General features: G+C 46.4%; 1 protein-coding gene across 1 annotated transcript; it reads left to right on the top strand.

Moving 5' to 3' along the window:
- Positions 1-33,492: 33,492 nt before the first annotated feature.
- On the top strand, positions 33,493-231,052 carry USP46 (ubiquitin specific peptidase 46). Its single transcript, XM_078678198.1, has 9 exons — positions 33,493-34,122; positions 54,853-54,933; positions 83,661-83,874; positions 123,287-123,513; positions 153,762-153,838; positions 168,194-168,277; positions 192,224-192,421; positions 206,247-206,325; positions 228,961-231,052. The coding sequence occupies exons 1-9, from the start codon at positions 34,087-34,089 to the stop codon at positions 229,060-229,062; spliced, it is 1,098 nt and encodes a 365-aa protein (XP_078534324.1). The 5' UTR covers positions 33,493-34,086; the 3' UTR covers positions 229,063-231,052.
- The last annotated feature ends 19,625 nt before the right edge of the window (positions 231,053-250,677 follow it).

Consider the following 250,677-nt stretch of genomic DNA (forward strand, 5'->3'; position numbering starts at 1 on the left):
AAATACACACTTGCTAGAAAGTGGGCAGTGGCTCTAGCTCCTGCTTTATATAAAAATCACGTGGGATGGGATGAGGACTCTCCTCCTCACAAAATCCAGTTAAAATCACAACCTACTGCACAAAGGCAGTACCCAATTAAGCAAGAAGCTAAAAAACAGGTAAATGAAATACTAGATCAGCTAGAATACCAGGGGGTGATTGAAACTTGCACCTCACAAATGAACAATCCTTTGTTTCCGGTCTCCAAACCAGACAATTCATATCGTCTAGTTTTGGATTACCGACACCTTAACACATGTTGCAAAACTTTTGCAGTGCAAAACTCACACAGTGCTGCACTAATGAATAACATAGTGCGCAAAAAATACAAAACAACCTTAGACATCTCTAATGGATTCTTTTGTCAAAACATAGCACCAGAGAGCAGATATTTAACTGCATTCTCAGTAAATGGCACTCAAAAACAATTCTGTCGGTTAGCCCAGGGGTACAAGAACAGCCCGGGGGTATTCTCAGCGAGAGTAACAGAATTACTACAACTATATGATGATGAAGCATTATCTTATGTCGATGACATTTACTTAACAGATGATGACTTGGACACTCACTTGAAAAGAGTGAACACCATAATACTTGGGTTCGCTGCAGAGGGTTACAAATTCAACTTTAAAAAATCCAGAATTGCCCATCTGACAGTCCTGTTCTTAGGATATGAATTATCAAGCGAAGGCAAAAGCCTGGCAGACAATTTCCTAGAGAAATGTGCCGTACTCCAAGCACCTAGAACACTAAAAAACCTACAGTCGATTCTAGGCTTCCTAAATTTCGGAAGAACATACATTGCAAATTACGCAGAAAGGGTCAAACCCCTTTATGATCTAATTAAACCAGATTTTAAAAAATCCAATTGGTCTCAAATACACACAGAAATTCTGAGATCCTTACAAACAGACATGCTAATTAAAACAAAATTAGAAACACGTGATAACACACGCAATCTTGTGATTCGAGTCATCCCAGGGAGATGCGGATTCACATACCTGACCTCTAATGAGGGGGAAAAGGTACCAATTGCATTCAAATCACACTTGTACACAGAAGCTGAACAGAAATTCAGCAACAAAGAAAAAATTGTTCATGCAGTTCAAACCGCAATAGCTAGAGAGAAAGATCAAGCGGACGGTAGACATATCACAGTCAGAACAGCAAAATCAGCCTTTGAGGCATTAACAACACCGTGGAATTTACCAACAACAGCATTAAATCCGGAATGGATACAATGGGTGAATTCTATCACAACGGACAAAGTATACTACTACTTTGATCCAGAACTAGAAGAATTAAAAAATCTAGAATATGAAGAAACATATCCTCTGCCAATCGACATTCTGCCTTTACGACATTACGCCTGTGTAATCTATACAGACGGACATGCTCAACCCTCCGTTTGGGGAGAACAAGCATACAACCCCACATGTGAGATTACAAAAGAAGTGTGGCGCGGAGGTAAACTAAAACCTCTATTAACAAAGACACACTCAGTAGAAACTAATTCAGAACAACAAACTGAAATATTAGCTTTGAAAATGGCGCTAGATAATGCGGATCGCGAATTCCCGACACTTATAGTGTCAGATTCATATTACTGCGTCAAATCATATAACAGCGATTTGCAGACATGGATTCAAAAAGGTTACAAAGATGACACAGATGCACCAATAAAGCAGAAACTGCTCTGGGAACAAATAGCTCTTTTACAAAAAGAACTACCAAAGACTCACGTGACTCACTCACTGATTCATCAGCGTGATGGCGTTCACGTTGTAGGGAATTCATTGGCTGAAACAGCCGCAGCGGCAGCCACTAAATCGGCTCCCGTAGTTCGAAAAAAGCGTACATTAAAATACATTGACGGTGAAACAGTGCTGGCGGTGAAAACGTCATCAAAAGGCGACTGCTCAGCGTTACCGATCAACTATCCACTCAATTATACATACACAATCGGATGCGCCGATGGATGCAGAAACATTGTTGAGCCCGATCAAGGTTCATGCTTTGTGCTGCCCTCAAAGGCTACCAATCCTGATGACGGCATTCGTGGAAGCTTCACCACTACGATTGATGGGTAGTGAAGTTCAAGATGAAAGCAGCATCGAACAGGTACGACCTTCTGTCAGTAATGCAAATCAGAATGTCAATGGAGACAATCATGCGCAAGAATGCATGATTACACCTATTTCCGAGTTAGTGGAACTTTCCCAGGAAGCTGTTGACAGTTTTTTCGAAAGCCTAAATGATATGATGTTCTCACCCGAACAGAAATAGAGACTTTTGAGCAAGCTCGCACACGGCGTTCCCTGAATTCGGCCTTCAACTTTAAAAATAAAAGTCACATGAACATTTTCGCTCCAGTTCACGGACAGCAGTTTTTCCAGCAGCCCCAAATATTTTTGCATATTTTTCGGGACACTATCTTCTGCTTAAAGTAAGAACTATTCTTAGAGAACTAAGGTTTCTAAATTTTAGATAGCTTATAGACATTAGCTGCCCGCTGGCATGTTCATAAAGATATTTTATTCTGTGATGGAATGGTCTCGAAACTTTTTTCTGTAAGAAACCATTTCATGTGTAATTCTCATATACCAAATAAGCAATAATGTATACAAATGCGATTACTTTGGCATTTTTCTACAGCTTGAGTGCATACCATATATATATGTCTGCAATTTTTTCAGTATATTTGAAAATTTCAAAATGCATTTATGTATTTTGGGGTGGTAAGGTATACACACTACTCTATAGTATGTTGTACTATGTTATACTATGCCTAGATTAGTAAATATGTCCATAGTTAGCGTGGAGTGGGTGTCATGTATTCCTATAGGTTCTGAATCGATCCCCCTATTCCTGACCCTATTCTAGTTAAACAAACCAACAAGTTAACTAGCAGTCAGCCCATGAGGCAGAAAACCCCCATGATGCAGATACCGTTATCTGACGCAGTCACACTACGGCACAGGAACGTGTTATCTGATTAGGTCATAACACTTGCGATCTAATTAGACAAGCGATATTCCTCCAGCCCCTGATAAGGCATACGGAGTTCTCATAACAAATCAAACCTATGACAACCTGGGCAAAACCCTGCGGCCATTGTTTTGATTTCACCGAGAACTTTAGTAAAAGAATGTGCTAACGAGCAAGTCGTATGACATCTTTATTGACGTATCTATGTCCATCCTTACGTCAATCTCGGCACCTTAAAGGTATAAATATTACCGATCTTGCCATATGCAAACACACTCGTGGTGACGAGACGGAGCAGCCATACTTGCCGAAGCGAAGAGCAGAGCAGACCCCGCTGGCAGCAGCCCCGCCTTTCTGACGCGCTGAGAGACGCGCTGCTTTCTCCTGCCGAGAATCCAGCACCGGCGTTTCTGGGCAGCCCTCGCAGGCCGCCTGGAATATCGAGACCAGAGAGAGAGATACCATTCCTCATTCATCCTAAATTCCAGGTACAGAACTGAATAACCCCTCACAGAGAATTCTTTAGTTATTCACTTGGCAAAAACAAACTTAACTTAAACTGTAACTATCTATTCCCGCCCACGTATTAGACTTAGGTCAGGTACACGGGGTAGGCGTATCTAGAAACACCAGTTGAGTACGTTTAGTCAAATGTATATGTGTATATAATATATTTTATTCATTTTAAAACATCTTATGGCTTAGAAACCATATCAATGTTTTTACAGTATTATTTTATACTATTGCTTTTAATGTATGCACTTTACTTAACTATAAGTATTGCAATAATATCGATCCATTTCTCTTGTATGAGAAAAGAGACTGATCAATAAATAACACCTTTTTATTGAACACGCCCGTCTCTTCCTTTTCTCTACATTCTGATGAGACTAAGAATGCACGTACTGACTGAGTAAAATAATTTGCCTTTTGTTCACACGACTCTCGAGATTGACTCTTGATTAGGGGAGAGCAAAGTTGTCATGTTCTATGGTTGTCAGAAACTAAATCCCTTCTTGTCTAATCAGGGAAGTTAATTCCTCCTTGAACATTCGAGAAAGTTTCTAGTGAACTCTGAGCTACGCTGGCAAACCCAAAACTTTAAGTCTAGTATCGACAGTAGTAGACCTAGTTAACGTCTGGCCTAGGCCTTTACTGCTGTAGGTATTATTCCAATGCGCAGAGCCTATTGGGAAGATAGGAACTACACTACAATACCTCTGGCCTACATTTGTTGCAATCTGACTTGCTTGCGACTAACTACTTGTTGACGCGTGATAACACCACAAACCAGTTTATCCGTATATTTCCAGGGGCAGTAGGTTTCACTTTTTTGACGTTCAATGTTCAATCTTTCTCTAGACTTCTGATTTATAGGCCTCCAGGTAATGACATCACTTTTAGAAAGGCACTTCCAGAAATTGTGAGCTCTCTTGCGATAGGCCCTGCAAATTTAGAGGCGCTGCAGCTCAATCAGTTGGTCATCCACCCTACGCATGTGGGTGGACATATTCTGGACCCCATATTCACGAATTTGACTGTGGCCAAGGCCTTGCCACCGAGGCCGGTAGCTTGGTCCGATCATTTCTTAGTGGAACTACATCTCATGATTGAGGACCTACCCTATAAACCCATAGATAGAGTTGTTCTTAAACGCCCCTGTAAGAAACTAAAGCTCGATGACTTTCATCGATTGCTTGGTGAATACTCGCTCGGCCCGCTCAATGATGTTGAGTCCGGCTATGATCTTTTTTGCAATTGGGTTTCCAGAGCACTTGATTCTTTGATCTCTGCTGTATGGAGTAAATGTCGTTCCTTAGAGCCCAGTCCATGGTATGATAGCACTCTATCGTTTTTGAAAAAATCGTGTAAGCAAGCGGAAAGAGATTGGCGTAAGACCTATGAGGCTAGGAAAAAAACGTACTACCTGGCTAAAGTTAAAAGCTATCATAGAGCCATATGTAGGGCCCGTGCGGCCTACTATTCCCAAGAGTTTAGAAGTAGCTCCAATCCTACGAAGTTGATTTTTAAAGTTCTTAAAGATCTGACTGCCAAAAGAGCCCCAGCAGCTGAGATTTGCTCAATGTCGCATTGTGAAGATCTAGCTACCTTCTTTCTAGAAAAGGTACATACTATTTATCGTTCCTTCCCTAGTACTAGTCCTTCGAGTGAGGTCCAGAGGCCTAACCTTATTACTAACTTGGCTCTATCTATACTCCCCTGAATCTCGGAGGAAGAGTTTGATGGGTTGGTGGTCAAAGTCAAATCTGGGTCCCCTGCCGACCCACTTAGACCAGCGCAGCTCAGAGAGTCGGCTATTTTATGCCTTCCCCCTGTACGCCAACTTATCAATTTATCATTTTCCTCAGGCACAGTACCTTCTAAGTGAAAACAAGCTTACGTCACTCCTATTCTGAAGAAACCTGCTTTGGACCCTCTCAAGCTTGAGAATTACCTACCAATCTCTCTTCTCCCATGGGCCGCGAAGGTTGCTGAGGTTCATGTTAACGGTATTCTGTCTAAACATCTTCAGACTGCCAAGATTCTGGATCCCTCCCAGAATGGATTTCGTGCTGGCCACAGCACTGAGACTGCCCTTCTCTCCATGACAGAACATCTGCGGTCCGTGTTGGATTCTGGTCGAACTGCGGCACTGGTGCTACTCGATCTCAGCGCCGCGTTCGACACGGTCTCACATGCGATACTGCTGCAGCGTCTGGGAGAAGCAGGTGTTTCTGATCTAGCACTGGAATGGTTTCGGTCATTTTTTAACAGGTCGCTCATTTAGGGTTGCTACACCGACCTTTGAGTCCAAATCCCATTCCATCGAGCAGGGAGTACCTCAGGGTTCGGCACTTAGCCCCACATTGTTCAATCTTTATGTGCAGCCGCTGGCTTCCGTCGCCAAACATTGGGACCTAACTATGGTCTCCTAATCTGACGATACGCAGATGGCGGTTGCACTCAGTGCGGACTCCGACCTTGAGGTCTCCAGGTTTCGTGATGGTCTTACAGCAGTGGCTGGCTGGATGACTGCTAATTGTTTACAGCTCAATGCCAAGAAGACGGAGGTCCTTATTCTTGGTAAGCATTGTAACCTCTGGGGCGATAAGTGGTGGCCTTCAGAGTTAGGTCCTACTCCCATCCCGGTATCTGAGGTTAAAAACTTGGGTGTTTGGATAGACCCCGCCCTCAGTTTTTCCGGACATACTAAAAAAGTGGCCGCCACATGCTTTGGGATTCTGCATGGACTTAGGCCAATTTTAAAATTCTTCAATGCCCCCACCAGGCAGTTGATAATTCAGGCCACTATTTTGTCACGGCTTGATTATGCTAGTTCGCTCCTGCTGGGGGCCAATCAGGCGGAAATCATCCGGATGCAACGTATACAGAACGCCGCAGCCAGAGCCCTGGTAGGCTTACCTAGGTTCTGTTCAGCTAAGGCAACCATTCGGAAACTTCATTGGCTGCCCATGATACAAAGGATTGAATTTAAGACATTATGTCTTTCTTTTAAGATTCTCAAACTGTCCTCTCCCCAGATCCTCGAGCATCTTCTTACCCCCTATGTCCCCTCTCGGTACTTGAGATCATTGGGTCAAAATCTGGCCATTGTCCCACGGTTTAAACGCTGCAGGGCGGGAGGGCGTTCCTTCCGCGTTTTAGCGGCAAAGCTTTGGAACTCTCTCCCAGCTCATATTCGTGCTTTGGACGAGCTGCTTGCATTTAGGAAGGCCATTAAAACTTACCTTTTCCCTCCTGGACTCTAATGTTTGCCTCACTGTTTACTTATTCCTCCCTTTGCCCTTTTTCTTCTGTTGTGTTCCTTTTGCCAGACAAAGCGCCGGGACGCCCCTTGGCTGGGGCAGCCGTGCGCTATAAAAGTCATAATAACATAACATAACAAAACAATGTAGGAGACACAGTACCTATTGCATTCAAATCACATTTGTACACGTCGGCTGAAATGCGATTTTACAATGCTGGAAAAGTTGCAGATGGCGATTCTGAAAGAATGCTCTCTGGCGCAAGGTAAAACCATTGTTATGGTCATGCCTCTCCCTACATTAGAAGAAGTGACTAAGGCGAGAGTACCAAACTCTAAGGCTTTACATCCGCTTTGGATACAATGGGCTGCATCATTGACATCGGCTGATGTCACGTTTATCTTTGATCCTTCTCTCCAGACACAGGAGTTCTTACAGTATGACCATGTTCATCCTACTCCTCTGGCCTTGCTTCCTTTGGATGAATAAATATGTATCATCTGTACCTATGGATCGGCTCAACCGGCCGTCGGTTCTAAACACGGTTATTCAGCAACTTGCGCAATTGTTGCTGCCTCAATTGTGAATGGAGAGTTTAAGTCTTCCGTAGTGCATACTCAGGCACTTGGAGACTGTATGGCACAATTGGCAGAGCTGCGTGTTCTTGTTCTTGCTCTTGAGTTTGCTGATCCTAATGTGAATACTCTTACTGTGTTCAATCTTACAATGACAAGTTAATATTTTGGTCTCAAAATTAATATAGGGATTCTAAAGGCAGCGCAATTAAGCATAAGACGCTTTGAGTTCGAGTGGCAGACCTTAAACAATGTCTGCCCCTCACACAGGTTATCCATACTCTTGGCCATCAGCGTGTGGGAGCACATGCTCTTGGTAATTCTTTGACTGATGAAGTGGCCAAGTCTGCAGTAGCCATGTGTTCCGTAGCAGCAGTAACAAGATCCATGACTAGAAATAGATAATAATATTTTGGCAGCAGCAGCTGCAACGAGGGAGGGAACTGTTCATCATCAGGGTTTTCCCTCTAAATACTCTTAACATAAAAATCCCAAACAGGTTCCTTATGCAAAGATTCCTTCGGTTGAGGATCTTCCCAACTTGGGCCGCACATGCCGGGGTGTCTGCGACAGTCTCTATTTTACAGCAACGTTACTGGTGGCATGGTTTATATCAACAGACCCGTAATTATGTACTTTCTTGTGACTTTTTTTTAACTGTTTTTATTCGTTTTTGTCATATTATCATATTGAAATCGCCTAGGTACAATATCAAATATATTCAGATATACATGTGCATTTGGGGACATTGTCAACATTACTAAGGTAGTATGAGCTTCGCTACCATGATGCTGCTTTTACGCACGTTACTACATGACTTTATTTTACTACATTACTTTATTTTTTTGCACATATACGGGGGGTTTTAAAAAGCCTCGGCTGTGCAAAAAGCAAAGAAGAAAGGGCGGAATTAATAAATATTGAAAGGGAATTGGGAAATCTTGAGGAAGCCTTGCATTCTATAAGTGCAGGAGAAAAAAGGGAGAGGATGGTAAGGAGGTTAGAAGAGGCCCAACTAAAGTATAAGATCAGGTCGGAGCTAAAATGTAAGGCAAGGTGGCAAGCTGTAAATGTGAGGGTATTTGAGTATGGAGACAAAGCGGGGCTTTGCTGGCCAGGAAGTCTAGGGTTGAAAGAACCAGAAATGAGATCAAGGAGCTGAGGGGGTCATTAGGGGAGGTGCTTGACATCTGGGATGATATGCAGGAACATGTAGTGGCACTTTTCTTGCAGCTTTATAAGGAAGACATTACCCCCGAATCCCAAACGCTTAAAAGTTGGCTTAGGACACTTGGCCTCCCTGTGTAGAATGGTGAAGGGGAAAAGATGATGGAAGCTCCAATTACCCAGGAGGAGATTAGGGGGGCAATAAAAAGAGCTAAGAATGGGAAGGCTGCTGGTTTAGATACTGTCTCCTCAGAAGTGTATAAAATTCTAATAGGGGATGTTCTCCCCGTTTGGGGAAACCTGTTTAATACAGTATATATGGGGGCGGGGGGATACAGGTTTCTGAATCATGGAGAGAGGCCTCTATAGTCTTGATCTTAAAACCAGCCAAGGACCCCGTGCGAGCAGAGTCGTATCGACCGATATCCTGCTAAATGCAGACTATAAAATCGTTGGTAGCATTTTAGTGGGCAGGCTGGCTAAACTAGCTCCTCAGCTCTGGTCCTCATCCATGAGGACCAGAAGGGATTTATCCCTGGTAGGCAGATCCATGAACTGACCCAGCAGCTAATTGGTAGTATTGGCCTAACTACATCAAGGTCGGTTCCCTGGGCGGTAGTTATATTGGATGCCGCCAAGGCCTTAGATCGTTTTTACAGGAAATCTCTATGGGCAGTATTGCAGGTTATGGGGTTTGGGCCACGTTTTGTAACAACACTAAAAGCTTTATATAATTGTACTGCAGCTAGGGTCCTCCTCAATGGCTCCCTCACTAGGAGTTTACCGTTTCTTAGAGGGACGTGACAGGGGTGCCCCATTTCACCATTATTGTTCGATATGTATATGTATATGCATTTTACTGCTGGTAGTGGTTCATATTCTGTATTGTAGAGTATGACATTTTTAACTATTACAGTAACTCTGCCAATTCTTATTGTGGGCAAGTACGAGTGAGTGAGCGAAAGAGTATGTCTTGCTACCGCGATTCCTGAGAGAGTCTGGAGTGTTGTGTTCTGGGTTGTCTAATCATTTGTAGCTTCGTGATTTTTGGAGAAGAACAAATGAGACACTATAGCTAGTTGATTTTGGGATTTTGGGTACTAAGGTGATAGGTTGGTACACCCCTATACACCGAGGTCCTGTTTTCCTGCGCATAGTTCTGTGTAGGTGCAGAAGCCCCGCAAAAATACATATTTCAGAATCTGATACATGGTTCTTTTAGGTGTCTTCCATTCTTATTCTGTCCTGATGATGACCCCAATCTAAGTAATTGTGCTATGGAGTTGAAGCGTCAACAAATTCCTATGTGGACTGGTTTTTAATTTGATAGTGTCTCTTGACACTCATACTATGAGTGCTATTTGTAATAACATACTGTCACATTCAGTCACATTTATATATTTTCAATAGAACACATGCACCCTTTTTATTCACTTTATCCACTCTCACTGCGCCGTCTATCTGTAGGAGCACCTTATCCTTTAAAAAATGTCAATGCTGTGTCATTTATGAATATAATTAATTAAATAAATCACTTACCGCATAATTGGAATACATCTCCAGAAGATTTATGTATGTCGCTATAGCCGTGGAAGTCCAAGCCAACACTCAATAGGGACAACCTTTTTGATAATGAGTTTACCGACGAAGAAGCCATTCATTTCAGAATCATTGGCGGCCTTCTTTCAGACTTGCTTAGAAGACTCATGTTAAGAGAAAATTGGGATGGTTGCGAGAGCAGAAGAATGAGAAAGCCCAACAAGCTGCTAACATGAAAGCAGACCAGACACAATGAATCAGCCCTGAACCTGAAAAGCAAGCACATGCAAAAACGTGATACACGTAACTCAACACCTTTAAAGAATTCAAAACTATTCTTTCGGTGTGGATTTTCACTTCCTTTTGAAAGTGAATGTACAGCCATTGGACAGGTCTGTAAGGCTGTGGGAAATAAAATTATTTAATTACTGTGTGTCAAGCCAAAAAGAAAAAAGGTGTGTCCCAACAGAAAGACGAGATGGACACGAGAATGTTCTGAAGCACTCACACCCTACCCACAAAACCCAAAAGCAACATCAACTACAACAAGCAGAGATCGGGTAAGTATGCCCTAAAGGTATCAACTAACAAGCAGTGTGCCCGTGTTAGATTAGCTGCATGTGAAGATGATCACAATTCAAAGAAAAGAAGCCAAGCAAAACAGCAGAATTCTATTAGAGACTGTCACATAATCACATTGAAAGTGAACATCACCCGATAACTTTTATCATACAATGTTGCATTGGTTAACATCATGCCTGTGTAAGGCTTAACGGCCTGTCAGGCATGAAGGTCTATATCTGGGCCGTGTCTGAGCCACTGCAAAGCCAAGAGTCCTTCACAACGACAATGCAACACAAAAAGACATTGGCGCAAGCCACCATTCATGTTCTACAAGGGCCTTCGTCGAGTGCCTGTTTACTCACCTTTGCCACTGCTGCTGAAATGGGGTTGATATTCCTCAACTACAACCTATGTGCCCATTCTGAGATCACGAGCCAATTCCCATTGTTTTCCGCGGCCTGGGAAAACTCAAGAATATGAAAGTACGGTTTCATGTCAACAAAGACATTTTCCCTGCTGCTCAGAGACACCGTAGAGTTGCTTTTCATCTTTCAGATGGATGCAAGAGACTGACCTTTGGAGTATTTTTGGATGCTTAGATATTTCAGGATATCATTTGCCGAGTAATTCAACCTGTCACACCTGCTAGTGATGACATACTGGTTTTTGGGAGAATGCAAAAAGAGCATGACAAAGCCCTCAACTAAATGTGCCAGTTACTCACTGATGCAGGTCTCACTCGGAGTTCTGCAAAGTGTGAGTTTCACACAAGACCACACCGTTTTGTGTTCATATATTCTCAGAAGGAAGAAGGATTCCAGACCCAGGTAAGGTGCAAGCACTTGTCATAAAGTTGACTCTATATCTCTTGATTTTTAACATCTGCGCTGTTCCTTTTTCTCCCACTTGTTGCTCATAGCTTCTTTTTCCCACAGTTTAACCTACCATTTCATGAAAAGTATGCATGCAGATTCAATTAGAATTGACAAGAGAGGGGTCAGAAGCAATTTTAGTATTTCTCCCTCTACACCTCCTAGCCATTTGCCTATTTAGGCAAATCCCTAACCAACAGATCCAAATACAGAACCTATTCCTTCCCATGCACCTGTCTCTTCTAGCTCAGTTAGTTAATGGGTGATATTAGTGATATCGGCAACACTGCTGTCAATTTGGTTATCTATTTTTGGAAAGTACGCACAACGTTTCCTTGCATTAATTACTGTGCAAACGTCACCTTACTTTTCCATCTAATTCTCGCTGCAGTGTCCTAGAAAATTCAAGTCTACATTACGCTTTACAATTTCTCAAACTCCGTTTTTAATTGGGCTGGATTCAGTCTCTGTGGGGTCAATCCACTTTGCTGTGAGGTGAGTCTGAAAATTGTAGGTGTCATGGTCTCTCCCATGGTTGGTGTCCAGGATCTAAGTTACTGGATGTACCTATACAGTTAGGGGAATACTCCAGGGTTGGTTAGCTTGGGGCATGCTAGTCATCATTGTGGTGGGAGGAATGGCTATACCAGCCATGGTCCGGAACTTGGTTGAAGTAACAGGCATTGGAGGTGTGACAGTGGTCGCAGTGTAACTTGGAGGTGCTGTGGCCTCAGGAGAGGTAAGGAAACAGGTTCATCCCCTACTGGTATCTGGGCTGTGGCATCTGCCCCATGATATGGGGGTGGTCTCATCTCAGTTAATCTCTGAATGTGCTCCCCTCACAGTGTTGAACGGTAGGGCCGAATTCGACCAAGAACCCTTCAGTATTTGCCCGGCGTTAGCCGCCTCTCATACCATTCGAGAATACCAAACAAAGAGGCAGGCGCTGGAGACAGAAGGCAGGAAACAGGAGTTTATTCCGACGGAGCAGAACACGTCAAATCAGACAACAGGGTATCTTCTCGAGGGGCTCTAAACGCATCCTTGAGGCCTGGCCTCTTATACACAGGTTTATTGCTTTATTACATGAAACACATTCTTGTCAATACTTGATGTACGGAAAGACATCCTCGGAATCCCTGCTTCACCCCCGTTCCCACACATATTTACAGCAGAGTTCCCACCTCGACCTCAGCATGTGGTGGTTGTCGCGCAGCTGGACATTCTGCTGGGAACGGGAAAGGGGGCGATCGGTCGGATCTGGAGGTGTGAGGGTATTGATTAACCACCGCTCCTTTGGTGTGAGGCGGGGCCCTACTGTAGGGGGCAATAAACTGCATCTGCCGGGCTAGGTGATGGCCTGGGATCGGGCTGGACAATCGGGCAGGGAGGAAGAGGTTATCAAAGAAGGGCCTGTTCTTTGAATGAGATGAAAGAGCGAGGGGGTTCAGCACGGGATGTGGCTTGGTGACAAGGTCGTGCTAGAAGTGCGCTTATGGTCCAAGCAGGAGAAACCGGGGGCTGCCGGGGCGCGGGGGAATACTTGCGAGGCTGGGGTGTGAGGGGGAGAGGCGCGCAGGCTATTGGCAGTGGGCGGAGAGGTCGTGACACAAGGATGGCTGCCACCTACTTTCGCGATGGGGCCTAAAAGGGACAAGATGGCGTGGCTACTGTTTTCATGATTGTCGCTCTACTTTCAACAGTGGCTGTGGTGAACATAAATGAACGCCGCTTATGTATACCGATTTTAGTCATTTTCCACAGTCCCCAGTTTTTATCATGAGTAAGTTCATTTCTGTTCATGTCTGAGGTAAGGACGTACAAGCTGGCATTTTAGTTATACTAATAAGGGAGGTATGTGGCTGGGCTGTCTATCGAGGTCTTTGGTAGCCCATATGCATTACGGGCAGATGGAAATAATCCTACTATAAATGTTTGACAGAATCGTACATTACCACATATAGTCAATGCGATAGGCGAGGAGGCAGTGCATATAAAATTACATTAGCTGTGTCATACGTCAGACCTTGGAGACGGGGACATTATTTAGACGATGTAGGAAATTCGTTCGAATACAAGCATGATGTCATACAGAAAATGTTCTGGCAGAATAAGGGCTATTGTCACTTGCAAAACTAAACAGCATGTTCATGTGCATAACTGGTGTTCTACAATCATCAAGGTATCTTAGTTATCCTTGTACAATTGAAAAGCGACCGATGTAAGGTTATGAAAACTCAATTTGGGTGGTAATCAATATGAAGTGGTTGGGAGAGAAATTCAACTTGACAAGGAACAGTCAAGGGGTGGCAATGTTCAAAAAAAGGGTTCGTCTGTCCAGTGTCTTTTTACAGCGAGCCATCACTGGTAGGCTCTCGTCGTTCTTCCTCTCTCGTTGGCGCTGTTGAGCACCGGCGGTGGAGCTACGCGTCCGGCTCTACTTCAGATCTCGCGTTGCAGGGTGTGGCCATTCTTTGTTCTTGGACCACAGTCCTGTGTTTGTCCTCTGAGTCAAGTTCAAAAATTCCATACGAAAAGGGGGGTTTATGGGGGCGTGCTTTGGGAGGCCGAGGGAAGAGAGGGTGGAGTGGGATCAGACCTGAAACGGACCAAGGAGGGCAGAAATTTCAAGCAAGCGGGCCAATCAATCGGGCACAATGGGCTGGGACTTTCGACACGGGCTCATCAACGTGCAGGGGCTTCTGGGTGGCCCTTCTTTCCTTCACCTTCCACGCTGAGAACGATGCCTTGTCCCGCAACTCTTTGCTCTTGCGGCTCCCCCTAGGTCGAGGTCATGGATTTTTCCCCGATCCGCAGCCAGGCTGTGCGTCACATCCGGCCTCTCTCCTCCCGACGACTGCACGTTATCCTTGAATGAGTATAAAAAAAAACAATTTTTCAGAGAATTGGCAGGGGAAGATGTTTACACACTTTAATTTCTCTCCCAACCCCAAGTAGTTGGGGAAACGTTCATTGGTCACGATAGGGTGGATGCTTAGTAATCCTTACATCGGTGTATGTTGTAAACTCATGCATCATTGCTGTAGTGCAGGTTGGCAAGCATTTTCATTTTCAAACAACACGTCTGTCTGGTGTTTTGCTCTTGTTAAAGTTGTGAACGTGGCAAGAAGTCTGATGTCTAAAAATGACACCGTTTATCGGATTCAAACCGGCTCCTTCAGTAGAGACTCGCGTTTGTCTAAAACAAATCCGGTTGAGCTATATGTTTCTTCAAGGTCTGCTAATTTATAAAAATTGTGAAATGCTGTTATCATGGGACTATAGCTACAGTTTTTAAGATTTTCTGGGACGGCTGGTGCAGAACTAGGACCATTTTGGAGGAACGGGGACGTGTCGGACATTCTATTTTTGTACAATGGGCGGAGGTAATCCGAACGATGAGGGTGCTGTTACCAAAGTACTTAAGAAAAAGCCACTGACATATAGTTCCCTTTTTAAGGGTCAGATTAGGGGACATCAGTCGTCTCACCTGTCCTTTCTTTCTCGGCCAATTAAGTTTCATCATTTTACAGAAAGGAGAGGCAGTACTATGGCAAAAATACGATCGTTTTGTTTCTGTCAATTTGTTCAAAACACTGTTGTGTCCAAGAGCCAATTATTCCCGTACCGGCGAGGTACAGTGTCGTCATTTATTCAAAAGGGAGCGAGGGAGCCCTCAGAGGGAGAGAGCGTCGTGCGTACCAAATAGGCTATTAGTACACGTACAACATAAAAAGAGGGAGAGAGAGAGAGAGAGAGACGTGTACAATAATAGGCTATTCAGTGCACACACATATAGATCAGTACGGGTCAGTTTCACGTAAAAAAACACAAGCTGAGGGAAAACATAAATTCATAGTTTACGTAAACACAAATACCAGATAGGGTGCGACAGTACATACATCAAGTACGAAAACTTAAGATAAAACAGAGGGCTATTTTTGGCGAAAGAGCCTTCTCATGCGTGTTGCATTTTTTCAGTACTCCATTTAATTCTTTCGGAGGTCGAGCTCTTCGTTCTCCTTCCTTCCTAATAGCAGACAATTTCTGTTGGTAACCTCGCTTCAATAAATACTTACTCCTTTTAATTGGTCGGACACTGGTCCAGTCGTGCTTATACTCACGGTGGGGCCTTCCAACATCTAACAAATGTCGACCCGAGTTGAGGTAGAGGAGGGGTGTCTGTCGGATGTGCGATGGTGCAATTCTGACTTTTCTATGAGGATGGAAGAAGAGGGGGTGAATCTAAAACATGACAATATCCCTAATTTCTGGGCAGAGGGAGGATTTTAGATGAATCCCAACCCGGGTTATCCTTAACTCTTCTCATCTAGTCTGCTCATTAAGTTGGCTCACTGGTGCGCGTCATTCAGGGCGTTCATTTGGGATATCGGTTGGGGTCCGAGGTACTACAATAACCCTTCAAGTTTCTGGCGTAGGCCACTCTCCCATTCACTAGCTCCAGAGAGGGAGAGAGAGTCGTTCCTAGGTAGGGTAAGTGCTATTTTCTTTCTCGTCCTTCACATGCAGGTACCATGTTCGGGCTTGTTTTTCTTATTCCATTAACCGCTCGATCCATACCTCAGTCATACAAAAAAAACATTCGTCCGTCAACCCAGACGTGCGCCACACATGAGCATTCATACAACACAAATCGGGGCCCACGCGTGCATTCATACCATACACTTCTTCTTCTTTCTACGTGTAACACGGTGCATTCTGGGTCTTCTCCATACTCCAGCTGAAATTCCGATATTAACCTGCAGAGGAAGAGAAAAAGGGGGGGGTGACAGCGTACAAAGCACATCCGCGCGCAAAAACACGAAAAGGTTTTTACCTACCACGTGCTTAACTTATCTTTTGTGGGAAGCAGCATCTTGCATCTCGGCGTTGCAGCCCAGAGGAACTGGTCTATCGTCCTATTCATAGATATCTAAATATCCGAGTCTTTTACCTATTGCTTATGCTGCAGGAATGCAAAAATACGACTGATCTTGACTATCCTTTTCGCATTGTTCGTATGTACCATGCCTTTCTAATTTTTTATAACAAAAATTGCTTCATTTTATTTGTAAAAACTCAAACGAGACAAAGGGTTGCAGGATCAATGAAGGTTGATTTTATAATTGAAAGTAAAACAGGATCAGTTACAACAAAATCGCATACCATGGGCGAGCATCATGAGTAGCATTACTTTGAAAATACAATAATCAATAATGAATAAGAACCAATATCAGCAGGGTTGTCCGCATGCCCAGTCAGTACCCTTCCCCGCCCGCCACGTGTTCAAGGACCGTATACATATCCCATAATATCAAGGCTACGCAGCTAAAAACGTCATAAGGAGTTGCAAGTCTCGCCCATACTGGCGCCATTTTGGGGCGTGGCCGGGTGGGTCCGGAGTATAGTTCAAATGCCTCCGACAACTAGCGGCCGGACCAGAATCCCTTTCGGTAGTCCAAAAAGTTCGTTAGCGCCAACAGAGAGGACAAGCGGCGTGGACTGCGGCTTAAAGGCGAGGAAGGCAAAATATTCCCTACCGGGTCCCGCTGAGGTCCCACCGGAGCTGATCGAGTTTGGCAGTACAAAGGCCGGTGTCAGCACGAGAGCACCACCATCTTGTGACAATGCTGTGGCCACTCCGAAGAGCGGGACAGCAGGTGTATCCCTCCGCCGACACGTTGAATCAGTCTTTCCTCCGATACCAGATGTGGACAAGGTGGCAGTCGCCTGGGGCAGTAGCATATCCATGGGGGATAGTCGAGCAACAGTGGCGGTGGCCCCCACCGGAAGCCTGCGGGAGCCGAGGACCAGTGACTTTCGAATAATTTTTTGGGAACTGAGAGGATGTCTTCAAGAGTGGGGCTCATGCCCGAGCAGGCAAGCATCCGAGTTCCAAGACAGCCCAGCGCCACTCCGATGGACCAGGCCCAAATCCGGGGTGTCAGCCGCCATTTTGTGAGTTCCGTGGCAGCCGCCCGTCGCTGCACCGCGAGAGCGGGTGCAATTCAGTTGGATGGTGGATGAGACACTGTTCCGCCAGAGAGGGCGCAACTCAGCTGGCCGAGCGGGGCACTGTGCCGCAAGAGCGGGCGCAACTCAGTTGGCCGCGTGAGGCACGGTGCCGCAAGAGCGGGCGCAACTCAGTTGGCCGGGTGACGCGCTGGGGTATAGCTGAGGCACCTCCACCTGGGGAGGTGGGGGAGGCTCGTTCGCGCCGCCTCTCTCTCCTGGCGCACCCCACGCCGTCCGGATGCCACCTCAGGGCGGACGGATGGGAAGGCCCGTACAACGACATTTGTGGCCGTGGTGCTTCCGGGCCAACCACCGACGACCTCTTCTGCCGATGGCTGCCAGTAAAGTCTTGGCGCGTTGGGTAGCCTCCGGCCTATTTGCTCAACGGGCCGCTACCGACGCTACCTCGCCGGCTGATGGCTTTTTGTAGACTTTTTGTAGCCCAAAGCCTACTAAAAGTAGCTCAGAGTAGCCCAACATTGAAGGCGGGACAGGAACAGCGTTAAGCAGACGGCGAATGCGTTGGGTTTGTTGTTGCAGCCGGCTGCCATGTAAATAGTTGTTTAATAAAAAGTTTTAAATAGTTGTTTAATAAAAAGTTTAAATATGTTGTTTAATAAAAAGTTTAAATAGTTGTTTAATAAAAAGTTTTAACATGTCACTTTGCTGGAGTGTTGTATATATTTATAATGCTTGAAACAGGGTTTGTCGTTATTTGGGCGGGGTGGGCGGTGGAGTCGAGCTGTCTTGCAGCCATCATGGCGTCGAGCTCGATTCTTCTCATTAGTTTCATATTTCTCATGAGGGGTTGTTCCTAATGTTTCTATTTTAGCGAGGTCAGAAAAGAGATCCCATCAGTGGCCTACTGATTTTACTCGATTCCTTTTGGTTTCCCTAACGATTTTTATGTTTTTGTTTGCTAGCACGATACAGCGGCTAACCCGCAATTTTCTATATATATATTTATGTCCTTTTTATTAGGGGCGTTCTCCGGCGGAGCCGGATGATCTACCTCTAATAAACGGTCCGGGCTGAACACCTACCAACAAACAGGGCAAAGATAGGCATGACGGGTTACAAAGGGGACAAAAGTCTGCACTACCTATCCTTCACTATCTGCAAAGACTAAACAGAGTATTGCGACCCTGTGCTTATTTGTGAATAGAGAATAACCCAAAGAGAACCAATTCCGAACGATCAATGTTCGGTCAAACAATCAATCAAATGAGGGATAAAAATAGGCACGACGGATTACAACGGGGGCAAAAGCCTGCGTTACCTACCCTTCACTATCTGCAAAGACTAAACAGAGTATGGCGACTCCGTGCTTGTTTGCAAATAGGGAATCTCTCAGAAACATTCAAATGAGTAATACTAGTATTTTCAAACAATCAAACAATCAATTCGCAATTCGTCGTGTTTACACGACCTTACCCGGACCGCATGGACAGTTTCTCGTCTTCCGCTTCCAGCGCCTGATCGTCCTCCGTTCTCCGTAATTGCTATGGCACTCCTGATGGTTCCCAGTCAGGACCGTAGATCACTCGAGAGAGGTCTGCTCGGAACCGGTGAAGTTCGGATGATCGGCTGCCAGACGAGGGTCTATCGGGCAGGAGCTCTTCCCGATCGTTGCAGTCGTTCACTCTGTCGTTGGGACCTCTCCCACTGGATCCACGCGTCGCTGATGGGCCCCACGTTTGGGACGCCAATTGTTGAACGGTAGGGCCGAATTCGACCAAGAACCCTTCAGTATTTGCCCGGCGTTAGCCACCTCTCATACCATTCGAGATTACCAAACAAAGAGGCAGGCGCTGGAGACAGAAGGCAGGAAACAGGAGTTTATTCCGACGGAGCAGAACACGTCAAATCAGACAACAGGGTATCTTCTCGAGGTGCTCTAAACGCATCCTTGAGGCCTGGCCTCTTATACACAGGTTTATTGCTTTATTACATGAAACACATTCTTGTCAATACTTGATGTACGGAAAGACATCCTCGGAATCCCCGCTTCACCCCCGTTCCCACACATATTTACAGTAGAGTTCCCACCTCGACCTCAGCATGTGGTGGTTGTCGCGCAGCTGGACATTCTGCTGGGAACGGAAAAGGGGGCGATCGGTCGGATCTGGAGGTGTGAGGGTATTGATTAACCACCGCTCCTTTGGTGTGAGGCGGGGCCCTACTGTAGGGGGCAATAAACTGCATCTGCCGGGCTAGGTGATGGCCTGGGATCGGGCTGGACAATCGGGCAGGGAGGAAGAGGTTATCAAAGAAGGGCCTGTTCTTTGAATGAGATGAAAGAGCGAGGGGGTTCAGCACAGGATGTGGCTTGGTGACAGGGTCGTGCTAGAAGTGCGCTTATGGTCCAAGCAGGAGAAACCGGGGGCTGCCGGGGCGCAGGGGAATACTTGCGAGGCTGGGGTTTGAGGGGGAGAGGCGCGCAGGCTATTGGCAGTGGGTAGAGAGGTTGTGACACAAGGATGGCTGCCACCTACTTTCGCGATGGGGCCTAAAAGGGACAAGATGGCGTGGCTACTGTTTTCATGATTGTCGCTCTACTTTCAACAGTGGCTGTGGTGAACATAAATGAACGCCGCTTATGTATACCGATTTTAGTCATTTTCCACAACAGGGTAAGACTGGAAACTTAAAACAGTCCTGGCAAAAATTCTAACTTCAGCCCCCATGTGCAGACGTGCTAATGTGTGCTAGAGAGCAACTTTTTAAAGTTGCTGCTGGAATCGTGTAATGTGCACCACCACTCCTGGAGGCCGAAACCAGCCCCCTAGTGTCAAAACCGGCCTCCTTGGGCTACAGCCTCCCGGGGCATTGCCCGGTTGCCCGGCTGGCCAGTCCAGCCATGCCTCCTCGTCACTCATCTTTGAAGGTATCCTCCTTATCATCGGCGCCACTCTCTGCCTCAGTCCATTTCTGGGTTTCTTTTTGGTAGTGGGCTTCTCCTTCTCTATCACTTTGCTATCTATTAACGGCTAAGCTCCTACTGTCTCAATCACATCCTCTCGCCATCTCCTTTGTTGCTCAACCCCTTGTGCACTTATCACAGAGTAAGCCTTATTGCGTAATTTATGTGCAAATTTCTTCCTATTTTGTTTTGTGTGCAACCTGTTCCTAAAGATTTAAGGCCTCAAAATGGATGGGTCTAAGTTGGGCCCTTAAATCATACATCCTCCTTCTTAGGTTCTTAGTTCTAGGTATGTGGATGTTCCACTCGATGGGAACTGTAATTACCCATCCTTTGCAGTGTATTCATGCCATTGTTTGAGCCACATGTACATGTGCAACCCTTTCTTTGAGACTATTTCCCTAGCTGGTGTACCTTTCGTTGAGAATCTCTCTTCCTTATTTGAATCTTTCTGTGTTTTTGAAAGAAGGTTCCCCATTTTTTCAAAAGTCAACAATCGGACTTTTGCTCCAGCTTCACACACTAGGGTGACCAACTGGCATGGGTACCAATCCAGGACAGTGAGTGTAAAAATTCAGGACAAAGGGTCAAAATTCAGGGCAAAAATTCACGTTGCGCAATATTACATAAGTAAATAGACAATCAACACAAGCACGAGTCAAAATAAGTTTATATTAGGTTGAGAGAACTTTGCACTGCATCTGTTGTGTGCCGGAGTGAAACTTACCTGCGTTTGCATATTGAATGCACCTGGGTAACATGACCCAAAAATGAAACCTCCACCCACCCCAGAGATTGTTCCCGGGTGAGGTGACAGGAGCCCACAAACAAAAAAAATTGTCATGCTCTGGGCTCTGGCAGGAGCAGTGGCATCTGGTGACATTTGAAAGGCCGTAAAAGTTTGTGATGAGTGCCCAGTAATGAGCGCAGCAATTGAGCAGGAACGTCATTAGGAAGCCTGGGGGTTCTCCCCGAGAAAAGTTTGAAAAAAGAGTGGGCAATTGGTGCCTTTTCAAGAATATTTGAGAAAGAAAGAAAGTTAATAAAGCAATTCTGAAAGTGTAGTTATTACACCAATAAAGAGATTTCATATGATAAATATGTAGGGAGCTGCTTATTCAGTATAACCACACAGCTGTTAGTTTGTCTGACATGGCTGCCCATCTCTCTCTGCCCTGGCTCCTCTCGAGCCCCAGCCTCTATCTTCCGTCTTGCCAGGCCCTACTGTTTTTGTGCTCTCCCTTATAATCCACCAAGTTCCTAGACAGTCAACCCCTTGTGCTGCCTGTGTTCCCTCATTTCCAGCACATTGTTTGTGTGCTAGAATTCTCCTGTGCTATCCTTTGACACCTTTACATTGCTCATATGCTCCATCTCCTCCAGATGCTCTCTCACTGGACCATCAGCCTCCTGTGCTATCCTTCGACTCCAGTGCTTTAGTCCTGCAATCCCTCCTCCTGTGCTCTCTCCTTCACTGCACCCCCAACCTCCTGTATTCTCAAATCACATTTTGAATTCTCCAGATCATTCTAAAATACTCTGTTCACAACAAACGCACACTAACTCTTGTACATGCAAAGAACTATCCAGAGAACTGTCAATACGACAAATCTGCAGAACCATTTCCTACAGTGACATAATTGATCTACATTATCCTTAAAATTCTCTGTTCACAACTCCCTTACTCCACACACGCTTTCAATTTTGTGATTCGCAGGGTTTGTGATTGCAAAAATGCCTTGTATGTGAGGCCTTTACACACCTTTTGCAAGTGGGATACGCTAGATGCACCATGGGATAGACTACCTTACATCATTCCTTATGTTAGTCTGTCTTCTTTATGTAGCCACACAATGGAAGGCAACAGAATGGTAGGCAACAACAACATCAAAATATAAAGAAGAGTAAAATAAGGAAAAGCAACATAATTAAGGAAAGAAGGCAGTGAGTACTCTAGCTTCCCATTACGCATGCCAACTTAAGCATTCTACAGTGTTACTTCTATTCTGTAAGAGAGCTGAGCACATGCTGCAGTGATTTACATAACAAACTGCAAGTAATACTTCAGACACTTTGCTGGTGTCTTTCAGCGTTTCATCCTTTCATGGATCATTAAATGACTATCAGTGGGGTAATATAGGCTATATTGTGAAAAGCCCATGACACAATTCCATATGTGGTGCAAGCTATTTAACACCATATCAGAAATCCGGTTAACCAAAGAATAATTTTGTTGAACCTATTCGTTTAAGGCTACCACTTTCAAATGTCACTGTGTGCCACTGACTTTGTCTTGGCTATTAGTGATGCCCCAGAATAAGATGATGGTACTATGCATTGTATGGAAAGCACTGCTTCGTCTGATGCCTAATTACCTTTCTAAATATTTTACTGTAACAATACCACAGAGATGGTTACATTTGCAGCAGATTCAAAACTTGCTATCCATAAGTGGCACTTTTATAAGATGGTAGTGAGATGGCAAGCACTTGCGGGTAGCTGGGGTCAAGTTATAGATCCAGTTGTTGGTATCACTTTGTTCTGTCTCAGGCTTTTTTGGTTTTCAGCAAGAGCTTTAAAGATTATTACCTGTAATGTTTTTTCTACTTTTTTAGAGTTTATTTATTCTTTTTCGCAGTGTGTTACTACATGGATTCTTATAAAGCGCACTTACTTCCGAGACTGAATTCTTGACTGGCGATATCAAACAGGTGCAGTGTATTACAAGAATTAAGTAAGGTGAAATGCTTGCTCAAAGAGCTGGCTTTTGTGCTTACCTTTCAACACAGTCAGAACTCCAAGATCCCTAATAGACAGCAGAAAGGCATGGCATTCCAGGCCACAGAAAATGAAAATGTGTGTCCTCTCTGCCTCGTTGTTCTGAATTTTGACAAACGTTTTTTGCGGTCTGCAGCGCTTTCTGAGGTTTATACATTTTAAAACGTGGAAAAAAGGAAAGAATTGAGCCCTGATGGCAATGTGGACCATACAGAGTGATTTAATTGTGTGTGTTCCTTTAATGATAGCTGTTGCTTACTGGAAGAAATTAAGTGAGTGGCTGCATTTTGCAGTTGTTGCAACTTATCAAGCAAATATCTGCTTACATTAGTTACGAATTAACAGGAGAACATATACTATATAACTAACACTGTTTGTTTTTGTCAAAAAATGAGAAATGTGAAGCTCTTACTTAACAAATGATTAGATGATAAAATCACTTGCAAATGATAAAGATCCGTTCACATAGAATAGTTGAGAGGGCTAATTCTGCCATCACAGGCACCTAATAGTTATCATTGTCTTTAATATATTGTTAATACAATATTACCTTTATTTGTGTACTGCATGCCCACCGTTGAGGCTGCCTCTTGGTGTTCTTGACAAATAACAGTTGTTTATTGTTGTGGAACTCAATCTCATTCCCATGACCCACTTATAAGGAATGTGCTCCCACCTAGTATTGAATCCGTGCAAACGTCAATGTGTGTGGCCTCAGCAGTCCTGTTTCTGCAGCCCAAAGCTGTCCCCTAAGCAGTAGTGCCCATCAACACAACGAATATCAAAGCAGGACGTTTAATGAAATAAACAGGAAAGCCCCACATTAGCCTGAAAGAGTGTATGTATGTATGTACGCTTTTGTGGGAAAATCCAAGGTACCGCTTTCAGTCTTCATTCATACGTCTGCTCTGCCAGTCGTCCGATGAGCAGTAGTTCCACTACACTCCTCAAGAACTAAATAAACCGGGCCCGTAGGAGGCACCGCATAAACAGGGGCATATAAAGCTTCACTGGCCCCTGATTAACAGAAGCCATTAATGCACCCCCTTAAAATGAAAGTAGTATCGCAGTGGCAGCTGGTGACACCCACTGAGCAATGACACCCACTGAGCAATGCTGCTGCACATGATCGATCCCTGCAAAGAGCAGTGAGTGTAGGAGGAGGCCCAGCAAATGCTGTCACTTGCCCATTATCATTCTGTATGTGAAAATTAGGCCGACATACAGAATGATAATAGGCCTGATAGCAGTCTGTTCCTGGTTGGGGACGGGCTGCTGCAGGCCACTGATCACAGCAGGAGTGCGAGCTGGCCCCTGCTGTGATAGTTACAGGACTCTCAGGCTGCTTGTAGGGGCTGCTCGCACCAATGCCTGAAATTACGGACAAAAGCCGTCCGTGAAAGACTTCTTCACGGACCACAGACAAAAGGCCGAAATTACGAGCAGTCTATCACACACTCTTTCCCTTTCACACCGAGCTCAAACTTCATCGACTAATACCAGCGCGTCATGATCAAAGATCAACCAATCACTGCGCGGCCTTCCATTGCCAGCCAGCCAAATCCTGCGCAGCACCCTATGATGTGAGCAACCTGCATACTGTCAGTCTCCCCTCAAGTCTTTCTACACTGTTTTTTTTTTTTTTTTGGGTTTTTTCAAATATTTTTTTATTTAACAGTAAGACAAGAGTAGGCAATACAAACATCAGGTGTTTCGCGATGAAATACAGAATAAGGGCCAGGCGGGGGGAATAAACAAACAATAATCACTGTAGGAAGTAAAGGGCCCAGCACGGGTACATAGAATGGAAGCAGGAAATAAGCAATCTGAGAATCAAGCAAAGCGATCCCACCCACACGACCCATCCATAATGACACAGGATAAATAAGTCAGCAAAAACACCCGGACAATAGAGGATCCGTGAAAGATATACAGCCCATCTCTCGTAAAAGAAAAAGGGAAAAGGAAAGGGGCCATAGAACATAAAAAAGGCAAAATAAAAAACCCCACCCCGAACCCCCCACCCTGCACCCCTGCAATGGCTACGGCCTAACCCCACTAGCAGCATGCCTGTCGCCCCAGAACTACCCTAAAGGAAGGGGAAAGAAAAGCGGAGGAGGAGAAATCAAACATACTCCCGGTCTCCCGCACCCCCCGCCAACAGCGACCACCCGGATACATGTTAAAATCAATATTCAGCAAGTATACAAACCGGTAAAGGAAGAATAAACAACAGTCACCCAATGCCCATCACGTTATAGATACAACCCCAGAATCACGAAAAGCTCTAATATCGGAACCCAGCGATAAAGTTCAGCCCTGGCCAGTACGGTCCGTCAGAAGAGTCTTTGCCATTCGAGCCGCCATTTTGTTGGAAAAAGCAAAGCGTCCACAAAAGTTCTGTCCAGCACAAGAGGATCGAAGACAGGATAAAAGTTCACGGCTTGAACTAGGAAAGGTGTCCAAAGACAGCGAATATCCAAAACCATCAACAAGGAACTCGTAGCCACATGGAAGACCGTCTGTAGATGTGTTAGGTGGCAGCAGGGTCAGGCCAAAGACGCTAGCGAGAAGCACGGGCTGGCTAGCCGGTAATAGGGGACCGTCAGGAGTCATAAAGTACGGGGTATGCACAGGGACCTCGACCTCTGAGACACAATGCACCGCTGGTATCATCTCCAGCTGGAAACCAAACGAGGCGTCGTCCTCAGCTTCCAGGATACAGTCCACTTTCACCATCAGTGTCCGGAACACAGCGAGTGTGTGCGAATGGAGCGCCCCAATGGCGGCCACAACGGCCCGTAGAGATGGCGCGCCCTCCGTCCGCTCCATCCCCTCTCAGTAGGAGACAGAGCCGGACTCGAACCCCGGAGGCCGGCTGCTCCGGAGTCACGGGCCACGCAAATCCGATCACAAGTAACGGGCGCTCCTCGTCGTGCAGAACACACCGTTGCCGCCAGAGAGGACCCCAGCCCGTCGACCCCGAGGGGGCAACAAGGTCTCCGGGCACTGGGCCCCCACCACGGCAGTCGGCGTGACACGATGGCGTGTCCCGGGCGTGGATCGTTCAAAGGATCGACAGGAAAATCAACAATTCAGGCACTCTTCGGGAGACCGGGCTCAGTCCAGGTCTCACGGCCGATGTTGTTCAACTCTGACTCGGGTAGTCCAAAAATCGAGGCCCCGGCTTCCACACGGTGGTAGGCCGAGAAATGGAACACGGCGTATCTTCGTCAGCCGATAAGATAGAAATCTCGGGATTGTATCTTTGGAAGCTGTAGACCTTCATAAACAAGAAAATCAGGGGTAAGGTCAGGATGAAAGACAGGATAAGCGCTTTCTACACTGTTAATGTTGCCTGCTTCTTCTAAATGTAAACTTACTACAATATAGAGAATACTACCACTTTCACACATCAGGAGACTCTTGACCTGCGGGAAGTTGCTGTAACCAGTGTACTCACCCCCACGCAATAAGGAAAGAATAAATGCCCACCTTGTTTAGTACAATTGTAAAACAGTATGTTATGTCCCTATCCTGGTGTGACTGATGGCACCTCACAGTACACCTCACTTTAGCAGACAACTTGACAATTCAGTAAATCTTAAACTACAACTGACTTAGGTACCTCCCTCCAATTTTATACACAAACGTCTTTAAGCCCCCAATAATCTATACACTACCGTCCACAAAAGTCGAAAAGTATTGTCAAGAACATAATAATTGGCGTCCCAACAAAACCAAGCATTAATGCCGCATAGTAGTTGAATTCACACTCCGCACACTGCATTTCACCACCATTTTGGACTACAAATCACAACATACATAGCCCTGCATTGTTCTTCACTCAAATTTCCATACACACACAATGGCCCCTATTGATACTCATGTCGTTGTCTTTGGGTTACTGAATGAACCATATGTTATTTGTAAATCAGGGTCTGGCTGGGCTGGGTCAGTTACAACCACCTGAACCATGAAGGCACAGTAGTCAGTTCCATATTCAATTTACCTTATTCAGGTAGGTCCAATCAGTGCTGAACCATCATCTCTGATACCAGATCTGTCAACACGCGTACCTGTATCAGATTTATTCTTCTCTATGTGCCGACTGGACTGAGAGCGATGTAGTACCTATTGGACTTTGGTGCTCCCTGTTGGATCCATCTCTAGAATTTTTTTTTAATCTTACATAGAATTACACCAGAAAAATTTCTATTTAAAGAACAACAGTCAAGGTCTAAAGTTTAAAGATTTACTTAATAATAGCAATTACAGAAATGCATTGCTCGGCGATGAAATAGATCATTTAATGAGCGTACATATCAATATTAAGTACAAGCCCAAGAACTTTAGGAGTTCTTAGTTAAGTGAATCAGCATAGATTTGCCTTCAAGAGTGGGGAAAGAGTCTCTCCCGGCATAGTGTAAAATCACATTTGTTTTGGGACTTTAAAGAAAGGATTTCATACATTTATTACATAAATACATGATACACAGGTTTTTCACCAATGAGAGGCACGTCAAAAGAAAACCTTTTCTACATTCAGGGATTTTCTCACCATATGACTGTATTGAACTCGGGTCTTCCCACAGTCTGCACATGTTTCACAATATTTTATCCCGACTGAGACAGTCAATTTTTCCTTGGAGAAATACATTTTGTTCATTGCACTTGGGAAAGTCTCATTTTTTCTTAACAAAGTCTAAAATCCTTTATAACAGCACACTAATAGCAGCAATGATCACTTACTATACTTACAGTTTCGCATCCAAGATGGACAAAATAACAAAGTTGCCCTAAGTTAGCGAAAATTCGATTTCTAATGCATTATGTACTACAATATAGAAACAGATCCCACAGTGGAGGCAAGGATGCTGCCATCTGATTGGCACTAAACCCACCTCAACTTTGCCTAACTCTACAAAAACAGAGGTCATCCAGTTCGGCTATAATCAATCCATCTGGTCCCCAGATTGGTGGCTATCGGATTTTGGCCTGGCCCCAACGCCAACTCCCAAAGTACGAATCTGAGAATCTTGTTGGACAGGAAGCTAAGGTTTAAAGACCAAGTCAATACAGTCACCTCCTACTCCTTTCACTGGATCATAATTATTTTATAAATGGAAACATTTCTCCCAGCAGATCTTCTGAAAGCGGAGGTCATTGCTCTAGTTTTATTGCTCTTTATTGGCCTCCCAAAAGGTCCCCTTAAGAAATTGCACACCATTCAAAATGCGGCCGCTCGATTTCTTCATAAAATTCCTAAATCATAATCAGCTAGATCTTCCATTAGACTATTGCATTGGCTCCCAGTCAGCCATCGTATCACCTTTAAGGCACTCTGCCTAGCCTCCAAAACACTCTATGGGAAAGCCCCAGCCTACTTTAAGAAAAACCTTGTGTGGTACATACCAGGCAGAACTCTACGCTCCAGCACAGCCAAACTCATAAAGGTTCTTCCCTTCAAACTAGCCACATGGCGGGGGGGGGGGGAGCTTTTTCAGAGCCACGGCTCTTCATTGGAACTTCTTGCCACCTGAATTGAAAAACAACACCCTCACTCTCTGTCTTCAGAAAGCAACTTATAACTTGGCTTTTTAACCTGTGATCTTCTATAATACTTCCCTGGACACCGTTGGCTCCTCTGTGTTCGGCACAGCGGCCAAGATGCCTCGAGGTATTTGTGCGCTTTATAAGTTACTTCATACATTCATTCATTAAATTGGTGGAGTGTGATCTGCTTTGTTTACAAGTGTTATACATTTCCAAATGTCACATTCTCAACTCTAACACTCCACAACCTTCTACCACCTCAACTCCTTTAGCTTCCCATCGCCCACCAATACCACCATCTCTTGCAGGCTCAGTTTCACTAAACTTCAGGCAAACATCACTTAGGGTAAATTTGCACTGCTACATTGTGAACGGGGGAAAAACAATTAAATGTACTAAATAAAATGTTTTACCGTACCACTAATGATTGAACTTTGGTGCAAGGTCAACCATTGTTTTTTTCTGTTAAGTGTGTACCTGAAGTACACCTTCCAGCGTAAATTTCTATGCAATGGCAGCTGTTCAAAGGTAAGTTACACAATATGTTTAATTTTGTGGAAATTACATGCTAAACATGGGAATTTGATGCAACAATCCTTTGCCCTTGTTTGTGCCTGGTTTTATCTGGTGCCAGAATTTCCCTCAAAGCCAGATAATGTTGTTTTTTGTAGGTCTGGCTTTTTGTGAAAACTTACGGGTGTGTGCACTATTCCCACCTGTTGTACTCCCTTTTCATAGATTATATGTGGGTTTGTGCTCTGTACCAAAAGCAACTTTACGCTATTTTTAAGTCTTGCCTATTCTATCCTGTAGGGATTGATAGGCGAGATTATAGTACGCGGTCGGAAAAGTCTACCTAGCTGCGGATCGCGTACAGTTCATGTGAGGCAGGCGCGTGCACATCATCGCCAGCCAAATCACACATCACTCACCTCCATTTGTCTGTGCCTCGGCATCAGACTTCAAAGGTTGCCGCTCCCCCGCCCCCCCAATCAGACTTCAAAAAAAGCCGCTCCCCGCACCCCTCGCGCAATGCCAGAACATCCTTTTAGGGCTGCGACAACCCACCCGCCCCCCTCCCTCCCTCCCTCCCTCTCCCTCTCTCCTCTTCCTCGCACAACTCGTGTTTATTTTTATTTTTTATTAAATACATATTATGTCACCTATAAATATGTTATTTACTAAGAGCATCTCTCTCATTTACCTTGTACAAAACTGTGTTGTGCTATATAAAGTATTCCTGTTGGTTCCTTCCTACCAAGTCAAAGAAACTTAATTGTTCATCACAAAATGCCATTTCTAAATAACCCAACTAATGAACCGTCCATGCCTAAGTGAGACATTTATTTTGAAAGAATGCTTTCAGACGTGAACAGTAGCAGTGTGCTAAAGGCTGTCTTCTGTGTGACTGACTCTTCCCCAGCCCGGCTGGACTCCCAGATTCCCTGGCCTGAAAGTAATTCTCCCCAACAGCCCTGTGAACGCCTGACATAACTGCATCTCTGTCACCGCATATGCCCTTCACTGACATGAGTGTTCAATAAATAAGCCCGGCAGCAAACATTCCATTCCACTCATTTGTACCTTTTTGTAACTACGAATGATGCATTGTCTGTCACAGGGACACACACCGGTCTACTCACAAGGGTACACCCGTCAGCAATCACATTTATGTTCTTAGCAGGCGATATCACATGTTCCACGGATTTACTGTTGCCTGGGATTGTTCGAGATGTCGATCTGGGGAGGCAAACATTTCCCCCTACAAAGGATGGCCCCCTTTTAAAGTGACTCTGCAAACGACAGACTGTGCTCTTGAGAATTTGAGCGCGAGCAGGGGTGGCCCTTGCCCCAGATTTCTAATCGCCTCTCAAACTCCCTCCTCGCCCTCGAGAGAGCACCCTCTTCCGGCCGCTTTCTTGTGGCCGCCCTAGTTACAGGGTGAAAGGTAATTAAACCCCTCTCACAGTCGCCGACGCTTCTGTGACCCACAAGCAAAGCCGAGAGTCTGGGCGGTGACAGAGGCGGGGTAGAACAGAAATATGGTAAGATTAGAATATCACAGAGAAATAACCCTAATGATGCACAACCGACGCAGTAGATTACACAACAGCACACTTCGATTTCAGTCTACAATAAACTGTAGGACTGGCATTATTCAAACAGTGCTTCAGTGCCACGGCAGGTTTAGTAAGCGCTTTATGAATCTAATTACAACCATATAATACAAAATGTTTTTAAAACTGGGCCTCAGGGATTTGTAGATTTTCCCAGCTGTAAGTGCACATTTTGCGTACGCCATTCCCAGAATCTGGCAGGGTAAACACACCCTCACCCTCACACACCCCACCCTCACTCACCCTCTCACCCTCACACACCCTCACTCACCCTCACCCTCACACACCCTCACACCCTCTCACCCTCACACACCCTCACTCACCCTCTCACGCTCACACACCCTCACCCTCACACACCCTCACTCACCCTCACACCCCCTCACAACCCTCTCACCCTCACAACCCTCTCACCCTCACACACCCTCACACACCTTCACCCTCACACACCCTCACCATCACACACCCTCATCCTCACTCACCCTCACACACCCTCACACACCCTCACCAGCATAGCATAACAAAACATAGCATAGCATAACAAAACACAGCATAGCATAGCATAACAAAAAAAAGCATAGGGTAGCAAAACATAGCATAGCATAATAAAACAAAGCATAGGATAGCAAAACCAAAACATAGTATAACAAAACAAAACATAGCATAGCAAAACACAACAAAGCACAGCATAGCATAACAAAACATAGCATAACAAAACAAAGCATAGCATAACATAACAAAGCATAGCAAAACAAAACATAGCATAGTATAACAAAACATAGCATAGCATAACAAAACACAACAAAACATAGCAGAACAAAACATAGCATAACATAACAAAACATAGCATAACATAACAAAACAAAGCATAGCATAACAAAACATAGCATAACAAAACATAGCAAAACACAAAACATAGCATAGCATAACAAAACACAACAAAACATAGCATAGCATAACAAAACACAACATAGCATAGCATAACAAAACAAAGCTTAGCATAACAAAACGTAGCATAACACATAGCATAGCATAACAAAACATAGCATAGCAAAACAAAGCATAGCATAATAAAACAAAACAAAACATAGCATAGCATACCAAAACATAGCATAGCATAACAAAGCATAGCATAGCAAAACTCAACAAAACATAGCATAGCATAGTATAGCATAACAAAACACAACAAAACATAGCATAGCATAACAAAACAAAGCATAGGATAGCAAAATTAAACATAGCATAACAAAACAAAGCATAGGATAGCAAAACAAAATATAGCATAGCATAACAAAACATAGCATAACATAACAAAACATAGCATAACAAAACACAACACACAGCATAACAAAGCATAGCAAAACACAAGACATAGCATAGCTTAACAAAACACAACTAAACATAGCATAGGAAAACAAAACATATAATAGCATAGCAAAACATAGCATAGCATACCAAACACAACGAAACATAACATAGCATACCATAACAAAACATAGCATAGCAAAACAATGCATAGCATAATAAAACACAACATAGCATAGCATAACATAGCATAGCATAACAAAGCATAGCATAGCAAAACATAGCATAGCATAACAAACATAGCATAGCATAAAAACACAGCATAGCATAGCATTACAAATCAAAGCATAGGATAGCAAAACATAGCATAGCATAACAAAACAAAACATAGCATAGCATACAGCATCACTCAGCACCACCACAGCATCACTCAGGGACACCACAACATCACTATGCGCTACCACAGCATCACTGAACGCCACAGCATCACTCGTTCGCCATCACAACATCAATCATCGCCACCACAGCATCAATCTGAGCAACCATTCAACAATAACTGGTTCAAATATGTTCTCTCAATGTTTCAAGCTTTATTACAAATGTAACGAAAATATGTTAATATTTCACTTCTGTTCTTGAATTTTCGTCACAATAAAATACACTGAACATAATCTTCACAAAAGTTATTTACAAAAGTTTAAGCTATTGCCATTATAAATTACAATAACTCTTATTTAAGTATTAATTATTTAAAGCACTGTTTGTATCTCTTCCTTGAGTGACTTTACAACTTGTACATTTGCAATTTTCTGTTTGTATCTCTTCCTTGTGTGACTTTACAACTTGTACATTTGCAATTTTTTCGGTTTGTATCTTTTATGTAACTCATGTAATCCTAAATCTTTATGTATCGCAACTGGTTCTTTTGTAAAGCGCTCTGACACCTTCGGGTAATGTTCGCGCTATATAAAATCGCATTAAATAAATACATAAATTTTTTTAAAAGCTGTATAATTTGCCGCGTTAACCCTCAATTGACAGCGCTGAGTGTAAAAGATACGTGGAGGAAACGCACACGACTATCCGCTATCTTTAATTGTAAGTTAGTGAATGCAGTATCAGCCCGCGCCTCAGTTGATTTAATGGAACGGCGTGTGTTTAGAGCCCATACGTCAGGCACGAGGAGCCTGCTGTGGGCCAATAAGGCACAGTCTGTGCACATACAGGACACGATAATGCGACTCATCCTGTTCCATGTGACTGAAACATCCCGCCCTCCGTCCCATCCTGTGCCCTGGATGCACGTACATAACGGCGAAGCGGAACTGCATCTCCCAGGCAGTGCCGAGGCGCCAGGCCCCACCCCTGAGCCCGGCCATTGGCGGCTCCAGGGCCAGCTAGTACAAGCCGGGCTTCCCGGTTGGCCTCCGCCGCTGCCAATCATGGCTGACCCTTTCGCTGTGTCAGCCCCCCTTCGGCGCCGGGCTGTGCCTGTCATGGAGCCAAGGGAAGACCAGGACAGCCGGGGCCGCCGCCGCCACCTTGCCCCGCAGGCCCTCACTTGCCGTTCCGGCCCTTGACACCCCGGGAGCAGCTGTCAGGCGGGGTGAAGGGCAGCTATGGGTCTAGGGCAGCAGACCCGGGGGGTGTGAGAGGCGGCCCGCTCAACCATCAATTCAGGGGCTGCCGTTTAGTCATCCCTGGCCCTTCCTCGCATTCCTGCCCACCGCTAGCCGGAAGCACAGTACCCACTCGCTCCATCAATGTCTGTAGTGTCAGCATTGCCCACCACTACCACCCAGGCAGTCCTCCACCTCGGACCCATGGCTGGTACCCCCTTGTAACGATGGCGCTGCAGGATCCCTGCACCCTCTAGCCCATAAATGACTGTCCGGAACATCGGCTCCCTCTGTAATATGGTGAGTACATAAGGTCACAGGTGCATGGTTTGTCCAGGGAAGCAGTGCTGAGCCCAACCGATCCTAATTTCATCAAGCTGGACTACACGTTCTTGCTCAATTCTAACTTTTAATGTTGTATACTTGCCTTACGGTGCCCGAACTAGTGCCAGTTAATTTTGCACAACAGTACTACCACACACGCGCGTCCATACTGATTTATTAAAGAGCTGAGAAATTAGACATGAAGTGGTTCTGAGTGAAATGTAAGTAATTTGAACAGTTGTTTTAATATAATATTCTTCTGATTAATGTGCCTATGCCTTTTATAACGAAGAAGACAAAAAATAAGACTAGTTGAACTCTTGACATAATTTGAGACAACTTGTGATCTTTGGTGAAAGTTCACCCTCCGAGGTGGCAAGGCCTTACATGCAAAGTGTAGCCGCATGCAGGTTGTTATATGTCTCTATGCGTCTGTAATGGTTATCTCGTGTAAACGTCTGCCACGAACCAAGCTGTGTGCCCACATTCAGTTGTGGTGGTACTGAAATATAGAAGCACCGATGAACATAGGTGTTGTCTCTTTGGACTGTATGGTCGGCAGTGATTCAGCTCTTTTGCCCAGGTTCCTTGTGCTGGTATAGGTTCCAAGTAGAAGTGCTCATAGCTTAGATCTAAAACACCAACTTTTGAGTATACTGCAAACCAGTTAATTGCAGATGCTGTGTTTCTACTAACACATGATTATGATAAGATTGCCCTGACAAGATTGGACGTTGCAATCCAAAAATGGCTGCAATGATCAAATGCTAATTATTTTAATGCACAAATTGAAATTGGTGACATCTCCCATCACAAAAGACGTAGACTAATTTTGAAAGAAGACCTTATATGCTAAACCAACTTGTAAACTGTGACTTTAATGTGACATAGTAAGGCGGTGCTGCCACCCTCAGACGTCTTTAGTACCTTTGTGGCAGCTGTTGGACCTTGCAGACACCCCAGAGAAGACTCATCAACAGCATTGAAGATCCATATTTGTTCCAATTAATTGAGAAAGCTTGTTGATATAGGGTGTACGGTTAGATATTTAACTGGATTGGTTAAGCTGTGCTGAGGGAGTTCTAAAGTCTTTGGGGCAAGTGTATATTTGCAGGTCAGTCTGGGCTAAGAAGGTTGTTGAATATCATCTCTCAGTGCCCCCAATTGGAATCAGTGTTCTGGAGCAAATTGGCTAAAAATGAATCCCACACGAGTAAAATACATATCCTTAGTTCGTTGTGCATCCCCTATTAATGTAAGTCAGTACCTATAAAATGTGTTAGTCACAAATGTAAAGTGCTTTGTCTTTGTATAGATGGCACTTTGCATCATTATCAATGGGTGACTGTGGAGTGACTAGGAGCTATTGATCTCAACTGCCCTAGCATAAGTGAACGGCTATACCCAGTATTCGACCGCTTGCCCTGGACAGCTCCGTTGAGCCGTGGATGTGACGCCCTTGCCTGGGGCTACCTCCGGTAGGCGTGGACGACCAATTGAGGCCGAGGACGCGGCCTAGCTGCTGGGCCCTGCGGAGGTAAAGTGCGGTAGGAATCTCTAACCGCCACGGCGATGTGACCAGAGCCCTGCTGATTCCGGTGCCCAGCGGTGAGTGCCCGCGCTGTCCCCCCTGCTGCGGCGGAGACCCGAACTGCCTGTGTCTCGGACTGGGAGAGGTGCTGCGAGGGACATGTCGCGGCTGCCCCCCACCCCCCTCTGACTGCTGGGCGAAAATAAGATTTAGGCCTGTGCCTCCGCCTGCACCGGTGGCATAGACGGTAGCGCAAAAGGGGGGGCGGGGGAGTTGGAATTCTCTATGGGCCTCGCACTCTCGCTTGCCCCTCACTGTTGCTGACGCACTTTTGGGGCGCTACATTCTACGGACCCGGCCCTGACCCCAGATACACGTTGGAGGCCCGCCCTATCAGTGGGGCGTGGACACGGTCTGGGTGCCGCACCCGCCGCACTGTAGTCCTGTGGTGGCAGAGACGGACCCTGATGTGGCTGAGGCTCTGCTGTGATACTAGCCCATACACGCTGTGATCCCCCTTACGTCTGAGGTGCACACACACCCGTATACGAATGGAGCTGCGAGCTACACAGAGGGGCTACCACATGAGCTAAGACAAGAGAGGAGAGTCGGTGAAACTCACTAGCTTATCTCGTTAGTGCGCCACAAGCGCTTCCTACTGCGGCGCTAAGGTGTGCACCTTGCAGATAAGGTCACCCTGCCTGGACTGCGCCCCTCGCTGCGCTGAATCCCTACATCAGGCAATTACTCGCAGACTGACTGCACCACTGACCCCTCCTTGAGCCTGGGAATTGGCTCGATCGGCTTGAGATCGTTTCACCTTTCTGCAATGGCCGACCCTGCCGTAGGCGTAACCGCGACGTTCTGCGGAACACGGTAGATCTGGGCTCCTTGAAGTTAACCTGCGCTGCCCCACCATTGGGCCTCTCTTTGAAGGCGACGTAGGGAGATTCTCTGGAACCCTTGACTGATCACTCCGAAGCCCCCCATGTCTGTGGGACGTAAAACGAGAGCTGTAACCGGCAGCGCACAGGTGAAGGGGAAAATGGCGAAGCAGGCTGACATGGACCAAACCGCCACTAAGCTGGACACGATGTAGGCAGCTATGGAACGACTGGAGGAATCAATGCAGCTGGCCCGTGCCTCCTTGGAGACTAAAATTGACAGCGTGGCCATAGACCTGACGCACCTCCGGGCAGACCACAAAAAACTCTCTGAGCGAACGACAACCCTGGAGACTGCAGTGACAGAACTGTCTCCCAAGATCACCCAGATGGACAAACATGTTAAAGACCTTCTTAACAGGTGGAGTTTCTGGAAGATCGAGCAGAGGATGCGGAAGGGCGGGCGAGACGGAACAACATCCACATAGTGGGCCTGCCGGAGAGATGGGAACCCAGAGAAGCGCCAGAACATGTGGAGCGGTGGCTCAGAGACATTCTTCCGGAAGGTACCCTCTCACAGCACTTTGTCGTGGAGCGCGCCCACCGCGTGCCAGCCCGACCTCCCCCTGAGGGCTCAAACCCGAGGCCCATGCTCATCCGCGTATTGAACTATCGCGATCGAGGCACCATTCTGCGTGAGGTTAGAAACCTATCAGAAGTCAGGGTTGACAATGCAAAAATCATGTTCTTTCCGGACTACACGATACAGGCACAGCGCCAGCGACACTCATTTTTGGAAGTGAAGCAACGACTACGCCGCCTAGCTCTCAAATATTCATTGCTGTTCCCTGCTCGCCTACGAGTCGTGGCCCAAGACAAGACACACTTTTTCAATACCCCGGAGGCCGCCGAGGCTTGGCTCGACTCGGGCATTGACACGGAGCCTGGTGGGATGCCCCTGAGGGCGCGCCGCGACAGGCTATCCGCAGGATGGCGGCGATCAGTGGCTCGTTGACAGAGATCCCTGCCCCGGGAGCCAGCCCTGAAGGTCTGGTGAGTGATGATGAGTACCTTTACGGATTGACGGACTCCCAGGTCTCAGCAGATTTCCCAGATGTTACGCCACAGACAGCTGATTTGCCTCACTGACTTTGCTTCAGTATCACTGGCCTGCCGTAGAATCACAGACACCCATCTGCGGCCTGTGAGCTCCTGCACTAACAGATAATGGAGGGGCTGCTGATGGTGCTTTGCCGATGCTGCGGCGAGGTCTGGGCCCGGAGGCTGTGGGTCTGAGCGCCGAACCTAACATTGGTGCCCTGTTATGGGCGATCCTGCTGCTGGTGAGTCCCGGGTTTATATGGGGGGAGCGGACGTGCCCCCCCAACGGTGAGTGCCTGCCCGTGACCCGCCCAGCACAATTGCCGGTCACCTGCCTCTTTGCCTGCTCGAATAAACTGCCCCAGACACCGGGAACTCTCGCTGATGATGGGCTGTATAACAATGGCTGCCTGTGGTGGGGGGGGAGTACACCCTCACCCTACCTGCATGAACCCTTTGTGCAATTAATACAAACACTCAGTGAACCCCCCTTGAACTTACGAACAGTCAGTGCTCACTAGAGCGTTTGGACGACGGCATGTTTCGCAGTCGACCTTTTGGTATTGTGGTTCTGTTTTCCATAGTTTTGAGGCTGGTGCTTATTTCCCTTCCCTCTGTTGTGTGCTGGCGAGGTGGTGGGATTATGTGGTTCAAACACTGTTCATTTTATGACAACCTGATCTGTTGTGCTGCTGGTCGGGGTGCTGTGGTCGAATGGTGGTATTGGGAGGTGGGGAAGCGCTGTCGCAATGTATACAATTAAATTTTGCACCTGGAACATGCGTGGAATGCATACCCCCTCACGCCGTTACCAGGTATACTCGTATCAAGAGACACCAGATACAGGTAGCGTTATTACAAGAGACGCACTTGACAGACCTAGAGACACACACACTGCGCCGCCGGTGGAGGGGGCAACTATATGCCACAGGTTTCTCAGCATACGCGCGCGGTGTTCTGATATGGATTCGTCCAGGAGTCCCCTTTGCTCTCACACACAGTAATATAGATGATGAGGGCAAATATGTGCTACTCCAGGGAAGACTAGACGGGCAACACATAGTCATAGCCTCTGTTTATGCTCCCAACACTGATCAAGGGCGTTTCCTTGCACGATTGTCGACAGCGATAGCGTCATGGCCGGGCGTACCACTCTTACTTGGGGGTGACTATAATTGTGCTCTCGATGTCACACTGGACCGGTCACTCCCCCCTCTGGCCAATGCGACGATGCTTGGTGCATCGAGAGCGTTTGCTGACTGGGCGACGCAATGGGATCTCTGTGACGCCTGGCGCAGTCGCAATCCCAATACGAGGACTTATTCGTATTACTCGGGTGCCCACTCACTACATGTCCGACTCGATAGATTCATGTTAACCAGTGACCTACTACCCCTAGTCACTGGCTCCTGCTATTTGGGCCGCACCCACTCGGATCACAACCCTCACACTCTTGACTTTGCCTGGGAACGCCCACACCCGCCGATCCCCACGTGGCGGCTCCAACCGGATGTCTTATTAGATGCCCCATTCTGGGAATTGCTCTCGGCTAGCATTTTACAATACTTTGAGGATAATGCTGATACTGCATCCACCCCACAAGTTGAGTGAGATGCATTTAAAGTGGTCACACAAGGTCATTCTCTGGGCACGCAGGCGGGACTGAGACGCCAGGTGGACAGAGATTTGACGCGGGTGGAATCTGTGTTACAGGCAGGCTAGCAGGAAGCAGCGGAGGGAGACGGTACGCGGTTAGTGGAAGCCCGTGGACAACATACACAACTTCTGGATAGGCTGAAGAACTTAAACTATGCTGCACATTCGGCGCGTACACACCACGCTGGGGATAAACCTGGCAAGTTATTGACTTGGCTGATAAGGAGAGACACCCAGACATTACCGGTATTGTCGATCCGCACCACACAAGGTGCTGTGGTCTACACACAGAGGGCTATACATGAGGCCTTTACGGGTCATTATGAGAATCTGTACCGTTCCCGTTTGTGAGCCACTGGTGATGGTATCTCCAGGTACCTGTTAGAACTACCGGTGCCGGTGGTCACCAATGCACAGTGCTGGGCACGCCACTCACGGCGGAGGAACTTCGGACTGTTATATTCTCTCTCTCTAACGGTAAAACCCCAGGCCCAGATGGACTACCTGCTGAGTTTTATAAAGCCTACTCTACCATCCTCATCCCTGAGCTTTTACTAGTGTACGCGGCAGCGATACAGGATGCTACCCTCCCTCTCTCCCTGAATGAGGCGAATGTGATGTCGCTCTTGAAGCCAGCAGGGACGTGCTAAACATGGCATCCTACACGCCACTCGCCCTTCTTAACACAGACTATAAAATCCTAGCACCTGCACTGGCCCAGAGATTGGCGCCTCTGGTTCATGCACTAGTCCACGCAGACCAGAACGGATTTGTGCCCACCCGCAGCACATCTTCTAATATCAAACGGCTGTTTCGTGTGCAAAGTCTAGCGGTATCCCGGTGGCCCCACTCGGGATGCGTGGTTCTCGATCTCGAGAAAGCGTTTGATTCGGTAGAATGGCCCTACCTCATGTTAGTGTTAGAAAAGTTTGGTCTGGCCTCCGTATGGTCGAACACCTTTACTCTGATCCCGTGGTGCGTGTGCGGACAGGCAGACTTTTCTCTGACCCAGCCCGCGTTCGCAGGGGCACCAGACAAGGATGCCCCGTCTCCCCACTAATTTTTGCACTTTTGATGGAACCATTGGCGGCGCAGCCACGAGCTTCTGGCGCAGATTGGGGTATTCCCTTAGCTGACGGGATACACTCAGTATCACTGTATGCCTATGATTTACTGATCTACGTTAAAGACCTAACCCGCTTTCCATGCGCACTCACTGACATATTTAGCAACTTTGGAGATGTATCGGGGCTTCGTGTTAATTGGGCGAAATCAGGTGTATACTCTTTCGCTGCGGACACCCCGGAGTGCGAGATTACGGTGATGGGTGAACGACTCCTCTGGTATCCAACTGTTTTTCGGTACCTGGGCATCCAAATTTATCGTGAACCCGCTGACCTGTTGGAAGGCAATCTCACGAGAGCAATCTCGTCACTTACAGCTCAGGTATCCTTTTGGAACTCTCTTCCACTGAACGTCCCCAGTCGCATTGCACTGGCAAAGATGATTGCTCTGCCCAGGTTACTGTACTTTTACGCGAATTTACCGGTATATGTCCCTGTCCGCATTTTCTGCGAACTGGAAACTCTAACCAGGCGATTGATCTGGAACACAGGACGTCCCAGAGTTGAGTTGAAAACCCTTTATGCTGCAACGGAGAGTGGTGGGCTGTCGGTTCCTAATCACAAGCTTTACTACCTGGCAGCGCAGTTACAGTGGGTTACTTACTGGCTGAGTGGGAAGAATTTGGGGGATACTGTCTCGGATGATACAATCATGACGGTCCCACAGATACATGCGTTATTTCACCCCTTGACTAGGACCCGCTGCCCTGACCAGCTGCATCTCGCGGTGGCAAGAAAATGTTACATGAGGAGTTTGAAACTTACCGAAGCTACTAAGCTGTATGCACCCAATCTGCCACTACTGGGTACACCTTGGGAGGACGGCGCACTCACGGGACCTGTGTTGGGCAGCTGGGAGGCTGTTGGTTTGGAAAGTCTGGGCGACCTGTTTGCAGATGGCGAACTGCTCTCCTTCGCGACTCTAGCGGACAGCACAGGGCTACCAGCTGGGCAATTCCTGACTCATGCGAAGCTCCTACATATACTGACGCGGGCCTGGGGACCACTAACAGAGGAGCTGCCAACGCACCTGCTCATTCAATACCTACATGTGATGGGAAATGGCTCTCACATAGTACACTGGCTCGCTCAAGCGCTGCACGCACACACACAGTTCTCCCCTCAGCGCCTGCGAGACAAATGGACAGTCGACAGAGGCCGGGACTGGACTGACAGAGAATGGGTGCAGATACTAGCTGGGACACTAAATATTCCGCTCAATGCACTCTTCAGGATCATGCAATATTATATTGTGCATCGTGCATATCTGTCTCCAGATAAGCTCAATCGATACTTTGGGCTTAACACATCAGCGTGTCCCAGATGTGGACTTGTGGACGCACATTTCCTACATGTCCTCTGGGCATGCCCTTCACTGCACACCTACTGGACCGCAGTCTCCGATGCCTTGGCAAAAGCGACAGGAGGCAGCTTACCGCATACATGGGAAGCTTGCCTATTGGGCTTGTTTAAGAGGACGAAACAGACGAAAGTCCAGGCGCGGTTCTGGGATCTTGGGCTGATCACAGCGAAACGTCTCATTACTAGGCGCTGGAAAAATAGTGCACCCCCCAGGCGATACACTGTCGCAATTCATTGGACAACTGGGCAAGGGCGGAAAGCGTGGCGCTGCATAGAGAGGAGACGGCGGGGCTCCGCATGTACCCCATAGCACTGGACTGGGATAGCACCGTGACAACTTACCACCAGGTGTGCCTGCAGAGCGGCATTGTATGAACACTTGTGGCTCTCTTACCACAATCCCAGCTGAGTTTTTCCCCCTCCCCCTCTTTCCCCTCCCCCCCTCCGCTCCCCTCCCAGAGAGCACCTCCTCCGCGCCTCCCCCCCACCCTTGGCGCGCACGCGGCGGATCTTGCAACTTGAACCTCACCACTGACGTGGGGCAGTGCATACCTACTCCCCACCAGCCTCAAGAGCATCACACGTACACACACAATTGTTGTTAGCTACCACCCAGTCTCTCGTTATTGGTGTCCTTTAGATTGTTCTTTACATTTGATTGATTTGAAATGAAGCTTTGGATATGTGTGGCATTGCTGATGAGTCCAATTTCTCTAGTTCTGCTACCATAGCATAACCTGTGCCCCGAATTGAACAAATCTCTGATGCGCAATCAGGAAACAGCTATTGCTTTCTCCTTTCCCCTTTTTTTATCCTTTAAAAATGAGCACTGCCACTTTTGATCACTATTCTTTTATTATTACGTTTGTACATAATGAAACTGCTATGCTGTTTTAATTATGTTGCCTTTATTTAGATCCTTGTGACCGTGCCCCTTCATGTGTATGAACAACTGTAGTGCTCTGTGACAAATATTCTGCACTACGGCATAGCTTATCATTTACATTTGCATATGTGTAATGTTGTAAAATGACAAAAATGCAATAAACCTATTCAAACAAAAAAAAAACCAGTAAAAAATAAGTGAACGGCTATATCCTTGGCGTGCTGGCACATGGCCCAGAAGTGGGTATGCTGGGAGAAAAAGCTGTAACAGCAAGGTGATCGATGGAATGCCTGAATTAATATCAGCCACTGGCAATGACTCGGGGCCGCTTGTCCTCCCACCATTCCACTCTTGACAAAGTCCACCATATGCAAATCAGTTGTGTCCCTGAACCTCATGGGAATAGTCCACCCAAACTGCAAAGGAAGGCCTCCTTCTGATGGGACTACAGGCAACCCCAGACTGGTTTGACCTATTAGTTATCTGTCAAAGGGGGGAATGAACCACATAAGTCTCAATACCAGAGTCTCATAACTTTTTTGTCTCGCAGACCCTCAACCACATGTTCACACTGTATGTAATCTCTGCTTAGTGTGGTTGGGTGGATAGCGTCGTCATTGTGTCGCCACTTTTGTTTTCAAAACACATTTTATTGAGCATTTATGATAATATCAGTACATTTGGCTACTGTATGTTGATCCGTTAACATAAGCTCTACAGGATTATATACTTTAAGTATCGTCCAAGCTGTTCATTCAAACTACAAGTTGTAATTGTAAAACACCCGTTATCCCTCCCCTCCCCCACAAAGTCCACACAGCAACAGTGATGAGTTTATATAGGACTAATGGGCCTGCAGATATCTCCCATCTAGTAGGTTATGGCAAGGGTTGTACAGTAATGGGTCGGTGCCTGTGTTTATATGAATTAGATCTAGTAGTAACTCTAGGACCAATTTACGCTCTATCCGTGTGCTCAGGGAATGATACCAAGTTCTAATCGTCTTCAAGCTCTGGCTATGTCAATGTGTCTAAGTCCTTTCTTTGCTTCCCTCATCAGTATTCTTCCCTCACATTCTACCCATTTCAGAAGCTCTGCTCTCCAAATGGTTACGCTTGGGCCCCTGGCTGATTTCCAGTTCCTCGTTATTTCACGTTTTTCTAGTATCAAAGCCAAGTCCTGAAACTTACTAGTGACTTTGTTTTTGTCTGTATGGGGGAACCACCCTAGGAGGCAATAACCTGGGGAGCCAGGCATTTCCTTGTCAATTACCCCTCCCACTATGCGCGTTACTCCTTCCCAGTATTTCCGTAGCTACGAGCATGTCCATAGCATGGGTAGGACATGTGCATGTTCTTCCCCACAGTGGGGGCAGACAGCTCCCTCTACTTGAAAATATCTGCTTATGCGTTCAGGGGTCAAATAAGCCCTATGAAGAATATAATAGTGTACGAGCCGAAAGTGTGCATTTCTAGATACTTTAGGTATCCCCATTTGTATGGTGTCCCAGTCCTTTGCCTGTATCGGGGTGCCCAAATCCTCGTCCCACTGTAGACAGAGCACCTCAAGTGGACGTAAACCATCCACAAGTAATGCCTTATAGAGACAGGAATCCGCTTTGATGATGCCCGCCGATAGGGCTATGTAGTAACAGGTCTGTTGGCATGTGGGTTCTGCTGAGCCCATCATCCAGTGTTTCCGTATTGCTGCTGTAAGTGCTCTCTGCAGTAGGAAATGCCCCAGCGGTAATCTAAACTCAGTACAGAGGTCCTCCAACAGTAGCAGCTTGTTATCGCGGTAGTGGTCGCCCACCTTTGTCACCCCAGCTTCCATCCAGGTTCCCAGAGCCCTCCAATTACACCCATGTGGTAGTGCGTATAACATGTCTAATGGTATATCTGGCGAGTATGGAATCCTTACTCCTATTTTTTGTAGGCCCAACTCCAGTATCAAGCCTGTACTTAAAGTGCCTGAGCGTTTGTCCCGGTGGGTTTATTCATCCTGAGAAATATTTGCAGTAGTTCCCGTAATACCGGGCTAGGTACTTCAAATTGGTTTGCCTGTCGCTGCTCTAGGGCTATGTTTCGGACCATCCATTGCAGTTGCGCCACTATATAGTAGAGTTACACTATATGGTGCCGCTCATTTGCTCCATTCTTCATCGAATTTTACCCGAGGATAGTTGTTTGCTGCTTGCTGCCCACGGAGGAATCTACGGACCAGAGGGATCATCTGACAGGTCGCGCTGCTGGTGGGAGCAGTACCGCATTCGGCGGATACTTTGCACGCTCCCAGCGTGCGCTTGACTGGGGAAAAAACTACCGCTGACCACACCGGGGGACTGCGAGGACCAGCAGCCTCTAGCCCTCACAGCTGGTGCCTCTTCCCCCGGCGGCCACGCCCCCTCATTACCGGCTACTTACTTTTCGCGACACCCGCTCCGCGGGTGCCGCTCATTTGCTCCATTCTTCATCGAATTTTACCCGAGGATAGTTGTTTGCTGCTTGCTGCCCACGGAGGAATCTACGGACCAGAGGGATCATCTGACAGGTCGCGCTGCTGGTGGGAGCAGTACCGCATTCGGCGGATACTTTGCACGCTCCCAGCGTGCGCTTGACTGGGGAAAAAACTACCGCTGACCACACCGGGGGACTGCGAGGACCAGCAGCCTCTAGCCCTCACAGCTGGTGCCTCTTCCCCCGGCGGCCACGCCCCCTTGGTACAACATAAGAACTAGTTCTGTCCCTCCCGCAGCGCGGGACGGAGCGCGGGACGCAGCCCGGGCAAAGGGCGGGCCCGTTTAAGCCCGTTCAAGCCTGTGCAAGACTGGACTGGGCCACCCTATTTTAGGTTGGTTTTATTACTCCCTTCTTATTTAACGCTATTTTTAACTGTATTTTAACTTATAACCCTGAAATTGTTCTTTTTAATTCCACCAACAGTAGTGAGGCTTTAATTTACGTCCAGCATGTCTCCTAGAAATACTAGAAACACTGTCAAAAAGCAGGCCCTGGCCGCGGCTGAGGTCATCGGCCCGATAGACCAATTTATCACCAAGGCCAATGTTGCCATTGAGCAGGGTATTATACTACTGAATCGTCGAGTCTGCCAGGACTTGGCTATAGCGAGACGTTCCTCTATGGGCCTATTGGCCGCCGCAGTAACCCCCCAACGTTCAGTAGAATTACCCCTACCAGTGACAATGCACGCAGAGGTACACACGGTGCCCACCACGGTGGACCTCTCGGCAACCTTGAACCTGTCAGATTCTCGTATGTCACTTGAAAAATCCCCACTCATATTTGCTACCCATAGTGCCCCTGATCCCTCCCCAGTCACAGATAGGGGTATACGCGAAGGTGCTATCCCCAAAAGAAAGACTAAAAGAAGGAAAACTGCTCGCTTAGAGCATATTGCTACTTCCCCACCTATGACTATCCCTAAAACCCCTCCTACTACGTATCTCCCCTCCCAATCCACTAATCTTGCTCTAACTTCCCCCCCAACCACTCCTTCCCATGCTAGCACCTGCAACGATTCTTACTGCTGATAACCTAACTCTTAGCAGCCACAGTAGCTATGATAGTGACAGCAGCATGGATGACTATGGTAACTTAACTAATAATACCTGTGGTAATGACAGCCTATTGCTTAACAAAATAGGTGAATTATTTAAGTCATACTTAACCCCCATAGAAAAGGTACTCCATCAGCTGCAATCTCAATTAGCTCAATTAACCCAATTGTCTTCAGTTCCTGATCTAAATAAGGGTAATACAAACAATCCCAATTTAGCACAAGGGAACCCCTTAGTAGATATCATCAAAACCAGTAACCCTAATCTCCCAAAAACTACTTTACCCAACAATAACACTAACCAAAAGGCCCCACTGAAACCCATCCAAAAGCAACCACCATCTGCTCAGCTTAAGCCTCAAGTCCCACTGAAGACATCGAAGCCTCTACCACTTCCACCTCTGATCAATTCTAATGATCAGTTGTCTAATCAACAAATAACCCTTCCTACTCCTTCCCTTCCCACTCCAGCCCCTTCGGTCCCAAAGCAACAATCGGTCGGCTTTAACAACGCCCCGAGAAATCTGAAGAGAGGGGGTCGTTCCGTACATCTCCCACCTGAGGCATCCCCTTACGTGGTTATCCTGACAGGTGTTCCGGAACTCCCCCCCAGTCAAGACGAGCCAATCTGGTCACTAAAAAATAAAGTCATATATTGGTTGTCCAATAATAGACCCTTAACATCTTTTTTGGACAACAGAGTTACCACCGTTCGCAGAGTGCCATGGCTCGGCACCGTGCCCAAAAACATCCAGGGCGACTGCATTATAGTGAACTTTGAAGACCCTAATACTGTTGAGCACATTTGCTCCTGGGGCGACCGTACTTCTGCTGAAGGGATAGCTACCCATAACCTCTCATACTTCTACCCCCCGGCTCCCCGTCATAACACTGGTCCCCCTTGGAGTTGGATGAGAGTGGGCAATTGGGATGGGAACAGAGACCATGGTCACCGGGCAGGTTATGGCTTTTCCAATTCTACCTCCGGTCATCTTTCCAATTGGAGAGGACCACCATTATCCAACAGATACGAATGTTTGGATATGGTTGACTGACCATCAGTCCCCTCCGATAACAATACTCAAGACACTATTGGAACTCAGATTCTTACTACTCACTCTTCCAGTAAAAACCGGGTGGTAACGCCCAACCATTCTCCCCCGCCCGGTGCTGGCATCGAGCCTCTTTCTTCTCTTCCAAAGATCTCCTTGCATCTGCCATTTTCACAGGTTTGTGTTCTTAGCTCTGCTCCTCTTATAACCCCTGAGGAGCCACATATAAGGCAACAAAACAGTTTACCTTTACCAGCCTGTCTATCTAATAACACTGCCCCTTCCTTTATCCCTTCCCCTCGTATCTGTGATCTAATACCCCTTGACACCTTGTCGACCTCAAATCCCCTCTTACCCCTAACCAGGGATCTCACAATCATGTATTGGAACGTAGCGGGCCTTAGATCTAAAACGCATCTTCAGCCTTGGATCGACCTGGTTAACAGACATGACATAGTCTGCTTCCAGGAAACCTGGGCCATTGAGCCGATTCATATCCAGGGTTTCAAAACCTTTCATATGTCCGCTATTCCATCGGTTCAAGGAAGACATAAGGGTGGTCTGGCTACCTACGTATCCAACCGAATTCCATTTATTATGACTGAAATACCCCAGGTGTCTGCAATTTTCCAAATCCTCAAGTTTACTGTTAAAAGCTCTGTTTATTATGTCATAAACATGTATAATAATGTCCCACATGTTGATTGTGTAAAGTCATTGACGGAAATCACTTTATTTTTACACGACCAGAAAGTTAAAAATGCACAGTCACAATGTTATTTTGTGTGGGGTGGGGATTTTAATGTTTACCTATGTAGTAACTCCAACAAAGGTTTATGTGGCCTTGAAGACGAGTATGACTCCCCCATTACCCACTTCATCCATTCTAGCCTAGGGTCAGCTTTTAATGCCTGTTTATTTTCACTGGAACTTGAATTTGCGAATGAACTGGTGACACCTGTTGTCGAATTTAAGCCAACATTCCATGGTAGAGGACTGTTGTCCACAATCGACTTTATTCTGTGTTCTCAGATCTTAGGAACCAGATTGAAAGATTTTTCTACTGGCACAGACCCCTCTAGCGACCATTTTCCCAACAGCATTACTATTACTCTTACTTCTGTTCCCCTATCTCGCACTAAGTCTAGTACCTTAACACAGCAATCCCTGGAGATGGGCAGAACTAACGGGTATACAGTAAAGTGGTCTAAGATCAACCCCAAAGAGGTCACCGAAAGGGTTATCCAACAATCCCTCCCACAAATTTACATCTGTTTAGAGGAGACCTCATCCCCTCAGTTGATCTTGTCTAGTTTTGCCAAGATCTTAGAAACTATGCGGCAGGAGCTTACCCGCCACCACAACAAGATGGAAGAGAAAGAAAGTCGAGGGTGGTTTGACCGTGATTGTCGTAGGGCCCACAGTGCACTCAAACGAGCCCTTCATAGTCAAGACAGGGATGGAGCCCTAATCTCACTTTTAAGAAATCAATATAAATTGACCCTAAAAGCCCGCAAACGGGAAATAAAAAATAACCTTTGGGCCCAACTCCATGAGAGCATAAAATCAAAGGACAGTACGCTATTTTGGCGAACAGTCAAATCTCCATTTTTGGCAGAAGACGCCGCTGCTTCCCATTTAGACGTGGCGGTACCCGCTGAAAAATGGGTGACCCATTTCTCTCAGATATTTGGGGATCCAACCCCATTTACCGACGATATTACATCTGGGGAGGCCAGTACCAACAGTGATAACATCTACCCAATTGACATTTACTTTGACCTTGGAGACGTGAATACAGCACTAACGTCTTCCAAGACTGGGAAAGCCCCTGGACCTGACGGGGTTCCATTAGACATTTTTGTGAATAACCTTGAACTATGGTCCCCAATAGTCACCCAAGTCATGTCCGCAGTCTCTCAGGTCGGTTTAATTGACTCTTGGTCTACCTCTGTGCTTCTCCCCATTTTTAAAAAGGGAGACCGAGACAATCCAGCTTGCTACCGACCAATTTCCCTCTTGGACTCGCTGGGTAAGGTCGCTGGTAGACTCCTCCTGGAACGCCTCCAGGATTGGGCAAAGGAGAACAAGATCATTACAGACCTCCAGTTTGGGTTCCAAGAGGGTTTGGGTACGGTGGAGCAGGCTCTTAACCTCACCTTACTTATGGGGAAATACGCCTGGGCTAAAGGTGGCAATCTCTACCTGGTTTATGTGGATTTAAGTTCCGCATTTGATTGCGTAATCCACTCCAAGCTATGGGAGATCTTAAATAAACTGGGTGTAGACCCCCCCAATCCTGAAGTTTCTCCGAGAGCTTTACTCGGATGCCAAAGCCTGTGTGAGGTATGGCATCAACGGAGAGCTAACGGATTCATTCCGAATTACAAAAGGAGTAAGACAGGGGTGCGTCCTTGCTCCATTCTTATTTAACATCTACACTAACGGTTTGGAGCAAGCGATGATGATAGGGAATAAGGACCTCCCCTGCATAAAAGGCCGCCCGATTCCAGCATTGCTTTATGCCGATGACTCGGTAATTTTAGCAAGGACACCTAATCAGCTCCAGTTGCAACTTGATAAGTATTGCCAATACATGCTCTCTCTTGGTCTTAAAGTCAACAAATCCAAGACTTTTGTCATGTATGTTGGCAAGAAAGCCCAGAAATGTAAACCTATCTATATTGAGAACACTAGGTTAGATAGTGCTAGGAACTATCCGTATTTAGGAATCCTCATTGACTACCAACTGTCATGGAAACCTGCTATATCCAGCAGGAAATTGCAGCTCCAGCGCACAACATCAGCACTGACCTCATTCTCAAGGAAGCTGGGCAAGCCCGCTCCTGCAGTAATATTGCAAATTTATCAAGCTAAGTGCATGAGTGTGGCTACCTACGGAGCAGGTGTATGGGGCTATGTCCCTGTCCAGGAGCTCCAAGTAGTTGAAAATGATTTTTTGAAGTACATATTAGCTCTCCCCAGAAGTGCCTCCAATTACGGTAGCCATATAGAGCTCGGTTGGGACTACCTATCTGACATCATAAGGTACCAACCGATTCTTCTTTGGCACCGTATATGGACCAAGGAGCAATGTCTCCTAACCCGGTCGCTAATAACAGACTGTCTGACTCTGACCCACTGGAAGAAGATTCCTTGGCTATGGTACGTTTTTAAATTTCTGAATGACTTGAACTGCTTGGAGTTTTTCACAAACCCTACGTCACTCACTACCATATCAAGAAGGTCTTTAAAGAACTTATGTATTTCGCATCTGAGTGACTTACGTCTGTGCTCTGAAATTGGCAAACAGTCGACTATCCATCTAACGATGATTCAATCCTCATATGGCCTGCAACCTTATCTGTCCTTTTATTTGTCTAATTACGATAGATATGTTTTAACCCGATTCAGATTTAATTCCTTTTATCGTCTTGTTTCATTTCCTATGCCCTCTGACTGGTCACGTGAATTGATTAAATGTCCCTGTGACGATTGTACCCCTCAGTCAACATTACATGTTACTTTATTTTGTACCTTTTATGAAAATCCTCGTAAACGTTGGTTGGTTCCTCTGCTTAGATTATTAAGACTGAGAAGATGCAGACCTGCCCTTCTGGCATTACAATGTCTAGATTCCCCTTTTGTTGCAAAAACAGTCGCTTATTATTTAAAAGCTTGTATAAAAATCCGTTCTCAACTTGCGGCCCCTGCGCAGTAAATATCTATTTTTATACTGCTGTTATTTTGGGTATCAATATAGAGCAAACTGATTATATGCTTAAAACTGATACATTACTGCACATAGCAACCAATTTTTATATGAAAAACAAAATGCTGCAAATAATTGTATATGTACTGTATGATTTTCACCTGTACTTTTATGGTTGTAAATTCAACCGAATAAAGTTACTTTTGATTTGAGTAGAGTTTAAAATCAGGGGCCACCATGCCCCTGGCCTCTGTAGGCCGTTGCATTGTCGCTAAGGCCACTCTACTGCGCCCGAGCCCCAAGTCTGCATCTGGGAGTTCAGGTCCCTAAAGAAGGCCATAGGACTTCTCAGTGGTAGTGCACTAAAAAAATATAACAGACGGGGAGGGCAACCATTTTGAGTAGCGCAATCCTGCCGGCTACTTATAGTGGCAGGGTTCGCCAAAAATCCATAGATGTCTTCAAGTCCTGTGTGGCCCTCCCTATTTTGCCCTTATAGAGATCTTCCCAAGTGTGATAAATGTGAACTCCCAAGTATGGCAGGCAACTAGGTTCCCATCGCAGGTTTCCAAGGTCCTCCGTGGAGAGTTCTGTTCATGTCACTGGGAAGAGTCAGGACTTTTGCCTGCTCACCTTTAGTCCTGATACAGCCCCAAATCTCTCCAGCAGAGTCTAAGCCCCCAACAAGTCCTCCCTCCTCCCAATCCGGAATAACAGGTAGTCCGCTTAGAGCGCTATGTGGTAAGATTGTTGTCCTACAGTCAGGCCTTGATATTCTCGTCCCGTTCTAGCAGCTAATTCAAGGGGCTCCATGGAGCGGATAGAGGGCACCCCTGCCTTGTACCTCGCTCCACGAGTCATCCCCGCGGTACAGTCCGCTCCGTACGCACTCTGGCCGTAGGGTTAGTATATAACAGCCTCGTCCACTTTATAAACCCCTCCCCCAGCCCCATGTGCGCCAGCACTTCGTAGAGGTATGCCCTTTCCTAGCTGTCGAATGCTTTCTCTGTCGACCAGGGAAAATCAATGCCGCCTCTAGATTCTTTCTCCATTGGCATCCAGGAAAATAAGTAGGCGTCTAATATTGCCCGCTGTACTACGAGTTGGTATAAACCCAGCTTGGTCCTCATGTACCAGCGTGGTCATGAAGGGCATCAGTCTGGCGGCAAGGATCCGGCTCAAAATTTTATAATCAATGTGGGCAGTAAGCTGTATTGATGTCATAATAAGTTGTGCGCATCTTAGCGTTCTCTAGATACACATAAACCATAATTTGAGGCAACACGTTACGTGATTTTGCCCTCGTAAATGTTTTCTCACCTAAACATTTTTCTTGTATAATGTGATTTCTGTGTAAGGAAATGTTGTCACGCTCAGGTTTGTGAGAGTTACAGACTGGGTCCCAACTTTGTAAATATTTGCACACATTTTGTTGGTAGTCTCCTACCATTACAATTTTATAGCTTTCCTCCTTCCTACAGGAGGAGTAAATCTGTTTCTTGTGCGGTAAAGGGGAAGATACATCCAAAAAAACTGATCACGTATAGGGGAGTGGGTTTCTCCATGAGAGCACCCTTGTTATCATGGTTTTGGTGTGCGCTAATAATTGCATTAAGATTAGTCAAGAGGAGAAGTCATCCTGGTTTGGTTTGGTAACATGATAAAGGCTCATTGTGCCTAAGGTCAAGGAAGACTATGAAATGTTACCATCCTTTCATCTCTCCACAACATTATTCCTTTCATTGCACACTAGAAATACTTAGTGTAAAAGTGCAAACATGTGTTTGCATTGGATATGTTGTCCTAGTGAAAATCTAACCGTATCTTCAATGATTTGATCGTAGTCTTTTGAAAGACAGCCATTCAAAAGACTAAATAGCCTTGGCCAATTCAAGACTAGGCATTCTTTTTTAACTGGTCCAGTGGTGTTGTTTAACTGAATAGCAATTACTTATTCTCTTCAGGCAGACTGATTCCTGAGGCCCATCGAGCAATATTAAAAATTAAAAAAAAATTCTAATAGATCGGGGACAATAATACTATTATGTAAGCAGATGTAAACATAAACACTGCATTTAAAATCCTCAAACACAAATGGTGGCAAGAAAGGCCAGAGCTCACTATCAACCATCTCCGAGACTGTGTGATCTTTGAAAGATAGTTTTTACTTCCCAGAGTTCCAAAACAAACAAAACTTACATCCTCAGGAATTTAACAGGCACTAGATTGATGATAACACTAGGCAAGTCCTAATTTCGGACTCTTACTCTGACAATTGGAATCTTGGTTCCTGGAAATAAACCTACGTTGTACGGTATTTGTGTTGCTTACTGCTGCATGTCCCACACTTGCTCATGGGTTGAAAGGAGTATGACAGGATAGAAACAATCCGAACTTGTCACAAAAGAGAGGATGTTATCAAACCCAGACCATACCAATTCAATCCTGTTTCCTAAAAGTGTGAAGCTGCTCATAGATCTATCAGTATGGGAGTGCTGACTTGTTTACCGAAGCAGTTTTTTGAGCCCAGATATCAATACTTCCACTGCTGCCTTGAGATGTATTTTTTTCCTTAGGTTTTAGCACTCTGTGGGACTGCATTTTCGTTGCTCCCGACACTGCTTGTTCATCTGCCCCTCTTACCATTACTCCATATCCCGTTCATTACCTTCAAGTAGTTATTTTTTTTTTTGGGTTGCGCTACCAGGCAGCTCACTTGCTTTTTTGGCACTAGGGTGCACTTTTTTATTATTTTATTAAAGCCATGGCCTGACGTTTTTGTTTGGTGAGATGGCTGGTGTCCTCAGTTAGGAGTTAGTTCCTTAGTTTTCGTGCTGTGCCCATGGTCTTTTGTTCCTCCCTTAGGCCTTCCATCATTCTCCATTCTTTAGTTATACGTTGGGCTTTAGACTTTCTACTTGTTTGTTTAATGATTTTGCTAAGTACACATGCAATTATGTGTTTTGTATTAAGAAACCCCGTCTGTCTGTATCTATCAGACACACCAAATGTGCCTTTTAGATCTCAACCCCTGTTTGCAAGCAATCAGCCATCTTATTGACATCCTACAGGCATTGCCCCCTACAAGGTCACCAGGGGCAGGGAGGGTTCCCTCTGTCACTCCAGATGCACAGCCTGCAAGATGCAGTCTTCTTTGAAACACATACTCCTGCAAGGAGGCTTTACAAGGCCATCCCTTCTAAATCCCAAAAGAGCTCAAAGCAATGTTATGGAAGCGGAAACACGATGAGTAAACCTATTCACACATTTCCAGTTTCTGCTGAAACCAGTGCAGGCGTGACATATATACACCCCAGGTATTTTATCCTGCAGTCAGTTTGAGGCCTACCTGCCTGCAGAGATGTTGGCTCTGTATTAATGTCAATTTAATTCAGTGCACGGTGTGTCTGATGGACATAGATGGGAGCCCTGAACAAGCACATCGGGGAGCACGGACACTCAAAACATCTTCCAGTTATTTGAGCAGGGATGCGAGTCTAATTCTCTTCCGTTGCTGGTAACATTGGAATGCGCTGTAGTCATTCGTTCGACTGTTTACATCTTTTCTAAGCTAACAATGAGGATAGCAGATCTCGCAGCGGTGCTCTGAATCATAGTGCTCTACAGTGTCCACATAGGCCATGGCTATTTATTGGGCTCGAACTGCATTCTTTAGCTATCGCAAGTGTGGTTTAGTTCCTTAAATTGCCTTCATCTTAACTGTTGAAGCTATGCCGGCTGTAAAAAGTGCAATCATTGTAGCCCATGCTGTGTTTTCTAAAATGTGTTTTCTAATTGGAGTGCATTTTCTTCTTTTATCAGGGCACCAATGCCTCTGCTCTGGAAAAAGACATAGGTCCAGAGCAGTTCCCAATCAACGAACATTACTTTGGACTGGTGAACGTAAGTAGCAATTACAAATCCATAGTATAAAAATAATATTGCTTACTACTGTGGTATTGCTCTTCAATAAAGAAAAAAATAACACTATAAAAAGTAGCGCCCACCAATTTTATCACTAACCTGGATAAATGGCTGATTCTAGTCTGTATGAATTCAAATCTGTTGCTTTCAAATGATTGAAACCGTTATTATTATTATTTTTTTTAACTCGCATACTCCAAAGTTTAGCTGTGGGCACGTATTAATTTATCTGAATAACCCCAAACAACTCAAAAGTATAATTATTTAGCGTGCAAATCTTTCGTTATTTGCTGTTATTTGGAAATGGCACTTTTTTCAATCACCCCCAAACTTGTTGCCAAGTTGTTTTTGCTGGCCTTAGGACTCTGAACACTTTACCACGGCTAACCAGTGCTAAAGTGCATGTGCTCTCCTCTAAACATGGTAATATTGGCTCATACCCAATTGGCATATTTGACAGTAGTGGTTGCTACTGAACGAGGGTGGCGGGGCAGGGTAGGGGGAATAAAATAAAATGACTTACGTGGATGCGGCCGGCTGCCGCCTCTCCTCTGTCTTTTCCGCGGCACAACAGGAAGCACACAGCCTCGCAGAATCTCTTTGCCAAGTGGTCTGAGCACCTTCGTTCGGCGCTCAGGGAAACTGTGCATGTACCCTACCAGGCTGTGTAATGCAGCCTTGTGGGGAAAATGCAAAGTGTGCAAGATTGTTTGGCCAGCCCAAGAGGGCCGGCCAAGCAGTCCTGCGCACTTTAGAGTGTGCTTAACACTCCTCCCCCTGCCCCCTGTTCTTCCCAGCCCCACCCACCCTGTACTGAAGCAGGAAGGAAAACTAACATTATATTATTAGTTATCATTTTAGTTCTCTTTTTTTTTTTTGCTTGGAGAGCAGTGGGGCAATGATCCTCTGCCTTAGCGGAGGAGCCACCGCTGATATTTTATCAGAGGATAGTAAAGCCCATAGTAAAGTGCACTACATGTACCCAGTGTCTGTAAATTAAATGCTGCTAGTGGGCCTGCAACACTGCTTGTGCCACACACTTAAGTAGCCCTCTGCCCATGTCTCAGGCCTATCATTGCAGAGTCTGTGAGTGCAGTTTGAAATGCCATTTTGACCTGGCAAAATGAACCTTTTGCCAGGCCCAAACCGTTATTTTTAATACATATGTCACCCATAGGGTAGGCTCTGGACAGCCCAGGGGGCACGTTGCAAGGTATATAAAAAGCAGACCATGGCCTTTTTAAGTTTTACATGTCTTACAAGGCCTGTATCTCCCATAGACTAACATTTGGATTACCTTATTCCATTTTATAAGTGAAATTTCCAGATGTTAAGATATAAATGATTCAAGTTTGGTGTCTCTGGAATCCTAACTTGTGGTGAAGTCAGATTTTAAATAACAATTCTGAAATGCCACTTGTAGAAAGTTGACATTTTTTGCTTAAGCCTGGTGCATGTAGTCTGCCTCTGATTGCATGACTGGGAGTTGTTGTCAGTTGGGGTTTGTGTATTCCTCCTAGACAGCCACACACAATGGAAGCTTAGGTATGTCTCAATGGGCCATATCTAGCTGGATGGGAGGGAGGAGCTGGGCTCAGCCTTACTCACGCCTGAGTAGGCTGTGTCCTGTCTACACATAAAGGGCTGCAGACCCCCTGCAGTGAGTCTGGAGCCACAGCAGAAAGGGAGGACCTCTGTGCACTTCAAAGGCATGTTTTTGAAGTTTCCCCACTTCAAAGGCACCACTGGGTAGAAGTACTGGACCTCAGACATCACCACTTCAGTACACTTTTGGACCTGTAGATACTCTGCCGAGAAGAATGACTGCTGTGCTGCTGAAGGACTGCCACTCTGCTGGATTGTTGCTCTGCCGGACTCCTGCTTTTCTGTGCCGGCCTGCTGCCCTCCTGCCTGGTTGAGAAGGTCTGAGACTGCATCATTTGACCCTAGAATCCAGAGTGACTCCACCGTCAAGTTGGCTGGCCCCCTGATCTGATGCCTCTGATACATAACAGGCTTCCAACCCCTGCATGTGGATTCTGCCATCTGTGAGTCTACACTGCCAAGTGGTGCAACCCCAGTCCTGAACCTTTGGAAGTGGGCCGAAAGTACTTGCCATTCGAATCTGTGCATCATCTTTGCTGAGAGACGCACCCCAGAGCAAAACCGATGCCTCCCTTTGACTAGGTGGGGCATCCCTGAGCAGAACCGATGCTTTGCTGCTACTGCGTGGATTGGACCAGTCGCAAAAGACTCATTGCTGGCGCCTCCTGCAGCTTGAGACCGATGCATCGCTTTGGAACCTCTGCTGCGGGATGCTTTTCTCTGCGCGTGACACATCTTTGACGTAGATCTATGCAATTCTCTGCAACCAGGATTTAAGGTACTTTGTTCAGTGGGCCTAACTTAACTTGGTCCCAATAGCCAGCGGGCACTCATTCGCGTTTGGCCTGAACTTGTGACATTGTCCTGGCCTGCTGCAACCAGATAATTCCCAATAATGCTTTGTGCTTTGTGGTGCTTTTTTCACTATAAATTGAAAAAGATTAATAGCTCTGGTTCTACTAATTGTTTTTTTGTTTTTTGGTCTTGTTTTATTAAAGTCAGTTCTCGCATCTTAAAATTGCTTCATGGAATATTGCTGGTCTGAAAGGGAAACTGGAAATAGAGGAATGGGTGAATTTTATTGAAGCCCACGATATCCTTATTTTCCAAGAAACATGGGCCCCAGATCCAATCTTCCACATGGGCTACCTCAATTTTTTTAAACCTGCGATTCAGGGACTAAAAGGTAGAGCCTCAGGAGGCCTAACAATCTGGGTGAAGCAGTCACTTAGTTACAAAATCTCTGAAGTGGTAGCGCAAAATTCCGATCTTAGGGATTCGGCTTGTCAGGAAAGATAAGCAGGAAATCTTTATTATCAATATATATGCACGTGGACTGCCTGGTGGTCGGTCGCCTGCTATTATTGACAATTTAGATTCACTTTTTAGCTCCATTGGGTGAGATAAAATTTTGATAGTGGCTGGGGACTTCAATTGTACCTTCGAACCTTACCTGTGTGAGGGCGTTGACATCCATACTGAAGAAGATGTACTTTGGAATGTCCCACACTTGGCATTAAACCCTATCAAGAGGGGGACAGAGGCTGTCATCCAATGGCTGGGAATATGCTTTGAGTGGGGGCTGAGAGCTGTAAATGGCCGCTCTCATTCTGATAAAAAGGGCTGCCCTACCTTTGATAATGGTACTTGCTCTAGCCGTATTGATTACATACTATTAAAAATAGAGTTTAGGTCACTATTGGATGATATGGCAGTCGTAGTGCGCCCAGAAAGCGACCATAACCCTCTGGTCTTAAGTTTAAAACTGGAAGCAAATAGTGGGTGCAGTAGTAGCACCAGGTATGTGACAGCTGACTCCTTCCTAAGTAATGACAGACGAAGGGTTCACTGGAGTAAGGTCATTGATGACCATACAGTCCTTGAAAGCATAACTAAGGAGGTATCAATGACCCGTGCTATGATAGAGGCACAGATTAATCTTCAAGGGCAGCATGACCATATGATAGTTTCATGAGCAGCTTTTTGTAAAACTGAAAGCGTTCCTCACAAAACCACCCAAACCCGGGACAGATTTAGTGCCTCCACGGGGGGGAAAATGGTACAACAAATCATGTCGTTCGGCTTATAGCTCACTGGTCAATGCAATTAAATCAAGGGTGGTAACGAACATCAGACAGGCTAGGGTAGCCTATAAGAAAGCCCAAATGGATGCTAAAAGAGCCTGGGATGATAGACGCTGGCAGGACCTTTATGAAGCGAGTACGTCATCTAACCAGATCAAGTTTTGGCAGGTGGTGAGATCGTGTGGAAATCTGGATTCGCAAACTCCGACGAATCATGTCCCAGTTGAGAAATGGGTGCAGCATTTTGCGTCTCAGTTTAGGGCCATAGATTCAGCTGAAGAATGGGGTATGGAAACTTTAGCTCCTAGGTCCCCATTGGTAAGCACACCTCTAGTGTTTGTGAGCAGGAACACAGAGTGTGCTTTGAGACTCGTCCAGGCTGGTAAAGCCCCGGGCCTTGACTGTATCCCTGCAGATTTATTTAAATTTGACCTGGTGAACTGGGTCCCATACATCACGACACTAGCCAACGCCATTGCAAATGGGGCTAGGATCCCGGACTCCTGGAAAGGGGCCAAAATCCTACCGATTTTTAAAAAGGGGATCGTTCCGCCCCAGGAAATTACCGCCCTATAAGCCTAATAGACGCTATCCAGAAAGTGGTATCCAGAATGTTATTGGTTAAAATCCAGGATTGGGTCGAAGATGAGAATATCCTATCGCCCATGCAAGCAGGTTTTAGAACCAGCGTTAGCACAATTGATCAAGTGCTTAGATTCCTTTTGATCTATTGGAAGGTGGTGCACTTGGGAGGAGGAACCATTTACGCTGCCTTTGTGGACCTTAAGTCCGCATTTGATCTTGTTCATAGAGAAAAGTTATGGGCGGTTTTAGGTAAAATGGGAATGCCTCATGAGCTCCTGAACTTAGTATTACGTTTACATGAGGATAATTTCGCTATGGTTAGATGGGGAGACCAGGGCCAGGTAACTGAAAGTTTTCCAGTTAGCCGCGGAGTCAGACAAGGATGCGTACTTGCTCCTACCTTATTCCTCCTTTTTATTAACCAGGTTACCCAGTACTTTGCAGATTTTCCAACTGATGCACCCATATTAGGTGGTAAAAAGTTTCCCCTCCTTATTTTTGCGGACGACACTCTTATTATCTCTAAAACACGAAAGGGTCTGCAATCTGCGATAAATAAGTTTGAGGTTTTTTGTAAACGAAATGACTTACAGGTAAACGTATGTAAAACTACATTTATGGTACTAACCAAAAATAAGCCACTAAAGAGTAATGCTTGTATGAATGGCACCGCCCTAGAGCAGGTAGAGGTAATGACTTATCTTGGAGTTGTATTAGACTATAGGACTAGATGGAAACCACAACTTGATGCCATTTGTCTAAAATTTGCTAGATTAACTGGTTGTCTTATTCAAGAGCAAAGAATGTCACAAATTAAAAGGATAGCGCCGGTGCTTAAAATATATGAGGCTAAAATAAGCTCTGCTGTTTTGTATGGTGCGGATCTCTGGGGTTTCTCCGACCTTTCCCAACTGGCTAAAATCCAAAATAAATTCTTGCGTAATCGGGTGGGCCTTCCGCAATCGACCCAGATGAAACCCTTAATGCTTGATCTAGGCCAACGGTCGATTATAGATGTAGCCCGGTACAGGATGTTGGGATTGTGGAGGAGAATCTGGACAACACCGGAATTGGCTATCTTTGCGAATGAAATTTTAGAAATAAGATCAATCCCGGGTTCTTGCAACCTTCCTTGGTTCAGAGCCATTAAGTCCATGTTGGTAAATATGGGTCTCAGTCTGTTATGGACGGTGCCTGAACTTAATGCTTTTCCATCAAAGAAACAATTTAAAGAACTTTATTGGGCCTCCATCAAAATCCAAATTGTTGCACAATCAGACTCTTCCACCCTAACTGGTAGGTTCTTGGTACATAAATTAGACCCCCAATTGGAAGATTACTGGGATACTATCACCAGGAGTATTGATAGAAAACTCTTCCACCAATTCAGAGTTGGTACTCTTCCGGTTAGGACTTTTACTAGCTCTTGGCGTGACCACTCACCTGAGTATTGCCCGTGGTGCAGGGATAAACCAGAATCAATAGGCCACATCTTTTTTGCTTGCCCAGCATACCTTGCACTACAGAGAAAATGGCTAAAGCCAATTTGTTCTTGGTTTAGAAGAAGGGTGAGTTCAGAAGCCCTATGGCTATTAAGAACCAATACATCAGAGTCTGTGATTGTTGCGGTGGCAAAGTTTTTGGGCTGGTCATGGCTTATTAGAACAAGGTACCTATCTAGGAGTTGAGTATATTTAACCTAAATCCAATTTTTAGCATAGTTAATACGTCTGATCTTGTACATTTAATTATGTTCTTAATCAAGTATGATATCTCGTGTAATTGTAGTGGGCAGTTTATTTAGAATACAAATTACTTGGGGTATCAAGTTTTTACCATTGTTAATTTCGCCAAAGAATATTTGTGATTTCATGTACTCTTTTTATATTGTATTATGGATGGTTTTACTTGTTGTCTTTTATGATGAAATATCTCGAATAAAGACGTATGATTAAAGTCGGTTCTATTTGTCTAACCTGGTATGGGATCATTTTGTGTGGTGTTTTACTGATTGAAGTGTTGCACAGATACTTTACACATTGCCTCTAAGTTAAGCTTTACTGCTCTGAACCAAGCTATTAGAGGGTGAGCATAGGTTAATTTAGGGGTTTTCTGCCCCTTACACCTGATTAGGATTGTGGTTGCTGCTTGACCAGGGCTCATACCACAGTCAACCAGTAACCAATTTTTAACACTGTTGGATCGATGTTGTACATTTCTGAGCATCACCTCTCCGTAATCAATTATTGTTTTGCTAAATGGCTGGCATCGGGAGCTTAAGAATTGGGTTATCTGTTCTCATTGCAGGCTGTAAAATACACTTTGAGTTGGACAATTTCTAAATGGCATTTTAAGTTTGTTTTTTTATCAGACACGTTTAATTGCATGTGGTTGGACTTTGTCCGTAATGGTACAGTGAGTAGAAAATACTGAGTGGATTGGAATGCAAGTAATTACTAATGGCTGAGATTAGTTGAAGCATTTCACCCATCACTTTTGTTTTCTCAATGGCATTCATAAATGGGACTGTTTTTTTCATTATATGAAATACAAAATGGTCCTGGGCAGGATTGTCTGGTGACTCCACTGCTATTCACATTATCTATGGAACAACTGGCTCACATGTTACCTATGGAGATGGTGGTCATGTTCCTAGAAATAGTCAATCAATTTGGGGAGTTGCTAGACCTGTGTGTTGGTTGTTCTAAGTTAGAGATATGTTAGACCTGGGTACTTGGAGAAAAGCGTCTGAAATGGGCAAGGGAATAATGTTTGTTATTTAAGAGCTAATGTATAGAATTTTATGAATGCCTGCTACAAAGCATTGGGGGAAAGGTAGCTGGGTCCGGGGGCCTCGTGTCTTGCATCTGTGTTTCTGCCCTGGTTGCAGAAGAGGTCTCCTTTGCTCAGCCAGCGACTGCATTGTTGTACTGGGGCCCAGTTTCTATAATAGGTGTACTGTGTGCTCGTGTACCCCTCCCTTGTCATCCAGGTGATTCTCTTAGTGTGCTGTTGTAAAACGGGGTAGAATGTAATTGGGTGCAAGTTTACGCTGGTTGTGTGATGTAGATTGTAGGGGATCTGCTTGAATAGGTGTCTGTGTTGTCTGTCTCTCGTGTGTGGGAGGGTCCTGTTTAGGGCTGTGAGTGTTGTGGTATTTGTGGGGTGTTATGGGGATGTATGATGATACATCGCAAACTAAAACAACGCGTGCTTTTACAACACGGTTTTTAGTTTGCATGTACCGTCACAACGCATGTTTTTACATCGCATGGCATTAGTTCGCATTTCCTTTGAAATGCATACTAAATGCCTTTACAATGGACCCAAGTTTCCCGCATGTATTTAAAACGCAAAATATCCCCCAAACACTAACACACTACTCTACATAACACACAGCCCACAGTAATACCCTACAGTACAAAACAGTAAAGCACGCAAAACACTACCCTACCCCTACACACAGTCTCTCCCCTTTACATGAAACTATACCATACCAGACCTGCTTACACAACCCTAAACCAATACCATACACTACAACCTCCTGACACTACCCTAAGCCCTAAAGCCTTAAACACTAGATTACACTACAACCCCCTGAGACTACCCTAAATCCTAAAACACTAGCATATACTACAACCCCCTGACACTACACGAAGCCCTAAGCCCTAAAACCTAAAATACTTGCATACACTACAACCCCCTGACACTAACCTAAGCCCTAAAGCCTAAAACACTAAATTACACTACAACCCCTGAGACTACCCTATACCCCAAATCCTAAAACAATAGCATACACTACAACCCCCCGACACTACACTAAGCACTAAAGCCTAAAATACCTGCATACACTACAACCCCCTGACACTACCCTAAGCCCTATAGCCTAAAACACTAGATTACACTCAAACCCCCTGAGATTACCCTAAGCCCTAAAGCCTACACTACTACCACCTGAGACTACCCTAAACCCTAATCCCCCTTACCTCTCTCTACTCGTGGTCGTCTCTGCTCCTGTTTCCTGTGTTCCGGTCCCGTTCCCAGCATCGCCACCTGTGCTCCGACGCCATTACATCACATGCGTTTTAAAAGCGCATGCGATTAAATCGCCCGCGTCGTAATGTGTACTCGTTGTTACGTCGCATGCGTTGTAACGCATGCGACGTAACGGCATGCGTAGTAACAGCCGCGTTGTAGTGGCTGTTTCCCGTTATGGGAGGATATGGGGATTCAATTGAATGCCTCCCCTTGGGGCAGTCTGTGAGTTTATGGGGGTAGTCTGGGTTTTTTGTGTCAGACCTGAGTGGTGGGTTTTCTGAGTGAGGGTTCATCCCTATGGCTTCTGTTTGTGGGTGATGTTAAGTTGTGCTGGTCCGACATGTCTGAATGGTGGTGAGGCTAGCATAGTGCTCTTCTTTTGGTTGTAGCTTCCATTAATGTAGAGACATTTTGGTTAAGTAGCTCCTCGTTAGTGCCAGAGGCTTGGATCAGGATAGTTCCATTCTTGTAAATGGAGATCTATCCTTTAGCTCTAAAGGCCGGAGAGGACTGGATGAATAGTTTGTGGCCATGCAGCATATTGGTTGCCTTTGCTACATGTAGTTTAGTAGTCAGTACTTCACTGTTTAGTGCAGTGTGAATCGCATTTTCTTCATCTTGTTGTCTTGTTTCTCCTCTGTTTGCCTTGTGGACTATGGCCTCGGTTAGAATTGTCACCCATGTCTGTTTTATTTCTTTATTTGTATTTCTTTATTTTGTAATGCGCATGAATCATCCCAGAAGGGATGATTTATATCTTTATATTTATATCTTTAGATCTGCGTGCCCAGTCTTGTAGAGTCCTGGTCTGTCCAGACATTAGGAAATCTCAGTTGGGTGTTATTATTGCCTTGTCTATATGTAACAAGTCTCCTCTGTATTGGACACTAACCTAATGTCAGTTTTGTCATACCTGTATCCATATAAAGCTGTAGCTATACTGTGACAAGTCCTTCCAGATGTGTTTGTATGTTTGAATGATTTTTGTAGTTGGCAATATAAGGGTGGGGACAGCATTGTTCCCAAGACAATAGTTGATTTTCTTAGATACTTAATTCTGCAAATTGTTTGGGCCGTTGTCACACCGCTGAGCGTGCAGATATTGCTACTGGTGTGGCGTGACCAGTCCTTTGCAGGATTTGGTAGCATTGCCTCGCCAGTAGTCTTTGCCTTTCTCTGTCTAGGTAGAGTGTGAAGGATTTAGGAATCTTTCCTCCACATGTAGTTTAGTAGTCAGTACTTCACTGAGTAGTGGCAGTGTGGATCGCATTTCCTTCATCTAGTTGTCTTGTTACTCCTCTGTTTGCCTTTGTGGACGATGGCCTCGGTTAGAATTGTCACCCATGTCTGCTTTAGATCTGTGTGCCCAGTCTTGTAGAGTCCTGGTCTGTCCAGATAATTGGAAATCTCAGTTGGTTGTTATCATTCCCATGTCTATATCTAAGAAGTCTCCTCTGTATTGGACACTAACCTAATGTCAGTTTTGTCATGCCTGTATCTATATAAAGCTGTAGCTATACTGCTACAAGTCTTTCCAGATGTGTTTGTCTCCTTGAATGATTTTTCTAGTTGGCAATAAAAGGGTGGGGACAGCATAGTTCCCAAGACAATAGTTGTTTGTTATATACTTTGTCACATCGCTGAGCGTGCAGATATTGCTACTGGTGTGTGGCGTGGCCAGTTCTTTGTAGGATTTAGTAGCATTGAGTCTGCCAGTAGTTTTTGCCTTTCTCTGTCTAGGTAGAGTGTGAAACGGATTTAGGAACCTTGACTCCACATGTGGTTTTTCCCTCTGAGTCACTATCCAGGTAGTGAGTTTAGGGAGATGCCTTTTGCCCAAGCCCTGCCTGCTGAATGTAGTGTGCATAGGGGCTTGATGGCTTCGTTTGCATGTGCGCCCATTACTGTCTCTTTTGTTCTGCCAACTTAGGGTTTTATTTTTTTCCTGGCGGTGGTGTGGGTTCAGCTCCTACTTTATCTTCAGTTATTTTTATGCATGTTTTCACGTCCTTGCCTAAGCTACTCGACAGTGAATCTGCATCTGTTGTGTGCTCAGTTCCACTTTTTTTCTCGGGTTCTATTTGTGTCTGGTGATGTCTTAATTTCTTGTGTGTAACTATATTGTCATCAGGTTGGTTTTATCTCGCTGTTGGGGTTAAGAAAGACCCCTGTCGATAGCTTCTCAGTCTTGCTCCCCATCCATGCATGCCCATTGACCGCCTTATAGCTTGCGTTTAGGCGGCCCTCTCAAGATGCTATATCATTTCAAAATAAGAGCAAAGGACCCACCTTTCCATACTGTGTACAAACCCTGGTCTTTATGCTGAATGTAATTTGGGTTTGGCCATTGTTAAATACATTTTGAGAAAATACCTTTTATAGTTACTGGGCTCTTAGTCATTCCATAGGTGCCTTTGTAATGAACTAGATGTTTTTATTTATCGATTCAGAATTGCAAACGGTATGGAGATCAGTAAATAAAATTTAAAAAGTGACCTGCACATTTTAACATGTGAAGTGGCCCAGCATATGTCATCTACCTTGCCCTGCAAAAACTTAAAATGAGAAGAAATTAATAAAAAAACATTTTAAAGGACTTAGGTGTGGGGAGCAGCACAGGAGCAGGTGGGGTGAAACAACGAGGAGGCAATGAGAGAGCAATGCAGGCGCTTGAAGCTGGAGACAAAATAATAAAAAAAGTAAAAGCCAGGAAGGAGTGGGGGATACAATGAGGTCAGGGACAATGAGGGAGCAAAGTGGAATTGTTCAGAGGGGCAAATACATAAAGGGGGCAAATACATAAAGGGGAGGAGCAGCACACAAGTAAGAGCTAAAAAAAAAACCTGTGCACGCACGGATTTCTGAAAATTTTTTTTTTACCTAAATGTAAGCAATGGTGTGCAAGGCAGCCAATTAAAAGGACGGAAACGAAACTATGTTCCAAGGGAGGGCCATGTACAAGAAGAGAAAGGAAAGAAAGCCATTAAATAAGAAATAAACAAATGACAGTGACAAAGCTAACCAATAGTAAACAACGGACGGGCTCTGAGCCTAATTTAAGTTTTTGCTATGGTCCACAAGCAGTTTTTCACAACCAGACAGCTAAAAGCGGTGGGCTAGGAGAGACTTAAAAAAATGAGTAAAGGATTAAAGAAAAATGGAGGGATTACAAAAGTAAATACTAAAGAAGTATGAAGGCCTGAGAAATCTTAATCAAATTAATAGGTGGGGGAGGGCCTAACAAACTTCCAAAATGTAATTTCTAGAAAATGAGGCGTTCACAATACATGTGTGTACTAACATGAAAATGTTTTCAGATCATTAAAACATTTTGATATTAGTTTCTCTATAACCAGAGTCCGGCCTTTAGATTAATTAACGTAGTGCAGTCATTTACAAGGTCCACCCCCAGGCTGATCCAGGGCACTAAGGGAATATGGAGAGTCCATGGGAGAGGGCAGCTAAGCGCAAGGTGCTCATGGGGGGTCGAAAGCCAATCCGAATCAGGGCCTTGTGGCAGGTTTCATCAAGGGGGTACGAGTCCCACCAGCAGCGGGAATCTAATTCAAGCAGCGGAGCAAACCACCCCCTCCTCCCCATCCAGGCCCACGAAAAGTCTGAAGCCCCACTGTGGGTTCCAAGCACCCCCTCCAAGTCAGAAACAGAGAAAAAATGTCCCCGGAAGCAGTCGGTAATCCAGGCGTGCTGCTCTCTAGTTTCCCCCATGTAATGCCTTCAGGTCTTTAAGGGTATTGGTGTAGAAGCACATAACTACAAGAACGCAGTACTCTTAATGCACTCTTTATTAGCTTGAAGCCGCCAGGCTAACACGTCCTCTATCCAGCTCGTCCCTGCCGTTCTCCAGTACCTTGATGTTCCATATGGTCATCTAAAAAATAACATAGCAACAAGAGAACATAACACAGGGCCACACCTCCTGCTCACAGGCCCAGCCCACTTAACACAGGCAGTCCCCTGCCGCACCACCACCCAAGCACTCTCCTTGATATTTCAGTGGGACCCGAGACTTGTACTTCACAAAATCAATGCGGGGCCCGCCCAGCTCAGCCGGAGGGCTCGACGGAGCAGGAACCACACTCCCACGCGAGCATTGCACTAGGTCCAAATCAGCTCTGCAGTGTGCGTTGTCTCTCCACCTCCAGTGTCAGGACTCGGAAAGTGTAGGTCTCCTAGTCCAACGCCTCCAGCTCTCAGCCTCGGTCCTTATTGCAGGTAACAGTGAGGGCCCTCTCACTCCGGCCCTAAGACTGCACTACCGTCCGGCCGCAAGGTCTGGGTGTGCAGACTTCAGGCCAAGTGGGAGTCGCTCAAGGTGCAGAGAGGACCCGGTAAGCAACACGGTTGTCCGGCTTCAGGCTATCCCCAACTTGTCCCCCTCTGCTGGTTCACCACTTCTCTAGGCAGTCCACGCCGCCCCAGGATCCGCCTGCCACGGAGCTCTAGATCGGGTGCCACCATGCTGCATTCCCCGTTCGGTGATCTTCCCCCGGCAGCTCCAGGCACCATGGAACCCCACCAGTCACCTAAGATCTCCTGAAGCCCACTCCGATATTGCGCTGGCAACGGGGATAGCCTGTGTGGCTGCTTTTTAGACTGGCCAGGTCGGTGGAGGGAATGGAAAGACACGAAACCACAACTCACTCGTCCGCCATCTTGGCCACGGGGCTTCTTGTACATGTTTAGACAATCTTCCATGTATAGGTGATAGAGCGGAAATCTCACGGTAATCTCTCCTTGCAAAAGTACCATTACCTTTGTATTCCACTCAAGGCTAAGGATCTTTTCCACCATGTTATGACCAAGAGGACACTTACATAAACATGAGCATATCAAATGCAAATAAATATTTTAGTCGATAATTAGAGTTTTAAGTATTTTTAAAGGGATCTATTTTTCAATCAAAATTTACATTTCTCGGGGGCGTGGCTTGGACGGCAGCGGTAATGGCTGCCTGAACGCATCGCTCGGCAGTCAGAGGAGCGATTAAGGCTGTTTTCAGGAGTTTAAGCTCAGCGATTGTAATCCGAATACCGGGCTTCACCTCATCTTGCCAGGCAGCTCTACATGACGCCACGAATTTCAGCCTAAACCGTCCAGGGGAAGCTGTATTCGTTGAGACACTCAGCGGCCCACGATCCTGGGGGAGGTAGCCTCAAAATGGCGGCGTGACGCTGGACGAGTCAGCCCCACACCGGCGCTTATTCCCAGAACCGCTGACCCAGCATCAATATAAAAAGCAGCGCTTCTTCTCTACACCTCAGCGCCACAGAAGGTGGGTGCCCTAACTAACCACAACACAAGAGACATGTAATCGGCGCCCTCGCTGCTCATTGCCTGACCTCAATATGGCGGACGCCCTTTAACAACATTAGAAACATTGACAGCGCGACATTGCAATGATCATGATACAGCCTACATCCTAACCTGTGCTTCAAAGAACACTATTGCAGTGGAAAACAACGTGTTTTACACATGTCTTAACCGACCAGAGGCAGCTGTGCGTGATATCGCAGTCAGAATTTTCAAAATGGCGGCGTGATGCTGGACGAGTCTTTCCCAGCCTGGTGCACTTTTATAGCGCTATCGTCCCCTTAACGGACTGCCCAACAACGCTTCTTTTCTCGACCTCAGTGCTAATGATGGTGGGGGCTCTAATCTCACCAGGGAATGCTGTGCTTGTTATCATACCCAGCTATCTTAAAATGGCGGCGTGACGCAGGATGCACCTTTCCCAGCCCGGTGCATAGTCCCAGCAATGTCACCCCCGTGACAGCCCGACCTGACCTGACCAACAGCGTTTCTTTTATAGACCACAACGCTAAGTAAATGGAGTCTCTAATCACCAACAGTCGCAGGAGATATGTACCTGCGCTCCTGTCCCGCAGTGCCTGATTCCAAATAGTGGACGTGCACAAGCAGCTGCTGCAGCGAGTCATCATAGCGCTCACCTAACTGCTTCCATCGTGACCTGTGTTGAAAAAGAACATAACTGTAGCGATCGTAAGAGATTCTGCAAGCATCTCCTACCCACTTCCACACAATCAATAGTCCTAGGTCCAGAAGGAATGTGGATTTCTCTTACCTCAGTCCCAAATTTATGGTGTGATCTGGCCCGTGATCATAACAGAGCGATACAACATCCACTGTGCTGAACTTGCCTGAAACCTGCCTGTTTGTGATCGGCTGCCAATAATCTGCCCCGATATTCCGTCCTTGATTGCTGTTTTTCCATGTCTACTGTCTCCTGTTACCCGGTGTCACCCTTTGTGCAGGTAAACCATCTGTGGACTGCCGGTGGATCTCTGATCGGTCCCAATCTACTCTACTTCTCACTACCTGCGTTCTGAATATTAGACTGACACAACTCCTGCAGCAGAGCATAATTCAAGACACCCTGTGCTGACAACTTGAGAGTGTGGCGTGACGGGCGAATGCGATAGAGCGACCTTCAGCGAATTCCCTCACCAACGACGACGAGCACATCAACTCAGCTCTGCAAACACCTCAACCCAGCCAGACAATGGCAGATAGAGAAGCAGGACCAACAAAGAGCAACACTGACACTATGCAGCTTGAGCTTACGGCAATCGGGGTGGACATGAGCACTATGAATAAAAGTATCAGTGAAGCAGAACAACGCCTAAGTGATGTGGAGGACAAGACCTCTCAATCCTCAAAGATAATAAAGCATCTCCAGAGCAACGCGCCACAGTCGACCTCAGAAGACAAAACGCCGAATTGAAAGATCGTAACAGGAGAGGGAATATACGTATCTTTGGAGTTCCGGAGAACTCTGAGAAGGATGCAGGATCATGTGTAGCATTCCTCGATACCAATGATAACGGGGATTACATTCCAACATGGCCTAGAGCTTGACAGAGCGCACAGAATACCAACGTTCAATGTCCAAGGGCGGAAAGTCCCTCATCTCCTGATCTGTAGACCACTCGGTTATCAACATGTTGAGTCCATTCTGCAGTTTGCAAGGAAAAATCATCACGTATCCTGGGAAGGTCACAGTATAATATTCACCCAAGACTACTCTAAAGAAACTGTTGAAGGAAAGGATTCCTCCTTCTGAGGGATAAACTGAAAGCGAAAAATATCCAATTTTCCTTTGCAGGTCCATCAAAATTTCAAATCATTGAAAATGGCAGACCACATCTCTACTCAAATCCTCATGACCGTGCACGACACCTGGAAGATTCCCCGACACAGAGCATGGACCTATCCAGTGGTTCTTCCAACAAGAGGAAAACTGAGATCCAGGACTCTTCCATCGCCTGAATTACCTGGTCACTGCTCGCCACTGGTATTGTTGTAGATTGCTTACTGGTATTGTTGTTTTTACTTCAACAGCATATATCCTGTCTTCCTTTAGCCAATTGTCTACCTAGGCTACTTCCTATAATAGTTCTTGCTAGCTATTGGCGACAAAATGCCTATAGAGTCCAGTCCAACAATTGTTTACAACTATTTACAACTGTTTATAATGTTTACAATGTTAACGACTGTTGCCTATTATTAAGTTGGCTTTGCACCAATATCTGTCCCCTCCAGGGCAATTCATAATAATTTTCTAGAGTTTCTAGGGTCAGTTTCAAATCATCGCTTTAGTCCCAGTAATTCTCATAGTTGTGTAATTACACCACATCTGCACTGTTTGCCATGTTCGGGCCCACCAATTTTGTTCTAATGGTATGCCTGTCCACGACCTTGTGCTCACCTATGCGCATTGTTAATCTCCACACCCAAAAAGAGGTGCAGTTCTTAAACCTTGATTCCCCTGAAGCATCAATGTTCCATCCAATTTCTCTGTGCTGCCTTTAGACGGTACTGCCGTCACAGCTCCGAAGTCCGAACCTTTCGGGAGGGAGGGGGTGGCTGGGAGGGAGGGGTAGGATGAAGGGGGAAAAGGAGGGGGGAGGAGGGGGGAAGGGGAGGGGGGGATCTATGAGGACCTCTACAAGAACAAGATGTCATTCGAGCCGGACGCATGTACTAATTATCTGGACACTCTGAACCTCCCTAAGCTCTCAGACAAAGACAGCTCAACATTAGGGTCCCCCATCACAGACAAGGAAATTTGTACCTCTATTAAATCCCTCAAAAGCAACAAAGTCCCTGGACCAGATGGGTTTTCGGCGGGCTTCTACAAAGCATTTGATAAATCTATCATCCCCATCTTATTAAAATTATTTAACTCTATTGCTACCTCAGGCAGTGTCTGAGACAATGGACAAAGCCACTATAATCGTTATCCCGAAGGAGGGTAATGACCCCCCTTTAACTAAAAACTACAGACCCATTTCGCTCATAACCCTGGATTGCAAAATATATGCGAAGATCCTGGCCAGTAGACTCAATGCCGTCCTCCCTAAATTACTCTCAAGTGGGCTTCCTAAAATACCGCATGTCCAACGATAACACGAGACTATTGTGCCACATCTTAGAGAAAGCCAAAACACCCACCGCCTCTGTGACCATCACCCTGGATGCAGAAAAAGCGTTTGACACAGTAACTTGGTCTTCTTAGAACATTGCATGAGAGCTTTTAATCTGGGGATGACTTAGTGATATGGTAATGACCCTTTATTCCTCTCTGTCCGCTTGGATCGCCATAAATGGCACTCTATCCGACCCATTTCGATTAGAACAGGGCACCAGGCAGGGCTGCTCCCTCTCGCCAGCTCTGTTTCTCCTGGCCCTCGAACCACTCTTATCAGATATAAAACAAAATGAGGATATAGCGGGAGTGAAATTTGGGGACACACATTAGCAGCATATGCAGAAGATATCCTAGTGGCTACAGAGAACCCAGAGACCTCCATCGGAGCTCTCATGACTACTATAGAGAGATACTCTATGCACTCTGGTTATAAATTGAATCGGGACAAATCAGAGGTCAAGCCCCTAAATATACATGGCACCAGAGACATGCTTGGAAGCTCTGGTTTTTCCTGGCAGACCGGCTTCATTAAGTACCTGGGTATTGAATTTGGCAGCTCCCTTCTCGAAACTCTTCACCACAACGATTCCATCACGCTAGATAAATTTAAATCACAATTAGATGGCTGGTCTCCCCGCTTCATACCTTGGTGGGAAAGGGTCGAGACCATCAAAATGATGATCTCCTCCCCCCTAGTGAATTACCTCATTACAATGCTCCTCATTACCTTGTCCCACGACTTCCACCAAAAACTAGACCCTCTACTCTCTAAGTCCCTATGGAAAGGGAAAAAGGCAAGGGTTAGTATAAAAAGCTGCGCCTCGATAAATCCCTAGGAGGGGTCAATCTGGCGGATTTTAAACTGTATCAGACAGCCTTCCTTGCCAAACAAGGTTGTTACTGGCTATCACCCCCTGCTGACTACACTCCTGTGTGGCTAGCCGTAGAGAAGGCCCTTTTTAGAAATCTTGCCCCTGCGACCATCTTAACTGCTAATGCTAGTACGGCCACTTGTTCAAAATCCATCTTCAAAAACACGAGACTTGCCCTGTTGAAAATGGATAAACTCTTGAATAGTAATATAAGACGTTCAGACTGGGAATCTTTATGGTGCAATCATTCAATACTCTACAGAGGAAAGCCACTACACAATGTGCAATGGATCAATAAGGGTATATTCTTCCCGCATCAACTATTCAGAGATTCTTACCCCCTCTCCTTTAAAGAGCTCCAAGCCAAATATGACCTAGACTCGATGGAGTTTTACTACTTTTTGAAAATCAAGGCAGCGATCTCCAAAGCAAAATTATCTACAAAGCCTCCCTCTCTTCGGAGCTATCTAGCTAATCTCAGTAAGCTGGGTCACCAGGTTTCCAGGCTTTACAAACTTATACGGCCACAACAATCCAATCTCAACAAAGATCTTATACAGTTCTGGGAATCCCACTCCTCTTTACCAATTTCAGATTTGGATTGGTCCAAAACTTGGGAATCGACCATGAGACACAAAATAAGCCCTACACTCTCCCAGACAAAGTTTTGGCTTTTCCATAAAGCTTTCTGGACACCGGCGCGCCTCTTCTTACATAATATTAGAGACAATGCCATTTGCTGGAACTGTAACGACAAAGATGGGGACTTGGATCACCTATTACTACATTGTGCATGTGTTGCACCCTTCTGGGACAAAATCTTCGCCTTCGTCACCAAGGTTTTCTCTTTTTTTTCCCCTGCCAGAGAGCTATCCACCTTGGTATTTGGCTTTCTAAGAGCTGATTCCCTCACAGATAATGATAGGGCCCTAGTTGATCTTCTCCTCACTGCCGCTGTAAAGATGGTTTTAACTAATTGGAAAGACACTCATAAAACCTCTTTCAAATGTTGGTTAAATTGGGTCACCAACCTGAGAGGTGCTGATAACATCTCACGCCAAAACACTCCGTGGCGCATGTGTGACAAATGTGTCTCTCTCTTGACAATTACTTTAGCGCACACAAACCTCCTTGAACTTCCCACATACTCCCCCGGCTCCAGTCCCATACGTTCTCACACTCTTTCTACTAGACCTGACCTGACACACTCATACCTGCTCCCTTTATGCTAATCCAACAAGTCCAGCACTTTCGACGACTGTATTAGATGTGGTTCACTGACCTTGTGTTGATACTTCATAAGCGATTGTATATGATTGAGGTTATGTTGTTAATTTTCTTTTTCTTTTTTGTTTACCTCATTACTTATTTCACTCGGGTCCCCTTTGCTTGTCATCGCCCACGAAGATATCTTTTCATTTATACTATTGTAATCAGCCTCCACTACAATTGTGACCATCAGTGACTCCTATGTTTTTATTGTATGTTTATGTAACTGGAAATAACCAATAAAAAGTTTTGAAATAAAAAAAATTACATTTCTCTGACTCATCATTCAATAGTCCTATCAATCAGGTTACAGAATTGAAAATAGAAAACATAGAATCAATACAGAGCATATCATGAATTGCATAAAGGAAGGTATCCCTTTTCTAAGAAAATGAGGCATAAACGATGTCAGTCAGAACTCCTGAAGAGTTTAAGTAATACGAACCAAGAGTGAGCTTAGCATTAAGTTAAATCAATAATTTATAATTGAAAAATCTCCCATGAACAGAAATAAAGCATAGGGCAAATAAATATGGGCAAAACCAGTTAGTCAAAGCATAAAGCTTGGGTTTTTTAGCAAAAAGCCTGCATTTAAATCTGCCCTCGCTCCCTCACAACTGATTTTCTCTCCTCTCGTTCAGCTACATCTCCGCCTGAGCCTCTCTGTCCCCTCCCCCATAGGCTTCCCACAGCACCTCCTATCTCTGCTGAACTCAAAATACTTCTCAAAGCAACCCAAAAAGCCCCCACACCTCAGCTAGGAACGCTTATATAGTTAAGCAAAAATGTTTCAAAACATGTGACGTCTCCAGCCTGTTGAAGTTTAGAAAGACAGCTGCACCCATGGTTGACTGCTCAGGTCATCAATCAGGTAAGTTCTTGAAACACATTTGAATTTTGCTTCAAACACATTTAAATTTTGCTTTAAATGATTTAATCTCCTAACTGCCTGATAAAGAAACAATTTAATTTTCAACTAAACAGAAAACATTTATTCCAACAAGAACTTATTTTTTTTAGGTCGGAGACAGTAAATACATTTTACTGTAAGAAGAAAATGTATGCTTTGCAGTTACTCTGGCAATGAAATGAATGAGGATTTGTTTAAACAACTTAATACTGATAAAAGCAAGTTACAGGCTGTAAAGTATAAGAAGAGGAGCACAGGAAAAGGCAAACATTCCATTCTTATCTCAAGGAACATGCTAACTCTTTTGAAGCAAACTAAATCAGAGCTGTATTTCAGCTTTTCCAGACTTTCAAATGCATGTTAATTCAGTACAATGCTATTTTGAAAGTTCAAAACACATTTTGAAAATTAAATATACATTCTATAGTGAGGTCAAATCTAAACAAAACACATTTAAAGTCAATCATGAGTTAATTGTGCATGCTTTTACATTATCCATTAAATGAAAGCATCTGACCAGGCCTCATGTTTTCCCTTTTCCAGCACCAAATGTCTGCGTACCAACTAAGGCCTCATGTTTTCGTTTTTCCCAGCACCAAATGTCTGTGTGCCACTTTTAAAATGCAATTTTATGTCTGAAGCTCATGGCAGCTTTTGTCATTAGTAATGCTTAAGTCTATAGGAGATATCTACGCGCTCTGATAGGCTTCGGTAAATCTATCGCCCCACACAGACACAAATGGCCGTCAAAAAGGACAAACTACTGTAAATATGATAGGTAAAATTGACCCAAATATGTCCCCAGTTGCTAAAATGATAGTTGAAACCTTTTTAAAAATGCAGTATTCTTAATTTCAAATAACTAGATCACCGAAAATGCACCCCCTTTGGAAATGGTTGCCTGAGCTGATTTATGTGCGATGGATGCTAAACTGTAAGAAAAAAGGAGACAAAAGCCCTTTTCTTTGATAAGTTTTCTGTGCCTTCCTTTACAGCGGGTGTGCATTCAAACAAGGGATTTCCCTTGCTAAATCTCTTTCCTTGGCCCGAGGCTCCAGATCACTAGAGCCTGCAGAGAGTAAAGAGATCACAGGGGAATGTGCATAATATGTGTCAATTGGGATATTGGACACACTTAGTGGGTCTCTTATGGAACCATGTTGGAGAAGGTGTAAAGGCAACTGCAGGACACCTTACTGCCAATTGTGGACCAGGAACAGGAATGAGGAGCGGAATGTCATTGCACCTGGGTATCTTGCGTTCTCTCATGAGTATCCTTGAAGACTGAAATTTCAGACTGTGTCAATTCTGGTGGGGCCTTAAATAAAGCAGCCACTCCAGCATAGATTGATACTCCTTAAACATGTATAGGTATGCAGAACTCTCCACAGTAACCAACACAATTCAACCTCCTTTCCAGTTTTATCCTTCTTTTTAAAGGTCCAAATTGAGCTCTTCCAACATGCCACAGCGACTTCCTGTGGAATGCAGATCCTACTGTCAACAAGCAAACTCTTCAGCAAGTACTTGACCTCCCCTTCAAGTATTAAAGCAGAATCTTGAAAACTGCCACAGAGCTTCAGCCATTGGTTGTTTGCTGCATATTCATCTGCTTACATTGTTTGTGCCGATGAATGCAAGTTGTCCCTCTTTGCTCCTGCTTTGTCTCGTTCTGATATACTTATGCACATCAGACCGAAGATCTGAGGCCCTTTGATAACCTGCTCCAGCAATGTACCTTTTTCCCACTGGACATGCACAAAGCAGTATCCTAAAGCTGTTTCATAGGATACAATCTACAAAATTATTTGCAAACCTAAGCGCAACACAATTGCGCAAAAAGACCATTTGCGATCACAAATGATCTATGGACATTTTTTCCTGCAGATGGAAATTTCATCCCTAGAATATCTGCCAGTTCTAGCTGTAGTGACGGGAACATGCATGGTGCCGCAAAGGCGACTGGGTGTGTTAAGACGAAGATGGCGATCACCCACAAAACTGTAATTTTCTCAGCATTCATAACCATTTTTCTCACCCAGTTTGCTCATAAAGGGTTCTGTCCTGGCCACTTCTCAGTGTATCAGCAAAGTGATGTCCGGCAAGGCGGGGGAAAGGAAGAATATGATGGGCCATGAAATATGCGCCATGCCGCTTGTGGGTTGTCTTGTTTCTGCATATTCAGCACATTGCATGGTGCCATGTTCTCCCCTTACCTACTCCTGCATCTGACCCCTCTGCCCTTTTGAAGTCTTTGCATTCTTTTCCTCTAGAATGAATGAAGAGAAGGTTCCGGGTACGGTGAGTAAAAGCCAGCTCTTTATTGGAGACCAGTCACATCAACTGACTTAGCCCAGGGACAACAACTGAAAACAGAACACTTTTGACTTCAAGAATAACCTTTTTAATATAGGAGCCCCTTATATACAAGTCTCTGTATCAAGTTTTAATTTCAAAAGAAAGACACATTCCACTTACTCACAAACGACGCTGTACACACAAAAAAACACAACTCATTTACATAAACAGAAACACATCTGTGACTCCGAATCCTTTAACCTCAAAGATAGCCTAGCTTTTCTTTTGGTTATACGTACACCAGGATCAAATATACCTATAAACTTTGCAGGCATAGCGAATCGTCTGAGATCGAAGTTTTCATTTCACTGTCAACCGAAGTCACTCGCAGCCTTTCTTTATGCCACCACCTACCACAGTTCAACTTGACCACATACCTTTTAACACCCACAGCCCTCCTCAGGGCAGAGAAATTACTTTGTCCCTTATATTTTACACCAGAAAACTTTACTCTCTCTCAAGCACTAGGATTCAGCCTCAACCTTTGACCACTAGAGAGTGCTTCATCTGTGCCTCCCTCCCCTTAACTTCAACAAGCTGCAGTTTTCCCACTGCGACACTGACCCCTATCCAAAACTTTTAAGCTTTGACCCCAGACTGCTGCTCCTCATCAAACCAAAAGGATAGACCCCAGTACCTACATTGAGTGCGGTGCCGACTTCCCACAACGGTTTCTTCAGTTGCAACGTCCTGTACAACCCATTTGCCAAAGACAACTGAAAATTGTCTTTGACTCTATTACATCTCTCCATCAAGTCATTACTGCTGGAATGACATAGCGAAGTAGTGACCAGTTTTCACACCTATAGCCTTCAAGAAATCTGCAAAGTCCATGGATGTAAACTGCAAACAGTTATCCTTGACAACCTCTTAGGAAATTGCTTTTCTCAAAAAGGTAGATTCCCCAAAAATTCTAACACTCCTGAAATCTTTTTGTTTCACAAACCCAACCTCCGTTCACCGAGAATACTACTCTACAGCCACAATACCACACGTGGCATTCCCTTTCATCATCTCCATGAGACCAATAATGTCCAGACCTCACTTAGAGCAGTCTTTATCCAGTACCGCCTCCTACTGAACTGGACTGGGAATAGTCATCAGACTTATCACTCACTGCGAGTGGCATGCATTTCCAAACTAAATATTCCACAAACTTGTCCAGAATAGGCCAGCAAAAGCTTTCTCGAAGCCTCCACTTGCCTGTTGTTATGCCAATATGACCATAATACAGTAAATGCAACAACTTTTCACGAAGAGCACAGGGAACAATTAGCACGTCTCAACTCCACATGAACATGAATTTTCATTGACAATTTATCAGCGACTTGGCGAAAAGCACCTACCTCCTTACCCAGATCCTTAGCGGAGGGCCAATTTGAATGTAAATATCCCAATACTTAACTAAGCACCCCTTAATCTTCAGAATTTTAAATCCACATTGCTTTTGTCACAGCATTCTTTGCAATATCATTCTAAGCACAAACAATCTCCTCATCAGAAGTCACTTAAGTACTCTCCTCCGAATCACTTGGAGGAAGTCTAGACATACAGTCTGCCATGATGTTTTTGCTCCCTGGAATGTATTCAATTTGGTTACACATTTTTGGTTGTCTGCACTTCAATTTAGCCATCCTTCCCATCGCTTTCCCTCCTCTTTTGGTGGTGCTCAAAACAACTAGGGGCTCAAAACAACTAGGGGCCTATGATGCACACAAATGTTCAGTTTGGTTCCCCACAACAAGCGGTAAAAAATATAAATATCCCACTAAGACGCCAAGGGTTGATGTTCTACCACAGAATAGGTGGGTTTGGCACCACACATAGTCCTTGGGGCAAAAGCCACTACATCATCATTACCGTCTCTGACTTGTAACAAACTGCACTTGCTGGCATCTGTGACAATTACACTAGGATTCTGCGTGTTAAACTGTTTCAGTGGATTAGTATACAAAATCACTTTTCTGAAAATGTCAAACTCCCTACTACACATTTCATCTGACACAAAATGTTAATTCTTTAGTAATCCCTGGAGATGTTTTTTTTTTTTTTGTTGCTTCATACCAGCTAAGGATAAATCTTGAATAAAATTCCAGCGAACCGCAAAGTGATTTTAGTTTATGCTTCTTATCCTTTGTGGGAAACTCCGCAATTACCTGCACCAAATTTTCATTTGGCTTGGCTCCTTTGGCAGACAAAAGCTGACCTAAGTAATCTACAGATGTTACAGCAAATTTACTCTTGTTAACTTGTAATGTAATTTCTTTCCCCTATAAAATACTCAAAACTAGAGCCAATCTTGCTTTTTCTCACAATCCGTATAAACCAGAACGTTATCCTGAAAGCGGACATCTCCGTCCATCTTCATAATTACTCCACAATGTGATGAAAAATGGAGGACTCGTACGCCAAAATTAACGGCATCCCATTTACTGCATAATACACCATCTGGAATGAGAACGAAATTTAAAGTAAAGGACTCCTTGTGAACTACCACTTGGTGATACACAGACCCCATGTCCCAAGTAGGAAACACTTTGGTATCTTTCAGCAAAGACATATTGGTGATGTTCGGAAGAAGATGTCTGCTGAACCAAATTGAACGGACAGAGCTCAGGGTCGAAAGGAACTGACAAAAGAACATTCTTGACTTTAAGAATAACTAGTACATAATGGAACCTCCTAACGCATTTACCACACTTGCCACATTGAAAGTATGAAAGTAAAACCAAGCGGTGAGAGACCGCTGCGCTTGCTGTATCAGCAGCGTCATGTTGTCTTCACTCCTTCCATCATACCCATGCTTTGCTCATCTCCTTACTCTCTGCTTTTGATGTGCCTTATTATTTTGTCCTTTTCTGCTGCCTGGTCACCTAAACATTCTTCCACAACCAAATGGGCATATAGTAATGTTCCCCTTGCCCCGCCATATGAGAATATCAAAGCAAGGGGATTGATTCATGACTGCTATAATGTAGAAGGATAAAAATAGAACCATACATTTCCTGAAGAGTTGTTTAATCAGGTAGAGAAGTAGAAATGTGATGCAGCGGAAGTGGTGGCTATAATAACCCACACCAACCTTTACAATACCTAAGGAAGCATAAATACTATAATGACGGGCCCATAAGTCATTATCATTTCTGTTTGCAAAAGCAATATCAATGGTCCTCCAATGGATCTTTGGTAGAGCTTAAAGGGACTAAGTAGAGAAATCCGAGACCAATTTCTTCATGAGGACCTGTAATAAAGAAACAGCTATTCATAGATTACACAACAAATGCATCAAATTATGACAAATAATTATCCTAAAAATAAGTCATGACTCGAGGAAATAACGACAGACACTGTTCTTTCTAGATACCTTTTTGGTATTATTTCAGAAAATATGAATGGTCATACACAAATACAAATCATAAGAAACCCTTTGTTCACAATATCACATGCATAACACAAGCTGAGTAATTACAATGAGAGTAACTCGGAAACCATCAAACTCAGGCGTGAAATAAGGGAGGGAGAAACAAGGAAACATCAGGGTAATCAACTCTCGGTAAATTAGAGAAAACTAATGCACTGCATGCAATTAGTCTAGCAAACTATCTCCACGGCTGTAGAAGAATAGTATGGGCAGCACCACCAGCCGATGATGTGCAAAGTCTCTAGGGAAAAGTTCTCCGCAGTCAGGATTGCCAGCCAGATCAGGAATCCGCACAGTGTACAGCATACAGCCTAACACGTATGCAGGACAGGTCACCAGAATGTGAACGAGCTGATGATCATTTTCCCACCAGCGTCTTTATACTGACTTCGCAACTTTGTTACTCTAATTTAAAACTCTGCAAGCCACTCTCACTGGTCAGTAAATGGGGGAGGCTAACATCTGCTAATGATGACTTTATACGTTTCGCTAAGCAGTGTTTGTCTAAAATTGTATAACTACCTAGAGAGGAAGAAGAAAACGACAGTTACACATTTTGTAACTACATAGCAACAGTTTCATTCTAAATCCTCGCTTAGACAGGAAAGAGCCGCTCTCTGCTCTTTAAGGAAGTAAATGTTATTCTTCACAAGGACATCAGAAAACGATATGAAGAGAAACAGAGGAGCACGGAAGCACATCCCCTAACCAATACTTTTGATTAGGCCTACATGTTTTTAGCAAGGAAAAACAGAGCGAAAAGAGAGATCATTTCACATGTTCTAGGCCTGCAATACTTTCACGAAGAATAAAATACCTTTTTTGGTTTGTGCTTGAATATTCCTGCAGTTCAGGAAACCTAAGAACATTAATATTAGACACACAAATTAAACATTTCTTCACATTCTATTATTATTCATAACCCTATAAAGAAATCTTCCATTCTACATATGTTATTCTGACTCTTAAAAATACGTGCAGCCTTGCACATTTTCGGTCGTACCTTCGAAGTCTTCACGTTTTAGTAATTTCGGTTTTCACACACAGTAATTTATCAACACACACACGGGTACATTTCACGAGCAGATTTTTATTAGCAAAAATCATGCTCCATCAAAGACAATGAAACACCCACAAAGGAAGAAATGAATGACAAGTGAACCTGCTGTCCAGTTGAGAACTCCAGAAAGAATGATCCACTGGACAACAGGAACACCATGGATGCTGAATGAGAAAACATTTGAAAACTCCATTAGAACATCACATATTAAAGGGATACAAGAATAACCAATACCTGCCTCACTCAGTATTTACAGCACTTGAAGTAAGAGGGAGACAGACAGTAAAGAAACCTATTTTTATGGGCTTGAGTTTGGCTAGCTAGGCTTGGATATTTAGGGCCTGATTCTGATGCAGTTTGGAAAGCTTCCCATCCGAATGGGTTTGGGAATGGTTTCGGATCGGGAGAGTCCAACCGACCGAGTACGATGCATCTGGATGCTTCCAGATACGATTTTGTTTGACTCCCATTGACTTTAATGGGAGCCTTTGTTCCGACCAAATGCATAGGCTCCCATTGAAGAAAGGGGTGGCTGGGGAAAATCGGGCACCCTGTGGCAGGCACCCCCTGGTGCCTGCCACAATGTGCATGGCTTGTAAGGGGGGACCAATGGGTACCCCCACTGGCCCTATCAGAAGGGCTCTGGGTTCAGGGGGTCCCACAACAGGCCCCCAAAGTCTGATTACGACTGCTGATTCGAGTTGGATGGCACAATTTGGAAGGCTGTCCAAATCCAGCACTGTACTCTGTCGTTCGGAAATGCAGACCTGTAAAGACGTACGATTCTGCTCCTTACGGCTTGGTCATTCCAATTGCCGTCTAGTTCGGTTTGGGAGATTGGGTTATTCCTAACGCCTAACTCGCATCGCATTCGGTCAGTCGGAAACCATTCAGAGTCGGTCAGAAAGACGCGTTCCCCGATCCGATTTGGACATAGCCAATGCCATTAGGATGCCTTCCTACCTGTCTCAGGCTATGTGGTGCCATTTTCTGGATGGAACACTGAAAATGTGCAGGACATTCCAGAGATGCATGTGTATGTTTTTTACATTTTGAAGCCTCCACAGTACACCCTCCTTGAAACCACTCATGTAGCCTCACAGTATCTTCTGCAGGGCACAGCTTCTCTCACTGACCACTGTTACCCATTGTAGTGTGGTGGCGGTAGGCCCCAGGCTTGTCTTAAGGACCACACACACAGTGATTGCAGTGGTGGTCTTAAAAACGGACCACGACCAGCTCCCGGGCTATTTATTCACTCTGCTGGCCGTACGACAGACACTTCCACTATGCTTATGCTTGCAGGGGGGGCTACAGTATGGTGTTGCCCAACTTCCTTCACCACAACACCCATCATTCACCCTTTGGTTCTGTGAGATGCAGCGGTTGTAGGCTCAGGATGAGGCTGTGAATCTCTGCGCACATGACTGTAAAAACAAAGTTGGGACCAGAGGGCACATAAGAACCTTGCTCTGTGTCAAGACTACACATGCGAACGTTCGGAAGGCCGCATAATCTGGTGAGTGCCTGTAGTCTGTGAACGAAGTGGAGAAAGTCTTTTGGCCGCATTCGTTTTCTAATGTGACCGACCCCGTACTTCTGGTGATTAATGCAGATGCTATAATATGGCCCATCTGTAATGCGTAAGACAGAAGGCAACACAGAGCGCAGTGTTGGCAACATTTTTAACCAAAGTACAACTCCTCTCCTCCTGCAGCGTTTCTCAGGGATGTTTTAGTTGTCAGGGACGAGGGTGGGTTTTTCCCGCCTTAGAAGTGAATAAAAGTTTGTTTTTGTTGTGACGATTACTGATGACTAACTCTTATGGCTAGTTTGCGCAACATGTTTACTGAATCCGTATCCTGCTAGATCTGCTTTGTGACATTTATACTTGGTGTTCCTTGCTTAGTACATGTTGATATGAGAGAACATTCTAGAAGGCTTCACTTTGTGTATCTTTTCTAAAAGCTGCCCTCCGGTCTGGTAAATATCACTTCGGACAGTCATTCATTACTTCTTGCTTTGCTTTGACAGTTTGGGAACACGTGCTACTGTAACTCGGTGCTCCAAGCCCTGTACTTCTGCCGGCCCTTTCGTGAAAACGTGCTGGCCTACAAGGCCCAGCAGAAGAAGAAGGAGAACCTTCTGACCTGCCTGGCCGACCTCTTCCACAGCATCGCCACTCAGAAGAAGAAGGTCGGGGTCATTCCACCCAAGAAGTTCATTTCAAGGCTACGGAAAGAGAACGGTGAGTGACTTTCCAAGCTTTCTAGTGTCTTTGCAGAATACTCATGAGATTACAACTAATGTCTGTCAATTTAACGTACTGTTATGGAAGCCCTGGCTTGTTTCAGGCTTATAAGGCCATTCATTACCATTTTATGGCCGTTGCATTTTACGTTTTTCTTCATGTGCCAGATGTTATTCAATAAAGCACTGTGCTGGCTCCAGCTAAAACAGAATTACATGGCTACATTGTTCATTCTAAATTTTGCTTTTCACTGTATTTATTGCTGTTTTGATTGCTTTTTTTTACATTATGGCATGTGCGTGCTTTTTTGTTGTAATTTTTATATAGCTATATTGTTATAGAGCATGTCTGTGAACGAGGCAGCAGGGTAGCCTAAACGCATCAGGGCAGCACAACCACTTTGAAATAAAAGCAATTTGTGCAGCTTTCCAAGAAGCGTTGCCTTCCTTGATTTTAGGAAACGAGGAATTGATTGCACAAATATAAATATAATATTACCTACAGCGTTTTTTTCTTTTGCCAATATCTTTAGTGCCGTTTGACGATTCTTCAGGAAATTTCAAAACTAATAGTTCATTCAGGTCAGCTCCTGTCCTGAAAGTTTGGGGTGATTCGTCACACGGGGGCCGAGAAAAAAGGGGGTCCTCAGAACACAAGTGGACTTCATCCCCCGAGCAGTAGTGCACCAGTAAGTGTGATTGCAGAGTGGTGTAAAAAGCAGCCGCAGTCGGTAGGGGAGTACCTGCCGGGGCGGTGACGTAGGGAGGGGGAAGGGCAGGGTGGGGGTTAGTAATCTATGGATAATGGACGTTTACAGGTAAGTAAACATATAAATAAATCAAACGAATGTCGTTGTGCGCACTGCATCCCTAAATGCAATGCAGTGCACGCAACGAAATTCATTTGATTTATTTATATGTTTACTTACCTGTAAACGTCCATTATCCATAGATTACTAAACTGCACCCTGCCCCTCCCGCTCCCCACGTCACCGCTCCGGCAGGTACTCCCCTACCGACTGCGGCTGGTAAAAAGGTGGCGTGGCCTCAGCAATCCAGCTGTGTGGGACTGACTGAAGGTACCTGGTGGTCTAGTTGGCCCCCAGGGACCCTCAAGGCGCGTTTGCAGAGTGGTGGAGGAAAGGGGTGTGGCCTGTGTCCACCTCTCAGCAATCCCACTTTGTGGGGCTTACTGGAGGTAAGAGGTAGGCTAGTTGGCCCTTAAGGACCCCCAGCAGTAAAGGGGACTTCAATCTCCATCCAAGAGCGCACCAGGGAGCATGTTTGCAGAGTGGTGGGCAAAGGGGGCGTGGCCTGGTATGAGAATTTAGCAATCCTGATGTGTGGTACTTACTGGAGGTAATCTGAGGGGTAGTTGGCTCTCACGGATGTCCTTTGGGGCCAACTACCCTTCTTGTTACCTGCAGTAAGTCCCACACAGTAGGATTGCTAAGACGTCTTCGGAGGCCACGCTCCCTTTCTCCACCCACTGCAAACGCGCCTCCTGGCAGACTACGGGATGGGGGATAAAGTCTACTTTACTCCTGAAGGACTTTGGGTGTCATGAAGCCCTCCTGGTACCCCTTGTAAGTCCTATGCAGCGGAATTCCTGAGCGGTGGTCGGAGACCCAGCATCCTTTCTCTACCACTATGCAAACACAACTACTAGTTAAAGAAGCATCTTTCTGCACCTGTGACTTAGTTAATTTTAATCCCCCTGCCCTATTATGTACTAGGGCCTTACAGGGGGGGGTCATGCCAATCGCAGGGGTACCTCAACCCATAGTGTACCCTAGTGTATGTAGGTGTTTTCACTGTAATCTAAGTGTCTTTTAGCATAGCACTGGCTCTAGGCCTGGTTAGTCAGATTCTGTTACCACCAGTACCCGTCAGCAAAAAGTTGGGGGCACAGGATGACTTTGCAACAAGGCCTCTTTCTGTCCATCTGTTGGTTCTTTCTGCATATCCATTGCTTCTTTCTGCACCTTTCTTTGTCTTTCTGGACTTCTGTTGCCTCTTTCTGCGTATTGATTTGATTTGTTTTGATTTTGGGTTTTATATAGAGCTTGCATGCCTAGGGGCATCTTGTCCTACCTATGTAGGCATAGTTTGAAATTGGCTTTTAAAAAACCTTTGAAATTCACTGAAAAAAATCATAGGTTTCAGGGTCATCATAGTTAGAAATGAGTATTTAAAAAACCTTTTGAAATTCACTGACAAAACCATAGGTTTTAGGGTCGTTATAGTTAGTTGGACATTTCACTTGTACAAAACCAGAGAAATTCGTCCGTTATGGTTAGTTGAGCTAACTATAACTCGCGCCCCCGCAATGCAGTCTTTGTCTTGCTTACGGTGTGGGATCTGAAGCAGACTATTTCTGTGCAAAAACTCAGGAACTTGGAGTTTTCAGCAAGAAATTACAGCTTCAACCCTGGAACCTATTGTTGTTTGAAGCTGGTAGAAAGGACTGCAAATTGCCTTTTCATTGGGTTTAGCCGAGGTGTTGTGGCTACATGACGCCTTTGGGTACAACTGATCGTTATCTACATGTTAGTGAATGCTGATACTTACTGACTATGGAATGGAGCCTCGGCAGCTGCTGAAAGTGTGTACTGTATCCCAAAATGTGTACGTCCTATATTTGATACCCCAAAATGTTACCTCCTCTTGTTCTCTCACAGATTAAATTGTGTGTTAAGTCATCCCATAAACATCAATTGGCAGAGGTAATAAATGTTCAAATAAGTATTCTCAATAATAGAGATTTACATCAATAAAAAGTTAAAGGTTTTAATTACAAACTTCAATTATAAGCAGTACAGAGTTAAGGCCATAAAGGCAGAGTATGCAAAATCAGAAATTATTTTAAGTCCCAAATAAGGAACAAAATCAAAAGATATTCGGACAGCATCCCTAGTAGAACAGGAATATCTTCTGGCTTGCACCCAAAATCAAGGGCTTCTTAAGAACAATATTTGCATAACAAATTGCATGAAAAAGAGCCGAACAGCAACATTACATTACGTTATGTTATCTTATGCATTAGCTATATATGTATACCTGGCCATGTAAATATTGCATGCATCGCAATTGGCTCTCTTCTCTGTCTACGCATCCAGCTCACAGGCATATATGTTAACCACCCCAGTAACATCTTTCTTTTGATAATCAATTACAATGTTTTGAATGGTGCTTCGAAGGAGGTTGTTTTTTTGATCTTCTTATGGGTTTAGTGAGTAAAAGCTGTGTCAGTGATATTCCTCAGAAATGGCATATGAGTGAACAAGCAGTAATTTGTGTTGAAGTTTGGGCCTTGGTTAAAATTACTGGTGCCTCCTCTTCAACAGAAGTTCTTAATGCCGAGTGGCAAAGCATGTGCAGTGTAAAATGTAGCATTTTTAGTAAGAAAAGAATAGCTATTGTGTATGCTAAAACTCTAAATGTGTCTGCTTTCATCACAAAATGTCTTTCCACAGGCGGATTGCCTCGAGCTGTATGAATGCTCATGTGTAGGAATTGAGCTAATAAATCCTTAATACAGTAACTTGCCCTATTTGCCAGCAAAGCAATGCAAATGTCATTGTGCCGAGTCTGTCATCCATTTGTTTGTAGAAGAAGCAGTTTAGACTGGTGTTACTAGATGGATCATGCATACGTTATAAGAAGCTGCTATATAACTATGGGTTGAAGTGAGGAGGGGTGGCCATCTTGTTTGGTTCTTGTTAACCTTCAATGTTGCACGTCTACAGCAAGTCCACAGAAGCCTAACTACTGATGTGCCGTCTATGGAAGTCTGCTACATATATTCTCCAGTGGCGGCTGATAGAATTTGAAACTGTTGAGGCATAGGCAGAATGAATCAACACATGCGAGCGCAGCGAGTGAGCCCGACGATAAAAAGGGGTGTTCGGGGGGTTCTCCCCCCATGAAGAAATTTTTAAAAAATTTGCATCTTTTTGGTGCGATTTTCGGCACTATTTCTGTGATAAATGGACTAAAAATGCAGTTCTTCTAGGAATTCATAACAGAAAACCCATACATTATTTCAGAGAATTTCTGGGTTACCAAGCAAGCCTGACTTCTGAAGAGAGCTAGGGCTCTACCCTTTCCAGTAGAAAACAATAGTTGGCGATGTGAACAAGTTCAATGGACAAACCTGGGGTCTAGGAAGAGTCCCTCTCCTGAGAAAGAAATTTAAAAAAGATTGGCAAATGGTTCATTTTAAAGCAAATAAATGCAGCGATAAAGCAAGTCTTATTAAGCAGTGGGAACATATAGTCTTGAATATTAAACACATTAAAACTGCCCCTTATCTTCTTGCATTAATTTGTTCAACAGTTACTGTAATATGTAAATGTTTCTGCATGACAACTTTAGCCCTTTAAAATGTATGCTTGACCAGTGTCTTGCACTGCATGCAGCATTAACTTTGGAAAAATATGCTCTAACCAGACTTCAGGAAGCACCCACAGCTGCTGGCTGTAACCAGTCATATAGAAATATGTGCAGACAGGTCTTTAAGTGAGATGAAAAAAGTGGGTGCTCCCTATGAAGGAACATGCCAAATATATTTCTGTGATTCCCATAGTGTGCCATCAGACTGTTATTTTGGTTTCTCTCTGAGATGTAATTTTATCCAGTTAAATGGCACAGCAGCTGACATAACGCCTAAAGTCTGTCAGTATGATAGGCTTCGTCACTGGGTGTTAGCTGTTTAAGATAAATGAGTAACAACATTTCTTATAAATAATTAAAATTGAAAGTGTTTACATTCTGAAATAGTGAGTCTGTGAATTAAATAGCATTGAGGTCTGTGGAAGAATTTTTGACCTTCAATTATGTGGGCTTTATGTTAGATATATGTCTTCTTTTTCTCTGCATATCTTGTCCATCTGAATATCTTCAACCCCCCTCTCTTTCCTCTTTTGACTCTTCCCCGAATGCCCTTCCTCACATCCGTCACTTCACCGCCCCCAACACGCACTGCACTCCCTCAAATATAAGCACTTTAATTTCTCTTACTTTTGCCTTGCAAATTTCTTTGACATCGGTGTACACCCTTCACACACATTTCCACAGAATTTCAGTTGCAAATGGAATACACAAATATTGTTCTGCAGAAAGGCCAACCCACTGACAGGCACTTTGTTTGGCTTTAGCCTTAACGCCTGCGTGCTCAATCAAAGCCCCTCATAAACACCTGGCATGACTCAAACCTCAAAGTATGCACTGAAATAAATACAGATAAACAACAACATTATAAAATAGCTAACTCGTGGGTACCAGACCGACACAACACAGTGAAGCGCAACCAGTGAAACGCTAGAACAGTGTGATAGCAGCAGCGCATAAAGAAACCAGAAGACGAACACAAATATGTCATTTGCAGCTAATTGTCTTATGAGTGGAGCTGGGCATTAAGCGCTGGGCTCTGACTTGGTTGGTGCAGCAGTGTCATGGCTGCAGAGACAGACCTCTCTCTGATGCCTGTCACGGTAATCTCCATCCTTCTCACCAACGCGTCCAAAACGAAAACTTGTCATTTTTACCGGAGCATTGTTTTAATGAAAGCGCATGACAAAAGCGTTATGCGGTTCAGGTTTAAACATGATACACTTGTCACATAAATAAAATTTTTAATTAGACACTGGGATGGGAGAGCGGAATATTCTGGAGTTGAATTTGATTGACATTTGTGGAAAATAGCATTATTACATTTTGAAAATAAAAAACGCCTGACAGCACACAAACACAGAAGGACCACAATTTTGCAACGGGAAAAAAAAACTTCTGGCAGCACACAAACATAGGAGGTCCAGAATTTTGCCACTGCCACACAATTGACAGCGCTCAGCTACATAGCAAATGCAGAGAACAAGGAACTGAGCAATTTCAGTGCATCCTTTAAGGTAGTGGAGGAGCAGTCAGATGAGGGGCTTGGCAGGCATACCGACAAGAACCAGGTGCCAGCAGTGAACAGTCTGCTGCAGCCGGCTTGCAGTCATAAGCAGGCACACAGACTGAGGCCGAGTAGAACAGGCACACCGGTACATGCAGGCACCATGAGGAAGCCAGAAGCAGGCATGAAGGAAGTCAGATCAAGCATGCGAGAAGTCGCAGAGGAATCACAGGTACGGGCCGCTGCAGGCAGACAGATGTAGGCACTCAGGTAGTCAAAGACAGGCAGGCACGTGCGCATTCGTGAAGGCACAGGAGCAGTCAGACGAGGGGCTTCTGGCTGGCAGTCTGATGCAGGCAGACCCAGGAACAGCCAGGGCCCCTGATCCACTCGAGTCACTATGCGCTATGTCATACTTTCAAATAAACAATATACCGCATTTAATTCTTTAGCCTTCTTTTCAGCATATGAAATAGAGAACAACATGTGAAAGGCCCAGAGCAAACAGATCTTGGAGCCGCCACTCAATCACAGAGTAGACTAGCTAAAAGGAGATTAGCCCAGATCATCTCTGGAATCCTTCACCACTAACTTTACACACTCAAACCAAGGTCATTCACAAATTCTTTCAGTGCCTCTGATTTTCAATCTAAATCCAGAAGCATAAGTGCTCGCTAGGCATTTCGATTGTTTCGGTCCTTCAACCTGTGCCTTTTTCCTTCTGAGGAATAACTTGTTGTGGTGTGCTTTGTGCTAAGTGTGGTGTAGAGGTTGGTCAGGATCATGTAAAAAAAAAACCTGGTGACCACAGAAACCAATACCACAGCATAAACCCGGAGGTTGCAACCAACATAGATTCCTGGGTATAGACAGACGCAGAGACAGATACATGAGACAGAAGTTATGTGTGACCTTCACACTGCATCTTCAGTGGATTCCCAATCTCTCCGCAAACAATGGCAGGTCTGTTAATATTGACCTGCTCTGGCTGTGGGTCTCTTAGAAACGCTAGGGATAGGCTGTAAACGAATGACAAACACAGCCTGTGCAATGGGGAGAAAAGTATGTTCTCTTCCAGGGGATCCTCATCAATAGTCATAAGCATTAGAATATCCCCGCCCATGTGCGGGACCCCGGAAACACTATATTATATGTGCCCCACATATATATACTTATATAAATACATATATATATATATATATTTATATAACATGCAATAGCAGCCAATAAAAACAGAGCTGAAATATGCTGTGTAGAATTTCCACCATACATGTAATCATAATAAGCATTAGAAACATGAGAAACAACAAAAAAGTTTGTTTAGAAATTGTTTTAATGCTCAGAAAGCAGTAGAAATTCTTATAACTCACTGGAAGCATAGAAAGCTCCCAGGCTGCATTGCAAATACACAGTCTAAAAAGACTGAAAAGCTAACCTGTAGCTGCATAGCAATAAACTGACACAGTGCCTTTAAGGCACTCATGACCCCCAGTATCCCATCATGCCTCAGGGGTGACAGTTAGGTCAGTTGTTCTTTCCGGCTCCTTCAGAGAAGGACCCTGGTTACACAGCTCCACTAATTTTCCTGTTTTTTGAGAACTTTAAAAGACAGGGAGAGGATTCGCATTTATGGCCTAGCTCATAGGTCATCAAGAGGAAGATCTCCGGTGAGGAAGGGCTCCAAGAAGACTCATTCATCTTCCAGAAAGAAGTCTTCACGCCCCTCACCCTCAGCGTCGTGCTCGGCGCTGAGAAAAGAGCCACCGGTGGATCATTCATCGTCTAAACTACCGTCGACGGCGGGCTCGCCGTCGAAGGGAAGACCAGGTACGTCGACGACGTCGAAGGATCCAGTTCCATCGTCGAAATCCCCTCCGTCGGCGTCAACCGGGCAACGTCCGACCTCGAGGAAGGGAACTCCGCCGCCGTCAACCGGGCGACGGTCGGCGTCGAGTTCCAAGACCCCTCCGCCGTCGTCAACCAGGCGACGACCGGCGTCGAGGGAGGTCACCCCTCCGCCGTCGCCATCCAGACGTCGACCGGCGTCGAGAAGTGTGACTCCTCCGCCGTCGTCGAAGAAGCGACGTTCGGCGTTGAGGACCAAGACTCCTCCGCCGTCGACGGGGAAGAGTCGATCGGCGTCGAGGATGCAGTCTCCGTCGGTGTCTCGTCAGCTCTCGACGTCGAGGGTGTCCAATACCCCTCCACCGTCGTCGCACAGGCATTCGACGTCGAGGCAGAAATCTCCGTCGACGGCTGATCATCACCGTTCGACGTCGAGAGAAAGACCTCCGTCGACGATTAGACAGCGTCACTCGACGTCGAGGCAGGGTGCTTCGTCGACGACAGGACATCGTCGTTCGACGTCGAGAGAGAGGGCTCCGTCGACGGCCGGTACTCGCCGTTCGACGTCGAGACATGGAACTCCGTCGGCGGCTGCTCATCGCCGCTCGACGTCGAGAGACCATACATCCTCGCATAGACATTCAAAAACAAGATTGTTTGATCCTCCGACTCCCCGAAAGCACTCCACCACGAGGGAAGAGCGCTCGGCGTCGAGATGTTCGGATGTGGTGATGGTAACGGAGTCCGCTTCCCGTCATTCCACCTCAAGGTCCTCTGGCTCCTCAACTGCATCGTCGAAGTCCAGAAGTCCGGTACGCAAGTCACCTGAGCGTCGGACGGACCCTTGGGCGGATAAAGTCAGACTTTCACCTAGATGGTACAGGTCTTTGGAACATTGGAGAGATTCTGGGGCTGCAAAACGTATGCAGGCTTTTGACAATTTTTTGTTCTTACTCGACATTTAACATCTAGTCAAGTAAGATACTGTCTTTTTCAGTCATTTTGGTGAGCATTTTTCTCCTGAAAATGCCTTCACTCTTTGACAAATGCCCTTCTTGTGGCAACAAGAAGGCCAAGTCAGACTTCAGGATCTGGTGGAGGAGATGGACAAGCATAGCCCTCCCAGGCGCAAATCTCCTGTGAGAACACCAACCAGATCTCCCAGAAGGACCCGATCTCCCAGAAAAGAACCAGAGGAGCGGGTCAGGTCTCGCTCTCCTAGACGAGAAGAGCGTTCGAAACGATCAAAAGAGAGGAGGCACAGTGTCCACTGTAGACGTCGACGAACTCCGTCTACTTCCTCTACCTCTTCTTCCAGGTCTTCCAAGAGGGACTACTCCCCTACTTTGATGGACAGTCCTACGTCCCGATCCTCCCCAGTGGATGACATTGGCACGTATCTGGATGTCTTGCAGAGAGGAGCTCAGAAGCTGAACATTGAAATGTCTGTCCCTCAGGTTACAACGACAGTCATTTTTGAGACTTTGCACAAAAAGGCGATCTCCCGTCCTCTACTGCCATTAGTCCCGGGGATTATAGATCCTGTCAAGGAGGTATTCCTAACTCCGGCGGCTATCAGAGCGGTGCCAGCCCGCATCCAAAAGAAATACAAACCGGCCTCTTCTGACCCGGTTTTTGTAAGATCGGACCCGCCAGCAGACTCTGTTATTGTGGCGGCGGCGAGGAAGACACACGCAGTGGCAGGTTCTTCTTCAGTCCCCCCAGACAAGGACAGCAAGACTCAAGACTCCTGGGGTCGCAAAGTTTGCAGCTCGGCTGCGTCGACTTTTAAGGTTTCTAGTGCGGCTGCACTTCTGGGTCGGTACGACAGAGCCTTATGGGACTCTATGGAAAGGTTCAAAGCCAAGCTGCCAAAAGAAGACCAGCAGGACTTTGAAGAGACCGTGACTGAAGGATGTCTAGTGGCGAATCAGATGATAAGCACGGCTGCGGATGGTGCTGTCCTGTCGGCGCATTCCTATTCTCATGGGGTTTGTGCCAGGAGATCGGCATGGTTGCGCTTGACAGGCCTGAAGCCGGATGCTCAACATCGCATCCTTAATCTCCCCTTTTCGGGTTCCGCTCTTTTCGGTGAGCATGCTGACGAAGAAATCACCCGAATGAAGACGGAACTGGACACAGTGAAAGCGGTGGGCTTGGAAAAGAAGAAAGAGTTCAAGCGTCGTTTCAAGCCCAACAGGGGGAGAGGGGCTCAACAGAGGGTTCAAACCCCTCAATGGTCCCAAAGTAAAGCCCAAGGAAACCCCCAGTTTCGAGGTAAACCTGGCAGAGGTAGAGGAGGTCATCAACAATCCTCTACCACTACAAGAGGAGGAAAAGCCTGATCAGTGGCTTCCTCTGGCGCCGTTGCCCACTCCAGTGGGAGGAAGTGCTTCACAACACCTGGCAGAGTGGGTCAGCATCACCAAGGATCAGTGGGTGCTGAATATACTGCGCAATGGATACAAACTACGTTTCCTTGCTCCTCCAAAGAACATACCTCCAAAGAGCTCTTCCCCTCACCAACTAAGCTTGCTCCGAAGAGAGGTAAAAGTCCTACTACAAAAGCGAGCGATAGAGGAGGTTCCTCTCGCTCAAAGAGGAAAGGGAGTTTACTCCAGGTACTTTCTTGTCCCTAAAAAAGATCAGGAGGACAAGTTCAGACCAATACTCGATCTACGACTTCTAAACAAGATCATCATCAGAGAAAAGTTCCGCATGCTGGCTCTTCACCAAATATGCCCACATTTTCAAGTCGGAGATTGGATGTGTTCGGTGGACCTGCAAGATGCGTAATTTCACATCCCAATTGATCAGCAACATCGCAAGTACTTGAGGTTTGTCGTAGGGAGCAAACACTATCAGTACGCAGTGCTACCCTTCGGTCTCAAGTCCGCACCACGAGTCTTCACCAAATGCATGGCAGTGGTGGCGGCTTTTCTGCACAAGAAGGGACTCTTCCTATACCCATACTTGGACGACTGGCTCCTAAAAGGTCCGTCTCCGGTGCGGGTAAAACACAATCTACATCTGTGTCTTCTCCAATTACACAGTCTCGGTCTCCATGTGAATCTGGAGAAGTCAGTCCAGCGGCCTACACAGTCGATTCACTACCTAGGCTCCGTTCTGGACACAAAAGTGGGAAAAGCGTTTCCTTCGGAGGAGAGACTTTTTTCCCTGAACCAGAAATGTGGAATTCTGCTAGAATCTCGGCTTCCAACAGCCCGACAAGTAGCATCCCTGCTGGGTTCCATGGCATCCTGCATCGTTCTCATCCCAAACGCCAGGCTGAGAATGCGGCCTCTACAGCAGGCCCTGGAGGATCAATGGGACCAGGGGACAGGTCTTTGGGAGGATCGCATCAAGCTCTTCCAAGCGACGAAAGACGCCATCAAATGGTGGACACGGAGAAAGAATCTGCTGGTGGGGATTCGGTTTCACCAGCCTCTTCCAAGCCAGTCGATAGTGACGGATGCCTCTCTGCAAGGTTGGGGAGCACATATGGGTCCGCTTCAGATTCAAGGCCTGTGGTCTGCGCAGGAGCAGACATACCACATCAATATGCTGGAACTCAGAGCGGTATTCCTGGCTCTCAAAGCTTTTTTACCAGCGATAGAGTCCGACTCAGTCCTAGTTCAGACGGACAACACGACCACCATGTTCTATCTGAACAAACAAGGAGGCACAAGATCTCGCCCTCTGTCTCGAGAGGCTCAGGCAATCTGGCATTGGCTCCTCTCTCGAGGCCTCACGATAGTGGCGGTGCACCTTCCAGGCGAGTTGACGTAAAAGCAGACGCACTCAGCAGGCACTTCGAAGATCAGCCAGACTGGGTGCTAAACGACTAAGTGGTGGACGAGCTTTTTCGTCGCTGGGGTCGTCCAACCATAGATTTGTTTGCAGATGACGAAAACTCCAAATGCCACGCCTTCGCGTCCAGGTTCCACCGGCCAGGGACTCAGGGGAATGCTCTATTGATGGATTGGTCAGGGACATTCGCTTACGCGTTTCCTCCCCTGGCTCTGATTCCGAGAGTAGTTTCCAAGCTCTGCAGGTCAAACATGGACATGATCCTGATAGCTCCGGATTGGCCACGGCAGTGGTGGTACCCGGACCTTCTACATCTGTCTGTGTGTCCACACAGACGACTCCCTTGCAGGCCGGACCTGTTGAGCAAGATGAACGGGAGGATAATGCATCCCAACCTCCCATCATTGAACCTAACAGCATGGCTCCTGAGGTCCTGCAATATGGGCATTTGAACTTGCCTCCTGAGTGCATGAACATTTTAAAGGAGGCCAAGAGACCTTCCACGAGAGCGTCCTATGCGTTTAAGTGGAAGCGGTTTTTCATATGGTGTAGAGATCATCACCTTGACCCGACTAAAGGACAGGAGGACGTCATCTTGCCATACCTCCTTTCCCTAGCTACTGCTGGTTTGAAATACGCTTCTATTAGGGTGCATTTGTCAGCCATAGTAGCATACAGAAAATCACCAGATCAGGTTTCTTTCTTTCAGGTTCCAGTGGTTAAGGACTTCCTCCAGGGGTTGAAGAAAGTCTATCCCCCTGTGCGAAATCCTTCTCCTCCATGGGAATTAAACCTGGTGCTATCCAGGTTAATGTCACCACCTTTTGAGCCCATCCACAAGGCCTCTTTGTAACATCTATCTTGGAAGGCGGCCTTTTTAGTGGCGAGTCAGTGAGATTCAAGCTCCCTGTGCGAAAGAACCATACACTATCTTTCATCACAATAGGGTAGTCCTAAGGGCTCATCCTGCTTTCTTACCTAAAGTCATTTCTGATTTTCATATAAATCAGTCCATTTCCCTCCCGTCATTTTTCCAAATCCTACGACCCCAGCCGAGCGGTCACTTCACTCCTTAGATCTTAAAAGAGTGCTCAAGTTCTATTTGGAAATGACCAAAGGGATTAGGAAAACGGATCAACTGTTTGTGAACTATGGTTCAATGCGAACAGGTTTTCCAGCGGCCAAGAGGTCCATCGCGAGATGGATTGTCTCTTGCATTAAATTGGCTTATCAGCTAAAAGGTCCGTCTCCGGTGCGGGTAAAACACAATCTACATCTGTGTCTTCTCCAATTACACAGTCTCGGTCTCCATGTGAATCTGGAGAAGTCAGTCCAGCGGCCTACACAGTCGATTCACTACCTAGGCTCCGTTCTGGACACAAAAGTGGGAAAAGCGTTTCCTTCGGAGGAGAGACTTTTTTCCCTGAACCAGAAATGTGGAATTCTGCTAGAATCTCGGCTTCCAACAGCCCGACAAGTAGCATCCCTGCTGGGTTCCATGGCATCCTGCATCGTTCTCATCCCAAACGCCAGGCTGAGAATGCGGCCTCTACAGCAGGCCCTGGAGGATCAATGGGACCAGGGGACAGGTCTTTGGGAGGATCGCATCAAGCTCTTCCAAGCGACGAAAGACGCCATCAAATGGTGGACACGGAGAAAGAATCTGCTGGTGGGGATTCGGTTTCACCAGCCTCTTCCAAGCCAGTCGATAGTGACGGATGCCTCTCTGCAAGGTTGGGGAGCACATATGGGTCCGCTTCAGATTCAAGGCCTGTGGTCTGCGCAGGAGCAGACATACCACATCAATATGCTGGAACTCAGAGCGGTATTCCTGGCTCTCAAAGCTTTTTTACCAGCGATAGAGTCCGACTCAGTCCTAGTTCAGACGGACAACACGACCACCATGTTCTATCTGAACAAACAAGGAGGCACAAGATCTCGCCCTCTGTCTCGAGAGGCTCAGGCAATCTGGCATTGGCTCCTCTCTCGAGGCCTCACGATAGTGGCGGTGCACCTTCCAGGCGAGTTGACGTAAAAGCAGACGCACTCAGCAGGCACTTCGAAGATCAGCCAGACTGGGTGCTAAACGACTAAGTGGTGGACGAGCTTTTTCGTCGCTGGGGTCGTCCAACCATAGATTTGTTTGCAGATGACGAAAACTCCAAATGCCACGCCTTCGCGTCCAGGTTCCACCGGCCAGGGACTCAGGGGAATGCTCTATTGATGGATTGGTCAGGGACATTCGCTTACGCGTTTCCTCCCCTGGCTCTGATTCCGAGAGTAGTTTCCAAGCTCTGCAGGTCAAACATGGACATGATCCTGATAGCTCCGGATTGGCCACGGCAGTGGTGGTACCCGGACCTTCTACATCTGTCTGTGTGTCCACACAGACGACTCCCTTGCAGGCCGGACCTGTTGAGCAAGATGAACGGGAGGATAATGCATCCCAACCTCCCATCATTGAACCTAACAGCATGGCTCCTGAGGTCCTGCAATATGGGCATTTGAACTTGCCTCCTGAGTGCATGAACATTTTAAAGGAGGCCAAGAGACCTTCCACGAGAGCGTCCTATGCGTTTAAGTGGAAGCGGTTTTTCATATGGTGTAGAGATCATCACCTTGACCCGACTAAAGGACAGGAGGACGTCATCTTGCCATACCTCCTTTCCCTAGCTACTGCTGGTTTGAAATACGCTTCTATTAGGGTGCATTTGTCAGCCATAGTAGCATACAGAAAATCACCAGATCAGGTTTCTTTCTTTCAGGTTCCAGTGGTTAAGGACTTCCTCCAGGGGTTGAAGAAAGTCTATCCCCCTGTGCGAAATCCTTCTCCTCCATGAGAATTAAACCTGGTGCTATCCAGGTTAATGTCACCACCTTTTGAGCCCATCCACAAGGCCTCTTTGTAACATCTATCTTGGAAGGCGGCCTTTTTAGTGGCGAGTCAGTGAGATTCAAGCTCCCTGTGCGAAAGAACCATACACTATCTTTCATCACAATAGGGTAGTCCTAAGGGCTCATCCTGCTTTCTTACCTAAAGTCATTTCTGATTTTCATATAAATCAGTCCATTTCCCTCCCGTCATTTTTCCAAATCCTACGACCCCAGCCGAGCGGTCACTTCACTCCTTAGATCTTAAAAGAGTGCTCAAGTTCTATTTGGAAATGACCAAAGGGATTAGGAAAACGGATCAACTGTTTGTGAACTATGGTTCAATGCGAACAGGTTTTCCAGCGGCCAAGAGGTCCATCGCGAGATGGATTGTCTCTTGCATTAAATTGGCTTATCAGCTTGCAGGCAAGCCTTTGTTGCAGTCACCCAAAGCGCATTCCACTAGAGGGAAGGCCGCTACAGTAGCCTTCTTGCACGACATTCCAATGTCGGAGATATGCAAGGCTGCGACTTGGAAATCAGTTCATACCTTTACGAGACATTACTGTCTCGAGTCTGATTCCAGGGCCGATACTCAAGTAGGACAAGCCTCTTTGAGGAATCTATTTGGGTAGCCTACGGCCTATACGAGCTTAGTGTTTACTAGGCTTAATATGGTTTATTACTGTATTGTTACTCCTTTGCCCGCAGGGAGATGAGGTGAGGCTCGCTATTCTATTCTAATGCTTATGACTATTGATGAGGATCCCCTGGAAGAGAAGGATTAGTTACTTACCTGTAATCCTAGTTCTCTTCCAGGGGTATCCTCATCAAAGTCATAAGCAACCCTCCCGCCTCCCCGGGCAAAGGACATTCTTTAATAAGGAGATATTGTTAACCTATTTGTTATTGGGTTTATTTTCAGTCTCCGAAAAGAACAACTGACCTAACTGTCACCCCTGAGGCATGATGGGATACTGGGGGTCATGAGTGCCTTAAAGGCACGGTGTCAGTTTATTGCTACGCAGCTACAGGTTAGCTTTTCAGTCTTTTTAGACTGTGTATTTGCAATGCAGCCTGGGAGCTTTCTATGCTTCCAGTGAGTTATAAGAATTTCTACTGCTTTCTGAGCATTAAAACAATTTCTAAACAAACTTTTTTGTTGTTTCTCATGTTTCTAATGCTTATTATGATTACATGTATGGTGGAAATTCTACACAGCATATTTCAGCTCTGTTTTTATTGGCTGCTATTGCATGTTATATATATATTTGTATTTATATATATATATATGAGTATATATATGTGGGGCACATATAATATAGTGTTTCCGGGGTCCCGCACATGGGCGGGGATATTCTAATGCTTATGACTTTGATGAGGATACCCCTGGAAGAGAACTAGGATTACAGGTAAGTAACTAATCCGTATTGGTTCATGTTCATGAAGAAAAATGATCAATTCACAGCACAAAAGGCAAACTTCCCGTGAGAGTGGGGATAAAAGCGAAAACAGAAATTCTCCGAGGGTTGCACTGGCGTCCATGCAAGCATTCCTGGTAGTTACTAGATAGACTAGAATGTCGGAAAACAGAAGAAAATGTATATCTCCGGCATGTGCACGACATAGGATACAATCTGAGAGTGCTTTGCCGTCTAATGTGCAGTCCGGACAGCAATTTAAAGGGAGAGGTGGGCCAGGCCCACTAGCTAGCTTAGGTGTGGATGGTTTGCAGTCTTACAAAAGGACATGGACGGTGCAGGGAAGAGACAGATATACGTATCGTAGCAAGTTAAGCTATGGTGAAAGCATGCACGCAATCCCATTCTACCGTATCCGGTTCTGCCCAGAGGCGCAGCTAGGATGCCATGGACCCACTGCAAGCAAGGAAACTGCCCCCGTCTCATGGTTCCTGAGCAAAAAAAGCAGTCACTCATTGTCGTTGTGTGGGTCCTTTACACCCAAGGGTCTCGCAATACTCGAGTAGTGGGGGGGTCGTGTGGTGGGTGGAGGGGTCGCAGTGGGGTGCGGGGAGGGGTGTTTAAAAAATAAGTTTTAATACAAGAAAACTTACCGGGTCCACGCCGCCTCTGCTGCTCCTGGGCCGGGGTTCCGACTCCCGCATTGGCGCCTGCCTTCAACGCCTTCGGATTTCGGAGTGGCTGGCAGTGGCAACCCCTCTCACTCTCAGCCAATCCAGACGCTGCATTAGCAGCGCCAGGATTGACTAGAGCAGGGATACTCCCAGCCCATTTAGGAGACCGGGGACTGGCTGGCTGCTGCATGAACCATACCTTGGGTATAATGGGAAGAGTAGTAGTGGCTGTAGTGCGCATGTCCCAGGTGGTCGTAAAAATTACCAGCCCAAAACCGAACATGCGCACCACAGCTGCGCTGTCAGTACTGTTAGTCAGTCTGTCACTCAAGTGCTGCCACAGCCCCACCCACCCACGCCCTTCAGCCTTCAATCACCGTCCAATAGCCTCGCACGTGTCCCGGACGGTACAATTCGCGTTTCAGCGCGACCACTGCGCGAGACTGACTGCGAACGTTAATTATTATGTGGAAGCCGCGTGAATGGAGCCATGTGATGTGGCATTAGTGGGGCAACACCCCAGCAGCCCTATGGATGCACCGCCACTGAATTATTCTCTGTAGGGAGTAGATAGTAGTTCAAGCCATCCCAAATTAATATGGATGCTTAAACTGACCAGTATTCAGTTGAGCTTGCAGACATTTTCTGATGAATAAATGGCCTATGTTTTCTGGAATAGTTTTTGGTTGATTTTGACATTGGAATTTAATTTCCTATTACAATTGATCTCACATTTTTGTAAGATTTTCTTGATACTAACCAGCTGTTCTATGGAGTGCTGTGAATGTGGTGGCGACCGCTGCTCTTTTACTCTTTTTTTTTTTTTATTTTATTTATTTTAAAACTTTTAGTTTAAAAGTAAGAGCATTGCCACCGTAAGTCTCCCTTGCTTTTATATTGCGTGGGCATGCTTAGTATGCATATGCTCAATTGTTTTCAAATTAAACAGCACAGAAGCAGCATGAGCCATAGCAAGAAAAATCCATTCACCTTTCTGCTTCGAAGTGCCTGATGGTAATCTCACCTAAGAAAGAAAGGATAGTTTACATCTCACACCAGTCCTTCACATGTTATACAGAACTGCAAAGTTGCCGATTCTATATGAATGTTTAATTTCAGGGTCTTCAAAGATGGGTGTTTGACTGACTTTTGGAGAAATATCACAGTGTCCAGCAAATCCGCTTCTAATTTTAAACTGTGCCAAAGAAGAGATCTGAAGGTGGCAGTTTCTCCTGCTCTATGGCATACAAAATAGTCTTGTGAAGTTATATAGCATAATGAATATTCTACAGGACATTGTTGCTTATTAACTACCTGCTACCCCGGTTTAGCAAGCAAATGTTTCCTGCACATAAGGCGAGAGCCTGTATCATGGGTGAAGTGCATTTATCTCGATGATGATGCCCTGTAGAAAGTTTAACACTATTCAAATGCTCACTAGGTTCAGTTGAACTTCTGCAAACACAAACATTTCTTTGAAAGTAATTAACATGAATTGTGTGCATTTGCCTAATGTAGGTTTTTCTAAGCAGTGTGGTATGTTTGAAGCTAATTTAACATTTTCTAGTTTACTAGCTAGTCAGTCTCCACCAGACAGTCTAGGTGCTTGGAGAACATTTGGACATGCGCATATTTTAAATGCGACCTTCAATACTGGCTGCATTCCCCAGATGGTTATTTTTTTTAAGGAGTGGAACAATACAGGCCCATTTCCCTCTCTGGATGCTAAGTAACTATAGACTTATGTCTTGGTTACCTTTTGCTGCTAAATTGGCAGAGAAAAGAAGTGAACTCCCAGTTGTCCACGTTTATTGAGTCCCACTCCCTGCTTGTCCCAGTTCAAGCTGAGTTCAGGGCATTTCATAACTTGGAAGTCTCGTTAGTAGCAGTACAAAATTAGTTACAGATGATTCTTTTTTAGGATGCCACTCTGATTCTTCTGGATCTCTCTGTGGCCTTTGACATTGTGTATTATGCTAGTGGAGAGATTATAGAATGTTAGAATTAGGAAACGGGCACTGAATTGTATCTGGTCTTTCCTAATGGGCTGCACTCTGATGTCCTTATGTCTCCCTTTAAATCATTGGCCGCTCAGTATATCTGTGGAGTCCCTCAGAGCTCTTCTTGGAACCCTACCTTATTGAAACTATATGTGGCTTCTCTCGTAGATCTCATCGGTTCATTCCTTCTCTTCTGTATATGTTATGCCGATGACCACTGATTCCCATACTGGATGTGAACCCTGATGTGGCGTAGAAAACATTCAATTGGTTCTTGGGGCAATGGTTTATTGATCGGTTTATATACTGCCTGCAGTTACACTTTAAAAATCCAAGGTAATGATTATGGGCAGCCATCTTTTGGATTGGTCTTCAGGCTGGTGGCAGACTCCATGGACTGCTCCCCGTCTCCTTCCAAGACTGTCAGGAACCTGAGTGTGGTGTTCAATGTGGAGCTGCCTTCAAGATTCAGATTGCCAAGGGGTCTGCTACTTGTTTTCTCTGCCTCCATACCTTACGTTAAAGCCCTTCATCACAGTGACCCTCTCTTTCATAAACAAATCGTTTCTTGGTACACGCCACCTAGACGTTTGCACTCTTCTGGGGCATTTCGTTTCAAGGTACCAAAGATTAGGCAAGGTTGGCTGGGCCTTTTCTTCTACTACTGCTCAAATCCTCTATCTCTGGATTTCAGATACTCTCTATCTAGAAATTAGAAATAAGCTAAAGACCCTTTTGTTCAAGCTCGGAGCATGTCCTGACAGTTGGGTTATTTATAGTAAGCTTCAGCACCAAGGTGACTTTTAGTATGTTCACACTTATAAATAAATGGCTTTGCCTTGAGGTAGTTTTCAATCTTATTAAGGACACATGAATGGAATTTTTATCTTGAAGACCACCAAACAGCATAGCTGTCTAGTTGCAGAAACATATTGGGACCATGTTTGTTTTGTTTTTAGGGAAGCACATGAGAGTTTGATTTACAGCTGTCTCTCCATGCGTGCTTGCCCCCCACCTCCCCAACTGTTCTCTATATTAATCAATATTCTCCTTGTTTTCCCAAATTTCTCTCTTTTGTTAACCTAAAGTAGGGGATTGTTTCTAAAAGCGTTTACTCGATGTGATTACTTCAAGCTTCATATTTGCTTATTAATCTTGGCTTCATAAGGTGTTTTGTGCATTCTACAGTTTACAGTAAGCTGTTTTTGATTTTGCGTCGTTTTTGAGCCACAGTTCTATGCAGGAAATAGTATGTTTTCTTTAGAGGTCTCTTTTGAAAGGGGATGCTTCACAAACTGCCACAGCATGCTCTCCTCTGTGATGCCGGAAGCTGTTTTTAGGTCTCGCCTACGCAGCGCGCAAGCGCTGCTTAGGAGGGACCTCTTGGCATTGCTCAGGACTTTTGTCAAACTTTTGCATGTTTTGCACTGTTCTCTATTGCTACTCGTGCACGCTTGGCATTTCCCTTGTGGGAGCGAGCAGCGGCGCCATCTGTTAGCAATTATTGCGCCTGTCGATGCTCGCTCCCATAAGGTAAACGCCAAACGTGCACAAGTGGCAATAGACCACTGATGCCGCATGGCTGCTCGTCGCTCTAACTTTCACCGCTTTAGGGTCCGCGCTTGTCTTTTAGCGCTTGTTATTGTTTGTGCCTTTGCAGTGCTTAACACCCGACTATGGCTGTTTTAATTTGTTAACTGAAAGAATTACCGTAACATCAGGAATGGATTCGCACTCTGGCCTTCGTGTAATCGCCAGGATCAGTATGTGAAGTTGATGCCTCCCAGCGATTTTCCATCTGGTCTCCCCTGACTTTGAATGAAGTTCCTCCATTTTGCCTATCGCGTGCAGCAGGAGTGGATGTTGTTGTTCGAGTGCCATGCGGTGGAGGGTGCATGTGAAATTATGTGCTTGGTGCCGTGACATCAGGCGGTGTCTGGTTTCCCGGGCACTGAGGAGCAGCTTCCAAGGGCCTGAGCGCGCGCCCCGCCTTTGTGTGCCGGACTTCCTGTGAGCCTGGACCAGCCCCGCAGTTACTGCGCTTCTCCTCAGCGCAGAGCGCCACGCCCGGACAGGGGCAGGGCTCGGAGTATGGCTTCCTTCTTACCCATGGTGTTTGTGCGCCGGGGTGTCTCGAGCGGAAGATATATGTTCGTTTTCGAGTGGGGCGATGGAAGAGGGAAGATAGTTGTGTGTGTATTTTTGTTGCCGCCCTCAGCCCAGTGCACTGGTTTTCCAGCCACGCTGCTCTGCTTTGATGAAAGGGGCAGGCTTTGCTCCACTTGTTCGAGATGCTTTGATATGAGGGGCAGTGCTGCCCTCTCTGTAGCACGCTTACAAGGGCGCTAGTGCAAGGCGCGCTGTCATTTACTTCTGAGTGCCGCAGCTGTGTATCGTCATATGAGGAATATTGGAGATTTAGGTACATGTTTTGTTCGTCTTCATTCAAAGTTGTTCAAGTCTGTGTGGTGTAGCAGGGGGAGCGACACTCTTTATCTTTAGAGTTACAGATGTTAAAATCAAGCTGTGTTGGTATAACACTAATTCTTTGCAATATTGTACCTCCCAAACTTCCGTCTCATCCGGATTGTGATTGCTTTAAATGACAATGTATTTATTTATTTATATAATTTATAAAGCGCACTGTTACCAACCGGTGTCCTGGCGCTGTAGTGATAGCTCCCGTGACTTCAAGCCTCCAACCTAATGAGTGAAAAGCCACGTTTTAAGACTTTTCCGAAAAGCCAGCAGATCCGTGCTCTGTCTCAGTGCCGTTGGAAGGGCATTCCAGGCATTAGCTGCACCTCGGACAAAACTTTTGCCCCCCCAGCGTACTTTCTTAATGCGTGGTGTCCTGATCAGCCCCAAGCTGGCCGACCTGAGATGTCTACCCAGCTTGTACCACTGGAAATGCTGTTGCAAAAACGATGGGCCTGAACCATGGACTGCCTTGAAGACTATGCACAATGATTAAAAGTTATCCGTTTACGCACTGGGAGCCAGTGTAGCTTCACAAGTTCCCGGGAGACGGAGGCGAACTTTGGTAGGCCCGTAACAAGGCGGGCTGCAGCATTGAACAAAACCTGCAGTTTGTTAAGCAGTCCCTGTTGGGCCTCGAGGAATAAACAGTTGCAATAGTCGAGGCGGGAGAGCACAAGTGCCGTCACCACCGTTTTCTTGCACCCATCCGGTAGAAAGGGAAGAATCTTCCGGATGATTTTCAGAGACCAGTGGATGGAGGAGGTCAGCACATTAACTTGGGGTTTGAAGGAGAGCTGGTAATCGAGCAGGACTCCCAAGTTCTTAACCTTGGTTACTGGAGTGGGGGGGTGGGGGGGATTCCCATCTCTTCGGGCCACCACTTGGGACTCCAGAAGTTGACATTGGAGCCGAAGAGTAAAACCTCAGTTTTGGACGAGTTCAGTTTTAGGCAGTTTCTGGCCATCCAAGTACTGACTGCTGCCATACAATCCTGAAACTTAGAGGCTACGCCATCTTCTCTCCCCGGAAGCAGTGATACCACGTTCTGAGTATCATCTGCATAAGATGTTAATTCAAACCTGTATGATCGGATAACCAGGGCGAGAGAGGAGACATATATATTAAAAAGGGTGGGGCTTAAAGAGGATCCCTGAGGAACCCCCCGGGGAGCTCAAAAGGTCTTGACTCGAACTCTCCCATGGCCACCACCTGAAACCTGTTGGTGAGAAAGGCTTTCAGGATGCTCAGGGCCCTACCCTGGATCCCGTAGTCCTCCAAGCGGTCCACCAGAATACTGTGGTGGACCGTATCGAAGGCCGCGGAGAGATCGAGGAGGACTAGTGCCGCTCGGCCCCCCCGCATCCATCCCCTTCCTAATCTCCTCGGTCGATTTGATCAGGGCGGACTCGGTGCTGTGACCTTCCCTGAACCCATGTTGCGCTATGTCCAGGCCCTGGGTGGCCCCCAGGAATGCGCAGAGCTGAGAGTTCATAACTTTTTCTATAAGTTTGGCTGGCATCGGTAGTCTGGCAATAGGCCGATAGCTATTAGGATCGGCGATATCCAGAGAGGGTTTCTTTAGCAGAGGGACAATGGATGCCCGTTTCCAGCATGTTGGGAAGTCCCCTACTTCAAACATCTGATTAAAATGATTAGCAAGGGTAGCGGCTATTGGGGCTGCCGCCAGCTTTGCCACTGACGCCGGACAGGGGTCAAGGGGAGAACCCGATTTTGTGGCATGCAGCTGCTTTTTAATTTCGTCGGAGCTCACCGGGCCAAACTCTAAGAATTTGGCCTCCTGTAAGTTGACAGTGTGATTCCTGTGAGTGCCTTCTAGTAAGCTCTGCCTGACCTGAGGCTCAAGTGCGGTAAAGATAAGTTCCACCTTACTTAGGAAGAACTTGGCTAAGTTCTCGCAGAGTTCCTCACTAGGTGGAGTGATCACTGGCTTGGGCGTGGCCAGGCCCGATACCGTGTTAAAAAGTTCCTTAGGTGAGTTCTTAGCCCCATTAATACGGTCGGTAAAATATGTACGTTTGGCCTTCTGTATCATATCTTTATATACCATCTGGCTAGACTTGAGTTTTCGTTTGTCTGTCTCATAGTAGTTTTTGTGCCAGATCCGTTCAAGTTTCTTGCAAGCTCCCTTGAACTCCCTAAGCTCGTCGGAGAACCAGGGGGCTGACGGGATAGAGCGGGTGGGGCGACAGATTTTTGGTGGGGCAAGTGTAGTACAGGCCCGGTCAATCCAGTTGGCATACATGGATGCCGCTTTGTTCACATCTGCTGGCAGAGTGACCATGGAGGACACCTAGAGGTCCTCAAACACACTTCCTTCGACCTTATTCCAGGTTCTGCAGGTCCTAACTGTTCTCCTGTCCTGCCTAGCCCTATGCTGCGAGGTGGCAGAGATATTATACACCACTAAGGCATGATCAGACCAGGCGACGGGATCAGTCCTGACAAACTTCAGATCAGGATTGTTTGTGAATTTTCCGTCCTCTTCATCATCTGACGTGTTTCTGTTGGCACCATCAGCGCCGTCTCGCGTGATTATGGCATGGCTCGTATGCCCAGTTTAGCCTTGTGTCCTGTGGTTACATTCTGTACGTAGTGAGTTTATTTAGTGATGGACGTAAAGTTGTTCAGCTGCCTAGTGTATGCAAGGAGAATCTTGCTTCATAGGAAACAGGCGGTCTCAGAAAAACAATGCAGCCAGTGCGCCCCCTGTTGTGGTTTAAACGCCTCCTGCAATGTACACTAAATCGTATGTTGATGCTGTTTGGATAGACCGTAGATGCGTAATGTGAAAGTGTGAAACGAAACAGACTATCTATTCCTGAGTGCATGCAGTTGCTTGGAGCCAGTGCCCTCCTAATGAAAGAAATACACCCCACAGAGAAGAGCTGACACACTTTCCCTTTTAATGAAAGGAAGCCCTAGCATGCTAGGACTGAGGGTATATACAGATTTTTAAAATGCTATCCACGTGCTCTGCCAAATTTGAGAAACTGATGCATTTTCCATCGGTGATCCATTGGGAAGTGGCTCGGCACAATAAGCAGCGCTAAGCTGAAACCTACATTGCCAGCTCTCCACATTATGGCAGGCGATTTGTAAGCTGGGTATTTGATCGGTTCCCAAGACACATTCACCAAGGTTCCTAATGCCTCCTCTGAAAAGGGCGATCACTCCTGAATCACCGAAAATAAATAGTCTCCAGGGGTAAAAGTAAAAGATGTGCCCGAACATCATGTTCTTAACTTATTGTGAATTCAACGTTTCTTAGAGCTTAGGCTTTCTAAGATAGACATTTCTTCTAGTCCAATTCATTGAAATTGTTACAGGAGCAAATTTGTATATTTCTTTCCATAAGTGCACTTCAGCCTAAGGTGAAAGAGCACTCCACAAGGCAGGGATGTGGACAACGAAATAACTATTACTCTTACATTGCCTGAGGAGATGATGGGGAGCATGGGGGAGGAGGGGCACTAGTAAGCCAGAATTTGATTAGTGCTAAGAACACTTGAGGGTGTGTTGATAAATCTGTCTTTGGGCGGGGTGGTGCAGGTGATATACCAGCAGATGTGTGGTGCATGAGTAAAGCACTTAAGTGGTAGCCAGGAGGGTGTTTCAAGCACGCAGACCAACCGAGAGACTGGCTACTTAAATAGTGCTTAGAAGTATGCTTGATTGGTGCTTCAAGCAGTTCTCCCATCAGTTGTTTGCAGCGGACCTTGATTTCCTCAGCGACCATCTAGTTTGCAGCCGTACCTAGTTCCGGCCGTATTAAGGGAAAACCCCCAGGAGCCTTTGTTTGTTTGCTCATTGTGGTGGGTTTCCGTTGTCTTTTTTTGCTTTTCCTTTTCTTAGAAAAAATGTAAAGCTTTGGTACTTATGGTGCATTGCTACGGATGTGAATGAAGTGCCCATGGAGTGTACAAACTGCTACATATCTGACCACCTACCTGTGTCTAAGAATCATGTAAGGCCTTTGACCCGATAAACCTAGTCAGATCTATTAGCTTAGATGGTGGCGAGAACTTCACCTCATCACAGTGTCAACGTTTCACCATTCTCGGGTGTTGAGTCTTTGCATCAAAGACGGAGGGAGTTGTAGGTTACAATGAGTAACAAGCATTGGCATAGCCAATAGGTCTCACCTTTGGGACCTTTAAAAGTATAGTTATCCAGCACAATATCCTTGGTGTAACAACATCAACTGCTGCATGGCTAAGCACTTATAAGGTCTTAAAGGCGAGACCTATTGGCTATGCCAATGCTTGTTGTTTTTATGAATGCTCGATTTGTAGGTCATTTAGCCCATGAAGAGACCATGATGTTATCTTTATAGCATGTCAACAAAAGATCCTTGGCCCATTGGCTGCTTGCCCAGTGGCCTGAACAAATAGCAAAATATATAAATGCCCAAGCGTTTTCTGTTTTTACTTTTGTTTGCCTTTAAAGTCCTTAACGCTGGTAATGAAATGTAATTGTAATTGCATTTATATAGCACTTACTCCCCTGATGAGGCGTTGAAGTGCTTTTTTGTGTGTCTAACGTGAGAGAAAGCACCTGAAAACACATTTTTATTTCTTTGGGAAATCTACCAATACTTGGCAGTGAATAACAGTTCCATTTTGTTTTCTATCGGGATGCCTTTCTGTTGGATGTTTCCACTACTTTCACTTATTGTTGGCTATTGCATTGCCTGTCCGCATGGAATGCAATAATCATATAAAGGCATATTGTTTAGTTTTCAGAATGCTAGCATCTTTCCCAACGCACACATAATTACATTTGTGTAAGAAAAACGGAATAAAAAAACTATTTCCTAGTTGACTTTGGACCATCATGTAAGAGAGACTATTTACTGTTAAAGGAGGCTCTAGCAAACAGTAGCCCAAGGCTCACATCCTCCTCTTGTCCCTATACTTTTTCAGGACTGCTTTAGGATTGCATGTTTCTGGCATTCATTTGCAGCCTTGACCATGTTATGTAGTCATACTCATAAAAGACTACAAGTTCAATATATTTTTGAGGGAAATGAAATAAAAATCATATTTGTAAAACACTCTACTACCCATGGGTGTCTAGGCCCTAGTGCTTCTAGAGGAAACAGAACAGATCACGATAAATGGATTTCTAGATGTTGAATAGCCCCATTTTTAAGGCTTTGCGGAAAGAGAGCAAGTCTGGCTTGCATTTTAGCTCAGCTGGCATCGAGGTCCAAAGTTTTGCCGTACAGGTGATGAAGCTGCAACCGCCCCATTTGGCTTTCTTGAATCTGGGAACCACCAGATTAAGAGCAGCTGCTGACCTAGGTGTTCTGCTGGGAATGAACCTCTGAAATCTTTGTTTAAAGTATTTAGGTCCCATATCATGTAATGACTTAAAGACAATACAGAGGGCCTTAAAATAGAATCGTTTTTTTACAGGAAGCCAATGTAGCTGGGCTAGTCCCTTCCCCACAGATTGATACTTGGGAATTCCTAAGATCAGTCGTGCATCCGTGTTCTGGAGAACCTAAACCTTATGTAAGCATTTGTTCTTCATGCTGGTAAATGAAGCATTGCAATAATACAATTTCGACAAGATGTGGTTACCACATGTTTGTGTACGTTTGATGGAATAAACAGCAGAACTTTTCTGAGCATTGTTATAAAAAATAATGATATGATTGTATTAACTTGTCCCTCAAAAGAAAGATTGCTGTCAGAAACAACTCCTGGATTCCTAACATTTGAGACCGGAAGGGGCAGTGTTCCAAAATCTTGTAGCCACCAACTAGGCAACCAGAAGGAAGAATTACCGGCAAAAAGTAGCAACTCTGTCTTGCTATAGTTTAGCTTCAAGAAATGGGCCATGCAGTCATGAAATCTAGATGCAGTGTCGTTCAGAATACTAGTGACTGACACCACAATTTGGGTGTCATCCGCATAGGACACCACTTCAAAGCCAAAAGATGTAATCAATCTAGCCAATGGGGTTACAGAAAGATTAAAAAGAGTAGGGCTCAATGATGAGCCCTGGTACCCTACAAAAGGTGAATTAAATGAATTCAGGGCGACTATTTGTTCTCAGTCAGAAAGGAAGGATTTTAGAAGCTGAATTGCCTTGCCCCTGGTGCTCCGAGACGAGAGGCGGCCAATGATTGGTAAGTAACAGTGCCCTTTCTAAGTGCGTGCGTTTATGTTAAGCGCATGATTCCAAAATGTTGAGCACGTGCCTACAAAATGACACATCACCACCTCAGTAGGATTTTTGTTCCGTTTAAATTTTTAAAAATCTTTTTTTAACCGTTAGTGCACAGTAGCTACGATGCAGTTCAACATAGCTAAAAACATTAACGAAGCCAATAGAGTTCATCGGCCAAACCTTTTGGCTTTGCCAATGCCAGTCTTGTATTACTGTTTTTACAGCGATCTTCATTTTAAACACACGCTTTACAAAAGTATGACCTTTCATATCCTAAAAGAACAGGAAGAAAGAAAACTACAAGTCACATTAACAAAATACTCAAATCACAACAGAGGTCCTGTGTAAAATCCCTCATCACAGAAAAGTGTTTTTCTTTACTGCTCAGAAACTTCATTCAAGTGTTTATTATGTGTTTGACTATTCTAAGTTGTGCACGTTCTTTAACTGAATGTCTTTTTATCATTTACTACTGTGCTTGTCTGGCTTACGACAGTGACTTGTCTCTCGTCACCGGCACTGTGCCTGGCACCCGAGAGCGCATCCTGGTTTTTAGGTTGAACTTTTGCAGCGCATGCGCTGCTCTGTAAGGCATGCTGTAATCGGTATATGGGCTATTGGGGACTTTGGTCACGCCCACCGCTTTTGGTTGGTTAGTTGACCTGTTTTTTAAAATTCCTTTCTGTAGTAGGGGATCTCTGTGTATAGTCATAATCTAGTGAATAGTCCCGCCCATGTGCGGGGACCACGGAGCAATCAAAATAATCTCTTAAGCTGTCTCTATGTGCAGTCCTGCATAGACACTTAAGCACTTAAGAGAGAATTTAAAGACAAATAATGCAGCCTATACTTATCAGGCTACACTGTCCAGTACTTCAACTAGATATTCCACCAAAATTAAATTCAGCACAGCCTGCCAAGTTCTTGTCATAGAAAAACTTCCCCTTTTACCAAGAAAGCCTTCTGGAAGAGAGAGAGGAAGGGGTGGACAGACAAGCCCCATAGGCTGCCATTATGTGGCTCAAAAAGGGATACTGTGCCTTTAAGGAAACTTTCTAGAACTCTCAGTATCCCAGAATACACAGCAGGTCCCCTCCACTTTCAGTTCTTTTTTCCGGCTCCTGCTAGCAGGACCCTGGGGCATTGAGCTCTCCCTTTGTAGGGTTTATTTAATTTTTTTGCACTTTTAAAGTGTTAGAGTGTGTTCACTCAACGTATTTTTGAACCTTCTTTAATTGCTGGTGTTTTTCTGGTAATTCTGAGCCCTCATTTATCAAATATGCCTGCCTTATTTGATAAATGCCCTGAGTGCTCTAGGAAGAAGGCCAAGTCTGATCCACATGAGGTGTGTATCCTGTGTCTCCCTTCTGCACATGTTCCTGAGGAGTGTGAGAGCTGCCAGACTTTCACCTCCAGGACCCTGAAGGACAGACAGAAGATCAGGCTCCAAGGACTGGAGCAAAGAAAACATCAAGGTCAAGGTGGGTCTGGGCATGCTGGATCTGCTTCATCTGCCCGAGCTGAGGCCTCTGGGGGGCTCCCCAGTGAGAAGAAGGGCAGAAAACGCCACCGGTCTCCATCGACGTTGATGCCTTGACGTCGGCGTCGAGAGGAATGACCACGGTCTGTTTCCCGTCTCCCCAGTCGAAGCGGCGTCGACGTTCGACATAGAGGGGACTGACGTCGAGACCTCTGTCGACGTCGGGTACAGATTCATTCTCGTCATCGACGTCGAGAGAAGTCGCGCCGGCGTTTGCCGTGGAGGCGACACTTCCGTTCGACGTCGACTAGGCGTTCGACGAGGAGATCGTCGACGTCGAAGCTCGACGTCGAGACAAGGAGCGTTGAGGTCACGGCGATCTTCGACGTCGAGAAGGAGAAGTCCGGCGTCGAGACATAGATCATCGACGTCGAGACGCCGTTTGTCGGCGTCGAGGAGGCGTTCGTCGACACCGAAGAGGCGCTCTGGGCCTAAGAGGAAGGCTTCGTCCTCCAGGAGACGTTCTGATGCCAAAAGCTCCTCCAAATCATCAGGGACACGGCGGCTACGTCGTTCACCGACAGGGGGCACGGCCTCTCGGTTTCCCCAGTCGGGTCAGGCTAGGAACAAGAGGAGAGAGAAGTCTCCGGGCTCTGTGTACTCTGTGGTATACTCGCTCCCTAAACCGAGGGCGACTAAGCCACCTCCTCCGTTGCCAAAGGATCCGCCCCCTCGGATTTCGACGCCACCTCCACCGCCGTCACCTCCTCCTCCGCCGCCGCGTGGGCTTCCACCGACTCCACTTCCGCCACCTCAGGGGTGGCCGCCTGTTCCACTGAGGTTGACCTCGTTGCCGCGCTTTCCGACTCCGCCTACAGGGCCTCTTCTTCCGAGGCTTCCGGTCAGGCCGCCACAACTTCCGCCGCTGAGACCTGCGGAACGACCAAGGCCGAGGAGGTCTAGATCCTGATCCGGATGGAGAGGGAGATCCAGGAGTCGCCGTCGTTCGTCTACTAGATCTAGACGGCGCCGCAGGAGGGGCAGGTCCAGATCTCGTACGGATTTGTCCAGCGCCAGGGACTACTCGCCTACCCTGTCGGGGTCCCCTCGGACGAGGGTGTCGCCTGTGGATGACATTATATCCTTCCAGGATGTACTGCTGAGAGGGGCGAGCAATCTAGGCATAACGCTTACTGTGCCCACGCAGACAACCTCAGTCATTTTTGAGACCCTTCATAAGAAGCAACTGTCTCGACCTCTGTTGCAGTTGGTCCCGGGATTGGAGGAGCCCGCCATGGAGTTGTTCCTCACTCCTGCGACTACGAAATCAGCCCCCTCCAGGCTCCAAAAGAAGTACAGGGCTCCTGACTCGGGCCAAGCATTTCTCAGGGTGGACCCAGCACCGGATTCGGTGATAGTGACGGAAACAACATGCCACCACCCCGTCATCTACATTGCCTCCAGACCAGGAGAGCTGCTGGATGGATTCGGCAGGCAGGAACATCTGCGGGACGTCCGCCACCTCCATGAAGGCCGCGAGTGCCTCAACGTTGTTGGGGAGGTACGATCGGGCTCTGTGGGAGTTCCTCCAACAGTTCGCTGACCTCCTTCCCAAGGAGAAGAGGCAGGATTTCATGGAGATCCTGAACGAAGGACTGCTGGTCTCTAATCAACTGATCAGCGCAGCTGCAGATTCATCGCTCCTGGCAGCCCACGGGTACTGCCATGGAGTCAACCAGAGACGTCCTGCCTGGTTACGGCTTACGTCCTTGAAACCTGAGGCCCAAAAGAGGGTGGCCAACTTACCTTTTCGGGCGAGACCCTCTTTGGAAAGCATGCTGACGATGAGATGGCCCGGATGAAGGCTGAGGCTGAAACCCTGACGGCTGTCGGGTTGGAGAAGCCCAAGGAACAAAAGAAGACCTACCGCCCGTTCCAGAGACGGTACGGGGTGCAGGGCAGGGGGCGAGGCCAGCAAACTGGACAGCAACAACAACAGCAGTTCCAGAGGAGGCCCTTCCAAAAACGTAAGAAGGGGTGGGCAGCAATCTGCCATCGCGACCAAGGGCCCGGCCGGGTCTAGGCCCTGAGCTGTTACTTCCCCGTCCTCCGTTACCCACTCCGGTGGGGGGGGAAGTGTCCAATACTACCTGGCAGAGTGGAGAAAAATTACTCAGAACAAGTGGGTGCTGAATATTGTTTGCAATGGATACAGTCTTCGGTTCATCAGCCCGCCTCCAGCAATTCCACCGGTTTGCTTGCAGTTCCAATTGCGCGAGCTCCAGGCGGAGGCCGATACCCTGTTAAGAAAAAGGGCAATAGAAGACGTCCCTCTGTCTCAAAGGGGAAGAGGTCTTTACTCACGGTTCTTTCTGGAACGCAAGAAAGACAAGAACGAGTTCAGGCCCATTCTGGATTTGCGGCAAGCAAACAAATGGATTCGTAGGGAAAAGTTCTGCATGTTGTCTTTGCACCAGATTTACCCTCAACTGCAAAGGGGAGACTGGCTGTGCGCGATAGATCTACAGGATGCATACTTCCATGTGCCCATTGCACAGAAACACCGGAAGTTCCTGTGATTCCAAGTCGGCGCCAATCATTATCAATACACAGTACTACCGTTCGGGCTGAAGTCTGCACCCAGGACTTTTTCAAAATGCATGGCAATGGTAGCGGCACACCTGAGAAAGAACAAGGTGTTTGTCTATCCGTACCTGGACGATTGGTTGATCAAGGCATCCTCCTTCGCGGAAGCTCAAGCGCACTTCCAGAAGACTGCCGTTCTCTTGAACAAGCTGGGGTTGCACATCAACATGTCCAAGTCTGTCCCGATTCCGGTCCAGAGCCTCCAGTACTTGGGAGCCTCCATCAATACGCTGTCGGCAAGCGTGTCTCCTTCGGAGGAGAGAGGTTTATCACTCCTTCGGAAGGCTCTGGCTCTTATGACCGCTCCATCTACAACAGTGAGGACGGTGTCTTCTCTACTGGGGTCGATGGCCTCCTGTCTCTTCCTCACGCCACACGCACGGCTGCACATAAGACCGCTGCAGGAGTGTCTAGAGGATCAGTGGGACCAGAGGAAAGGGAACTGGGACGACAAGATACGACTGTCCCTGCATGCTCTACAGTCTCTGAAATGGTGGTGTTCAGCGGAGAACCATCTCAAAGGGGTTCCCTTCCACAAGGACATTCCCACTCAGTCCATCGTGACGGATGCTTCTCTCCACGGCTGGGGAGCGCATTCGGAGAGTTACAGATACAAGGAACGTGGTCCCAGACGGAGTCCACGTATCATTTCCTGGAACTCAGAGCGGTTCAATTGGCGCTGAAGGCCTTTCATCCGTCCTTCCAGACCAACTCTCTGCTTGTACAGACGGACAATACGAGCACGATGTATTACCTTAACAAGCAGGGGGGTTCGAGATCGCGCACTCTGTCGCAGGAGGCGCAGGCGTTCTGGCACTGGCTGCTGGCCAGAGGACTGAGGATAACGGCTACTCATCTGCCAGGTGTGCAGAATGTTCCGGTGGACGCACTGAGCAGACTAATTCAGGAAACCCACGAATGGGTCATAAACGACGAAGTACTCCGAGACGTCTTCGCCAGGTGGGGCACTCCAGATGTGGATCTGTTTGCCACCGCCGAAAACAGCAAATGCCGAGACTTCGCGTCCAGGTATTACCAGCAGGGGACGCTGGGGAATGCGCTATGGATCAACTGGTCGAACCGCTTTCTGTACGCTTTTCCACCCATTCCCCTGATTGCGGCGGTGCTCATCAAACTGTCCCAGTCCAGGGGGCGGATGATCCTAATTGCCCCGGAATGGCCCAGGCAGTGGTGGTTCACCGGTCTCTTCTTCCTCACATACGGCTGCCGTGCCGGCCGGACCTTCTCACGAAGTTCGGGGGACAGATGGTACACCCCAACCTCTCGTCTTTGAGTTTGGCGGCATGCCTCCTGTGATAGTGCAATATGGCCATTTGAATCTCCCTGCGGATTGTATGGACATACTGAAGGAGGCTAAGAGACCTTCCACTAGGACTTCTTATGCTTACAAGTGTATGATATTCTGCATCTGGTGCAAGTCCGAGAACTATGATCCGACGACATGTAAGGAAGATGTCATCCTCCCATACCTTTTGTATTTGGCGCAGTCTGGCCTTAACTTCCATTCCATTAAGGTCCATCTAGCTGCGCTGACTGCCTACAGGAAATGCCCTTCACAGACTTCCTTTTTCCAAATTCCTGTGATAAAGCATTTTTTGGAAGGCTTGAAGAAAGTGTTTCCTCCTGTTCGTCTTCCTTCGCCTTCATGGGAATTGAATGTGGTGCTGTCCAGATTGATGATGGAACCTTTTGAACCTTTACATAAGGCTTCGCTACAGCACCTGTCCTGGAAGGCGGTGTTCCTCGTGGCCATTACATCGGACCGCAGGGTGAGTGAAATTCAGGCGTTGTGTTGCCAAGAACCTTATACTATATTTCATGCTGCTAATGTTGTAATGCGCACTCACCCTAAGTTTCTTCCTAAGGTTATTTCTGATTTCCATGTTAACCAGACTATAACGTTACTTACATTTTCCACTCCAGCGGAAAGATCTCTTCATTCCCTGGATGTTAGAAGGGTGTTGAAATTTTATCTGGATAAAACCAAGTATATTCTTAGGTCAGACCAATTGTTTATCAACTATGGGTCCGTCCGGACTGGTCTTGCTACCTCTAAACAGTCCATCTCGAGGTGGATTGTGTCCTGTATACAATTGTGTTTTCAAAGGCTAATAAGACCTTAGGGGGTAAGCCTAAGGCTCATTCCACCAGGGGCAAAGCGGCCACGACAGCTTTGCTCCGTAATGTTCCCATTGCAGAGATCTGCAGGGCTGCCACTTGGAAGTCGGTCCATACCTTTGCTAAGCATTATGTCTGGACTCTGATGCCAAGGCAGATGCTCAGGTTGGACAAGCTTCGCTGCGAAATCTGTTCGCACAGTAGTGGTGTTGTATTTCTTCTTCTCCACCGCCGCTTTGGTGTTGGGGATGGGCTTGCCATTCTATTGACTAGATTATGACTATACACAGAGATCCCCTACTACAGAAGTAGTAGTTTATTACCTGTAACTCCAGTTCTGTAGTTGGGGTATCTCTGTTATAGTCAAAAGCGCCCGCCCTCCTCCCCGGTGGAGAAAGATGTTCATGTACTGAATGCTCAAAAATCAAAGTGAGAATGGACACTTGTAACTGCGTTACCTAGGTTTCATCTCTTTTTAAAAAACCCTCATACACGCAATGGTAAGATCGTTAGCGGTATATCTTGATTCTCCGCTTATACACATGCGTTATTGCATCATCATTGGGTTTCTTTTTTGTGCTGTATGCAAGCCTCAAGCCTGAGGCAACCTCTGGTTAACGCAATAGTGTCCAGAGATAGGTAATGACCCTAAAAAATATTCAAAAATTCATTACAAAACAAGCCTACTCCCTTAAGTAACTTTTAATAAAAATTGGGTGAGAGATGTTGTTAAAACACGTAGGTGGGTATACTGTTGGATCGTACATCATTTCCTACACAAGAAACATAGTGGCTACATAGAAACCACTTCAATTACTACACAAATCGTGTAAGTACAATTTGTTTAAGGTCCTGATGAATGCCCCATAGACCCGGCTGGGCATGGTGGGGCAGAAACATGTCGACCGTCTTCCAAGTGGTATAATAGGATCTAGTAACACGATCCAACAGTATACTCACCTACGTGTTTTAACAACATCCCTCACCCAATTTTTATTAACGCATGTGTATAAGCGGAGAATCAAGATATACCGCTAACGATCTTACCATTGCGTGTATGAGGTTTTTAAAAAAAGAGATGAAACCTAGGTAACGCAGTTACAAGTGTCCGTTCTCACTTTGATTTTTGAATGTTAAGAAGGGGAAACTGAATGGACAGATATTCCTCCTCCCCACCTGGTGATTGATACCATGTACTGAATGCTACAGGTCTAGCTTTATACGCCTCCAAAAAGAACTGAAAGTGGAGGGGACCTGCTGTGCATTCTGGGATACTGAGAGTTCTAGAAAGTTTCCTTAAAGGCACAGTATCCCTTTTTGAGCCACATAATGGCAGCCTATGGGGCTTGTCTGTCCACCCCTTCCAGAAGGCTTTCTTGGTAAAAGGGGAAGTTTTTCTATGAGAAGAACTTGGCAGGCTGTGCTGAATTTTATTTTGGTGGAATATCTAGTTGAAGTACTGGACAGTGTAGCCTGATAAGTATAGGCTGCATTATTTGTCTTTAAATTCTCTCTTAAGTGCTTAAGTGTCTATGCAGGACTGCACATAGAGACCGCTTAAGAGATTATTTTGATTGCTCCGGGGTCCCCGCACATGGGCGGGACTATTCACTAGATTATGACTAGAACAGAGATACCCCTACTACAGAACTGGAGTTACAGGTTAGAAACTACTCCTTTCTTTGGATGGTTAATATTGTGCATCTGTCCTGCCTTTCGGTGTTTGGTTCCCACCCAGCGGACATCACTAATTGATTCTTTTGGTTGACCAGCTCTGGCTATCTCTGGACTCCTTGCTCGCACGCCGCCCCCTCTGCTTCCATCCCCTCCTGTCACAGATATATGAACACATCTGCACTGTTCAGGACTGCTGCTGGAAACCACACAGGTCGTCGGTGGGTAAACAGTGGGGTGTGCAGAGGTTTTTGACCAGTTGTGTGTGTATGTATGAAAATGTGTAAATGTATACTTTAATGTATGTCAGCACTTGCTAAACTTAGTTGAAAGAAGTGTATCTCTATATCTATACATTTAATGTTACATTACACTGGAATTTGAAAATGTGCTTTGCCCCACCGCTCATCGCTGAGAAAATCTTTCGATTGAGATCACATGCATATGCGCAAATGCAGCATCTATCCGTGTTATCTGAAGGGGGAACATTTAGGCCCTTTTTTCACTGTCCTACTGTTGAAGAATATTATGTGATCCCAGAGGTAATATCAACCTTAAACAAGCATTTGCAATGCAATAAGTCTCGCATTACTGAAAGTTTGACCTATTGGCGTTGCAAATAATAATGCAACACCAATAGCTTAAACTTTCAGTAACGCGAAACCTATTGCATTGGAAATGCGTGTTTTGTTAAGTCTCCTGATAAGAACAAAGACCCTTAATTCTCGCCTTTGAGGCGGACATAGAATCCATAGCATCAAAAAAGAAGTTACATCCCAGTGGCTGCTGAAGCACTATTTAATCACGAGCTTCATAGGTGTGCAACGCAGGACCTTGACAGTACCTTCTTTCTAAGAGAGCTGATTGCCCATTACAGTCTTGATCAATCCGTTGTATTTTCTAATTTTCAGAAGGACTGTGTAAGCTCGATATTTGTTTAGGCTATATTTAATGTTTATCACTAATTTCGGTAGATAAAATCTGTTTTGATATAGGTTGCATTGTCAATCATATAGCTTCTAAATGTAATACAAATAACGCTATGGATGTGCTAAATTGGCAGCACTGGGTCCTGAAGAACTTAATGTTCTACCCAACAACCTGCCTAGGAGGGGGAGAGGAGAGCTCATACTCCCTGCCAATTAATTGCCCAGTCTCTTTGCTGTGACTTGACAAAATTTTGACAGTTCTAATATTGGTTTGTTTTTTTGCGCACATAACTATTCTACTGCAGAAAGACATAGCGTAACAGTGAAGGGAGAAACCTGTGGCTAACAATGACTTATGAGGAATTTAAGATATGTAGAGCGTGATTTGGAGCGATGTAAATCAAGCCTGCAACACATAGCATGTGAGAGGGAGTCCTATTTCACTTTGAGATGAAGATTTTGCAATTACAGTACACTGAATAGTATTACTTATGAATGTATTTACATATGTAAATATGTTAGCATTGTTCTTAGCACTATAGGTTGGCCTTGCAAGGTCTGTGTGTGCCCTGAGTGCTCCCTAGAAACACCACTGAATCCTCCTTACGATTTCTAGAGGCACTGCTGCCTTCACCCTTCACCTTTGTCCTTTGTCTTTCATTCCACATCATTTCCCCCTTATATCAATGTATTCTTCACTCGGTCTCCTTTTCCTTTCTCGGGTGATGACCTATTCCAAGTCCTCCACTTCTTTTAGACTCTTTCTTCATATCCCCCTTGCTAATTTGCTCTCCCACCACTGATCTTTATCGTCTTTCCTTCCTCGTTCTCACTGACTTTACCACCATCTTGCTCACAATGGGACCCCCATCATACTCCACCTGTGTCCTCATCTTCTCTCGTCTCTGCATGGGGGTATGCCAGGCATTTGTACTGGAGAGATATTGCCTACTATATGGTTGCAGTTTCTCAGAGACCTTGTTTATGCATTTTCTGCATAGGTGAATGGTGTACGATAAAGTATATCAGTCATAAATATAATGAAGATATGGAACCCCAACTTGAAAAAAAGAGACAATATGTTGCAGTCTGTGATCATATTCTCACAGAACTTCTTGTTAACTTAAAAGTGTTACTTGATATGCCTCCACAGAGCAAAAGGACTTTATTTTTGCATGCACTGCCGGCTCTGCGGGGATGCAATAGTGGAGTATGCTGTGTAAGTCTCGCCCACTCTACGCTCATACTTTTCATTGGCTGGTGTCATTGTCCTTGGATTAAATGCTGGCTTCCGATTCATTATGAGGCTTGTTAGTCCCTCCTTGTTACCGCCTTGTCGCCATTTGTTATCGCCCATGAGGACTCTTATCTTTTACTGTGTCCTAACTCAGGAGCTTTCATTACCAGTTCCGAGAACTATTTCCTTCATTAAGGGACACAGCACGCACGGGGTGCAAGCTTCGGTAATGGTGGCTGCTTCCTAACGTAAATTCCATTTAGTTTTCTGTTTTTTTGTTTTTTATTCATTTCAAACTTGAATACAGAGCGTGGCGCCCGCTTCTGGGACACCGCTCTTGGTTTATTTTATTATTTTTTTAAATGTAATACAGAGCAAGCTTCTGCTTTAGGGACACCGTGCTTGGGTTATTATTTTTATTTAACTTAACTTTAGTCATGAGCGCGGCACCCGCTTTAGAAACACGACGCTCTCTATTTTTTTTTATTTACTTTAATGAGCGCGGCGCCAGCTTCATGGACACTGCGCTCTGCAATGCAATAGGTGTTGCTTTTGGTATTGTAAATGACAATCCCTTTTCATTTTTAGGTCTCGCCCTGGAATTCGCATCCGAAGGATGCGTCCAGGGTCGGAGACTTATAGCGAGCTGACACGGGGGAATGACGGACAAAAAACTGTCACGCGCTTCTCCCCGGCTGGATTCAGCTGCTTGCACGCGCACCAACATTCACGCATGCGCACATCACAGGCACACGCATACACAGCACTCACGCATGCGCACATACACACGCGCTGCTTACTTTCACTTTGCAACCCCCCCACCAGTCATCGGATTTTTTTACGCACGCATGCATGCATACATACACACACACAGACACACGCGCACGCACAGGCACACACGCACACACAGGCACACACACAGACACACACACACGCGCGCGCACATGTCCCCTCCCCCCTCACACCCCACTCACCGAGTTCTTTTCGTGTGTCCCTCTCTCCTTCCCTCTCTCCTTCGGCAGGCAGCGGCAGGCAGCGGGTCATCCTCAGCAGCAGGCGGGGCTCTCCACGAGCACAGGAGCCCCGCTAGCTGACACGCAAATCTTCCGGCAATCTTCCGGCTGACGGGCACAGGAGCGCGGGGTAGGCTCCTGTCTGCTTCCTGTCTTTTTGCGGCCCCGCCCCCGTCCCAACACAGGTTGCCTGGCTTCCTGTTCGAGCCGGGCTGCGGTGGTGAGTTTTTGCACAGGGCACACGCTAACCCATATACCCGGCTGTAGCTACGCCCTCTATGCACACCTCATCAATCAATGAAAATGTACTTAGTTGGATATGGTTGTTGAAAAGATTATGCAGAACGGTGCAGTAAAGTGTTCGGTAGAATGTCGCCTTCAGTAAATTGAATGGAAACGAGTGACAAATCTCTGTGGGTAAGTGCGCATTATTTTGTGCCAACGTTTTTTTGTCTTCAAATAGCCTTTTTAAAAATGCGCTCATCTGCAAGATTGGGAATTTTAAAAAGCTGCTCTTTGTAATGTTTATCTATTAGTCGACAACTGCTTTTATTGGTGGACTTTGGAATGTCGCTAGAATTATGTAATATCAATCAAATATCCAAGAAACAAATCAAGGGTTTAAAGTGAAAGTAACCGCAAGTAAAACATTGCGCCTAGAATCCTGAATGTCTAATCTGAGCATCGAGGTCTCGGTTTGCATAGATCGGGTTATAGCCATGTGTGTTCCATCACTTGGCTTAACATAGAATGAATATTCTTATGCTGCGCATTCGCCTTTTTATGCAAAGAAAATTAAAATAGCGCATAAATAAAAATAAAAACATTGCCATTTACAGTACTAGTAGCTTAAAGTTAAATAATGCGAGACCTATTGCATTGCAAATGCTTGTTTATAAAAGGCATTGCTATTTACAATGCCAATAGTTCCAAAACTCGCAGTTGCGAGACCTATTGCATTGTAAGTGCTTGTTTATTATGCATCACGTTATTTTTTTTTCATGAACTTAGTCGTTCCATTCAAGATTTCCTTTTTGATGCCTTAAACGATGTCTTGAGACAAAATAAACGTATTGTTTGTTTCTTTACACAGATCTTTTTGACAACTACATGCAACAAGATGCACATGAATTTTTAAACTACCTGCTAAACACTGTGGCAGACATCCTGCAGGAAGAGAAGAAACAGGAGAAGCAAAATGGAAAACTGAAAAATGGCAATGCCAATGAACCGGAAGAGAACAAACCCGAACCCACCTGGGTGCATGACATCTTCCAGGGCACTCTGACAAATGAGACGAGATGTTTAAACTGTGAAACCGTAAGCATTGAGCTATTTGTACATAAGAAGCAACACTACTAAATAACCTTTGGTACTGTCTACTATGGCTTGATTCATGTTAGATAAATCGAGGTACCTCAATAATAAACTGATTCAGTTTTCTGTCCGAAGGGGGATTGTGAAGTTAATACCTTGGCACATATAATTATTTTTTTTGCTGAAAACCCAGGCTCTAGAATACTAATATTAAATGTCAATATACCTAGTATTGTGTTTCCATACAAATGTATCTTTTGGATCTTTACAGTTGTTATCAAGTACAGGCTGCTTCTTTGTGAAATCATTGTTTTTTTGGAATTTACTTGGTTAATTTTCCACTAGAAACCATAAAATCTTGTATTAACACACTTGATTAACATGCATCGCACAACCTTCTAATACAGGTTTTACTCATACACAGCCAATGTGGCTTCTTTTGTTAATCAGCACTAGGCAGCTCTGCATTAACATTACCCTCCAAGGGACGGATCATCCCATCATTAATACCATAAAATATTCTTTATCTGCCGCAGACCCCATCAAATTTCCTCAGGCATCCCTATCCCGTGTAGACCACCCTCTCTATGTCCATGCACTGGCCTTTTCTGTCATCCATTTCTGTTAGTCTGGATCTAGGCATTACCCATTCCCTGGCAGTGTCTCTTTTCTATAACACGCCCCAACATGCAAAATGCTAAATAGGTTCTTGTCATGTTCATTTCACTCCCGATTCCCAGCACAACAGAGTGGAGGGGGGGGCGGGGAGCGGGGGGGGGGAGGGGCAAGGAATAACCTGACCACGGATTGAAGCCAGTTCCGATGTTATGTCTCCCCAGAAAGCTTTGGTCCACGAGCACCCTCGGATTGTGTTAACAAACTCACCAACTACCACTTTACATTTTAGACATGTAGAGTTTTGGGCTTTACTTATTTTGTGAAGTCCACTTATGTTATAATATGGCCTTTGTAGGATATTTAGCTGTTATAATATGGCCTTTGTAGGATATTTAGCTGTTATAATATGGCCTTTGTAGGATATTTAGCTGTTATAATATGGCCTTTGTAGGATATTGAGCTGTTATAATATGGCCTTTGTAGGATATTTAGCTGGATCAACTGCAACCTCTGTTTCATGGCTACTTACCTCGGATGCATAATAGCCCTCGAAGTCCGTATACTGTAAGGGACTCCCAGAGAACCTCCAGTTACTGCAGGGTGTCCTGTTGTAAATAAGCAACATTGACTTTTTATCAATTTCGCTCATATTAAAGCCACTTTCCAGAGGGGTATTTTCAGGCAGCTCCTAGAGCGTGTCTAAACTGTCTGTATTTGTACACCTTAGTGTTGGACAGTCCATATTCTTTCTGTGGTGTATTTTCCCTAATCCTGATATCTTCCAATTTGGATCTGATTAATAATTCCCTTTGCTGGAAACCTGACTGTTTGGCTACCTCTCTCAGCATTTCTTTATAGTATGATGTCTCTTGTGACTCTACCCTGCAAAGCCAGACACCTGGGGATCCTGTCCTAGTCGGGTAGTGTTGATTTTGTAGGCTCAATAGCTCCTTTTGACTTATTTTCCCATAATATGTAGTGGTGATGTGTCTTGCTCTACTGGGAGACTCTCTAGGGTCCTGACTACCAGCGATCTCTTGGAGCTGGGAAGCCTATTACTATGCCCATTTATGTGGGAGTATGAGACACATGGCCTGAATTGTAATGTAGGCGTGCCTCCATCCCTCAGTAATGTGTGGAGTTTTTTTTGTTTTGTCACGGAAAGAACGAATCCGGGATTGCTAAGGTAGTATTTTGCATCACATACAGCAGCTTTTCTGGTGTAATCCTTTTAAAGATTGCTGCCTACCCTAATATAGTGAGCGGAAGTGTTTTCTGCTGTTGTGCATCTGTTTGGAAGTCCTGTAGGACGACTTCTGAGCTCTCCGTTAAGAAGCACAGAGTCTGGAGTAAGATCTATCCCCAGGTACATGAACCTCTCATCTGTAACCACTATGTGAAGTATACCAGTTACCCATTCACACTCAATAAATGTATACAGTACCGCAATACTCCAATTCATGTCGTACCCAGACTGCTCTTTGAATTCTTTTAATAATTGAAAGCATTCCCCAGACTGACCTCTGAGGTTCTGTCAAGTACAACAGGACATTGTCCACGTCTATTGAGATCTTCTCCTTATTCCTTGGTTAAACCTTTCTCGTCCAAACTAGATGTAACCCAATGCTCCATTGTCTCTATTCACAAAGTTTTCTTTTACGAAGAGTGGGCTCTCTCTTGTATCTCCATTAACTACTATGGTCCTGAAGGTTTTCTCATATTTTGACAAAATTTGAGACCGAAACGTCGACGAGTAGCCCATCTCTCTGTTGGAAAATATTTTAACCCGCACAAGTTCTTTCTTAATGCTAAGATGAACATTCTCTTGTTCTCACTTGAGAATGGGTTTCTGATAAATTGACAAATGTAAATGTGGAACACTGTAGCCTTTATTGGATAACACATTGTAAATGTATGATGTGGCTTCATTTTTCATTGAAGCCCAGCATTTGTTGTGCTTTAATATAATTTTTGCGTTAAACCAGTATATATACCAATGTGTGCGATTTTTCTTTTTTCTATGTCTAATTGTTCCATGCAACTATTACTAATTTTTGGAGGATGCCACAAAAGGGCATCTAAAACAGACTTTAACCTTGCAATTTATGTACTTTTGAATGATTCTCTTGGTGGCAGTTTACCCTATCAATAGTTTGATACCCAGGCCCACAAGGGACTATTGGGTTGCCCTTTTTCATACAATAAATTGCACTATCCAGCATGAATCCAATTTGATCTTGATGTCTGAATGTTGTTTTGACTTTACCTAACCTTGTAGCCAGAACTTTCGTGTTTCAAGGTGAAATGTGTCTATACGAGGCACATTTGTGTTTCTGTGTTTGCCTTTTATTGTTTAATTGAAATAACTGTTTGTCAGAGGTCTGGTGATAGCTGACCCGTCTCTATCCTCCCTAAATGTATGTAAAAGATGTGGCACTAGCAAGGGAGGGAGTCTTTTATATTATTTCACAGGAAACCAGTTGGAACCGGGAATCTTTCTAATTTGTATTTCCTTAAGGGCTGCTGTTATCTCTTCCAGTGTAAGGTCCTCTTCTACGAATGCTTTGTCTTCCTCTCCCAAGTGTGGAACCTCCAAGCGACCCAGAAATGCCACTATTTCCCCTTTACAACTAGAACCTCTGGCTCAATCTAGTCTCCTGTGGTATGTATCAAGTCCTTGAGCTACTGCGCAGTTGGTCATGGCTACATCCCCTTTTCCAGCCATATTTTGCCTGTTCTTCTAGCCTCTTCTTCTCAACAGCCAGCCATGCCAGTAGGTGACCAGTTTTGTTTCCCACTTCATTTAACTCACTCTGCGTAGACAAATAATATTGCCTAGCCACGTCGTGAATCAGATTGTGATTCTTCCCTATGTACATGTGATCTTGTGTTTCTTCCCTATGTACATGTGATCTTGTGTTTAGAGTCTTCCAAATTTCAGGATTTTATCCTACAAATCAGTCATTTGTCGAACCCTATTCTTCTTTTTCTGTGCTGTACTGTTTTTAGGCCCTTTCTCCGGGTACCATCTTCTAGGCTTCCCACAGCGTTACTTAGGAGTCAATGGAACTTGTATTAGCTTTAAGATATTGGGCAGATTCAACTCTGCTCCCAGCCATAACATCTGTCTTTCAGCTTCCAATTTGGTAATTTTTGTTGGACTTTGTCACCTAGTACCACTCTGAGAGGTGAGTGATCTGATATTCCATGTGCTAGGTAATCTGCCTCCTCTATGAGTGTGTTCCCACCTATGGGACAAAAATAGTCTAGTCGAGAGAGTGTTTTATGTGCTCCAGATAATTATGAGTACTGGTTGTCTGTAGGGTGCTAAGTCGCCAAATGTCTTCCAAGCCCAAAGCATGGACAAAGTGTGCCAAACACATGGGTGCTTGTGAAGTCCCCACAGGGGGGCATCGATCGATTCAGATTGCAACACATTAGATCATTGAAATCGCCCCCCTCTATATGTCTCGATGCATTTGATTCCAATAAAATGGGGCCTGTTTTATCAAAGGCCCACTTTGGCAAACTAGGTGGTGCATATATATACTAACTACCTTCAATTTACGCCCATTCCATGTGCCTTGTATACTAGGCCAGGTCATTGAACTCCACTCCGTTCGCGAAGTTTGCGGAGTTTCCTGCACTCCGCGGAGGTTGGAGTGCAAGAAAAGCCTGCTTTGCGTAGTGCAGCGACGTTTTTTAGTTCGCGAGCTGCAGCTCGGGTAGAATTTCTACCCGAGCTGCAGAAAGACCAGCGCGAACAGCAGTTTGCACAACACTCTGCCACTTGCGGAACTTCGCAGAGTTTTTTTTGTATCTTGGCGAAGTTCAGCGAAGCAAAACTCCGCAAACTACGCCCAGGCTTATTGTATACCCACATAGGACCCCTCAGGGTCTATCCATCTGTTAGTAACCTGAAAGGGAGGGGGTAGAGGGGGCTTAGCTGACAACTAGTAAGAGAGGTGGGCTGCGCTTTATGCTGCTTTTAAAATCACTTGTTCACATTTAATATTTCTGTGCTTATTTTTAAACCTGTTCACTCGCCGTATTTTGTAGCAATTGTTCCCCTTGCTTCCCCGGTCCACCACTGACTCGGTCAGCTTGTTGTGGAGGGAAGATTAGAAGAAGAGCACACCGGAAGTGACTGTGACTTCCTCCGTGCATCCTTCACCAATTAGGGGCCCGGCACTACAAAAGACTGCAGCCACGATCGCACTCTCTAGCTGACAACTAGTAAGAGAGGCGGGCTGCGCTTTATGCTGCTTTTAAAACCACTTGTTCACATTTAATATTTCTGTGCTTACCTGTTCACTCGCCGTATTTTGTAGCAATTGTTCCCCTTGCTTCCCCGGTCCACCACTGACTCGGTCAGCTTGTTGTGGAGGGAAGATTAGAAGAGGAGCACACCGGAAGTGACTGTGACTTCCTCCGTGCATCCTTCACCAATTAGACGGGCCCTCAGTAGTTAAAGAAGAAGGCGGGGCGGGAGCGCAGCGGGCACGTCCTCAGCATGCCGAAGACTCGCCAAAGACAAGCCCGTCTGCGCCCGTCCGCGCTGGTCCGTTACCCGTTGCCAGACCCCCTGGTTGAGATCTATGTCACATGGCCACTTATGCCAGGGAAGAGTTACTCGCTCTCCGATGTGAGGTGCCGTGTGCGGTCCATCTGCTACATCCTGGCTCGCACTGTCTACGATGCCATCATTGTGGTTTTACGGCCACCGAAGTCCCTCTGTCTTTACCACCAGTAAAGTCCATGAAATTAAATATATTGAGCCTGAACTGCAGATCTTTAGTTAGGCATCATGAGGATGTCTATGACCTTTTGGTAGATCAATCCCCCGATCTGCTATTCTTAACAGAAACGTGGCTAACGAATGATTTGTCTGCCATTTTGACCCTGACCCTACCTTCTGGCTATTTGGCACTTACCCAGAACAGACTCCTATTAACATAGTTGGCTGTGAATGCGTCCTTTTTAAGATAAGGGTCTCTGATACCTTTACCTTTACAGGGCTCCTGATCTATCGCCCCCCCGGGCCCTGCAAGCGCCTTTCAGGAATCACTGGTCTCTACTATTTCTACGCTAGCGCTACAGTCTGCTAATTTCAGTATACTGGGGGACCTGAATCTCCATCTGGAGTGTTGTGATTCCCCCGCTGTACGAGATCTTCTGGGCGATCTTGAGGCTTGCCAACTTATTCAGCTAGTCAAAGGTCCATCCCACTTGGCAGGCCATCTACTTGACCCGGTATTTTCGAACATTTCCGAAATATCGGCCTCCATTCCCAGCCCCCTCAGCTGGTCGGACCATTTCCTGGTTCAAATTTTTATTAAGATCTCAGCTGGTTCCAGGAAACAGCTTCCCCCACCGCGTTGGAGGCGCTCATGGCACAAACTAGATGGTGCCATATTCGAGACCAGACTGAAAAACTCCCGCCCAGACTGGCCAGAGGATTTGGAGGAAGCTGATACAGCATACAGAGACTGGGTCAATACATCACTTGACTACCTCATCCCAAAGAAACTGTCCAGGCCCAAGCGCGAGCATTCCCACCCTTGGTACTCCGTGGCACTGGCCGAACAGAAAAAGCAATGTAAGCTACTAGAGCGCATCTGGAGACGATCGTATGATCCCCAGGCGAAAGCCAACTTCAGATCCGCCACCAAAGCTTACCATAAACTTATAAAGAAAGTCAAAGCTACCTATTTTACGGACCTGATCAGTGCGAGCTCAAATTGATCTAAAACCATTTTCTCTTTAGTGAAGGACATGACTAAACCACCAGAGGATCCTAATTGCACGATAACATCTGACTTGCAATGTGAAGACATTGCTTGCTTTTTCGTAATTAAAGTCCAAGGGATTTATAACTCTTTTGAATCTGAGGGGTCTGCCTCGACCCCTCACCAATCCCCAGACTCTTCGGAACCTCCCTACTCTCTTCACTCCCTCCCTTCCATCACACAGGCTAATATGAAACTTCTGGCTGTAAAAGTCACGTCCGGGTCTCCGGAAGACCCCGTTAAACCTGAAATGTTTAAACTATTTCAGGATTCCATTTTGGCGGAGGGTCGGGAGCTGATTAATAGATCTTTTCAGTCTTCCACCATCCCTAAATCATGGAAACACGCCAAGGTTGTTCCTTTACTAAAAAAGCCCACCTTGGACTCTTCCAGGCCTGAAAGTTTTAGACCTATTTCCCTGCTACCTTATTTGGCCAAGGTGGCAGAAACGCACGTGAATGACATCTTGACCAATTACTTGGAGAGCAATGGGATTCTAGATGACTCACAAAACGGATTCCGGCCTAACCACAGCACTGAATCCGCCCTGCTGGCCGTCACTGAACAACTAAGGACAACACAAGATCTGGGTGGCACGTCGGCTCTAATCCTGCTGGATTTGAGTGCGGCGTTCGACACGGTCTCCCATGGAATTCTACTTAGAAGACTATGGGAAATCGGAGTCAGAGATGGTGCCCTGGATTGGTTCGCGTCTTTTCTATCTGACCGTTCCTTCCAGGTCCATGCTCCACCGTACTCATCCAGCAGGCTTCCGCTGAGTTGCGGTGTTCCGCAGGGGTCGGCGCTCAGCCCCACGTTGTTTAACGTGTACGTCCGCCCTCTGGCAGTGTTGGCCAGAGAACGTAAGATCCAATTAATTTCACACGCGGACGACACGCAGCTTATCTTCTCCTTTTCGAAGGACATTGATACGGACGTGGCCATCTCTAGATGGATGATCACGAATTGCCTGCAGTTAAATTCATCAAAAACTGAGGTACTCCTGATTGGCAAGGAAACAAACAGGTGGGATGATCACTGGTGGCCCTCCACGTTAGGTCCACCTCCCATCCCTAAAAAAGAAGGAAGTAAAAAACTTGGCCGTGATTATGGACGACTCTCTTTCCCTAGAATCCCATGCAAAAAGAGTCGCTGGTGTGTGCTATGGTCGCCTACGGTCGCTAAAACCAATTTTGGGCTTCTTTGAACCACCTGTACGCCAGACAATTGTCCACGCCCTTGTTTTATCGCATATAGACTATTGCAATGTCTTAATGCTGGGCTCTAATCGAACAGCCATCAACAGACTCCAAAGAGCCCAAAATGCAGCCGCCCGCATTTTGTTCGCCCTACCAAAATACTGTCACACGTCCCATATTCTGGGGCGTCTACACTGGCTTCCAGTAAAACAACGTATTCAATTTAAGTCTCTCTGTCTAATTCATAAAATCCTTCACGGCTCTGGCCCCCGAGTTTTACAAGGTCTGTGTTCTTCCTATGTCCCTTCACGTGCCCTCCGCTCGGCGGATCTTCATCGTGCCTGTACCATCAAAATCCAAAGGAGCAGAGCTGGTGGCCGCTCCTTCAGGTATTTGGCTCCAAAACTGTGGAACTCGATCCCCGCGGAGGTGCGTGCTACAAATAACTACCTGTCATTTAGAAAACTTATCAAAACCTGGTTGTTCCCTTCTACCTAGGGCTCCTAAGTGGCGTTACACGTTTCCCCCTTGGTTCAAAGTCCGCCTTACTTTCAAGCTGTCTGCAAGCGCTGGGACGCCCCGTCATTGGGGTAGCCATGCGCTTTATAAGCATTTTTAACATTAACATTAACATTAGCTAGTATAGCTACTTCTCTATAGTCTTGTGCAAACCCTCCACCCGCCCAGTCCTTTGAGGTGTACTGAACCCTCTTCAGACACTTACTATCTGTACCCTATAGGTGGGTGAGTCGTAGCAGAATTAGGTTGAATGAGTACATGTGACTATATAGCCCCACCACCCCTCTACAATAGTCACTCATTAGGGTGAAAATGATCTATATTAAATTACCATCTATCCTTCCTTGTGACCATTTACCATGTGATCTGCCCGCTTGTGTGCTGTAACAAAACCATGCAATAACAAAAGAACAATATACTAAGGCACTAGAAATGTGAGAGGTGTTTTCTCTCTGTTTGTACTTCTTAACTAAAAAGGACAAACTCCAAGGTTCTCTGCCGGTGGTCCGAGACTCCTATGCACTTAGCGTTGTCTTCGGCTCCACTGAAAGACCTATGGAAGTTAGGAAGTACAAACTGAGAGGAAATACCTCACATTTCTAGCACCTTAGTGTGTGCTACACATACAGGGTACTGATAACATATAAGTCTCCTGTACAACCCCCACACATAAAGGTCCTGACGAAAGCCAGTTTAAGAACAAGCATTTGCAATGCAATAGGTCTCGCATTATTGAAGTTTGAGCTATTGGCATTGCTAAATAATGCAACACCAATAGCTTTTGTTGCAGTTGGTGTTGCAATATTTAGCAATGCCAATAGCTCAAACTTAATTAACCTGAGACCTATTGCATTGCAAATGCTTGTTAAATAATGGGACTGTGAAAGAACTATAAGGAGTCTCTTTGAAGTTACCTCAAAGGCATTGAAGGGTGGTTCTGCTGCAGGGTAGGGCAAAAACAGAGAGCCCGATAGGGACCATTTTAACACCTGCTTTTTAGAACTGCCGGTGCTGAGCACTGGCAGGACCCAGCCCACTTAAAGCCCTGTTCCTCGGTAAACGTTCGTGAAGCTACGTGGTGCACAACATGTTTCTCCACAAATGCATCTGCGCTCAGCCCTGGTCTCGACGTGTAGGACTGCGCGATGGGCATCCTTCTCGGGCCGCTGGAGGCTGCAACTGTCCACCACAGCCTGCCCAGTCTCGCGGGTAGTCCGTACGATAGCCCAATGTAGCCTGTCCACCCGGCCTCTGTTGGCTCTTTCCTCTGGCCCCTGTGCGCGTTCCCGATGCAGCACCTGCTCTCTCCCCATCTCCGTGACCTCTACGGTACACCCTCTTTATCACAGTAGGGGCACTCTATGGTTTCTGTGCAGTCTCTCTAGAAGTGTTCCTGCGTCGTCTCTCCTTCTTGCCATCCTTCCTTGTGGATGTCCCTAGCTTACTCGGTTCTTTAGGCTGCTCTCTGTCTTCAGGTTGCTGATCTGTCTCTCGCCACTGGTCCTGCGGTCTCTCTTGCAATATTGTGTCTATAGATTTCCGGTAATGGTAAACTATCTCACGTGAACGCGTGTTTAAACTCTCGTTTCACTCGACTCTCCAGTGGTCCCTTTGCGATATGCGGGTGCCCCTCCCACCCCCTCTGTACCCTCTTCCCCAAAGCCCCCTCCCGAGAAGAGCCCTAATTGGTCCTGGTGCGTGAGCTGCTCTGCTGGGGCTCGGAGCTGTGCACACACCCTGCCCTGACTGATGGGCCGTCTCAAACCTGCAGAGATTACTGAAGAGCTGACTTTGTTTTGCGGCAGTAAATGGTGGCGTGTGGGCGCTTTTTTATCCATTTATGATGACCGATGTACTTCAGGCGCGGCTAAACCCACTTAAAGCCAGCAGGGCTCGAGGGACTCTCAACAGTTTCCATGGACCCTGGGATGAGGGGGGAGTGCGGTAATTACCCCCCTCAAGACCATCCCCTGCAAGTGAGTGTGAGAAGCAGTTCTATAACTCCCGGAGGGCGGCTCACAAGCAGAATGATCGCAGATAAACACCCCGTGCACGAGAGTGTGGGTGCACGAGCTAACCGTCTGAATAGAAGGGGTCCGAAGGTGCTTCCCCTTACAGAGCGACCACTTTAGGAAAGCGTGAGAATAGCTCTCCCAGGTGGCAGGGTCGGATCAGCAGTGCCCCAGGAAAGCGCCCCCTGCAGAAGGGTTCGGGTGCATCACATACTCCAGTCATAATACTGACGACCCAGGGCGTGCATCCCACAAAACACTAACTTTAAGAGAGTATGGGCACAGATCCCCGAATGATGCCACAGAGGGAAAAAACACAAGAGCTTCTGAAGCAGTGGCCACAATGCAATTAAGGAAGATGAAACATGAAATCTCCAAACCAGGTTCAAAATTTAAAAGATAATGGAAACAACATGAAAATTGCATACAGGGATAAGAAATAATAAAGAAAACAAGACGTGCAGGGCGAGTGCCGGTCCGGCGAGAAGGGGCGGGACTGCTAGAGTCGATTCCGACGCGTGCCTTCGGATTGGGCCGCACGACGCCAAGTGAGCTGAAAAATGAAAAAAAGATGAATGCGCTACAGTGCAGATGACAGCGAGAGCGAGGCCTGACACGCAAATCGGATTTCCGGGCGGGAGAAAGGAGAGGCGTTACACGGACAAACTGTCCGGAAGGGGCGGAGAAACAACGGAGCGGGCTGGGGAGTCTGGACACGGCCAAGAGGAGTATAACAGACCCGGTGAGGGGGGGGGGCGTCGGGGCACATTGACGGTGCCCCCCCCCAGTGATGGAAGCCGTGCGTGTGCCCGGTGAGTGGGGTTGGGAGGGTGTGTGTGTGTGCGCGTTGGTGTGTGTATGTAAGTAAGCCCTGTGTGTTGGGGGGGGGGTGAGTGTGTGCGTGTGGGAATGTGTGTGCGCATGCGTGAGTGTGGCTGTGTGTGCGCGCGGGCGAGAGCCTGTTTTGCTGTGAATCTGTCTCCGTCTCGTGGGAATCTGAGACAGGGGCTGGCCGTGCGGGCCCACGAGGTTGTCGACGCTCGTGCCCAGCCCCTGTCTCAGATTCCCCCGAGACGGATGACTATAGTTGTCGACCGAGACAGCAAATGTTTCGCATTTGCTTTTGTCTAGGCTCGACCTAAAAAAGGCCTGGCTGAAACTAGTAGACAACACTGGACTTGGGAGACCATAAGTCCCTCCCTACACATCCTAAAGCCTTTGTTGTTAACCCTGCCTAGGGCCCACTAATGAAGTAACCTTTTCGGACCTATAAGACATATTTTGAAATCTCACTCAACACACCAGCACCGCACACTCACGTTACATAACCTGCTCCTCTGTAATCAGGCGTCATAGCACACCTGAGGCACACTCGATGCCTCGGTTGGGGCCCGATGATGAAGCATGCCACCAACTAGGTTGGTGGGTGAGGGCCTTAATAAAAAACCAATCGGTTTTCCCATGCAGACACATACTACACGTATATTGTTCCAGTAGCTAGTTTCTTTTGTTTTTGCATAATCCCTTGGGGAAACGAACTAGCTACTCTAGTTCCTCTCTCTCTCCTTTGATTACCAGACTGTAACAAAACCAAACAACAAAATAACTGCAAGTTTACAACCACTTGCTTCGCCAACTTTGGAAAAGTCTGTCGCCCTCCCAACTTCCATAACCTACTACTCATATACCTTTGAGGGTTCCATTCCTCCTGTTGTTCACCATACTTACTATTCTCACTCAACCCGTTGCCCCAAATATCCCTAAATGTATTGGCTGATGTCCCTCACCCCATTAGAGGAAGCCTGCTTAGCATTCTCCTCGTTGTCTCTAGAGGAATCCTCAGGATCAAGAGGATCTACAGTGTTCTCGCTCATGTGATCTACGTCCACCTTGTAGGGCATGGGGTGATCAACTTACGTTGTGGGGCGGCATGAGTCTACTGTAGGATCCCCTGTCTACTCTCGGTCTGCACCAATCTCTGGCAACTGCTAGATTCTTTTTATTTGCTCACCCAGTCCCAGGCTTATTTGGGCGTGCCGTAGAACAGACATGGAATTAAAGTTCACTTGCAGTGTTCCGGTAAAAGGCGTATGTGTTGGATGTTCATTACGCTACTCCTCTTTTTCACATCTTCACAAGAGTGCCCTAGTTTTTGCACATTTCTCAAACAATCCAGGAAGAACATAATGTGATTTGTAATAAGGGATCATATCTAGTCATCCAAGAATTTCTCACGGTCTGCTGCTTCCGGCTTCTCCGGCATCCCAACAATGCTGAGGTTATTCCACCTTACTCTCCCAGTTGCATCTTCAACTCTATTTACAGGGGAGCAGGCATTTTTGAGTACTTGCGTATGAACACTTTTTAAATCATTGTTGGCATTTCTTTATAGAGGCTACCTCCAAACATGAACATGCTCAATCTGTTTAATATTTTTCTGTATTTTCCCAAAAGAGACTTTTTAGTTTAAGATACTCTCTGTAAGGCAATATTCTGATATAAAATTGCCTGGTCTTCATCTTTAAGGGCAAGCTGTCCTTCGGAAGGATTGCATGTCCTATCTGCTACTAGGCTGCCGTATAGTGGATTCCCATAAAAAATCAATGTCCATCCCCCCTTGATTGACTGTTTCAAACATTAAGTGCATCTGTGGATGATGCCAGGTTATCTTCAAATTCAGTTAAAGATCTGGTGTGTAATGTAAAATTATCATGTTACATAGCATTGAGGTGGAAATATTTTTTTTTTTTGCTCCATTGAATCCCTCCAATTAAGACAAAAATGTGATTTATGAAAGATTTCTTTACTTTCATGATGTTTGTATTTGTACGAGTAGCCCTTTCAACTTTTGTCAAACACATTTGATTTCCCTTATGTTCATCTGTTTTTCTGCAGTCACAAAGCTGGTCTTAAATATCCATGTAAGCTATTGTAGTATTAGGCAAAAACAACAGTTGATGGACAGAATGCAGAACAATGTCATACATTCACCCCAGTACAGAGTTCTGGGCCTAAATATAGTTTTTTTGCTCACCACACCACCACAATTCAGACATGGCCATATGCAAATCAGCCTTCACCCTGTGCCTCATCAGAACAGTCCAGCCCGAACTGCCAAGCCATGTCTTCCTTGGACCGGAATCAAGCATCCTAGGTCCGGTTTCTGGCTATCAGCCGTCTTCAGCCAGGATAGCTTGACTCCAGTGGTGTGGAGAGCACGGGACTCACGTCTGAGCATACCAGTCCAACTCGGGGTGACAAATGCAAAAACAACAGTTCATGGACAGAATGCAGAACAATGTCATACATTCACCCCAGTGCAGAGATCTGGGCCTAAATCCATCGTTTTTTTGCTCACCACACCACCCCAATTCCGACATGGCCATATGCAAATCAGCCTTGACCCTGTGCCTCATGGGAACAGTCCAGCCCGAACTGCCAAGCCATGTCTTCCTTGGACCGGAATTAAGCATCCTAGGACCGATTTCTGTCTATCAGCCGTCTTTAGCCAGGATAGCTTTACTCCAGTGGTGTGGAGAGCACAGGACTCACGTCTGAGCATACCCGTCCCACTCGGGGTGACAAATGCAAAAAGAACAGCTGATGGACAGAATGCAGAACAATCTCATGCATTCACCCCAGTACAGAGATCTGGGCCTAAATCCTTCGCAATTGTCACCCCGAGTGGGATGGGTATGCTCAGACGTGAGTCCCATGCTCTCCACACTACTGGAGTCAAGCTATCCTGGCTGAAGACGGCTTATAGCCCGAAACCGGTCCTAGGATGCTTGATTCCGGTCATGGAAAGACATGGCTTGGCAGTTCGGGCTGGACTGTTCCCATGAGGCACAGGGTCAAGGCTGATTTGCATATGGCCATGTCTGAACTGGGGTGGTGTGGAGTGCAAAAAAAACGATGGATTTAGACCCAGATCTCTGTAGTGGGGTGAATGTATGACATTGTTCTGCAGTCTGTCCATCAACTGTTTTGCATTTGTCACCCAGAGTGGGATGGGTATGCTCAGACGTGAGTCCCATGCTCTCCACACCACTGGAGTCAAGCCATCCTGGCTGAAGACGGCTGATAGCCAGAAACCGGTCCTAGGATGCTTGATTGCGGTCCAGGAAAGACATGGTTTGGCAGTTCGGGCTGGACTGTTCCCATGAGGCACAGGGTCAAGGCTGATTTGCATATGGCCATGTCTGAACTGGGGTGGTGTGGAGTTAAAAAAACGATGGATTTAGGCCCAGATCTCAGTACTGGGATGAATGTATGACATTGTTCTGCATTCTGTCCATCAACTGTTGTTTTGCATTTGTCACCCCGAGTGGGATGGGTATGCTCAGACGTGAGTCCCATGCTCTCCACACCACTGGAGTCAAGCTATCCTGGCTGAAGACGGCTGATAGCCAGAAACCGGTCCTAGGATGCTTGATTGCGGTCCAGGAAAGACATGGCTTGGCAGTTCGGGCTGGACTTTTCCCATGAGGCACAGGGTCAAGGCTGATTTGCATATGGCCATGTCTGAATTGGGGTGGTGTGGAGTGCAAAAAAACGATGGATTTAGTCCCAGATCTCTGTACTGGGGTGAATGTATGACATTGTTCTGCATTCTGTCCATCAACTGTTGTTTTGCATTTGTCACCCCGAGTGGGATGGGTATGCTCAGACGTGAGTCCCATGCTCGCCACACCACTGGAGTCAAGCTATCCTGGCTGAAGACGTCTGATAGCCAGAAACCGGTCCTAGAATGCTTGATTCCGGTCCAGGAAAGACATGGCTTGGCAGTTCGGGCTGGACTGTTCCCATGAGGCACAGGGTCAAGGCTGATTTGCATATGGCCATGTCTGAACTGGGGTGGTGTGGAGTGCAAAAAACCGATGGATTTAGGCCCAGATCTCTGTACTGGGGTGAATGTATGACATTGTTCTGCATTCTGTCCATCAACTGTTGTTTTGCTATTGTAGTATTAGGACCATGTATATTGGTACGTATGCGAAGTATGGTTTCCATGCATAGTTTTAACACCCATGAGTAAATAGCACAGATCTGTACTCCAGCATTAACATTTAGGGGCTCATTATGATGGCAGAAGGACCACCACCGCCGTCCGGTGTTGGCGGTCCTTCCACCATCACACAGGAAATTCCCACTGCCAATTTAGATGGCGGTGGGAATCCCAATGTGTCCGCGGCGGACGGAAAGTCCGTCCGCCACGGTTCTGCAGGGTGGTCCTTCTCCGCCCGCCTTGCGCAACCAGGACACAGGGCAGCATTGCGAGGCACCGCCTTAGGGATTATGGAATCCCTTTCCTCCTGTCTTTTTGTGTCGGTCATCCTGCCGTAAAAAGACAGGCACAGGTTGGATTCGGGGGCCTGTTGCGGGCTCTGTGGTGGGGGTGCACTGGGGGGTGCATTTCCGTGCACCAAGTGGCAGGCACTGCGTGGTTACTTCGTGTGATTAGAGGAGCACTCACTCTCTACTTATAATGCTTCCTTGAACTTATATTACTATTTCAACTTTTTTTACCTCAAAGCGTGCAGCTAAGGTAGCACGTCTGCCCTATCACGTGCCAAAAACTTAGACAACCTTATCTTAAGTGTGAATAACACTTAACCTTAGCGCACTGTTGCTCAAGCGCAGAACGCGCTACACATTAAATGTACACTCTTCTGCTTTTTCAAAATTAATTTTAGTGTTTTTTCACAACAGTAGTTTCCAACAATTACAAAATAAACACAACTTATATTCAATTTGACTCAAAAATGTTATTATAACTCAATATTCAAAAACTTCATAATCAGTTTGTTTTCCAATTATAACATTTCATCTGTGTATGCCCAATGCATTTCGAGCTGTAGGCAGCTCTTCGTCGGGGGCCTGTGGAAAAATGATGCAAAAAACAATACTATCACTCGAGAGTCTTTGAAGCACAAAAAATGTTAGTAAATAGTGAAGTGGAGCTAATCACTCCAAACAACGAAAAAGCCTTCACCTTCACCTTAGTGCACGTGTACAAAACGCTAGAAAAGCAACTTACTACTATCGCGCTCCTCAAGCGCTAAATCATTCTGTAAAAACAAAAATCAGAACATATCCACTGAACTCAAGTGTCTACCAGGATGGCTGGAACAAAATCTAAACTCTTATAAATCAGTCCGGTTAACTCAAGCACCGAGTTACCTTGTCTTCAATTCCACTAATCACCAAAATGTGTTCACCGCGTTCCTGTTTTCAACCTGCAAAAATAACGGAGAAACCCATGTCCATAAAACGGGCAACTGGCTAACCCTGATCAAAGTCGCTGACACCGCTGCTGCAGCGCAGCACGCTCACCTCCTCAAAATTCCTCTGCACGTCTTCTCTAAGCTCCTCGCAGTTGAAACCCTCTCGCGTTCTCCTCTCAAAACAGTGGATGCGAGACCACAAACCTCGCCGGCTCTAAAACACACGCTTCGTCAAACAACATAGAAGACGGACTGGCATCTAAACTTCCACCTTCTAAACCGCGCCATCTTATAATGGTGAAACTACCCATCGGAGTGAAGGAAAGTTAGTGAAAATAAAAAATATCAGAATAAATGATAAATAGAGACTCGAAATAAAACACAATGTGCCTCAAAATGCTAGAGAATACATACAAATACAATATGATATTGTCAGTTACAAGCAGCATACTATGGTACATGAACAAAGTCAAAAGAACTTATAAAAAACATGAAAAATCTATTTTTTCATTGAGTCCTTTAGGTTCTTGTGTCAATAAAAATTTAATCCAGTGAATTTCTCTCTGGAGGAGGGATCTGGTGAGATCAACCCCCTCGTATAGTTTAACTACCTCTAGGATGGAATACCTTATCTGGGCGATGCTATGATTATTCTCATTCCAGTGTCTGGCTAAATTACTTTTGGTGTTTTTGTTCCTGATTGTACTTTTGTGCTCTGAAATTCTGGTTTTCAGTTTCCTTTCTGTTTTGCCTGTATAAATTTTGCCACATGGACATTTGATGTAGTAGATTACATTTTTTGTATTACAATCTCCATTGTAAAGTAATTTTATTTCTTTACCAGTTTGTGGATGGTTAAGTGTATTTCCTACAATAACATTGGAGCAATGTACACAGTTCTGGCACTTCTTCATGCCTCTGTTGATTTCTTCAGTTGCCCTGACTGGAGTCATGAGTAATTCTTTCAGATTTTTTGAGCGCTTGTAGGCAAAGATGGGTGTATTGTTGAATATTCCATTGAAATCAACTTCATTCTTCAAGAGAGTCCAATGTTTGTTTATTATGGTTTTCAGCTTATTTGATGTTGTAGAGAATTTAGATACGAACACTTGTCTATTTTGCAGTTTCTTGGGTTTTTGAATCAATAGATTCTCTCTGCTGCAGGCTTTGATGCGATCTTCAGCTTTTTTTAATACTTCCTCTGGGTATCCTCTATCTTTGTAGCGTTGGTGTTGTACGTCAAGATTCCTTTTACATTCATCATCTTCAGAGCAAATCCTCTTGATTCTCATGTACTGAGATACCGGGAGGTTATCCTTCAAGTGTTGGGTGTGGAAACTTTGGTATAAAAGTGAGTTGTTGACATCAGTCTGTTTTCTGTATATGGTGGTAGAAATTTGTTGTTCATCAATTTTAACTAGTACATCCAAGAACGGGAGTTCTTTTTCACTTATGGCATGCGTGAATTCAATGTGTTCAGAGCATAAATTTAACCTTTCTATCTCTCGTTCCAAGTTTTGTCTCGTTCCTGACCATATCAGAAAAATATCGTCAATAAACCTCCTATACAAGGTTGTGTGATCTTTCCAATTTTTGTTGTTGTGCATATGATCTGCCTCGAATTTAGCCATGAAGGTGTTGGCATATGCCGGAGCCCCGGCAAATCCCATGGATGTTCCATGCTGTTGAAGAAAAAAATCAGAGGACCATTTAAAATAGCTGTGATATAAACAAAAATGTAGTAACTCCAAAATAAACACTTTGTTAGCTCTTACTGCATTCTGTTGTAGCAAAGCCCATTCTACGGCTTCCAACCCAGCAAGGTGGGGAATTGAAGTGTACAATGACTTGACGTCAATGGTACACAGAAGTATAGGACTTGTTATTTTCACGTTTTTTAGCGTCACTAGAAAATCATTAGTGTCTTTAGTATACGATGACCATCGTTGGACAAATGGTTGTAAAAATGTATCGATATACTGACCGAGTGGTTCAAAAATAGTGCCACACCCGGTCACAATCGGACGCATGGGGGGGTCTAAAAGATTTTTATGCACCTTGGGGAGCATGTAGAGTGATGGTTTCCTGGGATTAGTCACAGTTAAAAATTGTTTAGTGGTGGCAGTTATGTGGCCTAGATCCACAGCTTTAGTAAGGATTTCAGTAAGAGTTTGTTGCAATTCATCTGTAGGATCTCTGTCCAATTTCAAATAGGTCATGGTATCTTCTACATGTTCGTTCACTTTTCTGTAGTACATTATCTTGTCCATAACGACTATGGCGCCTCCTTTATCAGCTTTCTGTATATGAATATTTGGATTTTCTTGCAGACCCTTTATAATCGATCTATCATAAATCGAGATATTTTTCCTTTTTGACTTTTTCAAATTCATACTCTCCATTTCATTAAGAACAGAATTTTCAAAGGCATCTAAAATCTTATGGGTTACTGGAGCTTGAAATTTTGATTTCGGCTTGAACTCAAGGAGTTCCGGTTCTTCTTTCGCCATTTATTCTGATATTTTTTATTTTCACTAACTTTCCTTCACTCCGATGGGTAGTTTCACCATTATAAGATGGCGCGGTTTAGAAGGTGGAAGTTTAGATGCCAGTCCGTCTTCTATGTTGTTTGACGAAGCGTGTGTTTTAGAGCCGGCGAGGTTTGTGGTCTCGCATCCACTGTTTTGAGAGGAGAACGCGAGAGGGTTTCAACTGCGAGGAGCTTAGAGAAGACGTGCAGAGGAATTTTGAGGAGGTGAGCGTGCTGCGCTGCAGCAGCGGTGTCAGCGACTTTGATCAGGGTTAGCCAGTTGCCCGTTTTATGGACATGGGTTTCTCCGTTATTTTTGCAGGTTGAAAACAGGAACGCGGTGAACACATTTTGGTGATTAGTGGAATTGAAGACAAGGTAACTCGGTGCTTGAGTTAACCGGACTGATTTATAAGAGTTTAGATTTTGTTCCAGCCATCCTGGTAGACACTTGAGTTCAGTGGATATGTTCTGATTTTTGTTTTTACAGAATGATTTAGCGCTTGAGGAGCGCGATAGTAGTAAGTTGCTTTTCTAGCGTTTTGTACACGTGCACTAAGGTGAAGGTGAAGGCTTTTTCGTTGTTTGGAGTGATTAGCTCCACTTCACTATTTACTAACATTTTTTGTGCTTCAAAGACTCTCGAGTGATAGTATTGTTTTTTGCATCATTTTTCCACAGGCCCCCGACGAAGAGCTGCCTACAGCTCGAAATGCATTGGGCATACACAGATGAAATGTTATAATTGGAAAACAAACTGATTATGAAGTTTTTGAATATTGAGTTATAATAACATTTTTGAGTCAAATTGAATATAAGTTGTGTTTATTTTGTAATTGTTGGAAACTACTGTTGTGAAAAAACACTAAAATTAATTTTGAAAAAGCAGAAGAGTGTACATTTAATGTGTAGCGCGTTCTGCGCTTGAGCAACAGTGCGCTAAGGTTAAGTGTTATTCACACTTAAGATAAGGTTGTCTAAGTTTTTGGCACGTGATAGGGCAGACGTGCTACCTTAGCTGCACGCTTTGAGGTAAAAAAAGTTGAAATAGTAATATAAGTTCAAGGAAGCATTATAAGTAGAGAGTGAGTGCTCCTCTAATCACACGAAGTAACATTTTGAGAATCTGTCTACACGGAGTGAGCACCATGGCTTATGACCAAATTTCAAGTATGACAGAAAACAGGGCTAAAACACTAGCCTACACTTCAGAACAAGCAGACAGCATTTATACTTTAATTCAGGACGTCAAATCGTCAAATGCGCAAGGCAATACTATTATGCAACAACTGAAACAGCTTGAATTTCTCGCAAAACGAGAAGTAAATCAGAAGTTACACGCATCAACCTTGGTACAGTACCACAGAGTCAAGAGGATCCCACGTGGTCTAAGAATGTCTATAAAACCGATGCTGCACAGATTTCACCTTAATAAGGAGTTTATGGAGAAGTGGTTCTCAATCCTAAATAAATGTTCACTCGACTTAATTCTGTTATTGATAGAAGAGCTGGCAAAAGTCATTCATGAATTATCCAACGAAATTGATGAAATAAAACAAAATTTGGAATCACGGATGGACAAAACAGATTGGGACAAATCACTAGAGGAACTAAATACTAAACTAGAAAGATACCAAAAGGAGCTTCAAGAGGGCAAACTAAGGAAATTCAAACGTGACACACTGGACTATAAATTAAATGAAGTGTACACGTGGGCGGAAGTTTATGCCCAGCGGAGATCATTTCAGACGAAAAAGACCGTCGTGACCTCAGAAGAAAGTTTAGTTTCTGACAGTGAATTGAGTACAAAAAGACCGGCAGCTCAAACCCAAATTGCAGAGACAAGCATTGGTCAAACATCAACTGAAGCTACTAAATCCACTTCCACAAGCCAGCCTTTTTTATCCCAGGTAGTGGACACAAGCCAACCACCAGGGAAGCAACCGAAAAAACAATCAAAACAAGGAGAGGAGGGACAAGGAGCCAGAACAAGAAGCACGAAGTGAACCTGGTTTTAAACATCTCACAGACCAAATTGACAAAGGATGAAATGAGAATTTTGAACAAGGGGCTAGGATTTGTTCCAACATATGATACCAACAACCTGGAAAATGAGATTGCATTTTTTAAATTCATGAGGGTCCTCAAACTGAGACATTTCTTCACTAATGTAGTACCTGAACAAATGGCGAAAGAAGAACCGGAACTCCTTGAGTTCAAGCCGAAATCAAAATTTCAAGCTCCAGTAACCCATAAGATTTTAGATGCCTTTGAAAATTCTGTTCTTAATGAAATGGAGAGTATGAATTTGAAAAAGTCAAAAAGGAAAAATATCTCGATTTATGATAGATCGATTATAAAGGGTCTGCAAGAAAATCCAAATATTCATATACAGAAAGCTGATAAAGGAGGCGCCATAGTCGTTATGGACAAGATAATGTACTACAGAAAAGTGAACGAACATGTAGAAGATACCATGACCTATTTGAAATTGGACAGAGATCCTACAGATGAATTGCAACAAACTCTTACTGAAATCCTTACTAAAGCTGTGGATCTAGGCCACATAACTGCCACCACTAAACAATTTTTAACTGTGACTAATCCCAGGAAACCATCACTCTACATGCTCCCCAAGGTGCATAAAAATCTTTTAGACCCCCCCATGCGTCCGATTGTGACCGGGTGTGGCACTATTTTTGAACCACTCGGTCAGTATATCGATACATTTTTACAACCATTTGTCCAACGATGGTCATCGTATACTAAAGACACTAATGATTTTCTAGTGACGCTAAAAAACGTGAAAATAACAAGTCCTATACTTCTGTGTACCATTGACGTCAAGTCATTGTACACTTCAATTCCCCACCTTGCTGGGTTGGAAGCCGTAGAATGGGCTTTGCTACAACAGAATGCAGTAAGAGCTAACAAAGTGTTTATTTTGGAGTTACTACATTTTTGTTTATATCACAGCTATTTTAAATGGTCCTCTGATTTTTTTCTTCAACAGCATGGAACATCCATGGGATTTGCCGGGGCTCCGGCATATGCCAACACCTTCATGGCTAAATTCGAGGCAGATCATATGCACAACAACAAAAATTGGAAAGATCACACAACCTTGTATAGGAGGTTTATTGACGATATTTTTCTGATATGGTCAGGAACGAGACAAAACTTGGAACGAGAGATAGAAAGGTTAAATTTATGCTCTGAACACATTGAATTCACGCATGCCATAAGTGAAAAAGAACTCCCGTTCTTGGATGTACTAGTTAAAATTGATGAACAACAAATTTCTACCACCATATACAGAAAACAGACTGATGTCAACAACTCACTTTTATACCAAAGTTTCCACACCCAACACTTGAAGGATAACCTCCCGGTATCTCAGTACATGAGAATCAAGAGGATTTGCTCTGAAGATGATGAATGTAAAAGGAATCTTGACGTACAACACCAACGCTACAAAGATAGAGGATACCCAGAGGAAGTATTAAAAAAAGCTGAAGATCGCATCAAAGCCTGCAGCAGAGAGAATCTATTGATTCAAAAACCCAAGAAACTGCAAAATAGACAAGTGTTCGTATCTAAATTCTCTACAACATCAAATAAGCTGAAAACCATAATAAACAAACATTGGACTCTCTTGAAGAATGAAGTTGATTTCAATGGAATATTCAACAATACACCCATCTTTGCCTACAAGCGCTCAAAAAATCTGAAAGAATTACTCATGACTCCAGTCAGGGCAACTGAAGAAATCAACAGAGGCATGAAGAAGTGCCAGAACTGTGTACATTGCTCCAATGTTATTGTAGGAAATACACTTAACCATCCACAAACTGGTAAAGAAATAAAATTACTTTACAATGGAGATTGTAATACAAAAAATGTAATCTACTACATCAAATGTCCATGTGGCAAAATTTATACAGGCAAAACAGAAAGGAAACTGAAAACCAGAATTTCAGAGCACAAAAGTACAATCCGGAACAAAAACACCAAAAGTAATTTAGCCAGACACTGGAATGAGAATAATCATAGCATCGCCCAGATAAGGTATTCCATCCTAGAGGTAGTTAAACTATACGAGGGGGTTGATCTCACCAGATCCCTCCTCCAGAGAGAAATTCACTGGATTAAATTTTTATTGACACAAGAACCTAAAGGACTCAATGAAAAAATAGATTTTTCATGTTTTTTATAAGTTCTTTTGACTTTGTTCATGTACCATAGTATGCTGCTTGTAACTGACAATATCATATTGTATTTGTATGTATTCTCTAGCATTTTGAGGCACATTGTGTTTTATTTCGAGTCTCTATTTATCATTTATTCTGATATTTTTTATTTTCACTAACTTTCCTTCACTCCGATGGGTAGTTTCACCATTATAAGATGGCGCGGTTTAGAAGGTGGAAGTTTAGATGCCAGTCCGTCTTCTATGTTGTTTGACGAAGCGTGTGTTTTAGAGCCGGCGAGGTTTGTGGTCTCGCATCCACTGTTTTGAGAGGAGAACGCGAGAGGGTTTCAACTGCGAGGAGCTTAGAGAAGACGTGCAGAGGAATTTTGAGGAGGTGAGCGTGCTGCGCTGCAGCAGCGGTGTCAGCGACTTTGATCAGGGTTAGCCAGTTGCCCGTTTTATGGACATGGGTTTCTCCGTTATTTTTGCAGGTTGAAAACAGGAACGCGGTGAACACATTTTGGTGATTAGTGGAATTGAAGACAAGGTAACTCGGTGCTTGAGTTAACCGGACTGATTTATAAGAGTTTAGATTTTGTTCCAGCCATCCTGGTAGACACTTGAGTTCAGTGGATATGTTCTGATTTTTGTTTTTACAGAATGATTTAGCGCTTGAGGAGCGCGATAGTAGTAAGTTGCTTTTCTAGCGTTTTGTACACGTGCACTAAGGTGAAGGTGAAGGCTTTTTCGTTGTTTGGAGTGATTAGCTCCACTTCACTATTTACTAACATTTTTTGTGCTTCAAAGACTCTCGAGTGATAGTATTGTTTTTTGCATCATTTTTCCACAGGCCCCCGACGAAGAGCTGCCTACAGCTCGAAATGCATTGGGCATACACAGATGAAATGTTATAATTGGAAAACAAACTGATTATGAAGTTTTTGAATATTGAGTTATAATAACATTTTTGAGTCAAATTGAATATAAGTTGTGTTTATTTTGTAATTGTTGGAAACTACTGTTGTGAAAAAACACTAAAATTAATTTTGAAAAAGCAGAAGAGTGTACATTTAATGTGTAGCGCGTTCTGCGCTTGAGCAACAGTGCGCTAAGGTTAAGTGTTATTCACACTTAAGATAAGGCACTGCGTGGTGCCTGCCAGGTAGTGCAGGGAAATGCAGTGCAAGCATGTTTAACATTGTGTACAGTACTGCATCCGGCAGCACCGCCCGCAGTGTTAAAAGCCCAGGATGCGCCTGCCAGTATGGTGGGCGCATCCTAATTGCAGTGGTGGGACCACCCCACGTCTTGCGGGCGGTCCCAGCACCACAACGATGGCGGGCCCGCCTTCGGAATGAGCCCCTTACTGTGAAGTACAGATTATCTTCTGTTAGTTTTATGTTAATGTATCTTCTTAGTTATTCTTCATGGACTTTTACCCCACATTTGTGTTCCTGATGATATCAGTAGAGACCTCCTGTAGGGAAAAACCTCTTTTTGCATGATCACCCCCAGAATTTTGGACTTATGCTGCTTGTTTTTTGACTTGGAGGTCACTCAGGCCTGCTAACCAGACCTCTGTGCCAGTGTTCCAATACCTTATAAACTGTATGTTGAATTGGATACACTCAGTTGGCATAATCTGGCTTACTTATAAGTCCCGAGTATATGGTATCAAGGGTACCTCGGGCATGTAAGGCAGAGTGTCCCCCGAATTGCAACACTGGTTTTGCCGCCCTGTGTGTACAAAATATCGCCCAGCCCACCACTGCAGCCTGGAAGAGCAGTTTTACACTGCTAGTTCAGTTTTGCAATTTAAACCAATAGGCCCCAACTTCCCTTAACAATATAAGTAAGTCCCCCTCTAAGGAAGGCCTATGGAGCCCTGAGGCAGTGAGGTGTGTATTTTTAAGTAGGACATATAGTTTGTGTATGCCATTACAGCAAGTCTTCCAAATTTTTGTTTTTGAATGAATGCATGAATACAGGTTTTTATAAAGGGAATAGCTACTCCTGCAAGAAGTGTTTCAGTGCTGAGAAGCTCAAAGCAATTGAAGAAAGTAGAAACTGATGCTGGTTTTTGCTGTGGAAAAGTTAGCATCTCCATTGGCAAACACAGTTAGCCTGCGATTGCTTGATGCCTCACTCAGCTGGAAATCATCCCAGGGCGGGAGGGATCCTGGTAGCCCATTAGCTAGTGACCTCATCATCCTCCCCAGGGCACTTTCTGGGTATAAATATGGGACCCCTGGAACCCTGAACATCAGATCACACTAGAACTGGGGAGAAGGACCGAAGGACTGCCCTGCTGATCCCTGTATCTGGGAATAGAGGCTGCACATTCTGCTGGACAACGCCTGCCTCACCTAGCAAAGAGAAGACTGCACCTGTGCCTCATGGCATGAGGAAAAGACGCCCCCTTGCACCAGACCAATGAAGTTACTCCAACGGTCAGTTGGGTGACCTCCCCCCTTGAACCCAGCACCAGGGCCATCAAAGTTGAAGAAACCCCATCTGGCAAGTTTGTAGCCACATTTCTGGAATTCTGGGCACTTTGAGAGACTGATCCTCAATGTTGCACTAAAGTCCTCCCCACCTGGACATGTCGCCTTCTTCTGGATTGGTCTCCCCAATGGACACAAGCCTCTACCAAAGGATACCCCTGGACCCGATGTGTACGGAGACTCGTAGCACAGCAACAGGCCTTTGAGGGATCCTGACCTCTGTCATTTATATTTTGCCCAGATCTAGGAACGGCTACAATTATTACCAACATAGGTACACATTCCCTGAAATGCTAAAATAATGCAAAACTAATGTGTAAGTGCCTATTTAATTTGAACTTAATAAAATATACTTAATCCTGAAGATTGTTTCGAATTTGTATTTAAACAATGTCCTATAGAAAGAGTCCTTGGTTAGGTGTGTCTCACCTCTCCCTAATCAATAAGAGGGACTATCTGTCTTAGCAAGAAAAGTGCCACGATTCTATAGGAGAAATGGTGGCTCAAAATTAAAGGTACGTAGAAATGTGCAAATTCACAGACAAAAATATAGGGACTTAGCTTTTGCAGGAATAATGTATTGAGGTAGAATTCAAAATGTGGGGTACCTTTTATGCTTAAAAATATCAATTAACTCTTCATACCTCTTATCACGCCTTATCTTCTGCAAGACATGTTTCCTTTATCTTACTGGCTGAATTTTTGTCCAGCTCAGTTGGATTCTCCCAGATCACCACCATATTTAACTGGATGCATAAACATTGCACGACTCTCAACCATGGTGTGTTACAGGATTTATCAAAAATATTTGGTTCCTGCAAAGCTTTTTTATAAGGAACCAGCTCCCAAGTTGTCGAAATCCCAGCCCAATAGTTCAGGATATTGAGGCGTGCAATGTGTTAAGTTTCCTTAAGATCTAAATCCCATTATAAAGTAATTACAGGTGTGCTAGCAGGGACATGCAGTAATGTTCATACACATTTATTTTCTGTGATTTTCTATCTTGAGGGATCCCCAGAGACCCAGATTTCTGCCCCACAGAGCGCACCGCCCATAGCCACCGTTCTATATACCTCAACAGCTGGGAAACAGCTCTATTAAATGATGCTTTATGTTTCCTGGCAATTACCACTGATCTATGAGATAAGAGAGAGTTACTGTTTTGGAGTTGCGTGTCCCAAGTGAATTTCTCTGTGAACCTTATGCCCAAATAATCAGTGGAACACTCACCCGCTTGTTGTTGCAAAGTTCTTTATTGACCATGGAAGAGAGTGCTCTGCAGAGTTTTCAGAGGACTCCTCTGCAACCAGAGTTGATTTCTGCTAGCTTCCCGGCGGTCAGGGCACATCTGATGTCTTCCATTCATGGAAGCTGTTCCTTTGATGTGAAGTGCTTAGAAGCCAACCTGCCAGGTGAGAGAGGAAATGAGCCTGCCAACCCTGCGGGAGATGTGAATGCCCTGAGAGTAACACAAGCAACTGACTGACCTGTGGTGGTGTGTGGGGTCCACTAAAAAAAAAAAAGACGACTATGGAGAGCGATCTGCATGAGCTGAGGCGAATGGGCTAAGCATTTTCGATTGGGAAGCACAAACAGCAGTCATCACAGCTGTATGCAAGAATCGTGACCAAGGCTTACTGTACCACAATAACAACAAACTGCAGTTATGAACTGTGCCTATGGTGGACTGTGCACTGCAACTACGAACTGTGCATGAGGTAGACTGTGCCACTACAACTAGGATTTGTACCTGAGGCGGGTTGCATGGCAACCATGAGCCTGTGCCTGAAACGGACCGTGTGGCCAACATCAAGAATTGCCCCCAAGGTAACCTTTTCTGCAGATAAGGACTTTGCTGTGTCTGCCCTGGTAGTGTTGTGACATTTATCTCTTGTCAACCCAACCACTACAACTTGCTCGAGATCTAGAAGCAGGTTTCACATCCACTGGAGACCTCCCCTGTCGACTGGAGCAACCACCCTTTTGTGAGGTCGTCGGACAGTGACCTCCCCTGTTTTCTAATGTGCTCCTTTCCTAGAATGCTGCTCCTATCTCAAGCCAGCATGCCTCCTCTCATGAGTGAGGAGAGATGCGAGCTGCAGCTCCCTACCAGCTGCCAAGAAAAGGACTCCCAGGACAGCTCTGTGGTGAGACTGATGAAAAAGGGGCATATTGAACAAAGGAGCGCTAAAAACTTAACTAATTGGTAATTTGCATAAATCCTTGATATAGGCCCAAGAAATGAGCGAAGCCCCATGGGGAGACATTGCCTAGAGTTGCAAAAGGGGTGGGGACACCCAGGAGAAGGGGCAACTTGGGGACAAAATCTGGAACAGTTGTGCAAGCACCAGTACTTTTCTTTACTAAAATAAATCACTGGGTTGAAGCAACCAGTTTTCACACTGCTGGGTGATTGTTGAGTTCTGAGCTAGAGCCCACTGCCTCCCTGACAAACCGGTGACTGCTAGTCCCTGCTACCCCTGAGAGTCAAGTGTTGTAGGGGTTCTACTTGGTCCAGTTTTGCCGAGCCATAATAGGACAGACCCAGGAACATCTGATGGAAACGATCTCAAACCCTCGATCCTGTGGTGCAGTAGTCCCTGCTTGCCCTATTTTTTTTTGTTGCAGTTTCATATTGGGCAAATGCGACCCAAATATATGGAAGTGCTTTATATGAGCACCAGTTACATTACACAAGGTCACATCCTTTTTTTGAATTTTGTTTTATTTAGGCATGAGGAGATTAAGTGATTTGCCCAGAATCACAGATGTTGAGTTGAGATTCGAACTTGGTTGGCTAACACCACATCCTTCCCCCATGGCCTTCTGAACGGCGCCTAAAATGCACCTATCTATGAATACAAATGTATCCTGTTTTACAGAACCAGGATCTGTTCAACGTTTCTGTCTGTATATTTGTACAACTACCGAAAGTCTGAACGATTGTCAGAATTGCAGCAGTTGCACGTTAGTTTTGGGCACATGGCTGCAGCTGTTATTAGAACTGCCATTGTAAGTGTAGTGAACTCGCACAAAATTGTAATTTTGTAGCTATCCACAAACATTTGCAACATAGGCTCTTCAAGGAATTATCCACATGAAAGATCTGTTAAACACACTTGAGGAGCCCATGGTGCCAGCTTGCATCTGCCACATCTTGCAGCTACTCGTTAATTTAGTGTAGGAGAAATCATAAGCTATGACCTGTACCTAAAATTATCGTCATGCATAAAAAGTGGCACAACAGATACATAGCTTTGTTGCCAAGTTGGAAAATGTATCTACCCAAGTGAGGTTTCCTCGATTCCTGGAACCTTAAGATGCAGAGCTTGAGCTGAGTGGAGAGACCTCCAAGGATCAAATCAGGTTCAGTTTTTCTCCAGGAAAAGTTGATCGAGAGAGAGAGAGAAAGACATCGACAGAGAGACCGATAAGCAGACTTTGACAGAGATTGAGATCAACTGGAAGAGAGATCCAAGGGTGCATGGCAGAGTGGATCCAAGTACCCACGTCATTCTTTCTTGTCTTAGAATTATATTGGACATTGAGGTCGAATTACAATGTCACTACCAGTGCAATTTTGTCTGTAATTTCTGAATTGCAATGAATGTTTGGATGTCGGTGCAAATTTGCACTGCTGTTGGGACCAACTTACTGGCGTATACAATTGCTTTGACACCAGTTTAGGTGGTTGAAATGTCCGTGCAGAGCAGCACCAATGCAGTTTATATGTTCCACTCCCTAGCAGTCACACGATGGAACAGACTGTTCTAGATGATAGAGGGCATGAGAATAAAATCTATCTTGACTACTCTGATACCGTTTATTCAGAAATGGCAAATGAGTGATGTGCGTTTCTTGTCTTGTGGAATGAGCACTCGCATTCTACAGGACATACAGGTGTGGAAAACGGGGATTGGAAGCACAGTATTTGCTTGACGTGGTCAGCCTGTTGCATTTTTGTTTTTGTTTTTACCTTCTTGTGAAGAAAACCACAACTTGTATCTCAACAACCAACATTGCCACTGAACTGATTGCAAGTTAATTGGTGATTTCTAAAACTGGCGATAATCGTTATCTCTGGGATGTTTTCCAAGTACATACGGTTTTTGAATTTCAAGTCTCGCATTTAAATCACGAGCGGCCTAAACTTACTCCACTGAGTTTTAATTTTGTTTATGAATCAGGCTCTTGTGTATGCCAAAATAAATCTAAATTAATTTCATTTAGTAATATATGCGCAGGCTATTTGCCCAGCATTCAAATGGAAGCAAGTGCAAGGAGATCATATGGAATTTCTTAAATAATACTTATATGTGGATACACTTGTGTATAAAAGTAGTGTATTCATTGTTCATTGAGAACTTCTGAGAATTCGTTTCTTCTAAGCTCTAGGGAAGGTTTCCGAACCCAGTGAGCCTCTGACCTTCATTACTAATTCTAATTTTGGTTGCATTTTCAAGGTTTCTATTGCCTTAATGTTGCCAAAACATGTCAGAACAGTTGCTTGCTTTATTACATCCTTTTATGCTTGAAATGAGTAGGACCCTGGTTAGAAGAAAGAGCCGTTGCTTTGAAGTTTCATTTGCCTCTGAAGTTATCCAGGCTTTTGTTGACCAAAGTTATTTTGTCATTAACAAAATTATTTTAATTTTATGTAGGTAAGCAGCAAAGATGAAGATTTTCTTGACCTCTCTGTTGATGTCGAGCAGAACACTTCGATTACACACTGCCTGAGGTAAATGTACGGGGACATTAAAATTAACTGTATAGTAACAAAATTGAATTACAGACTGAATATAATAATATAGTTAATACAGCCTCCTGCTAAACAGGCCTTCTACCTAGGTGTACCTGACAACCAGGCATTCCCCTGCGGTAGGAATGAGGGAGATGCAAGGTTGGGAGCTTGTTTTGGTTGTCCTACGGTGCTTGTTCTCCTACACTGCTCCCCCTGCCTCTCGCGGAGTACTGTAACCTGACCACAAACCTACGCTGAGCAGCTACATAGGTGCAGCAGTCATGGCCCCCTGCTGCAGAGCTGTTAGAGTACCAAGAAACAGTACTTTGGGAGGGGAGGAACCAAATCCTCCTGCTGATAAACTTTCTACACATCTGAAGGGTTCTTAGCTGTAGGGTGGCCCACACTGCTCCATCTCTCCTGGGGCTGCAGTCAGTGCCACATATTGTTGGCTAGCAGCAGCATGTAGGCCTGGCCTGGCCCTGGGACAAATCAGTGGGGCAGATGAGTCTGTGTTATGTTCCTTTCCAGAAGAGATGCTTTCTGCTGCTCTACAGACCATGTGTTCTACTCTTCCAGATTGATATATGCACAGCCATATGACACGCTGGGCAGCAGTGGCTGGAAGTTACAACACGGATAAGATTTCCATGTTATTGTTTGCAAGACTAGCGTGATGCACGCTACAATAAGATGGAATATCTTATCTGGGTTAATGTGCACTGCATGGCAGAAGCCCAGTGGCTCCAATACTTATTTAACTTCTTGTAATGGTGCTCTTAACAGCAATCTTTGTGCTGCTGCTGACGTGATGGTGGCTGGCCGGCCTTGCAGAGATAGGGCAACTGCTGTGTACATCTTTTATAATAACGAGAACCATTACCTTTGGGGATGGGCTAGGGTACTGGAGAGGAGAGGATGCAAGAGGCCTGGAGAGTGTTGCAGGTGAGATGGTGAGAAGGGGTCTGGAGCATCAGGACAAGTATAGACCTCTTAGCAGTCGGCTACAGGAGTGAAGGAGTTTCCAGGACTGTGTAACGGGATTGAAGCTGTAAAAAGGAGGCAGGGAGCTGCCGGGTTAGGGGTTCACACGATGTGAAGGGTGAAAAAGAAAAGTGGGAAGTAATAGACTGCATGGGGCTGCAGGAGGAAGGAGACCCTACTATCAAAGGATGACACTCTAGGAGGACCGAGGCAAGGGCTGCCAAAAGAGTTATCAATCTTTTAGAGGCAGGGAGGTTGCAAGAAGAACGCTAGAATAGTAGGGTGTGCTACAGAATCCAGAGTTGCAGGAACTGTGGAGTGACACATTCTATATAGGAGGAGGATTAAGGAAGGGAAAACAAAACCGTAGCAGAAATGGAAGCGGGGTGCTGCAGGAGGGATATCTGCACAGGAGGAAGGATGCAGTTAGAATGTTGCTTAAGGTCATTCTGTTGGCTATCTCTGTTGCATGAGAGCTTGCGCCTGACCTATATGTGTCTGAGGCCTCAGCATATTTGAGATGGTTGTGAAGACTGAGCATTTGAGATTGGTGCATTGCAATCTGGTGTATAGCCCTGATACGGGAAGCCTGAGTATGTAAAATAAATGCCCTTCTGGATGGCCTTGCATGTAAGGCCAACACTGTATGTTTGCAAGATCTGTAACACAATGAGTATCTGCTTTGTTACCACTTAAGCATGGTTGAAGATTCTGCTGCGGGAGGCCTAAAGCTGATGTTTGAGCCTTTAAAATATATGTAACTTAAGTGATAGCTTTGTTGTCTGAGACCTCCGCAAAACCGGTCTAAACCCAGGAAAATATGTATTGTGGGAACTGAGAATGATGTAATCTAGTCCATGTCCCCGTTTGATGTTCAAGCTTGTGAATCTTATCTAAAGTAAGAGATAGTCTCTGTTTGAAGTCCAAGCTTGTGTGATCTATCGAAGCATAGGTATAACCATATTTTAAGAGAATACATTTTCTGCATCATTTAATAGGTTAATCAATTTCATACCTTTGCATAATATTTTAGCCCGTTTGCTTGATGTAAGAGAGAGTGGACAGGTACACTAGGGTAATTAGGCAGGTTAAGAAACTGAACACAAGTGGAGATTCAAATGGGATGCGATCACAGAGAGATGACTTGTACGATCATAGAGAGACAAAAGCTGATGAGAGTGGGGAATAACTATAAGGGAAAATCTTAGTATGAACACAATAGGAATGAGGAATCCTTCAAAGAATTTCAGTTTTGAGCTACCCTGCGTCAGTTGTGCCTGGATGAGGCCCACTGGGCTTGGGAAGCCTCATATAAGAGTATATGAATGGGGCGATAATTTTGGTAAACTCCTCCACTGACTTGTCACGCAAGAACAAGAATCCAGAGTGATGCCTGCCATCACAAGCCCACATGGGTAGCGTGTTGAGACCGGCACTGAGTTAGCTGAGCCTTTGCAGACTATCATGGGTCCCTCTACGCTACGTGCGTACACCTGGAGCGGTAGACGCATGCTCCTGTGATTGCAGTCATCCCTTGACCCTATTAAGCCCTGCAGAGTGGAAGACCCTGGACCGCCCACTAACAACTGTTGAGATTAATAAAGCCCTCTTAGAGTTCAATTCAGGCAAAACCTCAGGCCCAGACGGGTTCCCCAGAGAATACTATCATAAAACGTGCCAAACTATTATACCTCTCATTATAAATATGAACCTTGAAACCATCGACCGAGTTTACTGCCCTACGGATATTGACTTGGCCACTATTGTGGTCTTGCTTAAACCAGGTAAACCACCTGACAGGTGTACATCTTACTGGCCCAACTCCCTTGTAAATGTGGAAGTTTTATTGTTTGCGAAGAACCTGGCGAGGCGGCTCACCCCGGAATTGAGCTTACCTGGTCCATCTGGACCAGTACGGATTAATTCCCCTTCATGGCACCAGGCACTGCATCCGGAGTGTTCACCGGGCACTGGCCCACTTTCGGATTTTACAATGCCCCACAGCGCTTATGCTTCTTGATTTCGAAAAGGTCTTTTATTTGCTGGGCTAAGCCTTTTTATCTGAAGTTGTGAGCAAGCTGGGCTTTGGTCCCTGATTCTTATTCGTCTGAATCGTATATGCCAGACTGCAGGTGCAGGTAAATGTGGCTGTATCACCTAGATTCTGGATTAGACGAGGTATGAGACATGGCTGCCCTTTGTCCCCTGTCTTTTTGCCCTGGCGATTGAGCCATTGGCGACTTGGATATGATGTGACGCCCAGGTTTCAGATATATTTTGAATGGGGAATAGCCTTGGAGGGCCGGAAAGCTTTATACACAGACCTCCTCTGTTTATGGCCTGCCGGCTGAAACTGGACCCCGCCTTCTTTCCATTTTGGACACCTATGGAGCCATGTTGGAACTGCAAGCTAATTGGTTAAAGTCACTTCTGGTTCCCTTATGAGGAGACAGGAGACAAAGCCTGGTACCCTGATCTCCTCATCCAACGCCTTCGTTTTCAATACCTAGGGATCCATCTAACCTGGGAGCCAGACCTGGCGTGGACCCTCAATCTCGGGCCTTTTACCAGTCCGGTGCAGGAGGACCTGAGTAGATGGGCCAAATTGCTGCTTTATCTGTTGAAGGGTGGCCTTATATAAAATGAGGGTCCTACCACGCTTACTGTATAGCCTTCATAATTTCCCACTCTCCATCCCAAACCTTTTGTTCAATGCCATCAATGCTAAAGCCCATAAGTTCATCTGGGCAAGTAACCCCCTCCCCTCAGATTCTTCTTTGATAGATGTTTATGATCGACATTTGATGGGGGGCTAGCAATGGTGGAAATCCAGATTTATTACTGGGGCTCTTACCCTGTAGGGAATGCCTGAATGCATGGGGGGATGGGAAGATCCCGCCTGCAGAATGGAAGTAGTTTTCGTTGGCTTGAACAACCTTATGGGCATGCTATATGGGTCACCGATACCTCAGACTCTCTCGGGACCGAATAGGGTGGTGTTTCATGTCTGGAAAGTGGCACTCCGTTGGAAATGATGGGATCGCCGGATGACCTTCGAAACACCTCTCTAGACAGGCAGGTGGCTGCACAGTGTTACAACTTGTGAGCTTTTGGGGATGGGATAGATATGGGGTGTTGAGGCTGGTGGATGTGTGTGTGGGGGGTGATCACATGAAATCCTTCCTCACTCTCCAAGTAGAATTCTCCCTACATAGGTCCCAAATCTATTGTTACCTCCAGCTTAGAGATGCCCTATCAAGTTATCGGGAGGTGCTTGCCATGCCACCAGACTATAACTCCTTAGAGGTATAACTCCCTGTGGGTCCCATACTTAAAGGAGGTATATCATGCGTATATAAGAAACTGGTCAGTCACTTACCATGAACCTTGAACCTGAAGGCAAGATGGGAGGGTTGGTTGGGACCGCTAGCGAGAGAAGACAGGAAGGAGGCATGCATGGCGCCACACACCTTTGCAATATGAGCTTGGCTATGCCTTATTTAATTGCATTATCTACACTGTACATGCTACATGCCTAGATGCATGGCAAGCACTGAAAGGCTTAGACACCCAATTGCACTAGATGCCTGGACGACAATGGAGATTTCTTCCACATGGTCTGGGGATGTCCCATTATTCAGCAATACTGGCTTATTCTATTTAAAACACTCTGATGTTCTGGGCTAATGGTTTGATGCCTTCCCTAAAGTCGCTATACTCTGGATCCTGGATGACCCAGGAAGCCCCTGAGGCAAGCGTATCTTGGTGGGTATGGGAACGTTATGAGCGAAAAGCGAAATTGCCAAACCCTGGAAGAGGCCAAATGCCCCCCACTGAGACTAGAGAGTTCAATCAGTCATTTGTTAAGCGCACTACATACCCGCGAGGGTCTCAAGGCGCTGGGGGGGGGGGGTGGAGATGGGGGCCGCTACTGATCGAACAGCCAGGTCTTTAGTGTCCTCCTGAAGGTCAGCAGGTCTTGGGTCTGTCGTAGGCTCAGTGGGAGGGTGTTCCATGTCTTGGCGGCGAGGTGGGAGAAGGATCTCTCGCCGGTGGTTCTTCGGATGCGCGGGACGGTGGCGAGTGGCAGTGACGTTGGCATAAAAGCCTGTGCTTTAATCGCAAGAGGCAGACATAGGATGGGCAGGACAGCTCTTTGAATTCTTTAGAAAAAATTGAAATAAAAGGGGGCCACAGCTTTACATAAGAAGACCTCTCAAACGTCACTGCCATGGACAATCGCTACATTCCTAGAAGAAGCCACAATTGGTGGAGCCAGGCTCTATGGTCTGGTGTTTTGTATACCCCAGGCTAATAGTATAACTCTATGAGCTAGCTGCATTCAATGCAAGGGCCACCTGTCTCCCTCGGATTGAGCGCAGTCGGAATATCAATGCGTTTGGGAGCCCTAAAATAGTGTAAGTTGGCAATCGTGGGATAGTAGTGTTCAAAGCGATATCGTCCAGAACTTGGTCCCAGTACCTAATCCATTTGGGACAGTACCATAGGAAGTGGAGCAGAGTCCCGGGGTTTTCACATCCCCGCCAACAGTCCCCCGATAAGTCCTCATTCTACCTCCAATGAGGTCCGGTGTATAATAGCAATAAGAAATTATCGTATAGCCTGTTTCAGTGTTTACTACTGTGTGTGGGTGGACTCTGTAAAAAAAAAAAAAAAAAAAAAAAAAAAAAAATCCTTCCATTCTTTGTCTGTCTTTAGTCTCCTACGGTTTTTGGCCAGGGGTCCTCTGACGTTGCCCCACTTTACCCAAGTGGCATAAATCTCCGAGACCAACCTCTTTATCATCCGACAACCATTTTTCAAACGGGGTCATGGGTCAGATTGCACCCATGTGTACATCTCGACTCATCACCCAATGGCGCAATTGCACATGTGAGAACCGATCTGTTTCCAGCAAGGACTAGTCAATCTTAAGTTGGTCAAACGATATCAGCCCATCTAAATTGAATTGACAGCCTATTCGCTTGCAGCCTCCGTAAAACCCAACGTCGGAAGCTACTCTGTGTCGACCCAGGCTGAAAGTCCAGATTTGTAAAAGGGGGTGGGGGGTCGTGGGCGATGGGAACGTAGTGAGGCCCGCTGTAACCACCACTTTATCTCAAACCTGTAGAGTCGTACTTGTCACAGGGGAGGAGTAAAGGCCCAATGCCCTGTGCCAACGAGGCAGCCACTCTTCTTTCTATGTGTGAGCCCGCTACTGCTTGATCCATGAATGCCCAGTGTGATGTGCGTTAAATGGTGTCTCCAGCAACCTGAAATCTGCTTAATAGCTGCAGATGCCCAGAATCGATAAGTAAACATTGCTTGTCAACCCCCTCCCCTCTTTGTGCAGAATGCCTGTTACTGTAATACATACGTCCAGATGAACATTGGTGCACCAGCAAATCATAACACAACAGTGAAAGAGGAGTCCATTCTCAGCTTAGGGAGAATTCACTACTAAACCATCAGAAGCTGCAAGCCCGTCAACACCCGCTGAAGCGCAGCGACATGAACAATGACACCCATGCAACTAGCTTCTCACCCACACATACTGCAGGCGATCAGTGACACCAGGGCAGCACCGAATCTAAGACTGGTGGAATGGGGATCAGCAGTGCTTTCCTCTGGAATGATGTAGATCATGCTCGTTTTTACCCAAATGCATGTGTATGACGATCATTCCCCCCAACAGTTCAGATCTCTCCGGCTGCATCAATCCTACATTAAGTTAAGTTGCTCGCTGCATGAGAGCAATTTACCAGGCAGCGTGACTCCATTAGAACATAAGAACTGGAGAGTTTGAGAGCAGAGACATCTCAAGTATTCACAAACCTCAAGTCCATAATTCAGACGTGTGCGAGTGTACAACTATTCAGGAACTCATAGGCGAAGGCCCAAGACCCCCGAGGACATGGACTTGCATGCAGCGTTGATAATGTTGCCGTTTGGAAGACGAGTTAATTTAAATTGCTTCATGGTCGGCGACTGGCTGCCGCCCCCCCCTCCCAACTCACCACACCACACCCAGGATACAGGCACATGAAACATGGTTAACTTTTGGAAGGCAGGGGGGTCGCGAAACCCCCCCGGCCGTATTTATTAAGATATAAGATCATAAAATTTTTAATTGCATGATAAACGTTTTATACAAAAATCATCAAGACATTAGATACAATGTTGTCAACAAATGTGAGAGCCTAACCTTAACAGAGACTCTAATACAGCTTGTTCCTAACCGAATCTAACATCCTCATCTAGATTTTTGTATATTACATTTCTGGCCATATGGCAAGGTCGCTAACCGGTGTCAGGTCCTACTAGCTGCGCCTTACCTAGAGATGTGCGCATGCGCAGCCGGGCCCGTTAATTACCTCGGTCCACGCCGTGAACTCCATTTACCCACTAAAGGAGGGCCCTTACTCTGCGCCATCCGGTGACGTCATAAGTATGCGCGCGCGGGGTGGCTACCAGCCTAAGGAAAGCGTGACTACTCCAACCCGCGGCCCTTTGAAGCACCAGTTACCTTGCCCCTGAAGTTCTAGGAGGGGCCAATGGCCCCTCCCCCTGGGCGGGAACCTCCATGGGATGATGCTCGCCCCCTCAGACCTTAAAATTAGCTGCTCACCGGTCATGACCTTACCGCATGCCCCACACCTAATAAATACGACGACCTATGGGAAAAATCTAATGAACAACTACTCTCAGCTACATCACATCACACATCAACGTATCTACCAAAGGAAAAAGGGCCTAGACACAATTGGAACAACAAAACATATTTCAACACATATCCCTAAAAAGGAGGAACATTTCCTAACGAAAGCATCATCAGCAAAATATACAAAGCACATCCAGTTCGTTATGCCTGGGAATTGAAAACCATAACCTACAAATTTACACCTAAACTAAACTAGTACAGCGTTGACCATTTTTGTTCCAGGGATGGTGGGAGGGAAAACAAGAAGCCCCCGAGCGCGGGGCACGACAGGCTGTGGGGGAGCGTCCAGGGAACAAGACGGTCTCCCGGGCGCTCCCTGCCTCTTTATTCCTGGGGGGTCCGAGGGGGTGGCGGCTACGCCCCCCACCCGGCCCCTCCTGCGGCCCGCCCCCCTGACCCGGAAGTCCTATGGTGACATCCGGGTCAGGGAGGGCGCCACCCAATCGACGGTGAGGCGCGCCCAGGAGGGCACGCCCCACCACCGAGAGACCTGGAGAGGGAGGCGATCGCCGCGCCGCCATGCGGGCGGGGGGGCCAAGAGCCCCCCCTTTTCACATGGTCGGCGACTGGCTGCCGCCCCCTCCCAACTCACCACACCACACCCAGGATACAGGCACATGAAACATGGTTAACTTTTGGAAGGCAGGGGGGTCGCGAAACCCCCCCGGCCGTATTTATTAAGATATAAGATCGTAAAATTTTTAATTGCATGATAAACGTTTTATACAAAAATCATCAAGACATTAGATGCAATGTTGTCAACAAATGTGAGAGCCTAACCTTAACAGAGACTCTAATACAGCTTGTTCCTAACCGAATCTAACATCCTCATCTAGATTTTTGTATATTACATTTCTGGCCATATGGCAAGGTCGCTAACCGGTGTCAGGTCCTACTAGCTGCGCCTTACCTAGAGATGTGCGCATGCGCAGCCGGGCCCGTTAATTACCTCGGTCCACGCCATGAACTCCATTTACCCACTAAAGGAGGGCCCTTACTCTGCGCCATCCGGTGACGTCATAAGTATGCGCGCGCGGGGTGGCTACCAGCCTAAGGAAAGCGTGACTACTCCAACCCGCGGCCCTTTGAAGCACCAGTTACCTTGCCCCTGAAGTTCTAGGAGGGGCCAATGGCCCCTCCCCCTGGGCGGGAACCTCCATGGGATGATGCCCGCCCCCTCAGACCATAAAATTAGCTGCTCACCGGTCATGACCTTACCGCCACAGGCCAGCATTGTTAACCGACGATCTGGCCTCCCCCTGTCTTGACCCACCTAGAAAGTGCTCACCTAGCAAAACCCTCCAACCAGGCCCAGACATTATTAGACCACAGGACGTTCCCTGCTTCAGTCAAGTGTACCCCATCACCCAGTTAGAATTGTGCGCCCCAGATACACCCATGTGGAATCGTCTGCAACCGGGGGGTTCGGAATAGTTTGTCCAACTGTGTGTTGATCCTCTTTACCGAGTGATTCAACGCCCTGACCGAATCCCCCCCTCGCTTCCGAATCCCCCCCTCGCCACTGCCACTGAGGGATAAGTTGAGACCATACTACTGTGCAACCCGGGCAAGTCCTGGACACCCACCCCGCAGTGGAGATGATCTCGTCAATGAGGATGCGCCTCCCCAGTTTGGCCAAGTCATTCTCCCCTAGGTGAAGTATCACCGCTGACGGGGAGTCGGGCTGCTGAGCTAAGAGTCCCTGAAAGAAGTTCCTAAACTGACCAAGGCACAGACCCCCTCTCCCGAAGAATGAGATGTCTAACCCCTTCAGTGCCGCCCTTCTCTTACGGTCTCCAGAAAGAAAAACATGTTGCACCCGCCTTACATAAGAGTGGCCCACAATCCAAATCTTCATTTTTTCGCGTCCAGCATGCTACTTGTGCTGTGACGGTGTAGCTCCTTCATTCCCGGCGGTGAGTTCCTCCCCTGCGTCACAGGTTTGAGAAACTGCAAGAACCAGAAAATATACCAAGCGTGAGAATCATCCTGTCATAACATGTCAATCCGTACATATCGTTTATAACAATCAGATGACCATCTCCCAATTTTCTTCACACTCTCAGCCGAGAGACCCCCTAGCGCAGCTTCAGTTGCCGCCTCTATCCTAAAGGAGTGCGTGCCAAATTCCTTGGGATCCAACCCTGCCTGTCTAACGGTTAGTTCAAGGACCCGCCTAAACTGGTATCTAGTCAATGGTGTCCCATCGGCATGACACAACAGTGCCCCCCCCCCGCCGTGCCCTCCCGTTGCCTGTGGAAAACCTCCACATGAGAAACCGGGCAACAGGGGTTGGTCCTGGCCCGGTGGAGCACTATGGTGTGACCCCGAGATTCCTGATCAGTTTTTGACCTCTGAATTGTCACCCACATGGTATCTTCCCTGATCCTAACACTAGTCAGTTGTAGGCCGCCCAACTTATCCCCTTTTGACCCTGCCACCAGTTCGCCAATTCTTAGAGCCCCATAGAAAGCCAGGGAAAAAGCGGCTTTGAACAGATGTATCTCCCATTCTGAACTACACACCTCGTGCAATGCCAGTAATAAGGCTGCCAGCCGCGCCAATCCTATGGGCTTTCTCGTATCCGCAGAGTGGCCCTGCAACCAGCGCCATCCCCTCATGGCCTTGCGCACCATAAAATTATTGGTGGGGTCTCGCATGCCCTTAGCCTGCGCAAAGAAGGAGACCGCCGCCCTATGTCTGCTTGCGGCTGCCACGGATCTCCCTTCCCTGTGCATCCATTCCAAATAGTACGCAAAGCTGTCCTCCTGTGCCCACCTAACCTCCCAATCCTGCCTTAAGAAAGCGCGGTAAGACAAAAAATGCCCCTTCGTAAGCTGTCTTGGTCCTGGGGGCTAGGCTAGCAACCACGAGGTCCTGTAATCTGGGGCACCAATCTGCCAGAGTACTGCCGGGAATTGTGCTGGCGAGGGGTCTGCTGCAGGAAGATGTTCCCTGAAAACCTGCATTTTAAAGCGAGAAAGGGAGTCAGCTGCATTGTTTAGGACGCCTGGGACATGTTTGGCCCTGAAGAGTACATTCCATTTTAAGCACTGAAGCACAATCTCTTTAATCAGGCGCAAGATGAACGGACAGCGTGCCCCCTGTTGGTTTATGCATTCGACCACTGTCATGTTATCCGACCAGAACACCACTGATTGGTTACATAGATGTTCTGGCCAGACCTTCAATGCTAATGTTGCCGTTTGGAAGACGAGTTAATTTAAATTGCTTTTATTTCCTCATCGCTTACTGGATCGATTTCCTAGAAAGAGCGTTTTCTCATACGTTCAGGTGTGCTGAAACAAACGTCAAAACTAGCTTTCATTCAGTGCTGCTTTGTCTTTTTAGGAAATGCTGAAATAACTCTGTCGTTTGCACCTACAAAGCTAATGAAACGTACTCCTTTGCCCCAGTGAGGCCATGTGAATTAAATGTATTGCGTTGACGAGGGACTCCGAGTCCTTCCGGTTCTATGCGGGCACTGACCTGACGAGCAGAAGTGCACATTCCCCAACGTGACACTGTGCATTACTTCTACAACCGAGGTGACTGCCGCCTGTATGAAAATCACAGCACTCTGCTGTAAAATGCGAGGGTGTAATGAGCATCATTAGTCCCAAAACAGGAACCTGATTTTTTTTTTCTTATCTTCAAAATGCAAGACTAAAAGTAACATTGCACAATATCCTTCCCGTCCTTCTTGTGTGTGTTTTGTTACTGCTTCGATTTCAGCAGATATCTTGCTTTCTTCTGTATACACTTCCCTCCCCCCTCTTTCTGGCTGTGCTGCAGCATGAAGGTCCTCCTCAGAGAGGTGGATGGGGGTTTGACCTGTCTCTGACCTGTTCGCGGATAGTAATAGATGTCAGTACCTTTAAACTTCACAAAGTAGGTGTCAAAAATCATCAAAGCTCCGGAGCAGCTTCAAATCGACGGGTAGGCTGCACCTTTATTTACCCCTATGTTTTTCAAATTGCAGGGTCTATACCAGGATAGTAAGAATTGAAGTTGAACAAGGAGGAAGCTGATCATTTGGAGCGGCTTGGAAAACATAATTATGTCTACCTCTGCATTATGGGCCCGATTTACCCATCTGCAGTCAACAGATTGACACCCACTTGCAAGTATACAAGTACTACTTTCTGAAATTCACAAGCATTCCCATGAGTATGCATGGAAAGCTGTGCCAGGTGCTGGTTTCCTGATGACATTTCTAGAAAGGTCCTTTTCTGGCTGTTCGGATTTCTCTGTTGTATAGCCCCACTACAAACGCCCAGTTTTCTTTCTCCATGGGAAAAATATTTTCCCCACAGAGAAAGTCCTTGCTCTACACCTTCACTGCTCCTCAGTATGATTCTTTAACCTTCCTACCCTGAAGAGGGATTTAGGGCAGCCATTGGCCGGAGTCAAAATCTAGCCCTTTCCAGGGCGGAAGTGGGGAGGAAAGGGAATTGTGAATGTCACAAAGTCATATTTGTGGGCGTTCACAAACTTCCAAGGTTAAGCATGCCTCGGAACGTCGATTTCACACTCTGGTTCTAGTATACTTTTATTCATTATATAAAGAGGCCAGCGTGCATGCTTACTTAGTATTGTTTTCTCTATCAGGAGCTTTCTGTCATCATGTGGAACTGAGAATCGAACATTTGCACTGCAAGCGAACACTAGAGTAGATGTATCAGTAAGCCCTATTTTTACGCCCACCGGTTACAGGCCCTACCGATAGATCGGTAAGCCCTATTGCGCCCACCGGTTACAGGACCTGAATGCACCTCATTTGTCTGCCAACCTACCCATCTCTGCAGCATCCCTGGCCCGACTGTTGGGCTGCTGGATGCTGAGCTGAACTGTGATTATCACTGAAGAATGGTATGGTAATGATATTTCAAGGTGAAGACAAACATTTTAGAGTCCTCTTCTTGTGGTTTACCTTATTCAGTAAACTAAGTGTGTTCCCATTATTTCAAACAGGAAATACGATAATTTTGAGAGGAAATCCAGACTCATTTTTTGCGCATTTGAAAGCACTATGATGAATTTCCCCTGCCCCTCTATGTGTGATAGAGGAATAAATTCACAGACAAGTCTTTGATATTAAATCATATAAAATCACAGGTGCAGGACATGATTTCTGCTTTCCACTAATGGCCGTCATCCTCAATATTGTAGTAACTAGATCTCTCTGAAGTTACTTATCACATCATTAATATAAAAAAATGGATTACCAGTGCATTATTGTGATGCAGTTATGGATATCCAAATTTGTGCTAGCTACGGGGCACCGCGTTTTGACCCATCTGAGATGATGTCGATGGGGTAGCCTTGTAAACATTATTTTTTGTGCCTAAATAACACCAAACCCAAAACAATAAACAAGGCCCTGTTGACTTCAGTAGTCGCTCAGTAATTTTGAGAGGCGCGGTTGCTCAAAACACATTCTCTGTAGTTGGTAATTACTGCAGTTGGACTGTACCTGAAGCTGTTGCAAACCAACCACAATTACGTTAAATATATGATGGTGCTGCCTAGATACCGCAATGACTATGCAGGCCGATGTTTGTGCTCCTTTGACCTCTGTGAACAACAGCCTGAGAGCTTAGTCATTTCAGTGTAAAGCAATAACAAGGGACTGCTATTGTTAGATCAGAGTATGTAAAAATAGCCCAACCCGCTTACCTATGCAAGAATACTGGAAAAGAGAAAATAAGCCAAGTCTTAAAATAGAAGCTGTGGCCAGCAACGCCGAAGCAGCCTGTCGACGCCGAAGGGATTAGGCTGAACAACAGTTTTCAGAAGGAAGTCCTGATGTGTGATGTTAGGTCAGCCTGGTTATTTAAGTGACAAAAAAAAACAGGAGCTGCTCATGTTTACAAATACAGAACGTTTCATGCAACTCTGTGATCACTTCAGGGACTATTTGCACCAATGCAGGATTCCTCAAAGGTGGTTATTGTCTCCATCTCCCATTTGAAATGTATCGGTCATCATTTGCAGAGTGGTCGTCATATGAACATTCATGTAGCAGATAGCAGCCTGGGTACCGTAAACAGACATTCCGTAATTATTAGCCGTGGTAGTTCTGCACCTGCCCCTTTTCCTCCTGGATGCATTTATACATGTCCCTGCTCGAGAGAACCAGCCCACCTCAGCAATTCTTGAATGGGTTATTAAATCCTGGGATGTAGTGACTGAGCCAGATGACCAGCTCTTCTCTCAGGCACATTAACGTCTGTCCTGTAGTTAGCCCCTACACCATGTCTCTTTGGTTCCCCGCTGATTTCTACCAACATTCTCTGTGTTTTGTGGTTAATCGCAGCTCTGAAGTGGCTTCAAGATGACAAGGTTGGTTGTGAATTGTTTGTAATTGTGAGTTGCGTGGCAAACTCATGGCTTGTTTTTGTGCATTTAGTGGTATGAGAGGTGGAATATGAAAGAATTATCTTTGCACAGTTTAGTATTAATGGTCCTTAGTTGAACTTGAGAGAAAGAACAGTAGTTGCTCCGTAGGTCTTCTGCGTCACAAAAGTAATTGATACCCTTAATATACAAATGCATGTGTTCCATAATTATATGTTTTTGTTCTGGTTGCCTTTGCACTATCTGTCATAACACTGAAATTCATTTTGAAAAATGTTACTTTGCAGAGACTTCAGCAACACAGAAACGCTTTGCAGCGAACATAAGTACTATTGTGAAATCTGCTGTAGTAAGCAAGAAGCTCAAAAAAGGTAGGTTAAACCAAATATTTACATTTTTAAATATATGGCTAAAGAAGTAACCAGCTTGAAAAAGACCGCATGAATGTCAGGGCAGGAATGCAGAATTACCTCATACTGCAAAAAGACAAATCCTTGATATTGCTGTTTAGCGAACTCTCTGACGAGGTCTGCTTCAGAACTCTGCTTGAAGTCAGTAATTTGGTTTTACTCATCCACCTTTTCCCAACTTAAAGTTGTATTGCCTCTTCTCTCTTTCTTTGTCCTCTGTTTCATTCTATCTTGTTTTAGTAATTTACTGATCATTGTTTTATTAAAGTTATCCAGCATTTCTTTTCCAGGATATACCCTGTTCTCCATTCTCCTGTTTCACCCCAGTTTGGTTTATTTTCCGCTTATGTCTAAACTTGATGACTGCCTAAATTACCAAACCACATCCCCTGTCTATGGAGGTCTGGCTGCATGGTCATGTTTGGGTTAATATCAGTTTCAGGTTTCCTTAGCCCTTCTGATCTGCTGCCAGCTCCTGCTACATACTCTCACGTCTGTGGTCTCATATCAGCTTAAATTTCCTTCTTTTCATTTTTGAAATGTACTTTACCATTACGTAAAAAACAGCTTGACCCATTATTGATAACTCACCGTTGCCAGGTCTGTCTTTTACTGCTTTCAATCTAAAAGTCAATAGCATTTCTTCTCCGTTTTCTTCCTTTCGTAGCTTATTTTCTTCTCTGTTGTCACTCCTTCACCTGTTGTCAGTTCAGCCCTCCACAAATACGATGTTAACTTTACTGTTGGCCGGGTGTACACTCAAGTGTTAGTTGAAGTGATCTACTTTTATTGGATGCATTTGTTACTGTTTATCAGTATATTCTGTTTGTTCTTTGTAATTCTCTTTGACCCCAATTTAAGAAAAATTTTTGCAATCACAAAATACAGTTGAAGCGACAATAAACATTTGTGCAATTGATAGGTCTCGCCTATGTTTTTTAGTCGTTCTGTACAGTGTTGTCGTACCTGCTATGCAACATGGCTAAATCAAAAACCTCATGGGCGCTATTGCCTGTCATTTTGAAGATGAGCACGTACGCTCAGCATGGTACAGAGGGGCGCAGGCTTTTTTTGTTGTTGTTCATTTAATGATGCGCTATGGATTGGTAAATAAAACAATAAAAAAGTCTTCCAAACAGTCTTTTTGTAGATCAGAAGTGCCTAAACATGTAAATGAATCAGCAGGGAGTGAATTGGGGAGGTGTTGTGGCAAAGGAACACAGCAGATGGGGGTGCGAAGTAACACAATGGCAGGTGTGAGGTAACAGGGGGAGAAACAACATGAAGGAAAGAATATGGGTGAAAGAAAGCAACATGGAGCATAGGGAGAGCAAGAGGGAGCAACATGACTGCAGTGGTGGGGAGAGAAGTGCAACTTGGGGGTGGGGGGAGCACATGATGGATAAAACTGGCAGACGCATGCACTCTCATGGAGTGCTTAAACAAAAAGAAAAAAGTAGTTACCAAAAAAGCGAGCAGAGGAGGCATAGAAGCCCACAAACCAATAGTAAAGAGGCAGTGCTACATAGGAGGGACAGACACAAGATGGACAGGCTGAAACAAGGCGAGTGATCCAATAGAAAGCAAACAAATAAAAGTGACAGTAAAGCGAACTAGTGGTTATCAATGGGTGGGCTGAAGCCCCTGTATGTACTTGGTATACCCATAATATCTCTTTTGCAACCTGTGCTGTTTGGTAAGCTCTACCTATTAACGTGAATTTAGGCTTGCCGTTCCCAAATCCTGATTTGCAGAATTTGGAATTTCCTACCTAAATGCGGCTGGCGTAACTTGAGAAATCTTGGTTGGAACCTGTATGTTCCCTGGGGAGGTGCTAGTGGGTGCTGTTGGGGAATATGTATTTAGCTTAGTAACAAATTAGATCCCTCACTGACAAACACATCCTTGGAAATCGGATATTATCATTACTCTGGATGGGCACACAATCGCAAAGATTGACAAAAAACATTGACATCCAAGCACACATTCCCATACACACACCCTAACACCATCCATATGTGGGTGTTCTCTCTGATATGAGTCCATGCCATGCGCAAATCACCCTTTATCCTGCTCTTATAAGAACAGTTCAGCACGAAAGGTGAGGGCAGATCCCCTTCAGATGGAAACTCAAGCAGCCCCTTGGCTGGTTGAGCACGAGGCCGGCGTTTGGGCGTACCCATTGCACTTTTTGAGGAAAATAAACATCTGATGCTTGAATTAATCCTAGCTGTTATTTACCCTGGACCACGTGCAAATCCATCTTTTTTTGTTGCCCATCATGCTAATGTAGACCGAGACCATCTATACGCAAGCCAGCCTTGATCCTGTTCCAATTGAAACAGCCCAGCATGAACTAAAAGGCAAGGGTTCCCTTCAAAGGCTGAATGTGTTTTTGTTTGCACTGCTTCAATCTGTGCAGCCCAAAACGACCTGAAGAAGCCACTAACATCTGCCAAACTGTAATGTTCACTAAGGGATGATGAAGCAAAGTCCAGTGCGTGGTGTCTGGGCACAATCATTGGGAGTCAAGTAGCCAATAGGCTACAACATGTACGACAGAAGGTTCTAGTACCTATACACACCAGAGTCCCCTCAGAGTGCACAAGATATTTAAAAGAATTATTACAGCCTGTCGCAGTAGGAGTTTTACAATGCCCATAGGTTGAGTTAAGGATTACAGCAACCTCTCAAGCTAAAACAAAGCTAGAAAGCACAGACCAGGGCTCAAATGCAGACATCTTTGGAACTGGTAAACTGACATGGGTACCGTCAGTAATTCTAGAATCATGGCAGCCTCCAATGACCTCTCGGAAAACCCCAGACCATGTTCGGGAGCCACGGTGAACCTCAGGGCTCCAGGATACCACTGTAAGGAGCTTTCACGTCTCCCAGGTTGGGGGGTTGGAGAGTGGGAAGGTCAGGGGGTTATAGCAGGTTCACCAAGAGTTGTTGCAGATGACAGTTCTTCCACTTGGCCCTTGGTGATGTAAACAGATCAAGTTGCAGCACAACAGGTGGGGACCCTCCTGTCCTAAAAGGGTGAGGGCTCATAATGACCCCCCTTAGTCGTCACAGGCAGCTCTACGGGTCAAGCTCGTCTATTTAGGGTGCAGCCCAGCTTCCCTTTCCACAGCAAGCAGAGTTGTTCGGCACCTCTTCCGTCTGGATTCTTGGTCCAGACATGCCCAGTGTTTCAGGAAGATAGTAATCAGGCCGATCGTAGCTGTGGGTCACAGTCCTTCTCAACTTTACTGGTATAGTGCTCCCTCCTTGGTTGATGAGTGACCTTCTTACTGGTATTTATGACAGCAGCTAGCCAGTTGGCAGCCATCTTCTCCAATCACATTTTTGCATGAACTGTTCATGCCAGTGCCCTGGACAACTGAAACCTCTCCTGTGGCTGTATCACGATGGTCTTCACTGATCCAGTGCAGAGCCGAGCACCTGTTTTATGCACCTGCAGGGTATGTAGTGAACTCCTTTAACCTAGTATTTCTCTCATTTCTGGCTTTATTTTCAAACAGCACAGCTCAGAAACAAATAATGCAAACCTTGCTCATTGTGACCAAGCTACACTATCTGAAAATATAGCACTAACTCGAGAAGTATCTTGTTAAATAAATCCACGTTATGCCTTGCAGGTGCATACAACAGGCGCTTGACCTGTGCTGTGCCATAAAACCATCATCGTAGAGACTCGGGGTAGGTTCCACTTGGTTCACTTAAAATATATATTGCATTCCAGGAAGCAGGCAACATTTCAGAGAGATACGGATCACTAAGGAAAAGGGGAGGAGTGGATAATGCTGTAACATAAGTTCTACAGAAAATTACAAAGGAATACCCCAAGACACACCATTTGAGGCAAATATTACAACTTTCATACCACTGTGAACCCTCCCATGTAAACACACAGGCTTTCCTCTCAACCACCTCATAAACAGCAGTTACACACCTTCCACCTATAGCCCACACATATGGAAGTAAAAGATCCCAGCTAAGAGACACTGGCAAATCTTTTCACCCTGAGGGCCATTAGACCTGTGGTGACCAGATGTCCCGGATTTCCTCAGACAGGGTGGGTTTTCAGAGACTGACCTTGCACCCCGACTCTTTTTCTAATTTTAAATACACGTCCCTGTTTTTGGGACAAATGTCAACTCTATACTGAAAAGCAGAATTGAAATGTGTGCCTGGTGCCTCCAAAGTTCTAAACAACTCACATAATTTATCTGTTCGTATCAGTCAGCACAGGAGGTGGTCAGGTTCGCCCAGCAGAGGGAAGGAGGTTGGAGGTACAGGCTGGAGGTCCTAGTACTGTTATGTAAATGTAGCCTTGTAAATGTTTGCATTTGCAAGACTACCTTTACATCTGACCAACTCCTGCGCTGTCTGAAGGACATCCACGGCAGCTCTCGTGATTAAAATGTCCAAATGCCTTGTTGTGCCAGATGCGTTTCCAGAAGAATTTCCCTTTCTCAATGGCTCGGCACAAAGGGAACACAGAGGCCAAAAGTATCGCTGCACTTCCTTCGTGTTTTTAAACCATGCCACAGTGGCCGTGGTTTGAGTGCATGTTGGTAGTTGGAGTCCACTATTATCAACCCTTCGTGGGTGCCTCTCATTACGTTCCTCAGTTCTTGTTTGCCTTTAGTAGGATCCCAGGCAACTTTCCGTGCATGTATTCAGCCTTCTGTAACTGTGTCAAATGTCACACACATCTCCATAAGCACCACTCACTTACATCGGTGCTCCGGACTCGCACAGGTAGCGTTGGGGCTTTCCGTGACCGAGGCAGACAAATATATCTCTCTGAAGGAAAAAGATAAATTATGTTATTTCAGACGCTTCTGCTTTGAATATATATATATCTATATCCTACTGGCGGTCGCCAGTAGGTAGTTATAGTTAGAACCTAGTTTCCATAGGAAAAACGTTTTTTGATCTGCCAACATCTTTGACGCCGTTTGCCGAATCTTCACGAAATTTATAAACTAATGGGGCGCTCCGGTCAGCTCCTGTCTTGAAAGTTGCAGGGTGATTCGTCAAGGTGGGGCAGAGAAAAAAGGGGTTTCCCGTGGATGACATCATCCACGTGAAAATCTGATCCAGCTCCTCACACCCTAATATAACCTTTCATGCACTCACTGTGAAATACAGACTACCATTTTCGAAACCATAGACACACCAATACCAGTTACTACATACGCACTCACTGATTCCTAGGTGTACACACACATCCACTCATTCACTCATACATGCAGTGACTCATCAATACAACACTATCATATGCACTCATACACCTATACAGACACTCACACACCGCAACTCATCCAGAGGTACTCGCATACCTAGTCAGTCATGCAAAGAATCAATCACACTTCCATTTACTCACATACACAGTTATACACACACCACCTCACTTATTCCTACAGCTACTAACGCATACTTACTCTCTTATACAATAACTGATACAAGTACACACTCATCCGTACAGCCACTCACAGTTACTGACTCTCACGTATAGTTATTTATATACTCCAACTCTCACATACACTGCCTTTTACATATGTACTTACTTGGACATGTGCCACTGAGACATCCATTCACCCACCCATACAGCTGTTCCACATGACTCTTGAACCCATACACCCAGTGAATCAACCTCTCACACATCTATGCACAGAGTAACACACCTCCCGCCCTTCCCCCTCCCCCCCCCCCTACACACACACACACACACTCGGGCACCCTTACAAATACTCAGCCAACCAATCAATAACCCATATAGACACTCATGTAGCTACTGACCAACCCATGCAGCAGCTTACACATCAGACAGGCTGATACATACATTCACACAGTTTAGTCACTAACCCATGCATTCAGTAAGACACATTTAATCACTCACTTATACAGTCAGTCACGCACCTACTAAATCCTCCATCCAGGCACTTATACACCCACTCATTCTTCAAAACACCTTGGCATATATATATATAAAACATATTTAAACCTTATAGAAACACACAGTCACTGGATGATGTCATCAGTGACGTCATCGGTGATCTCACTGACCATGTCATGAATGATGTAATATGTGACGTCATCAGCAGTGCATTGTGGGGGCGCAAGTTATATTCAGCTGAACTAACTATATATATATATATTATCTATCTACTTACCTACTTACCTACTGGAACAGGCCCGACCGAGATATATATATATATATATATACATACACCTTGATCATTCTCCGCCTTTTGTCCTACTTTTATGTCTGGCCAGTCCCTGTTTTATTTCTCAAAATCTGGTCAGTTTAGATCTCTTCCCCAGAGAAGGTAGAAAGGCCTGTCCGTCTGCAATAATCCACTCAGTCATCACCCCAGTCCCACAAAAGCTGGGATACAGAGGGCCGGATCCACTCCCTCATGGAGAGATGCACTTTGGGTACGTCCTCCCATCTGAATATCCCTGAGATTTCAACCCACTTAGCAGGGAGGCCTGCAGTGAGCGCACATGAATGCTAGACTCACTGTATGAACCAGCAATGGCAAAGCCAATAAGTCTTGCCTATGCAAGAGCTATTGGCTTTGCCAATGTGCTTTAGCCGTGTTGTACACCAGCATAGCCGCTGTTCAGCATGGCTAAAATGTAGTAGCTTAGAATAAAGTGGTGAGGAGTGTCACAGAGTAGAGTGGAATGTTGTGGGTGGAAGGGCATAGAGTAGAGGCGCTTGGAGTGGAGTGGCATAGAGTGTCATGGAGTGGTGTAGAATGTCGTAGGTTAGAGTGGAGTGGTGTAGTTGTGTAGAGTAGAGTTGTGCATATAGTGGAGTGGCAAAGAGTGGAGTAGAGTGTCAGAATGAAGTGTCGTGGAGGGAATAGAGTATTGTGGAGGTGTATAGAGAGAAGTAGTGTTGGGGAGCGGCATAGAGTGTCGTAGGGTGGATTAAAGTGGAGTGGTGTGGAGGGAATTGAGTGAAGTGGATTGTGGTAGAGTGGCGTGGTGTCGTAGTGTAGCGTGGAGTCGCGTGGAGTGGCGTAGAGTGGAATGGTGTGTCTTTGAGTACTGTGGAGTGGTGTAGAATAGAGTGGCTTGACGTAGAGTGGCGTGGCATAGTATGGAGTAAGCATGGCTTGGTCGTGCACTGCCATTACAGACAACACATTTTCAATTGAAATAACCATTACATTTCCACAGGCTTACCTTTTTGCTGATAAAACGATACAGCGCACAAACAACAATGTGTAGAAATGTCATCACCTAGTGTATTGGTTAGTTTTGATTGTATTCAAATATTTGTTTTCACACACTATAGATTTTTTTTTTTTAAATGTGCACCATATATTCTTTCCTAATTCTGATATATTCTGAAATATATGCACAGGTAATTTGCAGATATTTAAACTGTGTGCTAGCAAAAAGCCTTTTCTTTCAGAGCAAGATCTATATAAATAAAAATTTAAATGTTTGTTTGTTCAAAATCGCAAATCTCCGAAAGTTCTTCACAGATTGCTTTGAAATTTTCACACAACGTTGGATTCGAATACGAGCGTGTTCTTATATACACAACGTTCGTTTCGAATACGCGTGTGTCGAATACGCGCGTTTTTAATAGAGAGCCAGAACAGACAAATAAAAATTTAAATGTTCGTTGGTTCAAAATCTTAAATCTCCGAAAGTTACGTAGAATTCGAATTTGTGCGTGTTTTTAAATACACAATGTTGGTTTCGAAATGCCTCGCAGAAGATCAAACTTAGGTCGTCGAACTCGCGGAGCGGAAGCAGTGCGAGAACTAATTGCAAATCAAACTAAGGAAGAAAGGGCATCAACTAACGAGCGAAACTGACAAAGAATGGCTAAAATACGTGCCGAGGAAGCAGCAGCGTGACGTGCAGCCAGATTTGAGGATGCACGGCTGCGAGCACGGCGATTTCTATCTTTTCCATTTAACCAGACTGAGCCACAGCAACGCGTGACCGGGTACAGCTATCAGGATGGCAGACTGGAAAGTGGGTGGAGGGAGGTGGGAGGAGATGGTTCACTTTACAACATTAAGAAAGGACGCATAGAGATGCTGCGCAACAACTATAAGGGAGACAATAGTCTACATATATTATGATGGACAGTTGGTGTCCGGATGGCAGACCGGGAAGTGGACGCATAGAGACAATAGTCCACATATATTAGGATGGACAGTTTGTGTCAGGATGACAGACTGGGAAGTGGGTGGAGGGAGAAGGGGAGGAGTTGGTTCACTTTGCAACAATAAGAAAGGAAGCATAGAGATGCTGCGCATGGAGGGAGGGGGGAGGAGTTGGTTCACTTTGCAACATTAAGAAAGGACACATACAGATGCTGCGCAACAACTAAAAGGGACGCATAGAGACAATAGTCTACATATATTAGGATGGACAGTTGGTGTCAGGGTGGCAGATCGGGAAGTGGACGCATAGAGACAATAATCCACATATATTAGGATGGACTGTTGGTGTCAGGATGGCAGACTGGGAAGTGGGTGAAGGGAGGGGGGGATGAGTTGGTTCGCTTTGCAACATTAAGAAAGGACGCATAGAGATGCTGCGCAACAACTACAAGGGACGCATAGAGACAATAGTCACAAAAACATATTGTATACCCACAAGAATTGACAAATTAAACCTATTAGAAACGTGCGCTTATTCTTTTCTTTCTCTTCCACATAACCAGACTGAGCCACAGCAACGCATGGCCGGGTACAGCTAGTTGTCACATAAATTATCTCACTTTAAAGTCAGAGAAAGCGAATTAAACACCAAGCTCTATCGGAAGACAGAGCCTGACATAAGAACCAGATTTAAAGGCCTGTTTTGAGAAAATGAGCACTTATGGAAGAATACAGTAAATAGGCTATGTCCACGGGAGGACTAACTCAAGCTGGACATCTAAAACCAATAAAACCACACAAAGCCAATGGTAAGCAGTGTGCAGAAAGCATTCCCAGGGAAGCTTTCAAATGTCTCCTAGATGTCTTTAGGTAGGCTTCAACCTAAAAATGGTAAAAACATGGAGAGTGTACAGGAACAAGACACAGGACAGGAAAGTATAGCTCTATAAAGCTGTTGAGAGGAGTTTCCGTCCCGACAATAGCTCCTGAATCTAAAACAAAAAACTGAAAATTGCTCCCATGCTTTTGAGAACCAGAAAGTCCAACTGCTCTCTAACCACATATGATACAATTTTAATTTGGCGAGGAACCTGTTCCAGTCATGAGAATAAGACAACCTCTCATATTGAGTAAAACAAAACATCTCCAGTACTGAAGTTGCCACTCGCTTCTACTGTAATTTGGAAAATACTGCCTCTTTTGTTACAGTGATAGAAATTATTTGAAGAAATACCTTAGTCATGTAATCTGTATAGATTTCTTGGCGACTCATCATAAGGCTTATGAAATCCTGTGACATGTCGTTAGTATTTTAGTGTGGTACAGGCCATTGTGACTGCTGCATGCAACAGAATATTTTATGGGAATGCTGTCAATGCAATTTTCTGTTGATTTGTTCTGCAGAAACTTCAAGCCTTCCAATAGTAGAGGTGCCTTTTTGGCAAAGTCTTTGCAAGCAGAGTAGGAACATTTAAATATATAATGATTAGATACAGCACAATATGGAAGCCAATAAGATTGAACAAATTCTGATGAAAACGACCCATCTTTTATTCTCAAGGTTGATAAAATACTTCATGATCATTTGAACACCTAAAGACAATTCAGCTTGTGTAATGCATTATGTAAGTAGTTATTTTTATTAGCACTACCGTTCTTGTTGTTCGTTAATATTACTCCCCTGGCTCCTGATACACAAAGACGCTCAATTCAAACTCCTCACCCATACGTTCAAGGCACTATACAACTCGGGCCCCAGTCGCATCTCCTTCCACCAACCACCCAGACACTTCCATTCCACAGGACCCCCTACTCGCACACATTCCATGCATGCACAGAACCAGGTCAGTAGGACAGGTGTTCTCTTACATTGCTCCTAAAGCATGGAATAGCTTCCCGCTCCGCATCAGAGCCTTCTCCCCAATTCTTGAATTGTGCAAGAAGCTGAAGACCTGGCTTTTTCAATTAGCCTATAGGCAGTGCTAGCAAACACAACCGATTTAGTGTCAGGGTACCCTCATGGGTGATAGTGTGCTTTACAAAAGCACATAGCATTACATAACGAGTGGGTTATTCATAAATGAAAGATTGTTGAATTGCCACTGTGTCGCGGAACTCTTCTAGATTGGCTTAAAGAAACCTGAAAACATTGCCTGCACAGGATTGCTCAGTAGGTTTGTGTTCGGGTTGCAGTCTGTCTTTCTAATTCACTGTTGAGTCGTTGAATAAGATGGTTAGATTGCGACACCTGGGGCTTTGGGGACCACCGAGGTTTTGTAACAGCTCTCCAGGCTAGACTGTTAAAATGCACTCTATGTTTGCATGTTTTCATAAGCACGCATAAACCCTCCACTTAGCACATAATACTAATGGTAAATGACCTCGAGACAAAACCTCATCTTCCCTCACAATTTAACCACTAGTAGAATCTAGTTGAACATTATGTTACTCACTCATAGGACCTTCTGGCTTATATACCACTATCAGTGAGTCTTTAATTGACCTCAGTCAGACATGAGAGTTGGAAAACTTGGTTCGAGACCAGTTATGTTTACACTGCCAAATTGCTTGATCAAGCTACTGGGAACTGCTGAAAACATTAATTGGATCACCAAATATTCTAGACCCTCATGGCATCCGGTTTTGGTCACCGTGTTGGTATTGAATGTCATGATGTAAGGGTTACTGGAAGGTTATTTGTCATTGTAACCTTTGGAATGTGATGACAAGGATGTAACTCGAATACAGGAGGAGGTAGTGAGAGGAGGACCGGTGCAGTTGGAGGATGTATACCGAGCTGCCTCCTTCCCTTCTGTGCTAGGGCTTGTTGTATCTTAGTAAGTGTCCTGCCTCTTACAAGGGCTGAAAATGCAATAAATCGAATTTGCACAACTACGTGTAGAACATTCATTACAATTTTAGCGATAGCGACCATAGCACATGAACCCTTGCACTGGCCGTTACTAGGACAAGTCTAACAGGGTGAACATATTTACACTGGATGTCAAATCAAGATGTTGTGGTTCAAGCATTTCAAGACCGAGGAAAGGTTTGTTCAGTGTGTCTCCTTGCCTAGTCCATAAGATTGTTTGATTACAAATATTATGTAAGTTATCTGCCTGGGGTTAAGAACAAAATTGCGGACTATCTTAGCCGGTTACCCAGTTCTGATAAGGTCACAGGTGAAAAGTGTGTGGAAACCGAAGATGTTGAGGAATGCTGTTTGGCTGATATTATAGATGAATATAATGATGTCTTGAAAAGGGAATCAAAAGATGCTTTGGAGAAAGATGTAGTGTTACAAGGGGGATGAAGTGGATACGTGAAGCTAGTCAAATAAGAGCGAAATGGAGGAAGATACACGTGTCTTTTGGGAGTTGAGATGCGAGCTGTCTGAGGAGGATGGTAAAGTGGTATGAAATGGAAGAACAATTGGCCCAAGTGCGCTCAGAGACAAAGTATTAGACATTTGTCAGGAGGGGCATTTGGGGATCAAGACAAAAAAGCAGAGTGAAAGAATTATATTGGTGGCCAGGAATGATGTGGCGGTAGAAAGGAAAGTAAGAGAATGCGAGTAAACTTTTGTCATCTTTAATCCGCCACTGATTCTCTGGATATGCCATGGGAAAGGATCAGTTTCGATATAGTGGGTCCCATTTATAAAGGCATGATTCACAGGCACATAATTGTTTGTTTTGATCATTTTGCCAAATGCCAGAAATAGAAGTTGTATCAAAAGTTGATTCTAATACTGTGGTGAGTTTTCTGGACCATAGAATGTTGAGAGAAGGTTTACCTAAATGCATTATTACAGACAATGGTCCCCAAGTCACTGGAGAAACCTTTAAAGAGTATTTGTGTAGGACTGGCATAGTACATAAAACCAACTCACTCTGTCACCCTACCGGAAATGGAGCTGTGAAGCGCTTCAGCAGGGTGATAAAGAATGGCAGACAATTTATGGAAAAAAAAGCTCAACTGTCCTGGGACAAAGAATTATGGCGGACTGGGTGGGCGTACAGAGTGAAACTGTGTGTGTCGACAGGAAGAGGTAGTTGAGAGTAGGACCGGAGCAGTTGGAGGATGTATACTGGGCTGCCTCTCTCTACCTTCTGTGCTAGGGTTAAAATCTATAATAAATCGTATTTCTCCAACTACGTGTGGAACATTCCTTACATGTAGAAAACAAGATGTTGGTTCTTTTTTTTCTAATTTCTTCCGAGATCTGAAACTCCAAACCAATCAATTTCTGCTTTGCTCTCTAACTCCTGCTCTTCAGTTAGAAACTAAAGACCTTCAGGTATAAGCATGGTTATGCCTTTGAATGTTGGCCTCAAGCTAGTACTTCTACCTCCCTGTCCAGTGTATCGTCTCATTCCCCTCTTCTGTTTTCCTCCACTCCACACCCATCGTGGACAGCAGAGGCGCAGCTAGAGTGAAATTTCGGGGGGTGTAGGGAGCTAATAAATTTTTCGGAGGGGTGGGTTCAATTCTTTCAGCCATCGGCAGAGTGAAAATGCAAGGGTTCTAAGAAGGGGTGAAAGAGCAACAAAGCCTCGTTAACGAGTAAAATGGGCTTTTAAAGACCTGTGAAGTACTCTGGTGCAGCTGTGTGTTTGCCCGGGCTGAGAGCTAAGTGTGTGCCCGGGAAGCTGTCTCAGCCCGGGCTGACACACACGACGGGGGTGCTGAAGCCCTTAGTGCCTAATGGGTGGTGCGTGCCTGGTGGACAGCACCCTGTTTCTTCGTAGCCAGGTTCTGTGTTGCATATATTCCTATATATAAAACCATGCATATATAAATCTGTACCAACATTCCTACTAGGTGATGTGTGCATTGTTGCAAATGGCATCGTGCTGGTAATACCCAATTGTTTGGCCCTTTTTTGGCACTCAAGATATTTTGCTGAGCAGTATGTGTTTTTATTTAGTGTTGTCACGCAGTGGGTTGTATGTTCTTTGTTATTATCAGGATATTGCCTTGTACCCATTAACTCCATACAATGTGGTGCCCATCAAAAGTTCTTTCTTCAGCCAATTCTTTTTAATGGTAATCTACATCCCTTGTCTGGTCTAAACTAGTCCTGGGTTTCACTTATATACAATAAGAACCGAGCACCAGGAGTTATTTTGCAGATTGATAAACGGTAATCTCGTAGGTATCCTTATTGGATGTAACACAATAAAAATGGAAGTCGTTACGTATATTTACATCTTTCCTTCTCATTACTACTAGGATACAGCATGTCGATGCAATGCTGAACGCTACAACTCTTGTAGAGACATTTTATTTTTTTAGTAGTCTGGCTTATTTTCTCACCAGGGTCTAGAGGATCCAAAATGTTATCAATTTTCTTGCTCGCTCATCCCCTGATTGAGATCTCTTTACACAAACTCCTGGTTCCTCAGGACGTTCGGGTCTTTGTTCTCTAGCACCAACCATCACCTCACCTAGCTCCTCATTTTCTGAATGTCAACGATAATGCTATAACCCCTTCTCTCCCTCCCCCCTTCATGCCCCACAGCCACATCCCCTACCCCGAGACTGCTTTTGTATTTACGGTTATCTTTCATTCACAAGAGACTTGCTTTTTACATGCACGTAGTAATTTTGTGGAACAGTCTCCCTGGCATAGACTGGTCAAGTGCCATTATCAGTTTACAAAGTATGTTACAATAAGGGGTGCAATTGTGTTTTACCCCCCAAAAAAATCACAGCATGTTTTGCTTGTCGCATATAAGCATCGCATATAACCTTATTCTAAGATGGTCCTGTGGAACTTAATCGTATCACTTTCAAAAGCCTGGATAACTATGCACAGTTTGAGCTTATTGTACCCATATCTCTTAAGGAAGGTGTCCATGGCGGAACAAAAAATGATTGTTCCTTTTCACACCCGTTTCTCAAATTGATTACTTCTTGAGTTTTATTCTCCCCTCTCCTTCTTAGCCCTCTGAAACGACCATTGTTGTATGTATAAATACATTTTTACCAATTGTCTGTGCATGATTGTATATGACCAAACAAGCAGCAAACCTACAAAATGTTAAATATAAAGAGCAGTCCATTGACCATGTTGAAAGCAGTAGAGGAGTTTATACCATGTTCCATACCTCTTAGATGAGTTTGGAATTATAGAGTTGGTCACAGTATCTACTATAGACACTCTGAGCTGCAAAAGTCAAAATAAAGCGCAACAAAATTAAAGGGAAATCGAAGAGAGTGATCTACATATTTTTATTATCAATATTTTGTGACAATAAAACAGTTCGCGTATTTTCATATAAAACTTTCTGAATTATCTATGTGACTGTGCGGGGGCGAAAACCTCCACCTTAAAATCCCTAATTTATTCGGAACTTAAAAGAACTTCATATCTTAAATAAATTAATGTGACATCATCATATAAAGTCTTAGAAATGCACAATTTACCTGACTTGGAGTTGTTAGCGAAGTTAATCGTGACTCGTAAAAGTATCTTGAGAAGTGCTGTACTTAGCAGGCAGAGGGAGAGTGACCTGGTAACGCTAAAGAAACACAAACACATGGAGCTAGTTATAGAAACATTTGCCTTTCTAGATCCAGATAACATCAGGTACAATCTGCCAGGTCAGTTTAAACTGAAATGTTTTAAGGTTTAGGCTGTTTTATATCCCTATTTATGAATCTGAGGGAATTTGGAATCGAGTGTTCAAAGGAAAGACTGCATGCCGGCTCCGTGGATATAAAATGGAAACGGTTACGCATACACTGTGCAATTACCCAAAACTATTGTATTCATGGAAACTATGCTTGCATCTGATTTTTAAAGATGCAAGAATAAGATGTATCCCTACGGCTGTTACATATTTTTTTTATACTAATAAATAATTGTTTTATTATACAATTATTGACATTTTTTAGCCATGCCTATAAACTGTTAGGATCTTGTATTTAGTAAATCTTAACTATATTCTTTTTTTTTAAACATCTTTTTATTGAAGTAAACAATTCCATCATAAGATGCATCTTGGAGCAGTGAAAGTGCGGTAGTGCCTACATTATAAAACCATGGCAATGCATTAGGTGGCGGGTACAATAACGGTCTACCTCCAAGCCAGTGGGTTCGCCATCCCAACCCCACCTCCCTGCCCTTCCCCTTCCCTCCGAGCCATCCCCCCTCCCGCCCCCCCTCAACCCCTCCCCCCCCACTTAATGTGCAAAGCGTGTCAGAAGCCAGGGCCCATCGCCTCCCAGGGGAGGAAGTGCCGAACGTCTGTCGTGTGCGGTGTCTAGCAAGGGGAGTTCCTACTGCGTGCCCTCCGGGGTGTCCAACCATTCCCCTCTGTGCCTCCTCCATGCCTGCCAGATCTTTTCCCACTTTTTGGGGCAACCCCGACTTTTGTAGATGACTTTCTCCGCCCTCTGGCACCAATCCATATCTCGCTCCCATTCCTCTATCGTTGGCACCAAGTCATTCCCCCAAATACGTGCAATGTTCCGTTTTGCCACCATGCTTGCGAAAGCCAACCATATCTTATCTCCCTTGGGCCATGTTACCTCTCCCGTGACCCCCAGACTATGCCACCTAGCCTCCAACAGGACCTCCGCCCCCACCACCTCTTCCATTATATCCTTTAGTCTAACCCAATATGGCCGAATTTTAGGGCAGTCCCAAAGAATGTGGAAGAACGTGCCCTCGTCCCCACACCCTCTCAAGCAAAAGTGTGATGTCGCATATCCCATTTTAATTTGTACCGTGCGTGGGGTGTAGGACCTGTGAAGGATGCAAAGCTGCACCAATCGGAATCTAGCTCGGATCGCCACCTCCCTAGGACACTGCAGGGCCTCATTCCAGTCATCATCCTCTAACAAGCCCAAGTCAGACTCCCATTTTTCCCGCAGAGGTCCGAGTGTGTCTGGAATATTATTGACTAGCTTCTTATAGCTTTATCAATCATCGGGTCCAACAGCAGCCTGTCTTCAAGCGGGGCGTATTCAGGTAGCTGACCCCCCTGTGACAAATGCGAATAGATAGCATGCTTGAATTGCTGATAGTGGAGGAATTCGCCATCACCCATATGGAATTCTAACTGTAGAGCCACAAAGTCTACCACCTGTCCCCTCTTCCAGACATCTCCCAGTAGATCAAGGCCTATCAGGCTCCATTGTCGGTGGTCACGGAGCTTCGCGACCTCCCTGACCTCCCCGAGGAAGTCACCCCTCCATAGGGGCGTCTGGGCCGTGAGCCTCCTCTCCCATCCAAGCAATTTTGTTGCCCGGTGCCATATCCCAACCACCGCCGCGGTCTGGGGGGGGGCAGAGGCTGACTACGACGTGGCTTAGAGTAGAGGGCCGCTAAATAGGTATCCGCGCCTAGGGCCATACGATCCACCCGATAGGCAGGCTCATCCTGCGGGGCGAATACCCACCCATTAACGTTAACCAGCTGCGTCGCCCAATAATATAGGCGGATATCGGGCACCGCCAGACCTCCCTGATAGAGGCCGCGCTGCAGTTTGCGAAGGGCAATCCGCGGACTCCCCCCGTTCCACAAAAGGGAGCGCAGCTCTGCTTCCACCGTTGTAAAGAAATGATCCGGGATCGGAAAGGGTGAGCTCTGCAACACATACAGCAAGCGTGGCAGGGCCATCATTTTAAAGAGTAAAGTTATGCCCATGAGGGAGACTGGTAGAGTCCGCCAGTGTTGCACGTCGCTGTGCAGGCGATCAAGTTGTGTCTGCACATTGAGTCGGAGAAACTCCGAGGCAGACGGCATGACCCATATCCCTAAATAACGAAACGTCTCACGCCAAACCAGGCCCTTGCAGCCGGCCACCGTGGGCGGCTGGGGTCCCGCCAAAACGTACCCCAAGGATTTGCTCCAATTGATACGGTACCCGGAGTGTTCCCCAAACGTATGTAGCATAGCCATTAGACGTGATATGGATTCCGCCGGTCGCTGGGTGTAGAGTAGTATATCGTCAGCGTAGAGCGATATGCGCTCTTCCCAGCCGCCCCTCATTTCTATCCCCCACACCCCAGGGTCCGACCTTACCCAGTGCGCCAGTGGTTCCAGTGCCAGGGCAAAGAGGGTCGGGGACAGGGGACAGCCCTGCCTCATGCCACGCCCCAACCGGAACTCCCGTGACATGGCCCCGTTAACCCGGACCCGCGCCAGCGGCCCCATGTACAACAACTTCACCCAGGAGCAAAAGTTGTCCCCGTAGCCCAATTTCTCCAGTACGGCATAGATGTATCGCCACTCGATGCTATCAAAGGCCATATGGGCGTCAAGGCGGAGCAATGTCGCTGGCACCTCCCGGGATGCGGCAGCCTTCTGCAGAACTCCGAACAAGCGGCGCAAATTGAGTCTCGTGCAACATAAAGCCCGACTGGTCCGGGCAGACCAGCGACTGGATGACCGCTCCCAGGCGTGTTGCAAGGATCTTCCCCAGGACCATCGTCTCATAGTTAAGGAGGGAGATGGGCCTGTACGAGCTGCATGCGCCCTGAGGTTTCCCCGCTTTATGGATCACCACGATCGTGGCCAGTCGCAGGTCCCTCGGAAGGTGCCCCACTTCCCGCGCCTCAAGGAACATATTGCACATATGCGGTGCAGTGTGGCTCGCCACACAGCCAAATGCTTCCGCCAGGAACCCGTTTGGTCCGGGGGCTTTCCCTGTCTGCAGGTCCCCCATAGCCTCCTCCACTTCCTTGACCGTAATGTCCGCCTCCAACACATCCCTATCAGCCGGGTCCAGCACCGGGAGTTGTAGGGGGGCCAGGAAATCGCGAAAATCCCCATCGCTACTAAGCGTGTGCGACCGGTAAACCTCCTCATAATATCACGCAAAGTCCTCCACGATGGCCCCTCTTGTGGTACTCACCGACCCCGTCCGGGTGCTCAATTCCCGGCACCCAACTGCGGTCTCGATCTTTCTTCTCCAACCAGGCGATCATTTTGTTCGCCTTATCACCAAGGTCATATACCCTCCGCTGGGTGGCCAGTGCATGCGCCCGTGCTTGGTCCGTTAGGACATCCCTTATTTCTTTGCTTAGGAGGCGTGCTTTATGCAGTCTGACCCGGTCCTGTTCTGGGGTGAGTCCCGTCTCACTGTCCTGGGCGTGAAGCTCCAACTCCAATTGCTCCACCTGTGCATGCCTGTCCTTACGTCTCCGCCCCACCTCAGCCTGGACAAAATCCCTGGCCACCGTCTTATATGCCTCCCATACTGTCCCCGGGGAATCCACCAAGCCGACATTCTCATTGAAATAGTGACCCACTCTCTCCCTGAAGCGCTCCTGAAAGTCTTTATCCTTAAAAAGAAAGGAGTCGAGCTGAGGGGGGACGCTCCGATCCCGGGTGGGGCCTAACAACTGAACCCCCACCGGTGCGTGGTCAGAAATTCCTCTAGCCTTAATGTGTCCATCCCGAAACAGTGTCATGCATTCTGTGCGTGTGATAATGTAATCAATCCTAGAGGAGGATCCATGGGCAGCTGACTGGTGTGTATACTGTCTCAGGTATGGGTGGTGTGCCCTCCATAGATCAGTTAAGCCCATTGCTTGCGTGAAATCCCTGAGATGATGCAAGCCTCCCCCATCCAGTGAGGACGTCGATCTATCCAGATCCCTAGCCATCACATCATTCATCACATCATTCATGTCCCCACCCAGCACTAGCGTCCCTGGAGGTAGCTCCAGCAACAACTTCCCCACATCCGGGAGGGTAGATGTGTGCAGCTTCGGAGGAATGTACAGTGAGCAGAAGTTCAGAGGGCGACCCTCCCACTGCGCTGACAGCGCCGTGTAACGACCCAGGGGATCAGACCAGCTTTGCCCCAGAATCAATGGCAGTGAATTCTTAATGAGTATATCCACCCCCCTGGAGCCTGTCGTAAAGCCCGAGTGGGCGCGCAGGGTGTAGCCAAACCTATCCAGAGCCCGACAGTGATTCCCCAGCAGATGTGTCTCCTGTAGGAGGACGACATCTGGAGCTTGCCTACGAAAGTACTGCAATACGACCGTCCGTTTGATTTTATTCTGCAGGCCGTTCACATTCCAGGATAAAATGTCTATATGTTGCGTCTTAGGTGAGTGTGAACCTGCCATGTCCTCTACCAAAGCTAAAGGGGAAGAACCCTCGCCCCCCTCGACCCCCCCTTCCATTCGCCCCGTGAGTGTGTCGATGGAGTCAAAACAGTGGCACAGTACAAAAACCAAGAATAACGAACAAAACCCAACCCCCCGCTCCCTCCCTCAACAACCCCCCACCCTGCTACCCTGCCTCTCCGGCCAACCGCGCCAGACATCCCCAAAAAGCAGAGCGCCTGTAGCCCTTGTAATGATAAACTTAGGGGTGAGTGTTGCAGCCAAGAAGTCCAACTCACGTCCTGTCCTAAACTGATGACCTAAAATGGAAAACCAACCCCTCCTCAGCCTAGGTACTGCCCCCCAGCCGAAGCGGGAACGAGCAGCAACTGCAGATGTACTTGTCCACTCGGTATCTGTCTCTACAAGACCCCCCTTTGGATCGATGCCTCCCCTCCCCCATTCAGTATAACAACAAGAGGAGCATTTCACAGTCTCGTAATACATTACATGTCCGTGAGCTCTTGCCAGTTCGAGTCCACACATTCCCTCAGCTCACTTCAGTTCCGGTGTCGCCGAGAGCCTGCGGGATCGCCTCCCAGCCGGCCGAGGCTGGCCCTCCTGGCGCCGCCGTGACCCCTCCAGCGATCCCACAGATGAGGCTGGAGATCGTGGGGCCGTGCTCCTCCAGCTTCCCTCGTGATCCAGGCCCCCCGCCGCTGGCCACGCTCTTCCAGCCAGGCATAGGCCTCCTCCGGGGTGGTGAAGAAGAAGGATCGTCCCTCCGCCAAAACCTTAAGGCGCGCCGGGAAAAACATCATATATCGGAAGCCACTCTCTCGAAGTTTCTTCTTGACTGCGTCGAATGGACGACGCTCCGGCTGGACCTTGAGCGTAAAGTCTGGGAAGAAGCAGATCGTGGCATCTTCCACACGCAAGTCTCCGTGTTGCCGTGCCGCCTGCTGGATCGCGTCCCTATCTCTATAATTAAGCACCCGCGCAATGATGGTCCGCGGCGGGGCCCCTGGGCGTGGCGGCGGGACTGGCGCCCTGTGCGCCCGTTCTACAACGAAGAACTTGGACAGTCTCTTGGGTTTCAGGGTGTTTAAGATAAGGTCCTCCATTACCAGCTCCACACTGGCCCCCTCCATTTTCTCTGGCACACCCACCACCCTAAGATTGTTCCTTCGGGCTCTCCCTTCCTGGTCCTCCAGGCATGCCACCATCTGCCTCTGTTGGTGCGTGAGGTGTTAAACCTGCTGCTGCAGCGTTTTGGCGGCGTCTTGTAGATCCACAATCGCCGCTGCGTTGTGCGCTGCCTTCTCGGACGTTTTGTTCAGATCGGCATGCTGTAGGGTTAGTTCAATCGCCATCTTGTCTATTTTAGACTCTAGCGTAGTTCCCAGGGACTGTATGGCCTGCATAATGGAGGCGAGAGACGGTTCAGGAGGGTGGGTAGGTGGCCCCGATTGGGGCTGCGGAGCGCCGCCCTGGTCCGCAGTATAATTATCCATGGTGTTGGATTGGGTCACAGTGGTCTTTTTGGGCTTCATGACTGCAGAGGGTAGCCGGCGGGCACTCCCGGCCCCTCTGACGGCTGCCCGCACCCGGCCGTCGCTGCCAGATAAACTGTCTTCAGTGCCCCAACACTCTAGGGGCCAGTCGCCGGATCCGCAAGCCGTGCCGCCCCGTTGCAGCTCCTCGTGACCGGCTAAGCTCGGCCTCCACGACCAGCACGTTCGGCGGAGGGGGGGAGGGGGGCCATCGGTAGCGCCTATGCAGGGCAGGAGACTGTTTGAGTGCCCTCTCCGCTTCACAGACCAAGGACTAGCGGCCTATGTGCCCAACTCGGCCCCCGCCTCGCTCTCCCACCCCCGTGCACTCCTCTCCCTCACCGTGTGTGTCCAGGCCAGCTCTCCAGGTCCGCACTCAAGCCTCCAGGCCCCCCTAGACAGGTGCAGACGATTGGACACCCCCGGGAAGGGTGATCCGGGCATCCCAGCCCGCAGCAGCCCTCTCTCCAGGGCAAGACGCGTAGCAGCAGGGCCTCTCGACCGGGCGGTCTGATTCAGAGCTTCCCCACTCCTGCACCAGGGGGAAGGGGCCCAGCTATCTGCAGTCCCTCAGGGTTGGGATGGGAGCCAGAGGGCGCCGCGTCACCCTCCAGGGTCCCCGGGCGCGGTCCACCGCCGACATCCTGCGCCTCCGCCACGGCCCGCCTCACACCCGAGGCCGGCGCTTCACAGGCGGGACTCCACCCCGCAGGCCGCGTCCAGGCCGCACTCGCCGATCCCGGGATCTCAGTTCCCCGGGGTCGAAATCGCCGCAGAAAAGGACCGGCCGGCGTCGGAAGGAGAGGAGACTCCGATTCCGGTCCGGTACGTCGTCGTTCTTCAGGATAATTGCCGGATGTTAGGGGTTTTCGGGATTGCCCCTGGAGCGCCGCGCTACTATGCGGCCATCTTGGCTGCCGCCAAACCACGCCCCCATCTTAACTATATTCTTATCTTGTATTTATGACTCATGTAGCATATTTGAGCTACTTTTCTATTTTATATTTATGATGATTATGATAAAAAGTCTTATTGTAATCTGTGATTAATACAATAAATATGATTAATACAATGCATAAAACGTAGTACCTTGTTTATAAAACTTTTTTGTGAGGATTTTTTTGTGAGGATTTTTTTGACAGAAGTCTTAGGTCCAACTTACTCATGAATGTTCACAAACAAAACATTAATTTTCACTGAATTAGTTTGACTGTAAGTAAGCATGTCCTAATTCTGAGAATTCCCAGTTAAGTCCGGAGTAAAGCGCAACTACTCTGAGTCTTTTTTTGAGTGAATCAAAATAATGTGTTGAACAGCTCTTTGAAAACTGATACCCAAGATGTTCCCATAATTAATGGGAAATCTCCCTGTGCTTCTATACACAGATGATGTGGTCCTCATAGGCCGCACTCCAAACTCTCTGCGCACTTTAGTACAAAACTTTGTTAAGTATATGGATGGCCTAGATCTGCATGTCAATTTTTAATAAGTCTTTTCTAATGTGTAGCAGCCCTGGGAACCGAGAGATAAGCTCTATTACAGTGTATAGCCAAAAATTGACATGTACGCGTTCATTCGTTTATCTTGGGTTGGTCTTTGCTGCAAACGGCTCCTGGAATGAGCATTTAGCCCATTCCAGGAGCAAGTTCTCAAAGGCCACCAATTCAATTCGGAGTCTCCCCCGCCCTAAGACCACTGGAGCTATTTTAGCTATTCCGAAAATTTATAAGCTACAGTGCATCCCTGTGGTTACATATGGGGCTGAGATTTGGGGCACTGTAAATAGTTTATTTATCCAACAGGAAGAAAACAGGTTTTGTAGGAAACTGTTGGGTATCCCAATCTCGACACCACAATACATATGTCACAGGGAGCTTATTCTTAATTTTATATCTGATTTTATTCGCGCCCGACCAGCTCTTTTTTGGCTTTTAGTATGGAAGAATCAGGCTGCTTCCTTTACTCGAGAGATTATTAGTGACTGGGTAAGGTGTGACAAAGGGATGTATATCCCTTGGTTGTGTGGAGTGCAACAAGGTCTGCGTAGCATCAACAGGGAGCACATCTTCTTAGATTCTGGTACAGTTGAAGCTGTGTCCAAAAAGGAATTGAGAGATGCTCTCTACTCCCTTTATAATAAAGAGAATCGACCTAGAATCTGTGAAATCATCTGTTCGCGATTATGTCTATTGAACAGTATTGTCACCCTCTGCATATATATCTCACCTTACCCATGAGCCGCTGGGATAGGAGCCTATTATTCCGCCTAAGAGCTGCAACCGTCAGATTTGCACTGTGCTTTCCTCTTGGTTGCCACCCCAAACTCAATCAAACACCATGTCCTTGTGATGGGAGGAGTGGTCAATCAATTATAAATTTTTTAGTACTATATTAAATACTCTAAGTGGCTTTTAAACCCTTATTTTAAAAAGAGACGGCCTATTAGTTTGGACGAGGCCCATCGGTGTATAGCAACCCTGGATGATGCAGACTTGATTTTTCGCACATGCACTTTTCTTAGAATTGCCATTAGAACACGCAAGTCCATGTTCGATCCCTGAGGCTCCTGGTATAATTGTAAAACATTTTAATGGTTTTAGCTATATTTTTTCCTAATGAAATCAATTTTAATAGGCAGATTCAAATTCTAAATATCATGTAATATTGTTGTATATTCATATAATGTCATGTGTTCTTAAACTTCCAGACTGTTTGTATTTGTCATGACTTTGTGCTTAAAGGGTACCAAGGTACCCAAATAAAGTTTATGAACTGAACTTGAGTGAATCAATCCTCGAAATTCAAACAAAACCCACAGGGTATTAGTACGAATAAAGTAGTCTAGGAAAAAAAAGCTTGAAAACTGAGGATGTGAAGGTGAGGGATAAATAACTCATTGCACTGCTTTCCTTCGAGTTGAACAGAAATTGCGGATAAGGATTAAAGAGAGATGTCAATTAAGAGTTGGTAAGGGTGCATTTCTCAGAATTACTGCATTGCTTGTAATGACAAGGCCAGAAACTTCAGGGAAGATAACTATTATACTTGAAGATGAGGTTTAATAATGTACAGAATGCCTTTTAACGCTTTGAAGACAATAATAACATTGAGTTTTAATGATTCCCCAGAATGCGTGTAAAAAAGTTACCAATGATACTTGCACTACATCTGAAGAGGTTTAAGTATATGGAGCAGCTGCACCGGTACACCAAGCTCTCTTACCGTGTGGTATTTCCATTGGAACTGCGGCTTTTCAACACATCCAGCGACGCTGTTAATTTGGATCGCATGTATGACCTGGTGGCTGTTGTTGTTCACTGCGGCAGGTATATTCCAATAAACCTTACATTGTTTGGCATGTTTATTTTAATAGTAGCTGTAAGTAAGCTTTGACCATGATCCTAAATATGTTCAGAAGTGGTTTCTGCAAACAAAGTGCCATTTGTCACATCTTAGTGTTCCAATTAGAAATAAATTACTTCGGGGTTTTTTCTACGAAAAAAACATTTAATTATCCATGTGCCATGTACCTTGATGTAGAAGAATGTGATCATGTGTGAACTTATTTACGTTTGTGTGATTCTTTTCTCAGGTAGCCTTTTTTTATTTTATCTTATTGTTTTTACTAATTTTGATGAAATAAAAACTGCTTACTTTAGTTATCCTTAAATATGAATACTTGTGCACATCAAAGTAATTCATGAAGGGATTGATTATTGACATTCTTGCGCTTTATTTGAATGTTGTGTGTACAGTTTAGGCATTCAGTACATTACTATGCAGGGTGCCGTATACAGAATATTTTCCAGTACTAAACCGGTAGCACCACACCTGCTTTTAGTGTTCTTTTCTGTATTTTCCGCAATGTACGCAGTGTTAACATCATTGGTTCATTGGTCCTTATGTCTCATAGCTTTGTATTTTAAATTTGTATCATAACTATTCAAGCTATACCATCTTCTTGAAGATCACGGTGTGGAATTTTTTTGGTCTTAACTCTCAAATGCGTCGCGAAATCTATGACATACGTTTTCTCTATTAGTTGTCAGAGCTATAGAATGGCTTATTCAAATTAGTATTTTCGGGATTCATATTCACTGGAGGATAGATTTACATTCAATTTTATGTAAGCCTTATACTTTAATTTTTTTTAAATTCTAATGGCTATTAAACCTACTGTGTAAAAATGTTTCCATTTTCAGACCTCGCATCAGTGTGATACACATTCAACAGTTCGGCGATGGAGAGAAGCTAGACAAAACTTTTTTCAGGATTCAGCTCTAGGGCAGTTGTTTCCAGAGCCATAGAGGATTATATGATGAACGATGACACAATATACAATACAGTGGGATACTTTTAAGGCTGTAATTCGAGGCTGCTTGATTGCAGTTGCAGCAGCTGCCAAACAGGATAGAGTTTTAGTGCATTTGTAACTAAGCACAGTTGAAAGATGCAAAGGAGACGCACAGATGCTCTGGCTCCAAGGCATTTCACAGGGTGGTTATTGGAATGAGGAAACCATTACGTGTGCTCCTCATTAATAAAGAGGAGAAGACACTGTAGTCCTGAAAAAGAATTGTATATGAGACCGGAGACAAAGCACATTTTCTCCTGGCTAGCAAACAAAGGCTAAAAGAAACAAGGAGACAATGTATGCCCTGAGAGGTGACAGTGGAAAAAATGATCTTTGATTGCAGTGTAAAAGCCTCTTGTTCAGTTTTTTACTCTAAAGAATACAGTGGGGAGGCAAGCAAAAGAACCCTTTCAGATGGTCTAATGTTTCCCCGAATATGGAAGGAACTAACTAAAGAACTATGGATTCCAATACAGGAATTGGAGATTCATATGGCTATAAAATATTTTAAGTCTGGCAAATAGCAGATCCTGACCGAGTTAGTGGAGAATTCTATCGGACATTTTCAGAGGTGATTTGTTCCTTACTGTAGAGGATACAAATATTGTGGTTTTCCTCAAGCCGAAGTAAGATCATTTGGATTCCTCAACCTGAAGACCTATGACATGGTTAACTCTGGATGTGAAAATGTACATGAAAGTTCTGTTGAAGACACACTTTCGATTATGTCTGTTGGCTGGTCCACCATGTGGGTAAGGTGAAACATAGGGTTTTGAAGTTGGTTTGCTGATAAAGGCTTTCAACAGTATAGATTGGTTATTTATGGTAAATTGATGGAGAGATTTGGGCTCAGGCGGTCCTTTAACCCCTTCCATGCTGCCGTCGGCCATTGGCCGACGGCAGCACTACCTGCCCAGTGCTGCCATCGGCCAATGGCCGAGGCGGCCCCGCCCGTTTTGTGGAAGTGCCACACTTCCGCAAAATCGCGGGTGCATGAAACGGGTTAACAACATGGTGGCACAAGCTGTTGGCTACCAATGGCTAAGGAGGTGGTTGATGAGATACACGTGCGACCCTTCCAAGTTTTCAGTGGGCTAGATAGGCATATTCTCTATGTTTATTCCTGTATGTGGTAGAACCACTCAACATGAAAATATGATCCGATAGTAATAGTAAATGCATTACTTTTGGAGTAGTGGAACACAGACTATCTGTTTGAGGGCTCCAGAGGCATAATTGCTGCCATTTAGCAGTGTTTGAGGAATACCACAGAAAATCCCGAAACAAGTAAAGAAATAAATGTGAGCTAATGGCTCTTAGCGGAGAAATGCATGACTTCTAGGGTAAGGTACCCCTTAAGGTCAATAAGGGAGCATTTTAAGGTCTGAACTCACCCATAATTGGGCTCCGAATCTTCCGCTGTCTGATTTACTGGAAAATGTTTCCTGAATCTATAATGTCACCATACACTGGGATATGTGGTAGGCAAGTGCCCTCGAGAAGCGGCCAAGTTGCAAAATACCTACATGGTGGATGAAGACTTCAAATGATTGAAGAAACCTGGGAATCAGATTGTGGAATTTTTCAGAAGCGAAGAGCTAGGATCAGCAAGTGAAGGGAGCAAGGAAAGAAAGGGAAGAGACAAGCCTTTGTTGTAAAAGAACAGGAAAATGAAATTAAATTAAACATCACATGACAGGAAACACGAAGGATTGAGAAAACCAGAAAGTAATCCAAGAAAAAACAGCCATTATAAAGAAGGGAAACAAACCGTAATGAAAACTTGACCCCGACTAGCTGTGTGATAGCTATTTTGGAACTGAAAGAGCAAGGAGCAGCGGCTAGGAGTCCAGAAGGGAAGAAAGACTGCAGCTGCAGGCTTCATGCAGGATTTCCCGAGACCTGGAAACCACTGAATCATGCAAGGTACCACATTTCTCACACACCGCAGTGGCTGAGACATTGCTTTTGCAACAGGACAGCATATGCATTGTGAGAGAGTTGAACAAACATTGTAACAACGCATCCATATGGACCATCCATGACTGGGAGATCCAGCCAGGGTTTATTATGCTTACCAAGACCCCATTGACCCCAAAATTCTTAGTATAGTCAGATTGCCGCACAGTTCTGGAAGATTGGGATAAAACAGCACAGACCTGTCGGGGCACTTCCACCCATGTCCCTTGACAGCCATACATGACAACCTAGACTTTGTGCCTGCCATAAAGACGCAGTCCTCCAGACCTGAAAGACAAGAAATTTGCTAGATGCGGTCAGATGTGCTTGTGAAAAAACAAAATCCATTGTTTGAAGATTTCAAGTGCCGCCATGGTCTGTCCATGCTTTCCCATTAGCAACTGCACTAGCGCTAATTTCCCGTAATGCACTCAATTGGTGCAATACTAATATTAGTGTGTCCTGTTTAATGAGCACCGATCACGCTTGTTCTCAGTGACACTTTCAATTTTAATACTTGGAAAAAAAACGTTATTTTAATTTTCTTCAAATTATCATTTGATAAGCCTTGTTATACTAACAAATCCTTTTGCTCTAACCTTCTAACTAGGGACCACCGTTCTTTTATCAGTATACCCCAGGTCTCTAGTGATTCCAAGGTCTCCCTTGTGTTTTTTTTTTTTTACATATATTAGGTGTTTGATTGTAGGACACAATGTTCGATTCTCTATGCCCGATGAGTGCATAAAGAAGCCCAAAATCTCAATGCTGATCTTGTTTGGCTCTTGGGTTCCATTACTTTGTGCATTTTACCCTCACACACCCACGTTACTGGATCAGCACCGTCTTTACCAATCCATTTTTTTACACATCTTTGATCGAGGTCAGCAGCACCTTATAATAGTGTAGGCGCCCTCCCTCACACAAGAACTGATATTCACTCCTGTCTAACAAACCAAACTGTGATGTCTCTGCACAGCGTTCTGGAGATCCACATAATGATTCGATGATTCTCGTTGGTCTTATGCAAAGCGACTCAGATCTTGTTTTAGGGTTTTGTTTAACCATTCTGTTTGTTGGGTGGTGTTCTTTGGCATTAGGAATATTTCATTTCAGAAAAGAGACATTAACTGAGAACGAAAGTGCGATTTCTTCCCGAGGTAAATGCAAAAAGAACAATTGATGTACAGAGTGCAGAACAATGTCATGCGTTCACCCCAGTACAGAGATCTGGGGCTAAATCCATCGTTTTTTTGCTCACCATGCCAATCCAGTTTGGACCCAGCCATATGCAAATCAGTCTTGACCCTACGCCCAATGGGAACAGTCCAGCCCGAACTGCCAGGCCAGGTCCTCCCTGGACTGGAAACAAGCCTCCTAGGACCGGTTTCGGGCTTTCAGCCCACATCAGCCAGCATAGCTTGACTCCAGTGGCATTTTTCAGCACTCCGTCCATCATCTCCTTGTGTTTGCTTTGTTCGCTCCAAGTTAGCAGGGTATGCCCAGATGTGGGTCCCTTGCTAACTCTGCCACTGGATTCAAGCTAGCCTGACTGATGAGGGCTGTCAGCCCGAAACTGGTCCCAGGAGGCTTGTTTCCAGGCCAGGGATGACATTGCTTGGCAGTTCGGGCTGGACTGTTCCCATGAGGCCCAGGGTCAAGACTGATTTGCATATAGCTGTGTCTGTACTGGGGTGGCAAAGTGAGCTAAGGAATGATGCTGGATTCAACCCAGATCTGTGACTGGGGGTGAGTGTTTGAAAATTTTCAGCACTCATTCCATAATCTCCTTGTGTTTGCTTACTTCACGAGGTAGGCCATGTAGACAGTTTGGAAATTAATCTGCCAGAGAAGTCGTATTAGTTGTAGCATAGGTTGTAGGTAAACTATCCGATGATTTTTATTCGGCATTTTTTGTTCTATTGTTATCTATTATGAAAAACCTACCCGTGACTCTTCGCCTTGGTTCGCGGAAGCCCTAAGGGTAAGCAAGAGCACCTGTAAACATCTCGAAAGACAAATTACGCTATAAAATTGCTCTGAAAAAAACTACAAAAAACTGACTCTGCAGCTAATGAAAGTAAATCACTCTTTAACATCGTAAAGTTTTTCCTCCCCCATGTCTAGTTGACGCCCATTTCCTCCTTCCAGCGATTGGACTGAGCGTGTGGCCTTCTTTTATAAAAAAAAAATAATAATCATCCTGGATACTTTTTCCGTCCCGCTGCCTAATCCAGGAGGATGTCGGAGAACCTCTCTTAGATGTGCATCCCCGCCTTACCTCCTTCCTTACTGAGTACCCCGCGATTTCCCAGGCGCAGTCCCTAGTGCTCCTGAAATCTGGCTCCCCCTTCGACCCTTACCCTGCCAAAGTTTTGTCTGCCTTAGCGGAAGTGATCAATCCTATAGTGAACCCAATTTTGAACACCGCTTTGGCGGAAGGCTCCATGCCCCAAGCGTGGAAACATGTCAAAATCCTTCCGCTAATAAAGAAACCTATGGCAGACCCTGAGGTAGCCAGCAGCTATCGGCCTATCTCACTTCTGCTTTTTTTCTCGAAGGTTGTAGAGAAATATGCTAATGGAGTTTTAACAAATTTTTGGGAAACCAACTACTTGCTGCACCCTAGTCAGTCAGGTTTCAGAGCTAATTTTAGCACTGAAACAGCTTTGCTAGAGGTGGCTGAAACAATTAAAGCTACGCTGGACAGAGGCGGTAATGCAGTCTTGGTTTTATTGGATCTCTCTGCAGCTTTTGATACCATGCCCCACAATATATTACTGTGAAGACTCGGGGAGAGCGGTATCGGTGGCAGAGTATTGAGATGGTTTACATCTTTCCTAGCCAACCACTCCCAAACCACCTGGTCTCCATTTGCTGCAGAGATCCCTTCTAGGAATGTGGGTGTCCCCCAGGGCTCTATACTGAGCCCAACACTATTTAATCTGTACATGGCCCTGCCTGCTCCTCTCATCGAGGAACTAGGGGCTAAACTAGTGTCTTATGCTGATGGCACTCAGTTGTTGTTTTACTTGTGTGAAGGGTGCTGATTTTAATGGTACTTTAATTAATTCTCCTTTCAAAAGTTTTCTCCTGTTTTAGTCACAATCATTTAAAATGCAACTCTGAGAAATCCGAGATTATTTTTTTCGGGCCTCAGGACGTGTCATCTGTCTCCACTGTGAAAAACCTAGAAGTTAAGTTGGATGCAACCCTCTCTATGAAAGTTCAAGTTCAGACTGTGGCTGGGGTATGTTTTGGACTATTGAGAATGGTGCATAATTTCCTTCCCTTGCTCTCTATCCCCTATAGGAAAACTGTTGTCCAGACCGTGGTAGTTTCCAGACTGGATTATGTGAATTCCTTGTATCTCGGCCTTCCGGACTATCTCCTGGTCCGACTACAAGAAATCCAGAATGCAGCGGCCAGGGCCATCTTTTTGATTGGGCCCAGAACCCACACTTCTCAGCTTCTGTCCTCACTGCACTGACTTCCGGTGCGAAAAAGAATACACTTTAAAACCGTCCACAAGATTGGAGCACCCTGTTTTAGGGACAGATTTCAACCTTACCTTCCGCAGCGCACTTTGAGCTCTTCTTCCCAACAGCTGATTACCGTTCCAAAGGTCCAACTCTCCCGGATAGGAGGACGATCTTTTCATGCTGTGGCCTCTAGGTTGTGGAATAACCTACCTATCGCTATCAGACAGCCCTGACCTCCTCATTTTCAGGAAAAGTTTGAAGACGTGGCTTTTCCAGCTGTGAATTTCAGAGTCGTAGTTGGGCATGGGTTGATGTCATCTGGTCTTGTTTTTCCTTTAGCGCCGGGACACTCCTGGGAGTAGCCGTGCGCTATACAAATACTGATTAACATAACATATTTTCTTTAATAAAAAGGTTCACAAGTACATGAAAATAACGTTTGGACGTAATTAACCTAATTAGCCACATATTAAATATTTAAATCAGTCATTCACGCTTTATAAAGGTGTTTTTGACCACTTGTTTGTGATCTTCTACAAAACCTTTTTGTTAATTCATTTTCACCATAATTATTGCCACAGTCAGTACCTCTTGTTCCTAACCGAACTCTCTCTCCAGATCAGAATGTTTAGCACTGGTTACATTCTCTTTCTAAAGAAAAGTTCATATTTTGAAGTGCTGAACAATGCACGTCCAGTGGCCAGCCCCCTGCCATCGCCATTTACTACTGCCACTTAAACTGCTTCTAAGTTCCCCACATCTGATTGACCCAGCATTTTTATGTACCTCTTACATTGTAGTCACCTCTTTTGTGTTAGTCAACCCAGCTAGATTCAATGAAATGTTTATGGAGTTACTATTTCTGTTAAACCAGTCAGCACTGGCCGAAGGATGGTCGTGAAATGACACGGTAGCTTCCCCTTAAAGTCTGCATTTCTCCCTGTCAGCAAACAGAATAATTTTCGGCAGCCCATGCTTCTTGTTAATCCCACATACAGCACTTTGGTTAAAGGAGCCAGCAACAATTCATTGGCACCATTTTCCCCAAGGCCCTGCTTGGTGCTTGGGAACCTCCTTGACTTCCACTAAGATCATGTCTGGGGTGACAGTGGGACATCGTCACTTCAGAGCATTCCTATGATCCTCTCAGTTGCAGGAATTCCTTCAGTGTACCTTCCTTATTGCTGCTCACGGATGTCTTCGTGAAATGTTGAAGGAAAGAAGTAATTTCTCTTTTTCAATGCAGTTCCATGGTGTGAGGATGTAAACCTGGTAATTATACACATCACTATGTCGTAGACAGCAGAACTAACCGTCACTTGTCTCTGTGAGCACCGCCATCTCTCACTTGAAATACTCCGCAAAGCTACCCCTCCCTCGACACAGACAGTAGATTTATCTCCATTGGTTACAGACCGCATAGACCGGCCTTGCGCCACCGATTTATCCTTCAACAAGTGAGAACTTGTCTGTCTAGCCATCTGCTGGTGTGCGTAGCCATCTACGTCCATATATCTATCCTGTTTCTCTTGTAGATAAACCTAAACATGGTAATACTGACATAGCTTACACAGGTAATGCGTAGGGCAGAAAGACCCGTACCTTGCCTTCACCTTGCTTAGCCGCCTGCAGAGATAACCGACTTGCTCGGGTTAGGTTGGAGTATTACAAGTTCTGTCTCCATACTATAAAACACCACTGTAGGGGAAACCTACCTTACACCTGCACCACTCACACTTAATTGGGCTCACACTGGCCAGAAAAACCTTGATCAGCCAGATCACAATTACAGAACAAGAAGGCGTGGTCCCAGGGAAGCAAACTATAACACAGATTTCAACATCGCCTGTTAAATTAATTGCAAACAATACTTTGCATGTTAAACATATTTAATCATGTTGAACATATGTTTGCATGTTCAAAACACAGTGCATGTGCCAATAAAATTGTGCAGAGGTGCCCCAAAAAGGGGAGAGGGCGGGATTCTTGCAGCAATGTGCGAAATAGAGGGTAAAGTGAGAAAGGGAGACCAGTGACCAATATATACATCAAAACATGAATGGCCTATCAAGCCTTAACCAAGGCTAAAACTATTTCCAAAACCATAATGTTAGAATTGACTCAGTTAAGCTATCACTGTCGTCCATACTTGGCACACAGAGTGGAGCTGTCGACGTTTTGACCCAATGGTAGTGTAGGTCTCTCCACGACCTGGGCCCCAAGTACCTCAACGACCGCATGACCTTCTACACGCCCACCCGCCAGCTACGGTCCACCAGCCTCGCCCTCGCAGCCGTACCACGCATCCGAAGAGCCACCGCCGGAGGAAGATCCTTCTCTTACCTGGCTGCCAAGACATGGAACTCCCTCCCCATCCACCTTCGGCTGACCCAGGACCATCTCGCCTTCAGGAGACAACTCAAGACCTGGCTGTTCGAGCAGTAGCATACCCCTTCCCCAAGCGCCTTGAGACCCTCCCGGGTGAGTAGTGCGCTATACAAATGGTATGATTGATTGATTGATAGGAAAATACAATCCTTACAGGAGGGGCCCCTAAGGGTGATTAAAAGGGACCTTTAGTGTATTCAGGCGATGGACAGAAAATATGTGAAACTAAATTTACCACAAAAAAATGGGTATGAAAATTACCCTGTGTCAACCAATGTGTGCGGTGTAAAACTGACAACGCAAGACCCGTGGGCTCCAGAGTCAGAGAGGGATTCTTATGGAAGGCTGAAAAAACGTATATTAAAACATCAGCATTTAGGAAAGAAGTATAGGGCGCATAAGGTAGACACTTATCATTAGTAGCGTCCCCAGTTAAAGTGAAATAGCACTGACTCAGCTGATTGACATATTTCATTCTTTATGTGGTTAGGACACAGATCAAGATTTTCCATGTTTCTAGAAATAAAAGTAAAATTTGGAAAATAATTAGTGTCTCCACCAACATGGATGTTGACTGAAGTCTTTTGTTAAATTAGTGTCTAGGAGCGGAGGGAAGAAACATACCTTGAGGCGAAAAACATGTCTGTTCGCTGGCTTGCAAAGGGAACACTGAGCACATTCAGATGAAATACCGGCTGTCAAGGCCAGGAACGTGCAGGCTCTACATCCGGAGGACAGTCGCTGAGTGCTGTTCTCGCCTAACTAGGCATGGTAATGGCCCCAGTGGTGGAGCAGAGTGCTCTCAGGATCAGAGAAGCCGCCTGTGGAACGCGGTTCGGTCGTAAGGCGTACTTGGGGAGTACGTCAATGCGGCTGCATGTAACATTTCAAATAGCGTAAGAATGAATATCTCTTAGTACCTGTGACAAGAAATTACATTAATGCAGAAACGTCATGGTGGATTCATTATGGCTCTAGACTTCGCCCGCGTGAGACATTACAAAATCATATTACGCAAAAATTAATTTTGTAGCATTCCGGTAAAAAGAAAATTGACATGAGGACATAATGGGTAGAGGCCAAGTAATTGTCATTTGATGTGCTAGAGAAACAACCAGGGAATTTTTTCTAACTCACATGTGCATGGCAAAGGAGACCCTGGATAATAAGGGTGGGGCACTGGTACATGGAGGCAGAGGGCGTGCGCAATGACTACCAAGACCCCAAGCACACAGAGTAAGTGACACGCCTTACACAAGAGCGGCGAATAATCAAATGGCCTGCATCCAATCTGCAATATACCATTCGTAGACTATCCTAATGAGCTTCACACAAGTGTTTCCTGCAGGTCGCAGATCCCTTCCACACACCCCTCCTCCCCTGAGTTATTGGTACTGGTACCCCTAAAATCCAAAACCGACTCCTGCATGAATTACATAATTCTTCAGACAAAAAAAGGCTCGAATCCTGAAATCATAAGAAGATCAAACTCCTGCAAGCTATTAATTTCCTAGAGCTGTTTTTCCTCTCTAGCCATTTATTCTCAGACACCACGTTGCAGGCACCTTCTGCCATAATATTCGTTTGTGCACTCATTACCTAGGAGCAAGCAAAATGCTTGGGCTTAGAGAATTATTTATTTCTCACTTTTATGAAGCGCAGCTCAAAAGAATGGGGTTCTGCGTGCTGTACAACGTAACTACAAGCAGAGTTGGGCTCCCTGCACCCGAAACTCCACAGGTAGCCAATGGCCTTTGGCTATGTGCAGCAGAAGGTGGCCACGGAGCCAGGTCTTGCATCCAACTCTGTGCTGGCAGCAAACCCCTAACGCGCTCCTTCAGCTGTGCGCATGGGAGAGAGAGAGGCTAGGCCCTGCTTCCACTCCACCGTGTAAGGCTAACTCTTATGTGTGGTGGTTGGCCAAGCTTCGATGTAGTGCACAAATACTTTTTGTTTGTTTGTAAATCTTATGCTAGATTCATAAATTCTGAGGCCCAGGAGGGTCCAGAGGCCTGGGGATGATCCATGATTTCGAATTCAGCATAGAATTCACAAGTGCAATTCAAAAACAATTTCTGATTATTTTATTGCGAGGGTCCCTTTGTTGCCTCCCCGATGGGCCTCGGGGTCAGAGTAAGTTCACCATCCCCTTTTGCTTTTTATTTTTTTCCAGCCTAGTCCTGTGCGCGCTGTTTTGGATAATGGTGGACGCAACACATTTTTTATGATGGTCAGTCAATCATCTAACAGACAAAAGGTGATGTGAGGCATGCTTGCAATCAGCCTAACCACTGGCAATTGCTCTGGGTAGCATTCCAACCCATTGTTCTTTTGCCCAGTATGCTACCTGGTTTGGTCTCAGCCATATGCAAATCAGCCTTGACCCTGCGCCATAGAAACAGTCAATCTTCAACTGCCGGGTCAGTCCTCCTGAACTGGAACACAAGAAACCCAAGATGTGTTTCACCCTGAATGGCGCTCATCAGTCAGATCTAGCTTGGTTCCAGTGCCACAGTGAGACGAGTATGGCCAGACATGGGTACTGTGCTAAAGGACTCAAGCTATACTCCACTGATGAGACCTTAGTAAGTTGAAACCTGTCTATCGTGGCTCCAGTGGCAAAGCGAGCATGATCTCACTAATAAGATCTAAGTAGGTCGAAACCAGTCTAGGGTTTCTCATGTTCCCATCTGGAGGTGGCCTGGCAGTTCAGGTTGGTCTGTTCTATTAGAGCATGGACCAAGGCTGATTTGCAAAAGGCAAGTCTCTGTCTAGAATGGCACAGTGGGTGAAAAACAATGTTCTGGAATACAGCCCGGAGGGATCGTCCGCCAGTAGCTGATTTTAATTCAAGCATTTATTCCATCACCTAGTTGTTTTGCAGCCAATCATCGCATGACTGATTCGCAAATCCATAATGGACAAAGTGAGGAAATGCTCCCTATTCCAATGATGTGCTTGTACGTTTTTTCAACTGGATTCACACATATTCTGTGGATTCACGTATCACTAAAAGCTTACCTCTTCATGCCTAGACCAGGACACTTGTAAACCCTAATTTCCCGAAATACTGAACAGATTTACACCAAAATAAGTAAAAGCACTTCCTTGAGTAAATATTCTATTTGCATGCCAAGATTGCTGTAATGAAGTTCAGCTTTTTCTCTATGGAGAAGCAAAAAATTCTATGGGAGGTAAAATATTGTGGTACACCCCCACCCCCCCTCCTTAGGCCACCGCTTGACTAATCTGCACATAACTTGCCAAGAAGAAATCAGAGTGGATGTACTTTTTTTTCTGGAATATTTCATACAGGCTTGTCAAATCACGCCACAGTTAATAAGAAAACAAAAAATGTGTTTCCAATAAAAAGTCTGACTTAACCATAACTATAAGCCTCTTTTCTTATATGCACACTGAAAATAAAACTGCTAGAGTGACGTTATAGTTAGGTATTTGAGTAAGGCACAAGCTAACATAAAAAAAAAACCTAACTATACTCTGTGCCCTCCTTATCACGCACTGCTTATGATCTCAATTAGCATGGGAAATCACACTTTTGTGGCCCCCATTGTTCTTGCCCCCACTTGATGGATCAGCGCAAACCTTTTGATAGGAGAGCGAGGTGGATGAACTCTTGTTTTAAAAGTAATGCACAGATTCGTGAAATGGCTCCAAAAAAAACAACTTTCTTCAATGGAATCTCTGATCTAACTAGAACTCCAAAGTGGTACCTGTGACTGTATAATATACACACAAAAAAGAATGTATATAATAAATTTACTAGGGAAAAATAGTTCAAACGTGAATTTTGTTTTTTACACAAATGCGATAATACACTTAAATTTGCTAGTTACTGCACTGAGCACGCCATAACTGCACGTTGGGATCTTTTTTTGCTGTTTTCTTTGTGTCTGGATTGCTTGCAAGTTAGTGGCCATACTGGAGATTTTTTTTCTAGTTTTCTTGTTTTATTATTATTTTCATTGATATAAGATTCTTCCCCTTTTAATTTGTTGTGGATTTGATTATAAAGTTCAGAAACGCTCATGGGCCACGTTCACTCTGTAAAATTGCATAAATAAGTAAACCTATTGATGATCGACCCAAAGGATTCCTGCGCTTCAAATCTTCTGGTGTAGTGCCTAGGCCTGCACGACTGGAGTTGTTTCTGCAAACACGGCAGCCTTGCATGGATCTACAAGGGGCACAGATCTGTTCCTGACTGTCCCTGCTCCAACCTCTGGGGTGTATTGGCCGTCAGGATTTGCGCCTGGATATCTGAGCTAGCTTCATCAAAAACATGGCTAGCCATAAACATCTGATCTCCATTCTATGCACTTTGTTGTGGCTCTAAAGAGACCAGAGTATGACCGAAATCTTTGTCTGACACTCCAACAGAACTTTCCCTTATATAATGTATAGTTTTGTGTTCCGAGGACAACAACTTCATTAACTTTCAGCTATATCTATTGAATGTGTCTGTGGAAAATTCCCTTATATGCAGAAAGCGTCTATAATTCGATCTGATAAAATGTTTTGTAATGTTACTTATATTATTTTGGTTAGTGCGCATACCTCCATAAGCCTTATGGTAGGGTTAAGAACAATGTTTCAGTGCAGTGGAAGGCAGAGAGGTATTACTTCCGAAGGGTGAATGTCTGAATGAGTATTCCACATTTCACTTTGTTTTTGACGCTTTTTCACGTGCAGTGGCAAAGTTCCATAGGGTTAAGCTATGTGCTGCCTCTGTGTACTCTAGTTAACATTAAAATTTGAAGATGAATATTTTTACTTAGTGGCAGACTTAAGGTAACTACCTGTGTTTAAACCTAACCGTGGACAAGGGAAGCCGAATTGTTATTGGCGTTATATTAAATGTGCAACCTGAGGCATGTCCTGACCGAAGATCTGTTCTTTATTTATGGATTGTCTGCATTTCTGACGTTTACATTTGTTTCTTCTCAGCGGCCCTAACCGTGGACATTACATCACCATTGTGAAGAGTCATGGCTTCTGGCTTTTGTTCGATGATGACATTGTAGAGGTCAGTCTTTCTTGTCATCTTATATCACAAATATTGTTGCATTGCTTTGTTACTTTTTTTAAATTTCTGTAGCTCTACATATGTTCTTAACGCCTTGGTGCTGGGCTGTGAGCTAGAAAGGACCTTGTCGCAGCACAACACAAGAGCTCTAACCTCATTGTGTCAGATTAGACCAATGCTTCGATGAGCAGGTTTGGGGAGTTCACTGACAGTAAGTGAGCCTTTCTGGGTCATGGAAAGAAGAGTACAGTCAAGATATTTTTAGATTATATATATTTTTAGCAGTATCTATGTATGAAAGTTTTGGGATGACATAAGTCAGTTGGGGAAGATCAGCTTGAAGACATATTCCAGGCATGTGTATGAACACCGACCGCAAAGCAGTCTGATAACTCAACCAAGTGTTGTACTTACTGTAATTCAAATTCTCTCATATATCTGTTTCATGCACTAAAACTTCTCTTTACTGTCCTTCCATTTTACGTATGGACGACCAATGGGAAATAGTGAGATGCCCAAGAGTTACGGTTGTGGAAAGTCTCTCTGCTTCAGATGCCTCAACCTGTACCTTGGCCTTATGTGTTGTACTTAACCTTGCATACAGTGGAGCAGTGGTGTGGATGAAGAGCACAGCAAGAGGGACCTGACGATGCAGCGAATGGGGCAACCAAGCGGGATGAGAAGATTTCAACATGGCCCAAGTCATGTATCTCTAGTTCGCTCAATCAATAATTACTTTATTCGATTGACTTTTACAATCATAAAAGTACAATAAAAACAATGATGTAAAAATATCAAGAACCTCACTTAATATAAGTGAGTGCTATACGATTCAGTCTCAAACATCTGCATAATACACAGCTATTACAAATCTCGACACATACCAGCAAACTGTAAAATTATCTAAAAATAGCAGATTTAAAAGGGCTGGTCTCGCTTGATTAAAATTCAGATGCGCAAATAATGGGCATATACACTTTTGACACAAATTAGCCCATTTAGGACAAGTTAGTATGATGTGTAAAGTGTCCAGTACAGAAGACGCATCTCGGGAACAAACAGGAGGGTCTTGTAGCCTATGCCAGCCTGCTACAAGCTGCAGGAACATATTCAGTCGAAAATATGTTAAAAATCTTCTATGGTTCACCGACCTATCCAGTGTTGTATAAAATTCAATTTTATCACTACATTTTACCATAGCATAATGTAGAAAAATAGCATTTACGCTGCGAGTATTGCAATCTGCGCTCTTGGGTATACTCGAAAAATGCTTTCTTGACTCGTGCAGTGACTGATTTGGTTATTTTCTCAGGTGAATTAAAAACCTACAATAGGCCCAGATTTAACAGGGTAGTTTTTAAATAGCTCAATCATGGTATATGCAAATTAAAGTTCAAATTCAAACAATATCTTAATATTAATCTGGTAAAATCCAATTCTTTTTTAGTCCATATAGAGCACCAGTATTAGTATCGGGCGCAAATGTATATAGTCAGCTATATAACCTGCTCCTATCTCTTCATGGGCTATTTCTGCAGGGACATTCTGTGGGATTAGTAACAGTTTCCTTAGAAATTTGTTTTCTGCCGTTTGTATTGAAGTAGATGATTTGTAACCCCAGATTTCTGCCCATAGGTTACAGCCGGGACACACTTAGCGTTATAGAGGTATAATATGGACTTTATGCGACTATGGCCTAAATGCCTAGAAAAAACATTGATACTAAAAGCCACCCTGTTAAAGGATTTGATGTCAATAGTGACACCCAGGACAGTCTGTCATCCAACAGTATGGCTAGGTAGCTAAACCTGTCCACCTTGCCTATAATGGTATCCTTTATCACATACTCTCTTGTCTTTGTGCCTATGGGTCCTAAAGTCATAGTAGGTGAATGTTTAGTCCCACGTTTTCCATAAGCTCATAAAATTGGTTCAATAAAGATGACAAGCCAATAGCTGTCCAGGAAATAAGAACGGTATCCTCTGCATTCTACAATGCAGGAACCGTTCTATGTCCTATCCTTGGGACGTCTTTACAGTTACCCCTTAAAAACCGATCTAAACGATTTATACATAAACTAAAAAGAAAATAAGCTAAAATACATCCCTGGCGGACCCCTCTCTCCAGCTTAAAGTGCTTAGTGCACTGTCCTGATGGGCCAAATCTTACCGTCGCCTCGAGCCCCGTGTGTAGGTAATGCAAAAGTGCAACTATCTCTTGTTCGAACTTTCTCTTCTGCACTTTCGCTTCTGCACTGATTTGTACAAAGCACATTTGAGGAGGCAACAGCACTAAGAGGAACTTGGTGTGCCTGCCAACCCTGTTATCGCTCACTCTCCACATTTCACTCTGTTAAGAAGCAGTTGAAAAACAATCACAGTGCAAACCTAGACGACAGCTGGAGGCCCTTATCACGTCATCTGGGTAAATAACTCTTTTCCAAACCTGGTTCAACTATTTCAGGATTGTTTGTTTTTGTTGAGACACACTTGCTTCTCCCTTGTCTGTAAAGCATGTCAGCGTTCAGTGGCGCCCCTGCTGGTCCCGTCACATCTGTCAACGTCCCCTCTGTTTCCATCAGATCTGTCACTGCTCAAGGTGGGGCAGTGTGAATGACACTGAAGAAAGTGGGCACAGCCCGTGATTCGTGGAGATGTTGGAAGTAATCTGTAAGGGAAGTGTCACCACAGAAGAGGCTGCGAGAACTGTCTATTTTATGTATTTTTCGAGACTTGCATCGCTTTGTGCAAACTTTACTTCGTTTAGTTGAACACAGATACATGGTGTATAAACAGACTTATGGGGGTATTAATGTTGATCGCACAGAAATCCTAGAACTTGTAAGGCCGCTTACCCCTCTCCTGATACTCTCGTAATGAGGGGCCAGTGACCCCCTCAGGCCGCCGGTGCCACTGCATCTGTTGCCGCATTGATAGCTGCAACCCGGAGGGGATGCTCATGTTTACTTTTTCTCTATCCGTTTGGTTTATTACAGCTAATGCTTCTCGAACTTTCTATTTTGGTTGATTACATGTACACTACCTGTACGTTCCATGTTTATTTTAGATGTGTTTTTTGGTGAATGTTCGCCGATCCAGTTTGGCCTTATGCACATATTCAGTCTACATGGTTATGTTGTGGTAATTGTCGCTGTGGTATGTGCTGTTCTAGTCTATTATAAAAATAAAACAATAGAGACCAGAAAAAAGATTGAAACATACCTAACATATCAGTGCATTCCACATGGCGAACAACGAACCAAATAAAAAAACCTGCTATCCCAGCATTGCACTGACTGAACAAAGCGAGCAAGCACAACTCTTCAAAAGGGCATTGAAAAGCTAACCCAGACGATAACTTTTTTTAGGAAAAAATGTATAACATTTTGAAGGACCATTTTTGAGATATATATATAGAGTTAATCCCATATATTTCAGTGTCTGCTTTAAGGGACACTAATGGAAATATTGCATGTCTGTCATGGTACACATAAGCAATATTTCTCCTTAGCAAGAAATCATGCATGCGCCTTTGAAAAAACAGGGCACACTGGCAAATATTCTTGCTAGGGCCTCTTTGAATTGCTCATCTAGGAAAACCTATGGCGATGAAAAACCGTGCGTGAAAGAACACCCATTTTACGTACAGTGCCAGAAGTTCCGCCCATCACTTTCCTATCTTTGATAGCCTGAAATATATGTGTAAAAAATGAATGATTTTATTTTATTTATTTATTATTTGAATTTATTAAGCGCAACAGCTACCCAAAAAGGGTTTCCTGGCGCTGAACAGGCAGGTTCTATTAAATCTCCATTTCAACTGCGAAAGAGTTACTGATTAAAAAGGCAGGTTTTAGTAGCTCTGCGAAACTTCACAAAATTCGTTTCAGTTCTTATGTGAAATGGCAGGGAGTTCCACAAAGTAGGGCCTAACAGAGCGAAAGATCTTCCTCCCATTCTGGTTAACCTAATTTTAGGCACTACAAAATAGGCCATATGGGCAGATCTCAAATTCCGGGAGGGTACATGCATGTGAACAAGGGACTTAAGGTAATGGGGGGGCCAGGTCAGCTTTAATTTTAAACATGTAGGTAAGTGTCTTAAATTTAATACGGTTATCTATTTTGAGCCAATGAAGACTACGTAAAGGACCTGAAATATGGCTAGAGTGAGGTAGTTTGCACAGCAATCTCGCTGCTGCATTTTGTACCAATTGCAGTCGCCCTATTACATCTTTCTTTGCTCCTAAGAAAAGAATGTTTCCGTAGTCTAAACGTGAGGTTATAAGAGCGTGGACTACCGATTTTTGAGAGTCTTCTGGCAACATCCAAAGGATTTTCTTTAGCCAACGTAATATGACAAAACATGTGGCCGAGACCTTGTTGACTTGGTTTTGCATTGTCAAAGCTTTATCAATCACAAAGCCTAGATAACGTACATGATCTGATGGACAAGGGATCGAGCCCATTTCAGTGGGCCAATGTTTAGGAGACCATAAATCATGTTGCCGGCCCCATATTAACACCTCAGTTTTATCGCCGTTAAGTTTTAAAAAATTAAGATTCATCCAGTCAGCAATTCTCCTCAGCCCTAGCTGCAGGCGAGATGGCGAATCCTGAGCAGTGTTTGAGAGAGAGAATGCGATCTGGGAATCGTCGGCGTAGGTGAAAAGTGTGAGGCCTTCCTGTTCTGCTATGAATGATAGTTGACTAACATAAAGATTAAAAAGAAGTGGGCTCAAGACGGAGCCTTGGGGTACACCATAAGGAGACATATGTTGTTTAGAGGTTGCAGAGTTAGAGAAAATCTGAAACGTACGTTTCTCAAGAAATGAGCTCAGCCAACCCAAAGCTGGTCCACCTATGCCCACATCAACTAATGTTTTAATGAGGATGGAATGTGAGATGGTGTCGAAAGCGGCACGGAGATCCAACAAAATCAGTGCCGTGCAGTGAATTACTAGAATTGATGGTCTTGTTTGTCAAGGTGATGCAGTCATATAAAGATGCATACCCGCTTATGCACGGTGATCTGTTCTCTCAAGTCAGAGCGCCACTCCTAGCCTCTTGAGGCAGATGGCATATGTTTACCCATGCGAAGACTGTTCACTGTGCCTTGGAGTAGTTCACTGTGCCAGGGCACGTTTCATTGTGCTGGGGTGCTGTCTGGAGTGCTGAGGTTGTCCCTGAAGATACTTAGACCTGCGCTGGTTACTTGTTGTTGTCCTGATGCTGATCCTACTGACTAAGAAAGAGTGTGCAGCTTACAGATACTGCTGCAATGCCAGTGTCCACGTGGCCTCAGTATGATCGAGCAGCACAGAGAGCTAACCGTGCTACAGAGCCACAACTGGTGTCAGCTAAGTGACATGAACATTGCTCTACTATATGGAGTTCAGAATGTCTTGTCAGTATATGCAAGTCTCCAGTATGCAACACGTACTTGTCATGGCAGTCTCCACATTTCCCTAGTATGTAAGGTACATATTGCCATGCCAGTTTGTACGCTGCCCCGTCATGTAAATAGAACCTCTAAGTCTCTTTCTCGATTGTCCCCAGTTTGAAAAACAAACAAAAAGGTTTTCATGGCATTTTACATCCCTATTTTATGTAAAACACCTTTGTCATGCAATTTTCCAGACATAGTATATAAAACACTGTTATCATGCCAGTGTACAACCCCAAGCATGTCAAGCACCATTATCAGGTTACTTTCCACCCCGCTAAGCATGTAATAGACCATCCAATGCCAGTTTATTCGCTCAGATGTGTGTAGCACTATGGTCTTCTTTTTTTTTTTTTTTTGCAGAGTTTTATAAAGCGCGAACTAGAACCGAATCAGGTATCGGAGCGCTTTACATAGCACCAGTTACGTTACATGAGGACGGACACACATTTTAGGCACGGGGAGATTAAGTGATTTGCCCAGAATCACAGGAGGTTTTGCCAGGTTGAATGCATCCACTAAGTATGTAACACACTATGCCAATGTCCCCGCCCCTAAGTGAAGTTCTGCTATTGTACGCATTCATCCGTTGGCTCGGTACGTAAAGTACAGAGCACCATGAGATTACTATGATATTATCTTCGAATCTACCGTCCTCCTCTTTGTCCTGTACTTCGAGAACATGTGACATACTGTAGTGGTCCCATGCTGATTTGGGATTCTATGGACCATCATCCCTGGCCCACAGATATTGTGCAGGCATATGATAACCCCATCTGTCCTCTGTGCTCCAGCCAGCACTTGAAAGGGAGCCCATCAAACAACTAGGCAATTGACAGTTGTGGCATACAGTGATCCAATGTCTGTCTCTGCCAGTTAACCTCCAAGGTGGGTGGTTAGTTTGCATGAGGACATGCCCAGTGAAACTTACTCCCAACATCTGTCTGCCAGATTCCTTTATGATTGCACTCCGCTACATTGTAACGCAACCCCAGTGCACTACATGCGGGTCTGCCCTCGCCTATATCAAAAGTATCGCAGTTTATCACAAACGTGGCAATTCTTTAGCGGCGTAGCAAAATCTTTAATCCAGTACATCATTTGTTTAAAAATCCCACAGCACCATGTTTTGAAAGAAAATGAAAGGAAATCCTAATTTTATGAAATAGTTTTCCCATGCCCCACTGCATTTCAGGAGCAGTCTTGTCAGGAGGCTTATGCTACCATGCATAGGAATGCACATCAGTTAACAAGAAGCACACCTTAACAAAAATGTAACAAGCTTACATTTCAAACAAAGGTCAACACATGAATGTGCTGTCAAAATGTGTTGTACTGTTCTGGAAGGCAACCTATATACCTTTGGAGATGTTTTGTATAGTAGTTAGACAAATCTATACCTGGCTTACAAAAAGGTCGATTAATCAGTTAAATGAGGATACAAGTAGGGAGAATCGATGGTAAACAGTCAGAATTACCAATGTAGTTCATGGATATCACTCGCTTAATTAATTATTCCATATGCAAATGCTTGTAAACACCATCAAATTACAGTCATTCTTTCACCTTTCCTGGAATTGGCCTTACAGTGCTAGAGTAAGATTAGCCTAGAATAAGACCATATTTTCCAGGTCTTTTTGATGAATTTTCAGGGTCACAGGCAGGGCTCTCCGAGGCCATTTCAGTGCATTGGCCGATGAGCAAGTATAAAAACTGCACTGCAACCCTTTAGTCAATTTTCTTGGTGAATTTCTGTAAGTTTCTACAAATGTCCATAAAATTCCACCAAATGAGCTAAATCTCAAAAGTATTTTGAATGTAGTTTTTATGAAAACTGCTTGTTATTTTCATACAATGTGTAACTCCTGTGCATGGTTGCGCACAACTAGTAGGGTAATGAGTGTAAATACATTAAAACAACTTTAAACTGAGGCACACCTAAACAAAGTGTATGACTATACAGTTGTCTTAAGTGAGGTTTTTGAAGTGCTGAGCCAGACTACACACAATCCTCAAAGAGCATCAGTGGAGTAAAGAACATGTCTGCTCCTTAACCTTTATTCCCCTGTTTACACAAAATGCACATGCTCTCTGTAAGTAAAATCAAATGACTCCTGACACTTTACATCTGAAAGAAACAGGTTAGTATTAGATTCCTTACCTTAGAATATCCCCAGGCGTCAGTCTGGATCCGGAAACTTTTGCGTAGCAGTACCCCTGCGCGTCGGTAGGCGTCGTCTGCAGGCGTCCCCTGCGGCTCCGCGTCGTCGGCGTCGTGCGCCGTGATGACGTCGCTGGAGTATATAGACGCCGCCTCCGCGCGCTGACGTCAGTTCTTCTTTTTTCCGCGCCAGTTAGCGCAGATCCGAAGAGCAGTACTCCGGTCTTTTGACCAAGTTTTTTGTTAACTGATTGATCTTTACGGTGCCGGTAGGATGCCCGGTTTCAAGAGTTGTGACGAGTGCGACCGCCTGATGTCGGTCACCGACCACCATCGACTCTGCCTCCGGTGTCTGGGCGCGGACCACGACGTGGAGTCCTGCGTCGACTGTCGGGCCTTGACTGGAAAAGCTAGGCGGGAGCGGTCCCGCAAGCTTCTCGAGCTCCGGTTGTCGGCCCCGCGTCGAGAGCGGTCCCGGTCCGGTCGGAGGTCGAGGGAGCGGTCGAGGGAACGGTCGCGGAGCCGCCATGGGCGCTCCGGGAGTCGCCACCATTCCTCCGGCTCGTCAGGTAAGCACAAGAAGTCGGGGCGTCGCCATCGCACCCCCGACTCCCCCCGACGCCCGCGTGCTGCGGCCGGGGGCTCGGGTGACCCCACCCCCGCGGTCCCGCATGGGTCGCCGACGCCGTCTACCCCACACCTGTCGGTCCCTGGGGAAGGCGCGTCGCGTGAGGAGATCGAGGCCTTCCTCATTGCTATGAGGGCGAGGTCTTCTCCGGCGGGGCCTTCGGCGCCTGCGGGCCCGTCGGTCCCGTCTGGGGGCCCGAGCGGTTCGGGTGCTCCTGCCCCGGCGCCGCCGGTGGCTCCGGCCCCGGCGCCGCTGGTTCCCTCTGGTTCGTCGCCGGCTGGTCTCCCGGCCTCTCCGGCGTCGGTTCCTGTGGGCCAACCCGTGGTACCGCCCCCGCGTGGTGCAGCGACTCCGCCGTCGGCTCCGGCCGGCGTCGGGTCCCCGGCACCGACGCCGCGCGGCGCCACCCCCCTTTCCTCCCCGACTCCGGACTCGGAGCCGGACCGGCGTCGGCCGACGCCGGACCCGACGCCGATGGGGCCCGTTGACCCCGATGTCTATATCGTCGACCCAGAATATGGGTATGACGAGGAGGAGTATGGAGAGGGTTGGGAGGGGTCTGAGGACCCTCTATCCCGTGCCTGCCAGTACGATGTGGACTGGGTAGGTGATCTGGGTGATGCCAGTGGCCTGGACGAGTCGCCCAACCCTGGGTTTGTCTCTCCGTCCCCTGTGGCGTCCGAGGCGGGTGCTGCCTATTCGGTGGTCCTGATGAGGGCTGCCAAGGCCTTACACCTTGAGCTCCCCGTCGCGAAGGTCAAACCGAATATTCTGACGGAAGTTTTTAAACCGCAGTCATGCCCCCAGGAGCCTCTGCTGCCGTTTAATGAGGCCCTGACGGATGTCCTTCTGGGCACCTGGTCCAGGCCCGCTTCTGGTGCGCCGGTTGACCGGAACGTTGCCAGGCGTCACCGTCCCTGCTCGGACGACCCTGCCTTCCTGTCCACCCATCCCTCCCCGGAGAGTCTGGTGATCCAGGCCTCCACTTCACAGTCCGCATTTCCGTCGGCTCCGCCCGACCGGGAATCAAAGAGGTACGACCAATTTGGAAAAAAAGTGTTTTCCTCTTTGAGCGCTGGACTGCGGTCTTGTAACACCGCGTGCCTCTTGGGCCGCTACACCCACTCCCTGTGGGATACGGTCGAGGAGTGTTTGCCGCAATGCCCCCAGGAAGTGCGGGACAAGCTCACCCGGGCCTTGGTTGAAGGCCGGGATGCGGCGCGGTACTCGATCCGTTGTGGTCTGGACACCACGGACTCACTGGGACGGGCCATGTCCACTACGGTGGCGATTCGTCGCCATGCCTGGCTGAGATCTGCCAACTTCTCACCAGACGTCCAAAATACACTTATGGACATGCCATTTGATGGCAGTCGCCTATTTGGTGACAAAGCGGACCACGCGCTGGAGCGCTTCAAGGACTCCAGGGTCACGGCCAAGTCCTTGGGTCTCTCGACCCAGCGCCAGCAGACGGGTTCGTTTCGGCCCTTTCGTGGCCAAGGGAGGGGAGGTCCCACACGTGCTGCCAGCCACGCGGCGCAGAGCGCTCCCCAGCGCGGTGGCGCCCGTGGTTTCCGCCGTGGTGGCGGTAGAGGCCAGCGTCGTGGTCAGTCCACGCCTCCCTCCGCTGCGGCATCCAAGCCTTCCTAGTCCGAGCTTTCGGGCTCACGTGACGCCAGTGGGTGGCAGGGTTCGCCATCACCACTCCCGCTGGCGCGCGATTACATCGGACAGGTGGGTGCTGCAGCTTGTCCGAAGGGGCTATGCCCTCCCCTTCGAGTCCACTCCTCCAGCCATGCCACCGCAGAACCACCGTGTGTCGGGGGACCACTTGACACTTCTGCAGGAGGAAGTTACGGCCCTCTTGGCCAAGGGGGCCATCGAGCGCGTTCCTGGGCCAGAAGTAGGGTGTGGTTGCTACTCCCACTACTTTCTGGTACCCAAGAAGGACAAGGGAGGCCTGCGTCCTATCTTGGATCTACGGAACGTCAACGGCTTCCTCCGGAAGGAGAAGTTCAAGATGTTGACTTTGGCTCAGGTCTTGGCTGCTCTAGACCCACAAGACTGGATGGTAGCGTTGGACTTGCAGGATGCGTACTTTCACATCCCCGTCCTGCCGGCCCACCGGCGTTACCTGCGGTTCACGGTAGGCCACGAGCACTTTCAGTTTATCGTGCTCCCATTCGGCCTTACCAGCGCCCCACGGGTGTTCACGAAAGTGATGGCGGTGGTCGCAGCTCATCTGCGCCGGTTAGGGGTTTCAGTCTTCCCCTACCTCGACGACTGGCTGTTGAAGGCGGGCTCGCCCCAGACAGTCGTCCACCACCTTCAGATGACGGCAGACCTCCTGCACGAGCTGGGGTTTTCCATCAATGTGCCGAAATCACACCTGTGTCCCTCTCAAAAGCTCCTTTTCATCGGAGCGGTTCTCGACTCGGCGCAGTTTCGGGTTTATCCTCCGGAACGGCGGGTCCGGGATATTCAGGCTCTGATTCCCATCTTTCAGCCGTTATCCCGGGTTTCGGTCAGGTTGACGCTGCGGCTTCTGGGGCTGATGGCCTCCTGCATCCTTCTGGTGCATCACGCCAGATGGCGGATGCGGGCTCTGCAGTGGGACCTGAAGTTTCAGTGGGCCCAGCATCAGGGCAACCTATCCGACCATGTCCTGATCTCGGAGGGCACTGCGAGACAGTTGCAGTGGTGGCTTACGGACCGCGATTGGGTCAGGGGCAGATCCCTCTCCCTTCCCCAACCGGAGCACGTGGTTGTGACGGACGCGTCCCTCCAAGGCTGGGGTGGCCACTTGGGAGAGGCGGAGATCAGAGGCCTCTGGTCTGCGGCGGAGTCCCGGCTCCATATCAACATGTTGGAGCTGCGGGCGATTCGCCTAGCACTGAAGGCATTCCTCCCCTTTGTCAACGGGAGTGTAGTGCAGGTGTTCACGGACTACACCACCGCCATGTGGTACTGCAACAAACAGGGCGGTGTGGGGTCGTGGACCCTTTGCCAAGAGGCTCTGCGCCTCTGGCAATGGCTGGAACGTCAGGGCGTGACTCTGACGGTTCAACACCTGGCAGGTTCTCTGAACGCCAGGGCGGACGAACTCAGCCGTCGGTGCTCGGTGGATCACGAATGGCGTCTGAACTCGGATGTGGCGAGAGGCCTCTTTCAGCAATGGGGAGAGCCTTGGTTAGATCTATTCGCCACAGAAGAGAACGCGCAATGTCATCAGTTCTGCGCGTTGGAGTTTCCAAGACGGCACTCGCTCGGCGACGCCTTTCGGCGCGAGTGGAGTTGCGGTCTGTTGTACGCCTTTCCGCCTATACCACTTCTGCCCAGAGTGCTGAAGAAGATCAGGCGCGACCGGGCCCAAGTTATCCTTGTGGCTCCGGACTGGGCTCGAAGGTACTGGTATCCCGAGCTACTCAGCATGACAGTCGGTCCCTCGATCCGCCTGCCCCTTCAGGAGGACCTTCTGTCGCAGCAGCAGGGGACGGTCCTCCACCCGAACCTGTCCAGTCTCCACCTCCATGCGTGGAGATTGAGCGGCGACAGTTGAGGCCATTTGACTTGCCTCCTGAAGTCTGTGATGTCATTCTGGCAGCCAGGCGTCCCTCCACAAAGTCGGTATACGCCTGCCGGTGGAACAGATTTGTGGCATGGTGCACAGCGAAGGCTGTGGATCCCCTTTCTGCCCCTCTGTCTGAGGTTCTCCTCTTCCTCCTTTCCCTTGCCCAGCAGGGCTCTGCTCTGGGCACTATCAAGGGCTATCTTTCTGCCCTTTCCGCCTTCTTGAGGCTACCTGATCAGCCATCTTTGTTCAAGTCCCCTATTGTGTTGAGATTCTTGAAGGGCATCACGCACATGTATCCTCCAACTCCGTTCGTGATGCCTCAGTGGGACTTGAACCTGGTTTTGACTTTCCTGATGTGCGCTCCCTTTGAGCCCCTTCATTCCTGTCCTCTCCGTCTTCTCACCTTAAAGACGGCCTTCCTGGTAGCCATCACCTCTGCCAGGAGAGTGAGTGAGCTCCAGGCTCTTTCTATTCAACCTCCTTTCTTGTCTGTTCATCCTGATAAGGTGGTTCTTCGGACTAGACCTTCTTTCTTGCCCAAGGTAGTCTCTGCTTTTCACATTGGGCAGTCCATCACCTTGCCCTCTTTCTTCCCTCCTCCGCATCCTTCAAAGGATGAAGAGCGGCTCCATCGTCTGGACCCAAAACGTGCGCTTTCATTCTATATGGATCGCACACGCCAGTTCCGGGTGGATGACCAACTGTTTGTTGGCTACGTGGGTGAGAAGAAGGGAAGGGCGGTACAGAAACGGACCATCTCTCGGTGGGTCGTCCTGTGCATCAAAGCATGCTACTCTTTGGCTCGGAAGGAGCCTCCTGTTGGGCTGAGGGCCCATTCCACTCGGGCCACGGCGGCTACTACTGCCCTGGGCCGGGGAGTCCCTTTGCAGGACATTTGCCAGGCGGCCACGTGGGCCTCGCTGCACACCTTTGCGAGGCACTACTGCCTGGACAGTCAAGTCCGGAGGGATGGCTTCTTTGGCCGTTCGGTCCTCCAGGACTTTCTGGTGTAGGTTGTATTGGTTCGCAGACCCACCACCGGGGTTGGTATTGCTGGGGTATCTATTCTAAGGTAAGGAATCTAATACTAACCTGTTTCTTTCAGATGAACAAGTTACTTACCTTCGGTAACGATATATCTGTAAGAAACAGTAGTTAGTATTAGATTCCTTACCGCCCCGCCCATCCTCCCCGTTCTGCGAACTGATACCTAGGGTTAAGGACATCCCTTTCAGGGCCCTAGTTTCAAATGGCACCAGTGTTGGTTCTCACATGGCTCTGCGTGTTCTGGCGCGGAAAAGCTGTGTGCAAAGAACTGACGTCAGCGCGCGGAGGCGGCGTCTATATACTCCAGCGACGTCATCACGGCGCACGACGCCGACGACGCGGAGCCGCAGGGGACGCCTGCAGACGACGCCTACCGACGCGCAGGGGTACTGCTACGCAAAAGTTTCCGGATCCAGACTGACGCCTGGGGATATTCTAAGGTAAGGAATCTAATACTAACTACTGTTTCTTACAGATATATCGTTACCGAAGGTAAGTAACTTGTTCAACTAGCTGCTTCCATGCCTGTGCATCACGAAAGGGGTTTCAAAGAGTTTGTGAGCTTTGCACTCTTAACGTGTAGCTTGTAGACTGAAATGCTGGCTTGTGTGGGACTTTGAGAAGCTGAATTCACACATGACGTGAAAGCAGTTTTGCTTGCCGTACGGAGTACAGACCTCTTAAACGAGTGTTGAAGAGGTAAACCTATAAGATGTGTGGACTGACCCCAAACTGCTTGAGTTTCATTTTAGGAGTGCGTACATACCTAAATGTAAGCATTTAAATCTAGATTTCCAGCCGTGCTGCTGTCATGACTTTTTTGGGTCGTCTTTACTATAAACTGATTCAGTTCATTGAACATTGGTCTTTCTTCTATGCATCTGTTGATTGGAACTCAATGGCAGAGTTGTCTTGGTTGTCAGACTACTCCATGATATCTACTCTGGACAGCTTGTGTACCTAATAAGACATCTCCATAAAACGCACCTGTAAGGAAGTGGATTCTGCCTGTGAAGACCCTCATTTGTTTGCTTTTAGGCCTAAGGTTTTTGTTCTTCTGCTGTGGTGTTGCATCTGGTACTGGCGACTCTCCCATTACACTCCTCTGTGGAAAATGGTCTTGAGTTGTAACCTCGACTGCCAACTTTTAAAATAAAGTCAGATGGGATAAAGGACTCGGAGCAGGTTGAGCATGACACTTGCACATGTGTAGGTGGAGCAAGGCAGACTGTTGTCTGCACAGTCTGATATCGCTTGACCGATCACACTGGACATGGAGATAGAGCCAAGACTATGTTGTAGACTGTAATTTTAGACTGAGAGGAACTACACCATTTGACCTGACAATGTGTATCGTGGAATATTTTTGCTGTACTCTTTATATGATAGTATGCAAATAAACTGTGTTTTGTGCTTGGAACATGGTGAAAGGTAAGTGTTAGTGCCTTGTATACAAATTTGTGGGTCTAGAATCCAAACATAAGGTCAGTTTCGACATATTTGGATCCCTTAAAACACTTTGATTCAGCATATTTCTCTAATGAGATTTCCCTTTGATAACATTTGTGCCTTCAACTGCCCTGATGTGTAATTAGATGGCAGAACAAAGACCCCAGGGCACAACAGGCACTACTCACCTGCTAGAGAAGGGGACAGGCTTGGAGTCTACTTAGCCGTTATCATAAACTTACTTGCTAATCTAGGGAAAGGATGATCCCAAGACTTAACAGTAGGCAGGATCACATGTCTTTCCCTGATTCTCAGCTGTGCATCACTTTGGAGTGCTTGGAAGGGAAAAGACAGGCCAAGGTGAAAGGAAGTGTTATAGGTTATGCGTCTCATTTCTGAAGAACACAGTGATTTTTAAATACTTCCCACAGTGAGGTGAAGCACAGGCTGGGACACACAGTATGCTGGTCCCTGGTAGAAATAAAACGAGTAGAGGGATGATGTACCCTAACTAGGTTCAAATAAGTTCAGTGGGTGGGTGCCTCATCGATCGCACAGAACTCTACCTCCCTTTTGAAGTCACTGCAAAGGTTCAGAAGACTGAGAGCCTGCAAGAACTGAGGAAGGACCAGCTCGTTTGATGCACTCCTGTCAGAATCTGGAGCTTCCTGGTGTGTACTGTGGACTTTTTCCTGGGCTCATCACACCAGCTTTTCTGAGTTCCTCTCAAGACAAATTATGCATAGACATACTGGTGACCCCGAAGGAGGGCAACCCTTTGGACTTTTGTTGGGCTGGTGCTGTTGCAGGTACCTTAGGAGTGGACACTATAAAATCTTATTATTGCACGCAGTCGACCTGCAAGTGATGAGTATCCTGGGTAGCTGGGGAGTCCGGGCAAGTGGGATGGTTGGTCCGGATGATCTTGAGGGCTGTTTCCTGGAAGACCCCAGGTCAGTAAATCACCAGGGCTGGACAGAGTAGCAAGTCTAGACCTACAGCCAGTGGTGGCTCCTATGGCAGAGGAGTATCGCCTACCCTGCTGAAAGTCAGCAGAGGCAAGGACATAAATAAAATGATGGTAAAACGTTTTTATTATCATTTTATTTTGTGTCCTGCAGGCTGCTAACCAGCCGAGCGTAGGGAGCGGCGGGGACAGCCACAGTAATGCTGCAGCACCAGGGAAGAGAGGGGAGTGGTGAGAACTGCTAAGGGTGCATGATGGTTTGGCCGGCCAAACCATCATGCACACTTAGCCTTTCTCCCCCAATCTTTGTTGTAGAGCTGGGTGGAGAAACCAACACAGGCTTCCAGTCTGTCTGAGCGCCGAACCGAGGTGCTCAGACCAATCCCGTCGAAACAGGTAAGTGACATTTTATTAATTGTTTTCATTTTATTTTTTTATGTTCCTCCCCGTCCCACCTCTTCATAGTGCGAGCGGATGCTCCTGCCTACAGCTGAGCTGCTGCTAAGGAGAACAAAGCAGCAGTGCCAGAGACTTTTGAAAGATTACAGGAAGGTCTTGAAGAACTCTTACGTCCAGAAGGCCTTTGGCTGTGGTTGACTATGCTGATTAAACTGATGGAAACTGCATTCAGATTGGAGCGGATCCAACTGTATCCAGATATAAAGAGACCACCATCTGTAGCTTTTGTTCAGTTGAAGCATTTTGTAATTTTAAGCTGTGAAGGAAAATGTTACCAAGCATCTCTGTGCCCCTGGTGCAAAGAAGTTCACAGTCAAATTCAGTGGTTCACCAATGATGGGTTATCAATCCGTTGCCTCTCACAGAGGAAGAGAAGTGACTGGAAGAGGGATGAACAGACTCCCTTGCAGAAGAGCCTTCCTAATCTGATAGAGACTACCAGCCGCAGATTCCTTAACGTAGAATTATCCCCAGGTGTGAGACTGGATCCGGAAAACTTTTTGTTAGAGCATCCCTGCGCGCCGGGGGGACGGCATCACACGACTCTGCCCAGTCGTTGTCCGCGTACGTGATGTCAGCAAGGTCGCATAAGTCCCACCCCATCGCGCCAACATCAGTTTTTTCCTTTTCCTCGTGCAACGCGGATCCGGGCTTGTTCAGGCCTTTTACTTATTGTGTTGTGTGTGGGAACAGTGTGCGAATGCCTTCGGGCTTTAGGATGTGCTTGTCTTGTGCGTGCCAGATGTCCGCGACGGATCCTCACCCCATCTGCATGTGGTGTTTGGGGGAACACCACGGCTCCACTGATTGTGAGGCTTGCCAGCAGATGAAACCGAAGTCCCGTAGGGAGGGCCAGATGAAACTTCTCTCAGCTCGCATGTCCAGGTTTGCGTAGTCATCACGCCCGGCCCTTGTGGAGGGTTTTCAGAACCATCACCTCAGTCTTTGACATCGTCCCTCTCCCAGGCCGCAAGAGCGTCGCTCACCTGTCGGTAAGTGTCACAGTTTGTCCCGGAGGGCTGGTCCTCAGCCTGTTGGGGGTGCGTGTTCTCCACGGGTGGAGCGGGCCCGTGTGTCGTTCCCCTTTCCGCCGTTTCCCAGTGTGGGGGCGACTAGAGCCCAGATGGAACATATGCTGCGGCTTTGCAGGCCTCGCTGGCTTCCCCTCCTGGGACATCAGCGGATCCCTTGCAGTGTGCGGGGCCCTCTGCAGCGTTGCCGGCGGCTCCGGCGCCGACTGGTTCGGATCCAGGTTCGGAGGATGTGGTGCCGTTGGGGTGCGGCCCTTCGGGGGTCCCTCCTTCGGCCCACAGCGCCTCTGCTTCGCCGCAAACTCCCACGGGAGTCCCTGTGGTGTCGTGGGAGGTCGACGGGACTCTGGTCGCAACCCCGAGTCCCACTCGGTCCTCGGGACAGGCGGTGGCCTCATCCGAGGTGACGCCGCTTCGGCGGCTGCTGCTCCTGGTGGCGCCACAGGGGCTGGCGGAGGGCCCTTCTTGTCCAGTCATGGGCCGAGGTTGGCGGGGGACCCCTCGTCCTTCCCCGGGTCCCTCTCGCCCCTCCACGCAGGTGGCTGCCTCGTCTGAGGTCGGGTCGACGCCTTTCCAGCGCCGTTCCCTCGCCGCTCCGGCCCAGCCCTGGTCTCCTGCGCTGAGTGCTGTGGTGGAGGTCGTTCCGGCGTCTCCCCTGGCGTCGGACGACTATGTTCTGCCTCAGATTGCGGCTATACGGCGCCAGGCCGACGTCGGGCCGTTGACTCGTCCTCGGATGCCTCTTCTCCATTGGTTCGACGCTTGCTGGTGTCATCCTCGCTGGAGACGGGCCGACGTGTCATGGCTTTTCCCCCAATGTCGTCTAAGGACGGCTCCTCGCCTTCACCGCGGTCATTGCCAGAGGCACTGCAGGTCCCCCACTCCTCGTTCCCTCTTCCTCCTTTCCGGACCTGGCCCTTCCTTCCTCTGGTTGGCTTAGGGGATGGCCGCCTTAGCTTGCAGCCGTCCCCTACTGAGGAGCTGCTTTCCCCACCGCTGGGCCCTACGGAAGCGGGTGCGGCCTTCGCTTGCGCTGTTTCCACGGCTGTGGGAGTCTTGCGCATGGGCGATCCAGCTGCCCATTTCCCCGCGGATCATCTTCTGGAGGTTATCCATCAGGGCTCTGGTGGTAGGGAGCTGCTGCTGCTTCCCTTCGAAGGTTCGCTCCATTCTTCTCTTTTGGGGACCAGGGGCCGTCCCGCCACGGGGGACCCGGTGCCCCAACACCTTCTGCACCACCACTATCGGGCGCCGCGTGATCCGGTATGTCTTTCCCTCCACCCCTCTACCAGAGGCCCTCTTTTGATGAATGCCTTTCCCTCTCTGCCGCTGCTGTTGGCTCCCCCGTCACGGGAGGCTCGTTGGTTGGACTACTGGGGGCACAATATATCCGCCTCAACCAGTGCCGCTCTACGGGCTCTTAACACGCTGTGTGTTTTGGCTAGGGCCACTTCTTGCTTGTGGGACTCGGCGGAGTCCCTTATGTGTGCCGCTTCTTAGGAGGGTGCCTGTGTTGATTTGAGGCACCATGCGTTGGATGGCCGGGAGCTGGCGGTGTTTATTCTTTGCTCCACTCTGGACATCTCGGAGGTGCTTGGTCGTGCCATGGCTTCTTCGGTTGCACTTCGACGTGGGTACCATGCTCACTACGCCACTTGAGTCAAGCTATCCTGGCTGAAGACGGCTGATAGCCAGAAACCGGTCCTAGGATGCTTGATTCCGGTCCAGGGAAGACATGACTTGGCAGTTCGGGCTGGACTGTTCTCATAAGGCACAGGGCCAAGACTGATTTGCATATGGCCATGTCTGAACTGGGGTGGCTTGGTGAGCAAAATAACGATGGATTAAACCCAGATCTGTGACTGGGGGTGAATGTTTTGCCATTGTGCAATATTCCGTCCTTCATCTTGTGTGTTTTGCTGTTCACCCTATGTGAGAAGGGTATGCCCAGACGTGGGTCCCGTGCTCACTACGCCACTGGAGTCAAGCTATCCTGGCTGAAGACGACTGATAGCCAGAAACCGGTCCTGGGATGCTTGATTCCGGTCCAGGGAAGACATGGTTTAGCAGTTCGGGCTGGACTGTTCCCATGAGGCACAGGGCCAAGACTGATTTGCATATGTCCATGTCTGAACTGGGGTGGCTTGGCGAGCAAAATAACGATGGATTAAACCCAGATCTGTGACTTGGGGTGAATGTTTTGCCATTGTGCAACATTCCGTCCATCATCTTGTGTGTTTTTGTTCTTCAGTTGCACTTCGTCGCCATGCCTGGCTTCGGTACAGTGTGTTTCCGGAGAATGTTCGGGAACGGCTGATGGATCCTCCTTTCGATGGCGCTCTTTTGTTCCACGGCCCTGCGGACTCGGCCATTCAGAGGTTCTTGTCGGGGCTTCCTCTTCCTCTTCCTCTTCTTCCTCTTCCTCTTCCTCTTCCTCCTTCGAGTCCTCTTCCTCCTCCTCCTCCTCCTCCTCCTGCATTCGAGTCCTCTTCCTCCTCCGCCTCCTGCATTCGAGTCCTCTTCCTCCTCCTTAGAGTCCTCTTCCTCCTCCTCCTGCATTCGAGTCCTCTTCCTCCTCCTGCATTCGAGTCCTCTTCCTCCTCCTCTCAAGTCCTCTTCCTCCTGCATTCAAGTCCTCTTCCTCCTGCATTCGAGTCCTCTTCCTCCTCCTCCTCCTCCTACATTCGAGTCCTCTTCCTCCTCCTCCTCCTCCTGCATTCGAGTCCTCTTCCTCCTCCTCCTCCTGCATTCGAGTCCTCTTCCTCCTCCTCCTCCTCCTGCATTCGAGTCTCCTCTTCCTCCTGCATTCGAGTCCTCTTCCTCCTGCATTCGAGTCCTCTTCCTCCTGCATTCGAGTCCTCTTCCTCCTGCATTCGAGTCCTCTTCCTCCTGCATTCGAGTCCTCTTCCTCCTGCATTCGAGTCCTCTTCCTCCTGCATTCGAGTCTTCCTCCTCCTCCTGCATTCGAGTCCTCTTCCTCTTCCTCCTGCATTCGAGTCCTCTTCCTCCTGCATTCGAGTCCTCTTCCTCCTCCTCCTGCATTCGAGTCCTCTTCCTCTTCCTCCTGCATTCGAGTCCTCTTCCTCTTCCTCCTCCTCCTGCATTCGAGTCCTCTTCCTCTTCCTCCTGCATTCGAGTCCTCTTCCTCTTCCTCCTCCTCCTGCATTCGAGTCCTCTTCCTCCTCCTCCTGCATTCGAGTCCTCTTCCTCCTCCTCCTGCATTCGAGTCCTCTTCCTCTTCCTCCTGCATTCGAGTCCTGCTCCTCCTGCATTCGAGTCCTGCTCCTCCTGCATTCGAGTCCTGCTCCTCCTGCATTCGAGTCCTCCTCCTCCTGCATTCGAGTCCTCCTCCTCCTGCATTCGAGTCCTCCTCCTCCTGCATTCGAGTCCTCCTTGTTGGGACTGTGGTTCTGTTGGATGCTGGCCTGCCCTTCTTGTCTGTGTGTTTTTGCTTTGGGTTCTACACCATGCTAGCCCTGAGATTATGCCTTCTGTTTTTTCTCTTTGGCTGCTTGAACCTCTTAGGAAAAACTTCTGCAGCAGAGGACAACAGAAAATATCTGCGGGAAAAACCCTTCTGCGGGTTTTTCCGCAGGTATTATCTGTTGTCCTCTGCTGCGGAAGTGTTTCCAAAGAGGTTCCCATGTTTTGGGACGTAACGTGTCCTATGTGGGGCAGTGGAAGCTGTTATATAGCTCTGTCATGCGCTGAGGAGCTGTGGTTGCCTTCGGGCCTCTGTTCTCTGTGGCGTTACGGTATGTTGCAGATGCAATCCTCTTGCTGATGGCTTGAGTTGCGCCCGGGGTGTCTTTCTCTGGGGTCACTGCTCTGTTCGCGTGGTCTGCCTGCTGTCTGCGGCCTGGCGTCTTGGCTCTGTCTGGTTCCACTTCTTTTTGGGCCGTGTGTGCTGACTCCTCCCTGGAGTGTGTCCGGACCCTTCTTCGCCTTCCTGCTCTGTCTTCAGCTGGCGTCTGGCTTGCCCTGAGTGCATCCTTCCGTGGTGCTCTCGGCGTCAGGCTGTGCTTGCCAGTGCCGACCTACTTTCTTTCTGCACCATTGTGCCTTCTAGCGCTTTAGTGGGACAGTCATCCTTGCCTTGCCGCTTCTTCCAGTGGGCCCGGCATTCAGTTCTACCTCTCCTCCCTGGGGATGAGATGGTTCTTGTGTTTTTGTCCCTCTTTCGGGCGCAGTCTGTCCCTGCGGAGCGCTGGATGGTTCTTCCTGGGTGACCTCTGGCTTCCCTGTCTGCTTCCTGCTGTTTATTACTGGTGGCACCGTTCTGTCTGGTCTATTGCCTTCTGGCTGTGATAGGCTTGGCTGCCCTCTTCACTGGGTGTGTTCCCGGGTGGGGGGGCTTGCCTTTGCTCTTCCTCTTCTCCTTGGAGTCTCTAGGTTGCTCTTCTCCCTTGGTGCTCCTCTTATTGTCTTGGCCTTGGGTGGAGGTTCTGTTGCCTTGTCTGGGCATGGGGTGCTTTGGTCTCTTTTTGCCTTGCCCTCTTTTCCTCTGCTGAGTGAGGACTGGCTGCCTCTTTTCTTGTCTTCATAAAAACAAAATGTTTGTTGTGTTCTCATAATTAAAAATCCTGACTTCACTGTTGCAAAAAAGAAAAACAATTCTCCTTGGAATGTCACAACAGAATACCCATAAGACTGTTAGGATCAGTGGGTGCTCCCAAGAGCCAAGTTCACCTCCTCAGTATCTACATGGGTTTTTTGAGGTTACCTGGAGCAGCAGCATGGCCCCACGAAGTCCCCTTACGGGGGACAAAATTGGCCACTATAAGTTCTCACGAAGAAAAAAGTGGGTGCCCTGGAAGGGCAGGTCACCTATCAAGAAACCGCTGCAGCCTGTGCAGAAGTCCCTGGCAAAGCTCGCCTATTGTTTTGTGGGGTTAGGAGTGGTTGTTAGGTGATTTGTTTTAACAACAAATGTTAAAGATAAAGCTGTACGCCTTACTGTTTGCAACTTATGTCAAAGTCAAAAGATGCGATTTATTTATGGCGAAAACAAAGGTTTAGGTCTTGATATATCTAATATGTTTATAATTTGAATTGAAACCTTCATTGCCAAGGGCAGTATTTCCTGATTCTGAATACCTCTGACAGAGCCTTTTGGTATGCCCTTATATTAATTAATCGCTTTTGATGATTTTGCTTTCGATGTTCAAAACGGTATGTGAGGTTTAGGGCCAGCTGGTGCACAAATTGTCACACGTTACCTCCGAGATTGTGGGAACAGATGAGATTGAAGGGGTTAGTGGCCCCTGTGACATTAATTTAGGTAAGGTAGTTTGCCCTCTGGTCATGCTGTGAGCCCTCTGGAAAGGGCATCAATATTTAATTCTACATACGAATTTGTAACTTTGTGCATAGAATTTAGTTGTGTGTGTATTAAAGTACTTTTCCTTTTTGGCGAAAACACACTGACTGGGCAGTGATTTATTAAGTGTATTTTATGTTACTAAGTTCTGGGTTTCTAGCCCTGAACTAATCCTGGCTATGTACAAAAGTAAGCCCCTCATTTAAAATCGAGAAGGGCTCTCCAGTCACTCAAATGCAAACTCACCTGCCTACAAAGTTCAGTTGACAAAATATGGGGCTTAAACTCTAGAGCTCATATTACGTAAAGTGCCCTGGGGGCACAACGAGCATGTGCGTCCACTTTCCATAACCCGGGGCACTTTGGTATTACAGAATTGGCTGCAATGTTTTGCATGTAAAGAAGTTAAAACAAAATAACTTTAAACTGAAAAAAAGTTTAATATATTGTATGCACCATTTCAGAATAATACAGTACAACTGGGGTATTGAAGTAAACTGCTTTGTGGTGTCTCTGTACTGACTTCCATAACAAACGCTCTTATTTGCTTTGCAGAAAATTGACGCACAAGCAATAGAAGAGTTCTATGGTCTAACATCGGACATATCAAAAAATTCGGAGTCTGGATATATATTATTTTACCAATCAAGAGACTGACCATGGAAAGCGAACATTTACGCAAAAGAAGAAGCGGATCAAACTGCTACTTGATGGCTTATTTGCTGCTTAAATGCTACCATGGTACACTCCATCCTGTACCATGCCTGTTGCTAAAGATACCAGTTGTCAATGTGAGCTTTCGTTAGTCCAAAGCACTTTAAATGATGCCACGTGCAGAAAACTTAACTGGCGACTTTCTGTGAAAGAGCACTTTCCCTTCATCTAATGGTGCAAAGTAGGAGCATCATTCGTGGTTGGTACTTTTGGGTACTCTGATTAGGAGTGTATTATAATTGTGATCATTTATACGTTTGTTTATAGCAGAAAGAACTTGACACATTCCAACAAGCTCTATACTGGTGCAGATTAAGTGTTGACCCAACCCCTCATTGCAGGCGCCCGCCTCTCCAGGACATGCAGCTGGAATCCTGCTTTGTCTGGGAATGCCTCCCTCAAACATTGGACCACAATAGAGCACTTGGAATTTCTCCTTGGCAAGCATGTGAGATGCAATCAGTAGATATGTTTTTGTATGAAGACTTGTGTCTTCATCACAGTTCTGACTCCTTTGCATTTTTCAGTAACAAGAGGTAGTTAATGTTTACCATGTTTGCAGCTTGGCTCAGTACCTATAATCCTGTGCTTCCGTAGCTTAAGCAAGACCTTCGCCTCCGCTGAGCTGTGCCATGAGTGACCACCTGATTCGTGGACATTGGGAAGAGAATTTGGCAGGTTATTCCACAATGTTGACAATTCTCCCAAAGTGAGCTGGGGTCGGGTGATATCCTGCAGCTGGAAGATGCAGTCCGTTATCTTATGTGTCTCAATCTAACAACGTCATAGAAATGCATCCTGTGGGTCCGCGTGACAAGACACGCTTTGACTGCGCTTCCATCCTCCGTCTACTGAACTGTTGGACCCTGCTACTCTGGATAGCCTTGTTTACAAACTTTAAAATACACTTTGCCAAAGTGGAGACTTCAGTTGTCAAGTGGTGGTAATTAGCGGCTTCCTTGTAGGCTACCAACAAGAATAATTGCACTAAGATTTCTTCCAAGGTGAGCCAACTCGCTTTTAGATATGCTCTGCCAAAATCAAACCATAAATACATAACTGAAATAAAATGACTGTTTTCATATAACTTCATTCTGGGAGATCAAATGTTCTCCTCCTGCTGTCAAGCATGTGCTTAACCTGCAGAGAACTCCTGCACCTATGAGAATGTTCTGTTTATCAAAGTGTGCTGTCACCACATTCAAATATCAGGAATTCAATGCGCAAATCACAACACAGATTGACATCTACATCTCGGCGTCTAATATAAACACACGCAAATGCCATATTGGTGTGGAGAAAAGTCTTCCAGATAAATTCTGTAAATGTGACCGATTGTTGTAGATTTCCCCAATTAAGTTTTTTTTTTTTTACAATGTCTGTAAAGTTACATTTCTTACAGACCGTGTCCCTCACCGCTTACCTTTCCCTTTCCATATTCGGAAACAAATGTGATCATAGCCTGTGCAATGTAATATAATGTAGAGATTTGATTTGAATCCTATCTTTGATGATTCTGTGGTGGTGCTTCCAGGCATATCTTGCACTGTATGGGGAGTGTGGAAAGGCAGATTGGTGTGCCGAAAGGATGTTATCTGTTCATGCCAATGAAGTAGAAAGATGTACATATTATTTTTCTATACATTAAAACTATACCTTAATCTTTCCTTGACCTTAAAACCAAATGCATACAGACTAACAAGGGTAAATTGTTTTATCAAACGAAATGTTAAATATAAATGTATATAGTTTCTCTTCAATTTAAACTGGATGTGTGCAATTAGAAAAGCATGCACATGTTCAAGGCTGCACATTTGCACAAGGAATTCACTGCTGAATAAACTAAAAATGCCAACTACTCTTCTGAGGATGTGTCATAGTAGTCTTCAAGCTGCCTTTTGGTAATTAAAGCACATGTATATTCCCAAACATTCATATGGTTTGTTTCATCTGTTTATACCACAATGTGCTACATGTTTTGAGAGGTTCGGCTTAAGTGAGATTTTTTAGATCCTGCTTAGCAAATGCTTGGTGCTGTGATAGGCAGAGTTAAAGAATCTGCAAGGCATGTGTCAATATGCACAGCAGCCTCAAAGTGTATGGTAGCTGCAAGCCAGTCATTGGGATTTTGTTGAGGGCTTGGTGAGCACTGTAAGGTATCAGCACTGTTTAATGTGTTTGAATAATCTGGTGTGGTCCCTCTACTGATTAATTGCACGTTTTGATTACGAGTTTAAGACTTGGAAATAGTCTCTCAATAAGCAAGAACAGGTGAATAGTGATTATTTTCTCATTACGTTATAGTTGGCAATACCTTAGGCATCTGTGGCAATAGTCTTCCGTCTGTCACAAAAAAAAACTACTCCCAACCTTCTCAGTGCAAGTAGAAACGAAGATGACCATTCTAGATTGGTTGTCTTCAAACGCAGATATATTGTGCCTCATTTTCTGTGCCAGTCAACAGAGTCACTTAGCATCAGTTGCCCATAATTTCTAACTCCTACAGGGGGGCCACTAGATGTCGTGCAATAGTATCTTAAGGGTTCTGTTCATTAGTATGCCATTAATACACAACTACATCCCACCCTTCAGAGGACCAAATAAACCTTGCTCACACACTATCTTAATCTGAATGCCCCTAAACCAGAATCTGCCTTTTTCCTCTGAAAGAGACTCTAAAAATACAATCCTGGTGGAACTTTTAGCCCTCCTCTTAGTTTCACATTCCTTGGCTTCCACATACATTATCAACTAAACTTCAAAAATGCCCAATCTGCATTCTTTTAACTCTGCTTGCTACACAAGGTCTGGGCCACTGAATAATGCGGCGGGGGAGAGACAAATTATGCAGCAGGATTGACTAAATTATGCGGCAAGAAAGGCTAAATTATGTGGCATAATGCGCCAAATCGTCTGATCGTTTTACCCATACATAGCAAATAAGATACAGAAAGGTGACCAGCTAACATTTGCAAATGGGCCGTCCACAACGCAGCAATAAGTGTTGCTGCGTTTTTAGTCATTTTTACTTTCAAGTCTTTTTTTATTTCACCCCCGGAACAGGGAGTAGCAATAGAGTGACTGGTACACAGCGTTAAGCCTACAACCCATTCAGGGCCGGCCGCGTCTTGGCAAGAGGAAAGAAATAACATTGATAGTGCTCGTATTCAACAGCCTTGTACCCAGTGTTCCGCCTACAACCCATCGGGGCCGGCCGCGTCGTGTTTTACCCAATGGACGCCGGGTAGTCATCGCCTATGATGGCCCGGTCCCTAAGACCAAATGTAACCATTAAACCAGAAAGGTTAGAACTATAAGACCAAGGAGGTCCGAACTTCAACAGAATGTCAGCAAGGATGACAGCAGATTGGAGAAGACAGTAGGAATAAGTAAAGAGATAAGACTAGGAAAGAAAAGGAGCTCAGAGTGCATCGGAGAGGACAGGGGGGTAGAAGGGAGAGTATCGTGCAGGCCAACTGTACAGCTTGTAGCACTGACATTGTTCGGGGCCTCACGCACTGGGGCTTCTACGCCAGCAGCCTGTCTGGTTCAGGGGGGACCACGGCATCCTCCACTAGCCGCAGCGCCCGGAGCTTGGGGGGCATGTACATAAATAGTTCACCAGAGGTTGCCGCACCGCCTTAAAGCGTGTGTCGCGAGCCTGTAATCTAGCTGTGAGAAGTTCCATTGTTATGACATGCCAGAGTCGCACAAACCACGCAGCAATGGGCGGCGCTTCCGTCTTTTTCCAATATAAAGCAAAGAGCTGCCTAGCTGCTCCTAGCATTTGAAGCGCCAACGCCCAGTCGCTCCGAGTTAGCGCCTTTAGACCAGCAGGTTTGACACCCAGCAGTAGCGTGCTAGTGGCTTCAGGTAGAGGAAACCCCAGTACCCCTCTGATGTGGCTTAAGACCTCCTTCCAGAAGAGGGTCAGCGAAGAGCAGGTCCACCATATATGTAGAAAATCTCCAGTCGCAGACCGACACCTCCAGCACTCAGGGGAAGAGGCCGGAAACATTTTGTGCAACCGCTGTGGCGTGTAGTACCACTGGGTAATCATTTTATATGCATTCTCCTGTTGTGGTATTGTTAGAACTGGCTATTTCTGGTAGGCTAAGGCTGACGCCAAAGCCAGGCAGAAACCACCATTCTAGTCAGGGCAAGGGAGTCACACGCCAAGATAACCCCTGCTCACCCCCTTGGTAGCTTGGCACGAGCAGTAAGGCTAAACTCGGAGGCAATGTGTAAAGCATTTGCGCAAGCACACAACAGCAACAACATCCTAGGCACACCACAAAAGGAACTCCACACAAGGTTATATAAAAATAACTTTTGTATTGTCAAAACACATCAGATAGAAATCACACATGTACATTGTGCCAACTGGCACGGGCAGTATTCACAAGGGATTATGTACAAGACAGGGCGACATAGGCCACTGTCAGAATCAACACTTTTAGAAATAGCACTTCTAGAACATAGAATATAGGATATAAAATCACTGTAGCACAAATTAGCAAGTATAGCACACAACCAGTAACTACTGGTAACAGGTAAGTACCACCTACGCAACCCTAACCACCTTAGGAGAATGTCACGCAGGGAACCAGGACCTCACTAGGTCCACCTGTACTGGAAAGAACAACCACGTAAGGATAAAATACATTTAGGGGTGTAAGCAAGAACACACTACACATGACGGATCAAAACACATTCAGAGGTGCAGGGAAGGAAAACACATGATGCCTAAAAACATTCAGAGGTGTAAGGAAAGACACATGATGCATAAAACATACATTCAGCGGTGTAAGAACAAGGAAAAACACATGATGCATAAAACATTCAGAGGTGTAAGAACAAGGAAGACACATGATGCATAAAAACATTCAGAGGTGCCAGAACACAACTCCATAGCGCAAAAACACATGATGCATGAAAACACATTCAGAGGTGAAATAAAACCACACAATTGCGCAAAACTTACATAAGCCACCACCTGTGGCAGTCCCTAGGCCAACTGGCCTTGATGGGGTTAGGACGCCCTGTGTCCAAAAGTCAGGGGCCTAAACGTGGCAGCTGCCCACAAATTGCTGGGCAGCTGAGGACAATCCCAAGCGCCTAAACGGTGCAGCAGCCCAATAATTGCTGGGCAGCTGGGAATCAAAACTGCGACAGGGTCCTCACTGACCCTAGAACAGCACTGCGCCAACTGTTAGAGCCTCACAGGCTCTGAAACTCTGCGCAGAACGTTGGAGCCACACAGGCTCTAGAACAATGGTAGGGAGAAACACAGCGTGGGAGCCTCGGGGCTCCGACCACCTGACTGTGTCCCTCAAGAGCCTCTCAGGGCTTGCAAAACAATGGCACCTCGAGCCTCGCTGGGCTCGTAAATCAAAATATGGGCGGGAGCCTCTCAGGGCTCAAGTACAATGCCCGGAACGTTGGAGTCCCTCACGGGGGACTCAAAAACAACTGTGAGCCTCTCAGGCTCTAATTACACAACTGGCCCCAGGAGCCTCGGGGCTCCAATTATCAAGGATGCGGGCATCGTTGGAGTCCCTCATGGACTCAAGGCAGTCACAAAGTGCGGGCTCTGAAGACTACAATGCCCCCTGAAGCCCTCGTGGCTTCACCAGCACAAGGCACAAGTTCGCTCTGCTAGAGGGTGGGGGGCGGACACCGACAATGTGTCCCGGCACCTCTCCCTCCTCCTCTGCGGCCCCACTCACAAGCTTCTTGTAGCGGGGGCTCCTCTGGGCAGCGCTGGTGCAGCGGGCGAGGCTTCTCTCGCAGCGCGGGGCCCCCCTTCGGGAACGGAGCCCCGCCGGTACTTCCAGCCGCCTCTTCTCAGGGTGCGGGGCTCCCCCTTGGTCACGGGAGCCCCACAGCGGCAGGCGCCATCTTCTTCTCCACTCTCTGGGCATAGGCTGACTCGGCAGCCAATGGCAGCGCGACCTCCCTGACGAGCCTCCTCCCTCGGCTCTGGTCGCGCTGCAGAGACTCTAGTCGGAAAAAAAATACAGACGGACACCGACACGGGGCACAAGATGCCGGGTGGGCACCGGCCAAAACAATCAAGGCGCTCCCAGGTGCCAGTGGTCCGAAAACGCGCTCTCAGGCGCTAGAACAGAAATAAAGCGCTCCTAAGCGCTATGGGCATGAATCAAGCGCTCCCAGCGCTATGGACACAAAAATAAAGCGCTCTCAAGCGCTAAGGGCGAATACAGCGCTCCCAGCGCTAGATGTACCCATGAGTCCTGAAATAAAAAGGAAAACACTCCCAGGGCGCCATCAGCAAAGAAAAGTCCTCCAATCTCCCCAGGCAAAGCAGAGGGGTCCCAGAGCAAAGCAAAGTCCCCCAATCAGCCCAGGCAAAGCAGAGGGGTCCCCCAGAAGTCCTCCAGGCATCCAGGGGTTGGGCAGGGCCCAGGGAGGCAAGCCTTTCCCCTGAGCCCAAGCAGCAGCACGCCCCTGGCAGGATTCAAGTCAGAAACAAGAACATTTTGGAAGAGGTCACAGCCTCTTTTTTATACATGAAATTCCTTTGTCTAAAGGGTGAAGGCAGTGTGAGAACCATCTAGAACTGGTTATTGGGAACTCCTTTCAGTGTGAGGGCCAGAGGTGACAGTCGCCCAGCGGGAGGTGGAGCCAGCATTGTGGCAGGCAGGCACAGCCCTGTTCACTCCCAGGTGCTATCTCCTCCCACTTCCCAAGTTGCAGATGCAGTCATTCAACTACGGGCTGACTCAGACAACCTCCTGGGAGCTCTCCAGCCCCTGTCACCCTCAAACCAGACAATCAATCCACAAGCAGGCCCAGGCTCACTCCTGGGGCCAGGCTCCAGCCAATCACACGCCAGATACAAATTACCCAAATATGCCAACTTCTAAAAGTGGCACTTCTACACTAGACACAATCATACCGCATATACCATTGCGCAGCATTCAATCTCACGAGTTCGCACATACCAAACTCGACCCTGCACTCCCCACACATCAGGAACTACCATGGGCATACATATTCCCCATTCATTCCTATGGGAGGGCAGGTCACTCACCACACATACACAGAGAGCTCACGCACTTTATACTGTTCCACAGTGAAAAAGTGCGCAGAGGCCTAAAATCACCAACACCAGGTCACAGAAACAGGCTAGGCAAAAGCAAAATGTTTCGGGGTGAACCTGCCAAAAAGGGCCAGGTCCAACAGGTGTGCTATGGTATATTTTGGGTATATCGCGCCACAAACGGCACCACTGTGCCTGAGTGATGTCTGTGCCCGAGAGGGAGTGCCAACGTTGCTGGTACGGATGAGAGGGCAGCGTGCGAGGGTGCTGTAGAATCTGATGAATTTTTGAGACCAGGCCCTTCGAATCAGTAAAGGAGCAAGCTAGCCGCTCGAACGGGGTGAAAGCGCGTGTGGCCGCCTGATATGTGTCATCTGCCAATACCCAATGCTTCAGTTGAGCGTATTGCATCCCAGCCTCGGACGATACTCGGAATTCCTACCTGCAGTTGGCGAAGGTCTTAAGAGAGCCCCCATCAAACAGATCTGTAAGCATTCTACAGTTGCCCTGAGGCCACATGCGAAAAGCCCCAGTACGATGGGCCGGGGGAAAGCTCGGTTTCCCTTCAATAGGGGTGTGAGGCGAGGGAAAGGTCGTGAGGCCCTTGCGTACCGCTATTCTGTCCCAGATCTCCAGCACCGTTTTCGTGGGCACCACCAAGTATCCACTCGGAGACCGCCCCAACTTAGGCTTCCACGCCATATCCCAGATGATGCGCCCAGTCACGGCTCTGTCCATGTGTAGCCACCCCTTCTCGCTCTCAGTTACGCCCCATTCTACTATAAAACGAAGGTGCGCAGCCCAATAGTACTCCACCAGGTTAGGGCAGGCCAGTCACCCCCGATCTCGAGGCGCCAACAGAAGAGCTTGGGAGAAGCGAGGCCTCCCCCCCGCCCCCCCAGATGAAGTTGGTCAGGTTTCGCTGCAAACCTCTTATGTTATGCAGCGGTATGGGAGTGGGGAGGCTCTGAAATAGATATAGGATTTTGGGTAGAATGGACGTCTTAATTGCATTGATTCTGCCCAGCCATGACGGCACAAGCGGCTTCCACCGTCGCAGATCTTCAAGGACCGATCGTCGACACTCCCTCCAGTTGGCTTGCGTCCAGTCGTTCAGCGAGGGGGTCAACTGTAGGCCCAGATACCGGATGTGCTGGGCCGTCCATCGATAAGGGGCTATCTGTTCCAGATGAGGGATTTCTGTCTGCGGGATGGTGAGGTTGAGTGCCCATGACTTATTGTGGTTGATTTTCAGGCCAGAGACACGTTCAAAAAGGCACAGCGCTGAATGCACTGCCGGCAAGGACTCGCGGGGCTTTGTGAGTGTAAGAATGAGGTCATCCTCGAAGAGCGCTACTTTGTTGTCTTGGCCGCCTAGAGGGATGCCATGGATGTTAGGGGCCTGACGAACCATATCCGCTAGGGGCTCTATTGCCAGGGCAAATAACAGGGGCGAGAGCGGGCAGCCCTGTCTGGTTCCCCTCCCGATAGCAAACGGCTCTGTGAGCTGTCCGTTGACTCGAATCCTGGCCCACGGTGCAAGGTACGGTGCCATGATCCTAGTGATCATCTTCCGGCCGAATCCTAACTTATGTAAGGACCAGTCCACTCGATCGAACGCCTTCTCTTTGTCTAGCGAGAGAAAACAGGCTGGGATCTACCAGTGATGGGCCTTCCCCACCAGGTGTGCGACCCTGCGCACGTTGTCTGCCCCTGGCGGTTGCGGATGAAACCCACCTGATCAGGGTCTATCAAGCCCGGCATATGGGGGTCCAATCGCTTCGCTAGCAACTTGGTGTATATTTTAAAGTCAGTGTTTAGTAAAGCAATCCGTCGGTACGACGCGCACATTGCAGGATCTCTCCCAGGCTTCAAGATTAAGGCAATTTCCGCCAGTCCCATGTCGGGGGACGGCCCCACTTCTTCCGTAAAGGAGTTGAATAGCCGGAGAAGGTAGGGTCCGAGCTGCGCCTGGTACATGCGATAGAAGGATAGAGGGAGCCCATCAGCCCATCAGGCCCCGGAGTTTTCCCCAGGGGAAGCTCTCGGATGGCCGATGTTATCTCCTCCTGCGTGATCGGTTCCTCCAGTAACTTCGCATAATGGGGATGTAGCGTTGTCCCCCCCATACTGCCCCAGTACTTCTCCACCAGCTCTGGAGGCGGTTTCTCCTCCGTATACAGTGCCGCGTAGAAAGCCTGACATTTATCCTTCGCCGCCGCAGCTCTGGTCCCATCCGGTAATTGAACATTCGCTATATGCGCTTTAGCGGCACGGGCTCTCAGCCTCCTCGCCAGTAGCATCCCCACTTTATTTCCACCCTCGAAATACCTCTGTTTTTATGATAAGAGGGATTTCTCTGCCCTATTTGCGCGCAACATCCTGAGCTGCCCTCTAAGATTAGCTAACTGCTGTCCCGACCGCAAGGTAGGATAACCCTGGTCCTGCATTTCCGCCTTCTTTGTCTCCCATAAGCTTGTCCTCCAGTGCTCGTGCCTCGCGCGTCCTCGCGATCGAGAGGGATGTGATATGCCCCCGTATCGTGGCCTTGAAGGCGTCCCAGACCACCGGAAAGGGCGTCTCAGGCAGGTCATTGCACTCAAAGTATGAGACAATGGCCCCCCTGATGTCCTCAACATCCGCCGCATCCCGAAGGATACTCGGCGGTAGACACCACCTTCGTTCCCGGGCGGGACAAGTGGCCGGGTCCTGCAGGAGTAACTCAACATGGGCGTGGTCGGAGAGGGAGATGTTGGACATAGTGACCCCTAGGGCATTGCGGACGATATCACTAGATATAAACAAATAATCGATGCGAGAGTAGGATCGATGAGCATGAGAGTAGAAAGAGTACTCCCTCTGGTGAAGAGGGTACCTAGGGTGAGCCATGCGCGCAGTGTCAGCTTGCAAAAGGTGCGTCTCTTGTAGAAATATGTCTGGATTCTGCTGAATAAGATAGTGCCATACCTGCTTACGCTTGTTGGGCGAATTAAGGCCCTTCACGTTGAGCGTCGGAACCTTCAAAGGGCTAGGTGTGTTCACTGCCATACTAGGGTCTTGTCATAAGTCAGCCACGCCCCCTCAACAGAATCCCCCCTTTCCCCACACTCACTATAAGCATGCACTCGCACAGGCCCATCCCAAGCCATCGTCCAGTGCCACCTCCCCGCACTCCCCTGAAAAGAGAAGAGAAAGGGAAAGGGAAAATATAATAGCAAGAAACAAGAGAAGGAGGAAAGGAGTAGAGAAATAAAGAGCAGCCAAGAGGGCCACCCATTGTTACACAACAATCAGTGGTTAGAGGCGGCAGACCCGAAATCTGAGATCGACCGTGGACCAGGGTTCGATTCCCCGCCTCGGTGGGTCTCGGGCTCATAAATTCCACAGTCTCGACAATTCTCGCTCCGGTGCCTACTCGACTCACGGGGTCACACTCTGCGACTCTGGGCAATAGCTTGCTTAATCTCCACATCGGCCCCTCGCGGCGGGATGCCTGGCTTTCACCTTGTGGATACCCTGCCGGGGTTTCTCACAGGGGAATACCAGGACGGGTTCCCTAAGCAAGCGCGGAGATGCCCCAGGGTAAGTCCTGCGCTATATAAGTTTCATACATTTACATTTACAATCGCGGCCAACAGGGCCTCATTACACTGTCCCTGTTACAGGGCATCCTACACTCGCAGGTTTGGATGCACTCTGGGATGTCACTCCCTTTGGGCCAGACCGAAAGGGGCTTGTGGCGGTCTTAGAGGTATAACAATTGAGGAGCTCCCGCCATCCCTCCAACCCACACATCGGGAGCCAGGGTAGTGTGAGAGGAGCCGCAGTAAAAACCCCCTTTTCCAGGAGGAGAGAAGCGGACATCCCGTAGGTCATGGTGTTGGGGAGCGCCCATCGGACTCTTCTTTGTCCCCCTCCAGGGATCGGATATGGGATATGATGTCCTGTTTGGCCTGGGAGGGTTATCGCTCAGCGTTGGGAGATACACGCTGTTGCCGGCGCACTGTAGTCCAGGACGGCTCAGCCGGTATCCTTTCCTGTCTACGAGGCTGAGATGGGCTCGCCGGCGGTGTTATCGGTAGTCTGATGAGTTGCGCCGCTTCTGTATATGACCGTATGATTCTACGCTTGGATTCCCACTGAAATATGAGCGCAAACGGATGACCCCATTGGTAGGCGATGCCCATACTGCGCAGTTTTTCGGTCACCGGCCGGAATGCTTGCCTCCTCTTTAGGGTGTTGGGCACCAAATCTTGAAAAATCTGAATCCTATGCCCATTGTATCGCAGGTCTGGTTTGTCTCGCGCAACTTTCCAAAACGCCTCCTTTTCGGTAAAGAAATGAACCCTCGTCAGAATGTCCGGTAGGAGTCCCGGCCGACCCGCAGGGCCGGACACACAATGTGCCCGACCTAAAGCCGGAGGAGAAGCGTTCTCATCCCCCCAGATCTCGTGTAGAAGCTGTGCCAAGTAGCCCATGATCGGTACAAAAGGGGGTGGTGATGGACGGAGCATCTGAACCAATCAAACACTCACACCCAGTCAAAAGATCTGGGTTTAATCCATCACCGTTCTTTAGCCCACTCTGCCACCCCAGTTCAGACATGGCTATATGCAAATCAGTCTGACCCTGTGCCTCATGGGAACAGTCCAGCCCGAACTGCCAGGCCAGGCCTTCCCTGGACCGGAAACAAGCTTCCGGGGACCGGTTTCTGGCATTTCAGCCGTCTTCAGCCCGGCTTGCTTGAATCCAGTGGCAAAGTGAGCAAGGGACTCACGTCTGAGCATACCCTGCCACACTTATGGCGGCCAAAAGCGGTACAATAGGGGGTGGTGATGGACGGAGCATCTGAACCAATGAAACACTCACACCCAGTCAAAAGATCTGGGTTTATTCCATCACCGTTCTTTAGCCCACTCTGCCACCCCAGTTCAGACATGGCTATATGCAAATCAGTCTGACCCTGTGCCTCATGGGAACAGTCCGCCCGAACTGCCAAGCCATGCCTTCCCTGGACCGGAAACAAGCTTCCGGGGACCGGTTTCTGGCATTACAGCCGTCTTCAGCCCGGCTTGCTTGAATCAAGTGGCAAAGTGAGCAAGGGACTCACTTCTGAGCATACCCTGCCACACTTATGGCGGCCAAAAGCGGTACAAAAGGGGGTGGTGATGGACGGAGCATCTGAACCAATCAAACACTCACACCCAGTCAAAAGATCTGGGTTTAATCCATCACCGTTCTTTAGCCCACTCTGCCACCCTTGTATCGCAGGTCTGGTTTGTCTCGCGCAATTTTCCAAATCGCCTCCTTTTCGGTAAAAAAATGGACCCTCGTCAGAATGTCCGGTAGGAGTCCCGGCCGACCCGCGGGGCCGGACACCCGATGTGCCCGATCTAAAGCCGGAGGAGAAGCGTTCTCATCCCCCCAGAACTCGTGTAGAAGCTGTGCCACGTAGCCCATGATGTCCTCCCCTTCTTCTCCAAGAGGAACCCCCGGATGCGGAGGTTATTGCGACGGCTTCTGTTCTCCAGGTCCTCCTGCTTTACTTGGAGCTCGATATTCTGTTCCGCGAGGGCCGCCAGACGCTGCCATAGATGTTCCTGGTCCTCCGTGCGCGTGTCCATCGTCCTTGCCAGCCCATCTACACGGTCCCCAAGGTCCGTGACCTCCTTCCGCAGTTACTTCACACACGTGTGCACCTCAGTCCGCAGAGATCCTATCTCCATTTTCAGTTCCGACATAAAAGTGGACATGAATGCCTGAGTGACCGGCGGGGAGTCTCCAGCAGCCTGTGATGAGCCTTCCCCGGCGGCCGTCGCCCCCGCCTTTCCCCACATTGCTACGACAGGATTGTCCCTGGGGGCTGCGGTCGAGTCGGCTTTGTTTCCTTTGTTGGAGCGCGTCATTGCCAGTTTCATCCGCTCCAAGCCAGGAGGCACCAATGATCCCCACAATGTCCCGGAGGGTGGGCTAGGGCACAGGGGGCTAGTCAAAGAACCAAGCAAGGGCCTGCACTCACTCCTGAGCTCCCCTACTGTACAGCAACCAAACAGGTCCTCCTCTCCACCCGCGAGGTGCAAGTCTACGTGCTAGGATCACCAGTCTCGCTTTCAAGAGCCCGGGCTATCAATACTGTGGGGGCAGGGGCTGGGGTACAGCACAGCGTGCCCAGATAACCTCCCCCACCTGGGGCAAGGAAGGCAAGGGACACCCGGGCACCAGAGTCCCTCCCACCTCAATCCACTGCAAGTAAAGGCCCCACCAGGCGCACAAAAACACACACCACCCTGCCCCCAGCCAGCCTAGGGGAATGCAGGGCCGACTGAGATTCGGCCAGCCACTACACCGCCAAAGGATTCACCAGCAATGTCCCCTGCAAAGGCACCCAGACGACGGTTAGTGCCCTCCTACTTTCAATCTGCAGACCGTGCCGCTATGACCCCCGGCCGTCGCGCCAAGCTCCACGGGTGGCGCGCAAGTTTGAAATGGTGGGAGAGAAGAACTCGTCCGAGCGTGCTCTCCAGGCCCCCACAGCAAGCCCCGTGTCGCGCCAAGCACCACACTGCCCAGCTGTCCACCCAGAACGCAGGGGGTCCACATAGAGGGTGGGAGGCAGTCCACACCCGCCCCACCCCAAGGTCCGTGCTCACAGCGCCTGGCCTCTCAAATCAATCCCCACAGTCAATAAGAAAATGGCGGGCTGCGCCTCCCTCTGCCGCCCTGCTCACTGGATCAATGCCGCTCACCCGCACCAAACCCAGCCTCCAGGGGAGGAAAGTCTGCCTCACAGCAAGGGCCCGGCCGATCACCTCACAAGGCCGGACCAGGCCCGTCGTCACTCAGCCGGAGCCTCGCCCCTCACCTCCGCTCTCACGACCTCCTCTCGCTTAGGCCCGCCGCAGGAGAAGCAGCGGAGATCCCGGTGCAGAATGGCGCCAAGCGGCCGCAGGGGTCGCACACACCCTCGGAGGCCTCAGCAGCCCCACCAATGTCCGAGTGCCAATGGGCGTTCGCCTGCCGCCAACAGAGAGATTGTAAAGTCAAGTTAACAAGATGGCAACCTGGTAGGAGCTCTAGTCCGGAGCTCCTAGTGCTTGGGATCCCTCTCTGGGAATTATCCCTGATAGCACGCATCATCTTCGGAGAGGAAACAAGTAACTGGATTGCAAACAAGTAACCGGATTAAATACAAGTAACTTGATGCTTAAAGTAACTGTTATATCGATGTAAAACACGTACCTGTGACATTGACGGCTTGGACCCCTGTAGCCTTCAGCGGAGCATCGGCGGAGCCCAGGACGGCTGGAGTTGAGCTGTTCCCTGCCACCGGAGATGTCCGACCAGCCTGAAATCACCATCGCTTGCACCCGACTAGTGGGGCATGAACCTGAGCCCGGATCTCTGCTGCAGAAGCCTGGGAGGCTCCTGACGGACGACGGAACCCACTGCCCTCGTGAGTGCGGAGGTGCCCTGCCTGCCTGCATTCTCCGCCTGCATTTGACCCCCACCCTACCCGGGGACCCCGTACTGGACCGCGGCGGGAAGACCTGTCATCGCTGTTCCGGGAGGTCGGTGTGGCTATCCCGGTGGTCTGTGTGCCTGTCTGAGCGTGCCTGGACCTGCGTGTCCCGACGATCTGGGTGGCTGTCTTCTCGGTTCGGGGGCTGGATCCCTCGCACCCTGGTGGCGCACGGAGAGGGTGGCGCCCTGCTGCAACGGAGGGTTCATCGCCCCCCCACCCCACCCCGCCACAATCAGTGCCACTGGAGCCGCCGGAGCGGGAGACAAGCGGACGGGAGTTGGTGCGGACCGACCCAGCGCGGGTGATAGAGGATGTTCCGGCTGGATGCCTCCCCCCCCCCCCCCTCCCAGTGGATCATCGAGAACGGAGCAATCGGCTTTTAGAGCGTCTCCGGTGTGCCCTGTTTGTGTGTCTGGGCGGCCATGGCGCAGCTCTGCTTTGGGGGTGCCTGACTTGAGCAGCGTTGGTGCAGCCTGACGACTCGGAAGGTAACTGAACGCAAAACTAATGCATTATATACTCATGCCGGTTTCTCACTTTCTGCCCGGAATTTTGCACGCAAAACTACTACTTTAAACACTCATGCCGGTCTTTCACTTTATGCCCGGAATGCACTGTAGGCTTCGCATTTTCGCGGGCTTTGCGGTCTCTTCACTCACCATTGGTCAATATGGCTGGGGCCATAAACTGGAGCCATAAATCGCCCTTCTGCCCACCAGATGACCATGAGGCTACATACCAACGCGGTCAGGGATCAGCAAAACAGAGATAAGACTCCCTCCCAGCAAGCTAGGAACTGGGCTTGCTCAAATAGAAACTGAAACTGCCCTCCCCTGCTCTAAAAGCAACAACACCTAAAAGAGGACTATCGTCTCGATCGCCCCTATTTGGGCGGCCATCTTGGTCTGGTCTCTCTCTCGCTTTGGCGGCCATCATGGACTAGTCATTCCCACTATCTGACCATACCCTATGAGCTGCCCTTTCTAGACCAATCTCACCTACCACAGACTTTACATAGCTCTGTATCTAAATCTTCGTGTGATTAAGTGTCTGCCTTTTATTGCAGTATTATACTTCTACTTGTATTTTATACATTTTGTGTAACCTGCACCCATTTCACTTTTTCCTCACCGGTATTGCACCGATCGCTACCTCATATTGTACCGGTTGCTCACTAGTGTCATATTTGTCTATTGTAGCCTTCTGTTTGCACCTATATTGGTTCCAGTATATCTTTAGTATTTTATTCCTATTTGTATACTGTATAGTGTGTAAGCTGCACCCATTTCACTTTTATACCTATTTTGCACTGATTGCTACCTCATATATTTTGCTCATTCTTGTAAGCTGCACCCATTCACTTTCTATTCCTGGATTACACCGATGCTACCTCTTACATTCTGGTTATTTTTGGCTATTCACTAGTGTCACTTTGGCCCCATTTAACTGACTGCTACCTCATATATCTTGTACATTTTTGTAAGCTGCACCCACTCACTGTTTACTCCTGGACTGCACCGATTGCTACCTCTTATATTTTGGTTATTTTTGGCCACTCACTAGTGTCACTTTTGTGCCATGTAACTTACGGTTGACAGTTGTTTTCTGCACATGTGTATTATTATCGTTCTTCCTCCCATACCCACCTCTACAGCCATCCCAACATGGATCTCATCGGCAAGCACACATATAGAATCAACTAGCCATCCACACTCACCAAAAAAGCCGCTAAACGCTTTAAACACAACTTCCTGAGGTCCCACCCTGAAACCCCCTTTGCCGACACCTACTTCTCACCGGTCAATGGATCCCTGAGCATTGATATCATCTTCCACACCTCACGCAGAGCTCAATGGAGAAAAGCGTTCCTCACCCTACTCACCGTCTCCACCACCAGGAAAACCGCTCATGGCCTAACTCTCTCCATCACACCATCCCAACTCTTCCCTGGCAGAACCACCATTACTATCTACAATAACGGGATTGTCCTAATTCAATCCACAGACAAGAACCTGGAACTACTAGACAACCTGTTCCCCAAGTTCAAAGAGCACCTTTCCAAGCCTCGGACCTCCACCCATATCTCCTCCAGCACTATCACTCCTGACATCACAGCCCCCACCCACAACCCTTCTAACCTAGCTCAGCATCAGAATGACACGCACCTCACCTTTACCCCCAGCACCCTAGTCAATCACCCACCTGCTGTTACCACCCCACCTTCCTCAATCACAGTCACAAATCTCTTCCCCTCACACACTAGCCGCCCCCCTAACACCAACCCTTGGACCCCCACACATACCACTCCCATTCCTCTCTCCCCTGACATCACAGCTCCCACCCACAACCCCGCTAACCTAGATCAGCACCAGAACGACACGCATAACGACAAATCCCACCCTTTGTCCCCCCCCACTCTCAGTCCCCACTACCACCCGCTAATTAACCACGCAGAGCACACCACATCTATTATTATAACTCCCCCTCCCCACGACAGGACCATCTCCAACCCCATTTCACCCCCACTCTCAGCCCTCACTACCCTTCAGGCTCCCCCATCACCACCAACATGCACTCCACCTCCACCCCGCTCTCTCCGCCTGCCCCCAATGCCCTCCTCTACGCCACCAACCTCCTCCGTACTTCATCCACACCCATCGCCCCCATACCCTCTCTCCTCCCTAACACCAACCCGTACGCCGGCACCACGGAGCCCTGCATGAAACCAACCCACCCCCCCACCCGCACGCTAATTCCCAGGTCAGCCACTCACCCATGACTTCCACCCCCAGCCCTAACACTTATCCCACGCTGGACAAGATTGTGTCCTCCCTCCTCCAGCTCAAAGAAGACATTCACACCATCAAAGAAGACATTCACACCATCAAAGAGCTACTCATCACCCCCCCCCAGACACACCTCACTCACCACCACCCCCCCTCTCAACTGGCTCCCCACCCGTCCTGATGACGCTCCCAAGCTACACCCCTCACACAGGACCGCGATCCATGCCCACAATCGCAACAACCGCACCCGCCGCCCACATTGGACCGCGATCCCTGCCCACAATCGCAACAACCGCCCCCGTCGCACATGCAACCCTCTTTCGGATCTCGACACTCTCACCCTCCTCCGCTCCTACGACCCAGCTCCCCTAAACCACACAACCGCCACGCACCTCCCCAATCCCACGATACACTCAAATCCCCGTAGACCCTCCACACTAAACAACAGAATCTCCGTCCCGAATAACCTTAGAAAAGTCCCCCTCTCTCTAGTACCCTCTACCTCCCCTGACACACCCCGTCTCAAATGCACTCTCCTCAACTGCAGATCGGCTTCTAGACACTCCTCCGCCATCGCCGATCTCATCCTAACATTGGACCTTGACCTAATCATCTTGACTGAAACCTGGCTAACCGAATCTTCTACACCTATAATGGACATTCTGGTTCCCCCCAACTACCACATCATTAGGCTTGACAGGTCTGGCAAGATAGGTGTTGGAATCGCATGCATATACAGGAACAACCTTTCTGTTCTGAAAGTCTCCGCACCTTCCCTACCCTCCCCAACTTCCTACGAATACATCTGCCTCGATATTATCAGTGAGGGCAAACCGATATGCTCTCTTCACGGCATTTACCACCCACCCAGAGACAACCTCACCTTCGCCCAACAAATCATGGACAGGATTTCAACTAACGCCGGACGACAGCTCACCCAAATATACCTTGGTGACTTCAACCTCCACTGGAACGATCACAATGATGCGGTGGTAAATAGTCTTAAAAATTTCCTCAACGCCCTGGACCTCACACAATTATGCAACAGCCCGACCCACGAGAAAGGCTCTATCCTCGACCTTATCATCGCCAAAGAGGACGCTATTCAACTTGAGTCTATCCAACCCTGTGACTGGTCAGACCATCATATTGTCACATTCTTCATCAATGAAAAAGTCAAACTCAACACGGCTCAATCCTCCAGACCTAAAGTCTGGAAAAGAGACCTGAAAAAACTCAACCCATACTCCCTACCCCCGAACAGCCGCAACCTCCTGCTCCCTCCTACGGGCGCTACAGATGTCCAATCCTTGACTGACCACTATCTCAACGCCATGACCTCAATAATTAATGAGGCTGCTCCCATGCAGCTAAAAAGAGTCTCCGCTAAAATCTCCAATCCATGGTACGACGGGAGTCTCAATGAAGATAGACGAGCCATGCGAATGGCAGAGCGCACCTGGAGAACAGCTCCCTCTGCACTGCACCTGAAAACCCTGAAGAAAAAGAGAAACGCCTACTTCAGGAAAATAAAGCGCTCAAAAGCAAACTTCTTCAGCCTCCAGCTCGACCAAGCAAAAAACCGTCCAAGAAAACTGTTTGAGCTAATCAGATCACAAGCCAGGGAACAACCCCAACCTCTCAGTACTTTGTGCGAAGCACCCTCCTGTGAAGACTTCGCCGCTTTCTTTACCCAAAAAACTGACAACATAAAGAGTGATCTCCGCATTGACGCAAGCCTCTACACCACACCCAACTGCATAACACCCACCGAACCAAAAAACAATGCTACATGGTCATCCTTTGACACCTACTCCGAAGAAGAAATAGGCAAACTGCTCAGCACCTTGAAACCTTCCAATCACCTCACGGATCCCCTCCCTGCCAACGCTGTCAAAGATTTCACCCCATTGCTCCTTCCACTCTGGACTAAAATTATCAACAGCTCGCTCCAACAAGGAACCATCCCTGACTCCCTCAAAGTTGGACAAGTCACACCTTTACTAAAGAAACCTACTGCTGACCCATCCGACCTAAACAACTACCGTCCCATTACCAATATTCCCACTCTCGCCAAACTATTGGAAAAATGCGCACAACTACAACTGACTAAACACATTGATCAGTTTGATCTCCTCAACCCTCATCAATCAGGCTTCCGAGCAGGACACAGTACTGAAACTGCTATGACTCACATAATTGACGACGCCCTTCAAATCCTAGATCAAAATGATACCTGCTTCCTCATCCTTCTTGATCTCTCTTCAGCATTCTACACTGTTAAACATGAGAATTTACTCGAACTTTTGAACACAAGAATGCGTCTATCTGGGACTGTTCTCAAGTGGTTCACCTCCTTTTTACACAACAGGTCGCAGAAATTCAAGAGTAACAACCTGATGTCCTCGCCAATACCTGTTTCGTTAGGCGTCCCCCAAGGATCCTCCCTATCACCAACTTTGTTCAACCTAGTTATGGAACCTCTCACCACCTTGCTACAAGCATCCAATGTACTTTTTCACATGTACGCAGATGACACCCAACTATATCTCAAACTACAATCCCCCAATGACATTTTACTCCTGAACTCAACGATCAGAAGCACCCAATCCTGGCTTGCCGATAATCATCTCAAACTCAATGCTCTGAAAACAGAGTTCCTTCTGATCTGACCTCCCGCGAAGATCTCTACCACTCAAACCGGGCTTAAACAGCTAACTGCACTCAATGTCCTACCCACCATCGTGGACTCAGCAAAATCTCTAGGCATAACTCTCGACTCCAATCTCAACATGCAGCATCATATCAGCAAGGCTACTAAGGGAGCGAACTTCCAAATCAATACCCTGAGGAAACTTAAACCCTTCCTACCAGCCAAAGACTTCCAAACTGCAGTACAAGCACTAGTAATCCCGCGAATTGAATACGGCAGCATCGCCCTCTGCGGTCTCCCGTTAACCACTACTACACCCCTAGTGGAGAAGTGTGGCTCAGGGGTTAGAGGCAGCAGACCCGGAAGCTGAGATCGGTCCTGGACCAGGGTTCAATTCCCCACCTCGGCGGGGTCTTGGGCTAAAAATTCCACGGACTCGATAATTCTCGCCCCGGTGCCTCCTCGACTCACGGGTTCACACTCTGCGACTCTGGGCAATAGCTTGCTTAATCTCCACAACGGCCCCTCGCGGCGGGATGCCTGACTTTCACCTTGTGGATACCCTGCTATCTCACAGGGGAATACCAGGAAGGGTTCCCTAAGCAAGCGCCGGGAAACCCACTGCGGGTAGCTGTGCGCTATATAAGCTCAACTACATTTACATACATTTACCCCTAAGAGCTTCTCTAAACGCTGCAGCGAGACTCATCACTGGGTCAAAAAAACACTCACATATCTCCCCTGACTTGAAATCCTTGAACTGGATGCCTTTTGAAGCCAGAATACATCTGAAAATCGCCTGCATGACACACAAGGCTGTACACCTGAGCTCTCCCGGATACCTCACTCAGAAGCTGTCAATCTCTGGCGGCTCTAGAAATACTAGAGGCACAAACAATCTTCTGCTAAAACCTCGAAGATTCCGGAAGGAAAAAACTTATAAACGCTCTTTCTCAGGAATGGCACCCAGGATCTGGAACTCACTCCCTCCTGAAACCAGGCTCATCTCCGTCACACTTTTTAAGAAAGAAGTAAAAGCTATTCTCATGGCCAAATACACTTGACCTATTAACGTGGATCTGTAAAGACTCTGCACCGATCTGTATGATTCTGCTCGATCCCTACGACTATGTGTTGTTCCTGTATTATTCTGCTCGATCCCTACGACTATGTGTTTTACCTGTATTATTGATTCACTTACCTTACTATATACCTGCAATATTGATTTACCTGTGCTACTATGCTCCCTCACGTACCTACCCATCTCACTTACTACCTATAATTTCGCTATACCTAATGACCTGCTATTCACTCTCTTGTTGGTATTTTCTGCTTTGTAAAGCGCTCTGATATCTGCAAAGATCTTGTTCGCGCTATATAAAACTTTCAAAATAAATAAATAAACTCCCCGCCGTCAGTCCCCAGCGGCCTCTCACCTTCCTGAATACAGCGGGGTAGTGGAGCGGGGGTCACGAAATGGCGTCTCCAGTCAGTCACTGCACCTGCCACCGTCCAGTCCCGTATGGCAGCA

Source organism: Lissotriton helveticus, chromosome 2_2 (genome assembly GCF_964261635.1).
Source record: "Lissotriton helveticus chromosome 2_2, aLisHel1.1, whole genome shotgun sequence".
NCBI lineage: Eukaryota > Metazoa > Chordata > Amphibia > Caudata > Salamandridae > Lissotriton > Lissotriton helveticus.

What these genes read in the sequence shown, in the direction of transcription:
- USP46 (XM_078678198.1), top strand. Translation starts at nt 34,087, where the DNA reads ATGACTGTCCGGAACATCGGCTCCCTCTGTAATATG. An exon ending in AAGCAAGAAGCTCAAAAAAG is followed by an intron (nt 168,278 to 192,223) that starts GTAGGTTAAACC and finishes ATGATTCCCCAG; the next exon opens with AATGCGTGTAAAAAAGTTAC. An exon ending in GTTGTTGTTCACTGCGGCAG is followed by an intron (nt 192,422 to 206,246) that starts GTATATTCCAAT and finishes GTTTCTTCTCAG; the next exon opens with CGGCCCTAACCGTGGACATT.